Here is a 286,133-nt window from a genome sequence, read left to right as displayed (position 1 = left end):
AGTGTACTTCACCAGACTGCCAAGAACCCTGCCCTCATCCAGGCCAAGGTGGCGAGACACGGTAGTGATGACACCATAGGCCTTGTTGATCTCTGCACCAGACAGGATTTCTTGCCAGCATACTTGGGCTCCAACATGTACGCTGTGGCGTGTATGGGCTTCTGGCAGAAGTCTTCACGCTTTTTGATGTACAGTTTTTAAGTACTGCAGTTCCCTCTGCTTGGAGCAACAGTGAAGCGGACAGGGCAGTACGGATTTCTTCTCTTACATCTGCAAGCAGAGTCTGAACATCAGACAGGGTGGCATTGTCTCCCTCAATCCGTGCAATGGCTACTGCTATAGGTTTCAGGAGTTTCAGGCTCCTTACCACTCTTTCCCAAAATACATCATCCAGGAGGATCCTCTTGATGGGGCTGTCCATATTGGCAGACTGTGATATGGCCATTTCTTGGAGAGACTCCTTCCCCTCCAGGAGACTGTCAAACATGATGACGACACCACCCCTACGGGTGTTGCTGGGCAGCTTCAATGTGGTGCTCTTACTCTTCTCACTTTGCTTGATGAGGTAGATTGCCGCTATAACTTGATGACCCTTCACATACCTAACCATTTCATTGGCTCTCTTGTAGAGTGTTTGCATTGTTTTCAGTGCCATGATGTCCTTGAGGAGCAGATTCAATGAATGAGCAGCACAGCCAATGGGTGTGATGTGAGGGTAAGACTCCTCCACTTTAGACCAAGCAGCCTTCATGTTCGCAGCATTGTCTGTCACCAGTGCAAATACCTTCTCTGGTCCCAGATCATTGATGACTGTGTTCAGCTCAACTGCAATGTAGAGACCGGTGTGTTTGTTGTCCCTGGTGTCTGTGCTCTTGTAGAACTGTTTGAGGGGTGGAGAGTGTAGTTAATTATTCCTTGCCCACGAACATTCAACCCCCCCATCAGAGATGATTGCAGTACAGTATGCTTTCTCTATGATTTGCATGACCTTCACTTGAACTCTGAACTTTGCATCCAGCAAATGAGTAGATAAATAATGTCTGATTGGAGGGGTGTATGCTGGGCGAAGAACATTCAGAAATCTCTTCCAATACACATTGCCTGTGAGCATCAGAGATCAACCAGTTGCATACGCAGCTCGAGCAAGACATCCATCAGCATTTCTGACTACGTTCCCCCATCGAGTGAAAAAAACTTCTGATTACAGGAGGACCATGAGCTGTTACTATCGATAAGGTACCTGATTCATCATTTTCACCTTGAATAAAAGTAGAGGGACTTTTGTCAGAGGTTGCTTGTTGTGATCACTGAGGGAACTTTATGCACTTGGCCAGATGATTCTGCATCTTTGTTGCATTCTTCACATATGATTTGGCTCAGTATTTGCAAATGTACACAGCTTTTCCTTCTGCATTAGCTGCAGTGAATTGTCTCCACATATCAGATAGTGCCTGTGGCATTTTCCTGTAAAGATCAGAAGAAAAGGAGTAAATAAAAACAAATACAATTCCATGTACAGATATAGAGTTAAGCAGTTAGATTAAACAACTCATTTGTAAGATAAATGGTTTAAAATTAAACATGTATGGAAACAGGTGAATTAACACTCCTCAGTTAGCAGGCTCAAGCAAGCTAAACCCCACATGGTAGCAAAAACTAACTAGCAGAAATTGTTAATAAGTTAGAAATGATTTAAACACCCTTTACTGTAGGCTACTATTTACTAGTTAACAAAAAAATGTATGTCATAAAATATATTCACCCCACCCAGTATTGTAATCAAAACTTACCAGAAAGCATGTAGTCATTGGCTCAGACAGTGTAGTAGTGTGGGCTCAATAGCATGTCATTAGTGTGCAAGATCTTGAGAATCAGCTGTACATGTGATGGAAGAATTCACTGTGCATGCAGAGGTTTGCAATTCCATTAAATTGGGGATGGTTTAACCAAAATATGCCATATGACCTCGAATTGCCTTACGTGTATCTCACAAAAAAGGTTCACTGTTAAAAGCTAACTTTTTTGATGAATTTAAGGAAAATTCCCCAAATTCCTGGGCTTAACTTCCCATGGAAAATTTCCAGCCCTTTGCAACCCTAGTTATTGCTCTAATGTTATTATTCTATGAGAGATACTATGACAGCAATTACCTGTAATAGGTACACACGTATCTGGCACAAGTGACGATTAAACTGATTTGGATTTCAAAGACTGCTATTATTGTAATGTTTAATATCACAACATTGATGTGTGATACCTTTTTTATCAACACATACATTTTTTGCAAATGTATGCCTTTATTACTATGATTTATATTGCCAGAATACTCAACGATGATTAACACTGCAGTTGTGTGTGCTTCTGTCAGGGTTGTGGTCAAATGCATGTAATTTAAAGTCAATTTGGCAATTGAACAAAAATCCAATTCAATTTGAAAATGTTCCTCATTGTAAAAGCATGTAACAGAATTTGGGTATTCCAGAACTGTAATTTACATGTAAATAAACATAACCCTGTTTTATGTTTTTAATACTTCAGATAGAATGCTCTGTGTGTCAGATGGTACCATTCAGCTTGTCTGGGGATGACAAAGGACTTCAACAAAGCGATAATAGAAAATGATTGGAAGGAGCTTCTTCGCTGTTAAATTAGAGATGTGTAAATAAATGACTGTTGTGCCTTGTAACTACTTTAACATGTGGAACTGTTGCACTAATATATGCAAACATTGATTTGGCATACAATTTAAGATATACATTGTTTACATAAAGTTGGACTAATTTCATATAGAACAAATTGCACTTGAAATTAACATTTCTTTTAAGTTATTGCAAATAAATGCATGTTTTCACTTTTTTCTGGGACAATCACTGATATATATTTGTTTTTATTTTACTGGGCAAGTCAGTTAAGAACAAATTCTTATTTTCAATGACGGCTTAGGAACAGTGGGTTAACTGCCTGTTCAGGGGCAGAACGACAGATTTTGTACCTTGTCAGCTCGGGGATTTGAACTTGCAACCTTTCGGTTACTAGTCCAATGCTCTAACCACTAGGCTACACCCCATATTGGTTTCTTCATCTGTAAATGCAATATGAGATTTTATGTATTTCTATCAAATCAAAACTGGAAATTCTACTCAAAACAAAGTTTCTCGAAGTATGCTAGACATTTATAGAATATAGCATACCTAGTTCGATGATTCTGTCATAATCAGTGAAAACGTTGATTTCCACTTTAAATGGCATTTTATAGATTATATGTATTTCTACTAAAGCAAAACTGGAATTTTTCCTCAAAACAGAGGTTGTAAAAGTATGCTCGACATTTATAGACTAAATCATATCTAGCTTGATGATTCTGTGACAAACGGTGGATTTGTTATTGATTTTTACATTCTTAAATTGCTTTTGGTGAATGTCTGTTGAAGGTGAGAATATTTTTTTAAAAAGCTTTACCTCGGTCTCACAAGGTCATCTTCTGCCGGTGACTATTAGTGACCAATAGTGGGTCAGCTCCTCACAGTCCATGCTCGCTCCATGGATTATCCTCTTCAAAATTGTCTCCCGCAATAAATGGCTCCATTTTGGGGACGAGAGGTTCTGGAAGGGTCTACCCTCCATCCAGTCCGATAACAAACCACATCGACCACTACTGTAGTCTCAGCAGTATAACCAATGTAGCATTATGACTGTCATTCATACCAGAGAATCATAGCAAATAGAAAATGGGACTGCAAATTAGTGCTGTGTGGTAATTTGTGTTAAAGTGGCAATATGTAACTTTTTGGGAGGCCTGACCAAATTCAAAGAAATGTGAGTTATGTTTTATTCTACTTGAAAGCAAGTCTTGTCTGAGTTATAGATGTTTTAGTCTACTTGAAAGCAACTCGTTTTTTCACTAACTGAAATTAGGCGAACTATTAGTTTTATCAACCAGGAAATGGAGGCACAATTTCTGCATAGTGCAACTTTAAGTTATGAACCACTTCATCTTACAAAACCGTTTAGTCAATTTGGTCTTTCAGCCAATGATCTGTAACTTCCAACACGGAAAAAATACAATTTCTAAATAATATTAGGAAAATACCTTCATTTCATCTATTTAACTAGGCAAGTCAGTTAAGAACAAAATCTTATTTAAAATGATGGCCTACATGGTATTTCTAAAATTGTATTTCCATGTCTAGTCATCAATTCCAAATCAAGGCAGCTACACAGAACATTGTTTATTTATAATTTACAACATTGCAAATTCAACTTAAAAAAAACATTGTTTTCCAGCAAGCCTAAAACAATGAGATGTGGGGGTGGATGTCCTCAGTATTTGCAATGTACTCAAAGTGGAGTCTATCATACAAAGAAAGAGAAAGCAAAAGAAAGCATGAAACTTGCAGAAGCCCAAGTAATGGTCCAGAGTCTTCCACCTAGTGTCCATATCTGTAAGAGAGGGAAAGGGAGTGTTAGTTATTCACTGTTTGACATACACAACTCATCTACAATGAGGCGGTGGAATAAAGCATTAGCACCAGTAAAACGGACGCATGGCCGTTGTTTTTTTCAGCCATCTACTTCCCCAAAAGGCAAGCATACTGCAGCTCTGATTGACTGCAGTTTAGCTAGGACCATGGAGTAGTGTTTTGAATAAGTGTTATGAATAAAATTACGACACTCACTTCTGAAACTCCCACTCCCTGTTGTCTAGGGGGCACACCTGCCTGGTCTTCAACCAACGGGAGATACAGTGGAAATGGAATGCATGCTGGGAGAGAAGATATTATTGATATAACAGCAAACCAAGACAATAGCCGTGTTTGAATACACATACTACATACTTAGAGTATATACACTTTTAGCTCATTTTAGTACACTGTAAACAAACGGTATTCTTTCAGTTGATCATACTAGCCCTTCGCCTGTCTACCTGGAAGTTAATGCTGTTGCTATGCAACCTCTCGCTAGTTTGTTAGCATAACAATTGACTAGCTTGACATTTTACAATTTTGTGTGTGTTTGTAAATTCAATCTGGAGTGCACTCTGGGTGTTCGTAAATTCAGAGTGTTGTCAGATTGTCCGTTCATAAATTCAGAGTGTTTCGCCATCGGAGTGCGTCACTGGACACTTGCTGAGGAATAGGGTTGATCCGAGCATTCTGACCTCACAACGGCAGTCAAGCACCCAAGCTGACTGGCAAATGTTGGCTAGCTTGCAAGCCATATCCAGACACAAATGAGAGAACACCTTACTGACCATTTTACTCGCCATAGCAGAGCAGGTTCGGCTGTTATAGTTTATAGTGAATATACTGCCTGGCAAGCTCAATGTATTAGTAGCCAACTAACTTTCGGTAACTAGCTAACATACTAGTACATACTGCTGTAATGCTATGCTGTTCCTAAGGAAAGTTAAGCTAACAAATTGTCAGCCAACATAGCATGTAACTTATTTGAAAAGTCATGACTTTATTACATTGCTCAACATTTGTCATAATTAGTTAAAGAAAGGAATTTGTATACTCTCGGACATCGGCTGAATATTTTCCCAACATTTTCTTCAAATCTGAAAACGCTGTGAAGCCACGCCCATTTTCTGAAGAATTGCCTTATGGGCCAAAAAAGCAAAGAAAGAGTGTTTACTGCTTGTATACTTTGTATTTTGGCAAATGTAGTACAACATCCAGGAACTATATCCATACTATGACCAATAAGCATACTACATATTCAATTTATATCACAAATAGTATGGTTAGTGGCTTAGAATGAGTATTCGAACACAGCTCAAAACTTACATTCGAAATTCTATACTTTTAGGGTAGTTCAATATAATGCAGATTAGTTTAGATCATGCTGCTGTTATTTCAATACTCTCACACTGAACTTTACAATCTAACTGATCAGGATGCATGCAAAATATACAAATGCAAAGAAGTCTGACTCACATTGCAGACTCCCCAGGCTACGGTGCACTCCTCTGATGTGGCAGAGGCCTGGTTAGCCTGGCACTCAATGCCTATGGAGAACAAGAGAAATGTGTAACACACACCTTTATTAGCCCAGTAGTCAAATAATGTTAATGCATACTCACAGAGATCCATAATGTGATTCCTACAGATGGCACAGTTGTCCACCACAATGTCCCAGGCCCAAAGTGCCACTGCATTCCACTGTAAAGAAGAAGAGTCACATGAAATTATGATCATATCACTGGCAGTTAGTGTTTGCTTGATATTGCTGTTGCTTCAAATAGGTATTAAAAAATGAGCATATTGTTATTCACAATTTATTCATGTTAATCTGGTGTCAGGAGACATTTAGTCATTCAAATCACTATTGCATTTGGCATTTCATCAGACAAGTTAGGCCTATTTCACTATCCACATTGATCACAAACAAGGCCAGGGTGAAAATGTTAGTGTTTGATACATCATTTTTCACTCATTCAGCGTCAATAAATAGACAACATCATGTGCAACTGGGCCTGTCATTTTAGCAAGATAACTAGGAAGCGGACGTTAGCCAGTTGAGCAAATTAGCTAGTCATTGATTTCGTACGTCAATGAATCTCAAGCCGAACCAAGTAATGGTTGGCTAGCTTCTATCACCACAAACAGTGAGATTAGTTAACTAATTAGGTAGCGATCAGCCCTAAAAGTGAAACGCAAACTCACTCCACAAAATTAGATTCAGCCAAACAGGGACTCCGTCTAGTTTCAGCTCGCGAGCTAGCAAGTTATGCTAACTAATCGCGCGTAGATTGTACCCAAACCCGTATTACGCCTATAATAATATCGAACCTTACAGTATGTCTAAAATGTAGCTATGATTTATTTAACAAAAAATAAGTACCTTCTTCACTTCAAAACGTTTCTTGCTTGCTCCACTATTCGTGGCGCTTGGGGTATCAACATCCATCGCTGCCGCCATGTTGACTATCGAACTTTCGTGTGAACAGAGATATTAGAAAAAGGAGGAGATAGACAAGCCATTAGAATATGAATAGCAAGACGTAACGCCCCATACAGCAGAATGTCGACCAATCGTGCTGACGTTGTCATGCTGCATCACACAGTTGCTAAATGTATCGTCACGCAATCCTTTCTCAAACCAGGATACAATGTCATGTTCAAAACTACCTCGGAACTCAGAAAAACGAGCTCGACTTGAAAAATCGATTTGAACGGACATCCAACTTGGGAACCTTTCTAGAGCTACGACTTTCCGACCTGAAGATCCCTGGCGTCATGATTTGGCTTCGTATTTTTCCAAGTTCCAGTTGTTCTGAACACGACACGGGAACACGGAAAAATACGAGGTCAAATCATGATGTCAGTGATCTTCAGGTCGGAAAGTTGGAGCTCCAGAAAGAGGCCCGAGTGGAATTCTGAGTTGGATTACCATTGAAATCGATTTTCCCAGTCGGAGTTCATTTTAACCGAGTTCCTAATTCTTTAAATGCTCTGAATTCTGAGATTACCGAGTTCCAATTGTTTTGAACGCTGCAAGAGGCCCGAGTTCCCAAGTTGGAATCCCTCGTTCAAAACAACTGTGAACCGGAAACATCCGACTTGCGACTTCAGTGCGTTCAAGACAACTGGGAAATCTGAAAAAACGAACTCCGACTATGGAAAATCGTCCTGAACGGTCATCCAACTCGCGATTCCAAGTCCCTTTGCAAGATGGCGCAGACAGAGATGGTCGCCTCGCTTCAGGTCCTTAAAACTATGCAGTTATTTGTTTTGTTTTTTATGTACTATTTCTTACATTGTGAGGCCAGAAAATATCAGGTGTTATTAAATACAGCTGGGAAGAACTATTGGATATAAAAGCGATTTCAACTTCCTTACGACCAGGAATACGTCTTTCCCGAAGCGGATCCTTGGTTCGGACCTCCACCCTGGACATGCGATCTTATCCCAGAGGCCGACCCAAAACAACATAGTCGCTGCAGGAGAGGCAGACGGAGTGGCCTACAGGTCAGACTCAGAAGGTCTACTGGTCAGACTCGCCAATGTCCAATCTCTAGATAATAAGGTGGATGAAATTAGGGCATGAGTTGCCTTCCAGAGAGACATCAGAGATTGTAACATTCTCTGTTTCACAGAAACATGCCTCACTCGGGATACCAAATCAAAGTTTATTTGTCACGTGCGCCGAATACAACAGGTACAGTGAAATGCTTACTTACAGGCTCTAACCAATAGTGCGGAGAAAAAAATTAAGTGTGTAGGTAAGTAAAGAAATAAAACAATAGTAAAAAGACATTACTTTTTGAAAATAAGAGTAGCAAGGCTATATACAGACACCGGTTAGTCAGGCTTACTGAGGTAGTATGTACATGTAGGTATGGTTAAAGTGACTATGCATATGATGAACAGAGAGTAGCAGTAGCGTAAAAAGAGGGGTTGGCGGGTGGTGGGACACAATGCAGATAGCCCGGTTAGCCAATGTGTGGGAGCACTGGTTGGTCGGGCCAATTGAGGTAGTATGTACATGAATGAATAGTTAAAGTGACTATGCATATAAGATAAACAGAGAGTAGCAGCAGCGTAAAAGAGGGGTTGGGGGGCACACTATGCAAATAGTCCGGGTAACCATTTGGTTACCTGTTCAAGAGTCTTATGGCTTGGGGGTAAAAACTCTTGAGAAGCCTTTTTGTCCTAGACTTGGCACTCCGGTACCGCTTACCATGCTGTAGTAGAGAGAACAGTCTATGACTGGGGTCTTTGACAATTGTCAGGGCCTTCCTCTGACACCGCCTGGTGTAGAGGTCCTGGATGGCAGGCAGCTTTGCCCCAGTGATGTACTGGGCCGTACGCACTACCCTCTGAAGTGCCTTGCGGTCGGAGGCCGGGCAATTGCTGTACCAGGCAGTGATGCAACCGGTCAGGATGCTCTCGATGTTGCAGCTGTAGAACTTCCTGAGGATCTCGGGACCCATGCCAAATCTTTTTAGTTTCCTGAGGGGGAAAAGGCTTTGTCGTGCCCTTTTATTGACTGCCTTGGTGTGTTTGGACCATTCTAGTTTGTTGTTGATGTGGACACCAAGGAATTTGAAGCTCTCAACCTGTTGTCAGAGTTGGTACAGCCACCCGATTTCTTCACGCATCGCGCCGACAGAAACAAACATCTCTCTGGTAAGAAGAAGGGCAGGGTGTATGCCTTTTGATTAATGACTCATGGTGTAATCACAGCAACATACAGGAACTCAATTCCTTTTGTTCACCTGACCTAGAATTCCTTACAATCAAACGCCGACCGCATTATCTTCCAAGAAAATTCTCTTTGATTATAGTCACAGCCGTGTATATCTAACCCAAGCAAATACCTCGTCGGCCCGGAAAGAACTTCACTGGACTCTTTTAAACTGGAAACCATACATCCTGAGGCTGCATTTATTGTAGCTGGGGATTTTAACAAAGCAAACCTAAGATTAATACTCCCTAAATTCTATCAGCATAATGAATGCGCGACACGTCCTGGCAGAATTCTGGATCTGCTCGAACTTCCGCGATGCATATAAAACCCTCACGCGCCCTGCCTTCTGCAAATCTGACCATGAATCCATTTGGTTGCTCCCAGCCTATAGACAGAAACTAAAACAGGAAAACACCACTTTCAATCATGGCAAAGCAACCAGAAACATGACCGAATACAAACAGTGCAGCTATTCCCTCCGCGAGGCAATCAAACAAGCAAAGCGTCATATAGACAAAGTAGAGTCATAATTCACCGGCTCAAACAGGAGACATATGTGGCAGGGTCTACAGTCAATAATGGATTACAAAAAGAAAACCAGCCCCGTTGTGGAAATTGACGTCTTACTCCCAGACAAATTAAACAACTTCTTTGCCCGCTTTGAATTAAGGTCTATTCCCTTCTTGAAGGAGAGCTCTCCTTGTCCAAGAATCACCCAGAATGCACCATGCAACCCAGTGACGACATTTACACTAGATAGTACAGCCACAATGTTAGAATTGACTTTTTCGTAAAAAGTCATGAAAACAAATTGTTTTTTGGTCTCAATTCAAGATTAGGCATAATGTTAGCAGTGTGGATGATGGTCACATTTTGGGGGATGACCAAATTAAGAGTAAAAAGCAGATCTGTAATTCTCATGTGAAAGCAAGTCTAAGAAGCGGCAGATCATCCGATAGAACAACGAGTCAGATATTTCACCAGATATACAAATGTGAAGTAACCGGTTGGCATTTACACTCACTAGCAAATATGATGATGAGAGGAAGTGGTCTAGTCTAGTGGCCGGCAGTGGGAGAAGATGAAGCGAGATGGATTTTAGCCAATATTCTTATAATTTTCTCATATATTAACATTTGACAGTTTTGTTTCCAAAACTAGAATATGTTACTAACAGAGTGGACTAAGTTTTGTAGACTTTACCCTTTGCCAAAGTTTAAACAAATTTGTGTTCTTCAGAAGGAGCGTAGGGGTGAATTGAGTTATTGTACACACGCACTTCACAGAGTAGGTGTTCCCTAACGGAAATAACCAAATATATGCTAAAATATGCTAATAGGATCTCACTAGCTCGTTCTTGGCTTTACCCATCATGTTGCTTGTTCTGCCCTCTGATTAATTTTCTCCCATTAGAAACGTCAAGCTGTGGTCTATCTTGAGTAGATCAGTTCTATGTGTGTTATTTCTATGCTTCCCGTTCTTAAGTTTAGTTTTTGCATCTTTTACTTTTGTACACCAGCTTCAAACAGCTGAAAATACAATATTTGAATTTTAGGAACCAAGAAATTGTGGGGCGATTTATTTTCTTATTGCACCTTTAAGAAGATACATTTTAGAAATAGGTGGGGTTTAAAATCAAATCAAATGTTATTTGTCACATGCGCTGAATACAACAGTGAAATGCTTACTTACAAGCCCTTAATCAACAATGTTTTAAGAAGTTAAGAAAAAAAAGTGTTAAGTAAAAAACAGAAGGTAAAAAATGCAAAATAAAAGCAACAAATAATTAAACAGCAGCAGTAAAATAACAAAAGCGAGGCTATATACAGGGGGTACCGGTACAGAGTCAATGTGCAGGGGCGCCGGTTTTTGAGGTAATTGAGGTAATATGTACATGTAGGTAGAGTTAAAGTGACTATGCATAGATAATAAACAGAGTAGCAGCAGCGTAAAAGAGGGGTCTGGGTAGCCCTTTGATTAGCTGTTCAGGAGTATTATGGCTTGGGGGTTGAAGCTGTTAAGAAGTCTTTTGGACCTAGACTTGCCATGCGTTAGCAGAGAGAATAGTCCATGACTAGGGTGGCTGGAGTCTTTGACAATTTTTAGGGCTTCCTCTGACACTGCTTGGTATAGAGATCCTGGATGGCACGAAGCTTGGCCACGGTGATGTACTGGGCCCGTACGCACTACCCTCTGTAGTGCCTTGCGGTCGGAGGCCGAGCAGTTGCCATACCAGGCAGTGATGCAACCAGTTAGGATGCTCTCGATGGTGCGGCTGTAGAACCTTTTGAGATCTGAGGACCCATACCAAATATTTTCAGGCTCCTGAGGGGGAATAGACTTTGTCGTGCCCTTTTCACGACTGTCTTAGTGTGTTTGTACAATGATAGTTTGTTGGTGACGTGGACACCAAGGAACTTATAGCTCTCAACCTGCAACACTGCAGCCTTGTCGATTGAGAACTGGGGCATGCTCGGTCCTCCTTTTCCTGTAGTCCACCATCATCAAATCAAATGTATTTATATAGCCTTTCGTACATCAGCTGATATCTCAAAGTGCTGTACAGAAACCCAGCCTAAAACCCCAAACAGCAAGCAATGCAGGTGTTGAAACACGTTGGCTAGGAAAAACTCCCTAGAAAGGCCAAAACCTAGGAAGAAACCTAGAGAGGAACCAGGCTATGAGGGGTGGCCAGTCCTCTTCTGGCTGTGCCGGGTGGAGATTATAACAGAACATGGCCAAGATGTTCAAATGTTCATAAATGACCAGCATGGTCAAATAATTGGTCTTGGATAGGTAACATGTCTGGTGAACAGGTCAGGATTCCATAGCTGCAGGCAGAACAGTTGAAACTGGAGCAGCAGCACGGCCAGGTGGACTGGGGACAGCAATGAGTCATCATGCCAGGTAGTCCTGAAGCTTGGTCCTAGGGCTCAGGTCCTCCGGACACCGGATAAGGACACCGGATAAGACAGGAGAAGTACTCCAGATATAACAAACTGACCCTAGCCCCCCGACACAAAACTACTGCAGCATAAATACTGGAGGCTGAGACAGGAGGTGTCAGGAGAAACTGTGGCCCCATACAATGATACCCCCAGACAGGGAAGGATATAAACAGGAAGGATATAACCCCACCCACTTTGCCAAAGCACAGCCCCCACACCACTAGAGGGATATCTTCAACCACCAACTTACCATCCTGAGACAAGGCCAAGTATAACCCACAAAGATCTCCGCCACGGCACAACCCAAGGGGGGGGCGCCAACTTAGACAGGAAGATCACATCAGTGACTCAACCCACTCAAGTGATGGCATGAAAGAGCACCAGTAAGCCAGTGACCATCATCTCCTTTGTCTTGATCACTGGAGGGAGAGGTTGTTGTCCTGGCACCACATGGCCAGGTCTCTGACCTCCTCCCTATAGGAGGACTTTGTGGCTGTGGTAACTTCTGATGACACATGGGCAAAGTACACAATGGGCATTAATAGTGGTGCTTTCAAGACAACTAGGAACTCAGAAAAAAACGAGGTAAAATCATGACAGTGATTTTCAGGTAAGAAAGTCAGTTATTTTTGATAAATGTTTATTTATTTAACCTTTATTTAACTAGGCCAGTCAGTTAAGTACAAATTCTTATTTACAATGACATCCTACTCCGGCCAAACCCGGACGATGCTGGGCCAATTGTGCGCCGTCCTATGGGATGTGATACAGCCTGGTTCTAGAAAGATAACGACTTGGAATTCCAAATTGGATGACTGTTCAAAACGATTTTCCCAGTTGGATCTCGTTTTTCTCCCAAGTTCCCAGTTGTCTTAAATGCACTTAAGTTGGAAGTAGGAGATTTCCGAGTTCCCAGTTGTTTTGAATGCAGAATACAATTCCAATGGAGTTTCCCATCTTGTCATAAGTATCTGTTAACAGTGGCCAAGGTTGTGTCCATGCAGGCCCACTCTCTGAGAAGATAAGTATCACCAAAAGAGCAGAGAAGGTAAAAAGTCAGGTTCTACCGAGATTTGAATCAGATCACTGGATTCAGAGGGCTGGAGTCCAGAGTGCTAACCCTTATACCATAGGCCTGTTCTGGCACCTGGTGGCAGTCGATGGGCTCTGCAAATAGAGATAGTGCCAGTGCAAATAGAGACAGTGCCAGATTATATTTTCAGTCTAAATGTAAAATGCAACAAACTGCAACAGCCATAGACTGTAAAAATGGACAGAGGCAACTGCACACAAGATACCAAGAACTAATGAGATTGCACCTGGAATGTGATGATACCTTTACCACAAGACAGTACCACTGACTGGCACATACATGTATTGCATGGAGCCACATTACATAAAATAATTTGATGGCGTACTTACCCAGAATTGTTATGTAGAGGATCAGATAAAGCATGCAATGGACCAATCCTTGCACACCTCTGTCAGGAACATGAAAATCAAACAAAACTGTTAGACACTGACTTAGTGTTGTAGGAGATTTAATGAGCAAGAAGCCAATGTGCATTGATGTACATGCATCTAAGCGCTATGTAACAGCTGAAAATGCAGCAACCTTATATATATATATTCAGCCTTTTTCTTCATTTGCACAAAGGATATATATGAAACATAACATTGTGTGTGTAATAGAAAAGTTGGTTGAACTAGAGCAGAAAAATCTAATAGCATCATGTGACACTTGGTGGAAATGTATGGTACTGCAAATAGGGCTTTGGGTCTCTTGCATCCAAGTTGCATCCAAGTTCTAAAATAGACTGAAAATCAATCAGAAAATGAACTTACAGACTCATAAATACAATTTTAAAAACACATTTCTGCATGCTCAAATGACATTCAGTGAGGTGAGATGAAATAGCACTTGTCCGTTTGGGACATATAGAGCTCTGTCCAAGCAGTAGACTTACAGCCATTTACATCACTGATTTCCTACTTTTTATTAAAGTCTTCTTGTGTTTTGGGGATTGGTTGGCATGGGTTTAGCCTTTCCTGGCTTGGCCTTTGTCATTGTCACCTTGAGGAGAGTGAGTTTGGGTTCAATTGATTTTGTATCCTTGAATCATTTGAGGGTCTTGCTAGGAGAAGCACTCTCCACTGGACAGCTCTTAAAGACATGGACATCCCTCACACTTTGGCCCCGGAACTCAGGAGGGTGACCACAGGTGGCTGTCATCTTCAGGCTCACATTCTCCATCCACCTGAGCAGAGAGAGGGAACGCAAAGTAGTTAGAGCCTTAGGGTTAGCAGAGTTAAATAATTTGTGTGTACCTCTCCCTGACCCAGTCTGTAATACCTACATGTTTCAAGCAGACAACTATAGTCCCTATGCCCAAGAACGCCAAGGTAACCTGTCTGAATTACTATCGCCCCGTAGAACTCTTGCTTTGAAAAGCTGGTCATAGTTCACATCAACACCATCATCCCAGACACACTGGACCAACTCTAATTTGCATACTGCCCCAACAGATCCACAGATGACACAATCTATTGCATACCACACTTCTATCTCCCACTTGGACAAGAGGAACACCTACAGTGGGGCAAAAAAGTATTTAGTCAGCCACCAATTATGCAAGTTCTCCCACTTAAAAAGAAGAGAGAGGCCTGTATTTTTCCTCATAGGTACACTTCAACAATGACAGACAAAATTAGAGAAAAAATCCAGAAAATCACATTGTAGGATTTTTAATGAATTTATTTGCAAATTATGGTGGAAAATAAGTATTTGGTCAATAACAAAAGTTTATCTCAATACTTTGTTATATACCCTTTGTTGGCAATGACAGAGATCAAACGTTTTCTGTAAGTCTTCGCAAGGTTTTCACACACTGTTGCTGGTATTTTGGCCCATTCCTCCATGCAGATCTCCTCTAGAGCAATGATGTTTTGGGGCTGTTGCTGGGCAACACAGACTTTCAACTCCCTCCAAAGATTTTCTATGGGGTTGAGATCCTCCCCTCAGGAGGATGAAAAGATTTGGCATGGGCCCTCAGATCCTCAAAAAGTTCTAAAGCTGCACCATTGAGAGCATTTTGACTGGCTGCATCATCGTTTACTAATGCAACTGCTTGGAATCCGACTACAAGGGACCCCATTTTTATTTATTTATCAGACATTTTAAAATGTAGATGTTCCAAAGGCATGTATTCAGCCGCTTATATGCAGCTTGTATGCATGGAGGCCTGGAGATGCTAAACGTGTTTATGTTAATTAACGGTAAATTACAGTGAGAGCGACAGTCTTTTGCTTGACAATACCCGGCTGACAACCCCCAAGCCATAAGACTGCTAATCAAGACTGCTAAACAAGACTGCTAAATAGCTAATCAAATCGCTACCAGGACTACCTGCATTTTCCCTTTTTTTGCACCAGCTCTCTTGCACTGACTCTATGGACACACATTGAACTCTACCTACACACTCACACATAGCGCACACATGCGTACTGACGCCACACACTCTCACTCTCACATTTGGACCCCAGGAAGATTAACTAACACTACAGCGATAGCTAATGGGGGTCCTAATAAAAATTACAAAATGACCAGACATGCTGCTGCTGCTACCCCTACCCCTACCTATATGTACATTGCTACCTCAATTACCTTGTACCCCTGCACATCGACTCGGTAGTGGTTCTCCCTGTATATAGCCATGTTACTTTTACTTGTTATTGTTATTTGTTAGTCACTGTGTATTTTTCATTGTGTCACTACTTCTATTTAAAAATATATATATATATTTTTAACTTAATTCTGCAATGTTGGAGAAGGACCCGTAAGTAAGGATTTCACTGTTAATCTACACCTGTTGTTTACAAAGCATGTGACAAATAAAATGTTGATTTAATTTATGTGCATGCATGTGCATGACTCCCTTGCACAGCAGCATCCACAAACTGGTCATTCACGTAGCAGTGGACTACTGACCTGCGGAGTGGCAGCAGGGTGCAATCACATAGCAGGGAGATGTGGGCCAGGTTGATGACCTTCAGCCCAGTGAGTGAGCTCAGGTCAGGCAACTCCTCCAGCTGGTTCCCCCCCAGAGACAGAGTGGTCAGCCCAGAGCTCAGCCCCACCAGGGAGTCTCTGGACATCTATGAACGGAATAGAAGCAACCACTCAGAAAGTGGATTCTTCATAGAAATTAATGGGCAGTTTTTCATTGATAACTCAAATCAAATCAAATTTATTTATGTAGCCCTTCATACATCAGCTGATATCTCAAAGTGCTGTACAGAAACCCAGCCTAAAACCCCAAACAGCAAGCAATGCAGGTGTAGAAGCACGGTGGCTAGGAAAAACTCCCTAGAAAGGCCAAAACCTAGGAAGAAACCTAGAGAGGAACCAGTTCAAATGTTCATAAATGACCAGCATGGTCCAATAATAATAAGGCAGAGCAGTTGAAACTGGAGCAGCAGCACAGCCAGGTGGACTGGGGACAGCAAGGAGTCATCATGTTAGGTAGTCCTGAGGCATGGTCCTAGGGCTCAGGTCCTCCGAGAGAGAGAAAGAAAGAGAGAATTAGAGAGAGCACACTTAAATTCACACAGGACACCAAATAGGACAGGAGAAGTACTCCAGATATAACAAACTGACCCTAGCCCCCCGACACATAAACTACTGCAGCATAAATACTGGAGGCTGAGACAGGATGACCTGGGCTTGAAATGCTATTGACCCCAATTCTGCAGATAGAGATAATTTATCAATGCAAACCTGGCAAAATACATCACTTTATCTCTCTTACCTTCTCCAGACCCATGTCATCCATATACAGCTGCCTTAGGCTCTTGGACACAGGAAGGAACGCCTTTGGTTCGACCCAGCGAATGGAATTTCTGGAGAGGTAGAGCTCGGTCAAACTGGAGGCCTTGGACAGCCCGTCGGTAAGCACCTCAGCAAGCTGATTGGACCCAGATGAAGAGTATCTAGGTGGGCGAACTTGAGAGCGCCGGGGGCTATAGTGGCTATGGTGCTATTGGTCAGGTAGAGACCTCTCAGCTTGGGGACTGAGGAAAGCTGGCCTGCCCGCTCCAGCTTACCGACAGTGTTCCCAGGTGGAGAATAAGCAGGCAGGGCAGGGGGCCAGGGCAGCTCCAGGGAACATGGCCAGCTGGTTCCCTTCCAGGTGGAGGTAGGTGATCTCAGGGGCCCCGGTGAAAGTCTTTGAGCCCAGGGAGGTGAGTTCATTGTCAGACAGGTAGAGGTAGACCAGGCCCTTCATGCCCTGGAAGGCACTGCCTTCGATCTCACGGACCTTGCAGTGCTCCAGATGCAGAGAGACCACCTGGTCTGTACCAGGGAAACTGTTGCTAGGGACGTAATGGAAGTGGTTGCTGCAAAGGTCCAGGAGCTGGGTATTAGAGGGGAAGCCGTAGGGGACTTTGGTGTGACCACGGTTCTCACATGTGGCGTGCTGAGCCTTCACCTAAGCAGGGGACAGAGAGAGGGAGATGGGTTCAGAGGGACATTTTCAAACAAGAATCGGAGAGCAGTTTCTATATGGATGACTGAATTATCAGTCCAATTCTTCTCTGAGTATGATGGCAAGTGTGCTGTCATGGCAGCAAGTTTGAACATAATTTTTTTGCACAACATTGCATCATCCCTCAGCACCCCATACACCATCTCAGTATTAACAACAACAGCAACTCACATCGCAGTCACAGTTATCCGGACACTTGCTCTTCTTCTTGGCTGTGGGCAGTGCACGCTCCCTGGTCTCCTCCTGGTCTTTTAACTCCTCCTTTATCATGTCCTCCCTGCTTCGGCAGCGCAGCTCCATAGGCCCCACTGCCTCCAGGGGCTTGTCAGAGAGGTGAGGGGGACCTGCGCAGACCCCAATCAACTTCACGTTCCCTTTCTTGGCCCACTCCTTCAGGGGCCTCAGGTAGAAGTTACAGTGGATGGGGTTTCCTGTTAGGTTGAGGCGGGCTAGCTCCATGGGGCCAGAGAGGGGCTCCAGGTAGCGCAGCTGGTTGTGGCTGAGGTCTAGGTGGGAGAGGAGGGTGGCCTGGGACATGGCTGTGTCTGCGAGGTCCTGGAGGGACATGTGGTCCAGGTAGAGGTGGGTGGGCTTCGGCATGGAGACAGTATCCTCACCCAGGTAGGTCATGGGGTTGTAGCTCAGGTCCAGGCGGGTGACTTGAGCCAGTCTTAAATAAAGGAAAGAAAATGGACAGAGCATAAACAGGTCAAGTGTCATCAAGTTTAAATACTATTGGACCAGGGCAGCATTGCACAATAGTGTCAGACATCTGCACAGTTTCCCACCGGGTCATAGTCTGTGTGGGGAAGAAATGCAGCTCATTGTGGTTGAGGCTGAGGCGTGTGAGGGTGAAGAGGCCAGCGAAGACCTCCATGGCCAGGTTGTTGAGGGGTTTGCGACTGAGACGCAGCCACTTGATGTTGTGCAGGCCCTGGAAGGCCATGTTGGGGATGTAGACCAGCTGGTTATGTGTGAGGGACAGCATGTTGAGGAAGCCCAGCTGAGTGAAGGTCCCTGGCTGAATCTCTTCAACACAGTTATGGTCCAACGTCAGCAGCTTTAGGGATGACAGGCCGTCAAAAGACTCCTGTTGGATGGGGAGAGAGGGAGAAGGCATGATGCATGTGACATTAAACGGCTAAGAAAAGTTGGTGGATGGGAGTATGGCCTTTGTGCAAGAATTGACAGCTATGTGTATGTAACAATTTAACTTAGGCCATCCCCTCGCCGGGCTCGAACCAGGGACCCTCTGCACACAGACAACTGACACCCTCGAAGCATCGTTACCCATCGCGCCACAAAAGCCACGGCCCTTGCAGAGCAAGGGGAACAATTACTTCAAGGTCACAGAGCGAGTGACGTCACCGATTGAAACGCTATTAGCGCGCACCACCGCTAACTAGCTAGCCATTTTACATCGATTACATGTACAACATAACTTGCACCTGAAAGGTACCATGTAGGTATCAATGTTAGTAGAGTATTCTACGTCAATCTGATCTGGTGCTTCACTCAACAAAACTGACATTTATTTGTTTACCCCATGTCCCCAGTGACTGTGCCAGCCGCTACCTCACCTGGTAAAGGATCTCAATGTTGTTGTTGGCCAGGTTGAGGGAGACCAGGCGGCCCAGGGTGTGGAAGCCCTTTCACGCACCGCCCTGATGTTACACCGCTGAAGGGTGAGGTGCAGGATTTGCAGGATCGCATGGGTCGGAAGCACCTGGATGCCATTTTTACTCAGGTCCAGTTTCACTGTAATTTGAGGGAAAGGAATTAGGAATGAGAAATAGAATAAGTAGGGGAGGTTTAAATATGGAAAAGGAAAAAAGAAAATGCGTGGGTGGATGAATAGCAAAATTACAGCACTGGTGCATGCCATAAATTAAGGTTTAAACCATATCAAATAACTTGCAAAACATCCATCATTGATAATTTTGATTCATTGGCATCTCACCTCATCTATGATGGGGGGAACCTGAGTCAGATTCTTGCCGATACAGGCCATGGTGAGTTTGGAGTTCTCGCAGATGCAGAACCTTGGGCACTTTCCCGCTTGAGCTGGTAAAAGTATGACCAAGAGCATCAAAACCGCAACTAGATAATCCGCAAAGGAACACATCTGTGGGGGTTTTGGGAAAAAGACATCAAACACAAACGGGATTTGACTGTAGGCCTAATGTAATGACAGTTATGCAATTTTTTACAGTCTCACAAATTTGAATACATATTGTAAATACAGTGAAAATAGTAGAATAGACTACTTCTTATAGCGACAATGGAACAAAAACATTCAAAGACATGGAGAATCCCGTCTCCAACTTGGAAACCTTTACGCACCGAAAGGCTTTCCCTCGGGACTCATAAAAACAATTTTCCAATGCCAGGAGTATTGTAAGTATTTATTTAACGCATATTTAAAGACTTAAAAGTTTAGTTATTGAATCTAAAAATACGTATCTGGTTGTTATTCAGCAGCATTCCATAACATTTGCTATTTGATAAATATTGTAACTTTTTAGAATATTCCTATTGTACATTTAAGATGATAAACGTACCTTTATGGTTGAATTTGTCAAATTTGACATCCAATGCTTTTAGTATGTAGCCTTCCCAAATAGCTTTATTAAGTTTCCTACTCAAGGAAGTGTAGGTCTGTATATAATTGTTCCACTGTGTAGGAGCTGCGCGCAACGGAGAATATGAGCGCCAAGGGGTTCACGTACATACTAGACTTCTACATTGCTAGAATGACTGAGCACTTGCAACAGTGAGGGGTCTTACAAACACTGCTTTGATAAATTATTTCGTCGTGTCTCTCGGCCCCTGCGAAACCTAACCTCACATGAACACTTTGGCAATACATTTTTTGATTGATCAGAGGTCAAAGGTAGCCAACTGTCATAGATGTCAATTCAATGTATATTCCAAGTTGATTAAACAACATTGATTCAACCAGTGTGCGTGACCTACATAAAAGAAAATTAGAACAAACCTGCCAGGGTTATTTCTAAATACGTAAATTACTCTGTAATTTGACAGCTTTTTTGTGTAGCTTTTAAAACCAGAGTTCAATTAACAGTAGTCTGCTTCCACAACCAGGTCTCTGAGCATTTCTTATTATTCTGTATGTAAATCCGAGACACTCCATTTGGTATGATATGTTACACTTTGTGTGGTATGTATTAATTTGTGGATGTCATCAACAATTTCGTATGATATGTTATACAAATTACAATTTGTATTAAATGTTATGAATTTGCAAAACGTACAAGATGTAACAAATTTGCTAAATGTATGATATGTTATGAATTCTAGCTAGGTGGCTAACATTAGCTAGCTGGCTGACATTAGCTAGGCTAGGGTTTAAGTTCAGGAGTTAGGTTAAAGAGTTAAGATCAAGGGGAAGGGTTAGCTAAAATGGCTTCCAGTTGAAGCTCGCATCCGCTACAAGACCATGGTGCTTGCCTACGGAGCTGTGAGGGGAACGGCACCGCAGTACCTCCAGGCTCTGATCAGGCCCTACACCCAAACAAGGGCACTGCGTTCATCCACCTCTGGCCTGCTCGCCTCCCTACCACTGAGGAAGTACAGTTCCCGCTCAGCCCAGTCAAAACTGTTCCCTGCTCTGGCCCCCCAATGGTGGAACAAACTCCCTCACGACGCCAGGACAGCGGAGTCAATCACCACCTTCCGGAGACACCTGAAACCCCACCTCTTCAAGGAATACCTAGGATAGGATAAAGTAATCCTTCTCCCCCCCTTAAATGATTTAGATGCACTATTGTAAAGTGGCTGTTCCACTGAATGTCAGAAGGTGAATTCACCAATTTGTAAGTCGCTCTGGATAAGAGCGTCTGCTAAATGACTTAAATGTAATGTAAAAATGTTAGTTTAAAGGGTAAGCTTTCATTCTAAGTAGTTGTTAAGTAGTTACAAAGTAGCTAAAGAGTGGTTGAAGTTGCTAATTAGCTAAAATTGTCCGCGATGAGATTCAAAACCTTTGGGTTGCTAGATGTTCGAGATATACGCCCACCCATCCACACACACCCAGACTAACCACCCGACTTTCGTTTTTGTAACCATGCCAAACGTTAACATATAATACTACGTTTAGTGTCCTGGATTTACATTTACTATGTTACGTCTAGTCTATGAGACCAGGCTGGCTTCCAATCTCACTTCCAGTAAACTACCCACTACCCTAAGGTCACTGGAGTGCAAACTCACTGAATAAAATATATTTTTTAAACACAGCAAGCTAATGGAAAACAAATCAATAAAATTAAAGTGAAGGGCTGTTTTTCTATGCTTGAGAAGAGGCAGCAAACTGTGCCCAAGAATGGGTCTGGTGAAAGCATTGCTCTAACCTTCACTAGCTTAAAAGTGTTGAGCAGCTTGCCATTAAATTGGTTAATGCAATTAACAAAGATCAAAGACTGATGTGGTGTACTTATTTAATATTAAAAATACTGTATGAATCCGTTATGGATATGTAGTTTATCTATGACCTTTTCAGCCCATTCAACTGAGTTAATGTCCAACAAACAGTTTATTCATTCAAAAGCACATCCCAGGCCTAATCTCTTTCCCAGATGAAGTGGCAGGTCCCCATACAAGTGTATCAAGTACAGTGGTCTGCTGCTTCCTTGAATAGTTGGCTTGCTTTATGCATTTTAGCCCCAACACATTCTCCCTTATCTGAGAATATTTCCAGTAAAAATTAAGGTTGAACAGAAGGTGTTGTGTGCACCTTGCTCAGTATTAGCCACAGGAGCATTATACACTGAACAAAAGTATAAACACAACATATAAAGTGTTGGTCCCATGTGTCATGAGCTGTAATACAATATCCCAGAAATGTTCCATACTCACAAAAATGTTGTGCACAAATGTGTTTACATCCCTGTTAGTGGTTATTTTATCCTTTGTCAAGATAATCAATCCACCTGACAAGTGTGGTAGATCAAGAAGCTGATTAAACAGCATAATCATTACACAATGACAATAACATATCACTCTAAAATGTTCAGTTTTGTCACATAACACAATGCCACAGATGGCTCAAGTTTTGAGGGAGCATGCAATTGGCATGCTGACTGTAGGAATGTCCACCAGATCGGTTGCCAGACAATTTAATGTTAATTTCTCTAACATAAGCCACCTCCAACGTAATTTTAGAGAATTTGGCAGTATGTCCAACCGGCCTCCCAACTGCAGACAACCACGCCAGCCAAGGACCTCCACATCCGGCTTCTTCACCTGCGGGATCGTCAGAAATGGTGGGGGGTGCTGAGGAGTATTTCTGTCTGTAATAAAGCCCTATTGTGCAGAAAACTAATTCTGATTGGCAGGGCCTTGCTCCCAAGTGGGTGTGCCTATGCCCTCCCATGGCTGCACCCCTGCCCAGTCATGTGAAATCCATAGATTAAGGCCTAATGAATTTTTCAATTTACTGATTTCCTTAGAACAACTGTGACTAAGAAAAATCTTTCAAATTGTTGCATTTATATTTTTATTCAGTGTAGGTTTCAAAATTTGGGATGAGAAAGAACCTACACCCGGAACAATAGTTTCTTCCCACTGTAAAAAGTAAATATGGTTGAACTAGATCCTTATTCAGGGGAGTACTTGCTAAATCGTAATGTTCCCAGGCCATTCAGTATACGGAGACACCGAAATAGTCTGTTTAATAGCTGCAACAAAGAAATCAACACATTTATTCAGTTATTCCCTTTTGACTCAAAATCAAAATTACATTTCCACAGCAGCCCATATCACACATTTATATTTCATATCCATTTAACCTTTTTTTAATATAAAACCATTACTTATTGGGTAAATATGGAGAGAGGACCTGTGTTTAAGATCACATTTCAGTCCTTTCACTGCAGGTGAGGCAGGATACACCATTCATCTCTCAAATGTTTATGTCTGTAATATTTCAAATCAGTCCATCCATAAAATAATGTACACCATTCATCTCCCAAATGTTTATGTTTGTAATATTTCAAATCGGTCCATCCATAAAATAATGTACACCATTCATCTCCCAAATGTTTATGTTTGTAATATTTCAAATCGGTCCATCCATAAAATAATGTACGTCCATAAGATGATGGGCAAGGCTCCAGCTGTGAGTCTTCTGAGTTGGCGAAATAGAATGCAGTGCAACAGTTAAGTCCTTGTTGTGTGCGCTAAGGGCCCCCTTATGTCTGGGGGTGGGAATTGTTCTGTTCATAAGTCCGTGAGAGAGTCTGTGCGGTCCGGTGTGACTCAGTTTTCAGGCCTGAAATGCTCCAGCGTGGACTTGAGGATGTTCCTGGCGCTGCTGCACGACTCCAGGGCCTGGATGTGTCTGAAAGTCACAAATATACAGTCACACCGTTGCAATAATGGACAGTTGTACCTTTCATCTTTACTGTTGTTAGACACAGCAGCCTGACAGCATAGGAACATGGGTACAATGTGCAATTTGGAGCATGTTGGCAATATCCTTGGTGAACTTTGTGCCAATGTGGTGTGTTAATCTGCAGTCGGAGAGGGTACCTGAGAGCTACGCTGCCGCCCATCACTCATGCCCTTACCGGGACATGAAGGCTTCCAGCACAGCGATGTGGTCCTGGGGGAAGTAGTCCTGACGCACAACGTACTCCAGGGCCTGCAAATGACCAGGCACCACATGTACCGGCTTCACCTTGTCCTCACTCTGAATGAGAGAGAGGGAGACATGAGGACTACAATAATACAAGGCAGAAGAAAACCAGGCGTTTTTCTACAAATTCATAGAACGTGTACCTTGAGGAGTCCCAGCATTACTAACAGCGATGATACAAAGTTGTAACCTTGGAAGGAGGGGCTTGTGAAGGCTTTCCTGAGAATTGCGTCTGCATAACAAAGAGGACATATACTTAACATTCGGTCATACAGATGGTCATGGACTCAGTCATCTGGCCCCATGTCTTCAGTAAGTACTCAGAACTAAGATAAGTGGCCCTTACCAATACTGTCTAGGACAGCACTCTTAACCTGTTCATCTTCCTCATTGTACACAGAGGAGATTTTCAGGAAAGCCTCCGCTGTCTTACCAGCATCAGCCACATCTACCTGGAAAGAGAAGAACAAGGACAAAAGGTTAAACGTGTCACCATCAACCTGTTTCGGCCTACTGACACACACTGTATGTCACCTCAGGTTTCCACTAAGTAATTTGCTGTGTAAAGAATTCATGACAGGGTGTGTTAACCTGCTGTTCAAAGAGCAGGGCCCTCTTGGTGCCCAGTTTGAGCAGCTTGTCGGGGGAGGGGAAGCAGAGGAAGGAGGCGGCATCTGGGGATCGGGGCACTGACGGAGGAGAGGAAACCTGATTCACACTGCTGTCCTCTTCCTCCTCCTCATCTTCATCACCCTCCTCCTCGTCTTCATCACCCTCCTCCTCCTCGTCTTCATCACCCTCCTCCTCCTCGTCTTCATCACCCTCCTCCTCCTCCTCGTCTTCATCTTCATCACCCTCCTCCTCCTCCTCCGGCTCCCCTTCATCGTCGCTGCAGGTAGAGACAAAGATTTTCTCATGACGGCTTGTGATAAAAGATAGGATGGTTGAGGTTTAGTGTGGGTACGTCAAAAAGTATAAACTCATTTAATATTTCAATCCAATACCTGAGTGACCCCAGCAGGTCTCCCATGTTCAGGCCATCCATTACCTCTCTGAGATCATCACAGCCCTCCTCCCCCAGGCAGTTACCTGACAGTACAAACACACACAACACAACAAAGTCACACATGAACTCTACAGATCCTACAAAAACATTACTAGCCAATGCAACATTTTCATGTGTTGTAAGTCAAGTGTGTATCCATCATGTACCATTTAAGTCCAGTTTCTCCAGTGTGGCTTTGCCCTCAACTGATTGTGCCACCAGCAGTGCAGCTTCTCCTGTGATCTCCCCAAATGACAGATTCAGCTCCTGACAAAGACATTAAAAAAAATATGGGTATGAGTCAGGTGTATGAACACACATGAATTAACAATCAAGTGCAGTAGATGATCCTGCAGCAAGGGTGGGACCAGTGCTACCCTGTACCTTGAGGATGGGAAGCCCCTCAGTGACTGCCTCTGCGATAGCTATAGCCCCCTCGGAACGCACCAGACAGTCTCCAAAGTTTATCACCTGGATACTGCGCAAATGTTTCAGAGCCTGAAGGTGGAACAAAACACTCATTGTCAGTCAATAGTATGGCAAGTGCATTTGAACATACATCAACTTCATGAGGGTTTCATTGTCATGCAGCCTTCGTACACAAGGCAAACCACTACTCTACCTGTGCCATGGCGATAGCTCCTTTCTTGGTGAAGGTGTTGTCGTTGAGGTTGAGGACCCGGAGCTGGGGGTTGTGTTGCATGGCAGTGGCCAGAGCAGTTACCCCAGGGTGGTTGATCCCATTCTGGGGCACGTGCACCTCCTCCAGACTACCCATCAGCTGAGGTCATACAGTAGCATCAGACAGAGATAGCTATATAGACATGACATGGTATATGGCTTGTCACGGTCAGTACAGTTTAATCATAAACTCAGTAGCATTACGTTGGGAGTGTTCGAGGAGCTTTTATCCATGCTGCTGCCAGTACTAATGCTAAAGAGCTCCATGTGAACCACTGTGGTGATAAACTGCATATACTCTACAAGTCCAGACTGTCAGAAATTCTGATATGTTCAGCTCAGGAGCCAGTGTCTGTACCTGGAAGGCCTGGGCAAGGGCAGTGGCCCCATCGTTCTCCAGACGGTTTCTGCCTGCGATGAACACCTTCAGCCCAAGGGGGGTGCCCTGTGCACTGGACTGCTTATAGCACTCCGTCAACGCTGCAGCTAAGATCTGAGGAGACCACACATACAGAGCACAGTGAAAAAACTATGTTGGAAAGGTTATGATTGTCATGATAGATATTAAATCATGATATCATTATTCAACCTTAACACAAGCTATATATTTCATGAGAAATTAAATTAGCTTTAGATCTTCTCTGAAATTATACTGAGGGGGGCAACTTTATGTTGTGGAGCCTGCTCAATAACGCAATGCAGCTCCTATCAAACTGGAGACATTCCGCCCACCTTGCCTCCACCAATGCCCATGCCGCAGTTGTTGAGCCTCAGTTCCTGCAGTGTGTGACAGGCAGTGCTCTTGAGCAACTTCTCGATGCCCTTCACCCCGTCTGGTCCAAAGGCGTTGTCACTGAGGTCCAGCACGCTCAGTCTGGCGCCTGCTGTCATTAGCGCCGCACCCAGGGAGTTCTGAATAGGGGTGATGAAGGCTGAGTTTACAATCCCAGACCACATTTCATCTATCAAAAGGGAGTAAGTATTTTTTTAAATTAAGTCTCACCAGGGCTGGAGGGATCTCAGAACGCAGTCGCCCAGTAAACATGTCACTCCAGTAACAGTACTGAGGGAGAGAGGGTTATATAAAGGGTCAGCTAAGTATTGTCTCGAGAGAGAGATAGAGATATATATATATATGACAGATATGAAAGCAAGATGGAACAGAGCCAAAAGCGGGTATCTCATCAAAATCAACATATGAGAACATCAATCTTTCTCCGTGTGGCAGTCAGTGGAATGAATACCTGTCCTCTGTACCATGAACAATGCAATCAAAACACACTTCATCTCATAATCACTCTGTGACTGGTACCTTAAATTCACTCTTTGTCTCCAGGGCTTTAGCGATGGCCTGTGCTGCCTCCACCCCATAAGTGTTCCCCTCCAGCCTGAGTGCTTGCAACCCCTTGAACTCCTGGATCTCTTTCACCATCTCTTCCACTGGAAAGAAAGAGAGAGGGAAAGATTGAAGACACAGACCATGATTGTTTGAAGAACAATACATTGGGCTCCCGAGTGGCACAGTGGTCTAAGGCACTGCATCTCAGTGCAAGAGGAGTCACTACTGTCCCTGGTTAGAATCCAGGCTGTATCACATCCGAACGTGATTGGGAGTCCCATAGGGCGGCGCACAATCGGCCCAGCGTCATCCGGGTTTGGCCGTCATTGTAAACAAGATTTTTCCTAAACCGGCTTGCCTAGTTAAATAAACGTTACATTTTCTTTTTTTAAATCTAACAACAAAAAACATTTGGCATTGATTGGACACCACATTGTACTTGAACAACCTATTGGATGACAATTGAAGGAGCATAAGCATAATGAGTCAATGGTTGGAATACTTACCAGATAGTGCATTGTCGAATTTGCGTCCTTGGCCTTTATAACTCAACTCTCCCTCAGTCACCTGAGTTTTTGCCAGAGAGTCGGCCAACTGTGCAACAGCATCCGTCGCCATCAGGACACCTGGGGAACATACTAACTTATGAACAAGAATATGCACTACTTACTTAAGCAACACATAATATATTATCAATTACCACCTAGTAGAGTACCTGCCAAAGACTTAGCGTTACCAAACACACATGCAGTTTGAAGTGACGTTATAAACATTCAGTTAGCTAGCTAGTTAACTTTAGCTAATATACACAGGGGGTGGAAAGTTGCTCTGTCTGTAAACGTTGCTATCTTGCTATCATTGTGCTACCCTCTGGAAGAAGTGGAAACCCTTGCTAACTAATGTTAGCCAAGTAGCATTATATGTTTATAGTGTCGTAACTATCTGCCAACGAGTTGTAAACACTTGGCACACACCATCTCATGCTAGGATAGTTGAGGCTAACTAGCTAGGTAGAAAAAGCTGAACATGGTTGATCATTTCCAATGGTGTGATAAAGCTGGAAATGTTCTACAAGAATACAGCCATCAAAGCAAGTTACTTAACGTTGTTCTGACTTGATAAAGTCATAACATACTAGCTATATTTAGTTAGCTAGCTTAGCAAGAGCAGGGCATGCCCTGGTACGGCATCGACCAATTTGATAAATATGGCACCTCCCCTCATGTGTGACCTTACTAACGTTTCCCTGAATACATTTGCAAGCGAAAATGTCTCTGAAGTAGTATGAAACGTGTATCAATGCTTACAAAATCGAAATTTCTGCGTATAACTAGTTATTTCCAGAACAGCGCTATCTGTCACACAAGCTGTCTCCCGCTCGGTTCTGACGTTTAAACACTTCGAGGACCATGGCTGACGCGGGACACACGGGACTTGTAGTTCCAGGCAGTTTCGTTGCCTCATCTTCTTCTATTACATCATGGTGGTCCGCAAACAAACGTTAAAGTGTATGCCGCCACCTACTGTGCTGGAATGTACGATTAATCATGATCTGCTCAATTCTGCACTACCATTAAAAAGTAATACGAATACAATACAATAAAAAATAAATCCCTACTAACTTCTACCCCCCCAAAAAAAAAAAAACTCCCCAACCCCCTGCCCGTTAAACTTCTACCACCCCCCCCAAAAAAACTCCCCTACCCCGTTAAACCATATCATGCTGAAACACTCCACCCCTAGGATTGTTCAGTATGCCAACAATCATTTCAACAGTAACATCTGTTACACCCAATATCTCTTTTGCCGTCTCCACAATGACCTTCATCCTTGTATATCTGCTTTCCACAACCTGAGTAGCATTGCTAACCTTACCAATAAAAGCTATGAAGTCTACTTTATTCATTATCAAAATGTCCTTTGACACCGCACATTCATGCCAGGACCAGCAGAACCCCCCCCCCCCTGACATTAGGTCCAGCCATGGAAGCTCCATCATTCCACACTGTAGCTCCACCAATCTGTCTTACAAATTCTGCAAACGAAACATCATGACTACTTCTATATATCTGAGCCTCTCTAGCCTCTCTCTGCACCTGACATCCACCCAATTTTGCGCTATGTTCCCCCCACAATTATAACACTTAACTTTCACATTGCTCCCACATTCACTGTAATCATGTTCCCCTCCACACTTGGCACATGTTTTCCTTCCTTTACATTGTACAGCTACATGTCCCATTCTTTGGCATTTAAAACACTGCAATGGGTATGGGACAAATAACTCTGACATTTAAACTAAGGAATCCTATCTGTACTCTTCCAGACAAACCTTATCATCAAACCTCAGCAGCACTGAAAAGCTTTCACTTCTGATCAACCTTTTGTCCTCAATCACTCCTTTCACATTTTCTTTAATATAATATATGGGCATAGGTATTGGGACCCCAGTGATGACTCCTCATAACCTAGCATAAGCACCTGGGACATGGCTTTGAATTTTATTCTCCTTAAGCGTTTCTACAGTATTTTCAGAATCTTCTCTTGCTGAGCCTGGCTACCACAAAATATGAACAATCTACCATTTCCAATGAACCAAGGTAATTTGACTTCTTTCTCTAATTTGACTTCTTTTAGTCAGATAGGGTCGAAATGAGGCCCTGTGGTCTCCTCAAACACCATCACCACTTCCCACTCCAACACAAAGTTACTCTTGCTTCCTACCTTTATGCTTTCTTTACCAGATGCTCCACTGCTTTCTGTATCATGAGCCCTCTTCTTCCTATATCTTTCCACTACCGACCATTCTGGCCCTCTGCCTCCCGCTCCATACCATCAGAACGATCATCCATATTGTTCGCATTCCAGCACAGCTGTTGCTTCACCAACCTTCTCTCCATTTCGTCCGCACTACTCGCTGCCATCGCTCTCAACAATCAAAATAGCCTCTTTGGCTAATCTCATCTGAAGTTTATTTTATGTCAAAAAGCAAACACACTTTAAAAAATCCTGTGATACTGAACAGTGTAGCTATATTTACAGCTTTATTTGATCAGTTCTCTGAGTTATCAGTGCTTGGGAGGAGTCCAGCAGCCCAAAGGCTGACAGATGACGATATTCAAGTCATAAACCACGTTTCCATCCACAGTTTTTAATGTGAGTAAAGTCATACATATAAAATAAAATCCCGAAAGCTACGATGATAATAGGAAGATTCGGTACAATTTTATAAATGCCAACAAATAATTTGTTCATTCGACATGGTGGGATCCTTTTGTGTCGGTAAAATTAAGAATGCGAGAAATGGTGGTGGAAACCAGTGGAGGCTGGTAGGAGGAGCTATAGGAGGACAGGCTGATTGTAATGGGTGGAATGAAAAAATGGAACAGAGTCAAACGTGTGGTTTCCATATGTTTGATGTGTTTGATACCGTTCAATGAAATCCATTCCAGCCATTACAATGAGCCTGTCCTCCTATAGCTCATACCACCAGCCTCCTCTGGTGGAAACTCATTTATGGGCAAATATTGATATATACCTCTTATGTCCCACCTACCATGTGGGGTGACTGGCAATAGTGTTGGCCAATCACCAGTCAGCACCACATTCATGTTCTGTGTAACTTTCATTTTCGGGCAGTTGACTTGACGTATGGCTACAGCATAACACCCAGATTGTTCTGTGCTAAAGTTAGTCAGTCTTTAAATGCATTTGTTGTTTGTGTATAATAAACATCAGGGAAAGAAGGTTTGTTAGGGTCTTTCCACCTATGTCCTCCACATTACCTGTATAGTAAATGATTAGCTAGTTAGATTCACAGTGCTAGCCAGGTTAGCTAGTGTACTGAGGTGATTGAGCATTAGCTAACATTAGCTCACAATCAGTAAAGATCTCAAACCACAACACCGGTGTCAGAAGTTCTTTTTGTTGAAATGTGTGTTCTTTTTGTGAGCCATCCAATCTTTTCTGGAATTTCTGACATTTTGGGTTGTTCTCACTGATCGTGACATTGCTAGCGAGCTTGTTAGCTAGCTAGATTCAGTTGCTGATTTCAGGTCTCCTCTCCCTCTCCATGTGCTGCAAGACAAATATTTTTATAATCGTTATATCTGTGTGCAAGCCCTGAACTTGTTGCTATGGCAACCCAAAGGCAGCTGTGAAAACAAGACCCTGCGCTGCAGAGGGACAGCCAGGCCTATTTTTGTTCAAGTTATTATTTTTTCCTCTTCTGGATTTTTAGTTTTTCATTTTATTTTCAAAAGTTTGGACCAGTAAGAGAGGAGAGAGGTGCAGCAGCTACCCAGTCCTAACGGCAACGCCGGAGGAGAGGGAGTGAAGAGAAGTGCCAGTGCTGCCCCCGGCAATGTTGTACCCAGGGATGGTGAGTCCTCCAGTGACAGTGACCACCCCAGCGACAGTGACACCAGCAATGGGGATCCCAGCAGCAGTGACTCAGTGATGGTGACCTCAGCGACATTGACCAGACCAATGATGGCGACCCCAGCGGCGGAGATCCCAGCAGCGGTGACCCCAGCGATAGTGACCTCAGCGGCGGTGACCAGACCAACTATGGTGACCCTAGTGGCGGTGATCCCAGCAGCAGTAACTCCAGCATCTGGCAGCCCACTCTGAGGTCACTTCCCTCGACACCGGGCAATGCCCGCATCATGCCTCAAATTTCCCAGCGGCATCGACGGCCATAGGCATTGCAGCCCCTGTGTGGCTGTAATGCCCCCTAAAAAAAATCCATTCCTTTTGGTCATTGTGCCGGAGTCACCACAAATTTGATGACTTGAGACTCGACTTGGAATAAAATAAAATAACTTGAGACCTGACTTTGACGTGGAGCCTCAAGACTCGGGACTTGACTTTGATTTAAGACTGGTAACTTGAAATTATCTGTAATGTTTTGTCACTCATTTTCAGTGGAAATTTTAGCATGTAAATCTTGGTGTGGGAAACTCAACATTTCTTTTTAGAGGCAGGCCAGCAAAGCCACTACACAGCACAGCAGAGCACAACACAACACTAAACAATACATTAATTACACTATAACAGTGACAAACAGTGCCCACAAACTTAGGGCCTGCAAAAGTTGTCCGAACAGCAGAGTCCCAACACCGATACGTTTTAGCTAGAATTTCTCTTTATATGACAAATATTGAAAAGGATTTGCCAGTAGATTGTCGACTTATTTCATGAGGATGAAATTCTACACAGGGACACTCAAAGTCACTCTTAAATGAATCATCGTTTATTAACAGAAGCTGGAGAGATCACAGTCAAACTTAGATGCATAAAGTACCAGTCTGAAGTGAGCTCCACCAAGGCAGTCCCGTTAGTTCTCTGCTTACACAGACAAGTTATATTTGCATGATTCAGCTTATTCCTTATTCATAATTCATTAATCATTAAGGTTTGGTTCATGCATGTGACCGACCAATACTGGTTCATGCATGTGACAGACCAATATCTCACAAGGCTTCTTCTCTCCAAGCTGAGACCTTGAAACTGAGATATCCTTTCGTTCTCAAAACAAGGTTCTGGGCTTACTGCCAAATTGCAAATGCTGATAGTGAGGATTCGTTCAATCAGTCACTTGCATGAAGACAGAAATTGGTTATTAGTGGAGCAAAAACATAAAATGTTCCATCACACATGACCAGTCCAATCAATGCTACAGTAGATATAACGTAATTTTATCTGTGGCCAATGACCTTGAGCCTTCTTGGATGGGCACTTCTGTAACTCTATGGTAGCACCCAAGGGGCTTGAATTTTTTGAGCTCTCCCCGTAGATTTTGCAGTGACATAGTGTCCCCATGAGTGACAGAACACTGAGCCAATCACGGCGCAACTAGAGAACATTACCAACCCCTACAATCCTGTATTTTCTGCTGGCTGCCCCAACCCCACAGAAAGCACTGAGCTATGCTGAAATACCTGCATTTTGGAGCTGCCTTACTCAAGAAATCAAAAGAGATAATGTTTGTATGCAGCTTAACTAAATAATGTTTTTTTTAATAAATGTTTGCAAACTGATATGTGACACGTATTAATGGCAAAATAACATGCAAAACAGGAACACCCCCCCCCAAAAAATTATTTTATTACATTTTTTTTCCAAACCTTTCCCTTGAGACATAAAAAAAGAGGGGAAGGAAGTTGTGTTTGGGACAGAGTGGAGTTATTGACTCGACTGGTGGTGGTCGGGCGTGCAGGTGGCTCGTGCTGGCTGGGCGGACTGGCTGAAATTTGATAGAGGATGTCTTAATAAAGTCAATCAAAAGTTTAATCTTTGTACTTTATTTGTAAAAGTTGTTCATTAGTTAGGCTATTGGTTAAAGCTGCAACACAATATTGATTATTGAATTAGCATTGATCTAGTTCAGTCTTAACTTAAACCAACTCTCAATAACTTAAACATATTTAAAAATGATCTCTTACCTAGCTTGATGACTTTGAGCATTTTTGCTTACCTATTGTTTTTCTAAATCAGGCGTCACCAACCCGTCGATCGTGGTCGACAAGTCAATCTTGGAAGCATTCCAAATCGATAGGAAGAGTTTTCAAAATCAGATAAAAAAGGGGGTATATCTGGCCAATCATATACAGTTTCTAGGACCAAGATGCAGCGTTGTAAGTGTTCATCATTATTTTAATAAACTGAACACTAAATACAACAAGGAACAAAAGAAACAACCGAAACAGCTCCGTCAGGTGCAAAACACACTAAACAGAAAATAACTACCCACAAAACCCATGTGGGCAAGAGCTACCTAAGTATGGTTCTCAGAGACAACGACAGACAGCTGTCCCTGATTGAGAACCATACCCGGCCAAAAACAAAGAAATACAAAAACATAGAAAAAAGAACATAGAACGCCCACCCTAGTCACACCCTGGCCTAACCAAAATAGAGAATAAAAGGCCTCTCTATGGCCAGGGCGTGACACCCTGACTCCCGCCTTAATGAGCTCAGGCACTTGTTGTTACACCAGACTTTTCACCAGGCTGTAGAGCTTGCAAAAAGGGGTAATGTGGAGCGGCACCACAACAACATCCACCCTAAGTTCAAAGAAACCTACCGGCAAAAGAGCCATCTTTGTTCAAAGAAAGTTGATGAGCTCAAGTCTGTACTGAAAACACAGCAGTCGCTTTTTACCAAACCGACAGCTAATAGTAAGGCTGCAACAGAGGCATCCTTCCATGTCAGCCATCCCTTGGCTAAACATAAGAAATCGTTCACCGATTGAGAGCTATACAAGGAGGCAATGGCCGTTGTCACCCAGACATTATTCAAAGGATTCAAAAACAAAGAGGACATTAAAAATGCTATCAGAAGTGTGCCACTTGGCCCAGCCACTGTAACAAGAAGGGTAGAGTCGTTATCGGAGGACGTGAATCAACAATTGCTCAAGGATTTTTCACTTTGTGTGTGCTTTTCGCTGCAATTTGATGAATCCCAGGATATGACAGACACTGCACAGCTGATGATGTTTGTTCTCATGGCTTTTAAGGATTCAACTACTATGGAGTCTTTTCTCACCCTTTTACAATGAAAAGGGAGAACAAGATGTGAGGACATTTACAACGAGTTTAAATGTTATGTGCATGATAACAGCATTCCCATTCATAAGCTGGTAGCGATCACTACAGACAGGGCACCGGCAATGCGTGGGGTGCATTTGGGCTTCGTTGCACTGTGCCGTCGTCCCGATTTTTGAACTATCACTGTGTAATCCATCAGCAAGGACGAGCTAGTAAAGTAGTGGACTTGTCTCATGTCATGACACTTGTCGTTATGATTGTTAATTCGATTTGCGCAAAAGGACTTCAGCACCGCTTGTTTAAATCAGATGAGCTTGATGCCGCATACAGTGACTTGATTCTCCACGCTTGCGTAAGGTGGTTGAGTCCTGGGAAAGTACTGCAGCGATTTGTTGACTTGATCAAATCATTTCTGGAGTCACAAAATGAGGAGCATGAGGAACTGTCTGATGATGCATGGCCGCTAGACTGTTTCCTCACGGACATAACAGCCAAACTGAACCAGCTCAACTACGAGCTTCAGGGAAAGACAAAGACGTGGCACACATGATCAGCGCTGTCAATGCCTTTAAGGCCAAGGTGGGTATGTGGGTCTCTCAGCTGAGGAATAGAAGGCTGGTTCACTTCCCAAAACTGGAGAAAATGTCACAAAAAAACATCAGAAACAAAGATGCTTTTTTCCCGCAAGAATTCTGTGCCCACCTGGAGAAACTGGCATCTGATTTCAACAGGTGTTTTCAGAAGTTAAATGACAATTGAATTTATCTCAACCCCCCCATTGAGATCGAGGAGGTGTCCACCAAATTCCAGCTAGTATTTGCTTTACCAATTGGAGTTGACATGGAGATAATTGAATTGCATAATGAAAGCAAGATCAAGAGACAGTAACTTTTGGGATCTTGTAACAGTGAAAAGTCTCCCCTCCTTTCATCCTGCTCACTTAAGGTGAAGGCCTACTTTGGATCAACATATCTCTGTGAGATGGCCTTTTCACAGATGAAAGGAATCAAGTCAAAGAACAGGTCTTGTCTAACTAATAGACATCTCACAGACAGTGTTAGACTTGCTGTGTCAAACTATGAGCCAGACTACAGAGCACTTGCTGATGGTGTGCAATCACAGCCATCACATTGAATGTGTATGTGGGGAGGGGATCTCATCCACAGCCATCAGAGTGAGTGAGCATTGCCAGTTTGAAGTCTGTTGTAGGCCATATTGTTTACAAAAGGATATGATCTTTGTTGTATGTTGTTAAAAAATGTAAAGTGAAACAGTACTGTACATGATTGGCTTAGGCCTGTAATTGACTGATTATTGAGGTAATAAATGGTAATAGGGCTGTGATTTGTGTGAAAATATTTTTGAAGAATTGAATGATGTGACTGTTGTCATACTATTTTGAATATTAGTTGCACTTACTTGACTATTGTCATTTTGATGTGTCTTGAAATTGTTGAGGTTATATACAGTATGAATGGTGAATGAGTAATAGGCCTGTGGAAATATTGAAAAATTGAATATGACTGTTATAAAATGTTGAATGATAGTTGCACTTACTTCTGATTATACTATTTGTATAATTGAATGAATTCTTTGCTTGTGACTGACAGGTAAAAAAAAATAAAGAATGTCAAAGTGGAACCACAATGTGGCCTTGTTTTTTGTAATTTTTTGCAAGTGGTAGATCTTGGTTTACATTTAGACTTGGGATTGTCACGCCCTGATCTGTTTCACATGTCTTTGTCTCCAACCACCTCCAGGTGTCACCTGTTTTCCCCATTAGTCCCTGGGTATTTATTTCGGTGTTCCCTGTTTGTCTGTTGCCAGTTCGTCTTGTCAAGTCAACCAGTGTGGTTTTCCATGCTCCGTCTTTTACTTATCAGCTCTTTTGCTAGTTCTCCCGGTTTTGACCCTTGCCTGCTTTGACTCTGAACCCGCCTGCCTGACCATACTGTCTGCCCTGACCTAGAAACTGCCTGCCAATCTGTTACTCCTGGACTCTGACCTTGTTTATGATCTTTTGCCTGTCCACGACCATTCTCTTGCCTGCCCCTAAATATCAGAGACTCTAACCATCTGCCTCCCGTTTCTGCATCTGGGTCTCGCCCTGTGCCCTTATAGTATGAACTGGCCATGACAGACCCAGCAGACTTGGACCAGCTCCGTCACGCTTTCACCCTGCAGGGAGGCATGAGGAGCTACTGCTGGACCTTTTTGAAGGGCTTCGTTCCCTGACGGAATGCCACTACCAAGGGTTCAAGGCTAATATGGAGAAAATCAGGGAGTTAGCTCATAGGCAGCCTGCCACCTCTGAGACCCCCCAACCACACAGTAACCTTTTTACTATTAGTGGTGGGTTTGTACAGCCTACCCCAGCTCCCTGAGAACCCTGCTTACCTCCTCCGGAGTGATATTCTGGGGATCCTGGAACCTGCCAGGGTTTTCTTTCTCAGTGCTCCCTCATTTTTGAGCTGCAGCCATCTTCGTTCCCTTTGGATTGGTAGCGTATATTTTTACGCTAATGTCGGGAAGGGCACTCTCCTGGGTTAAGGCAGTATGGGAGCAACAATCCGCTATTTGTCATAATCTGGAAGACTTCATGGCAGAGGTGAGGAAGGTTTTCAATTCTCCGGTATCCGGGAGAGAGGTGGCCCAAAAACTTGAATTACATCAAGACTCCCGTAGTGTGGCAGACTACGCTGTAGACTTTTGCACCTTGGCCGCCGAGAGTGCCTGGAATCCGGAGTCCTTATTTGATACCTTCCTTCACAGATGATCAGAGGTGCTAAAAGATGAGCTAGCTGCTCTGGAGTTACCGGTGGACCTCAATTCCCTCATTGCCCTCACCATCAGGATTGATGGACATCTACGGGAATGCAGGAGTGAGAGTACCATGACCTCCTGGAGGTTTTCAGCAAGGCTCGTGCTACCTCCCTTCCTCCACATCGTCCTTACGATTGTGCAATTAACCTCCTCCCGGGCACCACACCGCCTCGAGGCCGGCTATATTCCCTGTCTGGTCTTGAGACCAAGGCCACGGAGGAGTACATTGAGGACTCACTTGCTGTTGGGAGCATTGGTCCTTCTGCCTCTCCTGCTGGCGCAGGATTATTCTTTGTGTGGAAGAAGGACAAAACCCTGCATCCATGCGTTGATTACCGGGGCCTCAATGACATAATGATCAAAAATCGGTGCTCTCTACCACTTCTCTCCTTGGCTTTCAAACCTCTCCACGGGGATACCACCTTTTCCAAACTGGACCTTTGGAATGCCTACCACCTTGTGCGGATACGCGAAGGAAATGAGTGGAAGATGGCTTTCAACAGATGGCCCGCTGTTTTCCTGGTCAACGATGTGCTCCGGGACATGTTTAATCATTTTGTTTTTGTCTACCTCAACGACATTCTGGTTTTCTATTGTTCTGCCCAGGAACACATTCTCCGTGTTTGACAGGTCCTTCAGCGCCTCCTGGAAATTCAGTTGTTTGTAAAAGCTGAGAAGTGCGAGTTTCACTGCTTTACTATCTCCTTTCTGGGATACATGATCACTGAAGGGAATGTTCAGATGGATCCGGAAAAGGTGAGAGCGGTGGTGGCTTGGCCCCAGCCCATGTCTAGGGTGCAACTAAAACGGTTTTTGGAGTTTGCTCATTTCCACCTCAGTTTCATTCGGGCCTACAGCAACCTGGCGGCCCCCCTCTCTGCACTCACCTCTCCCAAGGTACCATTCACATGGTCTCCAGCAGCGGACAAGGCTTTTGGGGATCTAAAGCAGCTACTCACAACTGCCCCCATCCTCATCCATCAAATCAAAATAAAATCAAACTTTGTCACGTGCGCCGAATACAACAGGTGTAAAATGCTTACTTACAGGCTGTAACCAATAGTGCAAAAAAGGTATTAGGGGAACAATAGGTAAGTAAAGAAATAAAACAACAGTAAAAGGACTGGCTATATACAGTAGTGAGGCTAAAAAAGTAGTGAGGCTACATACAGACTACGGTTAGTCAGGCTGATTGAGGTAGTATGTACATGTTGATATGGTTAAAGTGACTATGCATATAAAGTGGGGCAAAAAAGTATTTAGTCAGCCACCAATTGTGCAAGTTCTCCCACTTAAAAAGATGAGAGAGGCCTGTAATTTTCATCATAGGTACACTTCAACTATGACAGACAAAATGAGAAAAAAATCCAGAAAATCACATTGTAGGATTTTTAATGAATTTATTTGCAAATTATGGTGGAAAATAAGTGTTTGGTCACCTACAAACAAGCAAGATTTCTGGCTCTCACAGACCTGTAACTTCTTCTTTAAGAGGCTCCTCTGTCCTCCACTCATTACCTGTATTAATGGCACCTGTTTGAACTTGTTATCAGTATAAAAGACACCTGTCCACAACCTCAAACAGTCACACTCCAAACTCCACTAAGGCCAAGACCAAAGAGCTGTCAAAGGACACAAGAAACAAAATTGTAGACCTGCACCAGGCTGGGAAGACTGAATATGCAATAGGTAAGCAGCTTGGTTTGAAGAAATCAACTGTGGGAGCAATTATTAGGAAATGGAAGACATACAAGACCACTGATAATCTCCCTCGGAGGGGAATCTAAGGGAGTAGTAAAGTGGGGAATCCAGGACAGAGTAGCGTTGCAGGAGCAGATGTGACAGTAAGGACATAGGAGCAGGGAAGGCAGCACGTGATTCATGAATCACAGTGCTACTCTAATATTCTCTCAGTTCATCACAATTACATAAGTGTCTCTAGTGGTGTCTCCTAACCAGCCTTGGACTCCCAGTCGGCCCGACGGTTATCTTAAGAGCGGGTGAGGTGGCGATGATGGGACTGGGGGTTGGCATCCTCTCACATCAAAACATACCTGAAAACAAGAGACACATGGAGAGCGAGAGATAGCATGTTTAAGCCTTGTGTTTTTTTATTTATTCTAACACTGTCAGTCATTAAACATCAGGAGTTGAAATGCAAAACTGACCCTTGATCATTATCTCTGTCAGGACCCGGTTTCGAACCTGGGTCTCCGGAGTGAGAAACAGTCACTTAACCAACTGAGCCACGAATAGTCAGCAGAACCCAGAAGATGAGGCAGACACAGCAGTACTTAAGACGGTGTATTTAATAAAGAAAAAATCCTTAAATACAAAAAATGGCAAATCCAAAAGGTGGTAGGAAAAGCACAAAAAAGGCCTCAAAAGAAACTCACAAAAAATAAAACAAAAACAAAAAACAGAATACCACAAGAGCGTCACCCGGAATCGACAAGAGTACACAGAACACTAGGGCAGGGTGCTAACATACAAACACAGAGCACAGAACTGAGGGAAACTAAGGGTTTAAATACAATTAGAGGAAATGAGGCACAGGTGCAAATAATTAATGGGGATCAAGGGAAAAACATAAGGACAAAAAGCACAATGGGGGCATCTACTGACCAAAACCCGGAACAACCCTGGCCAAATCCTGACAGAATCCCCCCCCTAGGAACGGCTCCTGACGTTCCTACCAGCTCTCTCAGGGTGGAGGACCCTGAACTGACGAATGAGGTCAGGGTCCAGGATGTCTTTGGCAGGAACCCAGGAGCGCTCCTCAGGACCGTAGCCTTCCCAGTCCACCAGATACTGCCAGGACCGCTGCACCCGGCGGGAATCCAGTATCCGGTGGACGGTATAAGCCGGCTGGCCTCCAATGACACGAGGCGGAGGGGGAGGTCTGTCTGCCGGGACAAGGGGAGAAAAAACAACAGGTTTTAACAATGAAACATGAAATGTGGGATTAATCTTAAGGGATCTGGGTAAGTGTAGGCGATAAGAAACTGGGTTAACTCTCCTGGCAACCTTGAAGGGACCGATGTATTTTTGGGACAGCTTGCGAGACTCCACCCGTAGAGGTAAGTCTCTTGTGGAGAGCCAGACTTTCTGGCCGGGGCGCAGGGTAGGCCCGGGACGGCGACGTCTGTTGGCTTGTTGTTGATACCTCTGTGAGGAACGCATAAGATTAAGACGTGTCTTCCTCCACATAAGCCGACAGCGTCTGACGAACTTCAAGGCTGAAGGCACTCTGACTTCTGCCTCCTGGTCCGGGAACAATGGAGGAGCATAGCCAAACTGACACGTGCGGGGACATACCAGTGGAGGAGGAGCGCAAGGTGTTGTGCGCGTATTCGGCCCAAACAATAAAGGATGACCATGTGGACGGGTTGTCACGAGTCATACATCGGAGGGTGGTTTCCAGCTCTTGATTCATCCTCTCTGTTTGGCCGTTGGACTCCGGATGGTACCCTGAAGATAGACTGGCAGAAGCCCCCATGAGTTGGCAGAAGGCCTTCCAAAACCTTGAGGCGAACTGGGGACCTCTGTCAGAAACCACATCTTGAGGAATGCCGAAGACTCGGAACACATGATTAATTACCAACTCAGCCGTTTCCTTGGCAGAAGGTAACTTAGTCAGAGGGACGAACCTGGCCGCCTTTGAAAACCTGTCGATTATGACTAGGATAGTAGTATTGCCATGGGATGGAGGAAGTCCAGTAATAAAGTCCAATGAGATATGGGACCAGGGTCTGTGGGGAACAGGTAAAGGATGAAGGAGTCCTTGAGGGCGGAGGTGAGAAGATTTGCCCTGGCAGCACACGGGGCAGGCATTGACGAAAGTGGCAACGTCTTCTCTTATGGTAGGCCACCAGAACTTACGCTGGATGAACTCCAAGGTGCGACCTACGCCCGGATGACAGGTGAGGCGAGAGGAGTGCCCCCACAGAAGGACCTGAGTCCTCACTGCCTTGGGGACAAACAACCGATTGGCAGGGCCTCCTTTCCGGTCCGGTTCGCTAGCTTGAGCACGTCTCACGGTATCCTCAACTTGCCACGAGATCGGAGCCACAATCTTAGCAGCAGGAAGGACAGGCATGTCCGTGTCATCTCGAATGGCAGGAGCGTAGACTCGGGACAGGGCATCCGGTTTGAGATTCTTCGACCCGGGCCGATAGGTGAGGATAAACTGGAATCGATTGAAGAAAAGAGACCATCTAGCTTGTCTAGAGTTCAATCGCTTCGCCTGCTGGATATACTCCAGATTTTTGTGGTCCGTAAGCACTTGAAACGGGTGAGAAGCCCCCTCGAGCCAGTGTCTCCATTCCTTCAATGCCATCTTCACCGCTAGGAGTTCACGATCCCCCACATCGTAGTTCCTCTCAGTCGGGGTAAGCCGGTGTGAGAAGAAAGCGCACGGATGAAGCTTCTTGTCTTCACCCCTCTGAGACAGGACAGCTCCAACACCAACCTCTGATGCGTCTACCTCCACCACAAATGGTTCATCCGTAGTCGGTAGTATCAGGATGGGAGCAGAGAGGACGCGCTGCTTGAGTCCTTGGAAGGCCGTCTCAGCTTCTCTTCCCCACAAAAACCTTGCATTGCCACCTTTGGTTAAAGCTGAGAGAGGAGCTGCCACCAAACTGAAGTTCTTGATGAACTTGCGGTAAAAGTTTGTGAAGCCCAGGAAACGCTGAACATCCTTAACGGATTTGGGGGTGGGCCAATCCGCTACCGCCCCTACCTTCCTAGGGTCCATTTGGACTCGACCGGGTTCCACTACAAATCCCAGGAATTGTACTCGGGATGAATGGAATTCACATTTTTCCGGCTTAACGTACAGATGGCTGTCTAGGAGGCGTTTGAGTACTTGTCTGACATGCTTAGTGTGTTCTTGAAGGGAGCTCGAAAAGATGAGGATGTCATCCAAGTAAACGAACACAAATATGTTAAGCATATCCCTAAGCACATCGTTTATGAGCGCTTGGAACACCGCTGGGGCGTTGGTCAGGCCGAAGGGCATCACCAAGTATTCATAGTGACCAGTAGGCGTGTTGAAAGCGGTCTTCCACTCGTCACCAGGTCTGATCCGCACAAGATGGTATGCGTTCCGCAGGTCAAGCTTAGTGAAAACAACTGCTTCCTGAAGCAGCTCGAAGGCTGTGGCCATAAGGGGTAGCGGGTAACGGTTACGGACGGTTATGGCATTGAGTCCCCGGTAGTCGATGCAAGGACGTAATCCACCGTCTTTCTTGGCCACAAAGAAAAACCCTGCTCCCGCCGGGGAGGTGGATGGACGCATGAGGCCTGCTTCCAGAGCGTCCTTGATGTAGGTATCCATAGCAGCTCGTTCGGGTGGAGATAGGGAAAAGATCCGACCCCTGGGGGGCAAGTGCCCGGAAACAGGTCGATGGGGCAATCGTAAGGTCTATGGGGTGGTAGCATGGTGGCCCTCTGTTTGCTAAACACCAGTTTGAGGTCATGGTAACACTCGGGAACTCGGGTCAGGTCGATGGATTCTAAAGACTCGGGAGTAGAACTCGGGAATTCTGGAAAATACAAGTAGCTTGGCACGTAGGACCCCACTGCTTGATAGTGCCCACAGACCAGTCGATGTGAGGGTTATGGCTGTGAAGCCAGGGGTATCCAAGGACGAGAGGGAACTCGGAACAGGAGATCAAATGAAAGTTCATCAATTCCTGGTGTTGTGAAACTGAAAGTCGCAAGGAGGTAGTGACATGAGTGACAAGTCCAGATCCCAAAGGGCTTCCATCCAATGTAGTAACCCTCATGGGGTCACTTAGAGGTTCAGAGGGAACGCCATTCTCCTTCGCCCAGACACCATCCATGAAGTTACCTGCGGCTCCAGAGTCTACCAAGGCTTGAAGGTGAAGCTTGTGGTTGTCCCAGGAGAGGGTGACTGGAATGAGCAGACGGGAGTTGGACGGATGGGAGGAGGTTATGTTTCCCGTTACAGTTCCCCCGGTCTGTACGGGACAGAGCGTTTCCCTGGAGCCCGGGACACGTGGAACGGAAATGGCCCGGTTTGCCGCAATATAGACAGCGTCGCTCCCTCATCCGACGGTCTCTCTCAGCCTGGGAGATGCGTCCAATCTGCATGGGTTCCGGTGGAGCCAGCGATGATAAAGGTGGGGACTCGGAGCTGGGACTGATAGGGGCTAGAGGTCTACGGTTGAGTTCTCTCTCTCTCAGACGCTGGTCAATGCGTGAGGCCAACTTGATCAGGGACTCGAGATTGTCCGGTGGTTCCCGAGTGGCCAGTTCATCTTGGATAGTGTCGGAAAGGCCTTTCAGAAAGCACACCGTGAGCGCCTCGTTGTTCCAGCCACTCGCTGCTGCCACCGTGCGGAACTGGATGGCATAGTCCGTCACGCTGCGCCAACCTTGATGGAGAGTCAGGAGCTGTTTGGCTGAGTCAGAACCACTGCTTGGGCCTTGAAACACTCGTTTGAATTCCTCAGCAAAGGCAGAGTAGCTGGCACAGCAGGAACTATGGGCATCCCACACAGCAGTAGCCCAGGCCAGGGCTTTTTCCGACAGCAGGGTGATGATATATGCGATCTTAGACCGGTCGGTGGGAAACGATGAGGGTTGCAGCTCAAAGGAGAGAGAACATTGAGTGAGAAACCCTTTACAAGCACTTGGATCACCTGAGAACCGTTGGGGAGGTGGAAGACGAGGTTCAGCCAGGGGGTTAACTGCCATGGGTACGTGAACTTGAGGTACTGGGACGGGAACTGTTGCCGGGGTAAGTCGATCAGATATTTGCTTAATGGAAGTCAGCATCTCCGACAGAAGATGAGAATGTCTAGCCATTAAGGCCTCTTGCTGAACCAGGGCGGCTTCGTGGCGTTGGACAGTCTCCTGGTGGTGGGACAGCGTGGCAAAAGGTCCTGGGAACTGGCTGCCTCTGGGTTCATTTTTGGCTCTGTGTTTCTGTCAGGACCCGGTTTCGAACCTGGGTCCCCGGAGTGAGAAACAGTCACTTAACCAACTGAGCCACGAATAGTCAGCAGAACCCAGAAGATGAGGCAGACACAGCAGTACTAAAGACGGTGTATTTAATAAAGAAAAAAATCCTTAAATACAAAAAATGGCAAATCCAAAAGGTGGTAGGAAAAGCACAAAAAAGGCCTCAAAAGAAACTCACAAAAAATAAAACAAAAACAAAAAACAGAATACCACAAGAGCGTCACCCGGAATCGACAAGAGTACACAGAACACTAGGGCAGGGTGCTAACATACAAACACAGAGCACAGAACTGAGGGAAACTAAGGGTTTAAATACAATTAGAGGAAACGAGGCACAGGTGCAAATAATTAATGGGGATCAAGGGAAAAACATAAGGACAAAAAGCACAATGGGGGCATCTACTGACCAAAACCCGGAACAACCCTGGCCAAATCCTGACAATCTCTCTATATGTATTTCAATGTAAAGCATCTCTTTAATAATACTTCCTGTTGACCTGACCAAGTGCCCTCTATGTAGCCAGTTCAGATATAGGAGGGGTTCACCGACACAGCTGATATGATTTAGGGAGAAGGGGAGAGAGGGATGAAGTGAAGGAGAGAGGATGTTATTGAGAAAATAAGGTAGTTAAAGAGTGTTCAACAGGAATCTGTGTGTGGGACCTCACCTGGTGTCTACACTCAGTGGCTGCAGAGTATATGCTGAAAAACATGAACGGATACACGAGGACAAACAATATAGTGTAATGATAGAAATAATTAAGTGTTTTACTATTCTCCATGGTTGGCCCACTTGCCTATTCTTTGAAGGTGGAAGAATCCACAGTTATACACCTGAGCCTGCTTACTGCACAACACAATCCATCAATCAGATTGATACATGAGTGTGTAGGTCAGGGTTGGACATTTTGGGGAATATTCAGAGGTGGAAACTTTCCGTGGAAATTAACGGGAAACTATGTGAATTAACGGGAATTTATGGGAATTAACGGAAATATATGCAAATTATTATTAATACCATTTAAACATAGATGTTTTTTGCATTGGATATAGTTACCATATCATATGGAGACAGAAACATAAACCTTTTACCTTATCATAAGTAGACATAATTGCAAATTGTTAAACCCTTCCCATAGAAAAAAAATAAAAAATGTAGTTACAAATTGAATATTAATTAAATGAGTTGACTCTTCACATAGGATGATTTCACTGAACAACAAAAGAAAGGGAATATTGAATGATCCCCAATGATCCACCGCATCTCCCAAAAACATTTTCAACATTGATAGTCTAGAAACTAAAGCTTTGGTTGTCTTCCTCTCAGGCTTCCATGTCTTCTCCATGGACATCCTCAATGTCCACCTATTGAACATCAGACTCTGAGGCCTCATCTTCACTGTCACTTTCCAACCTTGTTGAGGATAGCTCGTTGTCAGGCTCAAAAAGCCTCAAATTTGCCGTTCACCGAACACGGCCCGGAACCGGCGGGTGAACTCGGGGTAGTGATCCCTCGCCGAGTCTGGGCCATTCCCCACTGCGTTGGCCCACTCCAGGGTTTGACCCGTCAGACAGGAGACGAGGACGCTCACGCTCTCCTCCTCCGAGGGAGTCGGACGAACGGTAGCCAGGTACAACTCCAACTGTAGCAGGAACCCCTGGCACCCAGCCACCATTCCATGGTACTCCCTGGGGAGAGCCAGACGCAGGGCACCGGATCCGGATGCCGAAGGAGGGGTGGGTGGTGCTGGTGGAAGAGGAGCTGGAAGTGAGGTAGGGAGGCCACTCCTCTCCCATCGGTCCATCCTCTCCATCATCTGGTCCATTGCCGACCCAATCCGGTGGAGAATGGCCGTATGATGAAGGACTCGCTCCTCCATCGATGGGAGAGGAGGTGCGGCTGCTCCTGCTGACTCCATGCAAAAAGGTGCGGGATTCTGTCAGAGTTTTACTAGGAGTGGTGGGTTGGAGTCAGGCGCAGAGAGCAGGGTTGGTAAATCGTCATTTATTCTCCGGCACAAAACGGTCACGCCAACATACAGGGCGCATAAAACAGACCAGCCCAAACACAGGACCAGACAGACCGTAGAACACAAACATGAAAACACATCCACAACCAACAGAGTAACAATCCCGCACAAACCTAGGCGGACCTAACAGGCTTAAATAGACACAAATCAAGAAACAAAACATGGAACAGGAGTAACCAATAAGACAAAACGAAACGAAAAGGAAAAAGGGATCGGTGGTGGCTAGTAGTCCGGCGACGACGACCGCAGAGCGCTGCCCAAACGGGAGCCACCTTCAGTGGGAGTCGTGACAGTACCGGCCTCGAGGGCGACCCGGGGACAAGGCGCAGGGCGATCCGGGTGGAGGCGGTGGAAGTCCCTCAGTAATGAAGGGTCCAAAATGTCCCCCACCGGTACCCAGCACCTCTCCTCCGGTCCGTACCCCTCCCAGTCCACGAGGTAATGTAGGCCCCTCACCTGGCGTCTAGAGTCCAGAATCACATGTACAGTGTACGCCGGAGACCCCTTGATGTCCAGAGGGGGTGGAGGGACCTCCGGCACCTCACCTTCCTGCAGGGGACCACCCACCACCGGCCTGAGGAGAGACACAAGGGTTTAATACAATAGTAAGGAGGAAGCTGTAACCTTTAACACACCTTGTTTATCCTCCTCTGGACTTTAAATGGCCCCACACACTGCGGCCCCAGCTTCCAGCAGGGCAGGCGGAGGGGCAGGTTTTGGGTCGAGAGCCAGACCCGGTCCCCCGGTGCAAACACGGGGGCCTCACTGCAGTGCTGGTCAGCGCTCCTCTTCTGCCGTCCACTAGCTTGTTTTAATGATTCCTGGACGGCTCTCCAGGTGTCTTTCGAGCGCTGCACCCATTCCTCCACCGCAGGAGCCTCGGTCTGGCTCTGATGCCATGGAGCCAGGACCGGCTGGTAGCCCAACACGCACTGGAACGGTGACATGTTAGTAGAGGAGTGGCAGAGGGAGTTCTGAGCCACCTCCTCCTATGGGACGTACCTCGCCCATTCACCAGGCCGGTCTCCGCAATACGACCTCAGAAACCTACCCACATCCTGGTTCACTCTCTCTATCTGCCCATTACTCTCGGGGTGGAATCACGAGGTCAGGCTGGCCGAGACCCCCAGCCCACCTGGCCTGACGCGGATTCAATCTCCTCTCTGCGCGGATGTACTCGAGATTACGATCTGCCAATCTGAATATAGCACACCCAACTACCTCATCCCTATATTGTTATTTATCCTCTTTTGCCCCCCAGTATCTCTAGTTCCACATCATAATCTGCACATCTATCACTCCAGTGTTATTGCTAAATTGTAATTATTCCACCTCTATGGCCTATTTATTGCATTACCTCCCTACTCTTCTACATTTGCACACACTGTACATAGATTTTTTATTGTGTTATTGACTGTACGTTTGTTTATGTGCAACTCTGTTGTTTTTTGTTGCACTGCTTTGCTTTATCTTGGCCAGGTCGCAGTTGTAAATGAGAACTTGTTCTCAAAATAAAGGTGAAATAATATATATATATTTTTTAAATGATTACAATACTGGGTGGGTGGGGTGAATATATTTTATGACATACATTTTTTTTTGTTAACTAGTAAAAAGCAGCCTACAGCAGTGTGTTTAAATCATTTCTAACTTGTTAACAATTTCTGCTAGTTCGTTTTTGCTACCATGTGGGTTTTAGCTTGCTTGAGCTTGCTAACTGAGGAGTGTTAATTCACCTGTTTCCATATATGTTTCATTTTAAAGCATTTCTCTTACAAAGTAGTTGTTTAATCTAACTGCTTAACTATTTATCTGGACATGGAATTGTATTTGGGGATTTTTTTTACTCCTTTTTTTCAGATTTTTACAGGAAAATGCCAAGGGCACTATCTGATGTGGAGACATTTCACTGCAGCTAATGTAGAAGGAAAAGCTGTGTACATGTGCAAATACTGAGCCAAATCATATGTAAAGAATGCAACAAAGATGCAGAATCATCTGCCAAGTGCATAAAGTTCCCTAGCCGCGTCCTCAGAGCATGCGCAGACCAGCTGGCTGGTGTGTTTAAGGACATATTCAATCAATCCCTATCCCAGTCTGCTGTACCCACATGCTTCAAGATGGCCACCATTGTTCATGTTCCCAAGGAAGCTAAAGTAACTGAACTAAATTACTATCGCCCCGTTGCACTCACTTCTGTCATCATAAAGTGCTTTGAGAGACTAGTCAAGGATTATTTCATCTCCACCCTACCTGATACCCTAGACCCACTCCAATTTGCTTACCGCCCCAATAGGTCCACTGACGATGCAATCGCCATCACACTGCCCTATCCCATCTGGACAAGAGGAATACCTATGTAAGAATGCTGTTCATTGACTACAGCTCAGCATTTAATATCAGTACCCTGCAAAATGGTCATTAAGCTTGAGATCCTGGGTCTCGACCCCACCCTGTGCAACTGTGTCCTGGACTTTCTGACGGTCCGCCCCCAGGAGGTGAAGGTAGGAAACAACATCTCCACCCCACTGATCCTCAAAACTGAGGACCCCACAAGGGTGCGTTCTCAGCCCTCTCCTGTACTCCCTGTTCACCCATGACTGTGTGTCCATTCACGCTTCCAACTCAGTCATCAAGTTTGCAGACGACACAACAGTGGTATGCTTGATTACCAACAATGACGAGATGGCCTCCAAGGAGGAGGAGAGGGCCCTCGGAGTGTGGTGTCAGGAAAATAACCTCTCACTCAACGTCAGCAAAACAAAGGAGATGATCGTGGACTTCAGGAACCAGCAGAGGGAGCACCCCCCATCAATGGGACAGTAGTGGAGAAGGTGGAAAGTTAAGTCCCTCGGCGTACACATCACGGACAAACTGAAATGGTCCACCAACACAGACAGCGTGGTGAAGGCGCAACAGCTCCTCTTCAACCTCAGGAGGCTGAAGAAATTTGGCTTGTCACCTAAAACACTCATGAACTTTTACAGATGCACAATCAAGAGCATCCTGTCGGGCTGTATCACCACCTGGTACGGCAACTGCTCCACCCACAACCGCACGGCTCTCCAGAGTGTAGTGCGGTCTGCACAACGCCTCACCGGGGGCAAACTACCTGCCCTCCAGGACACCTACAGCACCCGATGTCACAGGAAGGCCGAAAAGATCATCAAGGACAACAACCACCCGAGCCACTGCCTGTTCACCCCGCTATCATCCAGAAGGTGAGGTCAGTGCAGGTGCATCAAAGCTGGGACCAAGAGACCGAAAAACAGCTTCTATCTCAAGGCCATCAGACTGTTAAACAGCCATCACTAACAGAGTGGCTGCTGCCAACATACAAACTCAAATCTCTGGCAACTTTAATAAATGGATTTAAGAAATTAAATAACGGCACTTTAATCATGTCTACATATCCTACATTACTCATCTCATATGTATATACTGTATTCTATACCATCTACTGCATCTCGCCTATCCCGCAAGGTCCATCGGTCATCAAGATATTTATATGTACATATTATTATTCATCCCTTTACATGTGTGTGTATAAGGTAGTCGTTGTGAATTTGTAAGATTACTTGTTAGATATTACTGCACTGTCAGAACTAGAAGCACAAGCATTTCCCTACACTTGCACTAACATCTGCTAACCATGTGTATGTGACCAATAAAATGTGATAAGAGCTTTGTTGGTGTTGACCTAGAAATAATAAAAATGTATTGCTTCAAGAGGTAAAATGAGATGAAACTACTCAATATCCCCATCTGCTGGCCTTTGCGCCAGAACTACAAAGATAATAAAATAAAAAAAGTGAAAGCTATCCTAGCTAGATTAATTTCTCAAATAAAATACAAATGCACATGTTTTAATTTCGCGTATAATTGATTACTTCCTTATGACAAGTCTAAACATGAAACATTTTATTCACAGCACACCTCACCCTACCCTTGAAATAATCTCACTAGGACCATGTGGCAGCCAAGCAACTCAAAAACAAGCTAGGGAGGGAGTTCACTGTTCAGCTGAGGAATTGGAAGTGAAACTCACATGTAAACTGTCCATGCAAAAATAACCTTGCACTGGATGGCTGGTAGCTGTACAGCTCTAAATTCTTTGTGCTGAGATTTTCCTCTGTCCATAGCAGTAAACGTCGATTTATGTGTTTTATCACCAGGTGGGTTGTAACTTTCTCGAATCGTGCCCAGCTAACGTTAGCTAGCTAGCATGAAAACTTGAGACATGGTTAACTATTTATCTAGCTAACGTTAGCTAAACAAAACAAATGTTTGGCTAAACTGGCCAAGTATTGTTTTCTCGTTGCTGTATACTTCGCACGAGCTCTTGAACCTAGTTTATTTATACTGGCTAGTTAACGTTAATTCGATTGTAGACGTCAAAATTATGTTGATATGGGCCTTTCTCTTTTTACAGTGTGCAGAGATGGACATGGACCGTCAAAAGCGCCAGGAGGGCATTCAGAACGCCCTGGGATTCATACAGTGAGAAATAAACATTTCCCCTGCAATTCCCACAAGTTTTCAACTAAATTGTAGCCAGTTGCTCTCTTCCATGTTATTCATCCTATACTCACCAACGACCATACGGCACTAGTTTACTTGTATTGATAGGTTATCTTTTCCTCTGTGTCTTAGGTCTTCTTTGCCTTATCCAAAGCCTGAAGGCTATAAGGTAGGGATTAATGAATGCGATGACTGTTCTCTCTTGACCTTAGTCTAGGCATGTCTACACCCCCTATACTGTTCCAAAGAACATGTTGTGTGCTCACAGTCATGCAGCTTGCCCTTTGCAGCGATTTTCTCCTTTTCACATTTGGTCCATGGGAAAAAAGTACCAAAAACAGCCATAATACTGATTAGACACATCCATGTCCTTTATGGCTTTTCCCTGTGTACTGTCTTTATCTCACTCCCATGCCATATTCCTCTCATCTTTCCTGAATGTCCCTCCAGGAGTTTCTGACCCAGTTGGTGTGTGACTTGCTGGATGAGGGAAATGCAATGTTCAGGGAGGGTGAGTGGCAGCAGGCCATAAAGGACTTCAGTGAGGGTGTTAACGTGGCCCACTATGCCCAGGCTGAGTCTCTAGAAATTCCCTCAGCCCTGCGGGAGAGTCTGTATTTCAACAGGGCAGCAGCCTACCACAGCATGGTGAGTCAGAGTGGTGTGTCACCAGGATTATGCATCTTTGATCCACAATATGGATGATTGAATGAGGTTCACGATTCTGTATACAAAAGGTATGAAGTCATCTCTTAAATCGAATATTTAATAGCAATTGTGTTGTAAGCAAATGTGCTGTAGTGGGCAAATATTGAATCAACGGTGAATAACCATGGCACTTTCTCTATTTCAGTATTTTGTGTTGTTGCATCACATTGTTTCATTGCATCATGTGCAACATGTTTCAGCCTCATTGAACTTTTGCCATCGTGCCACACTTCCTCAACATCCCCTTGAAGTTACAGAGCCTGTATCATCTATCATTACCCCATTCTCATTAGCCTGTATTAACCACTGTATGGCCTTAGTCTTTCACTCTGTGCTAGAACCCACACGTTACCTGTCATCTCTTTCTCTCCATCTCTCTCAGGAGGAGTATGAGCAGGGTGTGCAGGACTGTGACAGTGTGCTGGCGCTGTGCAAAGACAGTTGCAGGGCACTCTACAGGAAGGCTCTATGCCTGCGGGAGCTGGGCCGCTTCAGAGAGGCCTACAACTGCAGCACGGGCTGCCTGCTCACTACGCCTAACGTGAGTAACATTATGAATAACCCCTTTACATCAGAGGCTGTTTTCTTGGACTAAAAAAGCATGCACACCTTTAAAAGGTTAAGTAGCATATTGTTTTTATCTATAAAGTCTAGCACAACTAGCAATGTTTCTTTTTACCACTTGACATGTCATTTGGGATTCCTCATGATGATCTGCTAGTGGAGAAGGAGATTTTAATTTCATACAAGTGGATTTGTTTCCACATTTCCTTCTCTCCTTCGAATACCTTTTAATGTTTTTCAAAAGAATGTGAGAATATGTGACGAGGGGAGACCTCACACCGTACTTTTGAAGTATCATGTAGCTCAGAATAAGTGTTTGTAAAATGTATTTAATAAAAAGCGTATTTAAATGTCAATAATAATTTAAACTATTGTACTCTTTATAGGACAAACATGTGAATGAGTTGGCACAGGAGCTAGCTAACAAACTGGGCCTGAAGATACGCAAGGCCTACGTTAGCACACAGGTGAGAATCCGTTTCCAAAGCAGAAGGTCTAGATTTAAACAGCATGGCAACTTACCTTCCATGATAAGTGGCTTGGATTCAATTGTTCTCAATCTGCCATTCTCTGACCAAATCTGCCCAGGATTAAATCTCAATTTGGATTCATAACAATTGAAGTAATTCAATTTGACATTTTCTTTAGGTTGCCTCTTTATGGAGTTAGTATTTGTTTCCTTTGCAGGAGTCGGCCACATCTGAGCAAAGTAATGGGAACACAGTTCCTTTTGCAGGAGAGGCAAGTACAACAACTTTCACCATTACACTTTTAAGGTTGCACTATGCAGAAATCGCTCTGCCATTTCCTGGTTGCTAAAAATAACAGTTTGCGTAATTACAAGGTAATTATAAGCTAGTATTGTTTAGAGAATCATTGTATCATCTAAACAGCTCTGAAATATATTTTCCACAACCAAAAATATATTTTTCAGCTGTTTGAAGCTGGTGTACAAAACTGAAAGTAAAAGACGCAAAAACAAAACTTAAGAATAGGAAGCAGACAAATAGAGCACATAGAAAATATCTATCGCTTTTTAGACTTGCTTTCAAGTAGAATGATAGAAATGTGGTTATAGATCTATGTGAATTTAGTTGGGCTGCCCAAAAACTTGCCACTTAAACTGGTTGAGATTTGGAATGTACTTTGGTTTACCTGTTGATTTATTGTCACTTAAACAGCTGTTGTCTTTCTCTTTTCACCTCAAGATGTATGGCAGTGGTCTGGATTCCTTAAGTGACATTTCATCAGGTAGTAATTCTCCTGACCAGAAATTTTGAATTACCTATCACATTGTAATGTAAGGACTATCAAAGAAGATTTCTTCTAGAAAATTAAACTCACCTGTTCCCTCACCCTGTCTTTCAGTTGTTTTCTCCTGCAAGCCTCTATCTGCCGCTATCCCAGTTAGTGATGAATCCTCTCCCTCTGGTCCTCTGGTCTACTCCAACCTTCTTGGTAGTCCTGTCCAAGGCCATCGGGGGTTGCCCTTCTCTGTGCTTGAGTCAGAGCACCTGGGTGACAGTGAGCTGATGGGAGATGATCTCGACAGCCTGCTGGACTGTGTGAGTTTGTCTACTGGTTGATGTAATATTCAGATATAGCTTCCCTGAATCTGTCAATGCAACTTCTCATTCTCTCCCTCGTTCTCATTCAGATTCCCCCTCAACGTGCCTTTCCCATCATCCTCCCCAGCTCAGCTTGTGTCCCCATCCAGCTCCCATTTCCCTCAGGCCTGCCCACACCCACGCCCCAGCTCCCCCCAGCCTTCTTCAACTCAGCCATCAGCCAGCTCAACTCTCTGGACACCTTCCCAGGCATTGGTGGGGAGGATGCCCTAGGTGTGCTGAACTCTTTAGATGGCCTTGATGCACTAGACTCTCTAGATACTTTAAACAACCTGGACACCCTTTCAGATATTGGTGGTGGGGATGCCCCAGCTCCCACAACAGCACTCTATTCACTTGATGCCTTAGATGCCCTGGACAGTTTCTACCCACTTGGGGATGCAATAGCAGCCAAACCAGTGGTGGTGGGGGGAAGAGGGCTGGACTCCCTCTCTAAGTTCAACCTGCCTGGTGAGTCGATTGAGGGCGGTAATGTCTTGTTAGCTTATAGCAATGTATACATGGTTCATTTTTCTTTTAATGTTTAACACCAAGAAAGTTGTGAATATAATGTAGATGTTATAATTGATTGTTATTTGTTCTCACGCTATCTTAAGGTGCAAGAATCTCCCACAATGTTCTCTCTGCAACATGTTCGCCCAAGAAGTCCAAACACACAGTAAGCCATTTATTTCTGTCAGCAGAATTTGCTGAACTCCCTCCGGTACATTGTGTACATTTTAATTAAAACATTTATTATGCAACATTTAGGTCACATAAAACTTTGTAGATGGAGTTCACCTTTTACAGTGTCATGCTAGTTTTGCCTTGACATATTAACTTAAATGAATTTCTATTACCATGGCGATGTAGGTGGTAAAGAATGGCCAGGTCTCCTCCAAGCTCTCTCAGCTTATCATGAACCCCCTAGCAGCCACCCATGACTTCATGCAGGCCTGTGCCACGTGCTACAGCTGGATAGGTACAGTAGTGGTCATGAATAACTTGCTCTCAGACAGTGTCCTTCCCCCAGTTTACTACTTACTACTTTACTACTTTTTGTTTTTTTGTAGTCTACTTTTTCTCCCCGATTGGTAGTTAGTCCTGTCCCATTGCTGCAACTCCCGTATGGACTCGAGAGGTGAAGGTCGAGAGACATGCGTCCTCCCAAACACGACCCCACCCAGCCACGCTGCTTTTTGACACACTGTTCGCTTAACCCGGAATCCAGCCGCACCAATGTGTCGGAGGAAACGCTGTACAGCTGGCGACCGAAGTCAGCGTGCTTGCGCCCGGCCCGCCACGAGCTGCTCGAGCGCAATGGGACAAGGACATCCTGGCTGGCCAAACCCTCTCCTAACCCAGACAATGCTGGGCCAATTATGCGCCGCCTCATGGGTCTCCCGGTTGCGGCCGACTGCAACACAGCCTGGGATCAAACCCAGGTCTGTAGTGAAGCCTCTAGCACTGCGATGCAGTGCCTTAGACCGCTGCGTCACTCGGGAGGCGCCCTACTTCTAACTAATAAGACTGACAGTTTCAAGGCCATCATAGCACTGAGGTTCACTTCTCTATTGTTATCATTCTATGTCCCCCCTTAACTCCCCTTTCTCTCTCTGTCTCTCTCCCCCTATTTACCCCTTTACCTGTATATCACTCTCCTCCCTCCCTTTCTCTGTCTCTCAGGTCCAGGGGTCCTGGACTACCAGCACCAAGCAGAATTGGCCCACTGTTGTAAGCGGGACATTCTTCTGTGTAGGATCAGGGCTGCAGAGCACCCTGTCTGGAACAGGGTGCGACCCCGCCCCACGCACAATTTTACTGGGGCGTTTATGCTCTGCAAGGGTACAGAAAATAACAGTCACTAGTGTGGGAAAGAGGCTCTGTTTAGATGAAGAGAATGTGTGTGTGTCATAGGACGAATAACCCAGTTTTAATCTGTGGGAAATAGGTCCTAAAGGTTAGCGTTGGTCTGTTTGTATATGTAGTAATCTAAGTTCCTTCCCTCTGTGCAGAGGTGCTGGAGACTCAGAAGTGTAAGTACAGGGCGGGCTGTACGTTTGCCTACTGCCAGGAGGAAGTAGATGTGTGGACCCTGGAGAGGAAGGGAGCCCTGAACAGAGAGCTGCTGTTTGACTCACAGAGCCCCAACAATGACAGGCCCACACTCAGCATCAAATGCCTACTGCAGCTCCACAACGGCATGTTCATGTACCTCTGTGAGGTAGGACACACACACTCACTTGTGCCCTTACACAGACCCGCCTCCATATGTCCAAGCTTGACCAGTGAAACATGGTAGAGGGCTGCGATTCCCGACAGGGAGCGTGCAGTCAGACAGACGACTTTGGGATGAAAATATTTTTTCTTGTCCCGCCAATTATTTGGAAACGGTTGTCTTTCTGCTTTGTATGCTTAAAAGCACATGTTTTGCATTATTCACGCTCTGCTTCAACTTCAGTAGCCTACCTTACTTCTCCTAGTTGGGAGTGAGAGTTCAAGTGTGCCGAGTATGTGTGGTCTCATTGAAATAGAGTAGGCTGCCTACATGGGCGGAGCATCACTTGGCCGTTAACTTGAATGTTATTAGACTGTAGCTTACCACAGTGTGTATAAATACATATTGATAATGGAAAGAAGTGGAGGCGCTCAACCCAACGTGAGATGAGGTGCAATAAAAATGGGATGGAAAAAATCTGTCCTGCGCAGACCTCTAAAACAACCTTACTCATGCTCCCCCCTACTTCTTGTCTCTGTTTACCTCAACTTTCCCCCTCGTTCTCTTCCCCCCTTTCTCTCTCCTCAGGAGTGCTATGACAGTAAGCCCAGGATCATCAGTAAGCACAGTAAGGAGGTGCCGTCCACCTGCTCCAACCCCTGCGCCCGACACCCGTTCGACAAAAACAAGTGAGTCGTGTTTGGTCCACACACACACACACACACACACACACACACACACACACACACACACACACACACACACACACACACACACACAAACCCTCCTCCCCCCCGCCCTACAGGTGCCTGGTGTATGCAGTGAGGTCCAGCAGCGTGCACTACACTAAGATCCGCCCGCTGTATACCCAGTGCCAGTTGGACGTGTGCTATGGCTGCCAGCGAGAGGACAGCTACTCCTTTGCCCACTCTGTCATAGAGCTCAAGTGCTGGAGGCTGCAGCAAGACTCTGGTACAGTCAGATTGATGCACACACACACTCATGAACATTGTACTTGGTCTCAGACACAGAGAGACATACTTATTCCTGTGTAATAAATGTGAAAACATTTAAATGTTTTTAATGTAAAATATCTTTATTTGTAAATGTTAGTTTCTATACTAAAAGTCACAAATTTCAACAAAGTCCAGTAGGTGTCAGTAGACACTGCCATTCAATTTTGTCACAGTTGATAAACACTGTTCGTAAATAATGTCTGTAAAAAGTGATGTCTAGGCTCGACTAGGCATCACTATTCTGTGTATGTTCCTGTACTATAGGCATCACTCATGAAGAACTTGTTCAGGAATCCAAGCGACACTGGCATAAACAGGAGCGGAACATGCACAAACCCAAGGTATAATATCCCTGCTATGCTCCATCTCATAATATGGTGAGGCAACGGCTCTTGTGTAGTTTGTCTGATTCTCTCTACCTTTTGCCTCCGTTTTTGTCCTCTCTGTTTTTGACTCATTGACTATAGCCGGTGTACATGCCACCACCATCTTCATCCTCAAGTGGTGGAGGAGGCTATAGCTTGAACCTGAAGAGGAAGTTTGTTTGTGGTCAGTGCTGGAGGGACGGGCTGGTCAGCGAGCCGGACAAAGCGCTTAAGTACTGTGCAGCCAAGGCCAGGCACAGGTAGGCTGCACCCTACCTAGCATCCCTAGCCAGATGGAGGCCGGTGCTTCACTGTAGTATGCAACAATTCTATATGACTGACCACTGTTATTCACTATTGTCTATCAAATGGCCAATGTATGTTAGATGTGTAGTCTGAGATCTGTGTTTTCGTTTTTTGAATAACAATACAGACTGTTCATCTCGGGAACACAAACCAAGGTGTATGGAGCGTTTACAGCAAAGCCCTATGTAATTTAGGATAGTATCTTTCTGGAAAGTCCATCATAACTCTTACATCTCTCTCCCTGTAGTTGGACGAAGGAGCGTCGGGTGCTGTTGGTGAAGTTCTTCGAGGGAAAGAAGTGGGTGATGGTGCGGACGTTGCCTTTTGCCAAGAACTACCCCCAGCAGTATGACGTGTGTGCTTCCCCCTGCTACTTCTTATGCACGATCTGCTAGAATTGATTTTTGATAGACTCAACCAAGCATATTATCATTGTGTCTCTTTAACTTATAATGAACTATTATGTTTGTGTGATCATGGGTAACGGTATATATTGGTCAGTTGAATTTAATACTTAATCATTGACACTGTGCAAACTTGTTTCCACAAACATCCTCGCAGTCTGTGTGTAACGGCATAACGTGTCCCCCTCAGATATGTGCCCATGTGGTGGAGCAGAAGAAGTGCCACTACATTGGGAACTGTGTCTTTGCCCACAGTGAAGAGGAGAAGCAAGTATGGACTTATATGAAGAACAATGGCTGTAAGTTTACACAATATTTTTGTTCCACATTATCACCTTTGTTTACATTGATCTATGAGAGGGATTGGTTCAGATGCCTATTATCCCCGCCAGTACACATTAAATCAAATTGTATTGGTCACATACACATGGTTTGTAGATGTTAATGCGAGTGTAGTGAAATGCTTGTGCTTCTAGTTCCGACAATGCAGTAATATCTAACAAGTAATCTAACAAATTCACAACAACTACCTTACACACAAATGTAAAGGGATGAATAAGAATGTGTACATATAAATATATGGATGAGCGATGGCTGTGCGGCATAGGCAAGATGCAGTAGTCTGATGGCCTTGAGATAGAAGCTGTTTTTCAGTTTCTCGGTCCCAGCTTTGATGCACCTGTACTGATCTTGCCTTCTGGATGATAGCGGGTGGAACAGGCAGTGGCTCGGATGGTTGTTGTCCTTGATCTTTTTGGCCTTCCTGTGACATCGGGTGCTGTAGGTGTCCTGGAGGGCAGGTAGTTTGTCCCCGGTGATGCATTGTGCAGACCTCAATACACTCTGGAGAGCCTTGCGGTTGTGGGCGGAGCAGTTTCTGTACCAGGTGGTGATACAGCCTGACAGGATGCTCTTGATTGTGCATCTGTAAAAGTTTGAGTGTTTTAGGTGACAAGACAAATTTCTTCAGCCTCCTGAGGTTGAAGAGGCGCTGTTGCGCTTTCGTCCCTACGCTATATGTGGGTGGACCATTTCAGTTTGTCCGTGATTTGTACGCTGAGGAACTGGACTTTCAACCTTCTCCACTACTGTCCCGTCGATGTGAATGGGGGGTTGCTCCCTCTGCTGTTTCCTGTAGTCCACGATCATCTCGTTTTGTTGACGTTGAGTGAGAGGTTATTTTCCTGGCACCACACTCCGAAGGCCCTCACCTCCTCCATGTAGGCTGTCTCGTTGTTGTTGGTAATCAAGCCTACCACTGTAGTGTTGTCTGCAAAGTTGATGATTGAGTTGGAAGCGTGCATGGCCACGCCGTCATGGGTGAACAGGGGAGGCCTGAGAACGCACCCTTGTGGGGCACAGTTTTGAGGATCAGCAGGGTGGAGATGTTGTTTTCTACCTTCACGACCTGGGGGCGGCCAGTCAAAGTCCAGGACCCAGTTGAACAGGGTGGGGTCGAGACCCAGGATCTCATGCTTAATGGCGAGTTTGAAGGGTACTATGGTGTTAAATGCTGAGCTATAGTCAATGAACAGCATTATTACATTGGTATTCCTCTAGTCCAGATGTGGTAAGGCAGTGTGATGGCGATTGCATCGTCAGTGGACCTATTGGGGTGGTAAGCAAATTGGAGTGGGTCTAGGGTATCAGCTAGGGTGATGACAGAAGTGAGTGCAATGGGGCGATAGTCATTTAGTTCAGTTACCTTTGCTTTTTTGGGAACAATGGTGGCCATCTTGAAGCATGTGGGTACAGCAGACTGGGATAGGGATTGATTGAATATGTCCGTAAACACACCAGCATCCTGGTCTGCGCATGCTCTGTGGGATGCCGCCTGGGCCGGCAGCCTTGCGAGGGTTAACACGTTTAAAATGTCTTCCTCACGTTGGCCACGGAAAAGCAGAGCCCACAGACTTTGGTAGCGGGCCTTGTCAGTGGCACTTTATTGTCCTCAAAGCGAGCAAAGAAGTTGTTTAATTTGTCTGGGAGCAAGACTCCAATGTTCGTGACGGGGCTGGTTTTCTTTTTGTAATCCGTGATTGACTGTAGACCCTGCCACATATGTCTCGTGTCTGAGCCGTTAATTGCGACTCTACTTTGCCTCTATACTGACGCTTTGCTTGTTTGATTTGTCTTGCAGAGGGAATAGCTGCACTGTTTTTATTCGGTTATGTTTCCAGTTGCCTTGCCATGATTAAAAGCGGTGGTTCGCGCTTTCAGTTTTGTGCTAATGCTGCCGTCAGTCCACGGTTTCTATTAAGGAAAAGTTTTAATAGTCAGTGGGTACGACATCTCCGATGCACTCGCTCACCAAGTCAGCGTACATCAAAGTATATGGATTAGTATTGTTACTTACGTTCCTCTTTGAACCTGTTCCTGAAGTGAAGGATATGCAGCAGATGTACGACATGTGGCTTACAAATCAAAACCGTCCGGCGGATGACACCCTGACCACCCAACACATAGAGGAGAAGCAAATTGTCATGCCAACCGACTATGCCGAGCCAATGGTGAGTGAATGCACTTACTCACAAAACCTGTTTGTTTGATGTAGAACGCAAACAATACATTCACCTATCTACCATTATCAAGAAGGACTACATTTTGATAGTGTGTGTGCGTGCATCTTCATGCAATGTATGCGTATGTCTGTCAGTACGTTACGCATTCATACACATTATGAAGACAGTTCTACTGTGCGCGCGTGTATTCTAGAGCGGCTTCCACTGTCGTCTGTGTGGGAGGCATAGTAACAGCGAGCGCCAGTGGCAGCAGCACATCTCCTCAGAGAAACACAAGGACCGTGTATTCAGCTGCGAGGGAGAGGATGAGAGCCTCACCTGGACATACCGCTTCCCTGGACTCCGCCTCGCCCTTTGTCCCAGGTAACACTCGCCCAGAATCACAGTACTGGGTCTCAATACTGTAGTTCCTTTCTCATTACCCATCAAGAGATGCTCTGTATATGCACACAGAAAACAACTGGGATATGGCAGGGTTCACTTACCAAACCCTTGTCCTATTTGTTCCTATCAAATTTTATCGGTGCACAGTGATTGACATATGCATAATATAGATCAATGTGATTGACAGGCTGGAGAGTGGCTGTCTCGAGGGGGTGAGCTGTGACTACGCCCACAGTGCTGAGGAGCTGGTGGAATGGCAGGAGAGGCGGGAATTCCTGCGGCGGAAGCTGGCCAAGGCCCGTGAAGACATGCTCATCATGCCAGACGAGTTTGACTTTGGGAAGTACAACTTTCTCCTGCAGGACTGAAGCCCCTGTCCTCTATGTGAGACACTTGTACCTGTCAACAGACAGCAGTCGTCTGTTTTTGTTGAAAACCCCGGGGGGTATTTTCTTCATTAGTTTGGTATTAGTTAACAGTTTATACCTGTTTTGAGCTGGTTAGGACTGCAAGTGCCTTATTTGTCCAATATTTTCAAAAGGGCTTAACAAATGAGATCTTGGTGCCTAATTTGGGTTTGGGAAAAAGTAATTTAGCACTGCCATCAAATATCTCCATTATTAGTCTGTTTAGTCTATGTATGTCTTATTGAGGGATATTAAGAAATCATTTAAGCTTGCGTTCTGATTGGACTCTTTATTACAACCCTCAAACATTCACAAATGTTCTTCCATCAAATGAAAACCGATTTGCTGGAAGGCACAAGCTATTCACTTTCACTTTGTTAATGTGTCTTATGCCACTTAAAGCTGCAATGTGTAACTTTTTCGGGGACCTGAGCAAATTTACATAGCAATGTTAGTTATAGAGCTGTCATTCTCATAGAACAGATCATTCAATGTGCCCTATTTCTATGCTTAATGTTCTTAAGTTTTGTTTTTGTACACCAGCTTCAAACAGCTGAAAATACTATATTTTTGGTTATTGGAAAGATATTTCACAATTAAGATGGTACAATGATTCTCTACATTTGCTTGTTTTGTCACAAACTGAAATTAGGCAAAGTATTTTAATTTTAGCAACCAGGAAATTGTGAGTGATTTCTGTATATTGTATCTTTAAAGAATTTGCTGCTGCCATTGTAGACAGACAAACATTACAGAATGTGATCACAGTAATACAGGGGTACTGCAGGATGTTAATGGAAATATATAAAAACACATTTTATTTCAATGTTTTATTCAATATTGTGAGCAACAAGATTAAATTTTTTAAAATTAGACATACAATATGAGGATAATACCTTATTTCTAATGATGTGAACTTTATTTCTCAACTCCTAATATTGAGCTAATTGCACTCACAGGACAGTGTTTCTCCTATATTCATTTAGCAGCAGTGGCTCACCACTCCAAAAAATATGATTAAACATTTTCGGGCTGGTAAAATGTTTTCAGTGTAAACATAAACAACTAAACTAGAAAATACATAATGGGGCTATATATTTTAAATAAGATAATTTAAGAACAACCACCAAAATAACTAACATAGAAAGGGAAAATCTCAAATTCAAAACATTTCATGGAATTAGATTTGAAGTCACTCCAATGGCATAAGAACATGTCGTACGCCATGGCAAAATGGGTAGAATTTCAGAAAATTTGCTTAAACTATAAATTGTCTGTCAGCGACACACATATATGCCGGAGTTGGCATGGGTTTGAAACCTGCCCACTACCCTTTGACTCACCCTGCCTTTCACATTGTACTCTCTTCAATAAAGCAAAAAATATGAAAGGAATGGGACTGCCACACTCTTTCAAAAAAAAATTGCTTAAACTTAATTTTCTCTCAGCCTGATGATAAAATGTGTGGAATTGCAGGAAACTAGCTTTAAAACGATAACATTTTCTCTCCGCCTCATGACAAACAAAAAATACAAAATTTGTCTCTGCGGTCAAGAGGAGGGCCTCTACAATTAGCGGTCGGACTCTACCACGCCTACCACTACTACTGGCTAAATAGATTGAGGATGCTTACTAAGGCCTTACCTGTGGGTATATAGTTGATCTATAATTTAATATCCAATACAAGGGAGATTGGAAGTTCCTCAAATGTGCCTGTAGTAGTAGTTCCTATCTAGCTTATAGACTCATGGTATGCTGAAGACAAGATTATTATCTGCCCAGTAAATATGAAGATGGGAATAATGTATCTCCGCATATCTAGTCCTGCACATTAATACATATCGATGTTGGCAAACAATAGGTAATAACACGGTAATTAAACCTGGCAAAATTATGTTATTGATTTTTATACCTTCGCTCTTTGTTACCAAATCATACTTTGTATTGTTGGGTTCAGAGTATGCTTCTGGGTGTGTCATTCCTGTTTTGCAAGGGTGGTGGCCTAAACTGTCATTCTAAATAAGGAGAGGGAGAATACATAGTTCAGAGTTGTGCAGATGAGAGCATTTATCCTGTAACCCTAGAAGCGGAAAGAGGCAGTGAAGCATACGTAGTCTGAGCATTTTCTGTTATTCTGTATGTCAATCGAGACAATGATTTTTTAAAAATATCTTTTTAATATATATTTGTATTTAAATTTATTTTATTTAACTAGGCAAGTCAGTTAAGAACAAATTCTTATTTTCAATGACGGCCTAGGAACAGTGGGTTAACTGCCTTGATCAGGGGCAGAGCAACAGATTTTTACCTTGTCGGCAAAGGGATTCGATCTTTTGCAACCTTTTGGTTACTAGTCCAACGCTCTAACCACTAGGGGACCTGGCACCTCAGTATGATATGACATAGTTATATGTTACGTTTCGTATGGTATGTGTTCATTTGTGTATTTCCATCACCCGTACAATATGTTCGGAATTAGCAAAATGTATGGTATGTTACAAATTCTAGCTAGGCGTCTAATGTTAGCTAGGCTAGGGGTTAGAGTTTAGGAGGTAGGTTAAGATGCTAAGAAGCTAAAAAGTAGTAAATTGTTCAGAAGTTGCTGAAATTGTCCATGATGAGATTTAAACTAGCAACCTTTGGGTTGCTAGACATTCATGTTATATGCCCACCCATCCACCTTACTTTAGTTTTTGTCTTAAGCAACCATACCAAACGAAACATACTAATTTGAGTGTCCCGGATATACATTTACTATGTTAGTCTGAGACCAGGCTGGGTAAGGGTGGGGGTAACACTCTCACTTTTTGGAGGGGGGGGGTGTTCTCTTGAAATAATATTGAGATGTTCTGTATACATCACTGGTAATTATGTTAGTGTTAGTTCATAAGCTTTGCATACTGGAAGTGTGTTGAATACCAGCTTTAGCCAGTATAGAGAGGTAATGGATACTCTCGGAATGAACCAAATAGAAGGTTTAACTTGTTACTAAATACTATTTCGATGACAATTATTATGGCTATAACGATTTTAATTTACAACATTTTAAAATAATTTATAGAGTGGGAAGTGGTATGTTTCCTACTATACAAAGTCAGTGAGCTGGATCCTGTTGATTTGCCATAGGTCAGTGTTGTCCAAACTCTGAACGTTTTGGTTTTTGCCCTGACACTACACAGCTGACCCAAATTACCAAAGTTGGATGATTCGTTTATTTTTTGAATCAGCTGTGTAGTGCTAGGGCAAAAACCAAAAAGTGCACCCCTTGGGATCCCGAGGACCAAGTTTGGGAAACTGTTACATAGGTTTTGACCTTGATTAAATCATTCTAATCAAGAGTGAATCACATTGACCTTTATCACATCCATCTATGTCATTGAACTGATTGCACCACAATATATCTACCTATGTTACTTTTTTCAGGCAGTTTAATCCTTGCTGGCTGGAAACAGTTCTTGAAACTGAAGTACCCCCTCTCAAAGCCATCAAAATGACCCCTTTATAAAAGTGCACCCTTGTTAAACAGTATTCACACTGCTCTCGTGACCACGCACTATTTTATTGTAACTGCCATAGTGATTGAACAGATGGTTAGAGACCGCAGTGTTTGTGCATTTAATTTCCAAAGTCATGGGTTGGTAAGAATGAGTTGTATACTAGACCTAAGAAAACAATAATTACTTTTATTTTGTGTGAGCTATTGACCAAATCTGACATGCTAAATAAAACTATTTTTGAGAGGGAATAGATGCCAGATCCTTTTTTACAGTTATTTACAGTTTGTTATGGTTGTGTAAAATTAATAATTTTACAATAAGTAACACTACTACTGACCAAGGTCTGTTATCTTTTTAAATTACATTTTTCATGTATATTGTGTAAAAATCTGTTGCGTTCTCGTTAGTGTGGTTCAAATCAATGAGGTTCAAGCAAAGGTTTAATGATTTCCACCTTCAGATCTTGTTCATGATGTGCTGTTTCGTGTCCCGATTGCTTGTGAGATGGGGGGGTTTCGTACCTTTTGATCGAATACACAAACCTGCTCTCAACTTGTACTTGGCTGATGGGTATGATTGACAGCCTATACAGCAAACCGAAACGGGATAAATTTAACGATTAGTATCATTGGTCTTTCACAGAGTATGTTGTATATTCATAATACTAGTAGGCGTGGTTACTGAACTCAACAAATTGCCCGCACATTGTATCCTCGTGACATGATTGAAGTTCTTGCAAAGTGTATATCAGACAAAGCAATTCACGTTTTGTTTCTGAAGTCAAAGCCCTGATGAGTTTCCGTTCTCGTTTTCCACTGACAACGGTAATAGAAATCGGTGTAAATTTGTTATACCCTTGCTATTCTTTTCAACACATTTGTGACAGACACATTTATCCCGATAGAGGGTAACTTCATGCCAGTGACGTTAGCTACATTCATACAGTAATGTTTTAACAGTCAAATTCCATTAGTGTCCTGCAACTTCTTTGTGTTAACTAAATGGACTGATGTAATGTCATTGAAATATAAACTTTGCAGCATGTGCAACATCTTCAATTGCTTAGACGTTAGATACTGGCTGCCTGGGTTTATCAACCTTGTCTTATTTACAGCTAGCGCTGCGATGCAGTGCCCTAGACCACTGCGCCACCTGGGAGGCCCGCTCCTTGTTTTTTTTAAGTTTAGGAATATTTGACTATGTCCATTTGACTGAATTGCCTTGGGGTCCAAAAAAAAGACCACCCATGGTTAAATGCTGCACTGTCGGAAACTAGAAGTACAGGCATTTCGCTACACCCGCAATAACATTTGCAGAACACGTGTATGTGACCAATTAAATTTGATTTGATAACAGGAACTGGGATGAGAAACGTTGGCCAACTGAGACGTCACAAGCATGGTAAGCATCCCTTTCACTTCAAGCATTATGCTGTTATTTTTGGCACCACTGCTTAAGGGTGGCACAAATGTGTAGCCTAACAAAGCAGTTTATTTATTTCACCTTTATTCAACCAGGTAGGCTAGTTGAGAACAAGTTCTCATTTACAATTGTGACCTGGCCAAGATAAAGCAAAACAGTGTGATACAAAAACAGTTACACATGGAATAAACAAGCATACAGTCGATAACACAATAGGAACAAAATCAAGTCTATATTAGAGGTCGACCAATTAAATTGGGGCCGATTTCATGTTTTCATAACAATCTGAAATCGGTATTTTTGGACACCGATTTGGCTGATTTTTAAAAACAATTTTTACACCTTTTATTTAACTTGGCAAGTCAGTTAAGAACAAATTCTTATTTACAATGATGGCCTAGGAGCGGTGGGTTAACTGCCTTGTTCAGGGGCAGAACAACAGATTTTTACCTTGTCAGCTCGGGGATTCAATCTTGCAACCTTAGAGTTAACTAGTCCAACGCTCTAACCACCTGTTTACATTGCACTCACGAGGAGCCTGCCTGTTACGCGAATGCAGTAAGTTGCTAGCTAGCATTAAACTTATAAAACTTAACTTATAAACTTATCAATCATAATCACTAGTTAACTACACATGGTTGATGTTACTAGTTTATCTACCGTGTCCTGCGTTGTATATAAACGATGCGGTGGCATTCGCGAAAAAGGACTCGTTGCTCCAACGTGTACCTAACCATAAACATCCATGCCTTTCTTAAAATCAATACACAAGTATATATTTTTAAAACTGCATATTTAGTTAATATTGCCTGCTAACATGAATTTATTTTAACTAGGAAAAATGGTGTCACTTCTCTTGCAACAGAGTCCGGGCATATGCAGCAGTTTGGGCCACCTGGCTAATTGCAAACTGAAGACTATTTCTTCCTAACAGACAGCCAACTTCGCTAAATGTGGGATAATTTAAAAGCGCATTTAAAAGCACAATCGTTGCACGACTGTACCTAACCATAAACATCAATGCCTTTCTTAAAATCAATACACAGAAGTATATATTTTTAAACCTGCATATTTAGCTAAAAGAAATCCAGATTAGCAGGCAATATTAACCAGGTGAAATTGTCATCTCTTGCATTCATTTCACGCAGAGTCAGGGTATATGCAACAGTTTGGGCCGCCTGGCTTGTTGGAAACTAATTTGCCAGAATCTTACGTAATTATGACATAACATTGACGGTACTGCAATGTAACAGGAATATTTAGACTTATTGATGCCACCCGTTAGATAAAATACTGAACGATTCCGTATTTCACTGAAAGAGTAAATGTTTTGTTTCCAAGATTATAGTTTCCGGATTCGACCATATTAATGACCTAAGGCTCATATTTCTGTGTGTTATGTTATAATTAAGTCTATGATTTGATAGAGCAGTCTGACTGAGCGGTGGTAGGCACCAGCAGGCTCGTAAGCATTCATTCAAACAGCAATTTCGTGCGTTTTGCCAGCAGCTCTTCACAATGCTTCAAGAATTGCTCTGTTTATGACTTCAAGCCTATCAACTCCCGAGATTAGGCTGGTGTAACCGATGAGAAATGGCTAGCTAGTTAGAGGGTGCGCGCTAATAGCGTTTCAAACGTCACTCGCTCTGAGATTTGGAGTAGTTGTTCCCCTTGCTCTGCAAGGGTAACGCTGCTTCGAGGGTGGCTGTTTTCGATGTGTTCCTGGTTCAAGCCCAGGTAGGAGCGAGGAGCGGGACGGAAGCTATACTGTTACACTGGTAATACTAAACTGCCTATAAGAACATCTAATAGTCAAAGGTATATGAAATACAAATCGTATAGAGAAATAGTCCTATAATTCCTATAATAACTACAACCTAAAACTTTTTACCTGGGAATATTGAAGACTCATGTTAAAAGGAACCACCAGCTTTCATATATTCTCATGTTCTGAGCAAGGAACATAAACGTTAGCTTTCTTACATGTCACATATTGCACTTTTACTTTCTACTCCAACACTTTTTTTTGCATTATTTAAACCAAGTTGAAAAATTATAATCAGTCGACCTCTAGTCTATATACAGTGTGTGCAAATGGCGTGAGGAGGTAAGGCAATAAATAGGCCATAGTAGCGAAGTAATTACAATTTAGCAAATTAACACTGGAGTGATAGATGTGCAGATGATGTGCAAGTAGAGATACTGGCGTGAAAAAGAGCAGAAAAGTAAATAAAAACAATATGGGGATGAGGTAGGTAGATTGGATGGGCTATTTACAGATGGGCTATGTACAGCCGCAGCGATCGGTTAGCTGCTCAGATAGCTGATGTTTAAAGTTATTGATGGAAATATGTCTCCAGCTTCAGCGATTATTTTTATTTATTTTTTTGCAATTCGTTCCAGTCATTGGCAGCAGCGAACTGGAAGGAAAGGCGGCCAAAGAGATGTTGGCTTTGGGGATGACCAGTGAGATATACCTGCTGGAGCGTGTGCTACGGGTGTGTGTTGTTATCGTCACCAGTGAGCTGAGATAAGGCGGAGCTTTATCTGTCAAAGTCTTACAGATGACCTGGAGCCAGTGGGTCTGGTGATGAATAAGTAGCAAGGACCAGCCGACGAGAGCAGACAGGTCGCAGTGGTGGCTGGTATATGGGGCTTTGGTGACAAAACTGATGGCACTGTGATAGACTGCATCCAGTTTGCTGAGTAGAGTGTTGGAGGCTATTTTGGAAATGACATCGTCGAGGATCGGTAGGATAGTCAATTTTACAAGGGTATGTTTGGCGGCGTGAGTGAAGGAGACTTTGTTGCAAAATAGGAAGCCAATTCTAGATTTAATTTTGGATTAGAGATGCTTAATATGTTTCTGGAAGGAGAGTTTACAGTATAGCCAGACGCCAAGGTATTTGTAGTTGTCCACATATTCTAAGTCAGAACCGACCAGAGTAGTGATGCTCGTCGGGCGGGCAGGTGCGGTAGCGAACGGTTGAAAAGCATGCATTTAGTGTTACTAGCATTTAAGTGCAGTCGGAGGCCACGGAAGGAGTGTTGTATGGCATTGAAGCTCGTTTGGAGGTTTGTTAACACAGTGTCCAAAGAATGGCCAGATGTATACAGAATGGTGTCGTCTGCGTAGAGGTGGATCAGGGAATCCCCCGCAGCAAGAGCGACATCGTTGATATATATACAGAGAAAAGTTGGCCCCAGAATTTAACCCTGTGGTAGCTCCATAGGTCGATTAGAAAGGCCTGCTCGCAGAAGTGTTTTAGGGAGCGTTTGACAGTGATGAGGGGTGGTCGTTTGACCGTGGACCCATAGCGGATGCAGGCAATAAGGCAGTGATCGCTGAGATCCTAATTGAAAACAGCAGAGGTGTATTTGGAGGGTAAGTTGGTCAGGGTAATGTCTATGAGCGTGCCCATGTTTACGGATTTAGAGTTGTAACTGGTGGGTTCCTTGATAATTTGTGTGAGATTGAGGGCATCTAGTTTAGATTGTGGGACTGCCCAGGTGTTAAGCATAGGTCACCCAGTTTAGGTCACCAAACAGAACGAACTCTGAAGATAGATGGGGGGTAATCAATTCACATATGGTGTCCAGAGCACAGCTGGGAGCTGAGGGGGGTCTATAACAGGCAGCAACAGTGAGAGACTTGTTTCTGGAGAGATTCATTTTTCAATTTAGAAGCTTGAACTGTTTGGGCATAGACCTGGAAATTATGACAGCCTGCAAAGTTCTATCTCTGCAGTAGATTGCAAAATGTTGTAGATGGGGATGGAAATTTCAGAATATTTGGTGGCCTCCCTAAGCCAGGATTTAGACATGGCAAGGACATCAGGGTCGGCGGAGTGTGCTAAAGCAGTAAATAAAACAAACTTAGGGAGGAGGCTTCTGATGTTAACATGCATGAAACAAAGGCCTTTTCGGTTACAGAAGTCAACAAATGAGAGCGCCTGGGGACACGCAGAGCCTGGGTTAACCTCCACATCAGCCTGGGTTAACCTCCACTTCACCCGAGGAACAGAGGAGGAGTAGGTTGGGGGTACAGCTAAAGGCAATCAAAACTGGTCGTCTAGTGCGTTATTGGACATAGAATAAAAGGAGCAGATTGTGTGCGGGTACAGTGGAGGTAAACCCAGGCATTGAGTGACGATTAGAGAGGTTGCATCTCTGGACGCACTAGTTATGCTGGGTGAGGTCGCCGCATGTGTGGGAGGTGGGACAAAGGAGGTATCTGAGGCATGTTGAGTGGGACGAGGGGCTCCACAGTAAACTAAAACGATAACTATCCTAAACAACAGTATTCAAGGCATATTGACATTTGAGAGAGACATAAAGTGAGGCATAAAGCAGTCACAGGTGTTGATTGGGAAAGCTAGCTAAGACAACAACTGGTAAGACGACAACAACGACTAATCAGCTAAGACAACAACAGGTAAAATGGAGATGAATGGGCAGAGAGGGTCAGTTAACTACACACAGGGCCTGAGTCCATCACGTGGACTGGGACATGTTTTGTATTGCGTCAAATAACAACATTGACGAATACGCTGATTCGGTGTGCGAGTTCATTAGAACGTGCGTTGAAGATGTCGTTCCCATAGCAACGGTTAAAACATTCCCTAACCAGAAACCTTGGATTGATGGCAGCATTCGCGTGAAACTGAAAGCGCGAACCACTGCTTTCAATCAGGGCAAGGTGTCTGGTAACATGACTGAATACAAACAATGCAGCTATTCCCTCCGTAAGGCAATCAAACAAGCTAAGCGTCAGTACAGAGACAAAGTAGAATCCCAATTCAACGGCTCAGACACAAGAGGCATGTGGCAGGGTCTACAGTCAATCACGGACTACAGGAAGAAATCCAGCCCAGTCACGGACCAGGATGTCTTGCTCCCAGGCAGACTAAATAACTTTTTTGCCCGCTTTGAGGTCAATACAGTGCCACTGACACTGCCTGCAACGGAAAAATGCGGTCTCTCCTTCACTGCAGCCGAGGTGAGTAAAACATTTAAACGTGTTAACCCTTGCAAGGCTGCAGGCCCAGACGGCATCCCCAGCCGCGCCCTCAGAGCATGCGCAGACCAGCTGGCTGGTGTGTTTACGGACATATTCAATCAATCCCTATATCAGTCTGCTGTTCCCACATGCTTCAAGAGGGCCACCATTGTTCCTGTTCCCAAGAAAGCTAAGGTAACTGAGCTAAACGACTACCGCCCGTAGCACTCACTTCCGTCATCATGAAGTGCTTTGAGAGACTAGTCAAGGACCATATCACCTCCACCCTACCTGTCACCCTAGACCCACTCCAATTTGCTTACCGCTCAAATAGGTTCACAGACGATGCAATCTCAACCACACTGCACACTGCCCTAACCCATCTGGACAAGAGGAATACCTATGTGAGAATGCTGTTCATCGACTACAGCTCGGCATTCAACACCATAGTACCCTCCAAGCTCGTCATCAAGCTCGAGACCCTGGGTCTCGACCCCGCCCTGTGCAACTGGGTACTGGACTTCCTGACGGGCCGCCCCAGGTGGTGAGGGTAGGTAACAACATCTCCTCCCCGCTGATCCTCAACACTGGGGCCCCACAAGGGTGCGTTCTGAGCCCTCTCCTGTACTCTCTGTTCACCCACGACTGCGTGGCCACGCACGCCTCCAACTCAATCATCAAGTTTGCGGACGACACAACAGTGGTAGGCTTGATTACCAACAACGACGAGACGGCCTACAGGGAGGAGGTGAGGGCCCTCGGAGTGTGGTGTCAGGAAAATAACCTCACACTCAACGTCAACAAAACTAAGGAGATGATTGTGGACTTCAGGAAACAGCAGAGGGAACACCCCCTATCCACATCGATGGAACAGTAGTGGAGAGAGTAGCAAGTTTTAAGTTCCTCGGCATACACATCACAGACAAACTGAATTGGTCCACTCACACAGACGGCATCATGAAGAAGGCGCAGCAGCGCCTCTTCAACCTCAGGAGGTTGAAGAAATTCGGCTTGTCACCAAAAGCACTCACAAACTTCTACAGATGCACAATCGAGAGCATCCTGGCGGGCTGTATCACCGCCTGGTACGGCAACTGCTCCGCCCTCAACCGTAAGGCTCTCCAGAGGGTAGTGAGGTCTGCACAACGCATCACCGGGGCAAACTACCTGCCCTCCAGGACACCTACACCACCCGATGTTACAGGAAGGCCATAAAGATCATCAAGGACATCAACCACCCGAGCCACTGCCTGTTCACCCCGCTATCATCCAGAAGGCGAGGTCAGTACAGGTGCATCAAAGTTGGGACCGAGAGACTGAAAAACAGCTTCTATCTCAAGGCCATCAGACTGTTAAACAGCCACCACTAACATTGAGTGGCTGCTGCCAACACACTGACACTGACTCAACTCCAGCCACTTTAATAATGGGAATTGATGGGAAATGATGTAAATATATCACTAGCCACTTTAAACAATAATACCTTATATAATGTTACTTACCCTACATTATTCATCTCATATGCATACGTATATACTGTACTCTATCATCGACTGCATCCTTATGTAATACATGTATCACTAGCCACTTTAACTATGCCACTTTGTTTACATACTCATCTCATATGTATATACTGTACTCGATACCATCTACTGTATCTTGCCTATGCTGCTCTGTACCATCACTCATTCATATATCCTTATGTACATATTCTTTATCCCCTTACACTATGTATAAGACAGTAGTTTAGGAATTGTTAGTTAGATTACTTGTTGGTTATTACTGCATTGTCGGAACTAGAAGCACAAGCATTTCGCTACACTCGCATTAACATCTGCTAACCATGTGTATGTGACAAATAAATTTGATTTGAGGCTGGGGCCGACAGATAAACAAAAAAATAAACAAAATGGAGGACCGTGATTAATGAACAGTCCAGCAGGCATCAGCTATGTAGCCAAGTGATCATAGGGTCCAGTGAACAGCAATAGATGAAACAGGGGAGCCGCTGGGTAGTCGTTACTACGCTAGCAAGCGGGAGACTCTGTGTTCAAAGTTAGCAGGCCGGGGCTCGTAGAAGCGTCTGCTCCGACGTCCGGAAAAGACCGGTTGAGTGCACAACGGATGGAGTTACGTCGGCAGACCAGTCGTGGTGGAACGGCGGGGCACCGTGTTGACAAAGGGTCTCGGCCAGTTAGCAAAAGAGGTATTGTAGCTACAGTAATTGCTTTTGCTAGCCGGGAGATGCGCCTGGCTCGCGGCTAACTGGTGTTAGCTTTGGGGCAGGGGCGTTAGCCACTCGGTAGCAGCTAGCTAGCAGTGATGATCCGATGACAAGTTAGTCCGTGTAAATCACATGAGATTCCCTTTACATAGTCCTACTCTTAATAGTACATAACTAACCCCTCTGCTAACAGGCCTTGTATATACAGAATATTGCATAGGCCGTAGGGCACTTATGCACACAGTGTTCCCTCATTATGCGGAGAGGTATCCTCACAACTTGATGTAGTCCTAGTGTATGTTCACACACTCTACATCATACCCCTGTTTTTAATTTAGATCCCAAATCCAGTGCCTTTGCTTTTCTGTCTGGCATGTTTTACTGAATTGTGATGGACACAGGCCATAGCCATTCAAATCAAATAAGTTTGACACATGCACATGTTCACTTGCAAGCTCTTCCTCAACAATGCAGTATTCAATATCAAAGAAAAGGGAAAATCCAGAATAGAATGTTTCATTCTTTGTCAGTGTATGGTGTTCACAATGAAATTAATTTGCATGCTCCCATGATAGAGTTCATATCAGACTTGCTTACATACCCATAGACAGTCTACACATCAGAGCTCTCACCCCAGACATCAGTGTTTTATGCCACATGAATTTGGCATGACATTGGTGATTCACAGTGACCCTCTCGTAATCATTTTGTTATGTGTTTACAAATAGCTTTTTCTTTCCATATATCTAGTGGGGGAAAATCTAACAGCAAGTACCAGTGACACGCTCAATTCAGAAGTGGTCTGATAAAGCAAATTCTAAGCTACAGGACAGTTTTGCTAACAGACTGGAAAACAGTGCCTTCAGAAAGTATTCATACCCCTTGACTTATTCCACATTTAGCGTTATAGCCTGAATTCAAAATGGAAATACATGTCTCACCCATCTTCCTTTACACTCGTGTGTATATGGTAGTTGTTAAATTGATAGGTTAGATTACTCGTTGGTTATTACTGCATTGTCGGAACTAGAAGCACAAGCATTTCACTACACTCGCATTAACATCTGCTCACCATGTGTATGTGCCAAATAAAATTTGATTTTGATTTGATCTACACACAATACCACATGAGGACAAAGTGAAAACATGTTTTTAGAAATGTTTTCAAATGTATTGATAATGAAATACAGAAGTCTCTCTCACATAAGTAATTACATGTTAGAATCACCTCTGGCAGCATAGCCATCTGTGAATGTCTAAGAGCTTTGTTTTGCAAGTCTAAGAGCTTCGCACATCTGGGGCCTCATTTATCAATATTGCGTAGAAACTATTCTAAAATACTACTTACGAGCGGAATTTTGAATGTTTGTACACATAGAAAAAGTGTGATTCAACAAACAATCGTACCACTGTCACACTAACACCAGTAAGAAAACCAGTGCTTGTGCACGACCTTGGCTATTTGCATTTTTAAACACCCCTAATTAACCATATGGCCAAAAATATAAACGCATCATGCGACAATTTCAAAGATTATACTGAGTTACAGTTCATATAAGGAAATCAGCAAATTGGGCCCTAATCTATGGATTTCACATGACTGGGAATACAGATACGCATCTATGGGTCACCTTAAAAAAAGGTAGGGGCGTGGATCAGAAAACCATGAGGTGATGGCGGCGGATGAATGCCACGACAATGGGCCTAAGGATCTCGTCACAGTATCTCTGCATTCAAGTTACCATCAATAAAATTAAATTGTGTTCGTTGTCTGATAGCTTATGTCTGCCCATACCATAACCCCACCGCCACCATTGGGCACTCTGTTCACAACGTTGACATCAGAAAACTTGTCACCCACACGACGCCATACAACCTGTCTGCCATCTGACCAGTACAGTTGAAACTGGGATTCATCCGTGAAGAGCACACATCTCCAGCATGCCAGTGGCCATGGAAAGTGAGCATTTGACCACTTTTACGATACCAAACTGCAGTCAGGTCAACACCCTGGTGAGGACGACGAGCATGCAGATGAGCTTCGCAGAGACGGTTTCTGACAGTTTGTGCAGAAATTCTTCGGTTGTGCAAACTCAGTTTCATCAGTTGTCCGGATGGCTGGTCTCAGACGATCCCTCAGTTGAAGAAGCTGGATGTGAAGGTCCTGGGTTACACGTGGTGTGAGGCCGGTTTGACGTACTGCCAAATTCTCTAAAATGACATTGGAGTCAGTTTATGGTAGAGAAATATACATTATATTCTCTGGGAACTGCTCTGGTGGATATTCCTGCAGACAAAATGCCAATTCTTGCTCCCTCAACTTGAGGCATCCCTGACATTGTGTGACAAAATTGCACATTTTAGAGTGGCCTTTTTTATTGTCCCCGGCACAAGGTGCACCTGTGTAAGGATCATGCCATTTAATGAGCTTCTTGATATGCCACACCTGTCAGGTCAATTGATTTTCTTGACAAAGGAGAAATGCTCACTAAAATGGATGTGAACAAGTTTCTGAACGACATTTTTTTTGAAATAAGCTTTATGTGTTTATGGAACATTTCTGGGATCTCTTATTTCAGCTCATGAAACATGGGTCCAACACTTTACATGTTGCATGTATATTTTAGTTCAGTATAAATTGATCTTAAATGTTGTGACCTGACTAAATAATAGCCATCTTCAAGTACTGCCTGTAGAGTCTATTAGATTGGCATTTGTAGAAGCTTGTCAGAGTCTATATAACTTTGCTATACATTTAGGTGCTAGTCTAGATACAAGGTAGCCTACTGACTTATTTTCTGGGCTCATATCACCTGTATTTTAACCTAGATAACTATTTGTGGCTAGTTCCTCCCTCATGTACACACTTGGACTTTTGTTTACTCTGTAAAAGTTCAGATGTACTGTTACTGTATACCACTCTGTCATGTATAGTGTACAGTGAGTGAACAGTTGAGCTGTTGCACATGCTAGAATAACATTGCATTCTATCATATGTTGTGTTGCCATAAAGGTTCATATTGTCTGAAGGTCAGACTGAAATCCACTGTACAAACTGTCTTCATACAAAATATGACACTGACCTAAATAGATAATACATAGGTGAACTAGAACTCAAACAATCAGATTTAATTCACCCAATAAATTAAGCCCTTAATTGGTTCCAGGTATGTCCAACATGGGCTATTAAGTATTGTTGTTACTTGGAATGACTGGTTTGTACTTTTTTTTAAAGAGCAGTGGTGGAATGGGTTTAGTACATCATGTTCCTGTCTGAACATCCTGCAACAAAAAACAGACTGATGTTGAAGCCCCATTTGGATGTGCGTGTGCGCGCAGAAATGTGAGAATTATAGTCTATTAGCATATCGGAAACCATTATCAATATAACAATTTTATTGATGTGGTGTAAAGTGAGGGGATATGACTCATATGTTATTAACACATTTCCAATCCAATGGTAGAACGGTTGCGCTGCGTGTAAATACATGATAGGGACACGCCAGCTGTTCAGTATAGTGCTGCTTTTGCACGTGCCATAACCACGCCCCTCAACAGCTTGTCGCTGCACGTGAAGGAGAGAAAAGAACACACGTGTTTTGTTTGGTCACGAGTGTGGATACAAATGTATCAATGTATAATGCACCCAGTCATCATGTCGTGCAGAGGAGAAACTGGATGCAATGCATCGTCATATAAAACGTAAGTAAGTATCCAACGTTGACAGGGATCCTCAACTAGATTCAGCCGCGGGCCATTTTTTTCTTGAGTGGTCGGGGGCGGACCATAATAAACAGTTTTTTTTTTTAAAGTAGACTGCAAATTAACCACAAGAGGCCTTAACAATGGCGCTCATTGTAAGAGTAGGGACGTTCACCCCGGTTTCATGGCTAAATTCCCAACCTGGCCACCTTATCACCCTCCTCATTCCCAATTGGCATATATCACCCCCCACCTGTCCAACTGTGTGGTGAGAGTTATGGCACAATCCTAGTGCATCACTGAGGTGGGTGCTACTCATTGATGTTGGGTGAGGTGGGTTTCACGATGTAAAGTGATTTGAGTACCTCAGTTGGTAGAAAAGTGCAATATAAAATCTAGGAAATTATTATACGACCACATATGTCTATATGAGTGGGAATACTTGGAGCTGATTTCCTGGTGTTTTTATAAATAAAACCACCGCCGGTTGGGGAAGCCTGGCCTACTACGATTTGATAGCCTAGTAGTTGACATTAAATGTCGCGAAGCATCATTGTCTTCGTCTCCTCCAGTTCCCAGGGTTAGTGAATGGCCATAGTCATACAGTTCCAGATCTATCTGGTTTAGCTGCTAAGTGTAGCAATAATAGGAGTCAGGAGACACAATATTGACATTCTGCACGCAATGTACAGTTATTTCCGTACGAAGGATTGAAACGGAGTGTTCCTTCAGCCAATGAGCTCCCGGTGTGTTCTACTGCTTCTGTTTTGACTGGCTAACCAGCGAGTTTTCTGTCAGCTACTCAATATTAAAAGTTACATATGTGGCCAATCCAGGCCGAGTATTTTCTGAAGAGGCGTAAAGCTCATGAATAAGAAAACAGTGCTCGCGGTAGGCTATGACTGTCGGGATCTGTGGTGTTTGTTTTGACAAGGTTTTAATTTGTGAAACGGGTTTCAAAGCAACAGACTGAAATACTGCTTTGACTTCATTTATCCACGGATATTGCTAACAGTGCCTGGGAAACTACATTCAAGGCGCCTCTGCAGCCTGGGTCGGATCCACAGAAATCGTTTCCTATTGTTTTGAAGAAGATTATGGACATTCCCCCACCTGATATTCTCGAAGGCGACGATGGTAAGACTAGCCTACTGGTGTCGTTGTGGATGAATTGAGAGATCCTTTCCAATGTATACATGTTTTATGTGAACTGCATAGATCTGATGTGATCGTTGACTTCGCGGACATGTTGACTGGTGTATGGAGACGTAGTAGTGCTTTTAATGAGCGTTTGTGTACCCTCAAACAACTGGACACATTTTTTAAAATCTGCTATGTTTGATCATTATATATGACTAGTTCAATAGTTGTTCAAATGTGCCAAGTATAGAACAGTACTGGGGAAGAAAACCCTTTGTACATTCTGATTGCTGTTCCAGTTTCCCCTGAGGCACTGAACTGAGGGAGGAAAAAAGAACATAAAGTTCTCACACCCCCTACTTGTCCTAGAGCACTGCAATCAAACAATTTTTTCACATACAATATGAGTACATAATTGTCTTGCATTTGAAGGGCAATTAATATTTTTTTCACGTTCGTTTTTGCGTTTAGGGACTGTGTTGACACGTCCAGATTTCCCTTACCCGTTGTTTATGGGTTGATGCAGCCCTCTTTTCTTTTCCCTCATTCTGTCATTTCACCACTTCTTTTTTTCTACTTCTTTCCATGACATCAGACTTCTATCTTCCTTTATTTACCACCCTGTATGTGTTCACATGGCCGTGCAACCTTCACCCATTATGCTCATCACGGTTATCTCCACAGAAATAGAGAAGAAGAAGTTGTGCTCTGCCGATAATGGCGAGGCCGGTGTTGGAGGGGCCAGTGGTGGGACTGGAGGTACAGGCATTGGAGGGGTGTCCGCCTCCCTTACCCCTGCCATCTGGGAGAAGACCATCCCCTATGACGGGGAGACCTTCCACTTGGAGTACATGGACCTGGATGAGTTCCTGCAGGAGAATGGCATCCCAGTCACCCTAGAGGAGGAGCTGCAGAAGAGCCTGGCCCAGGAGGAAACCAAGGGGACAAGACCCCCTTTCACCACCCCTGACACAGAGACCGTCACACTCACCTTAGAGCCAGCTGAACAAGAGAAAGAAGATGGGGACGATGAAGATGCTGTGTCTGGGTTTGAAGCAACGGAGGTTGAAGTGTCTAAAAATAAAAAAGGTACATTGTTGGGGCCCATTTGTTAAAAGCCCAGACACAGTACCACTGTAACAAATTCTACCTTTGAACTCAACATGCACATACACTGACACTGTAATAGACACTTGCAACATGCTGACACTAGATACTCCCATATTGTATACAAATGTCAAATAGACTTACCCGATGCATTCGACACCTTGCCCAAAGCACACACATGGACATGTACATGTGAAACCTGAGCTCTACAGCATTAACAAATAGCAGTATTCATATAGTGCTGACCTTAGTATGTCTTAAGGAAAAAATCTAGCAAACAGTTTGAATTTTCTATTAACTATAGCCTTCAAGATTATAAGAACATACTTAACAGCTACCAAAATAAATATACTCATACTCATCATTGAACTGACTTTGTCTCCCTCTAGAGGGGAAGTCTGCAGACCGACTCACATCCACTCCCATCGACCCGGAGGACATTGAGGTGGACATCAACTTCCAACCGGACCCCACAGACCTGGTGCTGTCCAGCGTGCCTGGGGGTGAGCTGTTCAACCCACGCAAACACAAGTTCTCTGACGAGGACCTCAAACCACAGCCCATGATCAAGAAGGCCAAAAAGGTCTTTGTGCCCACTGAGCAGAAGGTAAGATGACCAGTGAATATTTGTTTCAGGGAGGTGATGAATGATGGAACTGGTTGTTCTGTAGTAGGATAATGAGAATGTAGCCACTGCAATTAGGCACCAAATAATCATTGGTTGATGAAGATTGTAGTATCACTATGTTACACCAGAAAAATTAATGAGTGAGTAGTAAGCCATGAAATAAAGGGGCTTGTCTGGGATTAGGGATGTTTCCACAACACTGATTTTATTATTTTGTATTAAAATCCTCTGTCTCCCACAGGACGATAAATACTGGTCGAGGAGGAAGAAGAACAACGTGGCAGCCAAACGTTCACGTGACGCCCGGCGGCTGAAGGAGAACCAGATCACAGTGCGCGCTTCGTTTCTGGAGAGGGAAAATGCGGCGTTGCGGCTACAAGTGGCTGAGTTGCGAAAGGACTGTGGTCGCTGCAAGAACATCATGTCCCGATATGAAGCCAAATACGGACCATTGTAAGGGACAAACGTTATCTTTCAAGAAAAGAACCGAAAAATAAAAACACCCCCAAAACGCAGACACAAAGAGAAACTGAATTGCACTCCTTTCATGGTGAACACCGGTCACTGCGTCAAGTTCTAGATCATTTCCAACACGACAGTGGAGGCATGGATACACACTGTCAGTGAGCCCGGCAGCAACATGACGAGAGGTGGACATGAAAGGTTGTGGAGAGCGACTGGCTACACCACATACAGGGACTCAATTACAGACATAACATGTATATTGTCTACTGCTAGTCAGGTCTTATCACTGGCCAGAGAAGTCAGAGAAAGCTGGTGGTGAAAAGAAGCGCTTAAAAGTTACACACACATTTATACAGCGTATTAATGGGTTGTTTTGTGGACCAAAGCATGAACATCATCAGTGATGAGTAGTGAATATTGAAAGTTGTCCCCCTGCCCTCTTCCCACTGTTTTCAGTAACTGACTGTCTCTCTCCTCTGTTTCAAGTACTTGTGCAGAGGCTCTGAAGAAGGACATGTGAACTCTTGATTTATTCATAATTGGGTAGGGGAGAAAACAATGAATAACAAAACAGACAGATTGAGGGTTGCACCTTCGTGATCATACACAGAGGAAATAATTGATATTGGTCAGACAAAGGGCGAGATAGTGGTGTTTTCTTGTCACAGCTTTTCTATGTCTGTCTTTGTTTGTACCACACACTGAGGTGTGTGTGGAGAGAATTCTTTGTAGATAGTTTTCTCCCTGCACCACATAGATTGTGTTACCCCTGTTTTGCACTTAACCCTTCCAAAGCAACACCTTGTGGGTGAAGATTAGATGTAGGGCTGGGCGGGTACTTTTTTCCTATTAAGACATGACCCACACATTTTAAGCAATTGTTTATACAAAAACTAACTCTGCTTCTAATATCTTTCCACCAAAAATACTGTTTTCTGGGGGAAAGAGGTGTTTTAAAAAGTAGTATGGCAAGGACTGTCTTTCCTCAGTATGTTTATTGCTCATAAGTCAGGCATTTATAAGGGCCCTCACTGGTGGAGGGGTATTTAAAATGTATGTTGGTTTATGTCATTGCTCACTGCAAGTAGAGGGCACTGTATATTTGTGCCTCCTGTAGTTTGTCTGGGATTAAGAGTCAGTTATTTTATCAATACCTGTGTCTTTTTATCTTAATTTACTGCTATTCCTTATGTTTGTTGAATAGCTATTATGATCAATGCTGTATTTATTCTAACAATGCATCTTGATTGACGTGCAACAATCTGTCAGATTTATATTTCTTTAGAGGAAAGAAAACAATGAACCAATGATTAAGCAGGGATCTCAATGGACAAACTGTGGTTTTTGGTTTATTTATTTTTAACCGGTTTTCAACCAGAATTTTACAGAAATATTTTTTTTTTCTAAAGACAATTTCCTATTTACCTCATCCAACACTTCCATTGTTTAATGCTCCTATCTTATTGGATACCAATAATTTTGAAGGGTTGGGGTGCCTATGACAATGTTGACAGGAATTGTGAGCACAAGAAAGGTGGTTTTGGTTAAGTTTAATAAAAAATGATAGGTCAAGGTACAGAGTCGACGCAGAGTTCTGTTTGTCAAAGTGGCTGTGCCTCAATTGTTGCAAATACTACATAGCAGACTGTTAAGTAAAGGGACTCGATCTCTTAAGTGTCTGATGAATGTGTTCCTGTGCCGATCTTCATTATGATGCATATTAGAATCATACATGTGGCAATAATATTAATTTTACTCTGCTTTGTTTCTGTAAAATAACTATGATAGACAATGTTGAAATGGTGCAAAGTCATGTGTGCTTCCAATTAAGTTTCCCAGTAATCCTGCTGCACGAAAATGTGTTAATGGTGTAACGTTTGCATCTGTTTTACACTAAGTGTATGTACTTATGTCTGTAAATTAAAGGATCAAAACAAATATTTACTGAATTTGCTTCAATGGAAAGCATTGCATTGCGCTGACATTCATATTTTGTATGCTTAGTAGAACGACATTTTTACCTTGTTAGCTCGGGGATTTGATCCAGCCACCTTTCTATTACTGGCCCAACGCTCTAACCACTAGGCTACCTGCTGCTCCATATACAGAGGGTACCGGGTCAATGTGCGGGGGTACAGGGTAGTCAAGGTAATTTGTACATGTAGGTAGGGGTGATGTGACTATAATAAACAGCGTAGCAGCAGTGTAAAAAACAAATGGAGGGGTGGGGGGTGTCAATGTAAACCGTCCGGGGGCCATTTGGTTAATAGTTTAGCAGTCTTATGGCTTGGGGGTAGAAGCTGTTAAGGAGCCTGTTGGTCCTAGACTTGGAGCTTCGGTACTGCTTACCGTGTGGTAGCAGAGAAAACAGTCTATGACTTGGGTGACTGGGGTCTTTGAACATTTTGGCTGTGTGCTTAGGGTCGTTGTCCTGTTGGAAGGTTAACCTTCACCCCAGTCTGAGGTCCTGAGCGCTCTGGAGCAGGTTTTCATCAAGGTTCTCTGTGTACTTTGCTCTGTTCATTTTTTCCCTCGATCCTGACCAGTCTCTCAGTCCCTGATGCTGAAAAACATCCCCACAGCATGATGCTGCCACCACCATGCTTCAACGTAGGGATGGTGCCAGGTTTCCTCCAGATGTGACGCTTGGCATTCAGGCCAAAGAGTTCAATCTTGGTTTCATCAGACCAGAGAATCAGGTTTCTCATCGTCAGAGTCATTTAGTGCCTTTTGGTGAACTCCAAGCGGGCTGTCATGTGCCACTCTATCATAAAGGCCTGATTGGTGGAGTGCTGCAGAGATGGTTCTCCCATCTCCACAGAGGATCTCTGCAGCTCTGTCAGAGTGCCCATCGGGTTATTGGTCACCTCCCTGATCAAGGCCCTTCTTCCCCAATTGCTCAGTTTGGCTGGGCGGCCAGAGTCTTGGTGGTTCCAAACTTCTTCCATTTAAGAATGATGGATGCCACTGTGTTCTTGGGGACCTTCAATGCTGCAGACATTTGTTGGTACCCTTCCAAAGATCTGTGCCTCGACACAATCCTGTCTCGGAGCTCTACGGACAAATCCTTCGACCTCTTGGCTTGGTTTTTGCTCTGACATGCACTGTCAACTGTGGGACCTTATATAGACAGGTGTGTGCCTTTCCACATCATGTCCAATTGAATTGAATTGATACTGATAATCTATTATTGTGAAGAGAATTGTATTGGATTCACCGTTTGTGTACCATGTCTCATAGAGGTCTGAACCATGAGTTTAATATCAGACTCTTTCTTACATGAATATGTCACTTTGATTTGTCTTGCCTTCCAGGTCACCTACTTGGTCATTTTGCAAAATATATTATTTTCTGGAACTAGTACATGTAGCCATCTCCTTGTTATTAAATTATTAGAGATAGACAAATTGTTTTTGCACCCACCATGCATCACGTCTGCAATGGTCATGTGAGGTGAAATGTGTATATTTTGGGATATGGGCACTCAGTTTGTTTGTTCGACCTGACGAAGACCCGTTTTGGATGTAAACGTTGTCAGTAAAGCGGCTGAATTGGGAGCTTTAACAGTGTACGGGCCTTCTTGTTCGATACTAGTATTCTTTATTAGCCCAGCACCTATGTTTGTCAGGATGTGTGTATGACCACACATTTTTCAATCAGTTTTCAATCAATCTCAAGGATGATCAATGGAAACAGGATGCACCTGAGCTCAATTTCTAGACTCATAGGAAAGGGTCTGAACACTTATGTAAATGTGATATTTCAGTTTTTAATTTTAAATACCTTTTCGCTTTGTAATTATGGGGTATCGTGTGTAGACTGATGAGGATTTAAAATAAAATCTATTTTAGAATAAGGCTGTAACGTAACAAAATGTGAAAAAAGGGAAGAGATTTGAACACTTCCCGAATGCACTGTATATACATAAGTGTGTGGACACCCCTTCAAATTAGAGGATTTGGCTATTTCAGCCACACCCGTTGCTGACATGTGTATAAAATCAAACATGCAGCCATGCAATCTCCATAGACAAACAGTGGCAGTAGAATGGCCTTACTGAAGAGGTCAGTAACTTTCAACAGTGACTTTCGACTCATATCAAACATCTCCAATCTAAAATCAAATCTAGAGTCGGCTTTCTATTCCGCAACAAAGCCTCCTTCACTCACGCCGCCAAACTTACCCTAGTAAAACTGACTATCCTACCGATCCTTGACTTCGGCGATGTCATCTACAAAATAGCTTCCAATACTCTACTCAGTAAACTGGATGCAGTTTATCACAGTGCCATCCGTTTTGTTACTAAAGCACCTTATACCACCCACCACTACGACCTGTATGTTCTAGTCGGCTGGTCCTTGCTACATATTCATCACCAGACCCACTGGCTCCAGGTCATCTACAAGTCCATGCTAGGCAAAGCTCCGCCTTATCTCAGTTCACTGGTCACGATGGCAACACCCACCCGTAGCACTCGCTCCAGCAGGTGTATCTCACTGACCATCCCTAAAGCCAACACCTCATTTGTCTGCCTTTCCTTCCAGTTCTCTGCTGCCTGTGACTGGAACGAATTGCAAAAAATTGCTACAGTTGGAGACTTTTATCTCCCTCGCCAACTTTAAACATCTGCTATCTGAGCAGCTAACCGATCGCTGCAGCTGTACATAGTCCATCGGTAAATATCCCACCCAATTTACCTACCTCCCCATACTGTTTTTATTTATTTACTTTTCTGCTCTTTTGCACACCAGTATCTCTACCTGCACATGACCATTTGATCATTTATCACTCCAGTGTTAATCTGCTAAATTGTAATTATTCACCTACCTCCTCATGCCTTTTGCACACAATGTATATAGACTCTTTTTTTTCTACTGTGTTATTGACTTGTTTATTGTTTACTCCATGTGTAACTCTGTGTTGTTGTCTGTTCACACTGCTATGCTTTATCTTGGCCAGGTTGCAGTTGTAAATGAGAACTTGTTCTCAACTAGCCTACCTGGTTAAATAAAGGTGAAATTAAAAAATTAAAAACGTGGCACCGTAATAGGATGCCAACTTTCCAACAAGTCAGTATGTCAAATTTCTTCTCTGCTAGAGCTGCCCTTGTCAACTGTAACTGCTGTTATTGTGAAGTGGAAACGTCGAGAAGCAACAACGGCTCAGCCGTGAAGTGGTAGGCCACCCAAGCTCACAGAAAGGGACCGCAGAGTGCTGTAGCGCATACAAATTGTCTGTCCTTGGTTGCAACACTCACTACAGAGTTCCAAACTGCCTCTGGAAGCAACGTCAGCACAATAACTGTTCATCGTGAGCTTCATTAAGTAAGTTTCCATGGCCGAGCAGCCACACACAAGCCTAAAATCACCATGCTTTGGCTGGAGTGGTGTAAAGCGCCCAGCCATTGGACTCTGGAGCAGGGGAAACGTGTCCTCTGGAGTGATGAATCATGCTTCACCATCTGGCAGTCCGACGGACAAATCTGGATTTGGCGGATGCTAGGAGAACGCTACCTGCCCCAATGCATAGTGCCAACTGTAAAGTTTGGTGGATGAGGAATAATGGTCTGGGGCTGTTTTTCATGGTTCGGGCTAGGCCCCTTAGTTCCAGTGAAGGGAAATCTTAACACGACAGCATACAATGACATTCTAGACGATTCTGTGCTTCCAACTTTTTGGCAACAGTTTGGGGAAGGCCCTTTCCTGTTTCAGCATGACAATGTCCCTGCGCACAAAGCGAAGTCCACACAGAAATGTTTTGTCGAGATTGGTGTGGAAGAACTTGACTGGCCTGCACAAAACCCTGACCTCAACCCCATCGAACACCTTTGGGATGAATTGTAATGCAGACTGCAAGCCAGGCCTAATCACCCAACATCAGTGCCAACCTAACTAATGCTCTTGTGGCTGAATGGAAACCACTCCCCGCAGCAATGTTCCAACATTTAGTGGAAAGCCTTCCCAGAAGAGTGGAGGCTGTTATAGCAGTAAAGGGGGGGGACCAACTCCATATTAATGCCCATGATTTTGGAATGAGATGATTGACGAGCCGGTGTCCACATACTTTTGGTCATGTAGTGTACTTCCTATTTTGAGTGCTATCTTTGCTGTTGTAGTGTTTGCCCTTGGGCAGTCACAAGGTTATAAATGATTCCTTTTATTTTAGTTTGAAACATCTTGTAAAATACTAAATATCTATTTAGAAATTAACTGGACGTTAGCTTTTTGTGATGTCAGATGTTTGTTTTTGGTTCCTTATGTTACACGTGTTTCAGGATAATGAAGTCTTCTCAATGAGGTGGTGGGGACTGAATTATTTCTTTTTACATGGTTCATGAATACAATTACAGTTACTTCCTACCAGATCTGCATAGAAAACTGTTATAAAAGATACCAACTCCAGGCTGAAACAGCCCTTCACAATACAAACAGTCAAGGTCATCCTAAAAGAATAGCCTCTTTGGATGTAGAAAACAGTCCAAAGAAAATTATAACGGTCTCTTTTAACAGCTATAATACTCCTGATAGGATAAACATTACTTCGAGGGAATTTCAAACTTTACCTGTCAAGTGCATTTTTTTCAACTCTTAAATAAAGATGAATTTCCTGTTGTGATTTTTAATCTGTATGTACCCATGTATGGGATATGTATCATGTATATATTTTTTTAAATTGTACCTTTATTTAACTAGGCAAGTCAGTTAAGAACAAATTCTTATTTTCAATGACGGCCTAGGAACAGTGGGTTCACTGCCTGTTCAGGGGCAGAATGACAGATTTGAACCTTGTCAGTTCGGGGATTTGAACTTACAACCATTCCGGTTACTAGTCCAACGCTCTAACCACTAGGCTACCCTGCCGCCAATTATTAATGAAGTGGAATTCAATGAAAGGTGAGCCCTTGCCTTGACCTTGCCTGAACAATCGACCAACAGCAGTGATTGTTTTACCAACGCTGACAGGATGCACACAAACACATGCGCTGTTTATCACACACACACACAAAACAAGAGATTTGAGGTCCTCTGTTTCTGCTCTGCCTATCCCCCTACCTCATCTACATTAGTATTCCAATGGAGTATGAGAAGTTGCGTAATGATCACAACCATACACAGGGGAGCAGTGTTGCATAAACACAGCCTAAAAGAAAAGGGGGGATAGAGGAGAGGAGTGGTGAGGGAAGAGTGGGGAAATGCGATGGGATAGAGAGCAGAAAGGCAAAGGGGAAAAATAGGGATTTGGTGAGAGAACAGAGGCGATAAAGGGAAGATGAGAGGGTGATGGAGGGGAATGAGATGTGGTGAGAGGGAGGTGAGGAGATAAAGGGAAGATGAGAGGGTGATGGAGGAGGGGAATGAGATGTGGCGAGTGGGCGGTGAGGAGATAAAGGGAAGATGAGAGGGTGATGGAGGAGGGGAATGAGATGTGGCGAGTGGGCGGTGAGGAGATAAAGGGAAGATGAGAGGGTGATGGAGGAGGGGAATGAGATGTGGCGAGTGGGCGGTGAGGAGATAAAGGGAAGATGAGAGGGTGATGGAGGAGGGGAATGAGATGTGGCGAGTGGGCGGTGAGGAGATAAAGGGAAGATGAGAGGGTGATGGAGGAGGGGAATGAGATGTGGCGAGTGGGCGGTGAGGAGATAAAGGGAAGATGAGAGGGTGATGGAGGAGGGGAATGAGATGTGGCGAGTGGGCGGTGAGGAGATAAAGGGGGAAGATGAGAGGGTGATGGAGGAGGGGGAAATGAGATGTGGAATGAGATGGGCGAGTGGGCGGTGAGGAGATAAAGGGAAGATGAGAGGGTGATGGAGGAGGGAATGAGATGTGGCGAGTGGGCGGTGAGGAGATAAAGGGAAGATGAGAGGGTGATGGAGGGGAATGAGATGTGGCGAGTGGGCGGTGAGGAGATAAAGGGAAGATGAGAGGGTGATGGAGGAGGGGAATGAGATGTGGTGAGTGGGCGGTGAGGAGATAAAGGGAAGATGAGAGGGTGATGGAGGAGGGGAATGAGATGTGGTGAGTGGGCGGTGAGGAGATAAAGGGAAGATGAGAGGGTGATGGAGGACGGGAATGAGATGTGGTGAGTGGGCGGTGAGGAGATAAAGGGAAGATGAGAGGGTGATGGAGGAGGGGAATGAGATGTGGTGAGTGGGGGTGAGGAGATAAAGGGAAGATGAGAGGGTGATGGAGGAGGGGAATGAGATGTGGTGAGTGGGCGGTGAGGAGATAAAGGGAGCCAAGGAGTAGCTGACCAAGCATGTTAATGCCAAACATCGACACGCCATAGGAGAGCAGAGCCCAGTGGAGTCACAACAGGGAGTCATGCAAACATCTGACAGATATACTAACACAGTCAAAATAATGCACCGGACATATTTCGAGGTGATGAAATTAGGCAATATTTGTCTGGGGTCGAAGAGTTTGTGAGATGAGCTATTTGAGGTTTTCATATCTGGGTTGAATTATTAATCAGACTTTTATATGTTTACATCAATATTAGAACGTATTGCAATGCTATGAAATACATGTTTATTTTCTACAACCTCGCAGGGCTTTTTATATCGCAGGGGAACATAAATACTAGAAGAATTCATGATCACAAGAAGGCCAACAGACACTATTCCAAATAATTTTGTAATAATTATTTTGCCAGGATTTGTCACATTTGACAAACTGAAAGACAAAAATGACAAGAGAACTGTATTATTTTCCATGCTTACTTTTGCAATTGTTTTATTACAAACTTTAAAAATAATCTGATACAATAAGAAAGTGCAGTAGTAAGTCCCCATTCCCATGGGGGAGCACAGAAAACAGGTCATTGCATTTCAGTAGTGAAAGGTTCATATACATCTACAGGGTGTACAGATCAGATACGAAATAGGAAAATGATAACAAAATACACACAAAAGAGAAAGTACTATATTAATATATCTTACTTTTCAATTGTATCCATTTATTCTTAAATGTTAAATAGAAAATACTTCTTTATTACAACAAAATATTCCAAAGTGTTAAATAAAACACACGTAGATAGAATACAAAACTCTGTTTCTCACTTTGATTCAATCCTGGTGGTAGAACAGCCTGCTTTTAGTGTGGATTTAACAACCAAGTATTTTTAATTACAACACTTGGAGAGGATAGTGTAATCTGTTACTCTTTTTTAAATGCAAGACGTATACCAACAGCCAACCACTATACTGCAAAAAAACACTGTCCATCCTGTGACCAAAAAGCTAATGTGAAACAATATTTATAGTTTTCCTGTAATCCATCAGAACTTCCAAGTAGAGCAGCCCCCATCCCTCAAACGTCACAGTCCTCTGGCCTTCCCATTGGCAGGCAGTCAGTGACTGCAACATGGCCTCCAAGCCACCAGTCAAACCTCTAGACCTGCTTTGCAGGCACAGAGAATTATATACAGCACACATCCGATTACCAAGAGTAATCTGACCATTATTTAAGCAATGGGGGGCAGCAGCACTTTGGGATGCTCGTAGGGATTTTGGAAACCAAACATCTCACGGAATCAACAAGCACAAATAAAAATAGCTCTATCCATCACCAGCCTGTCCACCAGGATTGACCAGTCACTGATCATAATAAACAGCACATTCAATGACGATCCTCCTCCTAAACCTACTTGAAACTCTTGACTTGAAGAAATGTATTAGAATATTTGTGGTCTAAAATATGACGTTAGTTACACATTGCACTGGACCAGGGTCAGTGTCTGTGTGAGTAAAGACAGTCTTAGTTATGGCTATAGTAGCGGGAGCAGGGGAATGTTACCACAAAATGGATGTGAGGTGAATACTCTTCAAGGATTATCATCAAGGGTTTTTTGCTTTCCCTCAGTCTTTGTGTGAGAATGAAATCGGCAGCCAATTCAGTCACAGTAGGACTGTTCAGGCACACAAATAAGGTTAGTGGTATAAAGCAAAGATGTATGGCACTGGACAATATGTAGATGGAATATGAATGAATAAGGGACAAAATTAGTAACATATGAGCACTACTAAGGGGATTTGGTTTAAATGTGGAGATTTTGGTTTAAGTGTAAGAACTATGAAGGAACAGAAATCTTACACAAGTTATCAGACTGCCCTTAGAAACAGACTGAAAATGATGCTGTCAGACTCTCCACCCATTGTAAACATTCATCTCTGAAGCTCTTCAAAACCCCAATTTAACAAATTACATTTACCCGTCTTTTATTGGACAAATTCTGTACAAGGTACAATCCACATTCAATACTTTATTTTATACATCTTTATTTTTATTCCCAACTTGCATATATATTTAGTTATTTTTGTAAAAATAACTTCACCACATAATTAAACAAAGGAAACCTGAACATAATATATACATATTCCTACTGTTATAACATCTCGCTCTCTCAACTTTTCAAATGTACTTAATTACTTTTGAAAAAAACATAGGAAAAATATAGAAAATTTAAAATAAATTACAAATGTAAAAATGACCCCTTCTCTCACAACCATTACATTTATAATGAGATCCTCCCCTCCCAACCCCTGGACGGAAAGATAAATAAACAGTTTGAATGACACGCATATGACCGACAATCACAGCAAATACCAGTGTACTTATGTTAGCTTATACACAGATGTTAACATGGCACAATCTAGAAAACATTCAGATGGATAGGGACACTCCCCCTTCTATCCAAATACAAATCTCATTGGAACAGAACCAACATTTCTTAGCAGATGCAGCTGGAACATAATGGGCCAATAAGAAGAAAAAAAATCATGTTTAGCGCCTTACATGACTGGGGGGTGTCACATGGCATCTATAGCCCAATAATATAAAGTGCTGGATGGCTCAAAAGGAAAGGTGTGGGCTGCCTGAACCCTGATGACAATTACTGCCCCCTCGATTACCTATATGGAGTCAGGGTATCACCAACACCTACATGAGAATGATCTGACATGGCATCATAAAGTGACAAAAACACAGGTTTAGTTAACATTCATAGTCCTGGTAATTGAAAAGGAAAACAGCTTTCATTATATGATGCTGGTCTCCCACTGGAGCAGCAACTGGAACAGAGATAATTAAGGGATTAAAGAGCAGGGGACCTAGCGTGGGCCTTTGGTTGCAACGCCACTAAAGTTCTACAGAAACGTGCTCCGGGTTTTAAAGTATCAGTCTAAAGCCATTGCACCCAAGATGCCAAAAAAGTGTTAAAATGCCATCGATGCCCCTGCCTTGCCATCCCTTTTTCCTCTCCTTACTCCCTCTCCGTCCTCCTTTCCCTGCAGAGTAAGACCTCTCCTTCATATTCACGCTAAGCCATTCATCACAATCCCCATTGCTTAGCAGCATCCTATTCCCCTCCAACAACGCCCGTTCACCTTCACACACTGCTGACAGATCCGGTCTGTGTGTGTCTGTGTGAGATTAGTACATCATTATATCCGAAGACAAAGATCAACTTGCCTCACATTCACCAAGGTTCGCTGACCTCCCTGGCAGTAATTCTTCCTGTCATGACAGATACATTTCCTCATACCCTGCACATTAAACCCTCCCTTTTCCCAAGACACTACACACAGGCTCCCTTTCTAAGCAAGTCCATGACCAGATTTCAGAGCTGATGAATGGCAAATACTGATACCTCACGCCAAACCAATTCAGACATGTTTCAAGGCTCTAGTAACAGACACACTCTATTCACAATGACCATAAGCCACAGAAGAGCACATTTAACACTTGTTAGCATGAATAAGACATCACCAAACCTGCACAAACCCCTCTGTGCATCTTTGGTAACTAAGGCCGAGCAGATTGCAAAGCGCTAAGCTTTCCAAAGCCATCTTACAGGACATTGGTCCTTTTTCACAGCATAACTACCATACTGCTGTTAATAGACCAAAGCTGAAGGGCATTTTACTCTGCTGAACATTCAATGAAAATGATGCATGTGCAATAGGAGGCTGGTTACTCCTCTGGTTAGAGAAACTGAAATCAAATTCCACAAAAAAAATGAATGATATGGAAATAATCATATTGAAATATATAGTGGAGGTTGTAGTAGTAATAAAACGAATTCTACGCTGTAGTATCAGTAAGAACAATTTTCAAAAAAAATACTTTACTGCCCTACTGCTGCAACAGAAATACTCATAAGAAAGGCTTAGTTGGCCAGCACTACCGGCTGGAAGGCCTGGCTGGGATATTGCAGGTTATACCCCCCTATACCCTCCACAAATGAGGGCTTCTCAATGTAAGAAATCCCACCGCTACCACCAATGATGCCAACAGCTGGACCAGGTGGGGGGCTGGAGAATGGCTCAAATGAGGGGTGGGAGTGGGCAGGGTGAGGGAGCTGGAAGGGGCTTGAGTGCGGTAGTATGGGTGGAGCATCGTTGTCAAAGTATAGGGGCCCTGGGGATGCCGGGTAAACAAACTCTTTGGCATTAGGGGAGAGCTGGCTGGGGATCTGAGCCCCCAGGGAGTGCAGGGAGACTGAGAGGGGCTTGTGTTTCAGCAGCCCTGGGGGAGAGATGTTGGTAGGGGAACGGGCGAGCATCCTCTGTGGCGGGGGCACACCTACACTCGAGCCGCCAGCCGATCCGGAACTGCCACACTTCTTCATCTTAGTGGAGCCAAATTTTGTGGCGGCAAAACTGGCCGTGGTGAAGGTGATGGGCTGCAGCGGTAGACGGGTGCTGGGCAGTGCAGTCGTTGGCTGTTGAGAGGGGAGGTAAGGGAGTGCCCCACTTGGAGGGGAAGGTGTGGATGTGTTAGAGTGGGCCGTTGGGTTTGTGGGTGTGCTGGAGCTGGGATAGCTGAAAATCACTGGGCAGGATGAGGCCGAGAGAGGTGTGGGTGAGCTGGAGAGGGAAGGAAGCAGAACTGGAGATATCTGGGCTCCAATTGGAACAAACACCTGGGCCTCAGGGTTGAAACCTAAGCTCTTGGCCTCCTCTACCTCCATGTCCCCTTTACTCACTCCACTTACTACTTCCACCATTTCGCCTTCCCCACCTAAGCCAGATGAATCCTCCAAGTACAGGACCTTAACGGCTCCATTCTCCCCGATTTGGTAGGACACCTCATAGGGGTCGATCCACACACTCAGCTCAGGGGGTACATTGGCACGCACTTCCTCTGTGTCCAGTCCACTTCTCCTGGCAGCTAGCTCCACCACTGGGTCCCTGGGGGCCCCTAGGTGCAGGCAGCGAAAGGCAGAGCCCCGCAGAGGAGCTTCAGGGTACCAGTGGCCTTCATAGCGCGACAACAGTATCCGCTCCAACTCCTCCCCGAAGAGGTCAGCACGACGACGGGGCAGTTTGTTGTACAGGTAGGACACAATGAAATTCAGTGCTACCTTTACCTCTAGCTGCATGACTGTATCTGGCCAATGCAGTCTGGATAGCCAGGTATTCAAATCAAGCCCAAAATTAGACTATACTGGAACAGTTATCTCTGGCTTGTAGAAGTCTGATGTTTTCTTCTCCACTACATGTACTGCAGGTAAGTTGAAATCCAGCAGAATCTTTAAACCTCTTCCTGGGTGGTCAACATGGACAGACTTGGTGGCCAGGAGGCCAAAACCTAGTCCAACCAGTTGTTTTCAGTTGCCAGGTAACAAGACTTGACAGGTAACGAGATGAGGAGTCCAACTGGTGGAAAAATAAAAACATGGTGTTATTTCTAGGAAGATAAAAGGCAGACCAAATAGGCTCAACAGAAGGGATAATGAGAGAGTGAATGGGTTAGCCAGCCAACATGGAGGGGAGTAACAGCTGCAGTGATCAAGGCAGAAAACCATGATAATCTGCTTCTGCCAGATGCTTCACTACTCAGGATTTCACAATTAGAGAAAGTTCCAAATCAAACAGTGTAGGTGCGAGAGAAGGCTGTGGGTGTACAGTTCACATGTAGGCATGTTTTGCATACTGTAAATGGCAAGGTACTGGCTACAGTGCATAAAGGACACCATTTCCCACCATGCAGCACTATTAACGTCATCACAACACATGCAATACATAGTCCACCTACGCACCATAAACATTGCCCAGCAGGCAGGATTACCCAGCAAGCTAAATTTAACAACTGTATACTTGAGATCTACGAGAACATGGTTATAATGTATGCATCAAGGAGGATGAATTTTATATTGTGAATCAGATTAGCTTGAGAAAAAATATAATTATTGATATGAGATATAGCTACTCTGTTTGCAGGCAGAACATTGCATCGATGGCTAGAAGATGGGCAAGAACAAGATACAATACATAACCTGACTTCACTTCTTATTTAAGACAGTATTTTACTTGTGTTAAATATATGAAGAAGCTCCTTTGAAGAGTTGTGAAACCATTCAATTGGAGATGTTTGGCAGACGGCAAACAAACTTTCATGACTATATTTAAATCAAAGATAATGAAGTTTACAGTACAGCTTCAAAAAGCATTAACCACCATAGTCATTTCACATATCCAATGTCATTCAATGTCATCCCTACAAAGCTGTTTTCTCATCTTTTCATATGCAGCTGGGACTTTATGTACAGTACAAAGTAAAAGCTGTCATGTATCAAAATGGATCCTAGTTGTTAATTTTGACAATTGACCTATAATGCATACACTATATTAGTTGAAGCAACATTACTCAACCATGAACATGTTTGTTTGTCATGGTTGTGTCCTACTACTAAGTAGACTACACAAACCAACAGTAGTTACATGACCTAATCTGATAGTTGACATTGTTTACAGTGCATCATCACCACCATAAAGCACACATCTGTCCACTCACTGTAACAACGTGGCAAGCTTATTCAAGTGGAAACTATACCTGTATATAGTAACAGAACACATTTCCCTAATAAGGACACATACACTATTCTAACAAACTGGAAGACCTTCATTTATTTACAATGCCAATTTGTAAGGAGACTAATAAAGTGGTGAATGTTGCAGTCTCATGTCATTATATCGACACATGAGCAGGACTACAATAGCTCAATAATAAATTGGTCCTGCCCGAAAACAGGAAGAAATGGATTAGCTGTATAAGAGAAGAATAAACACGACTCGAATCTCAAATACGAGTTTGAGTGGGTCTGTCTAAAAATAAAAATAAACAGAATCTAAAATGGATGACAGAACCAATTACAGAGTCTGTTTCTCAAAAGGCAGGGCATATTTTGAGAGTCCTAAAGCCTCTTTGATTAAATCATGAGGATGCACCATCGAGCCAAATGTACGGTTATGGTAGATAAATAAAAATGTATGTCAATGCCATACATGTTTATATGCGGACGCTGTGTATACTTACTAATGCAGCTTGTGTTCAGTTCCTGTGGTTTTAATTCCCGTATTTTACATTGCATTTGAAGGTGATGTGGCTTTTCAAAGTAGTTGTTTAGAGGCATATATAATGTGGTGTGTTAAATGGGTACTGAAACGTATTCTCTTCATACGGTCTCCATTTCCACAACCGACAGGATGACAAAAAAAAAACTGCCCGAGAAAACTTTAGTGTTTGACAACCTTGCGCATTTATACAGGACTATTTCGCCCACACCCCCTGTTCTATGACGTTGGTCTAAATAGGGACTACTTTCTTGATACTTTTGTAATGTACACTATCAAATAAACTCATACACTCATAGGAGAAGAATAGTCGACCCTCAGTAATAAGCCTATAGTTTCAAGAATAAGTAAATCATATGAAATAGGTTACGGGTAATTTAGGATTGCAAATTATGGTAGTTATGATTGAACATATTGGTATGAACAACGATGCTAAATAACAAAATGCATTTTCTTTATTTCTCCCCACCCATGAGCCACACAATTACATCCATGGCTCTACAAAACCAGAAAGCGAAATCCTAGTTTAGTTGGCGAACGGATATTTGTAACTCCAAGTAAGTACTGTGCCATTGCTAAAAATATAAGCGGTGATAGCAACAGAGTCCCTATTGGCTGAGAAGGGGGAGGACCCGTATTTTATTGGGCTGCAAAAGGGTGTCCAGTCAGCAAGTAAGTGATATGACGTTTTGCAGGAGTTGTGGGTAATGTCGTTCCAAACATTTTGCGTTATTTACAATATTTGCTTGAATTTCCCGCTGAGACTTGTTTTGGGAAATCATTCTGCAGATAAAATTACATAAGGCTGTAAAGTTACCATGTAAGATTGGCAAGGTTTCTACTTTTTTTCTACTTTCTCCCCCAGAGTGAACCCTACTTTTCAAAAATTAAGAATTGTTTTCTAACTGTTTATCATTTTTAATGTATTTTTATTTTATATGCTATATTTTTGAATATGCAACAACAATCTATAGCCACATAAGGAGAGTGATTAAAAAGGAAAATATTTGGACACATCATTGGTCCAGGACCAGGACAGGTACTGGAAGAAATATACTGAGTAATGAGTATTCTTAAAAGTAATTATTATAATTCGTTTTATAGATTCCAAGTTCTCTGTCAAAATACCTTCTTCAGGAACTTCATTATATAACTGCTGTGCCACATCAGTCATTGTCATCAGTGGTACTATGTAAATATGTCCAATTAATTTGCATCAGTAAAACTCCTAGCCGACAGGTAGCCTAATGGCGCGGCTGGTGTTCTCGTGGGGCCACAGGTAGTCTAGTGGCTTGTGACCGAAAGGTTGGTAGCTCGAATCCCCGAGCTAACAAGGTAAAAATCTCTCGTTCTGCCCATGAACAAGGCAGTTAACCCACTGTTCCTAGGCCGTCGTTGTAAATAATACATTATTATTCTCTGACTTGCCTAGTTAGGTCAAATAGACCCTTTTAAACTGTAAAAGTGCATCAACTGTAGACTAACTAGGCATAGTTTATTATAGGGAGCTGATGACAACAACCTTACAGATAAGTACTAAACATCAACATCTTACATTATTGGAACCACTTTGATAATTATTGGAATCACTTTAATTATTGGAACCACTTTGATAATTGTATGGAAATATTATATTTTGACATTGCGTTATTAGAGTCAGTCGTAAGGATTCACAGAGATATACACTTGTTGGCAGTTTTAACACACCTGTCAGGACAAAAAAAAAATGGACGCGTTTAAATTAGGGTTCCTGACTTCACCTGACAGCAACACAGCTTTGTCAGTGAACAAAATGGCGTCCTACTGTATGACTGTCACTCGGCTTCGGGTATGTACAACTTTATTTTGTATTAATAAATATATTCAACACTATGCATCAAGTACAAATGCTCAGTTAAAAATTAATTACGAGATATTGTTGTCCACAACGATATTTTTTTAAATAATCAATATTGTAAACAATCCATTTTAGCGGATTTGTCGTTTGGTCGCGGTGTCCCAGTAGACTGTTAACGTCACGAATTAGCGCTCCATGCAACGGCTAAAAGTTAGTCTGGGAAGTGTATAATTACGCTTTATCTATAATGCTGGTTTACAATACAATGTGTTGTCGAAATGCAATAAGTTGGATACTTCAAATTGCACCAAATGTCCAGCTCTTAGCAAGGTGATTCAAGGTTACTGAAGTTAAGTGCGCACTTGTCTGATTTCCACGCCTAATAACAGATTTAGTAAACTCACGATGTCGGACAGTGCGGCACCAAATTTAGAAATGTAATTGAACATGATATGATCTTATAAAAACCTAATGAAATTATCTGAATGGACACTGTCCAATACTGTTCTGCTACGTCTGTAAAGATATTTGTCCAAGGGCCTGCTAATATGAGGTAGATTTATATTTGATTCGGCAAATGAACATAACTGATTTTTCTCAGTTGGTTGTGATATTCCATTTGCTTACGTGTTTTTACTCTAGATAACTCAAGTTAGACAGGCTGATTAACATCTTATTGAGGACGATTGGCTGTGTTGAAGATGCAATGTTGAAAATCTTGCTACTTGAGCTGTCACAATTGTTGTGCTAATGTGTAGGTATTAGGTGTCTCCTTTAGGGCTAAACACTAATTGAACCAACAGTTAGGCTACTCATTCTAAACTTTAGGTGCTGTGTATTTTGGGAAAATGAGTGACAAGTAGCTGGCTGACAGATTTACTTAGTGTAATGCAATGATCTAGTTTTTACTTTATTAGTCTTGCTGTCAGTCTCCATTGTGTCAGAGGTGATGGAACATAAGTCACATGGAGATCATGCAGATTGTAGATGAGTCATTTTATGGTGGCCTTGTTTTTTTTGTGTGTTTTTTTTTTAACTGTTTTATTTTATTTGGCTTTGGGATTCTTCAACCAGCATGAAAATCCATAATGTTGTCAGTCTGGGCCTCTCTGTTGATAATGCCAACATGTTTACTTGAAATGACCCCCATAATAACAGAGCCTAACACTTTGAACATGAGTCAATTGAAATTTTATCTTGTTCTCTGAGAGTATGAATCCTATATGTCTCTGTTTAAACTTTCTGGTCATTAGGCTATAGACTAGGTCGGGGAAATTCAACTCTTACCCTACAAGGTCTGGAACCTGCTGGTTTTCTGATCTACCTGATAATTGCACCCACATGGTACAGTTATGAGAACACAGTGGAACTGGCTTTGAGGTCCGGAGTTGAGTTTGAGGAGACTAGGTCCTATGTTTGCAATGATTAGGAACTTTAAAGCCCCTCTATCCTCATGATGATGAACATGTTTCCAAGTTTGATGTATCATGACTAAAAATGTACCCCCCCTTTCCTGTAGCTTGTCCTTGGAGAAGGGGCAAGGCGTCTCCATGTTTCGGCAGCCTTCAATGCCAAAGCCAAGGTGGCCATGAGCCGCTTTGAGCCTGGCACCAGCATCAGCTATGAGAAGCTGCATGAGAACATCGACATTGTGCGCAAGAGGTCAGTAGCTACCTTTCCAACCTCACACCTAGCGCTCCTCAGTGTTCCTCTGTTAATAACCACTACTACTACTATGACATGCCCATTACAACTGCTCACTAAATCCTTTGGCATGTTAGCGTGTAGACTTCTCATGTTCAGCAACACTGGCCACACTGAGCCAACTTTAGATTACAAAGCATTCCTCCTTGTGAGTTAATGTCTAAAATACATTTTAAAAAGGTTAAATTCTAGCCACAGTGGCCTCCAATCCCTGCCCTCCTCTCACCTCAGGCTCAATCGCCCCCTCACCTTGTCGGAGAAGATTGTGTACGGTCACCTGGATGACCCTGTGGGGCAGGACATCGCCAGGGGCCGCACTTACCTGCGCCTGCGTCCGGACCGTGTGGCCATGCAAGATGCCACGGCCCAGATGGCCATGCTACAGTTCATCAGTAGCGGCCTGCCCAAGGTGGCCGTGCCCTCAACCATCCACTGTGACCACCTGATTGAGGCGCAGATCGGAGGGGTCGAGGATCTAAAGAGGGCCAAGGTCAGTAGGGAGCAGAGGAAACTCAAGGGCCTGTCCAGATGTTTTTGGGTTCCAGCTGATTTCTGTTGGCTGAGATTTAGGGTGTTCTACAGAGGGATCATCTTTTCAATGGTATCACAAGTTCCTAGGGGTAACCAAAAGTTTATTTAACCTTTATTTAACTAGGCAAGTCAGTTAAGAACAAATTCTTATTTACAATGACGGCCTACCATAAGTTTTGCATTGGGGCCAAGATGACCCAAATGAGAGGGAATGTTGGTTAACTGCCACACACACACAGCATCACATATTTTTTTAGACAAAGCGAAGCCCTGAGGAATATTTAGCATGGGTGACACTTACTACATCCAATTCCAGAGGTCAACTTGAGGGACAGGGATTAAAGGGGAATTAAGGTCTGCAGCCAAATATGTGCTCTGAACGTTACATGAAGGGGACTACCAGCTGAAACTATATTCTCCTCAACTGACACCCCAAACTCTTCTCCCTGGTCCTTTTTTAATCCAGGAAGTAAATCAGGAGGTTTACAACTTCCTGGCGACAGCTGGAGCCAAATATGGAGTTGGCTTCTGGAAACCAGGCTCTGGAATCATTCACCAGGTACTGGAACTAAACTGGTTAGATTGAGCTGCCATGAGACTAATTTTGTATTTGAACAATATCCACTTCTGAACATAGATTAACAACTAGATTGGAGCTCAGGAATACTGCTGTGAAATGAGTAGCAGAATATATTGTTCACTCGTGATATCAAACCTGTTATACATTCAGATCTCGAGGTTATTGAGATCAATACTTCAAAGGATTGTTGCGCATTGGCTAACATATTTCACTTACCCTTGACAGATAATTCTAGAGAACTATGCCTACCCAGGAGTCCTACTCATTGGCACAGACTCCCATACACCTAATGGGGGCGGCCTGGGCTCCATCTGCATTGGAGTGGGTGGTGCTGATGCTGTCGACGTCATGGCTGGTATCCCATGGGAGCTCAAGTGTCCCAATGTGAGCTGCATGACAGTGAACCACCTCACTACATTCCCTTCACCCACTCATGTATCTATCTCCTTCCTACATGTATTAAAAAAAACAACAGACCTTTCACAAATGTAGTAATAACTCCATCCTCCCCATCAGGTGATTGGAGTAAAGCTGACTGGTAGTCTATCGGGCTGGACCTCTCCCAAGGATGTTATCTTGAAGGTGGCTGGTATCCTGACAGTGAAGGGGGGCACTGGAGCCATCGTGGAGTACCATGGCCCAGGCGTTGACTCCATTTCCTGCACCGGTGAGGCCAAAAGATAGTAAGGTTTACCTGAACTAGTGAGTAAACTACTCTATGCTGTTTTAATACTGCTTGTTTCAGTTGTTTGTACAGTGGTTTAGTCTTGATTTGGTGCTAGTTTACATAGAAACTTGAAGTGACGTTTCCCACCTCCTGGTTGCAGGTATGGCAACGATCTGCAACATGGGAGCTGAAATTGGGGCCACCACCTCTGTTTTCCCCTACAACCACCGCATGAAGACTTACCTGAATAAGACTGGACGTGCAGGTTAGTACTCACAATAAGACATTCTGGAATATTTTTAAAGCGTGTTATTGCACAATATGTTCCGTGTCAGTCTCGCAGCCACTGATACACATACAGCATAGTCCCTTAGCATTTTTGTTTTCTCTTTTGGACTTTTTCCATTTACTTCCAGACATCGCTGCCCTGGCTGACGAACATAAGGATGACTTGGTCCCTGACAAAGGCTGCAAGTACGACCATGTCATTGAGATCAACTTGAGTGAGGTGAGTCCACTCTGTTATTAGGCTGACATCCATTACTTGTATTTATATAATATATTTTCAAGAATTAACACAGCATTTTGACAATGTAACTGTTTGTCTTCTGTCCCTGGTAGCTGAAGCCCCATATCAACGGGCCCTTCACTCCTGACCTGGCCCACCCAGTGTCTGAGATTGGTGCTGTGGCTGAAAAGAACGGCTGGCCCTTGGAGGTCAAAGTGGGTCAGTATCAGCACCAGCAGTCACATGGTATCTTTAACACTCCCTTAAAAAGTATACATTTTGCTCTCTGTTAATATTAAAGGAAAGCCCTATAATAGGAAAGTACAATAACATTTCATTATCATATATTTGCAGGCATATTTACATGACTGTTAAAATCACCTGCGTTTCTCCTGTCTTTATTAACCTGATTTTTGGTGGTCCCTTGTGGTCCAACTAGGTCTGATTGGCAGCTGCACCAACTCCAGCTATGAGGACATGGGCCGCGCTGCTTCCCTGGCCAAGCAGGCCCTAGACAAAGGCCTGAAGTGCAAGGCTGCGTTCACAGTCACCCCCGGCTCTGAGCAGATCCGCGCCACCATAGAGAGGGATGGCTTTGTGAGTTCAAACCTTTTGGGGGAAAAATGTCCATTGCCAAACTAGTTGCTCTTTACTCGATTTGTAGGTACATTCTTATATTTGTTTTTTCTCCTTCAGTCTAAGATCCTGAGGGATGTGGGTGGAGTGGTCCTTGCTAATGCTTGTGGACCCTGCATTGGCCAGTGGGACAGGAAGGATGTGAAGATGGGGGAGAAGAACACTATTGTCACCTCCTACAACAGGAACTTCACTTCCAGGAATGATGCCAACCCTGCCACTCATGCTTTCGTCACATCTCCTGAGGTACCAATAATTACAACACACACACACTTCTTATATTATGACGTCCACACTATGTCCCCCTGTAACTGCCTTAATAACCCTCTCTCTTCCTATACAGATTGTCACAGCCTTGGCCATCGCTGGTACCCTGAAGTTCGATCCTGAGACGGACTACCTCACTGCGGCCAATGGTGAGAAATTCAAGTTGGAGCCACCTAATGGCGACGAGCTGCCTGCCCGTGACTTTGACCCCGGCCAGGACACCTACCAACACCCCCCTGCCGAGAGCGGCTCCGTTATGGTGGACGTCAGCCCCACCAGCACCCGCCTGCAGCTGCTGGAGCCCTTTGACAAGTGGAACGGCAAGGACCTTGAGGACCTGCAAGTGCTGATCAAGGTGAGGGAAGGGGAGAGGTGTAGAGGAGATGTCAAGACAGCTATATGATGAGGAAGGCCTCTTCTCACTGTTTGGCTGAGTTCTATCCTCCACCAAGGACCATGGTTGGAATTGAGAGGCCTTCAACAGTGGCATTACATTCTAATTATTAGAGACTTAGAAACCACTGAGTTGGCAGATGGTTGTTCAGGCATGTGGTGCCACATTTGGATGGCCATTTACCCTACGGTCTCTTTTTTTTCTTCCTTCCTGTTCCGCAGGTGAAAGGCAAGTGCACCACAGACCATATCAGCGCTGCTGGCCCCTGGCTCAAGTTTCGCGGTCACCTCGACAACATCTCCAACAACATGCTCATTGGAGCAATCAACATCGAGAACGACGCGGTCAATAAGATCAAGAACCGGCTGACAGGAGAGTACGGGGGCGTGCCTGACGTGGCTCGCCACTACAAGGTGTGACAGACCGTAACTGTCAGGAGAGGACCTATAGAGGCTGTTGGGCTGTCCCAGAATGACAGTATTTAAATTAGAATCTGATTTTAAGAAATATTCCCTTTCTGCTCCCGCCAGGCTAACGGTCTGTCGTGGGTGGTTGTGGGGGATGACAACTACGGGGAGGGCTCGAGCAGAGAGCACGCAGCCCTGGAGCCCAGACACCTGGGAGGCAGGGTCATCCTCGTCAAGAGCTTCGCCAGGATCCATGGTACGCTTAGATGTTACATGTGGAGTCACCAAAAGAGGAGCGGGTATAGGGGTGTGGCGGGGAATGTGGGTGGGTAGCATGAGAGGAAAAGCTTTTGGTGGGAACCTGCTCAATCTGAGACTATTTGTGTTGAGACAGAGCTCATGTAGCTATCATGAGACCCATTGCACAAGAGGAGATACGTGATTAGAAACAAGATCATTCACACACTTTGAATGTGCACATTGTTCTCTATGACCTTGACTTGGCATGTAATGGATCTGCCCCGCTGTGGTAGAAGTCCTCTCTGTTTACACAATGGAGCTCGATACGAGCCAATTCCCAAAGCTCCCTCTTGTTCCCCACTTTCTTTTTCTCTGTCTTGTTTTCTTTCTTTTCTCCTCATTGCCATTCTGTCCTCTTCTCAGAGACCAACCTGAAGAAGCAGGGCATGCTGCCCTTGACCTTTGCCGACCCCACCGACTATGACAAAATCCGCCCCGATGACAAGCTCTCCATCACAGGCCTCGCAACCTTTGCCCCTGGCAAGGTGAGCGTCATTGACTATTCAGCCACCCAAATTACTTCCCTCCATATAATGGGGATGGGACTTGGTATTATGTGTATTTTACACGGATGCCTTACAGACCAGCTGTCTTTCTCCTCTAGCCCCTGAAGGGAGTGGTGAAGCACGGTGACGGCAGCCAGGACATCATCACCCTGAACCACACCTTCAATGAGAACCAGGTCGAGTGGTTCCATGCCGGCAGCGCCCTCAACAGAATGAAGGAGCTTCAGTAACTGAAGGGACCCAGGGGGGTCCGGAGGGGCGGAGGAGCACAGAGGGAGGCAGGCCTGGAGACACTGGGGGGGGGGCTGCACAGAGGTGGGAAATGGGCGGTAGCAGCCTGCCTAGCGTAAACGCACCCCATGCCGCTGTACAGATGAAATGCTCGCGCACACATACAGGATTACTGTCAAAGCTCTCCCCACAGACAGGTAGAGCTGTATACGCACACACAAGCTCTGACATAACACACACAAGAACCCTTGTTTTTGTTTCAGCATAGCATTCAAGTGTTCCCGTTCTAGGCAGCGCTGCTCCTGTTGGCAGTACTCTGTGTAATCACATTTGTCATGCTTTTTGCCATTGACTGTAGTGCGGCAGTATTCAATTCATTCTTACCTCACAAACACACTGCTAGCTCCCCATATCTGGTCTGTAGCTTGAATCCTGCTCACATTCCTTTCCCTGTCATAGTTGTTGTGTTAAGCTGTGTACCTGGACCTCCACTTGTTTCCTCCAACACAGACAGAGCTGGTTAACCCAGTTGCACATTTTAATTCACTGAATGTATCATTCTCATTCCCAGGATTTGCAACTCTTGTTAGTTCAATATTACTGCTAGTGAAGATTAATATTTATTTTGTTAAGTCCACCATAGTTCTAGTGGGCTTCAGGAGCTGCACATTTTTCTTGTGACTGACCTGAATTGATCCGTTTCAGTCATTGATTAGAGAGCAAGTAGCCTAACCTGGTTACCCAGGCCTAATAACTGTTCACAGAGTAGATTAAAGGCATCAATGGAACCATTTGATTATGTGGCCCCAGGACCAGGTTGTAGTGACAAGATCAATCCTTCTACAGAGTGTAGTGTAATCATTTACTTTTTTTGTAGGGTTTTCCTTTTCTGCCATTTCTCTTAACCCATGGAATTTGGGGTACCGTTTGTCACTCCTTTGGATTCCACACTTTAAATCTCTACTGCTGTTTTCTCCACATGCTCCATTTGTTTCTACTTGAGGGCTATTGTATGAAGTTATATTAGATCCTAGCAGCCCTTTTCTGTGTGTCTTTGTAGGTGGGAGTAAAATGCTACAGGCTGCTGTGTTGTACTAGTCTTGCCATTACTTTCCATGTGCATGTCCATATATGTTAGCTAGCTAATCAGACCATTGCCTGTCCATATCCCTGTCTGGCTTTGTGCTGCTCCTCTGTCCTTGCTAATACCAGAGCTCCACGCACAGCTTGAGGGACCTCTTCTTACAAAATGAACGCACAATCTAGTTTCCAGACAGCTGTACACTAGCGCTATATGTAGTAGTATTGTAGACACTCATCCACGCTTTCACTTATACATCGCAAATGCTGCACTCCATAGCATCTTAAAGCAAGGATGTGATTTTTCATTTGAAATAACAGGATACAATGACAAATGTATACCATTATCTAATTCAAGTTATTACATTTGGCTAAAACTCTTGCCATTTTGTATCTACATTTTGCCACTTAAATGGTACATTGTGTGTTTGAGGATATTGCAGCTAAGTCTTTAAGTGACTGTTTTAAGTTGGCTTTGGGGGGCCATGACCACCTATTCATTGCATTTGTTGTCTTGTCACTAAGGACTAATTTACTTTATAACTTACTTTAATCAAAGTATTCATGGGATTACTTTGGATTGGCTACTTCCATTAAATCCTTTGGTCATGGAGCCAAGATGATTAATATTGCTATCAAATCAACGTTTATTTTCATGTCAGTTTATTTTGCTTGTCAGTGATGAACTGAAGAGCTAACTGTCTCAGTTTTTGTAGTTGCAGTAGGGTGTAATGAAAGTAGAAATGCAATGCCTATTTTTGTCCACTAGCATATTGACTTCAGTGACAATATATTCAGATGAATGGCAATAGCTCTGTCAAACCCAAATGTATTTAAAGGAACTTGTTTTGGGCCTGTGTGTAAATGTGATATATGCACTATATTATAAAATGGAGAGAGGGTGGGCAGTAGCTGCCTGGTTGAATGCAGAGCCTTTCGTTCTCTGATTAAACCCACTGTATAAAACTAATAATTGATGAGAGATTAACAAAAGATCATTTAATCTGAAGCCTAAAATAGTTTTTCCATTCCCCCCCTCTCCAATCTAAGGGTTTCACAACTTGTCAAACAAATTAACAGGTGGTTGGAGGTTTTAAATGAAAGGTAAATTGTTGTTGACGCACTAAAGCAGGGTTGTACTGTACGTCTCAATGTTTTGTCGGTCTTGGACCTGTGCTGTACAGTGGTCCGTCTTTGTATGTTGCTCCCAGGTGAATGTTGGAGTTGTCAATGTAAAGGGAGAGACTGGTCAGGTGAGACATGCCTAGGTTTTGTTTTAAAGTTATTTGATGCAGATGAAGAAACCCCTGATTTGAAACAGGATTGGCTCCAGATCGTTGCAACTTTAACCCATGTTGTATGCGGTTTAGAGTACATTAACCAAGTTGTTAGAATAATTCGTCATTTGCTTAACCTTAACAAAGTTAACATATTTCTGATGAATTCTCTGGTCTGTCTACTGAAGTTAATCGCCAAAGATGCCTCATGAAAATGCTCCATTACATACTAAAACAAACATAAGTGTTGTTAAAGGTTTGCCATTCTGTTTAATTTCTTCATGTCTATGAACCCCATGTTTGAGTATGAAGATGACCAGTGTAATTCCAGCAGCATTTAAGTTTGTTAGTTGTGTCTTTTTAAAAATAAATTCATACCGTCTTAAATTCCCAAGTATTTAATGCAGTCTCTAAATGGAACCGTTCCTTTGCATTGTAATTCATAAGAATAACAGCCACCCGTGAAGCAATATACAATATGTTGATCCCTGGTTTAAATCTGAGTTTCTGAAATGCTACTGTGACGTGACAAAGCAAATGCTTAGTTGTACTCTTTAAGTTGTCTTCAGGTAATCCAAATCCTGAACTGCTTTGTTTTATTGGCCTAGCTATTTATTTTCCATTTAGAAACACTGTCAATGATAGACTTCATAAGAATGCAAATTTTGTTCAGACACTGCAAACAATTAAATGTAGAAACCCATTGACAGGCTTTATTTAATGTAATCTCAAGTGGTGAATTCCGCTTCATGGATTTTCTGTATTTGTTTTTTGATTTTAAAGTTGGTTTTGTATTAGGTGATTTGAATGCTTGCAGTTTCATAGCGTGCAAGATTTAAAAAGAGATTTTAGGATATTTCATGTGGTAAATTAATATTCAATAAAGATTAATAAAATCTTTGTTCTAATTTTTATTTTTTGAAAGTTTAATTAGATTTAATTCAGCACTTTTATAGTTACTGTACAAGTAATACAGTTAAAATACTACACAATTCAGCACTGTGAATATAGTATCCCTTAGCCATAATGGAGGTGGTTTCCCGGACACAGATTGAGCCAAGTCCTGGACGAAGTATTTTCAATGGCTGTTTTCAGTCCATGACTACGCTAAACCTGTGTCTGGGTTTTTCCATTACAGCACCATTGTGTTGCCAGTCAATATGTTAATGTAGACTCTAGTGTTATTTTTTTTTCGAGCAGGGCTGTGGAATTGGAAACAAGGCTGAGCCTTTTTGGTAAAAACTGAGGTAAGTCTCGAGTGGAAATATGCAATTATGGTGCTTTTCGAATTAGATTTAACCCCACACTAGAGATCTTCAGGGGTCCTAAAAGTTGGACCCAGACCCAAGACCAATTTCCCCCTTTTCTCCCCAATTTTTTCGAAATCCAATCTTGTTCCATCACTGCAACTACACTATGGACTTGGAGCCGTGCATCCTCCAAAACACGACCTTGCCAAACCCCTCTCCCTCTTGACACACTGCTCGCTGAACTCGGAAGCCAGCAGCAACAATGTGTCAGATGAAACACAGTTCAGTTGGCAATTGTAGTCAACTTGCAGGCTCCTGACCTGCCACAAGGAGTCGCTAGAGTGCGAAGGGACAAGGAAATCCCAGCCGGCCAAACCCTCTCCGAACCCGGACGACGCTGGGCCAATTGTGCCCGTGCAGTGCCTTAGACCGCTGCACTACTCGGAATGCCCAAACATTTTTTCAATGGAGATTATAACAGAACATGGCCAAGATGTTCAAATGTTCATAAATTACCAGCATGGTCGAATAATAATAAGGCAGAACAGTTGAATCTGGAGCAGCAGCACGGCCAGGTGGACTGGGAACAGCAAGGAGTCATCATGTCAGGTAGTCCTGGGGCATGGTCTGAGGGCTCAGGTCCTCCGAGAAAGAGAGAGAAGGAGAGAATTAGAGAACGCACACTTAGATTCACACAGGACACAGAATTGGACAGGAGAAGTACTCCAGATATAACAAACTGACCCCAGCCCCCCAACACAAACTACTGCAGCATAAATACTGGAGGCTGAGACAGGAGGGGTCAGGAGACACTGTGGCACCATCCGAGGACACCCCCGGACAGGGCCAAACAGGAAGGATATAACCCCACCCACTTTGCCAAAGCACAGCCCCCACACCACTAGAGGGATATCTTCAACCACCAACTTACCATATTGAGACAAAGCTGAGTATAGCCCACAAAGATCTCCGCCATGGCACAACCCAAAGGGGGGCGCCAACCCAGACAGTATGACCACAGCAGTGAATCAACCCACTCAGGTGACGCACCACTTCCAGGGCGGCATGAGAGTGCCCCAGTAAGCCAGTGACTCAGCCCCTGTAATAGGGTTAGAGGCAGAGAATCCCAGTGGAAAGAGGGGAACCGGCCAGGCAGAGACAGCAAGGGCGGTTCGTTGCTCCAGAGCCTTTCCATTCACCTTCCCACTCCTGGGCCAGACTACACTCAATCATATGACCCACTGAAGAGATGAGTCTTCAGTAAAGACTTAAAGGTTGAGACCGAGTTTGCGTCTCTGACATGGGTCGGCAGACCGTTCCATAAAAATGGAGCTCTATAGGAGAAAGCCCTGCCTCCAGCTGTTTGCTTAGAAATTCTAGGGACAATTAGGAGGCCTGCGTCTTGTGACCGTAGCGTACGTGTAGGTACAGTGCCTTGCGAAAGTATTCGGCCCCCTTGAACTTTGCGACCTTTTGCCACATTTTAGGCTTCAAACATAAAGATATAAAACTGTATTTTTTTGTGAAGAATCAACAAGTGGGACACAATCATGAAGTGGAACGACATTTATTGGATATTTCAAACTTTTTTAACAAATCAAAAACTGAAAAATTGGCTGTGCAAAATTATTCGGCCCCCTTAAGTTAATACTTTGTAGCGCCACCTTTTGCTGCGATTACAGCTGTAAGTCGCTTGGGGTATGTCTCTATCAGTTTTGCACATCGAGAGACTGAATTTTTTTTCCCATTCCACCTTGCAAAACAGCTTGAGCTCAGTGAGGTTGGATGGAGAGCATTTGTGAACAGCAGTTTTCAGTTCTTTCCACCGATTCTCGATTGGATTCAGGTCTGGACTTTGACTTGGCCATTCTAACACCTGGATATGTTTATTTTTGAACCATTCCATTGTAGATTTTGCTTTATGTTTTGGATCATTGTCTTGTTGGAAGACAAATCTCCGTCCCAGTCTCAGGTCTTTTGCAGAATCCATCAGGTTTTCTTCCAGAATGGTCCTGTATTTGGCTCCATCCATCTTCCCATCAATTTTAACCATCTTCCCTGTCCCTGCTGAAGAAAAGCAGGCCCAAACCATGATGCTGCCACCACCATGTTTGACAGTGGGTATGGTGTGTTCAGGGTGATGAGCTGTGTTGCTTTTACGCCAAACATAACGTTTTGCATTGTTACCAAAAAGTTCAATTTTGGTTTCATCTGACCAGAGCACCTTCTTCCACATGTTTGGTGTGTCTCCCAGGTGGCTTGTGGCAAACTTTAAACAACACTTTTTATGGATATCTTTAAGAAATGGCTTTCTTCTTGCCACTCTTCCATAAAGGCCAGATTTGTGCAATATACGACTGATTGTTGTCCTATGGACAGAGTCTCCCACCTCAGCTGTAGATCTCTGCAGTTCATCCAGAGTGATCATGGGCCTCTTGGCTGCATCTCTGATCAGTCTTCTCCTTGTATGAGCTGAAAGTTTAGAGGGACGGCCAGGTCTTGGTAGATTTGCAGTGGTCTGATACTCCTTCCATTTCAATATTATCGCTTGCACAGTGCTCCTTGGGATGTTTAAAGCTTGGGAAATCGTTTTGTATCCAAATCCGGCTTTAAACTTCTTCACAACAGTATCTCGGACCTGCCTGGTGTGTTCCTTGTTCATGATGCTCTCTGCGCTTTTAACGGACCTGTGAGACTATCACAGTGCAGGTGCATTTATACGGAGACTTGATTACACACAGGTGGATTGTATTTATCATCATTAGTCATTTAGGTCAACATTGGATCATTCAGAGATCCTCACTGAACCTCTGGAGAGAGTTTGCTGCACTGAAAGTAAAGGGGCTGAATAATTTTGCACACCCAATTTTTCAGTTTTTGATTTGTTAAAAAAGTTTGAAATATCCAATAAATGTTGTTCCACTTCATGATTGTGTCCCACTTGTTGTTGATCCTTCACAAAAAAATACAGTTTTATATCTTTATGTTTGAAGCCTGAAATGTAAAATGAAATGGCAAAAGGTCGCAAAGTTCAATGGGGCCGAATACTTTCGCAAGGCACTGTATGTACGGCAGGACCAAATCAGAGAGATAGGTAGGAGCAAGCCCATGTAATGCTTTGTAGGTTAGCAGTGAAACCTTGAAATCAGCCCTTGCTTTGACAGGAAGCCAGTGTCGGGAGGCTAGCACTGGAGTAATATGATCAAATCTTTTGGTTCTAGTCAGGATTCTAGCAGCCTTATTTAGCACTAACTGAAGTTTATTTAGTGCTTTATCCGGGTAGCCGGAAAGTAGAGCATTGCAGTAGTCTAACCTAGAAGTGACAAAAGCATGGATTAATTTTTCTGCATCATTTTTGGACAGAAAGTTTCTGATTTTTGCAATGTTACGTAGATGGAAAAAAGCTGTCCTTGAAATGGTCTTGATATGTTCTTCAAAAGAGAGATCAGGGTCCAGTGTAACGCCGAGGTCCTTCACAGTTTCATTTGAGACGACTGTACAACCATTAAGATTAATTGTCAGATTCAACAGAAGATCTCTTTGTTTCTTGGGACCTAGAACAAGCATCTCTGTTTAAAGGGTGACCTGCACCTGAATGGACCCGAGAACAATTTAACCTGAATGGGCCCGATGACAACCAGACCTAGAGCCAAATTTCGGGTTCAATCGAACCCATGAAGACCTCTACCCCCACACCAGTTGGTTGCCAGTGTTTTATGTTTAATGTAAGCTCCAGTGTAATTGTGATTCCTTCAGGAGTGTGACACTAAAGACGGGGTGAGCAGTATCATCAACCTCTGTGTCATTCAAGATGGTTGATTTGTGAGAAGGTGCTGAAGGTCACAGTTAGCCAGTGTTATGTAAAACAGACAAGTCTGAGTCTTTTGGGTAAAGACCAGGGTAAATACTCAAGGGAAACTCACTATTCATGTGTTACATACATACATACATACATACATACATACATACATACATACATACATACAGAGGAAACTGCATGACTGAGCATAAGGACAAATAAAGTGTATCTCAATAATATTAATAAGTGGCCTCCTTTCTGTGTGTCCTTTTCTACACTATGTTGAAGAACTGGGCAGGCGAGAACAAATGTATGAGTTCTCAGATCAGTAGACCAGATAAGGAAAGGAGACCAGAGGAGGAAGCCAAGAACTTTGACGAACAAAATAATAAAATAAAATGTCAGCAAAAAAAATAAGCGTTCTGTGCCTTTAAGATTGCGACCTGCCGTAAACGGTAATGTAGTAAATCAATAACACGTGTAAAAAAAAAAAGATTTTATGAAGCTAGCGGGATTTTGGTATCAATGTATCTATGATACCAGTATTTATTCAAACTAATACGATGTTGGTCCTTGCAGTTGAAGATACATTGTCAGAATTTTTATAATTTGAGTAGTTTAAAGGATTCAAAGGAAAAGTAGGTCACGTTAACAGTTTCAGGACAGTGATGCTGTGTTAGCTAACTAGGGAGATAACATGTTTCTTGGTGAAATTGTTATACGTTACGAGCTACATTGTTTCATTACACTGTAACAATGGAATTGAATATGATAAAGTAGCTGGTAAATGTACCTGTGCGATAGTACTTTAACATATTGCAGACTTACTGTCATACCACCCTGTCTGAAAGGTAATTGTTCTGTGATTTCACAGCTACTGTATATTGTTTCTTGTTTTTCCTCGGACCAGAATCATGTTCGTGGCAGTGGAGATGGTTGACACTGTCAGAATCCCCCCATGGAATTTCCAGCGGCAGTTCAATGAAGCCATAGCCGAAGAACTCAACAAGAAATTGGCCAATAAGGTGAGAGGATGCAGTACCAAAGATACTGTAACCTACTCCCCTATTCATCAGTGGACAGGGGTTCTGTATATTGTCAGCTGAGTTAATTTTTTATTGTTTGCTTTGTTTAGCCTAACACAATTGGGACATTGTAGTCTTGTTAACTTATCTGCTTTATTTATGTTTGGCTGTTCTTTAACTGCATCTCGACAGGTGGTTTACCAGGTTGGCCTCTGTATCTGTTTGTATGACATCACAAAACTGGAGGATTCCTACATATTCCCAGGTGATGGAGCTTCCCACACCAAAGGTAAGGAAATTACAATTTGCGACAGATTTTTATGTGAATATTTAAAAATCAGCATAAAAATATTATGCACATTTTCCCAGCAGAGGTGGGTTTCCATCACACGGACTTGTTGCAGATAAAAAGCTGTGCGATGACGGTGCACATAAAAAGCCCTTTTGTGCTTACATTTCTTTGTACCGAATAAAAAAAAAATGGAAGTTCGATGTTTCCATTTTCAACTCGACCGATGGTTTTGTTACAAACTGTTACAATTAATAGCAAACGTGCTCAATCTGGTTTTGGCGCATGCTCTCTAGACAACAGTTCACTTATAAAGTTGACAGAGTAGGTTATATGATGAGATGTGGATAAAGCCAAACACGGATCATGTCACTAGCAATCAAATAATACCCTCAATATTTATTGGACATTTGCAAGCTGTGTACTTAAAGGGCCAGTACAGCCATTTGTATCGTAATATCAAATAATTTCACCAGGCAGGCCAAAAATCAATCCTACCAAAACAGGCTGAAATTTCAGGTTGTCTTTTCAAACAGCGCTTACAATAACAGGACATTGTCATTATTTTCAATTTCAGTATTATTCCAACCTTACAGCATGTAAATATATATAAAACATGGGGAAATTGCAGTTTTGACTGCACTGGTCCTTTAACCACCATTTATTTAATCTGCCTATTAACTACATGCTTTTCCATGGCATGGTAGGCTACAACGTAACATATCATTGCGTGACTCCAAGTTAACCTTGACAAGATGGTTAATATATCAATAGTTGCAGCGTTTCGACCATGATTGCATAATCTTTCACAGGCAAAAAAATTATCCACCCTTGTCTAGTGTATTTTGTGTTAACATTTTGCCCTCAAATGTGCTGTTGTTATCAGGCCTGCTGTGAGTTTATTTTTTTTATGTGTAATTCATCTGCATGAAATGGTTGGATGGAAACCTGCTTAATGTTGCTGATAGGCCTGCATGTTTCATATGAATATTGATTTGCAGGTAACAAGTGAATACATTGTTTTAGGATTGAGCCCACAAATGTATTCACTTGTTACCTGCAAATCAATAGTCATGCAATAATCGTGATCAAAACGCAGCAAAATAATTCAAATTAAATCAAAACGGCACTGGTCCAATAAACGTGTTTATTTTCAAACGCTCCGCATGGAATTATTACGTTGTCTTATCTAAGGTAGAAAAAATACAGGTTAGGACAGACTATGTAATAATTCCATGTGGAGCCTTTCGAAAATAATCACATTCATTGGACCAGTGCCGTTTTTATTTTATTTGTATTACTTTTTTATTTTACCTTTTTTATTTAATTAGGCAAGTCAGTTAAGAAGAAAGAAAATTCTTATTCTTATTTACAATGACTGCCTAGGAACAGTGTGTTAACTGCCTTGTTCAGGGGCAGAATGACAGATTTTTACCTTGTCAGCTCGGGGATTTGATCTAGCAACATAATCGGTTACTAGCTAGGTGTCAGAAGCAGCAGGTTCACCATCCTTTCTCCCCTGCCTCTGGAATGGTTGCAGTCTGGGAGAATGTTGGACAACCTAGCTAACATTCTTGATCCTGCTCGTTTGATCCTGATCTTATTCCAAATGCTCACACGGACGTTTTCCAATTCAGTCTAACAAATAATGGCTTATTACCAAAGCGCTCGAGCTTGCGCGACCACTATAGAATATAATTTTGTTATTTGACACGTCAAATTAAAAGCTTAATTGACGCGTATCGTTTTTGACACGTAAAGACCCAAAAGGCATTCCATATGTTATAGAAGTAGCTCCACCTTGCCCTCTGATAGGTTAGGTGGAACTTTCACCACATTGCACCATATTACTATCAGATCTACACAAGTGCCTGGAGGTCACGGCCTAGGAGATGTTTCTGGGCAGGGACTTTCTGTTAGGACTGACTGTCCATTTTGATGTGACCTTATCTTTTCCCTACTTTGTTAGTCCACTTCAGGTATGTTGTGTTCCACCCTTTCTTGGATGAGATTCTTGTTGGAAAGATCAAATACTGCAGTCAAGAAGGAGTACATGGTGAGAGAAATACCTCATCTTTCCCCCCACCTTCCAGTTTTCTCCCCACCCATCTGAATGTTAAGTCCTAGTAGCCTATATGTCCATAACGCATATACAGTTGAAGTCGGAAGTTTACATACACCTTATCGAAATACATTTAAACTGTTTTTCACAATTCCTGACATTTAATCCTAGTGAAAATTCCCTGTCTACGGTCAATTAGGATCACCACTTTATTATAAGAATGTGAAATGTCAGAATAATAGTAGAGTGATTTATTTCAGCTTTTATTTCTTTCATCACATTCCCAGTGGGTCAGAAGTTTACATACACTCAATTAGTATTTTGTAGCATTGCCTTTAAATTGTTTAACTTGGGTCAAACGTTTCGGGTAGCCTTCCACAAGCTTCTCACAATAAGAATGTTGTCCCATTCCTCCTGACAGAGCTGGTGTAACTGAGTCAGGTTTGTAGGCCTCCTTGCTCGCACACGCTTTTTCAGTTCTGCCCACTAATGTTCTATAGGATTGAGGTAAGGGCTTTGTGATGGCCACTCCAATACCTTGACATTGTTGTCCTTAAGCCATTTTGCCACAACTTTGGAAGAATGCTTGGGGTTATTGTCTGTTTGGAAGACCCATTTGCGACCAAGCTTTAACTTCCTGGCTGATGTCTTGAGATGTTGCTTCAATATATCCACATATTTTTCCGTCCTCATGATGCCATCTATTTTGTGAAGTGCACCAATCCCTCCTGCAGCAAGCACCCCCACAACATGATGCTGCTACCCCCGTGCTTCACGGTTGGGATGGTGTTCTTCGGTTTGCAAGCCTCCCCCTTTTCCCTCCAAACATAACGATGGTCATTATGGCCAAACAGTTCTATTTTTGTTCCATCAGACCAAAGGACATTTCTCCAAAAAGTACAGTCTTTGTCCCCATGTGCAGTTGCAAACCATAGCCTGGCATTTATATGGTGGTTTTGGAGCAGTGGCTTCTTCCTTGCTGAGTGGCCTTTTAAGTTATGTCGATATAGGACTCGTTTTACTGTGGCTATAGAATCTTTTGTACCTGTTTCCTCCAGCATTTTCTCAAGGTCCTTTGCTGTTGTTCTGGGATTGATTTGCACTTTTCGCACCAAAGTACGTTCATCTCTAGGAGACAGAACGCGTCTCCTTCCTGAGAGGTATGACAGCTGCATGGTCCCAAGGGGTTTATACTTGTATACTATTGTTTGAACAGATGAATGTGGTACTTTCAGGTGTTTGAAATTTGCTCCCAAGGCTGAACCAGACTTGTGGAGGTATACAATTCTTTTTCTGAGGTCTTGGCTGATTTCTTTTGATTTTCCCATGATGTCAAGTGAAGTGGCACTGAGTTTGAAGGTAGGCCTTGAAATACATCCACAGGTACACCTCCAATAAGGCTAATTGACATAATTTGAGTCAATCAGAAGCTTCTAAGGCCATGACATAATATTCTGAAATTTTCCAAGCTGTTTAATGGCACAGTCAACTTAGTGTATGTAAATTTCTGTCCCACTGGAATTGTGATACAGTGAAATAATCTGTCTGTAAACAATTGTTGGAAAAATTATTGTCATGCACAAAGTAGATTTCCTAAAACACTTTCCAAAACTATAGTTTGTTCTAAATACATTTGTGGAGTGGTTGAAAAACAAGTTTTAATGACTCCAACCTAAGTGTTTGTTAACTTCCGACTTCAACTGTACCTATGTCTATTCTTGACTAATAGGCCTCATCGTGTCAAAATAAGAACACTTGAACATGCTGTGATTTGCTGATACACTAATTTGGGTCAGATGCTTTTTATACACAGCCGTCACAGCCCCAGAGGAGTCTGTATACACTGCAGTGTGATTTCTACCGACCCTGTCTCTCTCAATGCATAAAGTGGATCAACAGGGAGAATGTCTCAGTATGAAGTATAACATTGATGTGGCAGTCTGTCTGTATAGATTTGTTCACAATGCCATATTTTGTTTCACAGTCAGCCTAGGATTCTTTGATGACATCGTCATTCCCCCAGAGTCCCTACAGCAGCCTGCAAAATTGTATCCTGTCCAGTGATGTGTTTTTGTGTATTTCTTACCAATGTGCACATTTGACAATTTGTTCCTTAAAGCTGAGTTGATGGCTCTGGAATACAATCATGTAAATGTTAATTCAACTCCTCATGTTGATAGCTATCTGATAGACATTTTAGTTTACCTGTAAAAGCTGCTGAAAATAAAGCAATCCAGCAAGCACTCCTTGACTGCTGCCTCAGCGACGAAGCGGAGCAGGTGTGGGTGTGGGAGTATGAGACGGACGAAGGGGCCCATGACCTCTACATGGACCAAGGTGAGGACATCCGCTTCCGGATCACAGATGAAGTCTTCTTGGACACGTCACCCACAGGCCCTTCTGCCGCAGCAACCAACACCCCTGCAGCTCCAGGAGCAGAGGAGGGTGGCCAGAAGAAAGAGGCCCCTTACACACTGCTAGTAAGAAGGCGTTCACTTATTTTTACTATTGTTGTGAATTTAATAATTTCAGTATCCATATACAGTATATGTGACTGAGTTAAATGGTACCGGTAAGCTCACTCAAAACGTCCAGTGAGCAAGTATTGGATGTTTGATCAGGAGTATAATTCACTGGACGAATTCTCCTGATGACCTGGATGGAATTATGTGATCATTCCTTAACCCATATAGGAAGTCCCACCCAGTTGACTACTTCAACATTTTGACAGTCCTCAATAACACTGCCCATGCTAAAACAAGCTTTGGGGCACTGGAGCTGTCTATCTAAGTCTATGGTGATGGTGCTGCTGAATTGGTACCTTTTGGGTAGTGCAACTGGTTAGTACTTTGTCAAGCAGGGCGGTCACTTGTGCGTGTGAAGCAAAGGACCACTTGTTCGAGAAGGCAAAACTGTTGGCAGCACAGTGATGTCCGTCACATAGGTGTACTTTTGGTTTACATCATACATTCTTATTACAAATGACTATTTTAAGGTATTTTTCAATACTATAAGTCCGTTTTTGTCTTCTAATAATGGCCTTAATTAATTCCACCCCTTCCCTCCCTTTCTTGTGTATCAGGGTACCATTAGCGAGCCAGGCTTGGGCCTCCTGTCCTGGTGGAACAGCTAGTGAAAGGAGAGACCATTACAGTAGAGAAAACGGGAGACTGCTGTCAAGTATTCATCCCAGCTGCTGGACATACCTTCTTTTTGGACTCTTCTCAGTCACTCCTCCCAGGTTGTGACTTTAACACTGGAGAAACATGCCTCTGTTAAGTGTCCTCAAGGCTAATAGACACAGAACTGTGGGCTCAAGTAGAGGAGCCAGGATTCCCATAATAGGAACGGCCCTATCTGCCTTCATAATGGCAGACCCAAGGACAAGGGACCAGTAGCAAGGATTTCTAATAGAGCACACAGGCTGGGGACGTGGAGAACTGTCTCACTTGCAAAGCTGTAGATCCACTTCCCCCTGTATATGGTAAATACTACCACCATAACTGTTAACATACCAGCAGTTACACCCGGTGCACATGACTGTAAGAAAGACTGATTAAAGGTCCCCAATTGGCCTATTTAGTGTCACCATGTAAGTCTGAGTGTTCAGTTGAACAAATAATGGAGTGAGTGTGCCCAAATATACAGTTGTGTGTTGTCTTTGGGACCAGTATAATGTTTCCTCCGTGATCATTTTTGTTTGCATGATTTTGAGTTGGGTTATTTAAGCAATAAGGCCCAAGGACGTGATGGTATATGGCTAGTATACCACGGCTAAGGGCTGTTCTTAGGCACAACGCATCGCAGAGTGCCTGGACACAGCCCTTAGCCGTGGTATATTGGCCATATACCACACACCCCTGAGGTTTCTTATTGCTGTTATAAACTGGTTACCAACAGTAATTAGAGCAATACAAATACATGTTTTGTCATACCTGTGGTATATGTTCTGATATACCACTGCTTTCAGCCAATCAGCATTCGGGGCTCGAACCACCCAGTTTATAATTGTGTATAGTACATGTATCCCAAAAATATAATTAAAAAAGTACAGTCCTTCGGGAATGCTGTCATGAACCCACAAGCACTACACCTCACTGTAATTTGTTTATTTTAGTGGGTGTGGAGTTGGTCCTCTGAAGCGCCTAACAACATTTTTGATAAACCATAGAAGCCAGTGTCTTCCAGGCCAAATGAATGTGTCATATTCTGATCTTGATTTTGGTTATTTTTTACTTAAACCATTACATGAAGGAATAAATCAGTATGGTTTACAATACGAATACTGAAATGTTTAACGTAATAACTGATTTGACACGTATGAGCATAGCAGTCTTGTTATGCCTACAAATTTTTCAGCAAACAAGCATCACGCCCATTCTCTTCACTACCATGGTGTGATCTCAGCCAGCGGCAGCTGCGCAGCCTCAACAACACACTGCAGATCAGGGTATTCCGCGACTACGCGTATTTACTGGAGTTATTTATTTAATTGATGTTATATAATAGTAAATGACAAGGCACACACCCGTCCTCTACCGACAAAACGGACTCTAGCAATGCAGTAAGTAGGCCCATGTTTTTTTTAAATAATTGTACAAATATTCAAGTATGGGTATGCCTGCTATTGTTTGGATTGCAGAAAATCTGTGTCGCCTATTCATTAACGTGTGACAGCCTATACTTTGGTCAAAAAGGCGAAAGGAAATGTATGATAATGACAACTGTTGGATATAGAATACCTTTGACGAGGCTACTCATCCTCTCATCCCTATACCGTCTCTGTTTGCGCGCACGGACTTTTCGAATGTTCTGGAAATGAGGAAAAAGTCGGATGATATGCGTGTTTATTACAGAATAATTTGGCAATGCAAACTGGTCATTCACTTAACCCGAAATGTACGCCTCCGCAACATGACGAATCATACAATGTTATCAATGTCTCACGTAGAGGGATTGTTCTTGCGATATTTAGACACGTTGAGCCGAGTCAACTGACTATTTCAGATATTTAATTATGATGTAGCCCAGAGAAAGTATCCAGAGAGATAGACTTCACTGTTTCTCTTTTTTCATTTTTACTTTATAAAAACGGATTCCTATCGTTCTTTAAACAGTAATTTTTCATTCGCGTGAAAGGATCATCTACTTTTCTAATTTGACCATTTTGGTGTTACAATGTAGCAGCCCCAATGTTTTGGTTTGTCGTCATTATCCAACGCTTTCCAGTATTGCATGCTGACGTCAGAAACACACGGCTAGCGTTTCGCCAGCAGCTCTGTCGAAAGCGTGCGAGCTGTCAAGAGAACTCTGATTTACTGTAACCTTGATGATGCAGGCAGAGCGAAAGAATGTAACAATCTTAAACCATGCAAAGCCATCTTGGTCTTAGAGTGTGTGCTGTGTCCTATCTTATTGTGTGCACATGCCAGCAATATGCTCCACCATGTCTTGGCACACAATGGCTGCTTTATTTATTTAACCATTTATTTAACTGGTTTTGTTGCAGCTATTCCTCAATCTGTGCTTTTCATGAGCTTGAAGATCTTGATACATAATGTAAAGAACAGTCATATATTTAAGTTGAGCCTATTATTGTTTGTGGGCAGACTTGGGAATGGTTTGTAGTTTAAATGTATGGGATTTGAAAGTAAAACATGTCTGTAATGAATTGAAAGGCGCCCAGTGTCATTTTTGGTAAAACATTGCCACTAGGTTGATACTCTTAACCAGGGTGTTCGACTAAATGGCTTCAAGTGTCCAGTAATGTAAATCCAAACATCCATCTTAATATGAAGCTGTTATGAATGATACATAATGTTCTCTGCGGTAGGGATGAACTTAAATCTGTCTTTGTTTCAGTTGTTCCTTCTGGTTCCACTTTTGCCTTTTACTTTTGTTTGTTTTCTCCTCTTTCTTTCTTCACAGCAGGCCCCTTAAGAAACTTGCTGAAACAAACTGACCTGTGTACTCAATAGCAAGATATATTAAAGCAGCGACAGTGAGCAGACAAACACATAACTGGAGTGTCAGCATCAGGTCAGGTGGTGAAGAACTAGTAAAGTGGTAAGAAGAGCGACCTGGCCCGTGCCTCAGCCATGACAGACCCCAGCCTGACATCCCCCTCAGAGGCCCCTCTGCGCTCCCCCCGGGCTGCACCCCTTTCCCTCTCCTTCCCCTTCTTGAGGGAGGGCAGCCGTGTGTGGGAAAGGGGCGCGCCACCCCAGCCCCGGTCACTGCCCAGCCCACTGCCCACCAAACGCAACCGCACCTATTCAGCGTAAGCATCTAGATATGCTGCTCATGAATGCGTTTCTGTATTATAATTGGTTTGATAGTGCATGTTTATTATCCTTAACTTTTATGACATTTATATATACATTCCTTAACTTCTTAGAGAATAACTTATTTCCACAAGCAGTAGCAGAAGGGATATGGTGTGTTGATGTAATGTTTTGTTGAGAGTGGACATGATGCTCTCTCCCCTGTCTCTCTCCAGCACGGTGCGGGCCACCTCAGGGCCAGCGTTTAAGGGCGTGTGCAAGAGCTTCTGCAGGTCACAAGGTCATGGCTTCATCCATCCTTCCAATGGCGGAGATGACATCTTTGTTCACATCTCAGAGTGAGTGGCCTTCATCACTACAACAGCCTTCTTTAGCTTGGCAAATTGCTAAAATGAACAGAATGCCCTGTTTTTTATATTCTGTTCACAGCTTTCTATCTCAGAGCAGCAATGTAACATCAGTGTTCAGTGTCAGATAAAATATGGCAAGGTTCAGAGCAAGAACTGACTGCATATTCATATTGTGCAGTAAATGAACATCTAAATCATTAATTCAATCCATTTCAGTATCGAGGGCGAGTATGTCCCAGTAGAAGGAGATGAGGTAACATACAAAGTCTCCCGGATCCCACCCAAAAACCTGAAGATCCAGGCCGTGGAGGTGAAGATTGTTCATCTGAACCCAGGGACGAAGCATGAGACCTGGTCTGGCCAGATCATCAGCCAGCTAGATGAGAGCTAGGCTTCAGCGCTGGCCTGTTTATCTACAGGGAGGGCTAGAGTGGGAGGTGGAGGGGTCTGGCTAGGGCAGGCAGGGACGGCCAACTGGTGCTGGAGAGTCTGTCTAAATCAGGTGTGCTAGAGCTGGGCTGAAACAAAACTCTAGATACACTGACTGGCTCCTCAGGACACAAGTTGGCCATCCGTGAACTAGGATGTGGTTGGTACAGACTGGATTGATAAGTCATAAAAGCAAGTAAGGGAGGAGAATATGTTCAACCAGAAGGTACTGAAAATGGGTGAGGGGACAGAGCAGAGTGGTGGAGGAAATAGAATGAGAAATCCGACACCATTTTGAGGAGAAGCATTACTATTGGTATGAAATCAAAATGAGGTTGGAGAGAAAATAACTGACGAAGGTTTAGAGGTACAGAATCGGAAACGTCTGATTGAGAGAGCAATTGAGAAGGGAGGGAGAGATGTCATGGGAGACAAAAAAAAGCTTGGAAGAATGATTTATATTTTACTGTGAATGGAAAAGCCACTATTAATATTCTCGAGGTACACAACCATCTTTGTATTTATATATATTTATTTGATCATTTTGTTTAGATTTTTTTGTATCCGTTAGTTTTGAGGTTACTGGATTTAAGTTTTGGGTATTGTAGTCAAACAAATGCACTTAAAAACTTGAACTTCCATTTTGAAATACTGCCAAGCCGACTACAACTCCTATTAGGCTTTATCATGTGGCAATATGTAGTCCTGTTTGCAAATTGTAACTCACCATGATGGTATGAGAAAATTACTGCAAGGTTTTTGAAACTATTTGAATCTTTTCTATTGTCTGAGAGACACTGTAACACACTGTCAATGGACTTGAAATACATTTTAATGTTTTTGTTTAAGTTCTGATATGATCATTTGATTGTTACTGAACCATTATTCATATTTGTTTCATGTCTGCCTATTATGTTTAGCATTTCTCCATATTTAGGACATTTCTATGCATATTTATATCCTTCATTCTTAATGTTTTGGGTTGTTTTATTTCATATTTTAGTTTTAGTTAAAATGCTAGGTTTTCCATTGGTCACAGTTCAGAGCATTTTCTGTTACACAAGCCACTGTGGCTATAGTTTACCCTCATTTCTATGTGAGCCTTGAAAGAGCACTAATAACATTTTATGATTCACAATTATGATGGCTTATTTTAGTATTTATTTTTGGAGATAAGGGTCTGACATTAGAATGACATGCCTATGCCTTAGTTATAATTTCCATCTGTTGTACAAAAAAATAACAAGTCACACTTGGCACAATGATATAAAATAATTTATTACAATGAACATAGTTCAAATTAATACAGTACTCAACAATCACATGATGATTTCACAATTAGTGCATGTCGATCAAACTGTACAAGTGAATCCACTGGACCTTTGTCATTCAGGAAGGTCTAATGTCCTTTGGCAGAAGGGTGAAGACATCCAGATTATTATATTTGTAGCAGACGGCATTAACCTTTGAATAAAATTTGATTTGATACAACTAAAGGATGTGTACCTGTGAATACTGGGTAGGTAATGTAAAGGCTGTATAAGCCATCGGTGAGATCCATTTCTTATAGTGGTGCAGACTGAAGTAGCAGGAAGAATTTATATGTAATTGCATAGATGAGGTAAGACTTCTCCCTACAGTACATAAACACTTAGTACCTTTTTTTCTATCTAGATCCTAAAAGGGTTTTTCGGCTGTCCCCATTGAATAACCCTTTTTGGTTCCAGGTTGAACCCTTTCCAAAGAGGGTTCTACATCGAACCCAAAAGAGTTCTAGCTGGAATAAAAAGGGTTCAACCTGGAACCGAAACGGGTTCTCCTATGAGGATAGCTGAAGAACCATTTTGTGTAGAACATCTACACCCCCCTTGGATTTCTTCACATGTTGTGTAACAAAGTGGAATTAAAATTGATTTCATTATAATATTATATAATATTATATATTTTTTTGTCAACCATCTACACAAAATACTCTGTTAAAGTGGAAGAAAAATGTTGAACATTTGTTTTTATATACCTTGATTAGATAAGTATTCAACCCCTGAGTTAATACATGTTAGAAACACATTTGACAGCGATTACAGCTTTGAGTCATCTTGGGTAAGTTTCATAAGAGCTTTGCACACCTGCATTATGCAATATTTTCCCATTATTCAAGCTCTGTCAAGGTGTTGGAGATCATGGCTCGATAGCAATTTTCAAGTCTTGCCATAGATTTCCAAGCAGATTTAAGTCAAAACTGTAACTTACTTGGCCACTCTAGAACATTCATTGTCTCCTTGGTAAGCTACTCCAGTGTATTTTCAGCTTTGTGTTGTAGGTTATTGTCCTGCTGAAAGATTAATTCCTCTCCCAGAGTCTGATGTAAAGCGGACTGAAGCAGGTTTTCCTATAGGATTTTGCCTGTGCTTAGCTCCATCCCATTGGTTTTCATCCTGAAAAACTCCCGTCTTTGCCGATGTCAAGCATACCCATACCATAAAGGCAATTACTCAGTGATGCGTTGGATTTGCCCCAAACATAAGGCTTTGCATTTCGGCCAAAAAAATACATTCCTTTGTTGTGTTTTTTTTGCAGTATTACTTTCGTGCCTTGTTGCATGTTTTGGAATATTTTTATTCTGTGTGGTTTTATTATTTTTTATCACTCTGTCATTTAGGTCATTATTGTGGAGTCACTACAATGTTGTTGATCCATCCTCAGTTTTCTCCCATCTAAGCCACTGAACTCTGTAGTTTTAAAATCCCCAATGGCCTCATCCCTAAGCAGTTTCCTTCCTGTCCTGCAGCTCAGTTCAGAAGAAAGACTGCATCTTTGATGTGTCTGGGTGGTTTAATGCATCATCCACAACTTAATTATTATCTTTACCGTGCTTAAAGATATATTCAATGTCTGATATGTTATTGTTATCTATCTACCAATCACTGCCCTTTATTTCTGAAGCTTTCGGAAAAGCCCTGGGAGGACAGAGCAAGAGGTGGTCATAAAAAATATACCTAAATATATAATATCAACCCCCATTATTTCACACAGAGTGAGTCCATAAAATTATAATGTGATTTGTTAAGCCACATTTGACTTCTGAACTCATTTAGGCTTGCTAAACAAAGGGGGTGAATACTTAAGGAACAATTATATTTGAGTTATAATTTGTTTTTACATTTGTAAAAATCTTGACAAACAATTAAATCTATTTCAATTCCACTTTGTAATGCAACAAAATGTGAAACAAATTCAAGGGGGTGCAGATTTTCTATAGGCGATTAATCTGAAAGTGGACTGGCACAGAGCAAAACAACTCCCTCTCTCTCCTGTTTTGCTCCATTTTGTTCAAAGACAACACTAGTCACTTCCTACATTTACAAAGACAACAAATGATCCACAAACCAGTTACTCAGATAACTGTATCAATATTAGTGCAAAACATAAGTGGGTATTTACATTATATACTCAAAATGTATAGAATTCTTCACATGATATTCACAAAAGAGGATTGTCTTACAGGAGGGCCTATAAGACATTATGGTTAATTTGATGTTACATACAAATACAGGGACACGCTACAAAAACCATTGGGTTGATAGATGTTAAATAGTCAGATATTACATTAAAACCTTAGAGAAACACTTAGTCATGATAAAAAAACTGAAAACATTAGTAAACTTCCTCACATTGTTTGAGCTACCATCCCTTTAAAAAAGCAGATCTGTCCACATCTCATAGTACTTTCCATGGGAGTCCAGCCAATGTGAATTACTGATGATCCCTTTATATGTCCAGTGCTAGTTAGAATAATATTATACAACGACAATGCATTGAATACTTAACAAATCTGTAGTGGTTTACCTCCCATCTCCACCTCTTCTCCTTCAGGTGCTCTTAGTACCTGCCCTGAACAGCAGGGGGAGCCCAGGGGAAGCTGACTGTGAGAGTGCCTGCTGCATGATTTATCACGACTCATTGGCGGGAGCTTTGAAGAAAATCTCTCGACAGTGCCTGGCTGTGTCCTCTGGTGAGTATACTGTGAAACCAATGGTCCGCGGGTCGTTGAAGATCTCATAGTCGTTTCCCCCCTGAACAGAGAGGAATGTAGATACGGCTTTAGAATCTACTTGTTCACAAATAGGTTTGCACTGACTGCCCTTTTCACTCGTCAACCTCTTTCCGTGTTTCCTCACTCACTCTTTATCTCTCTCTATGTCTCAGTAAAATAAGTTAAATAAACACATAACCATCACAAAGCTCATACAACATTGTTTCAGGCAGGGGTCAACTCCACTTAGATTGACAACAACAATGATCTCTGAACTTTAACCTTTAAGCCACAGCACAATCCTACTCTCATTGCTATCTTTAGCCTCAGAGCATTCCCCACCACTGACACGTCCACAAGGTCCTCCCCTTCACTTCACTTACAGACGACGTCTCGTTGCCAAAGAAGTAGATAGCGTCCAGGCCCTCCCCCTCCAGCACGTCCAGACAGAGCCTCTTGTCCCAGCCTTCAGGGAACACGTCAAAACTGATGAGACCGCCTGAATAGGGAGGCACAAAAGGGGTAATAATTCAGTCAAATTCAATTGATACATTACAATTTAACATCATGTTACTGAACAGAATATTAGTCCCCCCCATAAAATAAACCCTGTCATGTTTTAGTGATGATTATTAACGCACTACAACCAGCTCTCTCATGCCATGTCAGGGATATTGGTTTTGGTTGGTCAATGCACTGATTTGTGAGGATGCCCAATGCATGTAAAATAGGTGTGATATTACCCCCATTACAGGAACAGCAGCTTTAAGATATTTTTTAATCTGCAACTTCAACTTGTTAGTGCTGCACATTTCTCTGCAACAGACTTGGAGCCCAACACATTCTCCCCTAGAAAATCATGAAGGTTATTAAAAGCCCCAATCACTGTGCTCAGTTCAGCAGAACAGACTTATTTATGCTCTGTGCATCGACTGTGTGATGATGGCTTTGACGTACAGTCTGTGTCCAGGGAGGACAGTCTTATTATTGGTGATTATTCACTCCTTGGCTGATCTCCATGAGGTCCCTAACAGTATGTGAGCCATCAGGCTGCCCCATGAGGTGGACTCAGTTCCACAAACACAGCCTGTGGCCAACTCCTTTCTTTTAAATAGCTCTTTCCTTTTCATTCTACAACCAGAGCAGTTAGTCTTTAAATTCTGCTACATATTCAGGTCAACGAGCCGTGAATATGCACGAAAAGCCCTCAGCAAAGTTTAAATTCTGCTTCTTGCCCATCCCCCTGCCTTCAGATTCTACTTCATTACCCCCCAGTGTTTAAAGTGGCAATCAGCAGTTGAAGCGATAACAAAGCGCCCTCCTCACCACTGTTTCAGTAAAAGCTGTAGCGATGAGACTGGAGAAATGTAAGCACTCTCAAATTCAAAGGCAGAGCTATGAATGCAAGGACTGACCATCCATGTTATCAAAAGTATAACTTTAACCATGTTCAGGCTATACAGTGTTTGTTTACATTTACTTTGTTTACATACTTAAAAAACTAGCTTATATAAAACTAGCTTATATTTTGTTTTCTGATTGGGTACGAGAGTTGAACTAAGATCATATGGCATTTATAAGTTATATCCTTCAAGAATCAATGGTTACATATCATTAATTTATTAGTCCAGAAATGGATGTAGCAACTGCTGCTTGACCCTAAGGGAAAGCTCACAAATGCAACAGCTAGGGAGGTTTCAGCCAATCAGAGGGTGTATTGGCCACAAACGCCCACATCCTCAGCCCATCCCCCACACAGTTCCTTCCCCGCCCCTGGCCATGCACCATATGCACCATAAAATAAAGGTGAAAGAAAACAGAGCCAGGACAAAGGTGCCTGTATTTGAAGTGACGTTGCAATGTCGCCTTTTGAGCTGAGTGACACGGGCAAAAATCTATGGCGTAAGAACAGACAGTGCTGCATAGGCATAAACAGCATTGCATATGTGAAATGTGAACAAACCAAGGCAGGGTGGACGTGCAGATACAGACTGCAATGAGCAAACACATAAATCTTATCCACTAGCCTTCTCATTGGCTCGTTTTATCAGGCTCTGCGGCTGCAGTACAAACAGCCCTCCAACTGGCTCTGCTGCCAGTGCTATTAGCATCAGCTTCCACATCAGCAACCAGAAGGATTCCCAGTTAATATCAGCAATCAGAGGGATTCCCAGGGCAGTCACTCAGTTAGGCTGAAGTAAGGATGAATGTGTGTGTTTGTAACTACTGCTGCTACTGGCCCAAGGCTTTAACAGAGTGCCTTATGAAGACAGCAGCCTTATCTCCAGCTGTTTGTGCAGCTGCCTGAATTGTGTACAGTTTCACAGGCCATTAAGTAAGCCCCACACCTCGTTACAGTCAGCAAACACCTAGTCTGACTAACCAGAGAAAAACATCTCTGAACCTCAGAGAGTGGAGCAGGGGAGAGTAATGTTTAATGAAGTTGGGCATAATGTGTCCAGGAGATTGACTACGCATGGCAGATCGTCTTTGTGAACTGGCAGATAGGAAACAACAGCAAGGAAAATACAGCAAAGGAGCAAGTATATTCAAGTCATAACCAGGGTTCTATCTGAAAGATAAATTAGTCTTCAAATGTAGATATCACACCATGCACAGATGACATACAAAAGAATACTGAAATACAAGACTAGAGGTGCTAATAGTTACACTGATATTAATTCCCAGCTCACATCCGGTGCCAGTTGGTCTTACCTCTAGTAAATCGTAGACCCTTCCCAGCAAACTCCTCCTGCAGGGCCGCAACAAACTTCTCCCGGATTTTCTCTCTCTGTGAAGAGGTTAAGGAAAGGGGTCAGGCTTCAGGCCACTAAGGGTTAAGCCTCTCCACATCATCCATCAGACCACTAGACCCTCCATAATGTGTGGCTGTGAAACATCAATGTCTGATCAGCCATCTTGAAAGCTCAGCATTGTTTTGACTTGTTTACTCTCTTCCTCTTTTAATAGGAGCCAACATAACAGTATAAGAGAAAATCATGCCTGCTTACACTGTGCAGTGATTTGAGGTTATAAGAGGTTGAAAGTATGACTCAATCAATAACACATGCTTTGTTTGTTTACTATTCATTTTAAAAAGTTGAAATGTTTTCCTTAGAAGATAATGACTGCTGTTTGGATCATTATTTAGGCACTCTTATACTGTGTAATACCTTGTCAATTTCAGAGAATTCGAGTCGCTCCTCAAGTGTGCAGCTCCGGCCAATGGGGGAGATGTTCAGCATTCCGTTGCGGAATTCGATAAAGGTGCCCCTGAGGGCAGAATAAGGCATTCATCTGTAAGAAGATACTTTAGTCTGGCTTTGTTGCCAACCATCATACAAAAATTCTAGAGATTCTAGCGTTAAAGTCAGAATTGGACTTAAGGAAATAAGTATTTCCACCCAGATACAAATCAATCCTTCTGTCATAGTCTCTCCCTTAGGAATGCTGACAGAGCCACCATTAGAAGTTAATGAGAAACCCCACGCTTGCTCCGGAAATGTACATGAGAACTATGCACATTTCTCCCGAACAATATGGGAGAAATGGGACTCTTGCGCTTACATGTCAGGACTGTTCTCTTGGTACTTAACCATGTCTCTGGACTTCACACATCTCCTATGTGGCGTTAAAGACTCTGGTGACTATGGATTCTCATGTCTGTAACTCCAAATGTTGTAACCCTCGATCTAGACTTGCCATTATCTTGCTGCTTCTTTTGTCTGGAAATGTCCTGTCTAATCCAGGTCCTGACATTCTTACCCCTGCCGAATTAAGTAGTCAGAGTGGCATGAAGTTTTTGCATATAAAAATGTAAGAAGTCTTCTGCCAAAGCTTGATTTTGTTAATATATGGATAAAAACTGCCGACCCGGATGTATTTATGCTTTCTGAAACCTGGCTTAAAAAATCTATTACAGACAAAATTATTGGCATAAATGGTTACATTGATTTTCGTACAGATGGTAAATCTAAGGGTGGTGGTGTTGCTGTAAATGTAAGACAGGTTCTCGGTGGTCGTTCTGACTTCGGTTACTAAACCTAAGCAATTTGAATATTTGTCTTTGAACCTAAACCTTGGCTCATCTTTAAATAGTGTTGTATCTTGCTGTTCTAGACCTCCATCTGCTACTGTGGGCTCTCTGGATTGTATTTTAAAATTGTTATCACAGAGTTTGTCCTGATGGGTGATCTGAATCAGGACTGGCTAACATCTAGCTCTGATCAACTTAAAATTCTGTGCAATACCTACAATCTCACTCAGATTGTCAACAGTGTAACTAGGTTGAATATAAAATATCCTCTGAAATACTCTTTAATTGATTTAATCTTAACCAATACTCCTCATCGTTTTAATGCTTCTGGTATTTTTGCAAATTACATAAGTGATCACTGTGCTATTGTCTGTGTGAGAGATGGTAAAATTCCTAAGAAATCTCCACGTGTTATTACGAAAAGAAACTGGAAGCGGTTTGACATTCAAGTTTTTTTTACATGATGTATCTAGCATTGAATGGAATAGAATGGAATTAATCCCTGATGTTGAACTAGCCTTTTCTTACTTCCACAACGCAATCCAGGAATAGGCATGCCCCTTTACACAAATTCAGGATTAAGGGCAGAGAGAACCCTTGGTTTACTAAGGAACTTACAAAAATCATAAGGGAACGAAATGCTTTGTGGGCTAAAGCAAGAGGGACTGGTTTGGCAGATGATTGGATGGCTTTTAAACATCTTCGAAATATGGGTGTGGCTATGATTTGTAAGTTGAAAGCAGACCACTACCTGAAATCTACTTCACAAAATGTAAATAATCCATCCAAATGTTGGAGTGCAGAAAAGATACACAGCTTCCTAAACAATTGTTGGTCGACACACAGATTGTAACTCAGAGAACCTCCATTCTGAAAGCCTTGAACCAGCATTCTTTAGATGCAGGCAGTTTATTTCTAAAGGTCAAATGTATAATTGAGCCCCCTATAAATTTACCTGACACCCCTGTGCACTCCTTCACCAGGTTCTCCTTTTCATCCTTCTCTGTTTCAAAAGTGTGTAAAGCCCTGAAAGAAATTGATTTTAAAAATCCCCTGGCCCTGATGAACTAGACCCCCGCCTCCTACACCTAGCCGCAGACATCATTGCTCCCCCTTAACATGTATTTTAACCTTGCGCTTGATGTTAAGGAAATCCCCAAGTTATGGAAATCTGCTTTTGTACTGCCTCTCCTGAAAGGTGGAGATCCCTCGCTACTTGACAACTATCAACCCATGTCAAAATTGTCTGTACTGTCAAAGGTACTGGAGTCCTTAGTTAGTTGGCAGCAAAAGACCTACTTCCAAGAAAACAACATCTTAAATGGAATGCAATCAGGTTTTAGGTCTGGTCACTGCACTGTTTCAGCAACATTGAAGGTTTTAAATGGCATCCACTGTGCTCATGATAAGAAGTTACATTGTGTGTCTGTTTTTATTGGTTTGTCGAAGGCTTTTGACACCGTGGACCATGCTGTGTTAGTGCAACGTTTAAAATGTTGTGGAATTACTGGTCATGCTCTATATTGGTTTATAAATTACCTATCAAATCGTGCACAATGTGTAATGGCGGATGGTTGTAAATCTGAGTCCATAGAGGTGTGCTCAGGTGTTCCATAAGGTTCTATTTGTGGCTCACTGTTGTTCATTTTGTATATAAACAACATTGGGGATTTTATTGAAACAGCAGATGTTAATTTTTATGCAGATGATACTGTTCTTTATTCAAGTGGTAGTAGCTTTTGAAAATAGCATGTAACATCATACAACAGAATTTGTATGATTTAAAGCTAATTCTAAATTTGGGTAAAACAAAATGCATGGTATTTTCAAATGCCAGGCATGTTACAAATCATGTCATTGCTACATTGGCTGGACATACTATAGAACAAGTTAAAGTGTACAAATATTTGGGTGTGTGGGTTGATGATAAGCTGAGCTTCATTGTCCATGTAGAGAACTTGATAAGGAAGCTCAAGCTGAAAATAGGATTTTATTACCGGCATAAGGCTTGTTTTTCTTTTGAGGCCAGTAAGGAGCTGGTACAATGTACATTACTGTCAGTTTTAGATTTGAGTGATGTTATATATATCAGGGTAGTGGCTGAGGCCTGCATATATATATATATATATATATATATATTATATATTATATATATATATATTATATATATATATATAATATATATATATATATATATATTATATATATATATATTATACATATAATATATAAATTATATATATATATTATATATTTATATATTATCTATATATAATATATATATATAATATAAATATATATATATATAATATAATATATATATATATAATATATATATATATATAATATAAATATATATAAATATATATATATATAATATAAATATATATATATTTATATTATATATATTTATATTATATATATATATATATATTTATATATTTATATATATATAATATAAATATATATTTATATTATATATATAGGCCTCAGCCACTACCCTGAGAGCACTTGATTCAGTGTATCATGCAGCCCTCAGGTTCATTACCAATCAGAAACGTCTAACACATCATTGGGATCTCTACAGCGCTGTTGGCTGGTCATCATTGACCTTACCTTGCGTAGGCTTAAACACTGGTATACACTGATTTATAAGGCCATATTGGGTAAAATGCCATTTTATCTCTGTTCTTTTTTAGTCAGGTCAGTAAATAAATATAAATTACAGTCCCATTCTGATTTGCTTCTAACAGTACCAAAAATTAGAACAGGTCATGGTAGAAATAGTTTGAGTTACTTAGCACCGTGGTCCTGGAATTCTCTCCTGAACATTTTAAAATGTGATGATCTAGTTCCGTTGGTGGAGTTTATTAAACACTTGATCGATGTATATATCATAGAAGAGTGTAATTGTTTGTAGGCCAGCTGTTTTTAGTCAATATGTTTGTGTTTTTAATGTAATTGTTGTACTGTATGTGTGTTTGTAGTTTTGTTTAATGTTGTGTTAGTGTATGTAAGTTGTTTTGTCTGAAACGTTGTTCCCCCTGATGCTATTGGACCAGGTCTTTCTTGGAAAAGAGATATTATCTCAATGAGAAAAAACCTGTATAAATAAAGGTAAAATAAAAAATTCCTTTCTCCAATGCCTACAGCTGTGATAGACAGGTTTTAGTGGCCATGGGGCCTCTGAATGACTAGGATGGAACAGGAGCTGGAAGGAAAAGGAGCTGGAAGGAAAAGGAGCTGGAAGTAGGTCAGAGGGAGGGAGTCTCACCTTTTCTTGGGCAGCTTGATCAGCCCCATGTAGCTGAGACAGAAGTTAATGAGGTCCTGCAGTAGTTCCTCTCCTATCTGGTTCTGGATGGCCTGTAGGACAGAGGACATAGTTCAAATATTTAGACTGTCTTTTCTTATTAACACAGTGCAGTTCTCTTAAAGGCCAGATCATAACTTTCCCTTCCAATCTTAGCTGAGTACAGTTTACAAGAAAAAAGGTTGTCCCTGCATGTTGTTTTCATGGAATCAGGTTTAAATAGCTTGTTAGTGAGCCAAAATATATTTTACTCCTTCCCTCACCTCAGTCACACCCACCTGTTTGGAAAGGAGCTTCCCATCTTTGTACTGCACCGTGCCATTCTCAGCAAACACATAGTCAAACTTCTGTATCACTATAAGAGAAAAAGAGGGCAAATTAGGTAAAAGTGTGTTACTGTGAGAACATTCATAGTAAATAGATAACACAAGCTACCAGCACATAGCCTAAAAGAATCCTCCCTCAACTGGAACACAGGCATGTTGTACCTGGTGCAGTGGGATTATTGGTCATTGCAGATTACCACCTATGTAACACTACCTGGAACAGTCCAGTTTAATCTCTGTCCTGTCCATTCACTGTACACATATCTCACATGGCTAGAGTATCAAAGTACTGAGCATCTCAATCAGTCTTGCATAATGCAGTCTGGGGATGATCAGGATAGAGAACTGTTGATGCAAAAAATGCATTGAAAACAAAACCTTGAATGCACTAGTAGCACTCCCACTTATATTTACTCTATCGTTCATTGCTTTACTTTTGTTGCTGCTCTGAGTGATAACTGTCAGCTGTCAGTGTATTGGTGGCCAGTCTCCACTGCTGTGTGTAAACTCCACCACAGGGTCAGTGTGTCAAGGTAACACAGGTACATGAGCAAACATGTAACTCCACCTGGGTCCATGTGTGACCCGGAGCAGAGACATCAGTTATGATGTAGCTGCTTTCGTCTATGTCTGTTATTTATGGACTGATGTCAAATGAGAGTGGGCTGCCAACATGAAAGCCCCTAAACTGTCTCTCTGGTGAATTTCCCTGAGATAATTTCATTACCATGAAAGTGACATCCTTTTGGGGTTTGCAAAGCCCTGTGAGAGAAAGGCAATAATGTGGGTTTGAGGGTGAATATGTGACACTGAAATGAGACCAAAGTGAGCATGAGGAGCGCCACCTTCATCTCCCTCACCCAGCTGCTCTGCGATCTTTGAGTAGTCTGATCCACCCACTATGCCGATCTTCACTTTCCTGCGCAGAGACTGGAAAAACTCATCCAGTGTAGGGTCAATTTTCTGCAGGATGTAAGCACACATTTTTATTTTACTAGGCAAGTCAGTTAAGAACAAATTCTTATTTTCAATTACGGCCTAGGAACAGTGGGTTAACTGCCTGTTCAGGGGCAGAACGACAGATTTGTACCTTGTCAGCTCGGGGATTCGAACTTGCAACCTTTCGGTTACTAGTCCAACCACTAGGCTACCCTGCCACCCCGGATGGTGCGTGCACACACACACACACGCGCGCGCACGCGCACGCACACACACGCACACACTCTTGAGGGACTCATATAAACTGTGACAAGACAGGCATTTATAGGTCCTGAAAACTGCTTTTGTTGTCTGACCACAAAGCAGGAGAATGCTTTTGTTTGTGAGGTTAGGTAGCATAGACAGAGTGAGATCAGTCTCTGAAGGAGGAGCAACTTTGATAGCGGTTTATTCATCCTCTTCAGAGAGACTTGGGCAGATGGATCAGGCAGTGACCTCTTCATGTTCACATGAGGAAACTGCATCACATAATATAAGGGCAGTGGGTTTATTCTGCACACTTCTGTCTCTGTGACCGACCAACGGCTGCTGAACTGGACACTGCCTACACGACGGTCATTGAACATTTCTGTACATCACCGGTCCAGACACTGAGACAAGAATACAGATAGACAAAAAACAATCATATTGTAGGCTATGTTACAACAAAGACATCATCTTGTGATGATGGGCAGAGATAAGAGGGATAATCAACATTTTTATCCTCCTGTTTAATTTAATTATTTGAAGACATGGAGAACTGCCTATTTTCACACATGACAATTGCAAAGACATTTATTGGATGCAGCGTTGTGCAACCGAGTTAACCATTTATCAACATATGAATGAGTACTTTTTGTTAAACTACTGAAATCATTATGAAAAGCACTAGAGAGCCGTTTCACTGATTATTAATTGATTATCTTGCATTTCAAGTCTGAGGGTCAAAAGAGGCTAAGGACATAACTAATAGGCTACCCCCATTATGAATGTCAACATCCTTGATCAAAGTAGTCCGAGTTTTTAGGGTAGGACCTTCATGAGACTCTTTACCCCATGTTCCCAATTCAAGTTGTTTACTACAGTTATCTCTCTTAAAATTCCAATGCAGCTGTTGTTATCTCAAAATCTGGGTAAAATGTGGTTCTCAAAATCTGGGTAAAAATTAAGTACCTTAATTGTCAAAAGGAAACAAAAAAATAGCTTCAGAGCAAAGAACAATTTCTCAAGCAAGAATTTAGCTAGGACTGTCTGAGTGGGGAGGGGGAAACGACAAATTGTGCTGTTATTGGCAGAAAGGTTTGGAAGTCTCTTTCTCATTGGTCTATTAACTAATTTCCTGCCTTGTGATATCACCAGGCATGCCAAAACTCCATCCCACCAAAACAGGTTGAAATTCAAACAGCTGTCTTTTCAAACAGCTCTTACACTAAAAGGGCACTATTATAATTTTCACAATTTCACAGTATTATTCCAACCTAATAGTGTGGCAATATATATATATAAAACACTGTGCTTTTAAGAATTGGCGAGAACAGCTGCAAGGTAATTGATACTTCATATGGACGGACTTGAAACTTTCAGGAAACATCAGTTATAGGGTCATTTGAATAAGCATGAGCAGTGTAACAGTGGTCTGGGGTTGACCATCACCAGGATGCTATATGAAACTTGACATCATACGTGTTGTGCAATTAGGCAACAGTAGCCTACAGTCGTGTTCTCGTACGGACATAACGTTCTTCCAAATTAATTATACCTCTGCTCCATGGGACGTGCCCTACTTTTAGTGAAATACAAACTTCAGATGCAAACGAAGACATTTCAGTTTCATTCAAAAGAGTTGGCGGACGACTGCATTTGTAGGCTACAACCACGGGATGAAATAATATATGAAAGCAAGAACTTGGAAGGACAGAAAATGATGCTGTTTGCCTACATTATCAGGAAGTATATCGACAGAAAATAGTAAATCATTACATAGCGTGCAGGAACATTCCAGACCTTGCAGCAGATAAGACATTGACATTATTGCAACAGTTTTGCGCTATCAAGATGGCACGTCAATTGGCAAAGCGCCGTATAATTCTTTAAAAATAGAAAGCCTTGACAAGTTCGACAGCAACATTAGAAGAAAGAAAATGACAAACAAAACACAATGGGATAATGAAAAATGTTATTTAGCCCACCTCTCTCGGTGGGGTAAGAGTGCCGTCCACGTCAAATAAACACAGAATTGTCCTTTTTGAAGAACCGTTTGATTCATCCATTTCTTATTTTTCAATTATAGTGTTACGAATGTGTAAGTAATGATAATGTTACTAATATGTAAGAAATATTCTGGGTAAGGTGACGATTTTCTGATCTAGCCTCTTATGCAAAACAAAGACTACTGTATAGGCTACAATACAGTACACTGTAAAATGTATTGCCTACCACTAGTTGGATTAATAATTTATGCCACGCGGTCTAGTAGATAACGACAAACCATATCCAATAGTTGTTGAACTGTAGCTTATCCTCAGACTGAAGAATAGTTCTGCCACCGTTTTCGATCGAATTCAGAGAATCATCACATGCAGCTCGACACGTCTCAGGTTTATTTTGCAACAGTGTCTCGACTCTCGTAAACTACATGCAAACAGCCAATCGCAGCTTCTATGTTTGATGACGCGAGGTGGGCGTTGACAAAGATATATAAACATAGAAGTCCATTGCCCCCCATGTCAAATCAAGACTGATTAAGACCCATCTCAACAGTCATTCGACCATTCACCTAGAGGGGAGGACAGTGCTCAGACTGTGCCTAGATATGTACAATGTAGGCTATCGTCTAATAAATTCACAGCCCAAGCAATGGAATGATTCCTTACTGCATGTCAGGCCAGCCAGCGCATTAATCAGGCCAGCCAAGGCAATGAGAAATGTATGATGAATAACGTTTAGGTGATAAATCCATCAAGTGTTGCTTTAATTACCTCTGTAAAATGTCAAATAGATCCAACTTCCAAGATACACACTCACACTTGGCTCCGTCTGGATAGAATTGTTGTGCAGGATTACCAGGACGTTTGTGTGTGGTCGCTTTTATTATCAGTAAGTTAGTTGCCCACAAGAGGGCAGGCTAAAACAATATACACGCCGGTGCACTATGGAAGCCAAATGGCATAGTGCAGAACAGCTATATCCCGAAGGAGGTTCTGAGGGCTGTTCGATGGATTTGTCTGTTAAGGGTATCTGATATCTGGTATCTGTTTACATGAAGACATGACTATAGTCCTGGTCCCTATTAGCACAGATGGCCATTTGTTCTGCGTCACTCCTTAATAAACAGTCCATATTTTGATATTCTAACATCATGAATGGACATGAAAACCATGCATTTCAAATAGATTTCGAAAATATTTCTTATTGTTGCATTGTCGAGAACCTGCATTTCGTTGGACCACGTGATCATGTACATAGGACTAATAAAACATGCAACTAAATTAATTAAAACTCATGTTGTGTGTCTTTTATCCTTCTACCAGTTATCTACCAGTTATCTTGGTATACCCTTGCTCTATATTTAGCTGGTACGCACAAGGCACCTTCATCTAGGAATCAATATCAAAGGCATATTTTATAGAATTCGATGGTTTTGTATAACCTCATTCACCACTTTCAAGAGAATGGCTACATAATCATGAACACAATAAGACTAACAGCATCGGTTGGGATAGTTTTTTTTATTAATAGGCCCATCACTAGACTATTCTAAGGAGATACTAGGTATAAGAGCCATCTGATCAATTCACAAAGGGTTGTCCATTAACCAACATTTAAGACTAGGTTAGGTAGACTTTGTTTTTTTGTGTGTCTTTTTTAGTCAAATTTTTTTGTTGTAATGTGATTAATGGACAATGAACAGAGGTCAGAAATGGAGATCATACAATGCTGAATTGCAGCAGGTGATGAATGGTTTTGCATAGCCACCATTAATGACCAATATACCTCTCACATTTCACAACAGCAATAAATCACATCATTGATTTGGCCTAGAATCTATTTGTGCCTTTAATTTGTAACAATAAATTATTTATGTGCGTATGTATATGTATAGTGAATATAAGAATGATGTTAATGAAAAAGCCATCTATGTTTGACTTTAAAGACACGCTTCAGTTGGTCTTAGTAACATAATATCAATTAACGTGATGAATATTGAGGCCAGTCACTAAGTCTGTATTTGAAAAGGCCCCATTAATACCAAAGCCATGAATAGATAAGGGGCTGCCCTATGAAGAAGGAGATAACAGAGCAGATACTGTGAAGCAGAGACAGGATTACTTACAGCCACAAGTCACAACACAGAACTTACAGCATGCCTCAGTGAGTTTACCATTACTCAACTCTCACTTTCCCCTTCATTAAAAATGTGTCAGGGTCCTAGTCGGGGTGACAGTCTGCTTCTGCAGTATCCAGAGCTTTGTATTATCTGTGTTTTTGCTAAATATTTTATTTACAGGACGGACAGAGATAAATAGGGCTGGCTAAAGGAGACAGATGATCACTCAGGCCATAGGTATCCCATCATGAGCCTCAGTCACTGAGAAAAAAAACACTGAGAGACCCTTCGGATGTGTGGGCGTTTATTGCTCATAAACACTTTGTGATGCACAACAAATCACTCTATGCAGTAGTCAAGATTGAACTTTTTACACAATTTATGATTTATATTTGATGTCTTCGTGTTTTAAGTAGTAGTACTTATGTTAAAAATGACTTCTTTCTTATTTATAGTATGCCTACAGGTTTTGTCTGTGTTTGTGTGTGTGAGGAAGCATTTACATAGACAGCCTTTCTACATGTATCTTTTTATAGATGCACTGAAGTGTTCTGCAAAGTCCATATTTCTGAGGAAAACAAAAACATCCATAACAGGCATGTGTCATGCCACTCTATCCAGTGGCAATCAGAGAGCTTTACAGTCACTATAAAAACAATCTCTTGTTCCTTTAACACATTATTACTCCATTTGCTAATCAACTGGGGTGTTTGAAGACGGAAGCATTATCAGCTCTCTCTGTGTTAACGTGACAGAATAACTGTGTTCCCAAACCAACCCAGTCATTACACTTAGACACATTCCATGTAATATGTGTATACGCTTTTACAGCCCAGTTTACAGTCCAGTTCTCCTTCCTGAAAACACCAGTCTACATGTAAGAGTGTGTGCAGAGTATATGACTTGAGTAAACAGAACTAACAGCTCATTGCCTCAGAACATGATGGAGTTACTGTCAGAGTTCAAGGTATTGGGGCGAAGATGTTTTTATGCCAGAAAGAGATGCACACTCAGAGTAAATACGCCAAGGTGTTGACATGGCAACCCTAACAATACACACACACTGCAAGTCATGATATTATATTCATTGAGGAGCAAAACAACAGCAATGTGAGAACATGAACAATAACGAGCACGATAATGAATGATACACATGGAGACTGGGCACAATCTTGGAAGGAGGGCAGTAAGGAGGGGTGGAATATAACAACTCGAACACATATGCCAGTCTGGAAAATGTATTATAGTCTAGACTACAGTACACACAGGTTCTGCCACAGAGAAGGCATATTTGTTTCTGCAACCAGTTCTCTTGATTTTACATGAACTATACATGTTTTGGATGATTGAAAATAAAACTGTGTAATAGCCTATAAATGTATGAACATTTTTAGTTGATATGTCTCTCCAAAATGTGTATATTTCACAAAATGTTGTTGTGTGTGTGCTTTAAAGGGGCAATCCGCAGTTGTTACATCCATTTTTTGGACCTATAAATTAGTAGTATGTACTCATTGGTTCTTGAAGAACATAACTCATAAATAACTCATGAGCTTAGTTTAACTGTAATACCCCATCAGAACCATAAAATATCTGATTGTTTTTCTCCAACGTTTGTAAACAGTGTAAATGTAAACATAAATTGCATCGTTTTGATATCATGGATATTTAATTTATTTTTTATTTAACCTTCATTTAACTAGACAAGTCAGTTAAGAACAAATTCTTATTTACAATGATGGCCTACCCCGCCCAAACCCAGACGAAGCTGGGCCAATTGTGCGCCGCCTTATAGGACTCCCAATCATGGCCGGATGTGATGCAGCCTGGATAGTCAGACCTTGCATTCATAGCTCTATCTATGAATTTGAGAGTGGTTACATTTCTCCAGCCACGTTACTCAGCTTTTTACCAAAACAGTGGCAGGGAAGCACTTTGTTATTGTTACAACTGCAGATTGCCCCTTTAAAGAGCTAGCAAACAGTTTTATAGGCTTGCAATCTACCTGCTTTTATAACCGACACATTTATCTGTAGCACACAAGGCATCTTTTTTATGGCCTTTTGTGACCTTCGCCCCTCTCCCTGCAAAATTATCCCTTCTACTGAACATGGAGTTTCTGGGGCATTCTAGACTGTGTTGCTGTATAATAATTCTGTAATTTCCATTGATTTCACATCTGTTTGTCCTCAATACGATTTCACATCTACCTGTTTGATTTTCACATACCTCCTTGTGAACTGGTCAACATTCCTTTGTCTTTGTTTTCCTTTCTTGTATATTCGTTTCTCCTAATTCTCATTAGGAGAAACACATTGTTTCCTCCAATTCCTTCTTCTAGTCAGTTGAACATTGGATTTAGGCCTACTCACCTGTATCTTATATAAGGAAACAATAGAGACTCAATAAAGACCATGCTTAAAGAGATAAATTCTCAGAGGCAAGTAGATTATTGTAGGGCCTACAATAAGTTAATAAGAGCAATTACAATGTTTCTATAGGGTGTTCTGCATACTACAGGATTATTCCCATAAATGAACAGGGTCGACAAATAGCATGTTTATAAACATGATTAAATCATTCAGTTTCATATTGAGATATATAAATAAATTAACTGTAGGTGTCAGGCATAGCTGCCCTCCCTCTTCTGTGTGCACAACTGGTGGTTGTTCATTAACGCGTGGGACAGAGTGGCTGGCAGGTACTCTCACTGAAGCGCTCACTGGTGGATCTATTGCCTTTGCTACTCCTTCAAACCTTTCTACTTTTAATATCAGAGGGCTGTCTACTTTTTTGTTAATTTACCATTACTTTATCCAGAGAGTTGGTTGAGCTGACATAAACAACTTCTTTCTATCCCATTTGTTCTTGTTCTACCTTAGCTCTGGTAGGTGTGTCTCCTGTGATTGCAACTAACTTAGTGTTCATTTGTTTTTTGTATTTGATGGTCTGTCCATTGTTTTTCATTTTATATTTAGCCTGTCTAAGAATTGAAGTAGTTTACTCAAATAGATTTTTTTATTTTTACAGTCCCGCTTTTTAAAACAATCTTTTTTCTTATTTCTATTTCTAACTTTTCTAACTTTTTGGTTTGGAGTGGCCTGTAACCCTTAAGGGTGTGTCTTTAAAGATGTTAAGAATTTCTACATCGGGATTTAGATAGTGGAGTCTTTTTTACAGTATTTTTTAAAATCCTGTTCTATACAGCATCAAAATGCAGAATTCACATTGTTTTCTTTGCGTGGGAGTCTTGTTTGTGGCACTTGTTGAGAGCCGAATGCTGGACAAGTGCATGAAATCCAAACCCAAATACACCATTAACGTTGTACTTTTGGAGGATCAAACCTCAGACTGGAGCCTCAGGTTTGTAAAGGGTGCAGTGTTGCAAGCAATTGAAGCGGACAGGCAACTGAACATGGCAGCAGGTACAGAAACATGCATTTATTTTTTCATTTCAACATAAAACAAACATGTCAGTGATTAATCAAAATTCAGTTGTAACCTACCACACAAACCTATTGGACATTTCATTATGCTCGATAACAGTTATTATCTCATCCTCCTATAACACTCTCTCCCTTGCCAAGGTTTACACACCAATTTAACGGCCAATTTCAATGGGTTTAACACCACGCTGTACAAACGAAGGGGCTGTGGGAGCAGCACCTGTGAGGGAGTGGAGATACTCAAGTCCCTGCATGTGAGCCAGTCTTTTTAGCCAGTAATGTCCATTCCCATCTTGATACCATCTCTTCCAGGAGACCATTGCTACTTGAATTACAGTTGAAGTCGGAAGTTTACATACACTTAGGTTGAAGTCATTAAAACTCGTTTTTCACCCACTCCACAAATTTCTATTTCCTGTTCGCTATAGTTTTGGCAAGTCAGTTAGGACATCAACTTTGTTCATGACACAAGTAATTTTTCCAACAATTGTTTACAGACAGATTATTTCACTTATAACTCACTGTATCACAATTCCATTGGGTCAGAAGTTTACATGCACTAAGTTGACTGTGCCTTTAAACAGCTTGGAAAATTCAATAAAATGATTACATGGCTTTAGAAGCTTCTGATATGCTAATTGACATCATTTGAGTCAATTGGAGGTGTACCTGTGGATGTATTGCAAGGCCTACCTTCAAGTGCCTCTTTGCTTGTCATCATGGGAAAATCTAAAGAAATCAGCGAAGGCCTAAATTGTAGACTTCCACAAGTCTGGTTCATCCTTGGGAGAAATTTCCAAACGCCTGAAGGTACCACGTTCATCTGTACAAACAATAGTACGCAAGTATAAACACCATGGAACCACGCAGCCGTCATACCGCTCAGGAAGTAGACACGTTCTGTCTCATAGAGATGAATGTACTTTGGTGCGAAAAGTACAAATCAATCCCAGACCAGCAGCAAAGGACCTTGTCAAGATGCTGGAGGAAACAGGTACAAAAGTATCTATATCTGTCACAACTTCCACCAAAGGTGGCTCCTCTCCCTGTTCGGGCGGGGCTCTTTCTTATTGATTCACCTGCGTTACCCGTGGTGCTGGGGATACCCTGGTTGGCCCGTCACAACCCCAAGATCTCGTGGCAACAGAGGGCTCTGAAGGGGTGGTCAGAAGAGTGCTCAGGCCTCCCGGGTGGTGCAGTGGTTAAGGGCGCTGTACTGCAGCGCCAGCTGTGCCACCAGAGAGTTTGGCTTCGCGTCCAGGCTCTGTCGTAACCGGCCGCGACTGGGAGGTCCATGGGGCGATGCACAATTGGCCTAGCGTCGTCCGGGTTAGGGAGGGTTTGGCCGGTAGGGATGTCCTTGTCTCATCGCACACGAGCGACTCCTGTGGCGGGCCGGGCACAGTGCACGCTAACCAAGGTTGCCAGGTGCACGGTGTTTCCTCCGACACATTGGTGCGGCTGGCTTCCGGGTTGGATGCGTGCTGTGTTAAGAAGCAGTGCGGCTTGGTTGGGTTGTGTGTCGGAGGACGCATGACTTTCAACCTTCGTCTCTCCCGAGCCCGTACGGGAGTTGTAGCGATGAGATAAGATAGTAGCTACTAAACAATTGGATACCACAAAATTGGATGGAGAAGACGGGGTAAAATAAACTGGGGAAAATAAAATGAAAAATGAAAAAAGAAGAGTGCTCATGTGTAGGTGCTACTATGGTGGAGAGTCCAGACCAAGTCTCCACTGTGTGCATATGCCGATAAAAAGAAGGTGACTCAATTACCACTTCATCGACGAGGGGATTGTGTGATAAATCTCCTGGTAGACGCGGCACTTCCCAGGAATCACGTGTATCCCCTGTCACAGGAAGAGACCGTGATTATGGAGACATGTGTCTCTGAATCTCTGGGGCAAGGGTACATTCGGCACTCCACGTCACCTGCCTCCTCAAGTTTATTTTTTGTGAAGAAGGAGGAGGGAGGTCTGCGCACGTGCATTGACTTTAGAGGTCTATATTCCATTACAGTGTGGTACAGTTACCCACTACCTCTCATCGGCATGGCGATTGAGTCATTTCACCGCAAGCTTCTACACTAAACTGGATCTCAGGAGCGTGTATAACTTGGTGCGTATCCGGGACGGAGATGAGTGGAAGACAGCATTTAGTACCACATCAGGTCATTATGAGTACCTCGTAAGGCGGACGCACTGTCACGATTGTATGATGCAGAGGAGCGGTCCATCTATCCCACTCCCATACTTCCGGCCTCTTGTCTGGTGGCACTGGTGGTATGGGAGGTTGACGCGGACATCGAGCGGGCGTCACGTTCACGTTCCTACTCCACCTCAGTGTCCAGCTGGACGGGTATACGTTCCGTTTGATGTTCGTGACAGATTGATCTGGTGGGCTCACACGTCCCCTTCCTCTGGTCATCCGGGAATCGGTAGGACGGTGTGAAGCCTTAGTGGGAAGTACTGGTGGTCCACTTTGGCCAAGGACGTGAGGGTTTATGTTTCCTCCTGCTCGGTGTGCACTGAGTGCAAGGCTCCTAGGCATCTGCCCGGGGGAAATTACACCCTCTTCCCGTTCCACAGCGGCCTTGGTCACATCTGTCGGTGGACTTCCTGACCGATCTTCCTCCGTCACAGGGCAACACCACGATCCTGGTTGTTGTGTATCGGTTTTCTAAGTCCTGTCGTCTCCTCCCTTTGCCCGGTCTCCCTCGTTTCATGTGTCTCTCCTCAGGCCAGTGATGGCTGGTCCACTTCAAGAAGCTGAGGTGCGGGAGGTCCCTCCGCCCCATTGGACATCGATGGGGCCCCGGAGTATGCAGTTCGGTCCATACTCGACTCAAGACGTCAGGTGGGGGGCCTTCAGTACCTTGTGGATTGAGAAGGGTACGGCCCGGAGGAGAGATGCTGGGTACCGGTGGAGGACGTATTAGACCCATCTCTGCTGAGGGAGTTTCACCACCTCCATCCGGATCGCCCTGTGCCTCGTCCTCCAGGTCGTCCTCGAGGCCGGCGTTGACACACTGCGGGGGCCGCTCGTCGGGGGGGTACTGTCACGACTTCCACCGAAGGTGGCTCCTCTCCCCGTTCGGGCGGGGTTCGGGTTCGGCGGTCAGCGTCGCCGTCGCCGGCCTACTAGCCACCACCGATCCATGTTTCCTTTTCCGTTTGTTTTGTCTTTGGTTCTGTCACACCTGGTTCTCATTTGCTTTGATTTCTGTGTGTATATTTACCCTGTTTCCCCACTTAGGTTTGTGCGGGATTATTTATCCTTGTTGCTTATGGAGGCTTGCCTCAGTGTATTTTCGCATGTAATGATTTTATTAAGGTGCGTTGTGGTTCTACGCTTTACGGGTGAACTGTTTGTTCCCATTGGATTTTGGGCATTTGTACTGGACTGTGTTTGTTTTGGACTTGCCCTGATTAAAAGTTACACGCTACACTGATATTTTGCTCTCCTGTGTTTGACTCCTCACTTATCTTCAGTAGGCACGCAACAATATCCACAGTATAACGAGTCCTATATCGACATAACCTGAAAGGCCACTCAGCAAGGAAGAAGCCACTGCTCCAAAACCTCCATAAAAAAAGCCAGACTACGGTGTGCAACTGCACATGGGGGCAAAGATCGTACTTTTTGGAGAAATGTCCTCTGGTCTGATTCAACAAAAATAGAACTGTTTGGCCATAATGACTATCATTATGTTTGGAGGAAAAATGGGGAGGCTTGCAAGCCGAAGAACACCATCCCAACCGTGAAGCACGGGGTGGCAGCATCATGTTGTGGGGGTGCTTTGCCATCACAATTTAGATGGCATCATGAGGAAAGAAAATTATGTGGATATATTGAAGCAACATCTGAAGACATTCGTCAGGAAGTTAAAGCTTGGTCACAAATGGGTCTTCCAAATGGACAATGACCCCAAGCATACTTCCAAAGTTGTGGCAAAATGGCTTAAGGACAACAAAGTCAAGGTATTGGAGTGGCCATCACAAAGCCCTGACCTCAATCCTATAGAACATTAGTGGGCAGAACTGAAAAAGTGTGTGCGAGCAAGGAGGCCTACAAACTTGACTCAGTTACACCAGCTCTGTCAGGAGGAATGGGACAAAAATCACCCAACTTATTGTGGGAAGCTTATGGAAGGCTACCCTAAACATTTTACCCAAGTTAAACAAATTAAAGGCAATGCTACCAAATGCTATTTGAGTGTATGTAACTTCTGACCCACTGGGAATGTGATGAAAGAAAGAAATGCTGAAATAAATCATTCTCTCTACTATTATTCTGACATATCACATTCTTAAAATAAAGTGGTAATCCTAACTGACCTAAAACAGGGAATTTTTACTAGGATTAAATGTCAGGAATTGTGAAAAACTGAATGTAAATGTACTTGGCTAAGGTGTATGTAAACTTCCGACCTCAACTCTATATGTTGACTGACAGACGGATTTTGATGTGCAGATGAGAAGATGAATTGCCATTGAAGTGTAATTTCAACCATTCACTGTTGGCGGATCCGCTTGGCTAGTAAAACTGTTCTAATACATCAGGTGGAGAAGTTTCCATTCCTACTGATGCATACTGCAATTACTATACTGAAACTAAGCAGTAATTTCAGTCAGATTAAAATTGTGCTGATGAAGAGGGCCTATAAGATTAATAAAGATGACATTATTTCAGTAAGAGAAATGAGACAGGGACAAGCCCTTCCCCATTACTCAACAACATGAGTGCCTATTTTTATGTACACATTTGTTTGTGCTCCAGACTAAAGGTGAGGTGGGATGTGCCATGCTGGGACCCTCCTGTACATTTGCCACTTTCTTTATGGTGGAGTAAGTACTCTCTCTGTCTTGCACGCACACACGCATGTTAATGATCCCTGTCTCTGTCATCCCCATTGAACAAGTATTTGTTTTGCCTGATTATTAGTAGTTGATGATGTGTATGTGTGGTAAATGACCCACTAGGTGATTATGATAACATTGTTTATTGTTATGCTGGTTTATAATATGCTGTCCTGTAAGATAAGGACAGATTGTGACCCCCGGTCTGTGTGTCTCAGCATGGAGATAGGCCTGACCCTGACTATCCCCATCATCTCCGCTGGGAGCTTCGGTCTGTCCTGTGACTACAAGGCCAACCTGTCCCGCCTGCTGCCTCCGGCACGCAAGATCTCCAACTTCTTTGTCCACTTCTGGAACTTCACCAGACATGGTCTGAAGATGCACTGGGGGAGGGCTTATGTCTACAAGAAGGCAGACCAAACTGAAGACTGTTTTTGGTGAGATGGAACATCTGTGCATTTGAAAGGGGATTTCTGCCACGTCCACACATACAGACAGTACAGAGATGCTCATTGCATGTGTATGGTAGATTGTAACACTGTAACATACATATCTAGAGTAAGTTTGATGTCTGGGAGAGAAGAGTTTATTGTTGGGTGCTCCATGGTGCACCGTTACATCACTTCCCTTTTGCCATCGTCATAGGTACATCAATGCGCTGGAGGCACCCTCGGTCCAATTTGCTATGTCAATCTCAAGAGAGATGCTACGCAGCAAGAAAGAGCTAAAGAAAGCTATTCAGTCTGAAAACAGACACAGCAACGGTGTGTATCTCCCTCTGTCTTCTTCAATACCTTCTCAAGTCTTATCCATGCCTTACACTCCAGCCACTTGTTCCACCCCGAATAGGAAATAAATCAATGGATACTTAAAACAAAACTTTTGGAACCTAGCTACAATCTTTTAGATGTTATTTCATCACACAGATTTATAGCCCCTGTACAATATTTTCCAGTATTTATTCTCTGTGGAACCCCAGATGACATCACCACTATAAAGAACGAAACAACGATTCCCCCAGAAATTGTCTTCATCCTCATCGATATCTATAAGTGAGACTGGTTTTGGTAGTTTGTTACACCACATTACATTGTTTTTTTTTTGAGGACACTGATTGAAAGTTGAAACCATGTAACTTTTCTATCTCCTAGCCATGGGTATCACACTAACATGACTGCCAACCCAAGCATGGACAATGTTCTGGTGCTCACCTTGCCTGAGAGACAATACAACAACACATTAGTTTACAACAGCACGGTTAGTCCCTGCTCCACTCATCTGTCTTCATTCCTCAGTCCGTCTGACTTCCCAAAGTCTAAACAGAGATAACACCTCTCTCTCTCTCTGTCTTCCTGACTGCTTCTTCTCTCCTGTTGCAGAAGTTAAATGACTATGTGGCGGGGTACCATGACGGTGTGTTGCTCTTTGGCCATGTGCTGAGGCAGAGGTTGACCAGTGAGCTGAGAGGCAGAGCAACACAGTCCACCACCACAGAGCTCCCCGATGTAAACCCCTTCAGGAATGTCTCTTTTCAAGGTATAGGAGGGCCTAATGGCCAGGGCCATGGTCCATCCTGTCCTCAGTCCACCACCACAGAGCTCCCGATGTAAACCCCTTCAGGAATGTCTCTTTCCAAGGTATAGGAGGGCCTAATGGCCAGGGCCATGGTCCATCCTGTCCTCAGTCCACCACCACAGAGCTCCCGATGTAAACCCCTTCAGGAATGTCTCTTTCCAAGGTATAGGAGGGCCTAATGGCCAGGGCCATGGTCCATCCTGTCCTCAGTCCACCACCACAGAGCTCCCCGATGTAAACCCCTTCAGGAATGTCTCTTTCCAAGGTATAGGAGGGCCTAATGGCCAGGGCCATGGTCCATCCTGTCCTCAGTCCACCACCACAGAGCTCCCCGATGTAAACCCCTTCAGGAATGTCTCTTTTCAAGGTATAGGAGGGCCTAATGGCCAGGGCCATGGTCCATCCTGTCCTCAGTCCACCACCACAGAGCTCCCCGATGTAAACCCCTTCAGGAATGTCTCTTTTCAAGGTATAGGAGGGCCTAATGGCCAGGGCCATGGTCCATCCTGTCCTCAGTCCACCACCACAGAGCTCCCCGATGTAAACCCCTTCAGGAATGTCTCTTTCCAAGGTATAGGAGGGCCTAATGGCCAGGGCCATGGTCCATCCTGTCCAGGGCCATGGTCCATCCTGTCCTCAGTCCACCACCACAGAGCTCCCCGATGTAAACCCCTTCAGGAATGTCTCTTTTCCAAGGTATAGGAGGGCCTAATGGCCAGGGCCATGGTCCATCCTGTCCTCAGTCCACCACCACAGAGCTCCCCGATGTAAACCCCTTCAGGAATGTCTCTTTCCAAGGTATAGGAGGGCCTAATGGCCAGGGCCATGGTCCATCCTGTCCTCAGTCCACCACCACAGAGCTCCCCGATGTAAACCCCTTCAGGAATGTCTCTTTCCAAGGTATAGGAGGGCCTAATGGCCAGGGCCATGGTCCATCCTGTCCTCAGTCCACCACCACAGAGCTCCCCGATGTAAACCCCTTCAGGAATGTCTCTTTTCAAGGTATAGGAGGGCCTAATGGCCAGGGCCATGGTCCATCCTGTCCTCAGTCCTCCATTTAAACACCATAACATTTACGTCAGGCAATGGTGAGAACCTATACTTGGCAAAGCTGCTCGGAGGCAACCTTTAGCATCTGATCTTTGACTCTCGTCCAATGGGAACTTGCGCAAACCAGAACAGTAAATGTTTCATTTTTGTCACACCACCGTCATTCTCCACACAGGAACGAAAAGCCACACATTATGCAGAAACCCATTCACTTAGATTTATTTTACAGTGCAGTACATCTCTTTGCTGACTTTTATGGGCAATATTTCACATTTTGTCCATTTAAAGCTGAGGACCATAGTAATTCAGCTGGTTATATGTCTTCTGCAACCTCTTGTATTAGATAACATTTCCCAACCTGAACCTTGAGTATAGCACCAGGTCATAGCCTCAAATTCTTTGGAATTGTTGCTCACAGTGGTGTGATTATTGGTGCTATAATAAGGGAGCAACTGGTTGTTAAGGGCAGGTGTTTCAGTCAACAGTTTTCTGCTCAGGAGGATAAATGGTGATGCTCTTAAAGGGTTAGACATAATAGTGTCTGTGTGCAGGTATGGGGGGACACTACGTGCTGGATGAGAATGGGGACAGGGACGTGAACTTCTCTGTGATTTACACATCCACCATCGATAAACAGGTAGGCTTCATCCAATGTAACTGTTGGAATGGTCACCATGTCTGTCCCCTGTTAAACAGCAGCAGGACATCATTTAATAATCACTAAACAACGCTGTCATTGCACCTCCCCTCCAGTACAAAACCCTGTTTGTGTTTGATACTTCCATAAATGAGACCAGAGTGGAGGACAACACCCCCTCACTGCCCTGGCCCGGGTCCCAACTGCCAGATGACAAGCCAATCAACCCTAACGGTAATGGCATACAGTGTATTTGGAAAGTATTCAGACCACTTGACTTTTTCCACATTTTGTTACGTTACAGCCTTATTCTAAAATGGATGAAATTTGTTTTTTCCCTAATCAATCTACACACAATACCCCATAGTGACAAAGCGAAAGCAAGTTTACCTAATTTACTTAAGTATTCAGACCCTTTGCTCTGAGACTCGAAATTGAGCTCAGGTGTATCCTATTTCCCATGATCATCCTTGAGATGTTTCTACAACTTCAATTTCCATCTGTGGTAAATTCAATTGATTGGACATGACTTGGAAAGGCACACACCTGTCTATAAAAGGTCCCACAGTTGGCAGTGCATGTCAGAGCAAAAACGAATCCATGAGGTCAAAGGAATTGTCCATAGAGCTCCGAGACAGGACTGTGTCGTGGCACAGATCTGGGGATGTTTTTCAGTGGAAGTGTTATGCACTTGAGTGAAGACCCAAAAGCGGTTTAACAAAAACAGAGTTCTTTAATGAGAACACAGGAAAGACATAGATCCTCTTCAGATGTTGATAATGGCAAAAATAGACAACCCGCAGAGAGGGCGACAAATGAAACATAAAGTCCCTCTGATAAATAACAAGAGAGTCCCCTTCTTAGCAGCAGAGGAGAATAGCTGGGTTAGCGGCGACAGGCTGCAGGTCGCTCTGGGTAGGCGCGGGTCATAGAGGAACAGTGGTACCTGATCACACGTAGCATCAGATGAACTGGACACGGTGCAAACGAAAGACTGTTAGTAGTGTACAGGATGCACCTGCCAGGCAGATTCCGACAGGATAGGACAAGGAGCAAGCAAACGAGACGATAGCTTGCTTCTGGCATGAGAAACACAAACGAGAATCTGACACCGAAAGTAGCAGGAACAGAGAGAGAAATAGAGACCTAATCAGAGGGAAAAAAGGGAACAGGTGGGGAAAGGGTGAACGAGGTAGTTAGAGGAGATGGGGAACAGCTGGAGAAGGAGAGAAAGAGAAGGTAACCTAATAAGACCAGCAGAGAGAGACAGAGTGAAGAGAAAGAACAGGAACAGACATAATAAGACATGGCAGGAAGGGCCTGGGAGATGAGTCAGGATCGAGGGAAAGATGAACGGTGCAAAGTATAGAGAGATCCTTGATGAAACCTGCTCCAGAGCGCTCAGGACCTCAGACTGGGGCGAAGGTTCACCTTATACCAGGACAACGACTCTAAAAAACACAGCCAAGGCAATGCAGGAGTGTCTTCGGGACAAGTCTCTGAATGTCCTTGAATGGCCCAGCCAGAGCCCGGACTTGAACCTTATTGAACATCTCTGGAGAGACTTGAAAATAGCTGTGCAGCGACGCTCCCCATCCAAACCGGACAGGGCTTGAGAGGATCTGCAGAGAAGAATGGGAAAAACTCCCCAAATACAGGTGTGCCAAGCTTGTAGCGTCATACCCAAGAAGACTTGAGGTTGTAATCTTTGCCAAAGGTGCTTCAACCAAGTACTGAGTAAAGGGTCTGAATACTTACGGAAATATACATTTTCAAAAATGTCTAAAAATCTGTTTTTGCTTTGTCATTATGGGGTATTATGGGGTATTGTGTGTAGATTGATGAGGAAAACAAAAACTATTTTATCCATTTTAGAATAAGGCTGTAACGTAACAAAATGTGGAAAAAGTCAAGGGATCTGAATACTTTCCCGAATGCACTGTATAAGCTCTTGTAACAGGCCAGTAGACGTTTCTACCCTCAAGCGATAAGACGGCTGAACAGTGGCTACCCGGACTATTTGCATTGACCCCCTTATTTTATTTCCATTTCTGTCATTCAGCAGACATTCTTATCCAAAGTGACTTACACAGTAGTGAGTGCATACATTTCAATGTACACTCACTGGACACTCACACACATACACACATGCACATTTATTCACACTCTTCCAATACACTGCTGCTACTCTCTGTTTATTATCTATGCATAGTCACTTTAGCCCTACCTACATATTATCTCAATTACCTCGACTAAGCCACACCCCTTCACATTTATTCGCTACAGTTACCCCTTGTACATTACCTCGTTATAGTTTTTTTATTGTGTTACTATTTTCCCCTTAGTTTATTTAGCACATATTTCTTACTTTTTAAAGACTCTTCATTGTTGGTTAAGGGCTTGTAAGTAAGCATTTCATGGCAAGGTTTACATCGGCTGTATTCGACACATGTGACAAACACTTATTTTATTTTATTTATAAACACTAGTGCTACTAGTAACAGTACAAAGTTTATTCTAGTATACAAGCTCTTTTGAAGTTTCTGTTACAAAGATACAGTATTGGTGGGGGAAATACTTATTCTATGTTTGTGATTCCAGATCTGAAGACAAAGGATATCATTGTGATCGTCCTGAGTGTCAGTGTTGTGGTGGTGACTGCCATCGCTCTGATCTTCTACAGGTCAAATATGCACCACACCAACCTCTGTGTTCTCACTTCTGTCCAATCACATTGTTACTTGATGACATGTCTCACTCACCTCTGTGTTTGTCTAATTATTATTATTATTAAACATATTATTATTATTATTATTATTATTATATTTACCCTTCTGCTCAGTCACTTTAAACCTGATTACACAACTGTCACCAGAATCCATTTCATTGATTGGAACTGATATTGACCTTGTATATAGTATTTATTCTCGTGTCTATTTTTCTTTTATGTTACTTAGCATTACTGCATTGTTGAGGAAGAGCTGGCAAGCAAGCATTTCCCTGTACTGTTTACACTTGCTGTATCCTGTGCACGTGACAAAGAAACTCTGATTTGATTTGATTTATGGCCGATAGGCAGAACATGAAGGAACGTCAAAACCAAAAGAGGTGGTCCCACATCAGCCAAGACCTGATTAGTCCACTGGATGGGAAAGAGTTAAGCCTGGTCTCACTGAAGGTGAGCTCCCTCACCTCCTCCTTGTCATTATGTTTTTGCCTGTCTGTTTCTATTTATAGCATGTAACCTCACAAACTCCCATAATGCATGGCCAACACAAGCCGGTGTTACACTGATGTTGGTTTAAATTCTTTCATTTACATTCTGATACTCCCTGTGTTCTCTAATACCCAGGGATCGAATTGGATGCCTATAGTCTTGAGATATTTTATTAATGTTGACGGTTTATTCCACATTATTTATCCCTTTTTCTTTCTATATATCAGATCGATGAAGACAACAGGAAGGACAGCTGTTACCAGATTCACAGGGCTCGCTATGACAAAAAGGTGCCATTACACTCTTTGGTCCATAAACTGACATAAAGACGTGGTGTGAGTTGTCATACCAGGGTCGTTCCGCAAAAAGATTGCCTTTTGCATCCCTTTGATTTGTGCGCCAATATAACATTTTAAAAGCCTGTTATATTAAATGAATTGCCCTTTAATGTAGACCACATGGAGAATTCAATACATCAATAAAGACATGCTGAAGTGCAAACATTCAGCATTGTGACATGTCCCTCTGTGCCCCCTCTCTGACCTCTAGGAAGATTATAACCCACTTAACCCCTGAATTTCACCATCATTGTAAAGCCCAAGTTATTTTGTTGCTTTGACAAAGTCGTTTCTGAAGGTTATTATTTATTTCATGTGATTAGTGATTCATTTACGTTTCTTCCTCATTTTAAGGTCAACCCTCTTACTTGAACTGAACTCTCGTTAATATGGTATAACTATTCCTTTTAAATATGTTTTTCAAAATAAACATCTTTATTCAGAGAGAAAATGCTTTTCAAAATAAACATCTTTATTCAGAGAGGTTGGGTTAAATGCGGAAGAAAAATTTCAGTTGAATGCATTCAGATGTGCAACTGACTAGATATCCCCTTTCCCTTTCCCTTAATTTTCAAATCATAGTGTAAAAAGCATGTGAGCTGGTTCTAGTCTTTGTGGCAATTTTCTGGTGTTTGTGGTGGAAAACTGAGCGGTTCGAGCGTAACACGTCAACCAGGTTACCCTTAGATAGACAGGCTAGAAATGATAGAACAATTTAAAAAATATTGTGAAGGTTGCATTCAATTGCAACCCCCTGTTGCACACAACAAGCTTCCATTTCCCCTGTCACACGGGGATTATGGCTGATTTAAGATGAAATCGTCAACCCTGTTACTTTATTTGACACTTAATAGGCACTTACTATAGTAATATTTTTATTTAACCCCTTGAGATGGGGAAAAAGTGTTTTTCATGAAGTTGAACATGTGCTCTTTGTGACAGTTACACTTCTTGAAAGGCACTGAATTGGAGGAACGACCCACCAGTAACTACTCTCAAAGGCTGAAATGGGCATAACTTCTACTCTATTATTATGGATCTATTATTTTCAGCCCGTGATCCTGAAGGAGCTGCAACACACAGATGGTAACTTCAGTGAGATCCAGAGGATTGAGCTCAACACTGTAAGTTTCTTGCTAGTGATGTCACTTCCTCTCCCCCGCTATCGTAGTTCCTCCTAACCTGCCGATTCAAACACTAGTCCAGTCAGCTATCCACTGATCTAGTGTCCATTTTGAGTGGCTATATGGCCCAGGTGCAAGGTCAACCATATTATTTCTTATCTTGATGTGATGTGAACAACAGAGGTTTGCGGATTTGTGTATGTATGTTTTGTGGCTTTGTGGCCCTATGGAGGAATCTTTCATCTCCTTGTCAATCAGAGGAGATAGACGATGTAACCTTATGTGAGCAATTAGGTGATAAAGGTAGATAAGTGTGAGGAAGTCATGATCACCCATGAGAGGATGTCTTTCACACTGACTCTCTCTCTCTCCTGCTTCCTGTCTCTCTTTCTGCCTCTCTCAGCTCCTGCGTATTGACTACTACAACCTGACCAAGTTCTATGGCACGGTGAAGTTTGAGTATGGCCTGTTTGGAGTGTTTGAATTCTGTGAGAGGGGATCCCTGAGGGTAAGAGGATTGGCAGAGAACATGACTTTATGGTGGGAATCAGTGGCCTACTTTCCACCCATATATCTTCATTGTGCAATGATAAGCAAATGACATGTACACACATGTTAATTACAGGACTCCTTTACCGACAGCGCCTGGGTCACAATCACAGTTACATTCACACAGTTTTCAAATACCCTGCCAGGCAGAAACAAAAACACTCAAGCATAAACTGAACTGCAGTAAACTCTGTAATTCACTGTCTTTACAGTATGTCCTTAATGACACAATCTCCTATCCTGAAAAGACCTTCATGGACTTGGAATTCAAGATATCAGTCATGTATGACATAGCTAAGGTATGCTTATGTAGTTTGGTTGTACTATGTGTTTACTGTAGGTAAATGCACTGACATTGTAATATGGTGTAATCTAGTGCCTCCCAACCTCTTTTGCTTACTGTACCACCAACTGAATTTCGCTCTGGCCGCGGTACCCCTTAAGTACCCCCTCATGTGCATTGAACCAGTAACCCTATGGTCTCATGAGTTCTCAAGTACCCCCTATGGACAGGCCAAGTTCCCCCAGTTGTCCTAGTACCCCTGGTTGGGAACCACTGGTGTTGCATGCTGTAGCTGTGTGGGGCTCACCCTGGTGGCGGTTTCAGGGCATGTCCTACCTCCACTCCAGCAACATTGTGGTCCATGGCCGACTGAAGTCCTCAAACTGTGTGGTGGACAACCGAATGGTGGTCAAAATCACAGACTTTGGCTGCAACACCATCCTCAACCCCTGCAAAGGTGAAGCCCTCTGCCCACTATGTCCCTCACAAGTAAATGATTCAACCTGAAAGTATTATGCAATGAAGTTAGTAAAAAACTCAAGCAGGAGAGTGATTTGATATCCCATTCTGGTCCCTCTCCTTTCTGTCAGACTTGTGGACGGCTCCAGAACACCTCCGGAAGCAGGGGATCTCCCAGAAGGGCGACGTCTACAGCTTTGCCATCATCACTCAGGAGATCATACTGAGGAAGAACCCCTTCTTCACCCAGGCCTGCTCCGACATCGCAGGTAACAACGGTCTGGCGGCTAGAGTCAGAGAGTCATCCAGAACAGTTTTCAGCCATAGTAAAAGTTATCAAGTTTTTTATGTCTATGCATCTCACACTGGTAATTTAACAGCGGCTCCTGCTGGCCATTACATGTAAATACAACTTCTGCTCACTAGGGATCACTGTTATCAATTACTATTCTAGGGATTTTGCAAAAGGAGAGTGAAATTCATATTATTTTACTGAGGCGGCAGGGTAGCCTAGTGGTTAGAGCATTGGACTAGTAACCGAAAGGTTGAAAGTTCAAATCCACGAGCTGACAAGGTACAAACAGTTAACCCACTGTTCCTAGGCCGTCACTGAAAATAAGAATTTGTTCTTAACTGACTTGCCTAGTTAAATAAAGGTAAAAAAATATATATTTAAAAAATGAGGGCATGTCTGTCAACTGAATTCCCCTTTTATTCCTCCCCAGAGAAGCTGTACATGGTGCAGTACCCAAGTCAAACTGGCTTCTTCAGGCCAGATCTGAACTTTGAGACAGCAGCAGAAAATGAGGCGGAGGTACAAGGCTCCTCATAGCATTCCTCATGTACGCATGCATATCTGTGTTAGTTTGTATGTATGGTTGTCATGTACTTGTCTCCTGCAGCTTTACATGTTGATAAAGAACTGCTGGGAAGAGGACCCAGAGAGAAGGCCAGACTTCAAGAAGATAGAGGGATCTCTGGGTAAGATTTTCAGGTAAGCCCAGTGCTTTATGAGAGTGTGAGTGTGAGTGTGTTTGTGTGTTTAAAAAATGCCTGATATTCCAAAACTACACTGAATGTACAAAACACCTTCCTAATATTGAGTTGCACCCCACATGGACTCTACAAGGTGTGGAAAGCATTCCACAGGGATGCTGGCCCATGTTGACTCCAATGCTTCCCACAGTTGTGCCAAGTTGGCTGGATGTCCTTTGGGTGGTGGACCATTCTTGATACACACAGGAAACTGTTGACAGAAAAAAAACAGCAGCGTTGCAGTTCTTGACACAAACCAGTGCGCCATGCACCTATTACTATTACCATACCCCATTCAAAGCACTTTACTGAATGGAACACATACACAATTCATGTCTCAGTTGTCTCAAGGCTTAAAAATATATATTTTTTAAATTCTCTTCTCTTTAAAAAAATGTCTCTTCCCCTTCATCTACACTGACTGAAGTTGATTTAACAAGTGACATCAATAAGGGATCATTGCTCTCACCTGGATTCACCTGGTCAGTCTATATCATGGAAAAGGCGGGTGTTATTAATGTTTTGTACACTCAGTACATTCAGTCAATCAAAACCCTTTTTACAAACCAAAAGCCATGGCATGTCAACAGCTGATTTGTGTTTAACATGCAGACGTCTTAGAAATGTAGAGTTCTATCAATGATTTTCTGAGCTATTGGGCTTTTACCATTACAGAGATTTGTTCATTTTTTTCCATGTTCCACAATCATTCAGCAACCTGCACAACCAGGCTAATGAGAGCTACATGGACAACCTGATCCGTCGGCTGCAGATGTACTCCAGGAACCTGGAGCACCTGGTGGAGGAGAGAACCTCTCTGTACAAGGCTGAGAGGGACAGGGCTGACAGGCTCAACTTCCTGCTCCTGCCAGCGTATGTCATGCATCCCAGCTCAACCTTAACCCTTAACCCTAACTCTAGCACTAGCTTCATGTCCACATCCTGGCTCAACCCTAACTACAACCCTAACCTTAACCCTAAACTGAGCTTTATGTCCACATCCTGGTTCAACCCTGACCCTTGCTACAACCCTAACCTTAAACCTAAACTGAGCTTTATGTCCACATCCTGGTTCAACCCTAATCCTCTTAACGCTTAACCTTAACACACCTGCCAGCCTATTTAACCTTAAGCCAACAGAACTGCCAGCCTTATTTAGCTTTCCTGGACGCTCAGCCTAACAGAACAATAAGGAGTCGCTCAGCCTAACCTCCCGTCCCCCTGCTTCCTTCCTCAGCCCAGTGGTGCGTTCCCTGAAGGAGACGCTCAGCCTAACCTCCCGTCCCCTGCTTCCTTCCTCAGCCCAGTGGTGAAGGAGACGCTCAGCCTAACCTCCCGTCCCCCTGCTTCCTTCCTCAGCCCAGCCTGGTTTTCCCTGAAGGAGACGCTCAGCCTAACCTCCCGTCCCCTGCTTCCTTCCTCAGCCCAGTGGTGCGTTCCCTGAAGGAGACGCTCAGCCTAACCTCCCGTCCCCCTGCTTCCTTCCTCAGCCCAGTGGTGCGTTCCCTGAAGGAGACGCTCAGCCTAACCTCCCGTCCCCCTGCTTCCTTCCTCAGCCCAGTGGTGCGTTCCCTGAAGGAGACGCTCAGCCTAACCTCCCGTCCCCTGCTTCCTTCCTTCTAACCTCCCGTCCCCCTGCTTCCTTCCTAGCCCAGTCAGCCCAGTGGTGCGTTCCCTGAAGGAGACGCTCAGCCTAACCTCCCGTCCCCCTGCTTCCTTCCTCAGCCCAGTGGTCCGTTTGAAGGAGACGCTCAGCCTAACCTCCCGTCCCCTGCTTCCTTCCCCCCAGTGGTGCCTTCCCTGAAGGAGACAGCCCAGTGGTGCGCTTCCTTCCTCAGAAGGAGACGTTCCCTCAGCCTAACCTCCCGTCCCCTGCTTCCTTCCTCAGCCCAGTGGTGCTCAGCCTAACCTCCCGTCCCCCTGCTTCCTTCCTCAGCCCAGTGGTGCGTTCCCTGAAGGAGACGCTCAGCCTAACCTCCCCGTCCCCTGCTTCCTTCCTCAGCCCAGTGGTGCGTTCCCTGAAGGAGACGCTCAGCCTAACCTCCCGTCCCCTGCTTCCTTCCTCAGCCCAGTGGTGCGTTCCCTGAAGGAGACGCTCAGCCTAACCTCCCGTCCCCCTGCTTCCTTCCTCAGCCCAGTGGTGCGTTCCCTGAAGGAGACGCTCAGGAGTTCCCTGAAGGAGACGCTCAGCCTAACCTCCCGTCCCCCTGCTTCCTTCCTCAGCCCAGTGGTGCGTTCCCTGAAGGAGTCGCTCAGCCTAACCTCCCGTCCCCCTGCTTCCTTCCTCAGCCCAGTGGTGCGTTCCCTGAAGGAGACGCTCAGCCTAACCTACCGTCCCCTGCTTCCTTCCTCAGCCCAGTGGTGCGTCCCCGAAGGAGACGCTCTCCCGTCCCCCTGCTTCCTTCCTCAGCCCAGGAGACGCTCAGCCTAACCTCCCGTCCCCCTGCTTCCTTCCTCAGCCCAGTGGTTCCCTGCGTTCCCTGAAGGAGACGCTCAGCCTAACCTCCCGTCCCCCTGCTTCCTTCCTCAGCCCAGTGGTGCGTTCCCTGAAGGAGACGCTCAGCCTAACCTCCCGTCCCCCTGCTTCCTTCCTCAGCCCAGTGGTGCGTTCCCTGAAGGAGACGCTCAGCCTAACCTCCCGTCCCCCTGCTTCCTTCCTCAGCCCAGTGGTGCGTTCCCACGCTCAGCCTAACCTCCCGTCCCCCTGCTTCCTTCCTCAGCCCAGTGGTGCGTTCCCTGAAGGAGACGCTCAGCCTAACCTCCCGTCCCCCTGCTTCCTTCCTCAGCCCAGTGGTGCGTTCCCTGAAGGAGGCTCAGCCTAACCTCCCCGTCCCCCTGCTTCCTTCCTCAGCCCAGTGGTGCGTTCCCTGAAGGAGACGCTCAGCCTAACCTCCCGTCCCCCTGCTTCCTTCCTCAGCCCAGTGGTGCGTTCCCTGAAGGAGACGCTCAGCCTAACCTCCCGTCCCCCCCTGCTTCCTTCCTCAGCCCAGTGGTGCGTTCCCTGAAGGAGACGCTCAGCCTAACCTCCCGTCCCCCTGCTTCCTTCCTCAGCCCAGTGGTGCGTTCCCTGAAGGAGACGCTCAGCCTAAGCTCCCGTCCCCTGCTTCCTTCCTCAGCCCAGTGGTGCGTTCCCTGAAGGAGACCTCAGCCTAACCTCCCATCCCCTGCTTCCTTCCTCAGCCCAGTGGTGCGTTCCCTGAAGGAGACGGGCAGTGTGGAGCCAGAGCTGTTTGATGAGGTGACGGTCTACTTCAGCGACATCGTGGGCTTCACCACCCTGTGCCAGTACAGCACGCCCATGGAGGTGGTGGACATGCTCAACGACATCTACAAGAACTTTGACAGGATCCTGGACCACCATGATGTATACAAGGTAGTTGGGACTGAGGCTTGACATGTTCACATACAGTGCCTTGTAAAAGTATTCACCCCCTTGGCGTTTTTCCTGTTTTGTTGCATTACAACCTGTAATTTAAATGGATTTTTAATTGGATTTTGGGTAATGGACATACACGGAATAGTCCAAATTGGTGAAGTGAAATGAAAAAAATAACTTGTTTCAAAAAATGTAAATACAGATAAGTGGTGAGTGCAGAGGTATTCACACCCTTTGCGAAGAAGCCACTAAATAAGATCTGGTGATACCAATTACCTTCAGAAGTCGCATAATTAGTTGAATAAAGTCCACCTGTGTGCAACCTAAGTGTCACATGATCTCAGTATATATACACCAGTTCCAAAAGGCCCCAGAGTCTGCAACACCATTAAGCAAGGGGCACCATGAAGACCAAGGAGCTCTCCAAACAGGTCAGGGAAAAAGTTGTAAAGAATTCCAGACCAGCTTGTGTTATAAAAAAATATCTGAAACTTTGAACATTCCACGGAGCACCATTAAATCCAAATCCATAAATGCTATGTCTGGCTCAAACCCAACACCGCTCATCACCCGAGAGCACCATCCTCACAGTGAAGCATGGGGGATGGTGCTCTGGGGATGTTTTTCATCAGTAGGGACTGGCAAACTGGTCAGAATTGAAGGAATGATGGATGGCGCTAAATACAGGGAAATTCTTGAGGGAAACCTGTTCAGTCTTCCAGAGATTTGAGACTGGGACGGAGGTTCACCTTCCAGCAGGACAATGACCCTAAGCATACTGCTGAATCAACACTCAAGTTGTTTAAGGGGAAACATTTAAATGTCTTGAATGGCCTAGTCAAAGTATGACTTAAAGATCACTGTACACCAGCGGAACCCATCCAACTTGAAGGAGCTGGAGCAGTTTTGCCTTGAAGAATGGGCAAAAATCCCAGTGGCTAGATGTGCCAAGCTTATAGAGACATGCCCCAAGAGACTTTCAGCTGTAATTGCTGCAAAAGGTGGCTCTACAATGTATTGCCTTTGGAGGGGGGAATAGTTATGTATGCTCAAATGTTCTGTTTTTTTTGTCTTATTTCTTGTTTGTTTCACAGTAAAAAATATTTTGCATCTTCAAAGTGGTAGGCATGTTGTGTAAATCAAGTGATACAACCCCCCCCAAAAATGTTTTTTAATTCCAGGTTGTAAGGCAACAAAATAGGATAAATGGCAAGGGGGGTGTATACTTTTGCAAGCCACTGTACTAAAGAAGAATCCACAGTACTGTTGTTACTGTAGTATTATGGAATTGAAAGCATTCATATCATTTGAGATGGAATAGTTGAGTGGGGAAAACAGTTTTCATATAAATGTTATTATTGTATTCAGATGACATTTCAGAGGGTTATTGTCTCTTCTTCTCTCTGCCAGGTGGAGACGATCGGTGATGCGTACATGGTGGCGTCGGGGTTGCCGCGGCGCAATGGCAACCGTCACGCAGTGGACATCGCCCACATGGCCCTGGACATCCTAGCTTTCGTAGGGACCTTCCAGCTCCAACACCTACCGGGCATACCCCTGTGGATCCGCATCGGGGTGCACTCAGGTACCCCATCTCAGCACAACATAACTGGCCCATACAGTAGTTTGTATGGAGCTTTAATTTTCCCACAATTTAGTTTTATTTTAAGTTCATAATGTTGGGCCAATACAGTCCTGTTAGCAACACTTTCACTGCCTGCTGTGTGTTTAGCTTTCACTGTGTCTGGTGTATTTACAGGGCCGTGTGCGGCGGGTGTGGTGGGGAACAAGATGCCACGTTACTGTCTGTTTGGAGACACAGTCAACACTGCCTCACGCATGGAGTCCACAGGCCTGCGTAAGAGACAGCACACAGACACCGACACATCAAACATGAACACTTACATACATTCTCCTCAGCTATCACAAGCACAGCTCCATTCTAGCAGCATATATTCACCATAGGATGACACCTCTCATACTTCCTCTCCAGCACTAAGAATCCATGTCAGCCAGTCTACCATAAACATCCTCCAACGGACAGACTGCAAGTTTGAGTATGAGCAGAGAGGAGAGACCTTTCTGAAGGTAAGCTGGGTTCAGAAAGCTATGCGATGGTTTTGTGAGTATAGAGTTCAGATTATGCCAACAATTTGTATGTTTGTGTATGTATTATAGGGTAAAGGCAATGAGATGACATACTGGTTAACAGGGGTGACAGGGACAGAATACAACCTGCCAATGCCCCCGACAGCGTGAGTAGAAACCCCCCATCCTGATCGTATACTGTATCTATCACCCATATCTAAATGGAGCATTATGGTATGTCAAATAATTCAAACATCTTGTCCCTGGTTGTCTCCTCAGGGAGAACTTCCAGAGGCTACAGCAGGATCTGTCTGAGATGATCGTGTCCAGCCTGGAGAACAGAGGGCCAGGGACCAACGGCATGGAGAAGAGGAAGACCCTCTCCACCAGAGTCAGGAGGAGGGAGACCAATGGGAGCCAGGAGGACGGCCTGCCAGAGTACCTGCACCTGTCCATCACAGACATTCCCAGCACCTACCTGTAGCCACCCAGGACCAGACTGCCTCCTGTGGGGATACAGGGCTACTACATGCTGTCAAATGGTGCCATTGAAGTCAAGTAGCCTTATATTCACCTGATACAATAGTTACAGTAATGCCTTATACATAGGAAACCTGACTATTTTCCAATTCATTTCTGGGTAAAAGACATGGCTTTCTGGTTTGAGCTAAAGGTTATTTGGGGTCACATGAGCAAAATGTGTGGGGACGTTCCATAAATAGTCTGTAACGGAGATGCTTTAGGAAAACCTGAACCAGTAAACCAAGAAGCCCCTGAAGAAAAGACAAATGAGTATTGTTGCATTTTCCCAGAAATCAACAATGAACAATTGTTCAAAATAACATCACTAATTATCACCGAAGCATAATAATAATATGAAAGCTTAATATTGCCATCAATAACGTGATGATTACATCTTATAAATGATGTATACACACAGTGTTGGTTCATAGTTTCTCATTGTAATCTCAGTGCATTTTATTGGTTCATAGTTTCTCAGTGCATTTTATTGTGTCATAGTTTATCATCTTAATCTCAACGCATTTTATTGGTTCATAGTACGAAATGTTTTTATCCTCAAATTTGATAGTAGTCTGAAACACTGATACGTCATCATTTTAAAGGCCCACAATTTTCTTTATAGGTTTTCCAACCTTTATTAGTAAAGTGTGTCCACTGAATTGGAACAAAATAACATTCTGTAAAAGATGAGTATACTTTTGTTTAACCAAAAACCTTTCCTCTTTCTTATCAAAATGTACTATATATGAGTCGGGGTAAAATTTCTACATGATGCGTTTTTTTGTTTTGTTGACTGTTGTGTCAAATATATCCCCAAGTTAATAGCAGTTGCCACCTTTACTTCTACATTCACTAAAAGTGAATTATAAAGTTCATGCAAATGTTATTCCTCATTTTCGCTAATTTTAAAGTAATATTTACAACCGGTTTTACATTGACATATCGCCAAATTGCATCAAATCATTTCGCAGCATTTGATGCACAATATATAGCCATATAATTGTCCAGATAATACCTTCATTCTAAAACTACCAGGAAAATCTACACAGAATAAGAGTTCAAATAGAAATATCCTATAACAGCCCTGTTATTATTGGAGTTAACCCAATTTACTCAGATTTAGAAACACAAGTACATAGTTGTCTCCCACAGTATAGGCTTACAGGTTTGTCTTTATGCCTACACCATCACAAATGTGTATTTTTACATTAAATGATTATACTGTACCAACAATACTGTAAAGAACAAGTCATTTTGCTTAACAATGGCCATGTGGTTTTATGTGAAAATGATGTCCTCTCAGTCGGAGCATTGCACAGTCTTGGTGGTCACCAAAGCAGCATCCCCCAGCTCAGTGGCAGGAAGTGGGATCCAATGCTCCCTCAGACCATTGCACATGAACATGCCACCGACCTCCCCAAGAGAGCCACACCCCGAAGCACCGCTGTAGGTGGACACCTCCTGCCTGAATCATGTTTGGGGCCCCTGTTCAGCTGAGGACAGGATGGAGGGGCCTCCTCCTCTCTCTGTACCACGGCTGATGTACAGTCTCCCTCCACAGGTGGCAGGGCTTTAGCTGGAGGGTTAAGTCCTGCCTCTGGTTCACCTGGAGCAGAAACAAGCATTACCCAGCATTATTCTTCCTGAAGAGAAATCTACATCAACATGATAAAGAAGGCTTCTACTTCTAATCTGAATAACAGAATAATTGGCAGCAATTGGATAGAGTTAAGAAGAATGTTCTTTTGGAAAAGCTAAATTAATAAATACACTACCTTTCAAAAGTTTGGGGTCACTTTGAAATGTCCTTGTTTTTGAAAGAAAAGCAAAGCTTTTGTCCATAAAAATAACATCAAATTGATCAGAAATACAGTGTAGACATAGTTAATGTTGTAAATGACTATTGTAGCTGAAAACAGCATATTTTGGGGAGAATACAGAGGCCCATTATCAGCAACCATCACTCCTGTGTTCCAATGGCACATTGTGTTAGCTAATCCAAGTTTATCATTTTAAAAGGCTAATTGATCATTAGAAAACCCTTTTGCAATTATGTTAGCACAGCTATTCTGCCTCGAAGGCCAGCATCCCGGTGTTGCCTCTTTACTGTTGGCGTTGAGACTGGTGTTTATGCGGGTACTATTTAAAGAAGCTGCCAGTTGAGGACTTGTGAGGCGTCTGTTTCTCAAACTAGACACTCTAATGTACTTGTCCTCTTGCTCAATTGTGCCCCGGGGCCTCCCACTCCTCTTTATATTCTGGTTAGAGCCAGTTTGCGCTGTTCTGTGAAGGGAGTAGTACACAGCGTTGTACGTTTCTTGGCAATTTCTCACATGGAATAGCCTTCATTTTTCAGAACAAGAATAGACTGACGAGTTTCAGAAGAAAGTTCTTTGTTTCTGGCCATTTTGAACCTGTAATAAAACCCACAAATGCTGATGCTCCAGATACTCAACTAGTCTAAAGAAGGCCAGTTTTATTGCTTCTTTAATCAGCACAACAGTTTCCAGCTGTGCTAAAATAATTGCAAAAGGGTTTTATAATGATCAGTTAGCCTTTTAAAATTATAAACTTGGATTAGCTAACACAACGTGCCATTTGAACACAGGAGTGATGGTTGCTGATAATGCTCTGCTGTACTCCTATGTAGATATTCCATTAAAATAAAAATCTGCCATTTCCACCTACAATAGTAATTTACAAAATTAACAATTTCTACACTATATTTCTGATCAATTTGATGTTATTTTAAAAATGGACAAAAAAGTGCTTTTCTTTAAAAAACAAGGACATTTCTAAGTGGCCCCAAACAATAGGGCAGCAGGTAGCCTAGTGGTTAGAGCGTTGGACTAGTAACCGAAAGGTTGCAAAATCAAATCCCCAAGCTGACAATGTAAAAATATGTTGTTATGCCCATGAACAAGGCAGTTAACGCACTGTTCCTAGGGCGTCATTGTAAATAAGAATGTGTTCTTAACAGACTTGCCTAATTAAATAAAAGGTTACATTTAAATAAATAAGAATTTAAGTGCAGGCCCTCTACCCGACACCCAATTCCAAACATTGTTAAGTTAAATGGTTGTTCTATGTCTTCTATCCAGCTCAACACGGAGCGAACTGTGAGCAGGAGGGATGTAAATGAGGACTGGTATTCAGGGCATGTATCCCTGAATGTAATGGAGCTAACCTAGTAATCTCATTACCATTCAGTGGTGTACGTGCATGTAGTTGAAACTGCTTCCATTTGGGGGTTTATTTGTGTGTGTATGAGTGTGTGAGGTCATTGGGTGTGAAAACTTTTTGGTCCTCAAAAATCAACGGATGAGTGTTAAGAGTTAAATAGACAGTAGGGCAGTCCCCAGAGAGCCTATCAGAGGGGAGCAGAAACTAGAGGAGCTTCATGCTTAATTTGTCTTCAACCCCACTTCACTCAAATGAAAGCACTGAACAAAACACTTGCTGTGAAACAGACATAAAAATCCACATATTCTCCATTAGCCCAAATGCCATTCCTTACCTGCAGTGTGATTGTGCCTTGCCTGCATTTTGTATATGATGAACCTTAGAAACATTGCCAGGATGGAGCCGTTCACTACGACTACCACTGATATCCAGACAGCTGGACTCACTGCCGGGTCGTACTGGGGAGGAACATCGCTACTCCATTTTACAGGTTGGGATTCTGGTGGAAAAGGATGACAAAGTCCCCATACTACTGTATCAATGCTACTTATCAGTGACTATGCTGCTATAACCTCCCCATCGCTACGACAATGGAGAGATACAGTGCCTTGCGAAAGTATTCTGGCCCCTTGAACCCGCGACCTTTTGCCACAGTTCAGGCTTCAAACATGAAGATATAAAACTGTATTTTTTGTGAAGAATCAACAACAAGTGGGACACAATCATGAAGTGGAACGACATTTATTGGATATTTCAAACTTATTTAACAAATCAAAAACTAAAAAATTGGGCGTGCAAAATTATTCAGCCCCCTTAAGTTAATACTTTGTAGCGCCACCTTTTGCTGCGATTACAGCTGTAAGTCGCTTGGGGTATGTCTCGATCAGTTTTGCACATCGAGAGACTGAAATTCTTTCCCATTCCTCCTTGCAAAACAGCTTGAGCTCAGTGAGGTTGGATGGAGAGCATTTGTAAACAGCAGTTTTCAGTTCTTTCCACAGATTCTCGATTGGATTCAGGTCTGGACTTTGACTTGGCCATTCTAACACCTGGATATGTTTATTTTTGAACCATTCCATTGTAGATTTTGCTTTATGTTTTGGATCATTGTATTGTTCGAAGACAAATCTCCGTCCCAGTCTCAGGTCTTTTGCAGACTCCATCAGGTTTTCTTCCAGAATGGTCCTGTATTTGGCTCCATCCATCTTCCCATCAATTTTAACCATCTTCCCTGTCCCTGCTGAAGAAAAGCAGGCCCAAACCATGATGCTGCCACCACCATGTTTGACAGTGGGGATGGTGTGGTCAGGGTGATGAGCTGTGTTGCTTTTACGCCAAACATAACGTTTTGCATTGTTGCCAAAAAGTTCAATTTTGGTTTCATCTGACCAGAGCACCTTCTTCCACATGTTTGGTGTGTCTCCCAGGTGGCTTGTGGCAAACTTTAAACAACACTTTTTATGGATATCTTTAAGAAATGGCTTTCTTCTTGCCACTCTTCCATAAAGGCCAGATTTGTGCAATATACGACTGATTGTTGTCCTATGGACAGAGTCTCCCACCTCAGCTGTAGATCTCTGCAGTTCATCCAGAGTGATCATGGGCCTCTTGGCTGCATCTCTGATCAGTCTTCTCCTTGTATGAGCTGAAAGTTTAGAGGGACGGCCAGGTCTTGGTAGATTTGCAGTGGTCTGATACTCCTTCCATTTCAATATTATCGCTTGCACAGTGCTCCTTGGGATGTTTAAAGCTTGGGAAATCTTTTTGTATCCAAATCCGGCTTTAAACTTCTTCACAACAGTATCTCGGACCTGCCTGGTGTGTTCCTTGTTCTTCATGATGCTCTCTGCGCTTTTAACGGACCTCTGAGACTATCACAGTGCAGGTGCATTTATACGGAGACTTGATTACACACAGGTGGATTGTATTTACCATCATTAGTCATTTAGGTCAACATTGGATCATTCAGAGATCCTCACTGAACTTCTGGAGAGAGTTTGCTGCACTGAAAGTAAAGGGGCTGAATAATTTTGCACGCCCAATTTTTCAGTTTTTGATTTGTTAAAAAAGTTTGAAATATCCAATAAATGTCGTTCCACTTCATGATTGTGTCCCACTTGTTGATTCTTCACAAAAAAATACAGTTTTATATCTTTATGTTTGAAGCCTGAAATGTGGCAAAAGGTTGCAAAGTTCAAGGGGGCCGAATACTTTCGCAAGGCACTGTATATAGCGCCATATCAATGCCATACTATAGAGAAGCCAGTGAAATAAATATTTCCTAAAAGAAGCACTTGTAGACAATAAGTGAGGACAACCAAGATCAGGGCTCTATTCAATCTGCATCGCTGTAGAAATGTAAAGGTCATTTCCTATTGCGCCGACATCTGCAGCATTTACCGTGAATGTAGTCTCTGCTAAAGTGGGTACATTGTCTTTAAATTCCATGCTGTAATGTTGAAGTTCTGCGATACTGATTGAATAGAGCCCTTAGACAAACCAGAGCAGTGAAACTCACCTGTGTGTGGCTTTGGCTGAGGACTTGTCCAGCTGACGAGCAGGTTGTGCAAAGATTACAGGTCTTCTTTGCCATGTCGATGCCTGGTCATGTAATTAATGCCCACACTAGAGAAACCTGCTGCCTCACTCTGTCCTGATGGATATGGAGATGTGTGTATGTGTGTGTATGTGTATGTGTGTATGTGTGTGTGTGTGTGTGTGTGTGTGTGTGTGTGTGTGTGTGTGTGTGTGTGTGTGTGTGTGTGTGTGTGTGTGTGTGTGTGTGTGTGTGTGTGTGTGTGTGTGTGCGAGTAAGAGCGAGCCAGAGAATAACATACAGTGAAACCATTTGGACCAGACCGAGAGAAAGGCTTGAGGGGAAAGAAAGGGCAATGGGGTTTCAGTTCTTCCCTTTTGTAGGAAAGGATGAATTAGCAATGTGTCCTGAGAAAGATCAAATTTAAACCAGAAAAGTCATTTTTGACTGGATAAGATGTGTTCAGCTGAGGGTGCACATACAAATGAATAAAGATATGAAAGTTATGGGCACTGTTCAAATCTATTAACAACGATCATAGAAAATACATTTCTGAAGAGCAGCTTTCCAAGATATCAAACAAGTACAAAGTTGAAAGATATTCTTCCATGTATAAAAACAGAAACACCCACCGTAGCAGCAGGCCATGCAACAAACATGAGATTAAGAGCCCTGAGAATTGCATTGATATTATCATATAGTGAATTCAACATATGACAACATGAACTGTAATTAGTTTCAAGGTCAGGATTTGATTATAATACAAAGGGTACTGAATTTGAATCTAGGTTTAGGCCATTGACCTGAATTTAAAAAGATAGTATTTGGCACCGAACAAACCAGGCTTCAGTCATTTTCTACATTGATTCAGCGTGTTTCAAAATATGTCTAAATGACGGCAGTACAGCAGCAACTATTAGTCAATGTCCAAGACATAGGTCAACCGAGTGCATGAAGAAAAAAGTAGGTAGGCTATTGACAAAACACACGTAAAATAAGAATTCCTTGAAGCTTGATCATTATTGCAGCATTTTCCCCCCTGAGGCTGATTTACTATGTTGGACTGTAAATAAAGATGAAAGTATTAAAATCTATCTGCATTAACCTCCCTCCTCCATTACCCTAACCCCATAGGCAACTCTTCAAACCCCCCCTCCCTCTATGGCACCTCTCTCAGGGCATGAAGAGTGCAGGCTGCATGCTGATGAAGGGGAAGTCGTAGTGGTCTGGCAGACCCTGGTGAGCCGTGCTATTGAAGTCCTCCCAGGAGAAGGGAGGGAGTTCACCCTGCGTCATGGGACCGTTCACCGCCTCCGCTCTGAACTCCTGTGTCATGTGGAAGTCAGTCACCTACAGAGAGAGACAGAGACAGATGTTTATTACATTACATTATCGTAAAATATGTAGAGATCGAACTGAATGAACGCGAGTTAAAGTTCTTCCTTGGTGTCATAGCATCCTCCTGGGCTGGGGTCTTTCTCCCTCAGGTCATTACGGCAACAGATGGACTTGCATGGGTCACCCTTGGAGTAGGGGTCATTTTTGTAGTCTGAAAGAGAAAGGAACACGGTTAAGAGCTACTCAAAGTGAGAGCTGAGAGAATGTCGGGAGGAAATGAACTAAAGGAAATAACTAAAAGCTAACCAGAGTAATAAGAAATGGCCACAGGTAAAGGCAAGGAACGTAGGCACACCGTTGTATCTCATGATGTGTTTGAGGAAATATCTTGGCCCGGGGGCAGAGGTCATAGGAGAAGTCCTCCCCGTACTCCTCACACATCTTCCCATAGCCACTCAGGGTGTAGATCTTTGGGTGGAAAGGCACGATATGGGAGGACCAGTAACCTGGGAGAGGAAGATCTTGCTCAATTACCATCTACCCCATGGATTTTATCTAAGTTTATGCTTAAGATGTACATCTATTGGCAGTACTATATCCATATCCGTGTTCCTCACCCCTGCGCAGGGCCTGAGTTTGGTCAGAGAACTCCACAAGGCCAGGAATCTGCTCCACCACTGTCAGAGCCCCATCCTCTATACTGTGGCCCAGGGTCACTTTTCTCATGTCCACTATCATGTACGGGTTGTTATAGGTGCATAGAGAGAGGGAGAGTGAAGAAATGTGTGAAAAAATGCATTGGAAACTACTGTACTGTAGACCATTATCAGAGGGATAAACCAGAACAAGATTTCAAATCAAATCAAATGTATTTGTCACCTACACATGGTTAGCAGATGTTAATGCAAGTGTAGCGAAATGCTTGTGCTTCTAGTTCCGACAATGCAGTAATAGCCAACGAGTAATCTAACCTAACAATTCCAAAACTACTACCTTATACACACAAGTGTAAAGGGATAAAGAATATGTACATAAAGATATGAATGAGTGATGGTACAGAACGGCATAGGCAAGATGCAGTAGATGGTATCGAGTACAGTATATACATATGAGATGAGTAATGTAGGGTATGTAAACAAAGTGGCATAGTTTAAAGTGGCTAGTGATACATGTATTACATAAAGATGCAGTATATGATATAGAATACAGTATATACATATGAGATGAATAATGTAGGGTATGTAAACATTATATTAAGTAGCATTGTTTAAAGTGGCTAGTGATATATTTTACATCAATTTCCATAAATTCCCATTATTAAAGTGGCTGGAGTTGAGTCAGTGTGTTGGCAGCAGCCACTCAATGTTAGTGGTGGCTGTTTAACAGTCTGATGGCCTTGAGATAGAAGCTGTTTTTCAGTCTCTCGGTCCCTGCTTTGATGCACCTGTACTGACCTCGCCTTCTGGATGGTAGCGGAGTGAACAGGCAGTGGCTTGGGGGGTTGTTGTCCTTGATGATCTTTATGGCCTTCCTGTGACATTGGGTGGTGTAGGTGTCCTGGAGGGCAGGTAGGTTGAGGTGGCGCTGCTGCGCCTTCTTCACGATGCTGTCTGTGTGGGTGGACCAATTCAGTTTGTCAGTGATGTGTACGCCGAGGAACTTAAAACTTACTACCCTCTCCACTACTGTCCCATCCATGTGGATAGGGGGGTGCTCCCTCTGCTGTTTCCTGAAGTCCACAATCATCTCCTTAATTTTGTTGACGTTGAGTGTGAGGTTATTTTCCTGACACCACACTCCGAGGGCCCTCACCTCCTCCCTGTAGGCCGTCTCGTCGTTGTTGGTAATCAAGCCTACCACTGTAGTGTCGTCCGCAAACTTGATGATTGAGTTGGAGGCGTGCATGGCCACGCAGTCGTGGGTGAACAGGGAGTACAGGAGAGGGCTCAGAACGCACCCTTGTGGCGCCCCAGTGTTGAGGATCAGCGGGGTGGAGATGTTGTTACCTACCCTCACCACCTGGGGGGGCCCGTCAGGAAGTCCAGGACCCAGTTGCACAGGGCGGGGTCGAGACCCAGGGTCTCGAGCTTGATGACGAGTTTGGAGGGTACTATGGTGTTAAATGCTGAGCTGTAGTCGATGAACAGCATTCTCACATAGGTATTCCTCTTGTCCAGATGGGTTAGGGCAGTGTGCAGTGTGGTTGAGATTGCATCGTCTGTGGACCTATTTGGGTGGTAAGCAAATTGGAGTGGGTCTAGGGTATCAGGTAGGGTGGAGGTGATATGGTCCTTGACTTGTCTCTCAAAGCACTTCATGATGACAGAAGTGAGTGCTACGGGAACAGGAACAATGGTGGCCCTCTTGAAGCATGTGGGAACAGCAGACTGGGATAAGGATTGATTGAATATGTCCGTAAACACACCAGCCAGCTGGTCTGCGCATGCTCTGAGGGCGCGGCTGGGGATGCCATCTGGGCCTGCAGCCTTGCGAGGGTTAACACGTTTAAATGTTTTACTCACTTCGGATGCAGTGAAGGAGAGCCTGCAGGTTTTGGTAGCGGGCCGTGTCAGTGGCACTGTATTGTCCTCAAAGCGGGCAAAAAAGTTATTTAGTCTGCCTGGGAGCAAGACATCCTGGTCCGTGACGCGGCTGGTTTTCTTTTTGTAATCCGTGATTGACTGTAGACCCTGCCACATACCTCTTGTGTCTGAGCCGTTGAATTACGACTCTACTTTGTCTCTATACTGACGCTTAGCTTGTTTGATTGCCTTACGGAGGGAATAGCTACACTGTTTGTATTCGGTCATGTTTCCGGTCACCTTGCCCTGGTTAAAAGCAGTGGTTCGCGCTTTCAGTTTCACGCGAATGCTGCCATCAATCCACGGTTTCTGGTTTGGAATGTTTTAATCGTTGCTATGGGAACGACATATTCAATGCACTTCCTAATGAACTCGCTCACCGAATCAGCGTATTCGTCAATGTTGTTGTTGGACGCAGTGCGGAACATATCCCATTTGTGTCATCCACCTCCCTTACCAGAGTTGTATCTGGAGAAGGTTTTGGCCCACTGCTCCCCAGTGTGTGACAGGGTGTGGGCCAGACGCACCCTCTGCCAGGCCAGCAGGCTGTGGGGCGTGACCTGGGAGAAGAGGGACGTGTTGAAGATGTTGTTGGTGGTCTGGGCCATCATCAGGCCACTGCCCAGGAGGTAGAAGTCATCCAGAGACACCAGGAAGCCTGTGTAGAGGGTGTTCTCACAGTATCTGTTTCTGTACTGATGAATTCTGAAGCATGTTAACAGAGGCTGTGAGAGGTATCATTGAGGTATCCATATGCATCCCCCTCTTTTTCTATCACTCCTTCTTTCAGTTGGACAGTCTTATGTGTAGCATCCCAGTACAGTGTAGCTGCTTTCAACTCTGTAAAGCAGGCAATATACACATGTCAACTTTCAACAGAAACATTAGAGTATTTATTTCTATTGACATGATCAAGTAAAAATGTATTGGTCGTGTACACAGATTTACAGATGTTATCGCAGGTGCAGCGAAATGCTTATGTTTCTAGCTCCATTTGTGCAGGATAGCCAAAAAGTTAGGTGTTTTTTTTATGAAAAAAATAATGAAATTAATAATTACAGAAACACGAGCTTTGGAAATTCCAGGGTTTATCATTGATTTAAATGGAATCATTTCTGCACTTAACGGAACAAATTGTCTCGACCACAGTACAACCCTTTACGTTTCACTGTAAGTTTCACTATCTGAGATGTTCAGCCTATTTCGTCTAGCCTACACGTATACACGTATTCGCTGTGTGTAATCAAATACAGCTCACAAAATAACTTCGGCTACAATGTTTCACTTTTACTGTCAGCACTGGCGAAAGTCGCAGCAACATAGAAAGAAAACAAAAGACACCGCCTCTTCATTTCTGTTCGAAGAAAATACAGATTTTAAATGCGTGATTTACAGATGAATGTTACCTGAATAAATCACACTATTCACAAAATAAAAACAGTGGGGAACTGAAAGTCTGGTTCTAGTTTATAGTTTCCTTATTGTTGGAGCCGGTGGGGAATTTATCACAAACGTGTTTTGAACAATATTAGCATAAGCAACGATAGTGGCAACGATAGTTATTTGCCTTCAAAATAAAAGTTCCTCATTGAAACTGACCCAAACTGATAAAACAAATTGTGGAATTATACCACAATTGGATTAGATAGTGCTCAACAAGTTTGGAATGTTGTTATATAAATTCAACAAAAAACAATTATTCGTTAATTTGACTAAAAAGTTAGTTGAAATTGCACTGCAGATGTCTTTCAATTCAGAACTGCATTGGGGGCATACTTATATGCACTGTACAGCAGTGGTGTAAAGTACTTTAAAGTACGTCTTAAATCGTTTTGTGGGTATCTGTACTTTACTTCACTATTAATATTTTTTTAACGTTTACTTTTACTTCACTACATTCCTAAAGAAAATAATGTACTTTTTACTCCATACATTTTTCCTGACACCCAAAAGTACTAGTTACATTTTGAATTGTTAGCAGGACAGGAAATAGTCCAATTCACACACTTATCAAGACAACACATGGTCATCTCTACTTTCTCTGTTTTGGCAGACTCACTAACCACAAATGCATAATTTATAAATGATGTCTGAGTGTTGGAGTGTGCCCCTGGCTATCCGTACATTTTTTAAACAAGAAAATGGTGCTGTCTGCTTTGCTTAATATAAGGAATTTCTCATTATTTCTACTTTTACTTTTGATACTTAAGTATATTTTAGCAATTACATCTACTTTTGATACTTAATCATATTTAGAACCAAATACTTTTAGACTTTTACTCAAGTAGTATTTTACTGGGTAACTTTCACTTTTACTTGAGTAACTTTCTATTAAGGTATCTATACTTTTACTCAAGTACGACAATTGGGTACTTTTCCCACCACTGCTGTACAGCCTAATCTATGGATTGTGCACCCATGAAATGGGGTATCAGCCTACTCAGTGTCACGCACAGAACACAACTATAGTTAAATCAAGTTTAAATAAAAACAACAAATTAAAAAATCTAAAATTAGTTTACACAATTAGCATCTTAACTCTTATTGCAGGACTTTGACTGTGGGAATTCACCACGCTATTTATCCTACTGTGTATATTTTTGATGTGTAAACTCTTCACAGTTGTGTTCTGTGAGTGTCACTGAGTAGGCTGATACCCCATGTCTTGGGTGTACAATCCATAGGTTAGGCTGTACAGTGCAAAAACTGTAATTATGCGCCCAATGCAATTCTAAATTCAAATATATCCACATTAAAAAAATATATATTCTTCAAATGAACAAATCATTTTTTTGTTGAATTTATATAACAACATTCTAACCTTGTGTAGCATTATCTAGTCCAATTATGGCATATTTTCACAATTTTTATCAGTTTACATCCGTTACAATGACGGATTTTTATTTCAAAGACGAACCTGCCGATTCCACTATTTTTGCTCTCGGGAATGTTGTTCATGACACACAATTTATCTCGATTGGTTACCCTCCATCTTGGATTTCTCACCAGTAGCAAGATCCCATTGTATCAGCCTACAAAGTGAAACAAGTATACTCCACTAAAGTCATTACATTATATAACATACGGTACCAAATACATCATCCAGAATACGATTAATGATCGAACCCTTAATTCCAATGAAGGAAAAGGAAATTTGACGCAAAAGAATAGTCCACCCCAGATGGGACTCGAACCCACAATCCCTGGCTTAGGAGGCCAGTGCCTTATCCATTAGGCCACTGGGGCGAGTGCGAGCAAACACGTCAACGTTAATTTTCCTAACACGCACCGCATAGCATCATATCAAATCAAAATGTATTGGTCACATACACGTGTTTAGCAGATGTTATTGCGGGTGTAGCGAAGTGCTTGCGCTTCTAGCTCCAACAGTGCAGTAATATCTAACAAGTTACACAACATATACCCAATACATACAAATCTAAGTAGGAATTAATTAAGACTATATACATATATGGTCAAGCAATGTCAGAGCAGAACGGACTAAAATACATTAGAATAGTATAGAACACAGTATATGCACATGTCAGATGAGTAATGCCAGATATGTAAACATTATTAAGTGACAAAGATACCGTAGAAGAATAGAAAACAGTATATACATATCAGATGAGTAATGCCAGATATGTAAACATTATTAAGTGACTAAGATAACATAGAACAGTATAGAACACAGTACATATGAGATAAGTAATGCAAGACATGTGAACATTATTAAAGTGACTAGTGTTCCATTCCTTAAAAAGTGGCCAGTGTTTTCCAGTCTATGCCTATAGGCAGCAGCATCTGATGTGCTAGTGATGGCTGTTTAACAGTCTAATGGCCTTGAGAAAGGAGCTGTTGGGGACAGCAAGGAGCCATCAGGCCATGTAGTCCTGAGGCATGGTCCTAGGGCTCAGGTCCTCTGAGAGAGCGAAAGAAAGAAAGAAATAAAGGAGAGAAAGAAAGAGAGAGAGAGAATTAGAAAGAGTGCATACTTAAATTCACACAGGACACCAGATAAGACAGGAGAAGTACTCCAGATATAACAGACTGACCCTAGCCCCCCGACACAAAGTACTGCAGCATAAATACTGGAGGCTGAGACAGGAGGGGTCTGGGGGCAGGGCCAAACAGGCGGGATATAACCCCACCCACTTTGCCAAAGCACAGCCCCACCCTCTGGAGAGCCTTGCGGTTGCAGGCGGTGCAGTTTCCATACCAGGCGGTGATACAGCCCGACAGGATGCTTTCAATTGTGCATCTGTAAACGTTTGTGAGGGTTTTAGGTGACAAGCCAAATTTCTTTAGCCTCCTGAGGTTGAAGAGGCTCTGTTGTGCCGCCTTCACCACTGCGGTCCCGTCGATTTAGATAGGGGGTGCACCCTCTGCTGTTTCCTGAAGTCCACGATCATCTCCTTTGTTTTGTTGACATTGAGTGAGAGGTTGTTTTCCAGGCATCACAATCCCAGAGCCCTCACCTCCTCCCTGTAGGCTGTCTCGTCATCATTGGTAACAAAGCCTACTAATGTTGTGTCGTCTGCAGACTTGATGATTGAGTTCGAGGGGTGCTTGGCAACACAGTCATGGGTGAACAGGGAGTACAGGAGGGGGCTGAGCACGCACCATTGTTGGGCCCCTGTGTTGAGGATCAGCAGAGTGGAGGTGATGTTTCCTACCTTCACCACCTGGGGCGGCCCCTCAGGAAGTCCAGACCCAGGGCCTCAAGCTTAATGATGAGCTTGGAGGGTACTATGGTGTTGAATGTTGAGCTATAGTCAATAAACAACATTCTTACATAGGTATTCCTCTTGTCCAGATGGGATAGGGCAGTGTGCAGAGTGATGGCGATTGCATCGACTGTGGATCTATTGGGGCGATAAGCAAATTGAAGTGGGTCTATGGTGGCAGGTAAGGTAGAGGTGATATATGACTAGTGACTATGACTAGTCTCTCAAAGCACTTCATGATGACAGAGTTGAGTGCTACGGGCGATAGTCATTAAGTTCAGTTACCTTTGCTTTCTTGGGTACAGGAACAATGGTGGCCATCTTGAAGCCTGTGGGGACAGCAGACTGGGATAGGAAGATTGAATATGCCCGTGAGCACACCAGCCAGCTGGTCTGCACATGCTCTGAGGGCACGGTTAGGGATGACATCTGGGCCTGCAGCCTTGCGAGGTTTAACACTTTTACAGTGCCTTGTAAAAGTATTCATCCCCCTTGCAGTTTTCCCTATTTTGTTGCATTACAATCTGTAATTTAAATAGATTTTTATTTGGATTTCATGTAATGGACATACACAAAACAGTCCAAATTGGTGAAGTGAAATTAAAAAAAGAACTTGTTTAAAAAAAAAAAAGTTAAAAAAAAAAAAAACAGAAAAGTGGTGCGTGCAGATGTTTTCACCCCCTTTGCTATGAAGCCCCTAAATAAGTTCTGGTGAAACCAATTATCTTCAGAAGTTACATAATTAGTTAAATAAAGTCCACCTGTTTGCAATCTAAATGTCACATGATCTGTCACATTATCTCAGTATCTATACACCTGTTCTGAAAGACCCCAGAGTCTGCAACACCACTAAGCAAGGGGCACAATGAAGACCAAAGAGCTCTCCAAACAGGTCAGGGAAAAAGTTGGAGAAGTACAGATCAGGGTTGGATTATAAAAAAATATCTGAAACTTTGAACATCCCACGGAGCATCATTAAATCCATTATTAGAAAATGGAAAGAATATGGCATCACAACAAACCTGCCAAGAGAGGGCCGTCCACCAAAACTCATGAACCAGGCAAGGAGGGCATTAATCAGAGAGGCAACAATGAGACCAAAGATAACCCTGAAGGAGCTGCAAAGCTCCACAGCGGAGATTGGAGTATCTGTCCATAGGACCACTTTAAGCAGCACACTCCACAGAGCTGGGCTTTATGGAAGAGTGGCCAGAAAAAAAGCCATTGCTTAAAGTAAAAAATAAGCAACCACGTTTGGTGTTCGCCAAAAGGCATGTGGGAGACTCTCCAAACATATGGAAGAAGGTACTCTGGTCAGATGAGACTAAAATTGAGCTTTTTGGCCATGAAGCAAAACGCTGTCTGATGCAAACCCAACACCTCTCATCACCCTGATAATACCATCCCCACAGTGAAGCATGGTGGTGGCAGCATCATGTTGTGGGGATGTTTTTCATCAGCAGGGATTGGCAAACTGGTCAGAATTGAAAGAATAATGGATGGCGCTAAATACAGGGAAATTCTTGGGGGAAACATGTTTCAGTCTTTCAGAGATTTGAGACTGGGACATAGGTTCACCTTCCAGCAGGACAATGACCCGAAGCATACTGTTAAAGCAACACTCGAGTGGTTTAAGGGGAAACATTTAAATGTCTTGGAATGGCCTAGTCAAAGCCCAGACCCCAATCCAATTGAGAATCTGTGGTATGACATAGATTGCTGTACACCAGCGGAACCCATCCACCTTGAAGGAACTGGAACAGTTTTGCCTTGAAGAATGGGCAAAAATCCTAGTGGCTAGATGTGCCAAGCTTATAGAGACATACCTCAAGAGACTTACAGCTGTAATTGCTGCAAAAGGTGGCTCTACAAAGTACTGACTTTGGGGAGGGTGAAAAGTTTTCAGTTTAAAAATCTTCAAAGTGGTAGGCATGTTGTGTAAATCATGATAAACTCCCAAAAAACTATTTTAATTACAGGTTGTAAGGCAACAAAATAGGATAAATGCCAAGGGGGTGAATACTTTCGCAAGCCACTGTAAATGTTTTACTCACGTCGGCCACGGAGAAGGAGAGCACACAGTCCTTGGTAGCGGGCTACGTCGGGGGCTCTATGTTATCCTCAAAGCGTGCGAAGAAGGTCACATGTAAACATGTGATCCAAACAATCCAGTTGTATTTTTCTTTACATACAGAATGGTTACCAAATCTTTTTTTGCAGAAACTTTAATTCAATCAGAATAATGAATGTATCCTTCTGCCACACAACATGTAACATAAACAAAGACAGAAGAGCTCAACACAAGATTAAAACACCCATAAGAAATATGAAGATATTGAATATTTTTTTAAATAAGACATTCTGGAAGCTCCAGCAATGTAAATTCTGATATATTCTTAATATTGTAAATCCTTTATGAGCCCATGGTTTTCACAATGAATATATACTGTATTTGAATAATATATGAAGCATAGAGCAAAATAAAAACAATTTACACAAAAATATCAAATTGGTATAATGTTTAAGGTTCACTTTGTTTGTGGAACTGAGCGAGAGTAGCAATGTAACCAGATTAAATCTTCAGCACAAAATCAATACAGTTCAGTAGTTGACAAATCAAAACATAAAGACAAAGGTCCCTTTGATTAAATACATTCCAATTTGAAAGAACACAGCCCTCTACTGCACTTGTTTTATGATTATTAAACTGTAGTGGGGCTGAGAATCTAGCATCGGGTGCAGCAGCGAGGCAGAGACATCCTTAACAATAACAAAAAACACACTGGAATTATAACATTTAATTTGACCGAGGTTCCTTCATCTAGTTTAAAATGTGGTTTGGGCTGAACCTTGCCCTTGCACACTCATCCTTTACAAGTGATTTGTACCTCACTATGTTCAGCTACCCCATTAAACTTTCATGTGGTTTAGTGCAGATACAATGCAAAATATTGAGTGGGACTGTTAAACTTGTAACATCAGGGCTTGTGTCAATGGAAAAGGAGTCCGATTTTGGTCTGTGGCCAGCCCTGGTTAATGATGACTTTTAGTCATGTGCTCGCCCCAAATGACTACATAATTTTATTGGGAACAGCATTTAACCACTGTCATCTCATCAAGACAGGACTGGCCACTTGTTGAGAATAGACACGTCTGTTCACATATGATTCAAATGAGACTGAAGGCACCCCAAACATATACACACTCCTAAACTGAAAGCATCAGCACCTCCTAAAACCTGTAGATAAAAATACACTTTGCCCAATCATTCTGTAACATACTATGCTGCACTCATTTAGCAACGATATAACATTTTTTTAAGGAAATATCATCCACCAATCTGATATGCGTGTTTGGTAGGAACTAGAAATAAACTTGCAGAATAAACTGACCCAGAAGAAAACTGTTGAATCAATTCAAGCCCCAACAAGTTAGTTACAGTGATGGCTGTCAGTTGTGGAAATGATATTGGTTACAGTAGGTTGCAATAGTTAGTTCCAGTACAGTTGAATAGCAGCAATTTACAGTAGTATTTTCCATTGTGATGACTTTGCTGACCATTTCCACATATTTAACTAATCATTGCTAAATAAATGCAGAGTGGCAGTTGGTAGACGTAGGTGGAATTTTGCTCCAGAAAACAATCATATTAACTCTCAATAATCATCAATCAGTTTTTCAGCACCGTTCTCAGCCTGCTTGCCAGCACCCCCATCCTGTTCTACACTTCCTCCTCCCTCCTCCTCTTCCTCTTCTTCTGTGAAGGAGCGTGACTGGCTGCCGTAGTTGATCATTGTGCGGGAGAGGTCCACCTCGATGGGGAAAACGTCAGCATCCTTCAGCACGGCGTAGCACTCGTCGTAGTAGCGCGACATGCCTGACACAAAACGCTGCAGCTGGAACACGATGTCCTGGACTGAAGCAGGAAGGGAGAAAGATGTGAACAAGCACCCTACCTTTATACCATACTTTGGACAGATCTGTTATTTCCTAGCAGTGCAGAGATCAAAGAAAGAGTTGTTTACAATTAGTAGGCCATCTTTGCTGAGAAACGCTCAGCCTGATACATTAGTATATCGTGAAGCAGGGAGAGAGGGACTGATCATACATTAAATAAAATTTACCCACACTGGGCACAGATGTCAGTTTAACGTCTAGTTTTGATTTACATTTGATTGAGGTTTCAACTAACTTGAATCCAACAATCTAAAATAATTATTATAAAGTTGGGTGAATTTTTATTTTATTTTAATTCCCTTGCGTTGATGATTTTGCAAATCCAATCAGTTTTCCACGTGGAAACAATGTTGCTATACCCAGTTTTTGCCCTGTGGAAAGGCTTTTATATCCATTAGTAATGGGCAAACAGAGAGAGACTGTTTGGAGAGATATTCTGTCCACTTATTACAGGTAGCTGGACAGAGTTAATGGAGAGGATGATTCTCCTAGGTAGACAGACACAGAGAGAACAAACCATGTTTCTGGTCCAGTAGCTCAATCTTCTCCAGCACATCCTTTCTCATCTTGGCGAACCGAGCACGGGCCTCCTGTCGACACCGCAGCACAAGCCGGTACTCGTAGTTCCCGGTGCCGACGCGATACATGGGCTCTCCCATCGCCTAAGTAAACACACAGGTATATAAGAAAAACTAAATTACAAACACGCTACAGAGATCCACTTTGTTACTCATTGATAGATCAATGTTTCTGTGTGGACTACAGGCATAGGAAGTAAGGTACTCACAATGCAGCTGTACTCTTCATCGTCCATCTCCTTCACTTTCAGACAGTAAGACTGGAACACAAAATGGATTAACCTTTAAGCCAATGACTACCACATTAGAAATAAACGCTTCGACGCAGTTTAGGCCCAGTTTTTAGTTAATCAATGTTGACATTTTGAATACGGGGTCTGCTCTCACCAAGTACTCAAATTTGACATCCAGGTATTTGCGGATGGTGAGCTTGGTGTCTGGTATAGCCTTATGAAGGTAGGTGTTCAGGTCATGGAGCATCTACAAAACAGGAGACAGAGAGAGGAACATGATTAATTGATTCCCAATATATATATGGATGTGTGGGGATGGAAGTTATCTAATCTAGGTATATGCAGGAGTGAATGCAAGCTTGTTGGGGTGTTGGCATATGAATCCTGTCAATGGTTTGTGTATTGATTTGACTGTTTGTTAATATCTTCTACTACTCACAGGCTTGATGGTCTTTAGCAGCTGGATACCGTACTTCTCCATGTTGCGATGGGCCTCAGCAAACTTCACAAAGGCCTCACTAGCTGCAGCCTGAGGCTCCCGTACCCCGATCACAGAGAACACATCCCCAAATGCTGAGGGTCGTCCAGGCAGAGGGAGAGAGTGGAACAATCAAACATCATCCAGTCTCATGGCATGCAACACATTACTGTAAATACAAACCTGTTCGCTTTCAGTGCGAGGGAGCTTGAGTATGATCATAGTACATGGTTATATTGTGTCTCGATCTGTAGTTTAACATAATGTTTGTGTAGTTTCAAGGCGTGGCAACTCACCTCTGTGTGTCTGAGAGAGTTCAAAGAAGGCTCTGAGCAGTCTTTTCGTGTGCTCCATCAGGCCTGTGAAGAGACAAACAAGGACAGTGGTGCATGAAGAGGGGAGAACGTATGGAGAATGTCACACATAATAACATTAATCATTTAAAAAGTACCTTTGTACAGCTCTGCTGTTTTCTCCAACTCCTCCAGCCTCTTCACCAGACCATCTGAAAACGAAAAGGGCCTAGTATGAGGACACTTACAGTAGTAGCATAGTGCCCCTCTCCGGTCCAGATGATATCAGTCATCATGAGATTGTACAGAGCTTATGCAGTGGCTGTGTCCGAATACCCATACTAGCATACTAGATAGTATCTGAAAAAAGTTGATATATTTTAAATAGTACTCCGAATGAGTCATCTAATACGTGATTGCGTTGACTCCCGCCATTCGTTCATCTTTGTACTGCGCATCAATTTATCTGATTATCAGCTTTTGTCAAGCACGCGAGTCAGAAAAGGCAAGTGAATTCTACGAGATCAAATGCCGAAATTAGTATATAGTTTAAGTATGTAGTAAGTTAGTACAGTTATTCGGACAGGGCCAGTATCTTAGGGGTGATGTCAACTAAATTGGCTTCAAGTGTATGCAATGAGGAAAGTAAAGTCAGAAATAGAAATCTATAACATGGCCAGACGGATGGACAGCGTGTTTTGTCCCAGTCTCACCATTGCAGAGTATGGCTCTGCTGAGCCCCAGTGCGTCGGCTGTACCAGAGCTCATGTTCTCCACCAGGCGGTGCTTCACCTTCTTCAGCACTAAAACACACCAGATGTAGAAACATACTATGATGGTAGCATCTGTCGGTCTGGTGGGTAAGAATGGTACTCTTCCCATATATAGGAAACTGCCAACATAAAGGAAACACTTGAGTAAATGAGGGATACAATGTACTGTATATTGAAAGCAGGTGCTTCCACACAGTGGAAGCAGGTGCTTCCACACAGAATTAATATCACATCATATGCAGGGTCATGTATAAAAATGCTGGGCAGGCCCAGTTGCCCAATATTTTGGCTACCATGGCTAGAAAAGATCTTCGTGACTTTGCAAGAGGGATGATTGTTGGGGCAAGTTTGACAAGCGCTTCAGTGAAAAAGACTGCTCAATTTGCTGATGTTTCATGATATGCCTCGGCCCTGCCAGTCACCTGATCTCAACCCCAGAACAGATTCTGAAGTGGCGTCTGAGACAGCCTTTTCCACCACCATCAACAAAACAAACAAATTATGGAATTTCTTGTGGAAGAATGGTGTCGCATCCCTCCAGTAGAGTTCCAGACACTTGTAGAATCTATGCCAAGGAGAATTCAATCTGCTCTAGCGGCTTATGACGGCCAAACGTCCTACTAAGACACTATGTTGGTGTTTCCTTTATTTTGTCAATTACCTGTATATATTAGAGATGTATTCTGCAACTGTTACCTATGTCCAGCGACTTCCCCTGTTTGGGGTCAGCCTGCAGCTTGTTGTAGTGGATTGTTGCTTCTCCCTGCAAAGACAAGATGAATGAATGGAAGAGATAAGACAGTCACTCAAACACCACCTCAGTATAATAAAAACCAAGATGCAAATCCACAGACACTTCCCCCAGGGATCATATTACTCAAACTAAAATATATAGCCTATGGAGTTCCCCAGGCAATACAGTATTGCTAGATCTACCCAACATTGGCTTTCTCCCCTGGTTAGTCTGGGGATTCGTGTTACAGGCAGGTTATAGTCAACAAGGTATTGCCAAACAATCCATGTGTATAAAGTGTGTCTGCAACTAATCTCAACTGAAAATCATGAAGGACAAGACTGCACAATATAGCAGTTTTTGAGCCAAACAAAGGTGCTTCTGCAAGTGTAGAAATATAAGAATGACAGATTCTCTGATAAAACTGCACAACGTTTGCAAGTAATATCAATAAATACCACTGACAATTTCAACTCAGTGGGCATAGCGTGCAAAAACAAATGAAAGAGTCAGCGAAGCCTAAGGGCTACAATGGCACATACTAATCCTTTATACAGACAGTGGAGCGTCTCTCCCTATCTCTCTAATCCTGAGCACAGACCATGGTGGGGTAGTCATTGAACTCACATAGCTTCCTGTGTTGTCACAATGGATTTAAAAACAACATTGCCACTCCACACTGGTGACGTGAGGGTCCAAACTCCTGGCAATTGTCCTGTTCTCACGAGCTCCGCTGAGCGATCGGAGGTGTCCCTATTATTTAACATTGAATTAGTGACCGCAGTCCTTTTCAGACTGACTGGTAATTTACTGCTAAAAAACACAGAATCCAGAATTAAATACTGCGCCTTTGGACTTTCTATTTTTATCTACTGGTAAGTGTTAGTCTTGTTAGTTTTGTCAGTGTTGGTACAAGGTTTGGGTTGTGTGGTTTGTAGTCTTTTGCAGTATCAAACAAAAATTGATTGAAAAGCTGATTCCAAGCCCTCTTAATGTACCTGGACAGCCTGAATCATCTTTGCCACCTCCACCTTTGTCTTGCCCTTCACAGGTTTGCCGTTCACTCCTGTGATCTCATCGCCAGCCGCCAGAGTCCCCTCCAGAGCAGCAGGGGTGTTGTCAAAGACCTGACAGAGATCCCAGTTACAGGTAAAGAATATATCCAATAATGACAAAAACCAAGCTATAAGAGCACAGAGCCTTAAAAACAAACTGCTTTAAGAAAGTTGAAGATAATGGTTTATGCAATGCATCTATAATCTAATGTTCCTGATTTAGTTAACACTCTTGATACATAGCTACTGAATCAAACAACCGCTCTAATGGACTGAGGTACAGTATAGAGGTACATAATACCTGTACAATGTAGAGACAGGGACAGTACTGCGCCCCACCCCCGATGCTGATCCCTATCAGGTTCTGAGCATCCTTTTTCAGGGATATAGTCCCAGGGACTGTAGGGATCCCCCTGTTGAAGAATAATTGGAGATCTTGTTAATACATTGTCTGTCTGGTGTCTACAATATGATTTGGGAAAGCAAGCACTGTCAAAGACATCTAATTAGATTAGATGTACAGTGCATTTGTAAAGTATTCAGACCCCTTCACTTTTTCCACATTTTGGTATGTTACAGCTTTATTCTAAAATGTATTAAATGTTTTATTTCCTTCATCAACCTACACACAATACCCCCATAATGGCAAATCAAAAACAGGTTATTAGACATTTTGGCAAATGTAAAATATTACATTAACATAAGTTCTCAGACCCTTTACTCAGTACTTTGATGAAGCACCTTTGGCAGCGATTACAGCCTCAAGTCTTCTTGGGCATGACACTACAAGTTTGGCACACCTGTATTTGGGGAGTTTCTCCCAAAATTTGCAGGTCTCTCAAGAGATGTTTGATCAGGTTCAAGTCCGGGCTGTGGCTGGGCCACTCAAGGACATTCAGAGACTTGTCCCGAAGCCACTCCTGCATTGTCTTGGCTGTGTGGTTTGGGTCAATGTTGTCAAGGTGAACCTTCGCCCGAGTCTGAGGTCCTGAGCGCTCTGGAGCAGGTTTTCATCAAAGATCTTTCTGTACTTTGCTCCATTCATCTTTCTCTTGATCCCGACTAGTCTGAGTCCCTGCTATTGAAAAACATCCCCAAACCATGATGCTGCCACCACCATACTTCACCGTAGGGATGGTATTGGCCAGGTGATGAGTGGTGCCTGGTTCCCCCAGATGTGATGCTAGGCATTCAGGCAAAACAGTTCAATCTTGGTTTCATCAGACTAGAGAATCTTGTTTCTCATGATCAGATTCCTTTAGGTGCATTTTGGCAACTCCAAGTGGACTGTCTTGTGCCTTTTACTGGAGGAATGGCTTCAGTCAAGCCACTCTAGCATAAATGCCTGATTGGTGGAGTGCTGCAGAGATGGTTGTCCTTCTGGAAGGTTTTCCCATCTCTACAGAGGAACTCTGGCGCTCTGTCAGCGTGACCGTCGGGTTCTTGGTCAGTTTGGCCTGGCGGCCAGCTCTCGGAAGAGTCTTGGTGGTTCCAAACTTCTTCCATATAAGAATGATGGGGACAACTGTTGTTGTGGACCTTCAATGCTGCAGACATTTTTTGGTACCCTTCCCCAGATCTCTGTCTTGACACAATCCTGTCTCAAAGCACTACAGACAATCCCTTCAAACTCATGGCTTGGTTTTTGCTCAGCCATGCACTGTCAACTGTGGGACATTATATAGACAAGTGTATGCCTTTCCAAATGACGTCCAAACAATTGAATTTACAACGGGTAGACTCCAATCAAGTTGTAGAAACATCTCAAGGATGATCACTGGAAACAGGATGCACCTGAGCTCAATTTCGAGTCTCATGGCAAAGGGTCTGAATACTTATGTAAATAAGGTATAAAATAAAGGGAACACTAAAATGACACATCCTAGATCTGAATGAATGAAATTCTTAGTAAATACTTTTCTTTACATAGTTGAATGTGCTGACAACAAAATCACACAAAAATGATCAATGGAAATCAAATTTATCAACCCACGGAGGTCTGGATTTGGAGTCACACTCAAAATTAAAGTGGAAAACCACACTACAGGCTGATCCAACTTTGATGTAATGTCCTTAAAACAAGTCAAAATGAGGCTCAGTAGTGTGTGTGGCCTCCACGTGCCTGTATGACCTCCCTACAACGCCTGGGCATGCTCCTGGTGAGGTGGCGGATGGTCTCCTGAGGGATCTCCTCCCAGACCTGGACAAAAGCACTCCTGGACAGTACATGGTGCAACGTGGCGTTGGTGGATGGAGCGAGACATGACGTCCCAGATGTGCTCAATTGGATTCAGGTCTGGGGACCGGGCTGGCCAGTCCATAGCATCAATGCCTTCCTCTTGCAGGAACTGCTGCCACACTCCAGCCACATGAGGTCTAGCATCGTCTTGCATTAGAAGGAACCCAGGGCCAACCGCACCAGCATATGGTCTCACAAGGGGTCTGAGGATCTCATCTCGGTACCTAATGGCAGTCAGGCTACCACTGGCGAGCACATGGAGGGCTGTGCGGCCCCCCAAAGAAGGCCCCCCCCAGGGCCAACCCACACCATGACTGACCCACTGCCAAACCAGTCATGCTGGAGGATGTGGCAGGCAGCAGAACGTTCTCCACGGCGTCTCCAGACTCTGTCACGTGCTCGGTGTGAACCCGCTTTCATCTGTGAAGAGCAAGGGCGCCAGTGGCGAATTTGCCAATCTTGGTGTTCTCTGGCAAATGCCAAACGTCCTGCACGTTGTTGGGCTGTCAGCACAACCCCCACCTGTGGACGTCGGGCCCTCATACCACCCTCATGGAGTCTATTTCTGACCGTTTGAGCAGACACATGCACATTTGTGGCCTTTGAGGTCATTTTGCAGGGCTCTGGCAGTGCTCCTCCTGCTCCTCCTTGCACAAAGGTGGAGGTAGCGGTCCAGCTGCTGGGTTGTTGCCCTCCTACAGCCTCCTCCACGTCTCCTGATGTACTGGCCTGTCTCCTGGTAGCGCCTCCATGCTCTGGACACTACGCTGACAGACAGAGCAAACCTTCTTGCCACAGCTCGCATTGATGTGCCATCCTGGATGAGCTGCACTACCTGAGCCACTTGTGTGGGTTGTAGACTCCATCTCATGCTACCACTAGAGTGAAAGCACCGCCAGCATTCAAAAGTGACCTAAACATCAGCCAGGAAGCATAGGAACTGAGAAGTGGCCTGGTCACCACCTGCAGAACCACTCCTTTATTGGGGGTGTCTTGCTAAATGCCTATAATTTCCACCTGTTGTCTATTTGATTTGCACAACAGCATGTGAAATTTATTGTCAATCAGTGTTGCTTCCTGAGTGGACAGTTTGATTTCACAGAAGTGTGATTGACTTGGAGTTACATTGTGTTGTTTAAGTGTTCCCTTTATTTTTTTGAGCAGTATATATATTACACAAACAAACATTTCTAAAAACCTGTTTTCACTTTTTGAAAAGGATGCAAATCATATTTACTTACAGTTTGTCCTCCTCCAACTCATAGTCCATGTCTGTGAACATTCCAGGACTGTTAATCCTGTATAAGAGGAAAACAAGAATGGCATTGATTAATCTTAGTCTATAAAGACATTAAAAAAATAAGTTAACTTAGTTACATCACACAAAATTCCATCACAGGTTAAGGTTGCCAATGCTGACACAGTAAGTGGAACAGAATATGTGGGCAACAAATATAACTAGAAAGCCTTCCTTTATTTGCTGGCAAGAAATAGGAATTAGCTTGTCAGTTCATGATGAAGCCAACGGTAAATAGCTGAGCCTAGCTTGAACCAGTACCTGGGCTTTAGTAGACGACGAATATGACGAGATCGTCGTCTCCACAAGCACAGTTAGTCGGTCCTGGTTCAAGCCTAGCTAGGCTTTTATTTAACCAGGTAAGTCAGTTAAGAACAAGTTCTTATTTACACTGACGGCCTACCCCGGGCCCATTGCGCGCCACCCTGTTGGACTACCAAACACGGCCGGTTGTGATACAGCCTGGAATCGAACGTGGGTCTGTAGTGACGCTTCTAGCACAGCGATGCAGTGCCTTGGACCGCTGCACCATAGCTAGCCACTTCCCTAAATACTGGTTAGCCTACAGGCTACCCAATGTTGGCAGCTGTCAGCAGTATGTGTATTGCAAATGAGCATGATAAAAAAAAGAAAGGTGGCCACTGGCCAGCTATTTACCTCCGACAGTTGACGACGCGCGTTGTTATCTTAACACAAACGTTTATCTCATGACCCTGGGGAATGTTTATTTAAATGTACATTTTATTTGAGATTATTTTGTATTTCTTCGGACCACTTCACGGGTTGTTCATCTGTTAAAAAGAAGATTCGGTTTACTTGTTCTCGCACTTCCGGGAATTTAGCGGAAACTGTCACTGATTCCCTTTTCCTATATCCCCAAATATATTTTTATTTATTCAACAGTAACATGCAAAACAGCGCTATCCTGAACCCTTGGGACGTCCCACCCTTACCTTAACCCCTACCCTAACCATAATCCTTACCTAACCTTAACCCTTACCTTAACCATTTAACGTTTCTACTTCAATGGGGTAGGGAGGTCCCAAGAATTCCAGATAGCAAGGACCATAGTGTTTTGGACTGGATTTCAATATTATATCATAACATTCATGAACACGCTGTAATTTAACATACGTATAAAATTGTATTTGTGGATTCATCTACTTATTCTACCTGATGCCTTTTCTAAAAGTTTTTCAATCGCGTTTTTGTGTTTTTTTGCACTTGGAAGACCATTCAAAGACTAAAAGGTTGATAGGATAGGGACGCAGTCACACTTTCACAGAACATATATCTGAATATACTGTTGATTCATAAATTCTATTCACTGTTGTATTTGTTAAGGGCAGATCATGCACTTTAACTGTCCAGTGGTTCCAGATTTCTATTAAATATGACCTATAATTAATTACAATATTAGTTGTATATTTATTTCCTTCATTTTTGTTTAAAAGCAGCTTTTCACGTTATATGAGGAAATAGCAAGCATTTTTTAACGGTCTGTTTGAGATACAACTTTAAGGTGGGGCTTGAAGTGTGTTTTCTTCTGAAATGTATGCTTTGGCCACAAAATATGAGTGAAAGATGAGTTGATAACATTATTTGGGTATGAGTTAACACAGCATGAGCTTTTAAACGTGAGATTTTTCACTGGACAGTCATTTACTTTAAAACTGTCATTACAGCGCCACTAGAGGCTGTCAACCAATCAGCACTCAGGGCTCAAACCACCCAGATAATAATATACAGTGCAGCACTACACAGTTGATTACTGATCAGATTGACTTTGATCAAAGATCAGGCTTTTCCATGTGAGTAAAAACATCAGTTTAGTAGGTAACTATCTTCACTGCCAGTCTGCCACCAAGCTTCTTCTAATAACCTAGTATCAGGGTGTGAGTGAGAGAATCATTTTTATTTATTTACTGAATCATCAATAATCATGCCTCATTATCATGCTAATCAGTGAATGACCTGTGTGAGGAGGGTTGCGCACACAAAAGGATAGTTCAAACTTCCAACTAACATTTTACTCTGTATCTCAGGAAATAAGGTTATCTTGTCTGATCCCAGTCTGTCCGTCTTGCAACTCAAACCACATTCAGGGCCCCTTTCACCACCAGTGACAACATGGCAATGCCAATGGTAAGTCTCATTAACTTTCATGCATGGCTGATACTTTTATTCCACACAGTTACTTACTGAAGAGGCTGTGTTTATACAGGCAGCCCAAATCTTATCTTTTGTGGGAAAAGATCAGAATTGGGCTGCCTGTGTAAACGCAGCCAAAGTGGCCTTCATGCTTACTGCACTCAGATATGTGTTGCTAAGTGAATTAATTTAAAAGGTCAGGCCCTTGAGTCTTGGTTATGTTTTGACAACATGGTAATTGTTGAAAAATAAATATATGCATGCACTGTACATTGTGAAGTCAGTCATTAAATATTTTATAACCCAACATGACATGTTAAAATACAAAATCACTTTTACCTTATGTTCAAATGCACTCAATTTAATTATATTGTTCTTCATAGGAACTTGAGCTGAAGCATGTGGAGCTGAGAGCTGGAGACCAGTTCAAAGTACAGGGGAGGATTATGGATGAGGCTGAGAGGTACATTTAAACATTTTCATTTTATTTAACTAGGCAAGTCAGTTAAGAACAAATTCTTGTTTACAATGACGGCCTACCCCGGCCAAACCCGGAAGATGCTGGGCCAATTGTGAGCCGCTCTATGGAACTCCCAATCACAGCCGGATGTGATGCAGCCTGGATTCGAACCAGGTACTGCAGTGACACCTCTTGCACTGAGATGCAGTGTCTGCACCACTTGGGAGCTGCATTTAACTGTTGTTTTGTGTTTATATCACACAGAGGGACCCATAAATTAATCTTATGCATAAAAATAAAAATAAAACTACCAGTTTCACAAATTATTGCTCGAAAGAGGAGAGGATGGACCAGAGAAGGGTTTTGTTTTGGTATACTGTATGTGTGAAATCAATTAATGTTAGACATACATGTATTAGGGTTTCTGGATTTCCTATTTCCCATATCCAGGTTCCAGATCGACCTGGGCTGTGATGAAGATGACCTGGCACTGCACTTTAACCCACGCTTCAATGATGACACTGATGGTACTGTGCTCGTGTGCAACTCAAAGATTGCTGGCTGCTGGGGTGATGAGAAGAGAGAGATCCACAATCCACTCCAAAGGGGTTCTACATTCAAGGTGTGAAAATGGAGGTTGAAAATATGGAGGGGGGGGGGGGTTTGGTCCTGACTATAAAAATTGAGAATCGTGGGCATAATGTTTCAGGTGTTCAATATAACAGAAAGAATTAGGGCCTATGTCCATGTAATCTCCTGCTAGTATCGTTTTAAGGAAACTAGCACTAATGCTTAGTCCAGCTTGTTCGTTGCAATTGGCCATGCGGGTGTAAGGGTGAATGTGCTACAACACTATTGATGTAAACAAATGGGGTTTCTCCTCTCAAGATTGTGCTGAAGCTGACGGGCGACATGTTTGAAGTGGAGATGCCTGATGGACAGGAGATCCAGTTCCCCAATCGTGAAGGCCTACACGTCATTACCTACATTCGTATCAAAGGAGACCTCAAACTTACTTCTTTCAAAATCTACTAGACCCCAATATATGAGGGGTGATTTAGTTAGATCAATGGGTTAGGACAGGAGCAATGACACTCATCAAATCATTGTTCTAATATATGTATTTGTGAACTGTTGGGCATATTAAATATGTATCTGGGGTGACCACAGTCTATCACTGTTTATCTTTTTTTCCCATAGTATGGTATATTTGTTGCAATAATATTCACAATCTCACGTACACTAAACTCAAGGGTAATATGAAGATGAGGTTATGGAACTATTTGCCCTGGAATTTTAGGTCATAATACCTTTCCAGATCTTCTTGAAATCAACAAATAAACCACTTCCAGTATGGAAGTTCAGAGAGGTCTGGTGTGATGCTCCAATCAGCAAATGTTGGGCCATTTTTTCAGTATTCTTTCAAAATATATTTATCTTCTGATTCATGGGATGGGTAAAACCGGCCATTACTTGTTACAAAAATCTATCCAAAATTCTACTGTGTCCTTGAAGTGGCATCCATTGATTAGTTTAGGGCGATGAAAAGGGACATTGTGATCCTTCGGTTTGGATGCCACTTGGTGTTTGTGCAGATGGCTTTACAGAAGGGACACCGTACCCAGCAGCAATCACAAAAATGTTTGATCAGAATCTCACCTGGCCTCTCCCTGAACTGCTTCATGGCCAGGAGTGACACATTGCTGAGGCTTCTGTTGATCTCCATGATTCGGTTGGCAAGACCTTCCCTTACCTCTTCTTCGAGGAAGTCAAAGTCGGTTATGTCACAGAAATCCCTGAAATGATTTTCTGCTAATTTCAGATCATCTTTTAGAGCCCTGGAAAGCTCTCTAAGCCACATGTTTTTGTCTCCATTCCTGTTTTTGGCCGTCTTGTTGCTGTATGCACTGCATGGCTCACACGCTGCTCTTTAGCTGTTATGTTCCCTTCAATCAAGGCAAGGACTTTGAACCTTTCTGTGAGCATATATTTCTCTACATTCTCTCTCATAAATTTCTCGAAGTGTTTCCTTGGGTTGTGAATGTAGGTCATGAACTTGTCAAAGTTCTCCTCCGCCAGTGATGTCAGGATGTGTTTCTCCGTGTTAGGCCTGTTTCCACTGAATGGTGGGTGGCTTAATTGCGTTTCTCCAGCCAAGTCAATGGCCGTCTGGTCATAAACCGCCTGTACAATAGATTCTTTCAGTGTGTTGCAAATTCACTCACCAATCACAGCTGCAGATGAGGAACCTTTGCAGTGTCTCTTGGAATTTTTGTTGTATTGTGTTCTCTTCTGCTCCAGGTAAGTAAGGGCATCATTGTTGCTTCAGAATTTGTTATGGGAATCTGCTAACTTACTTCCTGCAAGGTCACACACATGAAGTGAAAGATCAATCGTAAATTCCTTTTTGAATGCATATTTTCTTATCTTAGATTCAAATTCCTTTATGCTTGCTTTGACATGAGTTGCTATTTCTTGCACGTAACTGTCATTGTCATTGAAACTTGTCTAAATTAAGGGTGAAAATAGCCAGTAGGCAATACGGTGCAGTATGAGTATCAGCAAAATAAATAAGATGTTTACATGCCACAGTATTCCGTCTAAGATGATCATATCCCAGGCATTTTATCCAGGTTTCTCATAAACGGGATACAAGCTTTTTGAGTTATTGGAAACGGGATATGATGTTCATATGCCTCAACTCAAAAACAGAATACTTAAGTATCCAGAATAATAACGGGATATTGGTGTGCACTAAAAACTGCTATGGTGAAAGCCCTTCTGAAGAAAGATCATCTAGATACTTCAGCTTTTAGCAATTTTTGGCCCATCTCCAACCTTCCATTATTAAGCAGAATTCTGGAGAAACTGGTGTGCAAACAGCTAAATGATTTAAGTTCCAACTGTATTTAAAAAAAAAATCCAATGTGGTTATTGCGCCCAGCACAGAGACTGCCTTAGTAAAGGTAATAAATTATTATAGAGACAACACAGATGCCAAACAGCTTTCTGTCCTTGTACTCTTAGATTTAAGTGCTGCATTTGACGCTGTTGAACATGATGTCCTTCTGGACAGACTGGAGAGGTGGGTTGGCCTCTCCGGTTCTAAATTGGTTTTATACCTATTTAACCTGTCAAGAGTTTTTTGTGACCCTTGGTGAACATAACTCAGAGAAAATACATATCACGTGGCGTTCCACAAGTTTCGAGAATGGGTCTGGTACTGTTCAGTTTATATATGTTACCCCTTGGCAGTGTTATCAGAAAGCACAGCATTGATTTTCACTACTACGCAGACGATACACAACCTTGCATTTCTGTGTCAACAGAGGATTTTAGCTCCATGGATAAATTATTAGACTGTATTAGTGATTTAAATACTTGGTTGGCTCATAACTTCCTTCAGTTAAAGACCAAGGTACTTATTGTTGGAGCCAAAGCACAGAGAGAGAATCTAGCCGCACATTTGAATTCACGGTCAATAAAGACAAAACACCAGGTAAAAACTCTTGGTGTTATTTTCGATTCTGGACTACATTTTGAATCACACATTAGGAATGTGACCAAAAGAGCTTTTTACCACCTGAGGAACATTGCCAAGGTGCGTCTGTTTCTCTCTCAGGCGGATACAGAGAGACTCATCCATGCTTTTATTGCAAGTAGGCTTGACTACTGTAATGCTCTCCTGTCTGGTCTACCCAAGAATTGGTCAACTGCAAAACATACAGAATGCTGCAGCACAGGTACTGACCAAGACCAGACAGAGAGCAGACATTACACCGGTTTAAAGGTCTCTCCACTGGCTGCCTGTGAGTTTTACAATTCATTTTAAGATTCTTCTCTTGGTTTTTAAATCAATCCATGATTGTTCACCCCAATACATGTCAGACATGTTTTTAAGTTATGTACCCAGTAGGTCCCTCAGGTCCTCTGGCACTGTCCTTTTAACTATCCCCAAATCTAGGACCAAGAGGCATGGAGAGCCTCCCATAGAACCTGAGGGGAGCCAAAACTGTGGACATATTTCAAATAGATCTTAAAACATATGTTTTTAGCTTTGCTTTTCTTTAGGGTGCTTTTTAGTTCAGTTTGTGTCATTCTTTTGTTTTTTACCTTATGTTTGTTGTGTAGTAAATATTGCAGATTTTATTTTCATAGTTTTTTCCTGTCAAGCACATTGCGTTTCATTCCATTTCTGAAATGTGCTGTATAAAGCTTGATTTGATTTGATTTGCATGTAAACGTGGTCAATGACAATCGCCAAATGTCATTACACTTTTTGGTGTTTTGTAACAAATGTCTCTTTCCATTCATCAACTGGTGTGAGTGCACAGTGCGCACAGTGCACAGCACACTGTGCTCTCTGAAAAAATAGACCACCCCCCCTTTCTTAATATGTGGCTGCTGCTGCAACATATGCATTTGAGGACATACCTGATGCAGTTTTCTCCTCGCTTTGTGATCAGTCACCCCAATCTGTTTTGTTGCCGTTTTCTGATCTCTTCATCATACATTTATCCTGTGTAGCAGCATGGATCCTTTTCAGACACCATGAGGTCGGTCTGTTCAAGTAATGTTGAAATCTCGATTGAATCATTCATACTCTTTTTGCAGGTGAGATACCTATTTCCACACATCTCTATGAGGTTCATCAGATCATTGTTGTCCTTTAGATCACCCAACCCAAAGTCTTGCTCATTCTTGTGGGTAAAGACGATTATTGTAAAGGCAAGGGCTCCCTCTCCAAGCATTCTTTCCAGCCACCCCACTCCCATTTTGAATTCATCAATATGCTGGCCCAATGGTAGAAGTAAGAGGACAGCATTGATACCCTGCTTATGCACAAGTGGAGCTTTGTGATTCTCCTGGGTAAGTTCAGAACTCTGCAAGCCCAGCATGTTGATGACAGAAACACTATGACGGGACAAAGCATACATCCTGGGTGCAATCTGTGAGAGTTCTGCTGCTGGTACATCATCTTGACCAAGAAGGAGATTTCTAGATTCAATCTCCATAGAATCAGTGCCACCAATCAATGCAATTGTCAGAACAGGTCTCACTGAAAAAGGATTAAGAACAATTAAATATACATACTGTAAGTTAGTAGCTGTAAATCACTTACAATGCTATGACATGATGGTTGACCAAAACAATCTCACCTGTCTTACTACTTATTGTAAGTTGCTCTGGATAAGAGCATCTACTAAATTGCTAAATGTCTTACTACTTTCTGGGAAATTAGAAGATGTTATGATTTCTTTCTTTTCTTTATCAGTCTTGGTTGTCTCTGCTGTGTTGACTCTCAATGTCTGTGATGTCAAGGGCCTCAGGCTCCAACTGTAGAAATAGTTGCAGTGCTTTAAAACAAAAGCTCTAACTACTGAGAGATGTTGGTCCAAATTGCCAAGTCATCTTGAAAGAGGTTTAACCTTACTTGTACAGGAAACACAATATCACTTATCTTCAACATTTCAATGACCCCCCCCCCCCAATGGTTTAACAATAGTATAAACACTGCTGTTGCAATATTTCTTACAGCTTTTTTGCTCACTGTGTCAACATTATCCACATTTCTTGAAATATGGGTGTCAGTAATGTGATCCAGGTGAACCATGGTATCTTGATCTTGATGAGCCGAAGGAATTGTGCAAGTGGGGATTAAACTTTCATCACAACGATCCACCAAATCATTACTTTCGTTTTTAATGTCTGTTAGGTATAGACGGAGACAGGAGAGTTGTTTTTTGTTAGGACATTTCAAGATTTCATATTCACATGGTTCTATTTGAACAAACTGCAATCACGCAGTGCTGTCAAGTTGTGGGTGTGGCATAAATATTTCAATAGCTGGTGACGCAAAAGGGTAGGGTTTGGATGAATAAATAAATTGTAGGTGTGACAAGGGCTTGACCACTCACAGGCCAATCAACGTTCTTCATGGCTTTATACTGCATGCGTTGTCTCAAATTGTGTAGATTATTAACCGTCTTTGCATTATAATCAACTCCTATTCGTCTGGAATGCACGCAATATTCTGGATTGATACAATTATTAAATAGCATACAGTAACGAATAATAGCAACAATAAAATGCATCCAGTTTAGCTAAAAATGTTATTTGCAATCCACATTGTTCTAGTTGGCTTCAACATGTAAGTATACATGTCTTTACACATCACAGTCGCACTTCTCCAGAAAGATTTCATGTGCGAGGCACGTTCTCAATAGTCAAGATCATTTTGCCGTTGATATGGCGTTATAGGACTGAAACATTTAAATACATTTGAAGGAGCGTGGCGTTGGTAATCGGACCAGACGCGTTCTTTGAAAATGGGGATGGATATTTGAACACGCGAAATTAAGTATGCAGGTGGGCCATTCTACAAAAAGTGCCATAACCCTTTGATATTTTAGGTAGAAATTGTACACTAATATTGCATTTTATAAGCCGTTTATATTAAATTTAAGTGCCCTTTCATATAGACCACATGGAGAATGCAATAAATCAGATTTTTTGGAATATTAATAAAGATTTGCTAAAGTGCCAAAATTCTGCATTTTGACATGTCCCTCCATGCACGCTCTGTGACTTCTAGGAAGATTTGAATCCACTTAACCCCAACATGTCTCAAAGTGTTCACCATCATTGTAAAGCCCTAGTTATTTTGCAGCTTTGACAAAGTCATTTCGGGAATATAATTATTTATTTCATGTGATTAGTGATTCATTTACGTCCCTGTTACAGGAACTGAACTCTCATATTAAAATGATGAAATTATTCCCTTTTCAATATAATTTATTTCAAAAGAGACATTGAAAATCATAGTGTAAAAGCAGTTGAACTGGTTCTACTCTTTTTAGTAATTTTATGGTGTTTTGTGGTCAAACTGAGCAGGTCGAGCATAACACGTCAACCCTTTACCCATTGATAGACAGGTTAGAACTGTTAACTAAAAAAATATATATATATTAAGCTAGCATTCCATTGAACTTGTGCTTCTTATGACAATGTTAAAATTAGGTGAAATCAAAAGTTCCACCAATTCAGTGGCTTTTGAGTGTAACGGCGCAGGTACAGTGTGTGAATTATACAAATGCATGCGGGCAAAAACCTCTGGCACTCTGATGAGTAGACAATTTTAAAACTAATTTTAAAACCTTTTATTGATAGGTTGCTTGACTAATGCATGGCCATTAAAATATGCACAGACGCAGATGAACCAGTCTTTGTTGTAGTAGGATAGCCCATTGATGGCCTGATTTTGAATGAAATGAAACGTAAAACAAGAAATTGTACAGGAAAATAACTTAAACGTTTCTAAATACTAGGGTCACCGGCATCATCGCATCTCTCGATCCATGGTGGGCATATGGACACATGTCCATGGAGGGGGTTTTACGCACATCCAAAATAATAACAGGGAACTGGATAAAATAATGTCCAGTACATAGATAAAAAGGGAATGTCCGCTCACTGTTTTGCTGCTCACAAACATGGTTTTGATAAATATTTGGTGATTAAGATGTACAAAATATATATATATTTACATGGGCATTGCACCATGGCCACCGCTGACAAAATCTATGCTGTAATCATCCGCGTTTGGGAAAAGAGGTGATTTGAGTGGTTCTCAAATGTCCCCACCTGCCACCCCTCCCACCCCTGCGCAAACGAGCTGATGTTAGACAGGTAAATTGCCAACCCTGGTGCAAAAGGTGGAAAATGCCAGAGCGCCAGTTTTTACAAGCCAAAATTACTAACTAACTAACTAACTAACTAACTAACTGTTTGACAATAACCGCCTTGGCACCAGCTGAGAATAGAGCCAACAGAATCAATGTCACCAATCAATGCAATTATCAGGTGTGTCACAAAAATATAGTGCATAATAATAAGAGCAATTTAGAGAAGTATCTCTAAATCAAAGATATACTGTGAGTATTAAATGATGGTTGACTACAACGCTCCCACCTATCTTACTGCTTTGTGGGAAATTAGAAGAAATTGTTGTGATGTCTGTCTTTTCTTCATCTTTGTCTGTGATGTCAAGGCCCTCAGGTTCCAACTATAGAAATAGTTGTAGTGGATGAATCATTATCATGGGAGTATCAAAATACATATTTGGATTACATCATTTGAGTACAAACATTTCTACAAGTATTTTGTTATAGTTACTGTGTAAATTAAAAGGTAGTGATCAGATTACATTTACTTCAAACCCAAGGTTTCACCCCAAAAAAATAACACGACTTTTGGGCTATTCATCACCCTAAAATTGCCACTTTCTATACTTTGTCGAAATTACACAAGAATGTTACAAAACCTCCAGAGCATGCTATTGTAGCGGGCATTGACGCAGTCACTGCCCCTTTATCAACTTTTGTTGACTTTTTTTTATTAGACCACTCGCAGAACAGCTCCCCTCCTTAGGACACCAGCAGTATGATCTCCACTATTGAATCTCTTGATTCTCTCCCTGTGAATACTTAGTTACTTTTGATGTTGAATCGTTATACACAAATATTCCACACGAGGGCGGTGTTGAAACCATGTAACATATTCTTCTCCAACCTTACCCTAACGAACTACTTTCCAGTGCATGCATTATAACATTTACTGAAATAGTACTCACACATGTTTATAAACTATTCAATGTTTATAAATTATTTCTTCATTCAGACCAAGAGTACTGATATGGGATCATCCATTGGCTCCATTATTATAAGGAAACGGTTCATTGATATTTTTGTTCTATGGAGGGGTGATGAAAAACAGTAAATGAAGGTTAAAATCAAGAGCTCTGAACAAATTAAGGGACATCGTTTGCAAATATTGGCACATTCTGAAATCGGTAATGTGTTTTCTGACATATTCTCACGGGACAGAAATCTCAGAGCACAATTGTTAAACTCTGATTTACCACCCCAAAATTGAAATTGACAAAGCATACTTCCAAAGTTGTGGCAAAATGGCTTATGGACAACAAAGTCAAGCTATTGGATTGGCCATCACAAAGCCCTGTCCTCAATCCTATAGAACATTTGTAGGCAGAACTGAAAAAGCGTGTATGAGCTAGGAGGCCTACAAACCTGACTCAGTTACACCAGCACTGTCAGAAGGAGTGGGCCAAAATTCACCAAACTTATTGTAGGAAGCATGTGGAAGGCTACCTGAAATGTTTGACCTAAGTTAAACAATTTCAAAGGCAATGCTACCAAATACTAATTGAGTGTATGTAAACTTCTGACCCACTGGGAATGTGATGAAAGAAATAAAAGCTGAAATAAATAATTCTCTCTACTATTATTCTGACATTTCACATTCTTAAAATTTTTACTGGGCAAGTCAGTTAAGAACAAATTCTTATTTTCAATGACGGCCTAGGAACAGTGGGTTAACTGCCTGTTCAGGGGCAGAACGACAGATTTGTATCTTGTCAGCTCAGGGATTTGAACTTGCAACTTTTCGGTTACTAGTCCAACGTTCTAACCACTAGGCTACCCTGCGCCCCAAAATATAGGGGTGATCCTAACTGACCTAAGACAGGGAATTTTTTTACTAGGATTAAATGTCAGGAATTGTGAAAAACGGCGTTTAAATGTATTTGGTTAGGGTGTATGTAAACCTCCGACTTCAACTGTAGACCTTTGAGAATGCATACCCCCACCCTGTCACATGATGAAGACAGAGTTTGTTCTGAATGACTCACCTTTATAAAGCAGGTTTACAAGGATAATGAGTTTCGTTTGCTCCGAGAAATTGCATAGCATTGTGTGTGTGGCTGTGGTGGGTAGATGTAAAAGTGCATTTGTGTTCATACATGTGCTTGTCTGTGAATGCTTTTGTGAAATGTCATCTTACTTGCACCAAGATAACTTCAAGTGTGTGTGTGCAGGAAGTAGTTGACAGAGAGAGAGGAAGAGATGCAGTGCCTCTGCTCTGAACTAAAATCAGCTCTGCCCAGTCCTATACAACAGGTGCCATGGAGTCCTCATTCTTAGTCATTGGGATCTCAGAAAGTGGAATTTGAGTGTTTAGCTTCTACATCTGAATGAAGGGACAATATAGTATTGCCTTCTTTGTATGTCTAATGTAGTTTTTAGTACAAATTATGATGTTAATCTAGTAAATCTGTTCCCAGGTATTCTCTTGAATAAGTAGAGATACATGTGATAGTGTCTAAATGTATGGTATGAAATTATAATGTTATTTCCAAATACAATATCTATCTGGTCTTACTTGTGGTCAATTTGCAGTGTACAAATGATTATCATTATGTTCCGGCCCCCTATTCACTCAGAAATGAATCGTCCCACGACTGAATCAAGTTACCTCTGGTCTATAGTGAATATCCATTCCTGGTTGAAAATCACTGCTTGATTCTGTATATTTTCTTTATCCACTCAATGTGTCAAAAAGGACAGAACCAATACTTATTCAAAAACGGTATTTATTAAGAATATGACTGCTATGACAGCTACTGGTAAATGGATCAAATTATACAGTCATATGTTTATTCCGTATACATACTGTATTCATATGTGACATCACATACAAGTCTGTACTGGTCATTTTAAGTAGAGTGCCTGTAGTCTTATGAACATAGCTAATATTCAACTTAATTTGATTACCTTCATGTATGACAATGCATTTGTTTCCTTGTTATTAAAACAAATGTATACTCACATGTATGAACATAACACTGAGAACAAACATACTTGGAAAAAGTACTTGACAATAACTATCACTGTAAGACAGCTATAGGTTTAAACGATTATAGGGCTGTGTAACCCAAATTAGTTTGATACATTTTACAGGGCACACCCTTCATTTCCACCTTAGCATGCAGTACAATCTCAGATATTATTCCAGATATTAGTGAGAAAAGCTTTATTAATTTCAAACTTTTCTCAGGAAATGATAAATGATGAAACTGGCTTTGTGTTAGGTCTAAATGAAAGTAAAAACTGTGACCACTGAACTCACTGAAGATATGTCAATTTAGGTCAGGTGGATAGAAACACAATCAAACAAAACAAAATGTATTGTCCCTTTAGTATCCACATACTGTGACAAATAGTTTTGCAGATAGTCATGTTTCATTTCCCCTTTCAATCCTTTTCACAGAAGGAGTGTGTCATTAGGCTGGAAATCCTACCTTTGTCTCCTAAAAATAAAACGTATTATGTTCCTTACTTCTGTGAATGACCACTATGAGCGCTTTTGACAGACACAGCCTTGGTTCATGATCCCTGTGCCCTTCCTTCGGGTTGTTGTACAGGATCTTGTGTGACTATTGTACTGCAGCTGCTATAGCACAGAGTTGTGCAATATCAAGAGATTGTTCCATCCCAGAATTGAATGACAGTTTAATGGAATCTGCTTAGTATAAGGTATATTTCTTATGAAGATATAATGAAACCTGTCCAATGTTGCTGTCAGACCATGTCTGAGAAAATCTACACGAGCTTCTCTAGAACTGAACAAGAGACAGTATTGATCCAGTTGTTAGATGGTAGACAAGAGAGCTCCTATCATTATGAGGAGGAGCTTTCCAATTCAAATCATTCATGTAAAAGGTTTATAGAAAAACATGGATCCCTCTGAAGGTCTTGAGTGCAAGGATTCAGAACCAAGGTCACCTAGTAAGTAGTCTCATGATCAAATGAGTTATTCTCCTCACAATGGTAGACATTTGGTAAATGTTTCAGACTTTGATCTCCTCTTCCTCAGGGAAGGCGTAAGGGGCTTTAGGCTGGCTGAGGGGTGAGGAGGAGGAGGAGGCAGAATCGCTGCGATGACTCCTGGAGAAGGAGCCTCCCCCGTAGTGACGTGCCAGCATGTCAGCTGCTCTCTGGAACCTCTCAGCTTCCATAACTGGTTCTACCTGTGTAGGAGACCCCATAGATGCATCTGGCGTCTTAAGAGCCCTCTCATCCTCCTCCTCTCCCTCTGCCCACTCTGAGCTGCAAGAGCGCCCACTGTTGTTCACATTCACTTTGAGCGGAGTGCTTGACATGGAAGGGTTTGATGAGCTTAGCATGGGGCTCTGCACAGCCAGCTCAAACACAGAGCTCTGCTCCTCCTCTTCCTCCTCTTCCCCCAACTCCCAGTTGTGATTGGGCATAGTGAGGCAACCGGGGCTGTCAATCATACCCAGAACCTCACTCATGAGGGAGGGACCAAGGTCCACTGTGAATGAAGTGAAGGAGTCGGAGCGTGTTAGCTCGAAGCTGTTGTTTTCTGGGAGCGAGCCACAGCTAAAGTTCTGAGCGAACAGTCCGGTGCCGTCCTGCAGCTGTTTATCAAGGCGGGAGTGGCGGGGTAGTGTGACGAAACCAGACTGCAGACCTTCAGACAGCAAGGAGACATACATATTCAAATGTAAAACATTTTTAGAACAGTTCATGCCTTGAAAAAGTCCACTGTCTATTCTATTAATGCATCTACAGTATAATATCCAATTACTTTCACAGAGAAACCAACTATCAAATAAGTGCATTGAAAATCATGTCAGGGAGCCTTGCAGTTTGCCACAATCACCAGAGGGTGACAGTATAAAACAAGGTGTTTAGTGTTTTCAGAGCACCAGCCCAACCCACACACATTCCACAGTGCCATGACTTCACTGGTTCCTGGTTCTGAATGCTCCCTGGGGGGGGGGGGCTTGGTTTTATGCATAGTGGACAGTTCTCAGCCGCTACTGAAAGAGAAGTGAGGGGAGGACCCAGAAAGATATATAAAGAGGATACCAGAGAGGGAAAGAGAAGGACTAGAAAAAGAATGAGAGGAAAATAGGACAGGAGAGGAAAGAAAGCAGAGCTAAAGAAATTACCAGAATATACAAATGAACATGTACATCACAGATCCCCCAGATCATCAAGCTCTCTGTGCCCTCTGTTGGTGCTCTTTATTTGGGTACATTCCATCTGAGTTGGGTAACTATTCCAGTGGCTGGGGTGAATTCCAGACATCCCACATACTATTCTAAAAACCCTACCCCTGAATACACACACACAGTTTTGCTGTACCAGCAGTGATTTAAAAGGGAAATGAGTGTTGTGTTTATGCGGAGCAGTCAAGCAGCACACAAACACTAAAGATGACAGGAAATGCCCTCTCGGTATCTTTCTCTCCCCAGCTGTGTTTGTTTGTGTTTATAGGTGTAATTGTGCACAGGTGTAACCAAGGTAATTGCAGTTGACTCAGAAAAAAATTATCTGTTTGTTGACTGTTTGGTGATTTGAGAAGAGGAAATGGCAACCTGTGTGTGTGTGTGTGTGTGTGTGTGTGTGTGTGTGTGTGTGTGTGTGTGTGTGTGTGTGTGTGTGTGTGTGTGTGTGTGTGTGTGTGTGTGTGCGTGTGTGCAATATGTGCTTTTTCCCTTTACAGATGTTCTTACCGTAGCTGTAGAGGGAGGTATCTGGGGAGCTCTCTGAGCTGGGGAACAGCACCCTCTGGTAGCCGTTGGGCATGTCAATGTTCAGCTGGGGCAGTGAGATGGCGTTCTTGATGATGGGTGAGACAGGAGGCGGTGGGGGTGAAATATCACGGGAACCGATCCTGGCACGGGGCACAGGGGACCGGCGTACATGCCTCAAGGTGCGGGAGAAGAAGCTGGTGGTCTTTGTGCTGCTGGTGGGTGAATCGGGGCTCACTGATTCCCCTTTGCCCCCATGGTTGCTAAGGAAGGAGGTGTCTCCGAACACATCGCCACCGCGGCCCACATGCATGGTGTGGCGAAAGTCTGGGAGCGGTGGGCTGATCATGTCCACGGAGAGTTCGCTCTTAAAGCGCCTCTTCCCCTGAGAGCCCGACACTAGGCCTTTAATTCCTGGCAGTTTTCCCAGACTCATGGTAGCAGAGATGAATACCCTTTAAATATAATTAATCACGGGGATAATAAATCCAGTAAGAAATCAGTCAACTTTTCCAATGTAAAAGGAGTGTTAAAAGACACTTAAACAACTTTCTGGATCCTTAAAAAAAATAAAAACACAAATTGTGTGCTGAGAATGTGTGTAGAATACATTCTCCACACGGCAGTAAGTGCCAGCTATTCATCGAGCGTAAGCCTGCAGTTTGGCTTTAGGAAGAGTCCCACTGAAGTTTTCAGCTGAATGATGGTTATCTATTGGAGTCAGTCAACATTCAAAGCTTTCTCTCTCAGGGCCAATTCTGTGCTTTAGAATGACTCCAGCCTCAAAAAGGCCTGTCCTCCTTCCCAGCAGCTTTCAGTCATGAGGAATAAAAAGAGGAGGAATGACACATCCCAGGGATTCTGGAATAACCACAGCCTATGTGGTCTGAGAGCTTGTGATCCACTAGGCTTTTTCCAGATGGTGGGTTTTTGAATATCAGTTCCGAAAATATATCTAGTTGCGTCTATCAAATATATACTGACAGTGAAACATAACTCATCCAGTATTTGTGCAGTGAAAGAGTGAGAGAATACCAAGAGATGCTCATATTCTGTCCATCAGACAAAATACATGTCACTATTTTGAACTTGTGTTTCTGCTTGTGAACACTAACAGTATAACTATGATGCTCTCACTGTTGGCAAGCTCAGACCTGTGAACGTTTCAAGAGCTAAATCAATATTAGACGTGCACAACAATTTCTATAATTAGGTCACTTAAATGTACCTTTCCCTTCAGCAACAAAAATATACAGGTCCTTAAACTTCCCTCTCAAAGTTAAGCAATGAGGCTTTACAAAAAAATAAATCTTGTTCTTCTCTTTTTAGGATCAGTCCAAACTGAAGTCTATACCTACCTCCTTTAAAATGAACACCAATGTCTTCTGTCAAGGCTGGACAGCCAGCAGTGTTACCTAGAGACCCCTTTCTGTGAAAACCATCCAAGGTCCTGTTTACAAACAGTTAACGAACATCCCACCCGTCTAGACACTAATCACCTTGCCAGAGGTTTACGAGATCCTCGTAAAATGAGAAGAAATATTTATGTTTTCTGTAAACCTAGTTAAAATTCCTTCTCGACTTGGCACAGTACAGTAGATAGGAGTCAGGCTGTGTTATACATCTGAAAGTGGTTATGTTGAAGCTGCTTGGCCCTGTGTGCTCTGTCCAATAAAGTTGTTGGAGATTATAAATAACTTGTTAAGGAACTGTAATGGGATTGTGTCAGCTTTAAAACAACCTCTATTACCACTTAACAATCACCCAGTGCTTTCTCTTCTTACCAATAGAGGTTTCAACACCAAGACAACAACTCTCACCAACCAGGTCACTTTAGATGTGGCTTATTGAGGAGGGACTCAATAGGCTGACACCTTTGATTGTCAGCTAATAATCTTCTCTAATGCACCTACACACATGAACACACTGCACTCAAATACCAAAACACACACTTGATACTTAGTCACTTAACTGACAACTCAGGTCCTGCCCGTTAGTGATGGAGGTTTCTAGGCTGCCACAGGTCCCCTCAATCAAGTCCTTCTTCCCTTCAGATACAGTAAGTGTTTCCAAAAACGAATTTGTAATCCTGCTTTGAAAGCAACCTCACCCTATACTCCCCTGTAATCAACAACTAAAATATTTCCAACCTGTCACTCACTAGCCGCTCAGTCGTTTTAGTTTTCCCTCATAGAAGTTTAATCTTGAATGTACCGTCCACAGGGGTGTCCGCTTTCAGTCCCTCTGAGACCCAGCAGAAAGAGCAGGGGGTCCGTTCACACATGTCGTCTCCACTAAAGCGCTTTATCTGCGTGTGGCACCACACAGTCCATGGGACATCCTGTCACTTCGCTCCCCTCTCACCGGGACTATTGTCCTCTTTTATCCTTTGTTGTACAGTTCAGCACATTTACCACAGGCCCGGGACACCAGGCATTTAGGGACAATGAAACACCATACAAAAAGGGATATTGTTTAAAAAAAAGGCAATACACTAAAGTGCAGTAATCCGTGCGACTGTTTTGTCTGTGTCTTGGAAGAAAAGGAGCTCCTCTGGGATTGGCTGTGTCCTGGATTAGCTTCTAATCCCTCTCTCCATTCCTCCCTCTCCTCTCTCGTTCTCTGCCTCTCCCAATCCAGATAGCGTTTTGAGATACAGGTAAGTGGCTCCTCTCTCTTTCTTCATTCAGACCACGTCAGGGCTGCCTGGAGAAGACTTCACAGAGAGTTACAGAGTTAGAGAAAAGGCAACCATTAATAGGACTCACATAAATGGGGTCACATAAATGTGTCCGGTTGCTGAACATCTAGATTGACTTATTTTGGGAATGCTTCTTTTCCCCCAGTTTTGGCTCATGAGTCACTTCTTACGGCCAACAGGTCATAAAATGTTTGTTTTTTGGTATGTGAGTTGTTTTCCAAAATAAGAGAGCACCACAACATATTTTAGAGAGCCTTGCATGTCATTGCCAGTCTCCAAATGCAATATATCCACTTCACACAGAGGTTTTTACAGCAGGGTTCAACTTGCGGTCCGCAGGTCAGGTGATTTGATTCGTCCTCCCGTTTTCTGAGCAAAAGAAAGCATGAAAGACTGTAAAAACACCAGAAAATCAGCTCTAAGTGATTTTGGAAATCTGTTCCAAACTATTCCCAAGTACAATAGAGAGATGTGTGATGTAATTCAAATGTAATGTGATTATGTTTTGGTCAAACATGATAGTGTTTCAGGCTTCTTGCGGTCAATTTGCAGTCTACAAATGATTGGTAATTAGGTTCCGGGACCCTGACCATCCGCTCGAGAAAAGACATCAGTCCGTGGCTGAATCTAGTTGGTGATCCCTGCTTTAAAGAATCTGAAGTGTTTAATTGTCAGGTTTGTCTCAAACCCTCTTAACTAAATTCACACCCTAGGAAGAATGCGGAATGACATAATTCTGTATTCTAGAGTTACAATATACTTCTAATTTTACACCACTAACTGTATTTAAGGCACTTCAGGACTGTGTCGGTACAAGGTAGCCATGTTTATGTAGGTCTACTCTATAGTCTGCGATGTTCTTCCTGCATGCTGAGGAAGTGAACACCTAACTTAACCCCGTGTGGCTTTGGCTGACTGCTCCACAGCGTCTCTGAGGATTAGTGTCACGGCCTGTCAGTGTGACGTGGTGTCTCATTTGGAGTACAGGGGTTAGAGTAGAGGCACCTGTGGCTGCTGCTACTCGGGCTTAGGATAGTGAGGGAAGGAAAGGGGGAAGGAGGACTGAGGATGTTTGTCGTTGGCGCCTGTACTGTTTCGTCTTCTCATTAACGATTTAGCTGCAATTCAGTTAAGAGGCTGATTAGTCGTCTGCGACGGTAGTGTGCGAGTGACAGGGAGGAGGGGCGGTCGATGCTGGCTGGTTGCCTGGTGCGTCAAAACCAATCTGTTGTAAGGGATGCCTGTCCTTGGCTAGTTGCCACTCCTATCGTTCACAGTGGGTGTCTCTGTCTCTTATAGCACCTCTGCAAGCTCTTCTAATCTCACACTAAATGGCTCCCTCCTTCTCCTACCCTGACATTTTACACGGTCCCATCTCTCCCTCTCTTTATCAGTACATCCACAACTTTCTGTGAGCTTTTAGATGCCTCTGTGCTCATAAACCCTGCAGATCAGGAATCCACTGCAGGCTCTTTATACAGTACATGGACTGGTTAGAGACGCACAGGGAGATGCATGGCTCTGCTAAACATTAGATTTATTATTTAATTGTATCGGCACACATCCGTAAACAAGATGAGTTATGCCGCAAGGCTGGCGAGGGCAGCCTGTCTGATTGTATCTAAACTATGGGAGACATGGCGATCTGAAACTGTAATGGGAGCAGTGTGTGAGGGGAAGACAGCCGGGCAAGCTTCATTATGGCCGTCAAATAAAGGACCTAAAGCTCTGAATGGAAACACTTTTAATCTCCCTTTCTTGTAAATGTTTTCATTCTCTGTCTCCCTTTACTTTTTTTCTCTCTCGTCACTCTTTCCTTGCCTCTCTCTCTTTCTTTCTTTCTTTCTTTCTTTCTTTCTTTCTTTCTTTCTTTCTTTCTTTCTTTCTTTCTTTCTTTCTTTCTTTCTTTCTTTCTTTCTTTCTTTCTTTCTTTCTTTCTTTCTTTCTCTCTTTCTTTCTTTCTTTCTTTCTTTCTCCCTCTCTTTCTTTCTCTCTCTCTTTCTTTCTTTCTCTCTTTCTTTCTCTCTCTTTCTTTCTTTCTTTCTTTCTTTCTTCCTTTCTCTCTTTCTCTCTTTCTTTCTTTCTTTTCCCTCTCGGTGTCCTCCTGCTTGCCCAGTAAATGGGTTTAGTTTTCAGAGGAACAGCTGGTACCACAAAGCCCGCAAATTGCAGAACTGAGCTCTGCACTGGGACGGTCCTGCCACAGTGGGTCAGCTCTGAGGCTGCTTCCACTGGATAGTCCTGGTGCCTTTCAAACGCACCCGCGGGTCCTCCCCCCCCAGATTTATAAAGAAAAATTAATAATTGATGGACATAAAAAAGGAGGAAATCTGTTTGCAGGTATTCCCACACATTATAGAGAGACATGTGACCATATACAAAATGTAAGCAACGTTTGAAATTATTTTGTTTTATTCTAAAAATATACATCTGCTCAAGAAAAATCCGTCCCACAGCAGAATCTAGTTGATTATCCCTGTTGTAGAGCATTGCACCACCAGGCTGTGGGTTAAGACGCATGACTCCAAATACTGTCACTTAGTTTACAAGGATCTACTTTTGCGACGTGGCTATAGAAGGTCTGCCAGGTCCCCTAGTGGTGTAGTGTGTGTGTGTGTGTGTGTGTGTGTGTGTGTGTGTGTGTGTGTGTGTGTGTGTGTGTGTGTGTGTGTGTGTGTGTGTGTGTGTGTGTGTGTGTGTGTGTGTGTGTGTGTGTGTGTGTGTGTGTGTGTGTGTGTGTGTGTGTGTGTGTGTGTGTGTGCATAGTCCTCCCTCCCCATAATTCCCTTGATGCAGTAGATTGCAACATTTCAACACTGCATTGCCTAATGCTCATCTCCAAAGATGTTCATTTGCCAACACTTTCTCTCGTCATAAACCAGTGTCTTCTTGACCATACTTACTGTATGTTAACACAACAGAGGGACAATAAGTCAGAACAACAGTGGAGTGTAAATACATCCCTATTCCATTTCAATAGCATGTTAGACCACCAGACCAGAGAGTGTTTGCTCTCTAAACTTCCACATAGCAAACATCAGTAGAGGCCAGAAATACCATCAGAAATGTTGCTCCCTTCTTACTGCTCTCAGATCAGTTATTAGCAGAGTGATTGTGTGAGGTAAGCCTCACTATTCACTGGCCTGTGATGCTGGCAGGATCTCAGTACAGTTGTGCCATGAAACACCAGCAGTAGCCAATTGATTTCACTGTTTCGAAGTATTGGGTTTCTTGGGGTCCAATTGAAAGCCACAGAGATTTTAAGACACCTGTTTGTGAAATAATTAACCCCTATATAATTTCTATGAGAGAGCATTGAGTTAGAATTACATATTCAAAGTGTTACAGGACAATGAATTAGGCTTTTGGTCACTCTTGTTGTATTTACACATCATGCTGAATACTGGCAGTTGGTAGTCATTTCCTGATGTAGGGGTGCACACATTCAGAGGAAATCAATCAATGTTAATCAACTTGGACCTCATTTTGTAAGTTAACCCTGATTTACAGTTTCTTAAACATGTACATGCAGTCAAGATGAGTGGTCTGGTTTTAGGTTCATTCTACAGTATGCACCTGGGGATGTTGAGAATGTAAGTATGTAATGGGACAGAAATTGGATTAGAGAAGGAAAATATCAAAACACAAACACAACTTTATCTCCCACAGAGATTGGATTTCAAATTTCCAGAGCTTCCCTTGTTGGTGACACACACGCGCACACAGACACTCACAATAAAACATTAATGCATAAGAGATGATGGTCCCAGACTCCAGAATAATTAGCCTACCTTCCTGTAGCCTTTATAACACAATTATAATCACTGAAACACAATAACACTGTGAATTTCTAATGATATTTTGGTAACTGGACTGAGAACATTCACTAAGTGGCGGTTGCTGTCACCTTGTGTACTGGTCCCTCTGTCCCCAGCTATGCGCCACTGTCAGCTCTCTCTCTTTCTCTACACACAATTATGCGGTCCAGGCACACAACGGATCCCAACTCCCGTCTAGAATATCCGGCAGTCTACCTTGTCTCGATGTAGAAAATTACTATACATTACAGATTTTATACAACATTTAAGGGACTGATCAACGTGATTTATACCAGTACATTACCCCCACCATTGTTTCAATTTGTCTTTACTTTCCAGTATATTTCTGCATTAGCCTATAATAATGTATCAGCAGTTAGGATAAATATATGTAAATAAAGTCATTTCCATACGAAGTACAGACAGCGTAATAATTTATTCCGATGTAATCTTACCATAAAATCCTCTGAAAGTTCGCTATCGCTCCATAAACTATAAAGGGAAAAGGTATATAGAAAACAGTATTTTCAATGTGTGCCACCCTTGTCTTCTTTGATATGCTTCGATGTATTGAAAGGTTTCCAGTAAAGTCCATAATGTGCTGTGCAGAGGTGTTGCGAGGCTGCTTAGAAATAGTTTCGCTGGAAGATGCGAAGGAGATACATGTTTGCAGCGCAGGAACGTGAGCGAAAAAAAGTTGTAAAATCAGGATTTGAATGACGCCTTCAACAAACGTTCACCGTAAAAAAATAAATTGGGAGGGGACTTGGAAGTCTTGTGACATTTATGCACAGTAATCGCTGTACTGTTGCAGCAGCAAGCGCCTTTATGATGCATAAATTAATTGTGTTTTCTTTTCTCATTAACAAATACAATGTGGTTAAAATCAACTCCGGCTTTTAAATTCAATTGATACGTTCTCTTTATTTTAGTTCCTGAAGGATGTTTTTTAGTCCAATACAAAAACGTGCCACTAATTATTTGTACACTATTGAAAAAGGTGCTATCTAAAACCTAAAATGGTTATTTGACTCTCCCCATAAGAGAAACCTTTGAAGAACCTTTTTTCGGTTCCAGGTAGAACACTTTTGGATTCCATGTAGAACTCTTCCATGGAGGTATCTACATGGAATCCAAAAGGGTTCTATATGGAATCATTAAGGGCTCTTCCTGGAACCAAAAAGGGTTCTCCTATGAGGACACCCAAAGAACCATTTTGGAACCCTTTTTTCCCTAGATTGTAGGTCTTGATGTCTACAAAGCATTGCCATCCATCCCAGCCAGCAAGAGCTTGGAACAGGGAATTAGATGGAGGGGGTTAGGGGGGTGAGCGGGGGTTGCACTGCTGGCCACTCCAAAAGGATACAGCCTCGTCAGGAATGCCCAAGAATCGACAAAGCCTTGATGTGCCAACAAATATTTTCCAAATTCCAAAGTGGTTAGTGATTGGGCTAATCTTGTAAAACTCCTTGAGCCCTGGTGACCTGGGCTGTTGGCTGTTTCTCAAAACATCAGACGATCAGCAGGAAGGCAGGCAGCTCTGGAGTGTCTGGGAGTCAATGTGCTACATTTCATGTCTGTCCCCACAAAACCACATACCACTGGGCTGAAGTTAGAAGGCAGAAAGAAGAGGGGGTGTAAGGATGTCAGACACCGCCGAAGACACTCTGAGACCAGAACGATGAGGCATAATTTGGAACCTTGATTTCCCTTACTCATACAACCCTCTCTCAGTCAGCTCCCTCCCTCCCTCTTTTCCTTATTTTTTCTCCCTCACAATTTCCCACTCCACTCTATCCCAAGGAAAACAGTCTTGGGCTGAGTATGCCGGTTCTTCAACAAAAAAAGAGCATGACAGTTTTGGACCCTGGACAGACATTGGTCCCTAAAAGATGGCAAGATTACATCCCCCTCTTTTACTCTTTCTCCCTCTCACACTTTCTCATACATAGAATTAATTCCTCACACTCTATTTTCCATTTTCCATCACTCTCCTCTCTTTTTGTACCCTCTCAACTTTCTAATCCTCACCTTAATCACCTTTTCTCATGCTCTCCCCTCCATGCTCTCCCCTCCATGCTCTCCCCTCCATGCTCTCCCCTCCATGCTCTCATTCAGAATTGGAGATACTGATGTTCTGCAGCTGTTGTCAACAGGACCTGGTAGTCCTCATACATTTACAGAAGTATGTCTGACCTCATCAGCCCCTCAAATCCATCCTTTACACCCACTCCTCCTTCCCTCCCTCCCTCTCTCCATCCCTCCCTATTGGCTTCTGAGGTTCCGGCACATTCCCCTTCATGGGAAATGGATTTCTCCACTGATCACTTATTTCCCCCGCAACTATGAAAGCCTATCCTGCCATTAGTCTCTATTTGTTCAATTCTCCAGCTGCCAGGCCTTCCTGAAGTGGGTGTCAGTGAAACCACAGGCACATCCACGAACCCCAGAAGCCTTGGTGCAAAGTTGAAGTAAAATATGAACTGATGATCTGAGGGTGAGAACAAACAATATCCACATCGTTGGGATGTTCAGAATCACCCAGGATATCTTTGTACAGTGGCAAAGTCTGGCAAACTTATAGGACTGTTTTTATGGGATACCCTTTATGCTGGTTGAGGCATTGGCACATACAGCACTGTTGTTCTAAAGTTTTGAGTGTAGACTTGAGTGTCACAGAGTGAATTCTGACTGATTCTGCGTAGTTTTTGGTGGCTGTGAAGTTTCTATTCCCATGTTCTTCATGATGATATCGGTGCTCCCACTTGACCCACTTCACTCATAAACCAGTCAGCAGGCCAGAATCCAATCAACCACTTACTGAAGCAACTGAAGTCAGTCAAGGGTCAGTCAAGTTAATAATGCATAACACATACAGTAGTAACACATGGTAAATGGATACATAGATCAGTCAAATTATACAGAATAAAGTGTCTTGGTCTGCATGTCTATGCATTCTTTTTGCATTTCTATCTATTCCTTCATTTTCCTGTTTTAGGAAGTGCTATTCTCTTGGACTTTTGTTTAATAATTTATCCATACGTCTATGCTTTTCTTCATACAGTCCTGTGTGATGTTGTGGCTCATTAGATCTGCCTCAGAGTAGCCTACAGTGGCTGGGTACTAATGGACTATGATCTCCACAGTTCACACTCGCACTCACACACACACACACACACACACACACACACACACACACACACACACACACACACACACACACACACACACACACACACACACACACACACACACACACACACACACACACTGTTTACACAGTGGGAATGAGAGAGGAGTTGAAAAGGACTGATGGCTCCTTTGTGACCACTTAGGGGATCATATATTTTTAAGATCCACTGGCGGCTTTTGAGTGTGTGAATGTGTGTGTGTGCTTGTTTGTGTGTGTAACGGATGTGAAACGGCTAGCTTAGTTTGCGGTGCGCGTTAAATAGCATTTCAATCGGTGACGTCACTTGCTCTGAAACCTTGAAGTAGTACTTCCCCTTGCTCTGCAAGAGCTGCGGCTTTTGTGGAGCGATGGGTAATGATGCTTCAAGGGTGACTGTTGTTGATGTGTTCAGAGGGTCCCTGGTTCGTGCCCAGGTATGGGCGAGGGGACGGTCTAAAGTTATACTGTTACATGTGCATGCATGGATGCATGTGTGTCCTTTCAATTGTACGTGAGTACTGTGCCAATATGTTTTACTGTGCAAAATATGTTTTGATGAGGTATCTATGCAATACCAGTTGTCCTGTCATGATTTACAGTAATGAGATGAGTGTGCATTCACATGCATCCCCAAAACAAACCACCTGAAGTGTGACAGACCCTAGAATCGAAGGGATTGAAGAGGATTGCTGGTGACAAATGAGCAATGTGATGTCATCTGACACCCTGATGTGGAGAGTACAGATGCAGCCTGGGAACAGCAGGCCCTCTTCACACCAGAAGCTCCGAGGTTAAGACGGGAATCATGCAGACCCTCGAATCGAAGGGATTGAAGGGGATTGCTGATGACAAATGAGCAATGTGATGTCATCTGACACCCTGATGCAGAGAGTACAAATGCAGCCTGGGAACAGCAGGCCCTCTTTACACCAGAAGCCCCGAGGTTAAGACGGGAATCTGCCGAGTTCAGAGACTGGAGGGCTTTTCACTTTCATATGCTGATAAAATATACACACATGCGCACAAATGCACAAATGCGCTAGCATATACATGCACGCACACACACTGGCCTGGGAACAGTCATAACTGCTTATTTTTATAGGATCCTCTTGTAGTCATATACACCCACAGTCGCCGCTGCATACACAGCACTCACACATGGGAATGTAAACAGTGTTGAGTATCTCTGTTTGTAAGAGTGATTTGCTTTGATGGCCTCAGGCTGACACTGTTGTTGTTTTCCTGTTGAGATTTAGACATTTTAGATTGAAACTAGAGGGGGTTTAGAGCTGGACCCATGCCAGTCACACAGACAGAAAGAGAGAGAGAGAGTTGGAGCTGAGCAGAAATTTCACATCCAAAAGAAAGCTCGGAATTCTGTCAACCAGTGTTCCATTTCTTTTAAGGGGAGCCACATGAGCTAAATAAAATGAGGGAAACAAGGGAGGGAGAGGGAGAAAAAGATGAGAGAGAAACAAGAAGAGCCAAGAGACATGCATAAAAAGAGGATGAACGGACATAGAGACATGGGGAGCAAAAGATGAAGGAAGATAGAGCAAGGAGGATGGGAGGCCTTGGGTATGCATGCGAGGAGGAAAGTGAGGGAGGTAGAGGGGAAGGAGGGCTAGTAAAACAGGATGAGAAGTCTCTCAGACAGAAAAGGGATTTCTCCTCAGGAAATTACTTTCACACAGTTTTTACAGTCTGCCAAGAAACACTAACTTACTGTATATGGTTTAACTACAGTAGAAATACGCTAAATTGTAAGATATGAACGTTTTGTTAGTTGATTGTAATAGGAACAACTACTTAATTTGGCTTGTCATACTAAAGTTATTGTTGCGATGCTGTATTGCTCATTTCTACCACACATGTTTCCAATTGAGTGCTCACTGTTGCAAGTACATCAAAATACTTGTGGGCATTAAACGTGCTTTCCCACTAGGCACAAACTGGTTGAATCCACATTGTTTCCACATCATTTCAACAAACTTCAATGCAGTGACGTTGAATCAACATGTAAAACGGATAAAACTGATTGAATTTGCAAAGAGTCATAAACACAAAGACATTTTGGGAATGTTTGTCTTTTTTACCAAAACTTTTCACTTAAATCCAATTACATATTTAACATTAATGGTGATATCATGTTGAATTCACATTAGATGACAATTCAATGAAATGTTCATCAAAACTAAACTTTGAACTGATGTCTATGTCTAGTGGGTTACCTTTAATAAAGTCATATTGTAGAGTAGTGGTGCTGATACTGCACTATGTTCATACAATCATTTATCCACTGCACCCAGAGCATAAATCGAAGTGGCAGACCAGTATGCATCAGTCACCACTCCGCAGACCACATCCCTCAGTTAAGATGAATTATTTGTGTGTGATCACCGGAATGAAAACAGTTTTGAATGATGTTGCATCGACCATCTCTTTAGCCGGCCAAACAAAACAATACCAAGAATATACTTTAGTACAGCATGGGCCAAGAGCAGCATGGCCAAGGGCAGGGGGCATAATGTAGGTCTATGAATGCTTTCCAGTCCCCTACTGGTCTGTTCAAAGCCTCTTCAGCCCTTACTAAAACTAGCCACTAACCTGTATCTAGAACAGTCAATCAAACATACAGTACAAAGCTGGTGGGATATGGAAAAATACATCAACATATTTTTCAAACACAAATGGTTCATTTCTGTATTTTCCTCTGCCTCTCTTCCAGCGCTACCTTGCCAGGCCTGCTATTAAAGTGCATTAGGAGAGTTGTGGAGAGCAGGGCTGGAGTTAGAATCCCTTATGAAACCCAGATGTTCTCCTGGAACGTAGGGGACAGCCAGGGAGGGGAGGGGAGGGATGTACGAGGGGGATTCAGGGAGACCATGGTGGTGCCATTGGGGCAACGTCTCTTCAGACCCAGAGTCAAGGTTTTCTCTGCAGGGTCTGAGAATTATGCAGCTACCGCTCTGTCATAACCACACTATGGATGGGATGGCATTGCACAGTCTGTGGTAAAATAGGAAGAGGGGGATCATAGCTCTGACAGACTCAATTGGTCTCTGGTATACTGAAGGTTCCTAGTACTAGCGTATATGAACCCATTCACTGTGTCACATACATTTCCCCTTCAGATTTATTTGTCCTCTTTGTGTAGGAGGAAGAGGATCTCCTCAGTTTGACTCCCATCCAGACAGAGACAGTGTGTGTCATGTGTGTGTGTGCATGTGTTTGGTTTTACTATCTTTGTGGGGACCAGAAGTCCACACAAGGATAGTAAAACAAGGAAAATTATGGGGGCATTTCACCAGTCCCCAAAAGGACAAGGCTATTTTAGGCTCAGGGGTTAGGGTTAGAGTTAAGGTTAGAATTAAAGTTAGAATTAGGTTTAGGGTATAGGCTTAGGTTTAGAGTTAGGGTTAAGTTTAGTTTTAGGGGTTAAGGTTAGGGTTAAGGTTAAGGTTTAGGGTTAGGGATAGGTTTAGTTTTAGGGGTTAGGGTTAGGGTTAAGGCTACGGTTTAGGATTAGGTTTAGGGGTTAGGGAAAATATAATTTTGAAAGGGAATTAATTGTGTGGTCCCCACAAGGATAGTAAAACAAATGTGTGTGTGTGCATGTGTGCGTGTGTGCGTGCGTGCGTGCGTGTGTGCGTGTGTGCGTGTGTGCGTGCGTGCGTGCGTGTGTGTGTGTGTGTGTGTGTGTGGTTGAAAGGGTCATGTATGTAAAGGTTGGGTTAGGGGGTACATACTAAGGGACTGTGGGTCAAAGTCTCCACCCTTTGTTTTTGTTTGGACTGCACCCCTATTTCCGTGAATTCTGACTGGTCAGGAAGCCATGCTTGGCTCAGAGACAATGGATCATTGTGCTGTCCAGCCACCGCTCCTGTCAGGCTAAAACAGGAAGACTGACTTGAGTGTGCACAAATACACATATACTCAGACATGCACACTCATGCAGAGACACACATTGAAAAATTCAATCACACACACTGAGAGGCTGTGAGACTCTGAAATTCACCTCTCGGTTTTTACGAGCCAGGCTATATATAGACCTGTGTGTCTCCGGGGACAGATGATACACTGAACATGACTTGACAGATGATCCGGCACAGTATCGAGCCCTTAAGGTATCCTGCAATCCTTCCCCTTCCACTACTTTTCCTTCTTCCAGTACGTCTTTTTCCGTACAATTTTTCCAAGGAAATTCAACCATAATTTAGACATACAGTCAGGGCTCCTCAAAGAACCAAACAGGGGGATTCTAAAAGTTTCAACTCTTTCAAAGACATATTCTCTATCAAAGGTAAATAGTCTCATATGCACTTATAGTATGAGATGCTCACTTTAACACACCAATCAACAGATACAGTACCGTTCAAAAGTTTGGGGTCACTTAGAAATGTCCTTGTTTTTGAAAGAAAAGCTTTTTTTTTGTCAATTAAAATAACATCAAATTAATCAGAAATGTAGTGTAGACATTGTTAATGTTGTAAATGACTATTGTACCTGGAAGCGGCTGATTTTTAATGGGATATCTACATAGGCATACAGAGGCCCATTATCAGCAACCATCACTCCTGTGTTCCAATGGCACGTTGTGTTAGCTAATCCAAGTTTATCATTTTAAAAGGCTAATTGATTATTATAAAACCCTTTTGCAATTATTTTAGCACAGCTGAAAACTGTTGTTCTAATTAAAGAAGCAATAAAACTGGCCTTCTTTAGACTAGTTGAGTATCTGGAGCATCAGCATTTGTGGGTTCGATTACAGGCTCAATGTGGCAAGGACATTTCTAGAGGACCCCAAACTTTTGAACCGTACTGTATGTTTTACTGACACACCAAAGAAACTAGAGAACCAGGTTTCACCAGTCAAAGGTGGAAGAAGAGGGGTGGATTGAACGGACAGGGTCAGAGGAACCCAGTTGAAAAGAGGTGACAATAGTGGAGTGGAGTCTTCCAGTTTGAGTCATGGGTGAGTCATAGAGACACAGGGGTTCATACCCTCTCCCTTTCTCTGTATTTGGATGTCTGGTCGAGACAGTCCATTGTATGAAACAGCCCATTGTGCGCCTAAACATGCACACATTCATGGTCCAGACACGCACACATCAAAACAGTCCTTCAACGGTTGTGCTGGATGCATTAGTGCACTGTGGTTCATTGTGTGAGACATTCCCCTACACAGTATACTGAAGTATGAAAATATGTCTGTCTAAAACATTAACGTACAAACACAATTCCTAAATAGTGTCACTCATCTAATTATAACAGATAAAATGCACACACACTAATACAACAGCATATCCTGCTGTTACCCTGCAATCTCCCATTCTGTCACCACCACACTCTTCCCATTGTCATGATCCTCATGAGAGATGACACTTCTGTGCCTGCTTGCTGACTTTATTACAGATTTAGGGGGATTCTCTTGGGCCAAGGGAATGTGAGGAGTGGGATGTTTGCCGTCAAGAGTCATGAAAAATGTCCCTGTGTGACCTTTAACTGTTGACCTGTGACTGAGGGTCTAGACCACTCGGAGACATTTCTATGTCTTGCTTCTCTAATACGCACATGCAAATGCGTTTGCATGCCCGTGCTCACACACAGTAACAAACACACACTCATTGGCATATTATCTCTGATAAAGAGATTGCCTCCGTAGATAAAGAAGAGCAGAACAAGACTATATAAAATAAATAATACAAAATACAGAGCAATATTGTATGCTCCAAAGAAATATATACAGTTGAAGTCGGAAGTTTACATACACCTTAGACAAATACATTGAAACTCAGTTTTTCACAATTCCTGACATTTAATCCCAGTACAAATTCCCTGTCGTAGCTCAGTTAAGATCACCACTTTATTTTAAGAATGTGAAATGTCAGAATAATAGTAAAGAGAATGATTTTTTCAGAGTTTATTTCATTCATCACATTCGGGTCTTGGGTCACTTGGGTCAAACGTTTCGGGTAGCCTTCCACAAGCTTCCCACAATAAGTTGTGTGAATTTTGGCTCATTCCTTCTGACAGAGCTGGTGTAACTGAGTCAGGTTTGTAAGGCCTCCTTGCTCGCACACGCTTTTTCAGTTCTGCCCACAAATGTTCTATAGGATTGAGGTCAGGGCTTTGTGATGGCCACTCCAATACCTTGACTTTGTTGTCCATGAGCCATTTTTCCACAACGTTGGAAGTATGCTTGGGGTCATTGTCCATTTGGAAGACCCATTTGTGACCAAGCTTTAACTGATGTCTTGAAATGTTGCTTCAATATATCCACATAATTTTCTGTCCTCATGATGCCATCTATTTTGTGAAGTGCACCTTACAACATGATGCTGCCACCCCCATGCTTCACAGTTGGGATGGTGTTCTTCGGCTTGCAAGCCTCCCCATTTTTCCTCCAAACATAATGATGGTCATTATGGCCAAACAGTTCTATTTTTGTTTCATCAGACCAGAGGAAATTTCTCCAAAAAGTACGATCTTTGTCCCCATGTGCAGTTGCAAACCTTAGTCTGGCTTTTTTTATGGCGGTTTTAGCAATGACCAACAACCAACTTGACTGAGCTTGAAGAATTTATAAAGAATAATGTGCAAAAATTGTGCAATCCAGGTGTGCAAAGGACCTAGAGACTTACCCAGAAAGACCCACAGCTGTAATGGCTACCAAAGATGATTCTAACATGTATTGACACAGGGGTGTGAATACTTATGCAAATAAGATATGTCTGTATTTTTTATTTATTTTATATTTGCTAAAATGTCAAAAAAGATGTTAACTTTGTCAAAATCTATTTAATCAATTTTGAATTCAGGTTGTAACACAACAAAATGTGGAATAAGTCAAGGGGTATGAATACTTTCTGAAGCCACTGTACACCACTTACCACAATTAGGGCAACATTAAGTTTAAAACTACTGGAACAGTGGTGAACTTGCCTGGTATTGGACCCAAGTGTATCTTGTCCCCATGCACAGTGAGGAAGATGGTTCAGGAAGAAAAGAAATGTCCGAGAGCCACAGTTAGAGTATTACAGAACTTGGTCGCATTTTGGGGTCGCCAATTCTCCAAATCTACAATTAGACTCCACCTTCATGCCAATAGGCTATTTGGAAGGGTTGCCATAAAAATACTTTATTGACACACACACACACACACACACACACACACACACACACACACACACACACACACACACACACACACACACACACACACACACACACACACACACACACACACACACACACACACACACACACACAAATGTGAAGAACTGGAGTTTGGTACTTGGATTGGAACTGGGTGCTATGGCCAGATGAGATGAAAACAGAGCTCTTTGGCCATGCCGAAGAAGGACGCATATGCAGGAAAGAACCTCATACCTACTGTAAAATATGGTTGTAGATGTTTGATGTTATGGGGCTGTTTTGTTTCAACTGGTCCTGTGGAGTTTTTTAAGGTCAATGGCATCATAAACTATACCAAGTACCCGGACATTTTAGCCAAAGAACCCGGTTGCCTCTGCCACGAGGCAAAACCTGGCCACAAGTGGATCTTCCAGCAAGACAATGACCATAAGCACATATCAAAATCCACAATGAAATTATTAATTGACCACAAAATCTACATTTTGCAATGGCCATCTCAGTCTCTGGACTTGAACACCAACACTGTGGTTTGAATTAAAGAGGTCAGTCCATAAGTGCAAACTGTTGGATATCAAAGATCTGGAAAGATTCTGTATGGAGGAATGGTCTAAGATTCCTCCCAATGTGTTCTTCAATCTCATGCAATTTTTTTGAAAAAGGCTAAGTGCAGTTGTCCTCGCAAGGGGAGGGGGCACAAAGTACTGAAAACAAGGGTGCTAATAATTTTGACACTTCTCTTTTTGGGGGAAACTGAAAACTAGCTGTCATTGGTAGAGGTTTGGAACTCTCTTTCTTAATGGTCTATTAATGATGATGTCACCAAAACTCCATCCCACCAAAACAGGGGAAATTTTCAAGCGGTCTTTTCAAACAGCTCTTACACTAAAAGGGCATTATCCTAATTTTCACAATGACACTGTATTATGCCTACCTCAGTGTGGAGATATATACAAAACCTGGGAATTCGTGGTTTTGACTGTACTGGGCCTTTAAACAAAAAAAAATTCTCAATTGTATAAGTACCAAATAAAAATAAAAAACATTTTTTTGGAGCATACAATATAGGTCAGCATATGTATTATTTATAATATAGTCTTTTTTTGCTCATCTTTATCAAATGTGCCAATAATTTCAGATGCGACTGTAACTGGTCAGCCAAGTATTGCTGTTCCATTTTCAACGTTACTGGGAGTCCCTCTAATAGGAAAGAGAAAAATGTCAGTATTTATTGTGTGGCCTTGCCACAACTTTCCATTTCTGTTTGAGTGCTTTTTCGAAAATGTGTCTAAACCCATTTAACACAACACTAAACATGAAAACATGAAAAGGCACATTATAAAATAAAAATGTTTTATGAAGTCTGAGTGGTCAACAAAGCTGTCTATAAATGCAGTTCATATGTGTGGCAGTGCTTACATTTAGATAGCCATGCATGCTACATACAGTGGGGCAAAAAAGTATTTAGTCAGCCACCAATTGTGCAAGTTCTCACACTTAAAAGATGAGGAGGCCTGTAATTTTCATCATAGGTACACTTCAACTATGACAGACAAAATGAGATGAGATTGTAGGATTTTTAATGAATTTATTTGCAAATTATGGTGGAAAATAAAGTATTTGGTCAATAACAAAAGTTTAACTCAATGATTTCTTATATACCCTTTGTTGGCAATGACAGAGGTCAAAAGTTTTCTGTAAGTCTTCACAAGTTTTTCACACACTGTTGCTGGTATTTTGGCCCATTCCTCCATGCAGATCTCCTCTAGAGCAGTGATGTTTTGGGGCTGTTGCTGGGCAACACAGACTTTCAACTCCCTCCAAAGATTTTCTATGGGGTTGAGATCTGGAGACTGGCTAGGCCACTCCAGGACCTTAAAATGCTTCTTACGAAGCCACTCCTTCGTTCCCCCCGGGCGGTGTGTTTGGGATCATTATCATGCTGAAAGACCCAGCCACATTTCATCTTCAATGTCCTTGCTGATGGAAGGAGGTTTCCACTCAAAATCTCACGATACATGGCCCCATTCATTCTTTCCTTTACACGGATCAGTTGTCCTGGTCCCTTTGCAGAAAAACAGCCCCAAAGCATGATGTTTCCACCCCATGCTTCACAGTAGGTATAATGTTCTTTGGATGCAACTCAGCATTCTTTGTCCTCCAAACACGACGAGTTGAGTTTTTACCAAAAAGTTATATTTTGGTTTCATCTGACCATATGACATTCTCCCAATCTTCTTCTGGATCATCCAAATGCTCTCTAGCAAACTTCAGACGGGCCTGGACATGTACTGGCTTAAGCAGGGGGACATGTCTGGCACTGCAGGATTTGAGTCCCTGGCGGCGTAGTGTGTTACTGATGGTAGGCTTTGTTACTTTGGTCCCAGCTCTCTGCAGGTCATTCACTAGGTCCCCCCGTGTGGTTCTGGGATTTTTGCTCACCGTTCTTGTGATAATTTTGACCCCATGGGATGAGAACTTGAAAATTACAGGCCTCTCTCATCTTTTTAAGTGGGAGAACTTGCACAATTGGTGGCTGACTAAATACTTTTTTTGCCCCACTGTACATCCTATAATTTAAAGGTTAATGACAACCACATGTTCTTGGAAAGAAAGTGATAAAGATATAGCTGGCATGAGGCTAATATTGAATAAGGTGATGTTGGGTGGTGCATTTGTGAGCATGTGCAAGGTGTGTACATTTTGGGTAGAGGGATGTTTTCTTTTAGGTGTGTCTCTAAGTGTGAGTGAGGGAGTTATTAAGACAAATAAGGCCTCGAATTTCAACCCATGACCCCTCCGCAAATTCTCTAACTATACAAACTGAAGCACTAATGCCAATATGCTCCATTTTTAACTGGGCTTTATGTTACAGTCTGCGTCCTGCGCTACACAGGGCCTGATGGAAAACACAGACAGGTCTGTGGATGTGGCTGCTCTGCTACCCATGGCTCTGTGCCCAGATCCCAGTATAGTGTTCTGTGGTTAGGAGAGAGGGAATGTCCTGGAATGGTTACTAGATCTACAAAACACAATGGGCTGAGTTTAATGGTGTTGGATGGTTTTTCTGACTGAAAAATACATTTATAGTGAGGAGAACCATGGAAGGAGAGTGAGAGAAGTTGTTCTTATGTAAAGAACCTTTCTCAAACCTTTCTTCTCTCACTCAGTTGCCAGTAATGGGACATATACAGATACCTTTGGTCTTCACTGAAATGTTTTACATTAATTGCATCCTTTCATCCATTTTAGATTTTTTAACAATTTGACATTGGCTGGCTCAGAGTCTCTGATCTGTGGCCAGTTCCTTTATATTTCAGTTGGCAGCTATCAGCTTCTTAATGGTGCTTTGGTGATTGACAGAGTTCATTCAAACACGGTTCCAAAGAAGCCACTGTTCTAATGGAAGTTCTATGACCTACACACACAAAATAATATATATATATAGTGCAAAATAAGGGTTCTTTGGCTTTTAACCAAAGCGGATCCCTTTTTGGTGGTATATGGAACCTTTTTTTAAGGTTCTATAAAGAATCATAGCGAAACCTTTATGGAGAACAGTTAAATAAAGAACCTTTCTCAATCTCAGAGGCTCTACAAAGAACCTTTTGGATAACCATGCAAGTTTTTAAAATTCTGATTAGGCATGTTATATTGCTAAAATTCCATAGGCGTTATTATTGTGTTATTTGACCAGTTGGATCAGGCATGCCAGCTCTGGAACGCCTAAGGGTCCCTGAGGGGAGAATTGGGAACAACTGATTTAGTCAACAGTTCTCAATTGACACAAGGCCATACGTGAGTGAGTGAGTCTTTCACAAGACACCGTTATTGGCCATAGTCATAATTAACATTTAAAAGCATAACACAACAGGTTAGATCAACTGGAATGACACTCTCACTCACGGTAAAACCACACCCCAAAATATTCAAATGAACTGCCCCCACTACATTTTAATTATCACAAGAAGATAAACTAACCCTTTCCTGAACTGCAAAGAACCATTAAAGGGAACAAACCCTTACCAAATAATCCTTGAGGAAACCTATTTTCTAAGTGTGTAACCCTGTATTTTTATTTTTTATTATTCACCACAGGGTTTGAACTTGTTGGCAAGAAAGTGGACTGAACTCATTTGTGTGAAGTATATCTGTGTTTTGTAATTGCTGGCTGAACAGCCGTTGACAAAGCAAAACAAAGAAGCTGCCAGTGACAGTCACTCACCCCTCAGCAAACATCCTGTTTCCTCTGAGCTTGTGAGACCTGCCCAATCATAAAAAAAACTATACAGACTATAATTGTTACTAATTATAGGACTTAGGAAATAATGTGGGTTAAGTGAGAGTGCTAACCTATTTCACAGTGCTGTGTTCTCTCACTCCAACTTTGTATAGACATCAAGAAATGCAGGGGGGTCAGCACGGGATCTTGAGAAACGCCTGCTCCTTTCCTGTTTACTCTCAGCGCTTCCACAGTTAGGCACGCATGCCTTAGTGAAGTGCATTGCCGTTTTTTGAGGAGCAGTCACTGTGTCTCCAGGAAATCATTATTTTTCTGACTGACTGAGCTTGGCGACAGCCAGAATGCTAGAAGCTGCTGTGTTATCTGGACTGGAGTGAGCAGCTGCTGAGACACCTGACCGTCACAGTGGGCCCTGCCCTCATCATCAGCCTCTATCTGAGAGTCAATGGCTTTTGAAAGATGTCACTACCCAGCTGACTTATTTGAATCACTAATCACTCGGGGTGAATCCATTGAAAGAGAGCCCCTCCAACTTTTGAAAACAGTGCATAATGCCCAAAGAGAGCCTCCTCTGATGGGCTGAGGAAGTTTCTCTCTGTATAGATGCATCCTATTTTTCTCTCTTCTTTGTTTTTCCACAGGCTTCTGTTTGTTTAAATAAACAATTCCTTACACTCTGACACTCTGGATCCTCCTTGGTGTTGTTGCATCTTTTGTGTTGATCTGAATCTAAAACAGGAAAATGCATAATTTCTTCCACATCATATAGGGACAATTAGAGGAGAATAAATTACAGAGCAAGATTTGAATTTACTCATGCCACCCATCCCTCTTTTGTTCTTTGTTATCCCCCCAAAAAGTGAGGAAAGACACATTCTTTGAGGGGACAAAGGGTTGATTCTACTGCAGCAGAGCTGACAGTGAGGCCCGAGTCAGAGATGGGGCTGTGGTTCTACTGGGTGAAGGCCAGTGTGGTTGTGCTGGACTGGGACAACGTATTCCACCACTGCAGCACTGGGCTCTGGGGCTCTCTCAATGCCCTCTCTGTTTCTGTCACCTCAGAAATTAGAAGAATGATGTCCCCTCTGGGCCTGGCCTGTGGCCGTACTGCTTCTGAATGTGAGAAGCAGGGGAGGGCTTTGAGAAAATATGAAAATGAAAGAGAGATGGGGAGAGGACGTGCTAAAGTTGTTTCAAACATCTATTTCTGAACATTAAGGCGCCTATGAATATCTAAAAACAAAGTAACGTATGTTTTTTGTTTTGTTGTAGGCCCCAGTGCTTTGGCTTCTGGGCTGTAGGCCCTGCTTCAGTCCAGCAGCTCTGAGACACTGGTCTGCTTGTTTATTCAGGGGAGGCCCAGGGACCGAGGGTAGGTTGACATTTCCTTTCAGTGTGTCAAGAGAAAGACACATTCGTTTGTCAGGCACCCCACATTTCCTGTCTCACATTGCACTGTAACTGAGAGACACATTCCCAGTTTATTTATTATTATTAAATGTTATTTTTTTAGCCTTTTTTTGTAATTATCTTTTTTTATTAGAATTGTAATAAACCATTTTGATCAGGGTTTACACAGACAACAAAACAAAGTGCACCACACAGATAGAGTACAGGGAGTTAACACCTTCCCAGTTTAAACCCCCTACTGTGCTCAGGCCAGACGCACCAGCCTGAATGCCTCTGCAATGTCACTGCTGACTTCTGTTGTAGTAACACAGTATCTGTCGAATTGTAAGCGCTAACACACTATCAGTCTTAACTGTACGCGTTAAGTGGGCTTATCTAAATATAATTTCTAAGGTAGCAGCAGCCTTTCAAAAGCAATTACATAATATTGAAATGATTTGTCATTGTGTATGTAAGGCGTGGTCCCGCTATTGTAGACTGCTACAGCAGTTATAGGTAATAGGTTTTCATCATGATTCAAGATCTTGTAGTAAAAGCGAGACCATGAATAAGTCAGTGCTCAGTGGACCAGGCCAGGGTGAGTCACATGCTGGGCAAGAGCCCCAGGGTATAGCTATTTAACAAAACATAACATAGGACTAAACTGTCTTATATATTCAATAGAATTCATCAAAGATGTATGAAAAACAACTGGTGTTATTGGTGTGAGCAATGGAACTTCCAAAGATATTGACGGAAGAAAGAAAGGTGAATTAAACTGAGTAACTTTGTAAAGCACTGGGTGGATTGCTCCACCTTGTGGGAAAGCCCTTCTCTAGCCCCTCTTCAAAGCAGCTTTAATACCTAATTGAGTTGAAGGGAGTAAACTCTAAAAGTTCAACAGCAAAAATGACTGATCTTCATGATCTTAGATCTGTATGGCCTGTTGAAATGGAAGTTGTGCTCTAGCCTACTGATGGTTGGTTACATTTGAACTATGGTAGGCTTTCATTTTTAACAACATTTGTTTAAAGTTAACCATACACTGTGTGCACAGGAATGTCAATTTCCAAAGACCAAGGCCACTTTATTGCAGGAAATTCGCTTTAACGGTCAACTTTGGGCATGAAAATGGTCCAACTCCTCCACTTTCTCTTTCTTCAAACAGAAAATGTTTCCCTTGGGTTAACCAGAGATACAGTATTTGGGTTAACCTGGCCTTAACCTAAAGTAGCAGGCTTAAAAGAAAATGCAGAGAGGAGTACCACATCCGGTTTTCAGCAGAAAAGGAAGCCTATGTTAAATTAGCTGTATCCCTGAAAACCGGATACATCCGGTTGTTGGAAATTTATCCTGGTTTGGTCATCTGGAATGATCAGGACAGTTGTGAACAATTGCTGATTGGTGGAATATGGGATGTGCAGACAATTGTGAGGAGGCGGGACTGCAAAGTTGGGGAGGGGTGTGATACTGTGTCCCAGGTACAACACAACCAGCTTCTCAATGCAATAGCATAGCCATAGTGGAATAGTAGTTCACGTTTCTATTGACTCATTCATCCTTTTATGATTGATCAAAACGAAAAGTGGAATATCTGTCTGAGGAGTTTGCTTACAACACGATCAATCCTTGACAATGAGTGGTAAGTGGGAAATTAAGATTTCTTCTTGTCATGTTTATTTTAATTTCATTTTTAAAAGATTTCTTACCTGACTTTATCAGATAAAGTCAGATGACTCAATCGGGGGTGAAAGGTTGCGGCACTGAATGACACTTCGCCCTCCTTATTGTCTTGTCAGTCACAGTTATTTTTGGTATTGTAAGCTCCAGTCAATTAATGTAGTAAATATTCATATTGCCAAGTAGTCTGAGGGGTGTTTATTCTGAGATGTTGACACTGCTCTGGGAAAAAGTTGTTCTTGATAAAAAGTATCTCATGTTTTCTATGGACTACATGAGTAGCCGACATGGGAAAAAGAGAGATGACAGGAAAAGATTCCACAGGACACAGATGTGTCTTGACCTGTCTGTCTGTTAGCCTATATGTGAGCAAGGGGGTGTGGTTATGGAGCACTTATTTACCCCTCATTGTTGGTAAATAGCTAACTTTAAAACATATACTATGTTGCTTTAGACGTCCGCGGGAAAAAATGGGGTGTCAGCTATGACACGGTGCCTTGAGTTGGAAAAAATCTATTTTGGTTATTGAACTACAGTAAGTGAAGTGGATTTACACCCGGTTACGGAATTAGATTATGGGTCCCTGATCTGTGCTATTAAACGCGTCGAGAGTCTCAGTTGAATGTGTTTTTCTTAGTCCAGGGAGATGGCACAACTGCTCCTCAGTAGTTGAGGTCTTTGTCTGCTATCACAGTAGGTCTCTCGTCGGCGCCCGAGTTGATGAGGGCAGCAGAGAAAAAGCCTGGCTCTGCCACACAAGGGTGCCGTTTAGCAAGGGTTTGGGAGGAGATGGGCCGGTGATTTGGCTCAACAGTATATCCCCCACAACTGCCGAGCCACCTCCCTTTGCTGGCTGCAGGGTACAAGTGTTTGCATTCTTGAGCTCTGAGACAGATTTAATGTCGTCCCTATCATTGTTTACAGCCCATCAACCAACCTTGTGTAACACCAGGAGAAACTTGAGTAAATCATTGGTGCAGATAAATGCACCATCAAATGTGTTTATAGTACTGGAAGTTAATCCTACAGCCTGTTATACAGTGCATTCGTAAAGTATTTAGACCCCTTGACCTTTTCCACATTTTGTAACATTATAGCCTTATTCTAAAATCAATTAAATATTTTTTCCCCCTCATCATTATACACACACTACCCCATAATGACAATGCAAAAACAGGTTTTTAGAATTTTTTGCAAATGTATTAAAAAGATAAACTGAACTATCACATTTCCATAAGTATTCAGACCCTTTACTCTGTACTTTGTTGAAGCACCTTTGGCAGTGATTACAGCCTGGAGTCTTCTTGGGTATGATGCTACAAGCTTGGCACTCCTGCATTTGGGGAGTTTCTCCCAGTCTTCTCTGGAGATCCTCTCAAGCTCTAACAGGTTGGATGGGAGCATCACTGCACAGCTATTTTCAGGTCTCTCCAGAGATGTTAGATCAGGTTCAAGTCTGGGCTCTGGTTGGGCCACTCAAGGACATTCAGAGACTTCTCCCGAAGCCACTCCGGTGTTATCTTGGCTGTGTGCTTAGGGTCGTTGTCCTGTTGGAAGATGAACCTTCAACCCAGTATGAGGTCCTAAGCGCTCTGGAGCAGGTTTTCATCAAGGATCTCTCTGTACTTTGCTTCGTTCATCTTTCCCTCAATCCTGAGCAGTCTTCCAGTCCCTGCTGCAGAAAAACCCACAGCATGGTGGTGCCACCACTGTGCTTCACTGTAGGGATAGTGCCAGTTTTCCTCCGGACGTGAAACTTGGCATTCAGGCCAAACAATTCAATCTTGGTTTCATTAAACCAGAGAACCTAGTTTCCCATGGTCAGAGTCCTTTAGGTGCCTTTTGGCAAATTCTAAGCAGGCTGTCATATGCCTTTTACTGAGGAGTGGCTTCCATCTGGCTATTCTACCATAAATGCCGGATAGGTGGAGTGCTGCGGAGATGGTTGTCCTTCCTGAAGGTTCTCCCATCTCCACAGAGGATCTCTGGAGCTCTGTCAGGGTGACCATCGGGTTCTTGGTCATCCCCCTGACCAAGGCCCTTCTCCCCCGATTGCTCAATTTGGCCGTGCGGCCAGCTCTAGGAAGGGTCTCGGTGGCTCCAAACTTCTTCCATATAAGAATGCGTTCTTGGGGACCTTCAATGCTACAGATTTTTTTGGGTACCCTTCCCCAGATCTGTGCCTCGACACAATCCTGTCTCGGAGCTCTACGAACAATTCCTTTGATGTTATGGCTTGGTTTTTCCTCTGACATGCACTTTCAAATGTGGGACATTATATAGACAGGTGTTTCTTTCCAAATCATGTCCAATCAATTGAATTTACCACAGGTGGACTCCAATCAAGTTGTAAAAACCTCTCAAGGATGATCAATGGAAACAGGATGCACCTGAGCTCAATTTCGAGTCTCATGGCAAAGGGTCTGAATACTTATGTAAATAAGGTATATCTGTTCACACACACACACACACACACACACACACACACACACACACACACACACACACACACACACACTGCACAAAAAAAATAAAGGGAACACTAAAATGACACATCCTAGATCTGAATGAATTAAATTCTTAGTAAATACTTTTTTCTTTACATAGTTGAATGTGCTGACAACAAAATCACACAAAAATGATCAATGGAAATCAAATTTATCAACCCACGGAGGTCTGGATTTGGAGTCACACTCAAAATTAAAGTGGAAAACCACACTACAGGCTGATCCAACTTTGATGTAATGTCCTTAAAACAAGTCAAAATGAGGCTCAGTAGTGTGTGTGGCCTCCACGTGCCTGTATGACCTCCCTACAACGCCTGGGTATGCTCCTGGTGAGTTGGCGGATGGTCTCCTGAGGGATCTCCTCCCAGACCTGGACAAAAGCACTCCTGGACAGTATGTGGTGCAACGTGGCGTTGGTGGATGGAGCGAGACATGACGTCCCAGATGTGCTCAATTGGATTCAGGTCTGGGGAACGGGCGGGCCAGTCCATAGCATCAATGCCTTCCTCTTGCAGGAACGGCTGCCACACTCCAGCCACATGAGGTCTAGCATCGTCTTGCATTAGGAGGAACCCAGGGCCAACCGCACCAGCATGTTTTCTCACAAGGGGTCTGAGGATCTCATCTCGGTTCTTATTTTTGAGAGTAAATAACTCAAGGACACTAGATAAGCTTTAACCAAGTTTAATTCTTCCCAAAGGTTCTGTACAGCTGTAATTCAGACAACCCAACATTTCTCCCATCACATATATATATATCCCACTTAAGACACTCCTCCTTCTCTCCAATCTTTACATCTTATGGTTCTACAGGAAAAGAGTAACAGGATACTAAACCCTTATTACTCCCTTCAGGGGATCTGACCTCACCTCCTGACCTCAACCCCTCCTTCACCTAATCCACAGATGTCGATCTGTCTCCCCTATATCAACATGTTGCTCTCCTCCAATCCACCCAACAAATTCCAAAACCATGTCTTTCTACAGAGAACCATTCACTTCTGACATAAAACTCAGTCTCTTTCACTATTCTATGCTTCTTCTCTATCATTTATTTAATATCTCAATGTTCAAATGTTTCAAATACAACATAAGGTATTTCTGTTTTTTAGCAAATATTTCTAAAAATCTGTTTTCGCATTGTCATTATGGGGTATTGTGTGTAGATTGATGAGGAAAATCAATTATTGAATACATTTTAGAATAAGGCTGTAACGTAACAAAATGTGGGAAAAGTCAGGCGGTCTGAATACTTTCCGAATGCACTGTATGTTAAATGTAAAATAATCCCCTCCAGCTTTCCTTGGAGCACAGCCAGAAAAGCACCTCCTTTTGCTCCTTCTCACAATGCAGCAGACAATGGCCATAAACTGTATCATCAACATAGTTTGAGCCTGTTCTCTTTATAACACAGAATGTTGGCTCCTCTTTCAAACCAGTCCTGTATTAACTTGCTTTCTCTGTACCAGGCATCACAGTATGGGTGAAGGATTATGACACGGGACAGGAAGAGGGGCGGCCGGTGCCCCCGTTCTCTGAGGAGTGCTGTGAGGAGCTGTGGGACAGGGTGGAAGGGGTGAGGCACAAGCTGATCCGCATCCTGAACCCAGCCAAGCTCACCCCCTACCTGAGGCAGTGCAAGGTCATCGACGAGCAGGATGAGGATGAGGTCCTCAACTCCATCCAGTACCCACTACGTATCAACAAGGCTGGTGAGATAGAGGGAGGGACAGGGAATGTGTGGGAGCAAAAAGAGAAAAATTATGGAAGTGAATGAGAAGATTGCAAAAGCTACAGTTGAAGTTGGAAGTTTCCATACACCTTAGCCAAATACATTTAGTACAGTTTTTCACAATTCGTGACATTTAATCCTAGTAAAAATTCCATGTCTTCGATAAATTGGAATCCTCACTTTATTTTAAGAGTGTGAAATGTCAGAATAATAGTAGAGAGAATTATTTATTTCAGCTTTTATTTCTTTCATCACATTCCCAGTTGGTCAAAAGTTTACATACACTCAATTAGTATTTGGTAGCATTGCCTTTAAATTGTTTAATTTGGGTCAAACGTTTCGGGTAGCCTTCCACCAGTTTCCAACAATAAGTTAGGTGAATTTGGTCCCATTCCTCCTGAGCTGGTGTAACTGAGTCAAGTTTGTAGGCCTCCTTGCTCGCACACACTTGTTCAGTTCTGCCCACAAATGTTCTATAGGATTGAGATCAGGGCTTTGGATGGCCACTCCAATACTTTGACTTTGTTGTCCTTAAGCCATTTTGCTACAAATTTGGAAGTATGCTTGGGGTCATTGTTCATTTGGAAGACCCATTTTTGACCAAGCTTTAACTTCCTGACTGATGTCTTGAGATGTTGCTTCAATATATCCACATAATTTTCCTTCCATGTGATGCCATCTATTTTGTGAAGTGCACCAGTCCCTCCTGCAGCAAAGCACCCCCAAAACATGATGCTGCCACCCCAGTGCTTGAAGGTTGGGATGGTGTTCTTCGGCTTGCAAGCCTTCCCCTTTTTCCTCCAAACATAATGATGGTCAATATGGCCAAACAATTCTATTTTTGTTTCATCAGACCAGAGAACATTTCTCCAAAAAGTACGATCTTTGTCCCCATGTGCAGTTGCGAACCGTAGTCTGGCTTTTTTTATGGCGGTTTTGGAGCAGTGGCTTCTTCCTTGCTGAGTGGCCTTTCAGGTTATGTCAATATAGGACTCGTTTTACTGTGGATATAGATAGTTTTGTACCTGTTTCCTCCAGCATCTTCACAAGGTCCTTTGCTGTTGTTCTGGGATTGATTTGTACTTTTCGCTCCATTCATCCCTATGAGACAGAACGTGTCTACTTCCTGAACGGTATGACGGCTGCGTGGTCCCATGGTGTTTATACTACTATTATTTGTAGAGATGAACGTGGTACCTTCAGGCGTTTGGAAATTGCTCCCAAGGATGAACCAGACTTGTGGAGGTCTACAATTTATTTTCTGAGGTCTTGGCTGATTTCTTTGGATTTTCCCATGATGTCTAGCAAAGAGGCACTGAGTTTGAAGGTAGGCCTTGAAATACATCCACAGGTACACCTCCAATTGACTCAAATGATGTCAATTAGCCTATCAGAAGCTTCTAAAGCCATGACATTTTCTGGAATTTTAACCGACTTGCCAAACCTATAGTTTGTTAACAAGAAATTTGTGGAGTGGTTGAAAAACGAGTTTTAATGACTCCAACCTAAGTGTATGTAAACTTCCGACTTCAACTGTAAGTGAGAGGAGGCAGGGAGAGAGGAGGTAGGTCGGAGAGAGTGAGGTAAGTAGGGGTTTGTGCCGTGTGAGAAAACGGTGGTTAGGAAGGATAGCAAGAGGGGAGTGAGAGACAGAGGAGGGGAGACAGGTATGAGTAACGAGGCAGCAGATCAAGATGAAAGGAATGAAGGAGTGGCCACTAGCTAGGTAAAGGAGAGGGAGAGATAAAGGAGGAGGTAGACAGATGGGGAGTGAAAAAGACGGGGAGAGAGGAAGAAACAGAGAGATGAGGTTAGAGAGGAAAAGGTGACAAAGGGATTACCTGGAACATGAGCATCTTTCATACTTGTGTCAGTACAGTACTTACAGTGTCTCCATCTTCAGGATGTATTGTCGTCTTCGTCTTATAAACTTTAATGATGTCCTAACTGTTTATCAGGACGTTTGATTGACATCCTGCATGGGCAGGGCCAGCGTGGCCTGCAGGCCTTCATGGAGTCTTTGGAGTTCTACCACCCCGAGCAATACACTCAGCTCACTGGACAACAGCCCACCCAGCGCTGCTCCATCATCTTGGGTGAGGATTTGTCCCCAAATATCCCCCTTCCACTTCTGTATGACCAGTGTTCCCCCATCCCCCATTTACCTCCATTGCTGTGTCCCCCCAGATGAGGAGGGTCCAGAGGGCCTGACTCAGTTCCTGCTGCTCGAGGTGCGTAAGCTGAGGGAGCAGCTGTTGGGGAGCCGCGTGTGTGAGCGCCGCCTGTCCCAGCGTTGCCGTGTGGCCGAGGAGGAGCGCAGCCGGGCTGAACGCAAGACACTGGACCTACGACATGACCGGCTGCAGATAGAGAGGTACACCACACGGAACCACACATACAGGGCTTAAAGCACTGTGAGACAAATGACACTAGCATTGAAGTTTGATTAATTGAACTTCACAGGTAAAACCACACAGACATCTGGTTGTTATCCACAAGGCCCAACAATGTGCATTGCACCCAAAGTGAAAGACAGTATTCAGACTGGAACTTGAAACATTGGGAATGATAAACATAAACTACATTCGTGATAAGCCATGGTCCATGGCTGTCATACATTTTTTTAATAGGGATGTACAGTTTCTATGTCCAGTGTACTGAGAGCTGGCTGAATGTGTCTCCCACAGGCTGCGTCAGGACTGGGAGGCAGGCAGCAGGGAGCTGGGCCGGCTGAAGGACAGGCACCTGGAACAGGCTGTGAAATACTCGCGTGCCCTGGAGGATCAGGCCAAGGCCTCCGCACGTGAGAGAGAGCTACTGGAACAGGTATAGAGAGGAGAGGGGGCCAAAAGGTCTGATGGGTTGTTGAAGGAGAGGGAGGGTGACTGGGACAGAAGAAAGCAGCTGGAGAAAGATAAAAGGATGGATGGAGGGTATACATTTTTTTTGAAAGAGCTGTTGGGACATGCCTTTATAGGAAGCCCTTTCCCTGGTAGGATTCCCTTGTAATACTCTTACTCAACCTTTTCTACAGATAGAGCAGCTGAAGACCAGACTGATGGAGGCAGAGAAAGAGACTGACAGTAGTCCTATCTCTATTGCGCCAGTCAGAAGGAACAGGAGTGTCACCCATCACACGAACGGCACCCCCGCTGTTCCCGAGAAGAGGGAGAAGCCACTACAGCACATTGACATTCAGAAGTCAGGTCACATTGAAAAACAGGTAGAGCCACCACTCTGAGTGAATCTGATTCACCCTCTGAGTTTGTGATGTTTTCCCGCTCCGACGGTGCTGCTCTAACTCTTTTATTGTTCCGTTTTGACCTCTGTTGGACATCCTGAAGCAGGACCGCAGGGAGGCAGCAGAGCAGAGACACGAGCTGTGTGGCAACATCGCCAGACTACAGGGAGAGCTGGAGAGCTCTGAGGATTTCAGGGACAAGGTGAGAGCAGAGAAAGGGCCTATTCACGCCATTCTGTCCCATTATTCACTCTCAGAAGTCACTGAGCTGGTGACAGTTTTTCAAGTTGTCTTTGTTCAGGCTTCATAAAGTGTTAAAACGCGCCTCTTGTATATCAACACAATTGTATTATTCTGTCTTTGATTGTATGGTGTGTTGTGAAGCAGGAGTCTCAGTGTGAGCAGCTGCAGCTGAAGGTGAGGACTCTGCAGCTGGACTGGGAGATGGAACATAAAAGGAGCATTTCCTACTTCAACCAGATTATGGAGCTGGAGAAGGCGAGGGACCAGGTCAGTAGGTCTGAGTAGGGATACGGGTTAGAATCAAGTAATCAATGCATGGTAAGGTTTTTGTTTCTGTTGGTTTAAATTGTTCATGGCTGTTTGGACACTGAATGAACATGCACAGAGTGTAACGGTTGTTTGTGGTGGAAGAAGAGGAGGAGGAGGACCAATGCTCAGCGTGGTAAGTGTCAATAGTGAAAATGTATTATCATGAACACAAATTAACGAGAACGAACGAAACAGTCCTGTATGGTAAATACACAAATCAGAAAACAATCACCCACAACTCAAGGGTGAAAACAGGCTACCTAAGTATGGTTCTCAATCAGGGACAACGATTGACAGCTGCCTCTGATTGAGAACCACACCAGGCCAAACACAGAAATCCCAAATCATAGAAAAAAGAACATAGACTGTCCACGCCAACTCACGCCCTGACCATACTAAAACAAAGACAAAACAAAGGAACTCAGGTCAGAACGTGACACAGAGAAATATTGAGGTTGGAGTGTTGAGTTTGAAGCCTTTTTGCAGGATAATATAAGGCCTTTCTCTGCATAGTTGCCCCATTACTCACCGTAATACATCATTTTTGTCTAGTCATGCAGGTGTTTCCACTACTCAATATCTCCCCCACTCTGTGTCTGCCTGTCTCCTCATAACTCGTCTCTCTAGCACGTTCTCTCCTCCTTCCTCTGATACTGTATATCCTTCAGGCTCTGCTCGAGACAGCCTGCAGTTGGAGTATACTGACTGCCCATTGGACAAGAACCGCCTGCGCAAACGCATTGCAGAGCTTCAGGCCAATCTAGAGCAGCAGCAGAGAGAGCTGGAGAAAGAGAAGGACAGGAGCAGGGAGCAGAATTCCCCCTGTATGCACTGTGTGAGTCTCAGCTACTGTATGTACACACATTCTGGGTACACACTTTTGATTATACTTGCACAACACAAGTGTGTTTTCCCTATTCTGTCAGACATACAGTTTCACACACTCACACTCACAAAAATATGATAATCAAATTACAGTGTGGACCTGTTAGCCTCCTCCTGTACTCTTCTACTGTGATTGTCTCTCTGTCCCTCTCTTAGTCTCACCTGTCTCTGTGCAGCGAAGACCAGTGCTACGGGCCCTGCTGCTCCCTAGACCTCAGCCCTCTGCCCAACGGCACTCACCAGCTGCTCTGCAAGGTCAGAGTTCATTGCCATCTTATCATCTTCGTTGGCAGCAGCTAGAATATTAGCAACATTATAGTGTTATGATCAACAGCAGCCACAACATTTATCTCTTCATAATCATGTAATAAATAGTCCTTGAGGAGTGTGGCAGTGTTGCTGTCCAACCCGTCTTTTCATTTGACTCATTCAGAGTTGTACTTAAGTAGGTACCATTGAGCTGATCCCCGTAACAATAATGATACTTTTACTTGGCATGGTTATTCATGGTCTACTTACAGAGAATATTATTTTTAGATCAGGGTGAAGCAACTCCTGTGTGCTAATTAGGTTGCATTGTTGTTTTGCATAGAGTTAGAGATATTATGTTTTATGTATTGTTTATTTAACTTTTGTTTATTACCTACTTCACTTCTTTGGCAATGTTAACATATGTTTTCCATGCCAATAAAGCCCCTTGAACTGAACTGAATTGATGTTGCCAGAGAGGAATTTGTGTAACTGTCAGCATGTTGGTACCTGTAGGATACCTTTCAGTGAACAGATGTTGATGATGTCTCTGTTTTCATTTCTGTGTTACAGTCTCCCTCTACAGACCAAACCCATGACCACTCCGAAGTTAAGCCTATATTTCAAATCAAATCAAATGTTATTTGTCACATGAACCGAATACAACAGACCTTGCAGTAAAATGCTTACTTACACGCCCTTAACTAACAATGTAGTTAAGAAAAATACCAACAAAAATAAGAAATAAAAGTAACAAATAAATAAAGAGCAGCAGTAAAATAACAATAGCGAGGCTATATACAGGGGGTAGAGTTGAGATGAATGCAGTGTTTCCCAACCAAGGGTACTTGGCCTATCCACAGGGGGTACTTTAAGGGTACTCTGGGTAGAGCAAAATATACTTGGTAGTCGAGTAACCGAAAAAGGTTGGGAACAACTGAATTAGGGGATTGGGGTTTTGCAAGGATAGCATTGAAGAAAAGAGCATTCCTGAGTTGATCCCTTTTTTAAAAATTTTGCTTTATTTATTCTACATTTTTACATCACTGTAGCTGATGAAGGATAACCCGTGTATTTGAACTACTGTTTGAATAAGACATGGTAGAAATAGGAATGGCCAAAACAAATTGTTTTTTTTGGACCACTTTGATGAGAGAGGATAGGCTTAGACTTCTAAATACTGTCTTTTGTCTGCAGGTTCCCGTTCAAACTCAGAGGAGAATCTCTTGACAGCAGTGAGTTGTTGAATTACTCCACAACACTTTGTGACATGCCGACATATCAAAGCATCATGTCTCATCTTGCGTTAATCTATATTATATTAACAAATGTATTTTTCTCACTGAACAGTATAGCTGTGAATACACACAGTATATGTGGATTATTGAATAATTGATGAACTTTTTCAAGTTGTCTTGGAGACAATGAATAGGTTTAAATTGTTGGCCTGCATCTATACTTTAGTCATTCTCTATTTCCCTTTTTGTTTGTGTCCTGTGTGTTTTACAGACAGTGGACAGTGAGAGGGATGTTAACAGGCTTTCCATCTTCCCCTTCCCTCCCTGTATGGACTCCATCAACCGCAGGGTCAACATAGAGTATGTCATACCCATAGAATTAGGAATTAGAATTATTATTAATTTAATAGGATATCTATGGTCATACCATAGCAGATCAACTTTTACATTATTCTCTGATATGGAGATATCACTCTCTTAAATTCCATGTTATGCTGGAAATGCATTTAAAACTAAATAAATGATGATGAAAAGTCCTCTATTGTGATCTTATCCCTTTACAGGTTTGACCTGGACTCCTGGGGCAGTGATGAGAATGAGAACCTCACAGGTTTGGTTTAGTTCAGTACAACCCTCCTGTCCGTCTAAGTCTGTAGCTACCTGTTATACATGTAACCCTGGCTAAGTATAGATGTGTGTCGTGATGTCTCATTATGTTGTGTTTCAGGAGTCCAGAGTGAGGTCTCCCTGTCGAACTCCTGTAGCTCCCTGCATTCTCACCTCTTCCCCCCTGACCTCATCAACCTGCCCCCTGTCCCACCTCACAAACCCAACTACAGCAGTCTCTGGTATGTCTCCATCTCTGTGCTGCCTACATCAGGGTAGCTAATCCAACGTAGTGTAGGTACACTTGCTAACCCTTTATGGTGTGAGATATAATCTTAACTGTATACTGACAAGTGTAATTACCATCTCTCTTTCCACTTCCTCTTTCAGTTTAGAGCCCCTGTCCCCCGTACCAAGTCCCCCCACTACGCACAAAAGAGGAAGAGGCAGCCTGGCAAATGACATCACCATCATTGGGGGCAACCGCACAGGCATCTTTGTTAGCAGCGTCAGAGCTGGTTCTCCTGCTGAGCAGTGGGGTCTGAAGGAGGGCAGTGAATTACTGGAGGTGAGAAACAAAGGCATACAGACAGATGGACAGGCAAACAGATAGTAGAAAAACAGCCACACAGGCCTGAGTATAACTGTCTCTCTCCTCCCTGTCCAGCTGGAGAAGGTTCTGTTTGGTGGGGGCAGTGTGCTGATGGGCCAGTGCACTGGAGAGGTGGCCCACTTCTCTCTGCAGTGGCGGACAGAGCCCTCTTCTCTCAAACACCAGACCAACACAGGGGGTGAAGTTCTGAGACAGCTTTTACAGTTCTTTTCCTTGACTGATGTGCTTTTTCAGTACAGTACACCTTTATAGTAAATGGTCTTTCTTGGCCTTTATCCAGATGTCAGACTGTTTATAGAACCAAAAAAGATAAAATAATAGAGTGTGTGTAACTAACTGCCCACCCCTTTTCCTCTTCTCAGCCTACTCCAAGTTATGTGCCCAGCTCCCTTCTCCTAACTTCTACGGTGCTGACTCCTTCTACGTGCGCGTCAACCTGGACCTGGACCCTCATAGCGACCTGCCCTGTCTGGGGGTGCGCTGTGATGACATAATACATGTCACTGACACCCGTTACAATGGGAAGTACCAGTGGCGCTGCACCCTGGTGAACCCCCGCACAGCCAAGCCCTTGCAGGCGGGGGTCATGCCCAATTACAACAGGTAAGGGAGAGGTGCCACGTACTGTCACCTTTGTGACAGAGTTTAAATTAATGGGTTATATAATGTAAGACATTTTAATAAGCATGAGAAGAAGATTAAACGTTCCATTATTCTATAAACATTTAGCTTTGTTAGACTGCACTCACAGACTGCATAAGACACGTAATGATAAATGTGTTTCCCCCTACATATTTCTCTATCTCAGAGCCCAGCAACTGTTATTGGTGAGGTTACGTACCTTAGCCCTGGAGCAGAAAGATTTCCAAAAAAAAGTATGTCTCCTCATCGCTACTGTGTGTGAATCTCTGGTAACCAAGGGTAACCAGACTACTAATCCCTCCCTTCCTCCCTGTAGGTATCCAAGAAGGGCTCTGAGCGTGTACGATTGGTCAAGGCTGTCTCCCCCAGCTGTCATGGGATTGGTTCCACCCCACAGGTCCTTTACACACTCAGCAACCGTAAGCTCCTCCCATATGACTGTATTGATCTTTTTTGTTTGTCCTTTGAAGACTATAGTAAGATAAAAATGCATGAACCTAAATGTGTGTGTGTGTGTGTGTGTGTCTTTGCTCAGGTCATGAGGAGCACCTGATTCCTTACAGTATGGTCCAGCCAATACAGGTCATGACCAAACGGCCTGTCATCTTCTCCCCCTCCTTGCTCTCTCGCGGCCTCATAGAGAGACTGCTTCAGCCAGCAGAGTCTGGACTGGACTTCAACACCTGCCAACCAGGTACATACACACATGCAGACACCCATGGTTATTTACATAGTGTCACTGTCAGGATTTGGCCAGGGTTGTTCCGGTTTTTGGTCACTAGATGCCCCCATTGTGCTTTTTGACCTTTTGCTTTCCCTTGATCCCCATTATTATTTGCACCTGTGCCTCGTTTCCCCTGATTGTATTTAAACCCTTAGTTTCCCTCAGTTCTTTGCTCTGTGTTTGTATGTTAGCACCCAGCCCTAGTATTCTGTGAACTCTTGTTGATCCCGGTGGACGCTCTTGTGGAATTCTGTTTTTTGTTCTTGTTTATTTATTTTTGAGTATCTTTTGAGGCTTTTTATGCCATACCTACCACCTTGTGGATTTACCTTTTTGTCTTGGAGGATTACCTTGTGGATTACCTTGTTCTTGTGGAATTCCTTTTGAGGTTGTGGAGTTACATGTTTTCCTGAAGGACTTCACTTTTTACTTTATTAAATACACCATCTCAAGTACTGCTGTGTCTGCCACATCTTCTGGGTTCTGCCGACTATTCGTGGCTCAGTTGGTTAAGTGACTGTTTCTCACTCCGGAGACCCGGGTTCGTAACCGGGTCCTGACAGTCACTACACACTCAAATTTCAGAAGCACTAGTTGCATGCTTGTTGTCTTTCTTGCATGATCGGCTGTGTTTTAAAGTAATTACTTGTAGATATGTTGCCTCTCTACCGCTTCTCATGGAGTGATGTCTTTCAGAGCTAATCCAGGCCACAGAGAGAAATGATAAGAGTGTTTTCCTGCTAGATGCTTCCACCCCAGTGCAGGCTCTTAGAATCAGTCTGCAGTCTATTCAGGATGTAATAAGCCAGGTATACACTTCTTTCATTCATTCTCTCTCTCTCTCACACTCACACACACAAACACTTCCAATGGGGCAAAAACTGTGTCAATTGGTATTTTTTTATTTAACGTTTCCTTAACTAGGCAAGTCAGTCAAGAATAAATTCTTATTTACAATGACGGCCTACCCCGGCCAAACTCTCCTCTAACCCTGACGACGGGCCAATTGTCCACCACCCTATGGGACTCCCGATCACAGCCAGATGTTATACAGCCTGTAATCTAACCAGGGTTTGTAGTGACGCCTCTAGCACTGAGATGCAGTGCCTTTGACCGCTGCGCCACTTGGGAGCCCCAAAATTTTGCTTCCGCGCTTTTTCAACGAGAAAATGTTATGCAATGATGCTTAATCGACGTGGAAAACTGAATGGATTTGAAAAAGTCATCAACATAAGGGAATTTAGTCTTTTTTCATCAAACATTTAACTGAAATCCAATGACATGGTGACATTTTTTTTGTTGATTTTACATTGAATTCATGATAGTTGACAACTACACCTAATGTAAATCAAAACTAGAGGTTGAACTGTCTGTGCCCAGTGGGTTACCTTTCCCATATAGGTTTCTGTGTCTTGTCTCTCAGGACAAGCACTGTCTGTTGGAGCTAGGCCTGAGTAGTGTGGAGGGCCTTCTGAGGCAGGGGGTCTACCCTATCGTCATTAATATCCAACCCAAGAACAAAAAACACAAGAAGCTAAAGTAGGTGCCTGACTGACTATCTGTATTTGTGTGTTTACGATACACTTTTAGATCATAAGTTATTCTATTTTTGTAGTTGTATGTTCTCTAATTTATAAACAGTAGTTACAAAGTCAATCTATTTTGCCCCATTGACAGGAAGTTGCTGACCGGGCGAGGGAAGGATGGCGTGATGGAGGAGGTGTGTCAGGCGGACGAGCAGCAGCTGGAGACCCTGCCCCTACTATACCACACTTTGGAACCCAGCACCTGGAGCTGCACCGAGGATCTGCTTCTCGCCATACGCAATGTCATCCACAGCCAGCAGAAGGCACTGCTGTGGGTTGAGTTGGAAAGGCTCCAATAGATCCCAATGTTTTCACCCAGTTTTATTGTTTTACTAAGATAAATTTGATACAATTATCGTATACATTTCACACACACCCATTTAGATACCTAGTTCTACCACAGTAAATATGAAGTTTCATGTTCATTTGATGAATTAAACCTTACAAGCTCAGTAGTAACATGTCTTTATGTTTTAATGTTGTATTTCTTGTCTACCTATGCTAAACATCAGCATTAAACAACATTCATTAGTTCACAGAGCATCTTTTTTAATTATTGAATAATTCATAATAATACATGGAATTTGTATAGCACTTTTCTAACAACCAAATACATTAATATTAGTAGTTGAGGTTTGCCTACATTTACCTTTGGCCACTAGTCACAATACAATAGCTTTTGAAAGTTCTTCTAAAAAATAAAGCTAAAAGTTATGACTGATTTATGGTTAGGAAAAACTTTGGCCTTTAGAATGTTCCTTTCAAGACAACTGGAAACTCGGACAAAAAATGAGAGTTTACTAAAGGCGCTGCATTGTCAATAAGTCATCTGTATTGACAATATAGTATTTACTGCGATGCGGCCTCCGCAGAAGTCAGAGCAAACACATTTTTTTGCATTTGAAGGAAGTTGTAAAGAAAGTGTGTTTGTGTATATCTAGGACTGCCCCCCATCTACTGTCAACCAATCAACCATCCACTCAATTTGGCCTCTGCATGCCTCTGGAGACTCCACAATTGCGTCACACCATCCTTACCGCGCCTCAAACCACATTTTCGGATTAAGCGTGGTGATACGGCAGAGGTATAATAATGCCGAGGTCAAAATAACTAGGAACTCGGAAAAATACTAGATCAAATCATGACGTCAGTGAATTTAAGGCTGGAAAAGTCGGAGCTCGAGAAAGAGGCCGGAGTTCACGAGATGGAATTCCGAGTTGGATGACCGTTCAAATCGATTTTCCCGTAGCAGCTCGTTTTTCCGAGTTCCCAGTTGTTTCCAACGGACCGAAGTCGGAAGTAGGAGATTTCCGAGTTACCAGTTGTTTCGAACACCGCATAACTCAATAGATTTTTCATTAATGTTGACGTTTTTGCAAAAGAGATTTTAGTCGCGGGATTTTGCATTTAACTATGATATTTGGTGCAGTATTTCTCAAGTGACTTTCCTAGTTTCTCTTTGAGACAGCACTTCATTGAAGTATCCCTACTGTTGACCAATCGCCGACGAGGGGGCGTAGACTTCATCGACCGACTTCCGCTTGCCTCAAGAGAAAAATGGTGTGCCCGAACTGCTGAAAAAAAAAACAAGTCCAAAACAAACAAAAACGTCACAAAATGTCATCGTAATATATTCACGAACTGTTCCGTCTGGGATGCATGCGGACGCCACTAGGCAACAAAAGAGAAAAACAACAACATGCTGGAAATGTTACATAACAACAGGGTATAAATAAGCAGTCAAATCAGGCTGGGATTTTGAGGTCAGTCTTATGATATAGATAATACATTGTGTTCTGGAAAAGGTATGATGAAGAGAAGAGGGGGAATGCATTGATAATACTTATTATTATCTCATTCAGGTGCTGACAGTAAACCAAAAATGAGAAAGGACTAGGTTGTTGATGAGTTTTTGTTTTGCAATGTGTAAATTCAGTGAGTTTATGGTAGAGGTTGTTCAGTTTCCACTGTAGTTATGGTCCTCTGTACTGTTGCTTTGGCTTACAACTTTTTCTACCAAACTCGAGAAGTGTCATCTCTGATAACACTCTGGCTAATTGGATGTAAATGACGTCACGCTTGGGCGAGAATACGCCCCCTTGCTGCAGAGTGCAGATATCCATTCAGCCCCCCTCCCTCTGGTCAACAACACAAGCTGCACAGAGAAGCAAAATGGCCGATAGTAAACTAACCGACCTCACAGCGCTTTGCAACCACCAAGAGGTTATACATGTGTAGTTTACAGCGAAAACTACATTCGTACGAAGGGATATACGTTAACTGAATTTCTCGATTGTTAACATTTAGCCTTTTGGTGATGTTATTTCTTATTTGGTTTAGGCTTGAACTACCGTTAGATTGCTAAACTAGCTTTAGCTAAATAGGTCTGCAAGAATTTCACAAAGTACTTTATGTTTGATTCCTGAGGTGAGTAACTAAAACGATGTAACGTTAAGTTGTTCATTACAATGTTGTAAATTGTGTGTACAATTTTTTTTCTTCTATCCATGTTAAGTTATAAGCGACAGCTAACGTCAGTCAGCTAAGTTAGCTACAGAGAACGTCACTGAAGTTTTATCGTAGCTTCTTTGGCCTTGTCACTTCAGTCCAAAAGCGACAGTTGATTGTACAGACAAGTAATGTTATGAAGCAGTATTGTGTGTGTGTGTGTGTGTGTGTGCATGCATGAATAATTTGAGAAACGCAATCAATTCAATTTAACATTGCTATTAACTATTTTCGATTACCGCGGAGTACTCAACTAATCAACAGTATATATATATATATATGTGTGACCGATATGTATGGATTGTTTTTTTTAAAACTATGTATGGAGCTTAGCTTTGGGAGCTGGTTAGCAAGCCGGCAGCTGTACGTCGTGTTCCCTACTAGGCTTTACCTTTTGAGCGGCAGTTAACGACGTCAAATTCGCTCGCACGAAAGCGCTATCTTGCAGCTAGTTAATGTCAATACTATTTTGACAATTTAGCTAGATATGTTAACACACGTTTTGTGTCGTTACGTGACTTTATTCTCGCGGAGTCTGTTTCGTCCGGTTTTTTTTCAAGTCCAACGCCACCGGGTGTCCAGTTTGGGGCTACTCTGTGCTCGAGCTCGAGGCTGGAATAGGCCTTGGCAAACGTCAGCGCGATACCACCAGGCAAGCTTCTGCTAGCTGATTTGTATTAAGTGACACTAGCTAGCATAATGTAACGTTAGCTGTTATGGGAATTGTTTTTCATGAAATGCCGCGTATAGATCCACATATAAGTTTAACTAGTCAATAAATAGTTATAGTAAAAACGAACATTATATTGCTTGCTAGCTAGTTCTTAATCTGACCATTTTGAGCGGCTTAATTTGACTGCTGTCCTTAAATTGTATTTACAGACTAGACTACTACTTCGCAATTTGGACAAGCTCTTGTCCAAATTGCTAAAATGCCTCCCATAGCACAAACTTGCTTTGTTTACATTTCCCTTACATACACTCAAAAGACCCCACATTTTCAGCTTACTAGCGTTTTCAGTGGAGCGCTTTTGTAAAGCTGAGTCAAACAGGGGGACTAAAACGAAATGCCACCCCGTGATACCTGACCCCATCTAGCCAACTAGCTCGCTCTATCTTGCACACACTCACTTTCTCGCCATCTCTATTAGCTCGCTAGGCCTTGACCTACGTGACAATTAAATATTTCTACCAGCCAACGGGTTCTTTTATCTACCAGTCAGGTATTGCCCAGTCTTACATTTCCTCTCTGTTGATGTGCATGTGTTACATGTTTGGAGTTGTAATCTTTTGCTTGAAAATGAATAATTCAGGGTGGCTACCACAGATTGTTGCCAAGGTTGTCTGCTTAATACTATAGTTCTGACAATATTAACTAATTGTGTAAGAGTTCATTTTAATAAACTGTTGATAAAACGTTTTAGGCAAGTCGCAGGAAATGTATGTAACTTGATGTTGATGCCTATCGCCAAATGTCAATGCCCACATCCATTTAAATGTGTCCAGATAGGAGAATCAGGAAAGGGAACAGCAGTTCATGGAAGACAAGAAAAAGAAGAAAGAGGATAAAAAGAAAAGGGAAGCTTCCCAGAAGGTATATAATATCCACTTTTCATCTGGAAATGAGGCCTACATAATTCAGAGTGCTCTGGTATGTTCCTCAAAACAGAATTGTCTGGTGTTTGATCCAGTTTTATGGCCCATTGAAAATCAGAGCCACACTGTTCTGGCTGTGTTTTAGTCGTGACAGCAATAATGATTTACTTGGCTTGCGCACCATAGTTGCTTGCGGTATTAGCACTTGACATTCATTACAATAATGTATTGTCTGTTTCATGGCACTGACGGTCTTCTCTACTTTCAGGTGACTGAACAAAAAGTCAAAGGTAATTTTTTTGTTTTCTTTTGTTCTGTATATACAGTACCAGTCAAAAGTTTGGACACCTACTCATTCAAGGATTTTTATTTTTCTAAGTTGTAGAATAATAGTGAAGACGTCAACTCTGAAATAACTCATGGAATCATTTAGTAATCAAAGTGTTAAACAAATCAGAATATCATTTATATTTTAGGTTCTTCAAAGTAGCCACCCTTTGCATCTAACAGCTTTGCACACTTGACATTCTCTCAACCAGCTTCACCTGAAATGCTTTTCCAACAGTCTTGAAGGATTTCCCACATGCTAAGCACTTGTTGGCTGCTTTTCCTTCACTCTGAGGTCCAACTCATCCCAAACCATCCCAATTGGGTTGAGGTCAGGTGATTGTGGAGGCCAGATCATCTGATGCAGCACTTCATCACTCTCCGTCTTGGTCAAATAGCCCTTACACAGCCTGTAGGTGTGTTTTGGGTCATTGTCCTGTTAAAAAAAACAAGAGTCCCACAAACCAGATGTGATTGCGTATTGCTGTGGTAGCCATGCTGGTTAAGTGTGCCTTGAATTTGAAATAAATCAACGTCACCAGAAAAGCACCATCACATCACCACCATGATGCACGGTGGGAACCACGCATGTGGAGATCATCCGTTCACCTACTCTGCGTCTCACAAAGCCACGGCAGTTGGAACCAAAAATCTCAAATTTGGACTCCAGACCAAAGGACAGATTTCCACCGGTCTAATGTCTATTGCTCGTGTTTCTTGGCCCAAGCAAGTCTCTTCTTCTTATTGGTGTCCTTTAGTACTTTTTTTTTTTTAAAAAAAAAAAAAAATTATATATTCATTATTATTTAACTAGGCAAGTCAGTTAAAAACAAGTTCTTATTTACAATGACTGCCTAACCCGGACGACACTGGGCCAATTGTGCGCCGGTTTCTTTGCAGCAAGTCGACCATGAAGGCTGGATTCACACAGTCTCCTCCTCTTTGGGCTGCAATCTGAGGTACAGTTAACTCTAATGAAATTATTCTCTGCAGCAGAGGTAATGCTGGCAGTCCTCAATAGAACCAGTTTCATCATAGCGCTTGATCGTTTTTGACTACACTTAAATATTCTTAATGTTCCTTATTGACTGACCATGTCTTAAAGTAACAGTGGACTGGCATTTCTCTTTGCTTATTTGAACTGTTCCTGCCATAATATGGACTTAGCCTTATTTGGTGAAAGACCATCTTTTGTATACCACCCCTACCTTGTCACAACTGATTGGCTCAAATGTATTAAGAAGGAAAGAAATTCCACAAAATAACTAACACACCTATTAATTTCAGGTCACTACCTCATGAAGCTGGTTGAGAGAATTCCATGATGATAGCTTTGCGCAAAGGGTGGCTACTTTGGCGTCAGGTAGCCTAGTGGTTAGCCTAGTGGTTAGAGCGTTGGACTAGTAACCGGAAGGTTGCAAGATTGAATCCCCGGGCTGACAAGGTAAAAATCTGTTCTTCCCCTGAACAAGGCAGTTAACCCACTGTTCTTAGGCTGTCATTGAAAATAAGAATTTGTTCTTAACTGACTTGCCTAGTTAAATAAAGGTAAAGGGGGGGAAAAAACGTAGAATCTCCAATATAAAAATATCTAATTTATTTTTTTGTTTCTACATGATTCCATGTGTTTATTTCTTCGTTTTGATGCCTTCACTGTTATTCTACAATGTAGTTAATAGTAAAAATAAAGCAAAACCCTGGAATGAGTAGGAGTGTCCATACTTTTGACTGCTACTGTACATCTGTAACACTCCTTCCTTTCATCAAACAAGATAACGATGAGAGAGGAAAAGGCAAAGTTTATATTATGTTACATAACATTATGATTAGGATGCATTCCAGCTTTGACTTTATTGACTTGGTTCATTTGTTTCATTTTCCTTAAGTGCCAGAATCAACCAAGGCCAGCTCCACGCAGTCACTAGCCACTCCTGGCTCTGTGTCTCCCAGCCCTGGCCCCACTCCACCATCGTCCCCCTGCCCTGCAGCTGGGTTCGCTGTTCCTCCGGGTGGGAACAATGCAAACCGGGCGGCTGTGGCCAACGGACAGCCCCCCACCGGAACTCAGCGCTATATGCCCAGAGAGGTGCCCCCACGATTCCGCTGCCAGCAGGACCACAAAGTGCTTCTGAAGAGGGGCCAGCCACCACTGTCCTGCATGCTGCTCGGGGGAGTGAGCGGTAGGGGAGACGCACCCCCTCTTTCACAGGGAGATGCCCCCAATGCAACCACATCTGGATCCACAGGTGGGTCAACATTGAAATGAAAGGATGTGGTTTGGATCTGAAGTCAGCAGCTAAATTAATATTTGTCCAAGTGTAATTAACGTGCTGTTTTAATCTTCTTAACATGGTCCTCAAGTTACCAAAGTATGTTTGCTCATTATCTACAGATCCCAATCTGGGTTCACCTTCTCCTTCACCCCCTCACTCTTCACCCTCATCTTCAGTTGCTGCTTCTTCAACTTATGCAAATTCCACATGGGGGGTGGGCTCTGGCAGCCAGCCCCCTTCTCAGGGCTGGGAGAAGGTGATAGTGGATAAGAGTGACCTTGAAGAGTGGCCCAGCATTGTGGGTGGGGATAGAGTGGGTACCGAGGGAGCAGAGCTGGATGGCCCCAACAACAGTAGTGCCTCACGGACTGACAAATGCACCCAACAGCATCTGAGGACAGGAGGAGCAAGAGCTGGGAGTTCAGACAGTCCCTCCACACCCCACTCTTCCCCCTCGTCACTCACTGAATGTGTCCTGTCTGGTGTCGTGTGGGGCTCTTCCAGTCAGCCTGGAATTGGAGTGGCCGCAACAGCAACAACAGAGGGGCCAGTGCTCAACAATTCCAAAGTCTCCTTTCTTCCTGGGACTCAGGAGAGCCCTCTCAGTGGAATTCCTGGTGCCAACTTCAACCCTAATGCCAACCCTTCAGCCTGGCCTGCCCTTGTGCAGGATGGAACGACAGGGGTTGGTGCAGCTACCACCGAAGTTGTGCCCTCATCCATCACAACATCCTTCTCTGCCAGTACCACCCATACTCATCCACTCTCCTCTGTGAATCAAGCTAGCTATCAGCACCAACTCCATGAAATGCCTGCCAGGGATGGAGAACATCTCCATGGGGACTGGGGGGGATTGGGGCCGGAGCTTGGAGAAGGACCAAATCAAGGAGGCAGAGACCTTGTGGACAGTGGGGTTGTTGGAGGGCGCGAGCATCTCTCTGCCTCGTCATCCTCCTCCACAACCTCTTCCTCTTCATGGAGAGCTTTGCCTCCCCCCTCTAACCTCAACACAGGTGCCTCTAAGACTGATGGGTGGGACAGAGTAGGGGGAGATGCAGCTCAGGGGGAGGAGAAAGCTGGGTTGGCAGGAGATGAGGAGTGGGTCAGGGGAAATGATGTTAGCTCAAATACCCCAGTGGTATCTCAGGGAGCATGGGATGGGGCTACAGAGGAGGGTTGGGGCGGTACACAGGGGTCGACAGATGTCAGGGGTTCCAGCAACCCAGCAATAGGAAGTAGCGGTGGAGGCGAGAGCAGCAGTGGAGGTAGCGGTGGTGGTGGCGGCATATCCCAGGATTCTGCCTCACCAACATTTGCTACTATGACAACAGCTTGGGACAATCAGAAAGGGGGTGATGCTGTGGGGGAATGGGCAGGTCAAGGTGGCAGAGGAAGTGGAGACCCCTCATCCTCCAGTGGAGGAGGGTCCAGAGCTGGGAGTCACAATCGGAACCATGAGCATTACCGCCACCGCTCCAGCAACCCACCCCCAACCCTGAAGTGGCCTTACAGAGCATGCTCAGCCGGTCGGACCTGGATCCCAGGGTGCTGTCTAACACTGGATGGGGGCAGATCCAGGTACAGCAGAATGTGGCCTGGGACCTGGATACAGGAGCAGAAAGTCCAAATGAGGGAAGCAGTTCCCCTGCATTTCCATCTCAAGCTGTTAGTTCTACTGGTCGGGCATCTACTTACCCCGCAAGCAACCGCACAATGACTACTGATCCATCTGCTGGGGCCCATATGCCTACTATGATCACTGGTCCTGGCCCTGTACCTTCAAAGGGCGGCTGGGATGACGAGTCAAATTGTGCTCCACCATCCAACATGCAGAATTCAGCTCCCTCCAGGATGCCAGTGAAAGATATTGATGGCAGCCAGGGAAAGACTAGTGGAGCCTGGGGTGACGTCAGTACTTCAGAGAGCCATGGCAAAGGCTGGGGCAGTGAAGAGCAGGAGGGGAGAGACCGCAGAGGAGGCGGAGGAAGTAACTGGAGAGATTTCGGAGAACAGGGTGGCGGAAGAGGGAGTAGCTGGGGAGGTGGTCAGGAGGAGAAGGGGACTGCAGGGGGTTGGAAAGAGATGGGTAGGGAGGAAGGCGGATGGGGACAAAGAGGGGGAGGCAACTGGGCGCAGCGTGAACCCAAGACAGTCAGTGGAGGCTGGGGGGAAGGGAGGGGCAGAGGTGAAGGCAACACGGACAAAGGATCTTGGGGTAACATAGATGAGGGAGGCCCACAGAGGAGTTGGGGAAGTGGAGGGGACATGGGCGGCAAACCGCACCAGGACTGGTGCATGAAGCCGCATTCACCACAGATACCAAACAGCCAAGCGGCAACATTGAAAGCCCCAAATCAACAGCAACACCAATCACAAACCCAACAGCCACCAGGAGTCTTGTGCAGGTCAGGAGGTCCTCCCACCCAGAATCAGAACCAAAACTCGGGCTGGAATGCTGGCCCCATCCCTCAGATCCCTGTTGGGCCTGCTGAGGCCCCTGAGCCCAGCGGGTGGGAGGAGCCCTCCCCTCAGTCCATCATCCGCAAGATGGAGATTGATGATGGCACTTCAGCCTGGGGCGATCCCACCTGCTACAACAGCAAGAATGTGAACCTGTGGGATAAAAACAGTGCCCCCTCTGGTCAGCCACCACCACTTCAAGGCCAAACTCAACAGGGTACACCTACATCCGTACAACAGCCACCACCAAGGAGACAGCATGCGATCCCAGCTAACCGGGACTCAAACCCTGGCAATGCACCTGGAATGGGTAAGCTATGACCGATTTATTCCTTCGAAGGCCAACAACTGGCATTTCTGGCAGATTCTTTAATCTGATATTCTTTGTATTACCAGGCCCAGGTATGTGGGGAGGCGGTGGCAACCTCGTTGGACAATCTGTGGATAATGGCACTGCTTCCTGGGGGCAGACTTCTGATGCACCATCTGGCTGGGGAGACCCAGATAACTCAAGCAAAACTGCTGGTTGGGGAAACCCCTCATCTAAATCTGGTAAGACACTTCAAGGAGCTTTCATTGTAAAGCAAATGTGTTACTCCTCAGGACATTGCATGACCAATTTTTGCATATCCCATAGGTTCAAAGTCTGTGCAAGAGAGCTGGGGCAAAGGAGAGGGCCCAGTTCCAGCCTCTCGACACTCCAGTTGGGATGAGGAGGAGGACGTTGGTGGAGTTTGGAACAGCACAAGCTCACAGACCAGCAGCAACTACAACTCTGGTGGCTGGGGGCAAGGCCCCGGGGGAAAGAGAGGCAACATCAAGGTATTTTTGTGGTTAGGGTCTGCTTGCTCAATTTTGTTTCTATATCCTACGCTGTGGAACTATGAAAGGACATCTTTCTGATTGAGGGATTATGTTTAGCTACATTGCATGTTTCTGTTTATTCCCTAAAGGGTGGAGGTGGAGAGAACTGGATGAACCCAATGACACGACAATTCCAAAATATGGGACTCATGGTAAGCCCTATTAATTATGTCTCGGAAGAAAGGATGGTGACGAATATATTTTCATGCATGTTAACATTAGAAGCCTCCTCCCTAAGTTTTTTTTAAATCACTGCTTTAGCACACTCTGCAACCCGGATGTCCTAGTTGAATCCTGGCTTAGGAAGGCCACCAAAAACCCTGAAATTTCCATCCCCAACTATAACATTTTCTGACAAGATAGAACTGCCAAAGGGGGCTGAGTTAGCATGCAGAGTTATGTCTTACTATCCAGGTCTGTACCCAAACAATTTGAGCTTCTACTTTTTTTAAATTCACCTTTCCAGAAACAAGTCTCACTGTTGCACCTTGCTATAGACCACCTACTGACTCCAGCTGTGCCCTGGACAACATATGTGAGTTGATTGCCCACCAGCTTTCTTCAGAGCTGGTGTCGTTAGGTGACCTAAACTGGGACATGCTTAACCTCTCTGGGCAACCCGACGCGCTAGCGTCCCACCTTGCCAACAATAAATGCAAATGCGCTACGCCAAATGCTAATAGTACTCGTTAAAACTCAAACGTTCATTAAAACACACATGCAGGGTACTCAATTCAAGCTACACTCGTTGTGAATCTAGCCAACAAGTCAGATTTTTAAAATGCTTTTCGGCGAAAGCATGAGAAGCTATTATCTGATATCATGCAACACCCCGAAATACCTGAAGGGGACGTAAACAAAAGAATTAGCGTAGCCGGCGCTACACAAAACGCAGAAATAAAATATAAAACATTCATTACCTTTGAGCTTCTTTGTTGGCACTCCTATATGTCCCATAAACATCACAATTGGGTCTTTTTTTTTCTCGATTAAATCGGTCCTTGTATACCCAAAATGTCCATTTATGAAGACTGTGTGATCCAGGAAAAAACACTTTTCTAAACGCAACGTTATTTTTTTATGCCCCATTCAAATAATTTAGAACCAGGAACAGATATAGCCTGTGGTTCACTCCAGTTCTGACTAACATTAACCAGCACAAAAACATCCTGTGGCGTACGGCATTAGCATCAAATAGCCCCCGCAAAATGCAACTTTTCAGGGAAGTTAGGAACCAATATACACATTTAGTCAGTCACCAATTGTGCAAGTTCTCCCACTTAAAAAGATGAGAGGCCTGTAATTTTCATCATATGTACAATTCAACTATGACAGACAAAATTAGAAAAAAAATCCAGAAAATCACATTGTAGGATTTTGAATGAGTGTATTTGCAAATTATGGTGGCTTTGGACTTTGTCAATCACCACATTCTTATCGGCAGACTCGACAGCCTTGGCTTCTCAAATGACTGCCTCACCTGGTTCACCAACTACTTCTCAGAGTTCAGTGTGTCAAATCGGAGGCCCTATTGTCTGGGTCTCTGGCAGTCTCTATGGGGGTGCCACAGGGTTAAATTCTCGGGCCTACTCTTTTCTCTGTATACATGAATGATGTCGCTCTTGCTGCTGGTGATGCTCTGATCCACCTCTATGCAGACGACACCATTCTGTATACTTCTGGCCCTTCTTTGGACACTGTGTTAACTAACCTCCAAATGAGCTTCAATGCCGTACTACTCTCCTTCCGTGGCCTCTAACTGCTCTTAAATGCAAGTTAAACTAAATGCATGCTCTTTAACCGATCGCTGCCATCTGTCCAGCGTCACTACTCTGGGCGGTTCTGACTTAGACGATGTGGACAACTACAAATACCTAGGTGTCTGGTGAGACTAAACTCACATTAATCTTGAAGCTAGGGGGGACTATTTTTACGTTTGGAAAAATAACGTTCCCAAAGTAAACGGCCTATTTCTCAGGACCAGATGCTAGAATATGCATAGAATTTACAGATTAGGATAGAAAACACTCTAAAGTTTCCAAAACTGTCAATTTTGTCTGAGTTAAACAGAACTGATATTTCAGGCTAAAACCTGAGGAAAATCCAATCAGGAAGTGCCCCTGTTTTTGAAATCTCTCTGTTCTTATGCATCCCTATTGCGCATTTAAAGGGATATCAACCAGATTCTTTTTTCTGTCCCTAAGGTGTCAACAGTCTTTAGACACAGTTTCAGGCTTTTATTTTGAAAACTGAGCGTGAAGGACCACATTGCGTAAGTGGACAGGTGGGGGCTCTCAGAATGAGTTGGTGAGCAATTGAGTAAGACGGCCATTGTTCCTCCCGCTGTTATGGAAAAAGCTACACACTCGGTTGATATATTATCATATATATATATATATATATTTATTTATTTATTTTAAACTACCTGAGGAATGATTATTAAAAAAACGTTTGACATGTTTATGTGGACATGAAGACTTTGGAATTTCCGTCTGCGTTGTCGTGACCGCTCTTTCCTGTGGATTTCTGAACATAACGCGACAAACAAACGTCGGTATTTTGGGTATACAAATAATCTTTATGGAACAAAAGGAATATTTGCTGTGGAACTGGGAGTCTCGTGAGTGAAAACATCCGAAGATCATCGAAGGTAAACGGTTAATTTGATTCCTTTTCTGATTTTCGTGACCAAGCTTCCTGATGCTAAGTGTACATAATGCTATGCTAGGCTATTGATAAACTTAAACAAACGCTTGGATTGCTTTTGCTGTAAAGCATCATTTCAAAATCTGAGACGACAGGGTGATTAATAAATGGCTAAGCTGTGTTTTCCTATTTTATTTTACCTTTATTTAACCAGGCAAGTCGGTTAAGAAAAAATTCTTATTTTCAATGACGGCCTAGGAACAGTGGGTTAACTGCCTGTTCAGGGGCAGAACGACAGATTTGTACCTTGTCAGCTCGGGTGTTTGAACTTGCAACCTTCCGGTTACTAGTCCAACGCTCTAACCACTAGGCTTCCCTGCCGCCCCTATATCGCACTTGTTTTTTCGTGAATATGAATGTTTTCTAGTAATATTATTTGACTGTTGCGCTATGCTATTCAGCGTTGCTGATGACAATTATCCCAGATCTGGGAGGGGTGGTTCAAAGAGGTCACATTAAGCATCCCCAATCCAAATTGCATCTAAAATCGGCTTCCTATTTCGCAACAAAGCCTACTTCACTAATGCTGTCAAACATACCCTCATAAAACTGACTATCCTACCGATCCTCGACTTCGGCGATGTCATTTACAAAATAGCCACAAACACTCTGCTCAGCAAACTGGATGCAGTCTATCACAGTGCCATCCGTTTTGTCACCAGAGCCCCATTTACTACCCACCACTGCGACCTGTATGCTCTTGGTGATATGCCCTCGCTTCATATTCATCGCCAAACCCACTGGCTCCAGGTCATCTATAAGTCTATGCTAGGTAAAGCCCCGCCTTATCTCAGCTCACTGGTCACCATAGCAGCACCCAACCGTAGCAAGCGCTCCAGCAGGTATATTTCACTGGTCACCCCCAAAGCCAATTCCTAATTTGGCCGCCTTTCCTTCCAGTTCTCTGCTGCCAATGACTTTGAATGAATTGCAAAAATCACTGAAGCTGGAGATCCATATTTCCCTCACTAACTTTAAGCACCAGCTGTCAGAGCAGCTCACAGATAATTGCACCTGTACATATCCCATCCAACTACCTCATCCTCATACTGTTATTATTTATTTATTTGCTCCTTTGCACCCCAGTATTTCTACTTGCACATCTTTCACTCATGTTTAATTGCTAAATTGTAATTATTTTGCCACTATGGCCAGTTTATTGCCTACCTCCCTTACCTCATTTGCACACACTTTTATATAGACTTAAACTTGATTGTATTATTGACTGGATGCTTGTTTATTCCATGTGTAACTCTGTTGTCGCTTTGCTTTCTTGGCCAGGTCGCAGTTGTAAATGAGAACTTGTTCTCAACTAGCCTACCTTGTAAAATAAAGGTGTTATAAAAAACATGCAGCTCTCGCTTTGATCTCAAACCAACCCTATCAAACACAGTCCAGTTCAAAGTAAATGGCACAGATCCATATATGGCAATGGACTATTTGCATATAGAGCTACTGCAGCCCTGATATGTTTATGCCGCACCGGGCTGTGTAGCGTACGGGCTGAGTAGTGAGTGTCAATGCAATCGAATTCTACTCCAATGCGTTCTGCCTACATTAACATTTCTTGCATAGTTTTTGTTTTGGTATGTTACATTGAAAGTGGCTAATATTGCATTGATTTGATCATACTTGCCATAGTAAAGGAATACGTTGATGGTGTTAACAAGAAACTCTAGAACAGTGTACACCAACCTTTTCTGAGTCAAAATATAAGCTGATGTTTGTGCAGTAAGCTATAGGCCCAATACGTTATCACCACATTAGCTTTGCTTGAATTGCCCTGCCAATGCATTTTTGTTCGGGCCATTAGAAAATATATATATATATTTCAAAGTTTGATGTAGGCTATATGATCACACTGGTAATAGATCCATTGTTGTATTACTTGTGAGACATGGCTGCGTGAGCACACATTTAATAATTAGCTTTTTAGTTTACTGTTCTTATGGGGCCGGCATCTGATGTTAAGTCTCAGCGGAGGGAGGAGCAGCTTACAGAGACTGCCTCTTAACATCCCTTGGGTCTCCCTTTCCTCCACTGACCAAAAAGGGACACGGTCTTCCAGCTGATTGCAAAACTCGAATTCCACCGCATTATTGCACAAATACATATTACTCCTATGAACAGAGAAAGGGAAATATTAGTCTTTTAAAACTACCAAAGACGCTAATAATAACGCAGCTCTCTATAGCTACTTCCCTACTCATTCATTACTGCTGCAGTGCATGTTGTAGCACTGAGTGGAAATTGGATGAACTCTCATTTCGTGGCTTCTAAGTGTTGACAGCGCTGAGTTAAACTTGAACCCACTCATAAACTCTTTGCTATATTCGTTGGGTCTCTCTGGTCATGGTTTTGAAAACTCGTAGTATCAACTTTGCTGTAGCTTCCTTTTATGCCTGCTACGTTACTGCAAACATGGTCATCTGAGCCATCCGATTGGCCAGTGGCAGACGTATAGTGCACTTTTCTCTCTGGGCCCACCGGGAAGGCAGAGATTGTGCCTGAAGAAACATGAAATGGTTCAAAATGGCAACAGTTCACCTACCCGGTGCACAGGGCAGCTGATTTGGGTGTGCCTACCGCCAACAGTGGTAAAAATAGGAACACATTGCTTAATCGTTAGGTTTTTATTTGGTGATCGACTAGGAATCCCTTTACGATCAACTGGTCGATCATGATTGACCGGATGGTGACCACTGAACTTTCTAGAGCAGTGAAGCTCAATCTTGTGCATCTCTCTGTGGGTTGATATTCCCGTGTGGAAGTCCCAGGGAGCTGTGTGGCATGTGCACAGTTTAGAGGGACCATTGTTTAGCACTGCTCGAGTCAGCCAGTTGCTGTCAACACCTTACAGCTACATTAAAGTAAATCATAATTTTGGAAAAACATAATGCCATCTGACCATTTACCTTAGCAAGCCAGATAATTTTATGTTAGCCTGCTAGCTAGCCAATCACCACTGTCGACATGGCTAAGTAGTAAGCCAGAGAACAACTAGTCTAGCACAGGGAGGAACCCACACACAAAAAAAGCCAGGAGATATAAAGGGAGCGGAGACTTAACAATTTACGGCTGAGTTAGCTACCAAAGAGCCAAGGAGAGGGAGAGTCTGCATGCTAATCCAATAGTGATTTATAGTGCGGTAAATCCACATTGACACGGTTTATCTCATCACTGCTGACACTCGATGTACCAGTAGGAAATAGAGCAGCAGGACGGTCTGGGGGGCCGGAACATATTTTTTTATTTATTTTACCAGGTAAATTGACTGAACACATTCTCATTTACAGCAACGACCTGGGGAATAGTTACAGTGGGGAGGAATGAGCCAATTGTGAACTGGGGATTGTTAGTTGACCGTGATGGTTTGAGGGCCAGATTGGTAATTTAGCCAGGACACTGGGGTTAACACCCCTATGATAAGTGCCATGGGATCGTAAATGACCTCAGAGGCAGTGGTATGCAGGGTGGTATAATGCTGGCTGATAATTACAAATCATTTGTAGTCTGCAAATGATCCACGATAAGCCCAAACCGATATGTTTGACTAAAACACTCATTTCAAACCTTGCTTACATTTTTATACAATCAGTCTTTTTATTATGCCTAGGAATACTTGGAACAGATTTCCAAAATTTAAAAATCACTTAACTTATTTATTGGTGTTTTTATAGTCTTATGTCCAACAATAAACCATAGACATTTTTTTAATTATTTGCACACAGAACTTGCCCCAAATAAGGCCACCAGTTGGGGAACCCTGAAATAGAGCTTGCAGGCTTCACAAACAACGCTCGGCACAACACCTGGTTTCATTGTGAATCCTGCCTTCCACTGGTTATACTAAGCCATCGAAGTCCTCCGGGGTGAAATGAGCACCGCATACAGTAGATGTGCGCACGGTTCCCATACTCCACCAAACACACAGGAGTAGAGGCGTTTCAGTTTTTGGCATTAATTTATATGGTTTCTTATTAGTGGATGCACATAGTATCTCACCATGATTTGGAATGTAATTACATGCTAGCTTGTCTAGTAGCAAACGTTAGCCAACTGGAACTAGCTAGGTAGCATAGATTCTCAAGATGATATTCTGAAGAGGTTTTAAATAACGCTAAAACATAAGTGTTTGTAGTAATGGTTAACCAGATCGTGACTACTAAGTCTTTGATCACTCTTACTTTGAGTAAAAACTGACGCTTAACTACTCTTTTAATAGGGCGAGGACTTGAGTCTTGATAAAAAGTTGGAAGGAGATAAGAGAGGGATGAACGACTACAGCTGTGAAATGCGGAGAGGAGGAAGAGGTGGCGGAGGCTACCGTATGCCCAGTTCCAAAGACATGGGGCCTGGAGACATGGGACCTTACAGTGACAAGGTAAGTGAGTCATACTCCTGTCAAGCGGTTCAAGGTGTCCTTGAAGCTGTGCTAAGCAGTGTTTGCATGGTCTGTCGATTGGCCTAGGTGGAGGAGGCTAGATATGTTGACCCTATCATTAGCTAGCCAGCTAACATCAACTAGCTTTTTTTGTCAACTAACTTTATAGATATTTTCATTTTATCAGCTCTCACTGTTCCTTTTTATCATTTTTTCATTTTTAACTGTACTCTTCTGTATTTCGTTCCAGATGGGTGGTCATGGTTTATTTGGTGGCAGCGGTGGGATGCCTCCGTCTCGGGGAATACGCCAGTCTGGGATGCATCCCATGAACCCCTCCCAAGGGTTACGCGGACAAGTCCCTCATCAATTCTTGTCTGCGCAGGTACGTTGCCTGTGTTGTACCTCGTGAATATTAATGTTTATTTAGAAAGTTGTTCCACGTTGGGTATGAGCAGGTGCTCCAAAAGTCAATAAGAATATATTTTCTAGCTTGTCTTTAGACTACCATTTTGGAATATTGGCCATGTTGTCTAACAGAACTCTACATTCTATATCCAGAGAGCATTTTTCTTTCTCCAGTGTCCACAATGCTAATACACTTTTTTCACGTCACAGGTGCCGGGTCCCATGCTAAAGCAGATACCCTCTCCTGGCAGCAGTGTTGGAGGAGTAGGTGTCGGAGGAGGGGTGTTCCCACCTCAGCTCTCGCCACAGCAACTTGCCGTGCTTAGTAACATTTACCCTCATGTGCAGCAATTCCACCTGGTAAATATCGTCTCCGCCTCGATGTCGTTGTTCAGGCCGTCTGAACCGTTTATCACAATTTTCAAAATTGCTCAGTAATTCAAATGATCTTGTATTGATTGGATATCAAGTAATTGCAACTGTAAAACTGCTACTACACTAGCTCTCTCAGTGGAATAGAAAGTAAAACTACTTTGTGCCTGCCAACCCCCCCCCCCAGGCTTGTCAGCTCCTTCTGCAGCAACAGCAGCAGCAGCAGCTCCTGCAGAACCAGAGGAAGTTGCCCCAGCCTATACGCCAGCAGACTGATCCACAGCAGGTACTGAACGTCCCATAGTAGTGTAGCGCCTTATCACTATACCTATAGCAGTTCGGACTAATTTAAATATTAGATGCAGTAGTTGTGCTAGACTTTCAGTATGTAGTAGCTTTCTAGCCAGCTTGTCTTTAGTCTCTTGATGCAGTGTTTGTGTACATATTTTTCAGTCTTTTCTCTTACCCTATGTCACCATAGCTGGCTAGGATCATGGCTATTCTGCAACAACAGAGACAGCAACAACAACAGGGAGTGGTAGGCGGAGGCATTGGGAGCTCCAAACTGTCCCCATCTCTTGGAGGGGCACCAAAACAGCCGATGGCAGACTCGATGCCTCACCCTGGTATGGGTGGGCCCTTGTCAGATCTTCATGCCAAAACACAGGCTATGTACTCTGGTAAGTTGCTTAGGTTTGGTCTTCATTATTATCTCTCTAACACATTTCAGTCCAATCTGTCAGTTTAGAGCAGTCTACTCAGTATGACGTCAAAGGCAAACCATTACGAAATCATATCCAACTAATTTGTGTAAACAGTAGCTCGTATATCACTGTTGCCGTGACGAAAGTCTTTCATTTAAATCACCTAGCAGCTATTCCGTGATGTTCGATTTCAGGGGGATTACACTGGCCCAAGTTTTATCAACACAGCCATCTTTGCTCATGACTGCAGTGAATGAACCATCTGACCATGTTTTTTCTGTTATATCAGGTCTTGCTCCCGGAGGCAATCTGTCTGGGCTGGAGCTGGGCTCCATGGTGGGGGGAGTGAAGGATGGAGGAGGGCAGCAGTCCCGCTTCAAATGGATGATGGAGGGTCACTCTCCGGCCCCCTCTCCCCCAGATACAGCCCATCACAAGAATGGTGAGTCATTAAAATCCAATGTCTTGCTAATTACATGAATAATCATACCAATATAAAGCCATAAGAGGAAATGCCATGTCAAACTGACAAATGATTTGTATTTCTGTTTTTGTCTTGTGTGCTATTGCAGGTCCTTTACCCATGCCCATGAAAGTTCGAGAGGGCTCCCCATATTCACAGTATGAGTTGCTCGGAGTTGATGGGTTGGGAATGACCCCTCAGGGCCCTTCTGACAACTGGCACCGTACCCCTGGAAGCAAGATGGGCACAATGACTGGGACATCCAGCTGGCCCCCAGGTAAACTGCTTTCAGTACCCCAAGTTCCTAATGCACAATTTTGAAATGCACATATGAAACATTGTAGTTGCAAAAAATGTCAATATTGCCAGGCTCAGTAGTCTTCCCTGTGTTTTCTGTGGTGACAGAGTTCCAGCCTGGAGTGCCCTGGAAAGGCATCCAGAGTGCCGACCCGGAGTCGGACCCGTACATGACCCCTGGCAGTGTGCTGGGCTCCCATGGACCCTCCAGCCTCAGTGACTCTGACCACCAGTTACTGCGAGACAATACAGGTACTCACTGTTTAATCACTGCTTCTGTATAAGTATTGAATGAGATTAAACCTTTTGGCACACCTTGGGCTGTTGCAGTGACCGTATTACTGGCGGTCACGAGGGCAGTCAAACTGCCTGGTGGGAAAAGCATCCTCCATTTGCTATTGAAGTGCATAGATTACTTTTTAAAATTATTTTTTTATCCCGCTGCCCCTGTTTTGGTACAGGTGCAATGGTCCGTTCTAAATCAAAACAAATTTCACCAATATATGTTATTTAGAATATGTAAAGACCAGATTAAATCAAGAATAGTCTGATGGGGGGACAATTAGGGTTGCAAAGCTTCTGTAAATTTCTGGACATTTTCCGTGGGAAGTTGAGCCCTGGAATTTTGCTTACATTCGTCAAAAAAGTTAGCTTATAACAGTGAACCTTTTTTTTTGTAGGATACATATAAGGCAATTGTAGGTCTTGTGGCATATTTTGGTTAAACTATCCCCAATTCAATGGAATTGCAACCCTCTGCATGCACAGTGCATTCTTCCATCACATGTAGAGCTGATTCTCAAGATCTTGCACACTAATGAGATTCTGTTGAACCCACACTACTACACTGTCTGAGCCAAGGACTACATGCTTTCTGGTAAGTTTTCATTACTGTACTGGTTGGGGTGGATATATTTTATGACATACATGATTTTTTATTAACTAGTAAGTAGTAGCCTATAGCAAAGTGTTTAAATTATTTCTAACTTGTTAGCAATTCCTGCTAGTTAGTTTGTGTTTCCATGTGGATTTTAGTTTGCTTGAGCCTGTTAACTGGGGAGTGTTAATTCACCTGTTTCCATATGTTTCATTTTAAACCATTTATCTTACTAAGGAGTTGTTTAATCTAACTGCTTAACAATTCTGTGTACAGATAAATAGTATGTTTTTATTTACTCTTTTTTTCTTTTTTTTCTAATCTTTACAGGAAAATGCCACAGGCACTATCTGATGTGTGGAGACATTTCACTGCAGCTAATGTAGAAGGAAAAGCTGTGTACATTTGCAAGTACTGTGCCAAATTATATGTGAAGAATGCAACAGATGAAGAATAATTTGGCCAAGTGCATAAAGTTCCCTCACTGCTCACAACAAGCAACCTCTGACAAAAGTACCTCTACTTCTATTCGAGGTGAAAATGACAAATCAGACATCTTAACGATAGCAACAGCTCATGGTCCTCCTGGAATCAGGTTTTTTGACTCAATGGAGGAATGTAGTCAGAGATGCTGATGAATGTCTTGCTGGAGCTGTGTATGCAACTGGTTCACCTCTGATGCTCAAAGGCAATGTCTATTGGAAGAGATTTCTGAATGTCCTTCGCCCAGCATACACCTCTCCAGGGCAGTACCAAAAAAATAGGTACTGTTTCACTGTTTCTCCAAGCAGAGGAAACTGCAGTTCTGAAATGCTTCAAAAAGCGTGAAGACTTCTGCCAGAAGCCCATACACGCCGCAGCGTACATGTTGGAGCCCAAGTATGCTGGCAAGAGCATCCGGTCTGTTGCAGAGATCAACAAGGCCTACGGTGTCATCACTACCTTGGCCTGGATGAGAGAGAGGTTCTTGGCATTCTGACGAAGTACACTTCCAAGCAAGGGCTTTGGGATGGAGATTCAATATGGCAGTTGTGCCAACATTTCATCAGCCACCTGGTGGAAGGGACTTTGTGGATCTGAGGCTTTTTCCCCTGTTGCCTCCACCATCCTCCAAATCTGACTAATATTAGCCTCCTCAGAGCGCAACTGGTCCTTGTTTGGGAACATGCACACCAAAGTACTCAACAGGCTGACCAATACAATGGTTGAAAAATTGGTGGCCATCCGGGCAAATTTGAGGCTTTTTGAACCTGACAATGAGCCATCCACAAGGTTGGAAAGTGACAGTGAAGATGAGGCCTCAGTCTGTTCAAGAGGTGGACATTGAGGAGGTCTGGGAAGAAGACATGGAAGCCTGAGAGGAAGACAACCAAAGCTTTAGTTTCTAGACTATAATTTTACAGATGAATGTTGAAAATGTTTTTGGGAGATGCAATGGATCATTGGGGATCATTCAATATTCCCTTTTGTTCAGTGAAAACATCCCATGTGAAGAGTCAATTCATTGAATTCAACTTCAATTCGTAACTAAAACATTTGTAATTCTATTGAAAGGATTTAATAATTTACAATTGTCTACTAATGGTAAGGTTTGTTTCTGTCTCCATATTATATGGTAAATATATCCATTAGATTGAAGACTTATTTTATCAAATCAATTCTCTAATTATTATTACGTGATTAAACTAATCATGTAAATGTAATTAACTAGGAAGTTGGGGCACCAAGGATAATCTTCAGATTACAAAGTTAAAAAGGTATTTTATCTGAAGTCTTCTAGTTAATGAAATATTCCTTACCTCACGTTAGTCTCATGTTTATAATGTATAAACAGAGTTATGGTAATGTGGCTGTATTGTCTTTCATGGGGTCACAAACATGAAACAAAACAGACCGGGTCGTAGCTGGCTTCTCCACCGACTGTTTACGCATTCTCCAAAACATGGATATTTTTCTGTGATGTAGAAGAAATTCATTTGTTCTACTGTGAAGCTCTCTCTCTATATACTGCATGGACAGGAGTCTCCTCAAGGAATGTATGACCTGAGATAACAGAACATGTATGTAGGAGAGCGAAAGAGAGGGATGCCACGATCTATACCCAGAAAGGGCCACGTCATGACACACGTTTCAATGGTATTAATATTAATTTGTATATATTCCCCAAAATGTGCAACCCTATTGACAAAGTTAGCCTATCAGTTTTAAATTATCACTTGTGAAAATGTTTTAATAAGGTTTGTATCACAACTAAAGTGGTCAAATAACTTCTTCAAATGAAGCATATTAATCTGCTTTAAAAGGGGTGTATATGAGCAGCGAGGGAGTTCGCATCCCCACAACTGGGGATGCAACAGCACAGGTAGCGTCATTCTCTGATATGAACAACTTTAAGGTCTAGTCCAATAGTTGAGACTGAGCTGCTAACCAAAGCTCTGTAAATTGATTGAAATGAGCTATGTTTCCCTTGTGTTCTGGGGAACACTACAATCCTGGCAGAGTTTGTGAGTGAGGAGGAAGTGGCTCTTGACACATCCTATCTCTCTGTTGCAGGGCCAAACCCCTCCCTCAACACCTTGCTGCCTTCACCAGGTGCCTGGCCCTACAGTGCCTCAGACAACCCCCTTGGCAATGCACACAGCACAGGTAGTGACATTCTCTAATATATGAACAGCGTTAAGGTCTTGTCTAATATTTGAGAGAATGAGCTGCTAACCAAAGCTCTGTAAATTGATGATATATTGAAATTAGCTGTTTCCCTTGGTCATTTATTTTGGTCTGTTGAAAGTTGTGCTTGTTTCCTCAGCAAAGTACTCTGACTACAAACCCAGCTGGCCCCCAGAGCCCATTGGACACAATAAGCCGTGGAAGACCAGTCGCATCAGTTCCCAGCTGCCACGCCCCCCTCCTGGACTGACCAGTCAGAAACTGGCCTCGACATCCCTATGGGGCAGCGGAGCCCCGCGTTTGACCAGGGGCTGGGGAGAGGGCGGGGGCAGTCAAGATTCAAGATTTGGGACAGGTAATATTACATATCTGAATCAACCCTGTAGTGATTTTAACTGTTTCCTGGCTAACTTGATACAAAACCATTTATAGCTGTTGGGTTTTCAGAACTCATTGTAGTAAGATATTTATTAGATACTGGCTTTACAACAGAAAAAGATTGAAAGACTACCCTTTGTTTCTGACTGCCCTCTTTCTCTCCTCCGTAGGCTCAGCGTGGAATGATGGTGTGGCCTCCAGAGGCAGCTGCTGGCTACTGCTCAGCAATCTCACCCCTCAGGTACAGATGGAGAGAATTGATAAATACGTTAGCACTAGCACCTATGAGCAGGGAGGGAATGGGGGGGCTATGGATTATGTTGTGGGTGATTTGGAATTTTATGTTTTCTGACCCATCATCGAAGTGGAATTTATCACAGCTATTAAATAAAATGGCCATTGAGAGAGAGGTGGGTGTGAATTTCTTCTTCATCAGCATTCACCTTCAGTGTATCCTATGCAAGTGAGCCGGTGTCATGCGTGACCCAAGTGTAATTGGATTGTGAAGTTGGCTGATCCATTTAATCAATTAAGGATTGCATGAATGAAGTTGGCATGAAAGGGCTGCTAAGGGAAAAACAGAATGGGGAAATGTTTAATTCCACTGCCCACCCTTTTACAGTCTCACACTTCCCCACCACAGACACACTGGTATCCCACTAAGTTTTTTTTGTTCTCCTACAGATTGACGGTTCCACACTACGGACTATCTGTATGCAGCACGGCCCCCTGCTGACCTTTCATCTCGGCCTGACCCAGGGCAGCGCCCTGATTCGTTACAGCACACGTCAGGAAGCAGCCAAGGCCCAGGGTGCACTGCACATGTATGCTTCTACCCCTCTACATACTAACAAACGCTGTGCTGCTGCCTAGTGTAATGCTAAATGACTGTAATTAAATATTTACAAATTCGTCCTAATGTTAGCTCCATGCAGCATGTTTTTTATTTTTATTTTTTATGTTACCTTTAATGCTGAATTGGAGCCTGATGGCCATTCAGTTAGTACAATTTCTACTACTTCACCTGTTTTACTAAAGGACACTGACATATTTTGTTTTCTCCAGGTGTGTTCTGGGGAACACCACAATCCTGGCAGAGTTTGTGAGTGAGGAGGAAGTGGCTCGCTATTTTGCACATTCCCAGGTTGGAGGTGCGGAGGGGCCAGCCCAGGGGCAGGGGCGGCCCAGGGCTCGTCAGGAACGCACACAGTGGTGGGCAACAGCGGAGGGGGCTCCCCGGGGAGTGAACGAGCAGCAATTGGAGCAGGAAACAATTTGGGTGGAAACAGCGGTGGAGGAGGGGTTCTGGGTAGTGTGGGGCCTTCCAGCTCCGGCTGGCAAAGTTTGGATGGTACGGGCAGCTCTCCGGAGGCCACCTCAGCCCAAGGTCCTGGGCTTGGTATTTTTGCTCAGTGGAGCGCCAAGGGGGTAGGGGGTGGGGTGGGACGGGTAGAGGCAGGGAGGTCTGGGCTCTGGGGTGGGGTGACCCCAGGTTACTCCAGCAGCAGCTTGTGGGGTGCACCCCAAATGGAGGACAGGCACCAAATGGGCAGCCCAGCTGCCCTGTTGCCTGGTGACCTGCTGGGAGGAGGGGCTGACTCCATCTGACACACCTTCACATAAGTATATATTTAGACACACGACACACTGGGAAACACAAATACATATATATAAGTGACTAAATATAACCACGTAAACACACACATACATATATAAATGACTAAATATATCCACGTAAACACACAAGCAGAAATGTGAGACATGCTTACACACATTCTCATGGCCAGACTTAAGCTATTCTATAAACAAATGCAGGGACTGTTAGACGTGTAAGGCCTTTTTCCACAGATGAAGATTTCAACTGCTAGACTTGAACCTGAAAAATTAGTCTGTCGGTCTGAGAGACTGGCTGGATTGCATTGTGCTTAGTAGGTGATTTGATGACAGACTTACATGGACATGCACACACCAAATACAAACTAGCCTTTGGACAGATGGGCACTGTAACAGCATTACTCGCATCATATAGGAAAACTATGTGATGCAGGACAACCTGCAGTTTCCATTCATGCCCCTTATGGAGACTGAATCAAAACATGTGCAAACACACCGCTCTGATTGATGACAACTATCTTATTGTGTATGTTAGTTTCTGTTTTGTATGGTTGTTTTTATTTTGAACAGTGGAATACTGAAATGTAATTGTTCCTTTCAAATGCTGACCTCCTACTGTTGTTTTTCTCTCAATCACGTTTGTTACTGTTACTATGATAATTGTTGAAACTCTGGCAGTATGAGGGAACATTGCATTTCTCAGAGAGTGGGATACTGTGTGTGTGCGTGTGAGAAGGAGACCAAGTGATAAACCCCTGTGCGTGAATGTGAGGATAATGTAGTGTGTATGTTACTGCCTGTCATGATTAGTGTGCGAGGCTGCTTACAGAAGGTCTAAAAATCTGTTTTGAGTACATTCGGTATACTGCTGACTGTGTTCAAGAACATTGGCACTAAATGCTTAGTTTTTTTTTCTCATTTTAAGATTATTTTTTTTGCAGACTGTCTTTTTTATTGTCCGAACTGCAATAATAAATTTTAATGATACAAAGAGCTGAAGGCATATGTATTGAGAAAAAGGACATGCCAAATCTTATCAAACTGTGGAGTGGTGGGGGGTTGTTTACAAGACACAGAAAAGAGTTACCGTGTGTTTATATGTTTTGTTGTGTATCGTTTTAAATTAAGACAGGCTTTAACACTCCTGTTCAGTGTTTCGTTTTGAGATTTTACAAATAAATTTATTTAAACAGAGAACAAGATTACTAATAAAGATGAAAGTATTGGCTTCTACTTGTCTTGTGGTCATTGAGAATTGTCCATCTATACAGAATGGTCTCTTCAGGTGTCCCAACACCGTTCACACACGGGTTCCTGTGTCCACTCCACCTCGCGCACACACTCAAATAAGCCGGTGTCCATCTGCTATGCCATCTTAACCAATTTACTGTACAAGCCACACAGCCTGTAAGAAGCATGCACTGCTCCACTGAGCTATCATTTGCGGTGCAATTAGTATGACAGTATGGAGTATTTAAATCCTGTATGTGAAAAACCAGAGATGGGCAACTTTGATGGGGGTGGGGGCCACAAAAAAATCTGTACTCGTGGCTTGCGGGTCCACACGTGCAGTCAGAGACAGCCCTAATCAATTGGGGAATTTTGTTGGGCATCCCACCTTACGAACAAAACATATTGCTATGGGGCGGGGAGAAGATGTAACAATTTTATAACACAGTTCCTGCAATTTTACTAATTTTGCCATAGGGTGGAGAGAATGTTTGATTTTGTTAATCACTCATATTCAAAAATACAATGGGGAACCCCCTGTCGGTAATTTGACCATGATTACTACAAGTTTAGATAGCTGGCTAGACTAATTTACCAATCTGAAAAATGTTAGCTGATTAATTGGGCTAATTGAGTGACTGACTGAACAAGAAAAAAAACTTGATGCACTACCAAATTTGGAAATTGCACCGTGTGTGTTCTACTATTCTGACTTTCAACATCAAGTTTAGACCCCAACTGAGTTCCACAAAAGGGGGGGGGGGCTGCCAGTTGCCCATCACTGTGCAAAACCATCAGGATCTAGAGGTACCTTATGGTGACCTCCGCTGTTCTTTCACTTCTGCTGCTTGTGTCTAAACTCCAGGGTGCAGGACTATGGAGATTTGATTTTGATTTGATTGGATCTCTTTTAGTCCCCATTTGGACTAATCTTCCAAGAGTCCTTAAACATTAAAATACAATTTAAAATATGAACACATTTCCACATATAATACACTATTACAAACATACATAATATACTAACATAATGACCCAATAAATACTCAATCTAAAAAAATATTGATTCTTCATCTACTATAGTCCCACAACATTTCTATGTATTATATTTAAATTGTTTTAAAATGTTTAAATTTATACAATGAAAGGTTTCTGGTTTGCTCAGTTAATTTATTCCATTTCTTTATTGCTCTAAATGAAAATGTTATTTTTCCTATTTATGTTTTCTGTCTGGACAACGCATAGATGGTGGACAATCTATTCCTAGTATTTACGGAATGTCTGTCTCTTACCAACTGAATACCGTTGTGAATAGAACTTGGCTGTTTTAAATTATGTATATTATTAAATAATATATGCATGTTCCTTTCAGTTATCTTATCGATTGATGACCAACCAAGAACTTTGCGCATGACTGCAACAGAATAACCATATCGCCACCTTAAAACAATCCTTGCTGCTTTATTCTGTGCATTCTGCAGTTTCCTAACTTCACTTGATGATGCATTTCCCCAGACCACCGAACAGTAGTTCACCTGACTCTCAATTAATGCTTGTGTTATTTGCTGAAGAATTAGCTATCCTTCTGATTATGCATGCTGTTTTAATAAAATAATTGTACATAGATTAGTTATTTGAGAAGACCATGATAAGCAGTTGTCTAGCTGCACTCCCAATAGTTTGGTTTCTGCCACTTCTTCAATTTGTACTCCTCCCATACTTAATTGTATCCCATGCTGTTTTGGCCTTTTCCTAGTGGAACAGACCAACATAACTTTGGTTTTCTTGGTGTTTAAAACAAGTTTGCTTTGGCAAACCCACTCCCTAATATTCTCCAAATCTTGTAAAAAAAAATGTTTCAGCGAAGGCATAGGGAAGGTCTTTGGTATATATTAAATAGAGAAGTGGCCTAAGGCAGCTGCCCTGCGGTAATTCCACAGTTTAACACATGAGGGGAAGAAAATGAACCATTGATATAGGTGGACTGTTTCCTGTCAGTTAGATATGACTGTACCCAAATCAATGCTACCTCCTTAAAACCATAATGCATTAATTTTGTCAAAATTATTTCATGATCAGCTAAATCAAATGCTGCACTGAAATCTAAAAATAGTACACCCACAATCTTGCCATTATCCATAGCATTGAGCCACTGGTCAGTCATGTCAACCAATGCAGTGGTAGTGGAATGTTTTTTTTGCGATAAGCATGCTGATTGGCTGTAATCTGATCATTCCTTTCCATGTACTCCCATATTTGTCTACTCACAATACCCTCCAATATCTTACTGAGTGTAGGGAGTAGACTAATTGGTTGACTATTGGCAGGAGTAATGGGTTCTTTGCAGTCTTTCGGGAATAGGACACAGTTTTGCATGCTTCCATACATTTGCAAACATCCCCTTTTCCAGTGACCAATTAAATATGTATCTCAGTGGAACTGCAATCTGCGGAGCAGCACAGCGAAGCAAAAAAAAATGTCCATAAGACCATAACCTGTAGATTTACCATCACGTAATGACTTCAATAGGTTTAACACCTCCTCCACCGACACCGTTTGCAGACTAAAAGAGCAGATCTTGCTGATCATAATATGATCATCAATCCATTGGACAATAGCTTGTTTGGAAGAATGCATGTTTACCTTGTTGCTCAGTAAATAAATTTTCTTTGTAAAAATAAAAAAAATCTGCAAAATGATTGGCAATATCAACTGGTTTTGTTATTATTCTCTCGTCAACCTCCACACTAGATGGGCATGATGAGATAGATGTACCAAGTAAGCCCTTAACTGTGTTCCATAACTTTTTAGAATCGTTTTTACAATCAATAAAAGCATTGTTGTAAAACTGTTTTTTTCTTTTGATTCAATTTAACTGCATAATTACGTAATGTTCTATAATTCTGTTCATCAATTTCTAATATTGACTTGGCTGCTAAGACTTATGCCATATTTCTTTGAGAAAAAGCCTCACCCAGTTCATCATCAAGCCATGGAGATGGACGAGCACCAACTGTACTCTTTCTTATAGAGAACCCTTTGGTAATGTGGATCAGGACTAATGTCTCGATGGAATCTTCACTATCTCTAAACCAGAACCACTGCTATTTGTTTTGATGGCTCTTGTCTTCACTCTATTATCCTTCAGAACAATGTTCATAAGAATCTAATCATCATGCAAAGGCCTATTCTCTTTATAACTGAACAAAAGCCAACTCTCTATGGTTGCGTTTACACAAGCAGCCCAATTCTGATCTTCTTTACACTAATCTTTTCATATCAGCACTTTTTCAGCACTGATCTGATTGGTCAAAAGACCAATTAGTGAGAGAAATATCAGAATTGGGCTGCCTGTGTAAATGCATATTATTTTCACTAATTCAGTTGCATCTATTTTCTGAGGCTGCCTATTCCTCAAATGTGTAACATTTAAGAATGTCTACAGTTGTAGCTGTTCTATTTCTTTAAGGCAATCCGGGTGCTTCTGACATCATCGATGTTGGTCAATGGTGCGTTGGGAGTAACGAGAGGGGGAGACAGAACTCTGATAGAGACGGCCATTCGTATTGAAGTTTCACAGGGACTATCAACAGGGAGTATAGCCGATGCTAAAGAAAAATTGGGGTATGAGAGCCACCAGAATCCGTTCCCATCCTTCGCTGCCCGGGGCCCAGTCTGACTGACATCCTTCGGATCAGCACCGCCACTGAACCACCTCTCGAATAAACCTAATATCGTGTGAGTAGTGTACGGGGGAACCGACGAAACCAGGGGGGAAAGGGAACTTGATTCGACCGAACCCGAGTCTTGTATTCAGGAGCGTCGCAGAGGGGGAGGGGGCGAATAGAGATGGCTATCACTGGAGAACATAGGGTAGGTAAGGGTGTTGGCTAGAATAAAGTCAAAATGATACATGATCGTATACACTGTCAACTATTTGTGAAGCTTGAAGGTATTTAAAATTGTGTGAATGACTGGTACATGGTTGAAGCGGCAAGCGTATTCTCGGGCTACTTGCTAGCTAGGCACAACCACTGCTGAATACGGACAGTTTGTATTGTCACAGTAGCAACCTTTTGTTTGAAGTGTACGGTGGTCGATATTATTATTGTAACCAGTTCGACTTTTGAGTGATCGTAAATGTCACAACTATTCACCCTAGTTGAGATGCTTCCCTTTTGATTGTTACCAACGCAGCGACAGCTTTCTAAAAGGTTACGTAAGAAGATGTTTAGTTGGGTTGATGATACTCAAATCCGTAAAAGGATTTTGTCCATGCAAATGTTACATTTAACGTTGCCGTACCTAGTTAATACATTAACACTAGGTGAAATAGACGGGCATTATGTAGGCCTAGTTGTATTGTTTCTGAAAAAATTGTCTCTTTTCATGTGGTTGTGAAATCCTCCTAGCTTTTTGTTAAGACAGAATTCCTCTTAAATGTAGGTTACAGGCCCACACTGATGAAATGATTCAAGTCAGTCAATGCTCTGTAGTGTTTCATGGGAATAGTGGTAATGGTTGAATATTGCAATACATGGTGCCGGAGTGTATGGTTTACACTGTAGTTACCAGGTCCTGATCGTTTCCTACCAAAATATAAAGCCTGGCTCTGAACTATGATCTATTGATAAAACCTCTCACATGACCCAGTAGGATGAATCAACTGCTAAATAATGATCGTAAGTCCCGTGTTACAAACTGAATATCCAGCGGTAGACCATTGTGATTTTCTGCACTGTGACACATTATAGTTGGCAGTGTTCCATAGCTGAATGTCCTGCACGGAGCAACGTGTGATATAAATCAATGTCACTATTTCTGACTAAGCAATTCATCTATGGTGTTTCATTTATAGGCCCTGGTTAATGTTAGGCCTGAGCTGGGTCTCTACAATTAAAACCCTCATGTTGTAATGAAACCTAACACTTTATGAACTCTAATCCATCTACTACCATCACATCTGTATTTCTGTCTGTCACCCGATGCCTCTTCTGACAACACTACAGGCAATGGGAAGAACCTCATGCCAATTTTTTGGAATCATTTCCGGAAAGATATTTGGTCCCCCTTGGTAGTTGAAATATACACAACTAGTCCTGCACAATTGATTACTTTTTCCATTCCCGAATTGGTATGCCCATTACCACACAACTGAGTTTGACCGAAAATGCTTCTTCTCGTTTTTCCTCATTCTGCTCTGTCATGAGCTACTTGCATTTCCAAAGTATTATGTTGAGAGGAAGTAGACCTGTAATCGTGGTGAGGTATAATGTGGTCAGTGCTGTAGGATGGCCTAGGCCTAATCATAGGAAAAACATGACACGGTCACACACATACAATGAAAAGCTCTATAGTAGTTTAGTAATGAGAACTGACAGAATAATGCTTCCCATCTGTATGTACTACATTGTCAACTGAGAGATAGAAGAAGCTTTTCTTAGGCCACCTATATTGGTGTGGCGCTCTGTAAATTATGCCTCCTATCCTTCTCCAGGTCTTGCTCTAAAGTTCATAGCACAGATGCCTTTGTGGGCTTTGACACACATACAGCCCACGCAGCAGCGCCTTTGCAGTGGCTGCAGAATATGGCGTGGTTGAGGGTGCTAAATAAATGATGATCCTGCTCCAGTGTCACGTGCAGTTTGGCTCAGAAGACTCGCTTCCTTCCCTCCTTCGTGTCTGACAATGTCTTATCTAGGCCCCAGCTGACTCTGAGAGCTCTCCCGGGCCCTTCCAGGGAGATATGTTGTTGCTCTTTCTCTTGTCTCTCTTTCAGGCCTCATCTTTCATATTTCCCTCTGTATTTCCCATTTTCTCTGTACCACCTCAGCTGCCTTACAAATGTAATTGTGTAGCCTATTGCTGGAATCCAGACAGCTGTCTGCTAATCAACCCGCTCAAGCTACACACTCACTCAATTAATTTAGTTGTTTGCAGTTAATGGTCGTCCTGTTTGGAATGTGTAAAGTGACCATTGTAAGACGGCCTACCTCTGGTTCAGGAAGAAATGTTCCATTAGTCAAAGTTTGCCTTCGATTCGAGATCTAGTGAATTAAGTTGGATTTGTATCGTTTCTTTTCATTTGCAAATTAGCCTATGCCACGTGTAAAATACAAGACTGTATGGTCATGGTTGCCTCGTAACATCGTGGCCTCGTCTATTCTGTGTCCATAGTGAACTTTCAACACCATGGATCTGAGAGTGGGGAACAAGTACCGACTGGGACGGAAAATAGGGAGTGGGTCCTTTGGGGACATTTACCTTGGTAAGTGGAAGTGCTCCATCTCCCTCTGTTGGCATTTCTCTTCTTCCTTGTCCTTTTCTCCATTTGCCTCTGTCTACTGGCCTAGTCCCCATATTGGCTTTTTTCCTCCTCTTAGCAGTAGACTTTCTTTCCATTCCCTGGGTGTTCAACCGGAGTTTCTTTCCATGTTCATGGTTCACAAGTTGCTTCTGAGCCCGGCCCTGGTGTGTGTGTGTGTGTGTGTGTGCTTCCTCAGGTGCCAACATTGCCACGGGCGAGGAGGTGGCCATTAAGTTGGAATGTGTGAAGACCAAACACCCACAGCTGCACATCGAGAGCAAGTTCTACAAGATGATGCAGGGAGGAGGTGAGGAGAATGGGGGGGGGGGGGGCTGAGAAGGAACATCAGTGAATGCCATATTGACACGTCTGAGTGTATTGGGATCAGTAAGTAGTGACTATCATAAATGGTCAAATGTACCCAGTTATTGCATTTATTTCATTTCAGAAGTATCATGTTCACCAAAATAATGTGTTGAGCACTGAAACTCTTTTGCTGAAGTTGTTGTTGTTGTATGACATTAGTCATAAAGGATGTATGCGCACGTAACTATGGTTAGATGTACACTAAAAGCTACTTCTTTGTGCCTGCCTGACAGTGGGGATTCCCTCGATAAAGTGGTGCGGGGCAGAGGGAGACTACAACGTCATGGTGATGGAGCTCCTGGGCCCCAGTCTGGAAGACCTCTTCAACTTCTGTTCCCGCAAGTTCAGCCTCAAAACGGTGCTACTGTTGGCAGACCAGATGGTACAGAACTCTTATGGTGTCATCTTTTCCCCTCAACGTTCATTGTGCTGTTTGTCCTCTATACCCTTTACCAGTAACTCTGTCTGCTGTCCTAACTTTGCTTATGCTGCTGTGTCACCCTTTTCTCTTAACTTTGCCGTGTAGTCGTATTATTCTTCTATACTATTTGGCTGTCCTTTCTCCACTTCCTGTCCTCATTGTTCTTCCTTTTGCTCAGATTTGTTCTGTTACTTATTGTTTCTGTTTTTTACCAATGTTGTGCCCCCGAAAGGCATTGGCTGTTGGAGGGTTTAAATTACTGTTAGCTTACAGTAATGTTTCAAGGCTTTTACAGACCATGCCAGCAGAGCTTTGTCTCGCTTCTCCTTTTCTTCTGAATCCCCCTCTGTAATCTCCAGATCAGTCGCATCGAGTACATCCACTCCAAGAACTTCATCCATCGCGACGTCAAGCCTGACAACTTCCTCATGGGGCTTGGGAAGAAGGGCAACCTAGTGTACATCATCGACTTTGGCCTGGCCAAGAAGTACAGAGACGCCCGCACACACCAGCACATCCCCTACAGGGAGAACAAGAACCTGACAGGCACTGCACGCTACGCGTCCATCAACACCCACCTGGGCATCGGTACGGGACTTTTTTTTTTTTTTTTTAAAATCACCTCCTCCTGTTTGGCTGAAGTATCTAATTGTCTTCATGAATGTGATTTCATTTTACCCTCCAATGCTCATGCCTAATGTTGAGATGTAGTGACTATTGTCCCCTTGTCCTTAGCTTACATATTTTGATACCACTCGATCCTGTCTGTCCTAAATAGCAAATCATTCAAACCTGTCTCCTGTTCTTCAGAGCAGTCTCGGCGTGATGACCTGGAGTCTCTGGGATATGTCCTCATGTACTTCAACCTGGGCTCTCTGCCCTGGCAAGGCCTCAAAGCCGCCACAAAGAGGCAGAAGTACGAACGCATCAGCGAGAAAAAAATGTCCACCCCCATCGAAGTGCTCTGCAAAGGATACCCCTGTAAGTGACTGCTAGTATCTGTCTGGGCTGTGACATTTGTATCAATGTGCGTGGACAACTATTTTCCTTCTCTATTGTGTTGTAACAAACATTTGCATATACCACAGTCTTTCAATCCTGGGTTTTTGCTCACCCTTCACTATTATTGGCATTGCTTGTCTGCAGCCGAGTTCTCCACCTACCTGAATTTTTGCCGCTCGTTGCGCTTTGACGACAAGCCAGACTACTCATACCTTCGTCAGCTCTTCAGGAATCTGTTCCACCGACAAGGCTTCTCCTATGACTACGTATTCGACTGGAACATGCTCAAATTTGTGAGTTTGCCACACCAAAGCTCTTATTCTTTACAAGGAACTAAGTGCTACATTCTGTCTGTACACCAGGTCTCTCCAACCCTGTTCCTGGAGAGCTACTGTCCTGTAGGTTTTCACTCCAACCCTAATCTTGCACACCTGATTCTAATAATTAGCTGGTTGATAAGATGAATCAGGTTACAACGGGTTGGAGCAAAAACCTACAGGAGGATAGCTCTCCAAAAACAGGGTTGTAAAGCAGTGGTATACACTATCCATAGTGTCCACATAATCAGAATGATTCTGAAAGATTTGGATGAAGTGTTCTATGTAGAGTTATGGGTTTGCTGTAACCTGTGTGGTCTCCTCTCAGGGTGCCAGTAGGACAGCAGAAGACGGTGAGAGGAGGGGAGCTGACGAAAGAGACGAGCGTATCGTAGGAGGCCCTCGGGGATCCGCTGCACGGGGTCTCCCGCCAGGGCCAAACCCACCAGCTGTCAACAGAGTTAGGAATGGACCAGAGCAGGCCATCTCTAACCCCGCCTCACGGGTGCAGCAGTCTGGTGAGCACACACCAGTGCTCTTTTTAACTAGAGCTATAGTTGAATGGAATAGGAACATTTAGGAAATTATCCAAAAAGGGCCAATAGAGTGTGTGTGTGTGTGTGTGTGTGTGTGTGTGTGTGACTAACACACTTCAGTTAATTACTGTAGCTCCCTTCTGCCAATCAGTGTAATTTTGTAAATGCCGTATCTCTATGGCAAGACACATCATTCATCCAAGTTTCGTCAAAATCGTCCCAGTGCTGTCAGATTGCGTGTGACTAATTTACGAACGAACGGAGACCGAACAGCAGAACACTACCCGATTTCATTGTGGGGGACAAGGAAATAGCTTTTGATATAGATAAATCATTTTGTAACCGCATTGACAGAAATGACGGTTTGCAAAGTCAACAGTTCTATTTGTAAATGGCCTTCTCCCTTGTATTCTTCCTCTTTCAGGGAACACGTCGCCGCGGGCTATCTCTCGCGCTGAGCGTGAGCGGAAGGTGAGCATGCGGCTCCACCGAGGAGCCCCCGCAAATGTGTCATCCTCTGACCTTACAGCCCGTCTTGACCAATCCCGAATTTCCACATCGCAGGTACGCTAACGCTACCCCATCATGCATCATGACAAACCCTAAAACCCAGGTGCCATGCACCTGAGCCCAACTCCTACGACCAACTTTTTGAGGGGGAATATCAACTGGAAAAATGTCCACCCTTCCAGAACAAGATTACATTTCTTGTCAAAGAGTCAGGACTTCCTATTAGTGTTTAGCTTCTATATTATGTAGCATGCAGTGGGTTGATTATTATTTTTATATTGTGCCACAATTGCGGCACTCACTTGATCACCCTCTTATTTGCACTCCAATTTTCGGAGTCCTTTGTTCTTTCAAATCAAATGTATTTATATAGCGCTTCTTACATCAGCTGATATCTCAAAGTGCTGTACAGAAACCCAGCCTAAAACCCCAAACAGCAAGCAATGCAGGTGTAGAAGCACGGTGGCTAGGAAATACTCCCTAGGAAGAAACCGAGAGGAACCAGGCTATGAGTGGTGGCCAGTCCTCTTCTGGCTGTGCCGGGTGGAGATTATAACAGAACATGGCCAAGATGTTCATAAATGACCAGCATGGTCAAATAATAATAATCACAGTGGTTGTCGGGTGCAACAAGTCAGCAGCTCAGGAGTAAATGCCAGTTGGCTTTTCATAGCCGATCATTCGGAGTATCTCTACCACTTCTGCTGTCTCCAGAGATTTGAAAACAGCAGGTCTGGGACCGGTAGCACGTCCGGTGAACAGGTCAGGGTTCCATAGCCGCAGGCAGAACAGTTGAAACTGGAGCAGCAGCACGGCCAGGTGGACTGGGGACAGCAAGGAGTTATCAGGCCAGGTAGTCCTGAGGCATGGTCCTAGGGCTCAGGTCCTCCGAAAGAAAGAGAGAGAGGGAGAAAGAAAGAGAGAGCATACTTAAATTCACACTGGATAAGACAGGAGAAATACTCCAGATATAACAGATTGAACCTAGCCCCCTGACACACAAATTACTGCAGCATACATACTGGAGGCTGAGACAGGAGGGGTCAGGAGACACTGGCCCCATCCGATGATACCCCAAAGTCACCAAAAATGAGAATATTATCTGCTATGACTACAAGGTCCGATAGGAACGCTGTATATGGCCCAGGAGGCCTGTAAACAGTATCTATAAAAAGTGATTGGGTAGGCTGCATAGATTATGACTAGAGGCTCAAAAGACAATCTTTTTTTTCTTTTTTTGTAAATTGAAATTTGCTATCTTAAATGTTAGCAACACCTCCGCCTTTGTGGGATGCATGGGGGATATGGTGACTAGTGTAACCAGGAGGTGAGGCCTCATTTGACACAGTAAATTAATCAGGCTTAAGCCATGTTTGTCAGGCCAATCACATCAAGATTATGATCAGTGATTAGTTCATTGACTATAACTGTCTTTGAAGTGAGGGATCTAACATTAAGTAGCCCTATTTTGAGATGTGAGGTATCACAATCTCTTTCATCATGATACCTCTCCCCTCCCTTTTCTCTCTCTGCAGGTCAGCATGCCATTTGAGCACCTGGGGAAGTGAAACATTCAGTTCCACATGCACTGGATACTGACAGGTGAGGATGTCTCTTTCCCTAACACACGCAGGACTTAAGTAAATGTACCTAGTTTGTCAGACGGTGTTTTCTTATTTATCACCTATCTATACATCTGACAAAATACGCAATCTTCCCTTGCAGGGCTTCAAGAGATCCTTTGTCCCAGTTTTGTTTCTGTTGTGAATTTTTGCTAATTGGACAAATAAGTGGATCTTGGAGGAAAGGACAGAGAATCATAAACTGATGAAAAGATGGCAGTTGGTCAAGGACTGCAGGAATTTCTCCCCTCCACCCTAACTTTGATGGGATAAACCTGGCCTGTAATAGTATGAGGATAAGATAGTGAATAACACCCTCCTCTCCACTGACCTATTTACCCCATGGTAGCTTGGATCATGCACCCCTTTCCAGACACCTTTGTTCCTCCCCCACTATTCTCTGGGTGGCTGGCAGGTAGACTGATTTGGGGGTTGAAAAAGACAAGCTGGTGCTCCTTTGCCAAATATAGTTGCGGGCACAAACTCGTTCCAAACCAAGAAAGGGTCAACTCGAAATTTGGGCTTGTGTGGATTTAGCCATTTCTGTTTACACCGCAAAGACCACACACACAAATGTACCCATGTATGTTTTATCCAGTTAATTTATAGAATAGTAAGGGGCTTTACTGATTGGTATGATTTAATGTGCATATTTTGTGAATAGATCATATTCATTTGGTGGGGGTCCTATTGAGGCTTGGGCAATTTTACTTTCTTATTTGATGTTTTAACTCAGAAAGGAAAGGTACAGCTGAAGAGAAGGAATGGTGAGAAGGCTGGAGAGATGGGTGGGTGGTAGATGAAGCCATGAGAAGAAAGGAAGAGCAAGTGAACATTAGCTGAAATGATGTTGGGTTCTTTTCCCCTACTTTACCTCTTACTGAATTGCTAATTCTCCACTTTAGCCAGGCATTTAGGCTACTTCAACCCACTTTGGAACTGATGTTGTCCAAAAGCCAACACCTCACACAATGATTGAGGTGGACATGCGTTTTCTACCCTTCTCCTGCTTTTATTTATTCACCACCTCATCCACACTTGTTTTTTATCCTCCCCTTTTGCCCACTTTGGTCTCCTTTTGATTTGTGTTCTTTAGTCGTAATATTTGGTAGGTTGGTAAGGTCAAAGCAACCATGCTTATTTTAAGACTGTGCAACACTCTTAAGACAAGGGAGAATCACAAGCTTTCTTAATGTATTTGACCAGAGACTGCGATGAACAAGTTGGCAAATGATGGTGGCTATGATTTTCAATTTTTCTTAACGCCAACTTTTACATTTTATTTGAATGTTTTTCTTTTTGTAGGTCTGATGGGAATGGATGAGCTCTGTACTTGATTGAAGGGGGGGTGGCGCATCAAGTGCCATGGCTCTTTTTTTTCTTTTTTTTTTACTTCACTGTAAATATTTTGTATTTCTGTGTAAGCCAAAATGTGGTTGGTTGTTTTTAAGGTGTAATGTAGAAAAATAAATGCATAAATTGCAGCTGGGGATCAGTATTTTTTTTAAATATATATTAAGTACTAAATTGGGAGGGATATTAGAAACTTTTACATCGCCAACTGGGTTGTGTGTGTGTGTGTGTGTGTGTGTCTTCAGAAGTGTAGGTCTGGTGCATGGACTCTCAGAATTCCTTAGGTCCCCTATTAAGATCACAGGGCTGCTGGGGACAAACTGCAGGCTATACATTTCTCATGCCTCATTATTTGAGATTGTCCGTCTCACTGTTCTTTTTCCGATACTCCATTTTGTTTCTCTTGTGTACGAGGAAGCTCTTGGAAGTATTGCACTTTGTTTTTCCTATTTTATTCCCAGCAGTTTGTTCATAGTCTGTTGAGAATTTGTCACTACTCTCCCCATCACTCCACTCAAAGCCTTTCCTGGAGGACCTGATATAGGGCTGTCTACTTTGCTTTTTTTGGGGGGGAAAAAAAAAAAAAAAGTCTTGAGAAAGGAGATGTTGACGTCATCGGCGCCTTCTATTGCAAAATAAGAGGTCCCTGGATGTCATTGATAACTGGGACTCGGATGCAATCACAGTGATGTCACAGTTTCTGGTAATGACCTGTGTTGGCGACGTGTCCCTTTGGCAAGCCAGTGTGACCCAGTGGCAATGTAATTACGGGGAGGGATAGCGCTGGTCAGGCTATGGGGAGTATACACCTTATGTATTGTGTACTGATATCTTGTACAGTTCTTTAACACACTTTAGCTTTATTTACAACAGTATTTGTGTATATTTTATGACGTAATAAAAAATAAAATTTCCTCACTAGTAATTTGCTGAAATGGCTGTATTCTACTTCAGTTCTATGCACTTGTGTTGTGTACTGTTTATTTTTGTAGCTGTACAGTCGTGGCCAGAAGTTGAGAAAGACACAAATATAAATTTTCACAATTCTCCTGCCTCAGTTTGTATGATGGCAATTTGCATATACTCCAGAATGTTATGAAGAGTGATCAGAGGAATTGCAAAGTCCCTCTTTGCCATGAAATTAACTGAATCCCCCCCCAAAAAAATTCCACTGCATTTCAGCCCTGCCACAAAAGAACCAGCTGACATGTCAGTGATTCTCTCATTAACACGGGTGTGATTGTTGACGAGGACAAGGCTGGAGATCACGCTGTTTGAGTTCAAATAACAGACTGGAAGCTTTGAAAGGAGGGTGGTGCTTGGTATCATTGTTCTTCCTTGGTTATCTGCAAGGAAACACGTGCCGTCATTGCTTTGCACAAAAAGGGCTTCACAGGCAAGGATATTGCTGCCAGTAAGATTGCACCTAAATCAACCATTTATCGGATCATCAAGAACTTCAATGAGAGCGGTTCAGTTGTTGTGAAGAAGGCTTCAGGGTGCCCAAGAAAGTCCAGCAAGCGCCAGGACCATTTCCTAAAGTTGATTCAGCTGTGGGATCGGGGCACCACCAGTACAGCACTTGCTCAGGAAAGGCAGCAGGCAGGTGTGAGTGCATCTGCATGCACAGTGAGGCGAAGACTTTTGGAGGATGGCCTGGTGTCAAGAAGGGCAGCAAAGAAGCCACTTCTCTCCAGGAAGAAATATAATGGACAGGCTGATATTCTGCCAAAGGTACAGGGATTGGACTGCTGAGGACTGGGGTAAAGTCATTTTCTCTGATGAATCCCCTTTCCGATTGTTTGGGGCGTCCGGACAAAAGCTTGTCCGGAGAAGACAAGGTGAGCACTACCATCAGTCCTGTGTCATGCCAACAGTAAAGCATCCTGAGACCATTCATGTGTGGGGTTGCTTCTCAGCCAAGGGAGAGGGCTCACTCACAATTTTGCCTAAGAACACCGCCATGAATAAAGAATCCTCCGAGAGCAACACATCCTCCGAGAGCAACACATCCTCCGAGAGCAACTTCTCTCAACCATCCAGGAACGGTTTGGTGACGACCAATGCCTTTTCCAGCATGATGGAGCACCTTGTCATAAGACAAAAGTGATAACAAAGTGTCTTGGGAACAAAACATTGATGTTTTGAGTCCATGGCCAGGAAACTCCCCAGACCTTAATCCCATTGAGAACTGGTGGTCAATCCTCAAGAGGCAGGTGGACAAACAAAAACCCAACGCCTTTGACACTTATGAAATGCTTGTAATTATACTTCAGTATTCCATAGTAACATCTGACAAAAATATCTAAAGGCACCTAAGCAGCAAACTTTATGGAAATTAATATTTGTGTCATTCTCTCAACTTTTGGCCACGACTGCATTTGGGAAATGGCATGTTATTGTATCTAAAAGGGGACCATTTGAAGGGACTGTGGAGGAGTGACTGGGTCTGAAA

The 286,133-nt window shown here is 43.0% G+C and overlaps 16 protein-coding genes, 1 long non-coding RNA gene, 1 other non-coding gene and 2 pseudogenes across 23 annotated transcripts; 10 read left to right on the top strand and 10 right to left on the bottom strand.

The window, feature by feature from the left end:
* Positions 1–4,214: 4,214 nt before the first annotated feature.
* On the bottom strand, positions 4,215–7,543 carry LOC135555565 (RING-box protein 1). The gene is made up of 6 exons (XM_064988093.1): positions 7,475–7,543; positions 6,847–6,937; positions 6,086–6,164; positions 5,940–6,010; positions 4,677–4,762; positions 4,215–4,440 (listed from the first exon to the last, which is right to left on the bottom strand). The coding sequence occupies exons 2-6, from the start codon at positions 6,922–6,924 to the stop codon at positions 4,428–4,430; spliced, it is 327 nt and encodes a 108-aa protein (XP_064844165.1). The 5' UTR covers positions 6,925–6,937; positions 7,475–7,543; the 3' UTR covers positions 4,215–4,427.
* Positions 7,544–14,262: 6,719 nt separating this feature from the next.
* On the bottom strand, positions 14,263–19,778 carry LOC135555245 (chondroadherin-like protein; annotated as a pseudogene).
* A 3,587-nt stretch (positions 19,779–23,365) lies between these two features.
* On the bottom strand, positions 23,366–28,820 carry LOC135555564 (ran GTPase-activating protein 1-like). 2 transcript variants are annotated; one of them, XM_064988092.1, is made up of 15 exons: positions 28,720–28,820; positions 27,919–28,038; positions 27,386–27,513; positions 27,077–27,136; positions 26,806–26,985; positions 26,432–26,566; positions 26,015–26,173; positions 25,777–25,890; positions 25,560–25,659; positions 25,352–25,436; positions 24,939–25,236; positions 24,694–24,799; positions 24,491–24,579; positions 24,280–24,401; positions 23,366–24,050 (listed from the first exon to the last, which is right to left on the bottom strand). In XM_064988092.1, exons 2-15 carry the CDS (start codon positions 28,028–28,030, stop codon positions 23,969–23,971), a joined length of 1,770 nt encoding a protein of 589 aa, XP_064844164.1. In that variant the 5' UTR covers positions 28,031–28,038; positions 28,720–28,820; the 3' UTR covers positions 23,366–23,968. The 2 variants fall into 2 exon arrangements, with proteins under 2 accessions (XP_064844164.1, XP_064844163.1); XM_064988091.1 differs by having other exon boundaries at positions 24,242–24,401; positions 28,720–28,803.
* A 10,668-nt stretch (positions 28,821–39,488) lies between these two features.
* Positions 39,489–51,483, bottom strand: LOC135555563 (uncharacterized). The gene is made up of 3 exons (XR_010457883.1): positions 51,401–51,483; positions 47,265–47,382; positions 39,489–39,839 (listed from the first exon to the last, which is right to left on the bottom strand). It is a non-coding gene; the product is annotated as an uncharacterized LOC135555563 (long non-coding RNA).
* On the top strand, positions 50,796–61,999 carry LOC135555562 (zinc finger CCCH domain-containing protein 7B-like). Its single transcript, XM_064988090.1, has 23 exons — positions 50,796–50,983; positions 51,241–51,308; positions 51,462–51,498; positions 51,780–51,977; positions 52,420–52,578; positions 52,988–53,068; positions 53,289–53,342; positions 53,810–53,852; positions 53,970–54,166; positions 54,259–54,679; positions 54,826–54,887; positions 55,082–55,190; positions 55,895–56,053; positions 56,224–56,432; positions 57,015–57,115; positions 57,232–57,398; positions 57,707–57,783; positions 57,910–58,067; positions 58,361–58,466; positions 58,708–58,816; positions 60,900–61,027; positions 61,233–61,402; positions 61,611–61,999. Exons 2-23 carry the CDS (start codon positions 51,250–51,252, stop codon positions 61,789–61,791), a joined length of 2,985 nt encoding a protein of 994 aa, XP_064844162.1. The 5' UTR covers positions 50,796–50,983; positions 51,241–51,249; the 3' UTR covers positions 61,792–61,999.
* A 16,549-nt stretch (positions 62,000–78,548) lies between these two features.
* Positions 78,549–82,952, top strand: LOC135555561 (thyrotroph embryonic factor-like). Its single transcript, XM_064988089.1, has 4 exons — positions 78,549–78,811; positions 79,499–79,903; positions 80,311–80,528; positions 80,791–82,952. Exons 1-4 carry the CDS (start codon positions 78,772–78,774, stop codon positions 81,004–81,006), a joined length of 879 nt encoding a protein of 292 aa, XP_064844161.1. The 5' UTR covers positions 78,549–78,771; the 3' UTR covers positions 81,007–82,952.
* A 6,764-nt stretch (positions 82,953–89,716) lies between these two features.
* On the bottom strand, positions 89,717–96,541 carry LOC135555560 (protein Tob2-like). The gene is made up of 2 exons (XM_064988087.1): positions 96,332–96,541; positions 89,717–94,671 (listed from the first exon to the last, which is right to left on the bottom strand). The coding sequence occupies exon 2, from the start codon at positions 94,392–94,394 to the stop codon at positions 93,180–93,182; it is 1,215 nt and encodes a 404-aa protein (XP_064844159.1). The 5' UTR covers positions 94,395–94,671; positions 96,332–96,541; the 3' UTR covers positions 89,717–93,179.
* Positions 96,542–98,142: 1,601 nt separating this feature from the next.
* Positions 98,143–108,194, top strand: LOC135555559 (aconitate hydratase, mitochondrial-like). Its single transcript, XM_064988086.1, has 16 exons — positions 98,143–98,197; positions 99,726–99,868; positions 100,142–100,400; positions 100,908–101,000; positions 101,247–101,405; positions 101,538–101,688; positions 101,849–101,953; positions 102,105–102,196; positions 102,310–102,415; positions 102,636–102,793; positions 102,893–103,078; positions 103,176–103,454; positions 103,715–103,906; positions 104,024–104,156; positions 104,564–104,685; positions 104,805–108,194. Exons 1-16 carry the CDS (start codon positions 98,162–98,164, stop codon positions 104,934–104,936), a joined length of 2,346 nt encoding a protein of 781 aa, XP_064844158.1. The 5' UTR covers positions 98,143–98,161; the 3' UTR covers positions 104,937–108,194.
* Positions 108,195–112,802: 4,608 nt separating this feature from the next.
* Positions 112,803–119,776, top strand: LOC135555557 (DNA-directed RNA polymerase III subunit RPC8-like). Of its 2 annotated transcripts, XM_064988083.1 has the most exons (7): positions 112,803–112,981; positions 113,254–113,368; positions 113,561–113,657; positions 115,627–115,713; positions 117,704–117,767; positions 117,983–118,199; positions 118,802–119,776. In XM_064988083.1, exons 2-7 carry the CDS (start codon positions 113,258–113,260, stop codon positions 118,850–118,852), a joined length of 627 nt encoding a protein of 208 aa, XP_064844155.1. In that variant the 5' UTR covers positions 112,803–112,981; positions 113,254–113,257; the 3' UTR covers positions 118,853–119,776. The 2 variants fall into 2 exon arrangements, with proteins under 2 accessions (XP_064844155.1, XP_064844156.1); XM_064988084.1 differs by lacking the exon at positions 115,627–115,713.
* A 114-nt stretch (positions 119,777–119,890) lies between these two features.
* Positions 119,891–123,956, top strand: LOC135555558 (cold shock domain-containing protein C2-like). The gene is made up of 4 exons (XM_064988085.1): positions 119,891–120,283; positions 121,651–121,999; positions 122,219–122,341; positions 122,570–123,956. The coding sequence occupies exons 2-4, from the start codon at positions 121,818–121,820 to the stop codon at positions 122,742–122,744; spliced, it is 480 nt and encodes a 159-aa protein (XP_064844157.1). The 5' UTR covers positions 119,891–120,283; positions 121,651–121,817; the 3' UTR covers positions 122,745–123,956.
* Positions 123,957–124,039: 83 nt separating this feature from the next.
* LOC135555556 (phosphomannomutase 1-like) lies at positions 124,040–138,096 on the bottom strand. Of its 2 annotated transcripts, none has more exons than XM_064988081.1 (8): positions 137,658–138,096; positions 135,336–135,453; positions 134,428–134,519; positions 134,126–134,217; positions 129,989–130,088; positions 129,531–129,606; positions 127,199–127,314; positions 124,040–126,855 (listed from the first exon to the last, which is right to left on the bottom strand). In XM_064988081.1, exons 1-8 carry the CDS (start codon positions 137,736–137,738, stop codon positions 126,733–126,735), a joined length of 798 nt encoding a protein of 265 aa, XP_064844153.1. In that variant the 5' UTR covers positions 137,739–138,096; the 3' UTR covers positions 124,040–126,732. The 2 variants fall into 2 exon arrangements, with proteins under 2 accessions (XP_064844153.1, XP_064844154.1); XM_064988082.1 differs by having other exon boundaries at positions 134,443–134,519; positions 137,658–138,092.
* A 4,363-nt stretch (positions 138,097–142,459) lies between these two features.
* LOC135555555 (guanylyl cyclase C-like) lies at positions 142,460–165,619 on the top strand. The gene is made up of 27 exons (XM_064988079.1): positions 142,460–143,220; positions 143,383–143,495; positions 148,022–148,089; positions 148,320–148,538; positions 148,747–148,865; positions 149,057–149,153; positions 149,253–149,358; positions 149,481–149,637; positions 151,278–151,363; positions 151,480–151,597; positions 153,965–154,046; positions 154,439–154,541; positions 154,808–154,870; positions 155,971–156,042; positions 156,446–156,550; positions 156,804–156,890; positions 157,199–157,331; positions 157,465–157,602; positions 158,059–158,147; positions 158,236–158,327; positions 159,083–159,241; positions 161,549–161,741; positions 163,155–163,329; positions 163,504–163,602; positions 163,738–163,832; positions 163,923–163,999; positions 164,112–165,619. The coding sequence occupies exons 1-27, from the start codon at positions 143,010–143,012 to the stop codon at positions 164,314–164,316; spliced, it is 3,261 nt and encodes a 1,086-aa protein (XP_064844151.1). The 5' UTR covers positions 142,460–143,009; the 3' UTR covers positions 164,317–165,619.
* Positions 165,620–171,246: 5,627 nt separating this feature from the next.
* Positions 171,247–179,149, bottom strand: LOC135555244 (phospholipase B-like 1; annotated as a pseudogene).
* trnar-ccu (transfer RNA arginine (anticodon CCU)) lies at positions 177,167–177,239 on the bottom strand. Its single transcript has one exon. It is a non-coding gene; the product is annotated as a tRNA-Arg (tRNA).
* Positions 179,150–181,072: 1,923 nt separating the features above from the next.
* On the bottom strand, positions 181,073–191,193 carry LOC135555553 (PRKCA-binding protein-like). Its single transcript, XM_064988077.1, has 13 exons — positions 191,014–191,193; positions 190,301–190,357; positions 187,122–187,233; positions 186,764–186,892; positions 185,729–185,795; positions 184,973–185,062; positions 184,418–184,471; positions 184,263–184,325; positions 183,928–184,061; positions 183,643–183,735; positions 183,465–183,515; positions 183,195–183,339; positions 181,073–182,636 (listed from the first exon to the last, which is right to left on the bottom strand). The coding sequence occupies exons 2-13, from the start codon at positions 190,339–190,341 to the stop codon at positions 182,377–182,379; spliced, it is 1,239 nt and encodes a 412-aa protein (XP_064844149.1). The 5' UTR covers positions 190,342–190,357; positions 191,014–191,193; the 3' UTR covers positions 181,073–182,376.
* Positions 186,825–194,124, top strand: LOC135555554 (galectin-2-like). Its single transcript, XM_064988078.1, has 5 exons — positions 186,825–186,914; positions 192,402–192,501; positions 192,891–192,970; positions 193,418–193,589; positions 193,856–194,124. Exons 2-5 carry the CDS (start codon positions 192,487–192,489, stop codon positions 194,000–194,002), a joined length of 414 nt encoding a protein of 137 aa, XP_064844150.1. The 5' UTR covers positions 186,825–186,914; positions 192,402–192,486; the 3' UTR covers positions 194,003–194,124.
* A 9,276-nt stretch (positions 194,125–203,400) lies between these two features.
* On the bottom strand, positions 203,401–213,946 carry LOC135555551 (cdc42 effector protein 1-like). The gene is made up of 3 exons (XM_064988076.1): positions 213,362–213,946; positions 206,370–209,103; positions 203,401–205,318 (listed from the first exon to the last, which is right to left on the bottom strand). Exons 2-3 carry the CDS (start codon positions 206,821–206,823, stop codon positions 204,675–204,677), a joined length of 1,098 nt encoding a protein of 365 aa, XP_064844148.1. The 5' UTR covers positions 206,824–209,103; positions 213,362–213,946; the 3' UTR covers positions 203,401–204,674.
* A 16,410-nt stretch (positions 213,947–230,356) lies between these two features.
* LOC135555550 (caspase recruitment domain-containing protein 10-like) lies at positions 230,357–245,578 on the top strand. Its single transcript, XM_064988075.1, has 24 exons — positions 230,357–230,507; positions 234,521–234,763; positions 236,742–236,879; positions 236,971–237,157; positions 237,471–237,609; positions 237,818–238,006; positions 238,128–238,226; positions 238,409–238,538; positions 239,245–239,411; positions 239,618–239,716; positions 240,284–240,320; positions 240,914–240,952; positions 241,224–241,308; positions 241,512–241,558; positions 241,676–241,796; positions 241,945–242,122; positions 242,222–242,345; positions 242,530–242,770; positions 242,976–243,042; positions 243,126–243,228; positions 243,345–243,503; positions 244,230–244,342; positions 244,957–245,072; positions 245,211–245,578. Exons 1-24 carry the CDS (start codon positions 230,501–230,503, stop codon positions 245,416–245,418), a joined length of 3,036 nt encoding a protein of 1,011 aa, XP_064844147.1. The 5' UTR covers positions 230,357–230,500; the 3' UTR covers positions 245,419–245,578.
* A 1,652-nt stretch (positions 245,579–247,230) lies between these two features.
* On the top strand, positions 247,231–271,250 carry LOC135555549 (trinucleotide repeat-containing gene 6B protein-like). Its single transcript, XM_064988074.1, is given in 24 exon segments — positions 247,231–247,546; positions 249,134–249,221; positions 249,492–249,513; positions 251,437–251,796; positions 252,000–253,306; positions 253,309–254,593; positions 254,680–254,835; positions 254,921–255,105; positions 255,237–255,299; positions 255,614–255,682; positions 262,079–262,237; positions 262,488–262,622; positions 262,856–263,005; positions 263,205–263,303; positions 263,499–263,697; positions 264,011–264,163; positions 264,294–264,461; positions 264,590–264,733; positions 267,912–268,004; positions 268,165–268,380; positions 268,574–268,644; positions 269,088–269,227; positions 269,469–269,563; positions 269,566–271,250. Coding segments are annotated over 23 exon segments (5,772 nt in total). The 5' UTR covers positions 247,231–247,546; positions 249,134–249,164; the 3' UTR covers positions 270,012–271,250.
* Positions 271,251–274,775: 3,525 nt separating this feature from the next.
* LOC135555548 (casein kinase I-like) lies at positions 274,776–283,809 on the top strand. 3 transcript variants are annotated; one of them, XM_064988071.1, is made up of 11 exons: positions 274,776–274,980; positions 277,422–277,512; positions 277,748–277,858; positions 278,151–278,299; positions 278,698–278,926; positions 279,149–279,319; positions 279,485–279,633; positions 279,986–280,175; positions 280,618–280,757; positions 282,239–282,305; positions 282,429–283,809. In XM_064988071.1, the coding sequence occupies exons 2-10, from the start codon at positions 277,437–277,439 to the stop codon at positions 282,269–282,271; spliced, it is 1,248 nt and encodes a 415-aa protein (XP_064844143.1). In that variant the 5' UTR covers positions 274,776–274,980; positions 277,422–277,436; the 3' UTR covers positions 282,272–282,305; positions 282,429–283,809. The 3 variants fall into 3 exon arrangements, with proteins under 3 accessions (XP_064844143.1, XP_064844145.1, XP_064844144.1); XM_064988073.1 differs by having other exon boundaries at positions 274,776–274,982; positions 280,618–280,664; XM_064988072.1 differs by lacking the exon at positions 274,776–274,980 and adding an exon at positions 275,008–275,117.
* Positions 283,810–286,133: the final 2,324 nt, after the last annotated feature.

This window comes from Oncorhynchus masou, chromosome 15 (genome assembly GCF_036934945.1).
Source record: "Oncorhynchus masou masou isolate Uvic2021 chromosome 15, UVic_Omas_1.1, whole genome shotgun sequence".
Lineage (NCBI taxonomy): Eukaryota > Metazoa > Chordata > Actinopteri > Salmoniformes > Salmonidae > Oncorhynchus > Oncorhynchus masou.
This window is presented reverse-complemented; position numbering and strand designations above follow the sequence as displayed.

Coding starts and splice junctions, on each gene's coding strand:
- LOC135555565 (XM_064988093.1), bottom strand. CDS start 6,924: ATGGCGGCAGCGATGGATGTTGATACCCCAAGCGCCACGAATAGTGGA. Junction 6,165..6,846: donor AACGTTTTGAAGTGAAGAAG/GTACTTATTTTT, acceptor TCTTCTTTACAG/TGGAATGCAGTGGCACTTTG. Junction 4,763..5,939: donor TAGCCTGGGGAGTCTGCAAT/GTGAGTCAGACT, acceptor CTTCTCTCCCAG/CATGCATTCCATTTCCACTG.
- LOC135555564 (XM_064988092.1), bottom strand. CDS start 28,030: ATGGCGACGGATGCTGTTGCACAGTTGGCCGACTCTCTGGCAAAAACT. Junction 26,174..26,431: donor CCCTTGCCCAGGCCTTCCAG/GTACAGACACTG, acceptor GTATGACCTCAG/CTGATGGGTAGTCTGGAGGA. Junction 25,660..25,776: donor AGGGGCTTCCCATCCTCAAG/GTACAGGGTAGC, acceptor TGTCTTTGTCAG/GAGCTGAATCTGTCATTTGG.
- LOC135555562 (XM_064988090.1), top strand. CDS start 51,250: ATGGACATGGACCGTCAAAAGCGCCAGGAGGGCATTCAGAACGCCCTG. Junction 54,680..54,825: donor CTCTAAGTTCAACCTGCCTG/GTGAGTCGATTG, acceptor CGCTATCTTAAG/GTGCAAGAATCTCCCACAAT. Junction 55,191..55,894: donor CACGTGCTACAGCTGGATAG/GTACAGTAGTGG, acceptor TCTGTCTCTCAG/GTCCAGGGGTCCTGGACTAC.
- LOC135555561 (XM_064988089.1), top strand. CDS start 78,772: ATGGACATTCCCCCACCTGATATTCTCGAAGGCGACGATG. Junction 79,904..80,310: donor AGTGTCTAAAAATAAAAAAG/GTACATTGTTGG, acceptor GTCTCCCTCTAG/AGGGGAAGTCTGCAGACCGA. Junction 80,529..80,790: donor TTGTGCCCACTGAGCAGAAG/GTAAGATGACCA, acceptor TGTCTCCCACAG/GACGATAAATACTGGTCGAG.
- LOC135555560 (XM_064988087.1), bottom strand. CDS start 94,394: ATGCAGCTAGAGGTAAAGGTAGCACTGAATTTCATTGTGTCCTACCTG.
- LOC135555559 (XM_064988086.1), top strand. CDS start 98,162: ATGGCGTCCTACTGTATGACTGTCACTCGGCTTCGG. Junction 101,406..101,537: donor GGGAGCTCAAGTGTCCCAAT/GTGAGCTGCATG, acceptor CCTCCCCATCAG/GTGATTGGAGTAAAGCTGAC. Junction 102,416..102,635: donor GCCCTTGGAGGTCAAAGTGG/GTCAGTATCAGC, acceptor TGGTCCAACTAG/GTCTGATTGGCAGCTGCACC.
- LOC135555557 (XM_064988083.1), top strand. CDS start 113,258: ATGTTCGTGGCAGTGGAGATGGTTGACACTGTCAGAATCCCCCCATGG. Junction 113,369..113,560: donor ACAAGAAATTGGCCAATAAG/GTGAGAGGATGC, acceptor GCATCTCGACAG/GTGGTTTACCAGGTTGGCCT. Junction 117,768..117,982: donor CTACAGCAGCCTGCAAAATT/GTATCCTGTCCA, acceptor CTGCTGCCTCAG/CGACGAAGCGGAGCAGGTGT.
- LOC135555558 (XM_064988085.1), top strand. CDS start 121,818: ATGACAGACCCCAGCCTGACATCCCCCTCAGAGGCCCCTCTGCGCTCC. Junction 122,000..122,218: donor CGCAACCGCACCTATTCAGC/GTAAGCATCTAG, acceptor GTCTCTCTCCAG/CACGGTGCGGGCCACCTCAG. Junction 122,342..122,569: donor ATCTTTGTTCACATCTCAGA/GTGAGTGGCCTT, acceptor AATCCATTTCAG/TATCGAGGGCGAGTATGTCC.
- LOC135555556 (XM_064988081.1), bottom strand. CDS start 137,738: ATGGATGAATCAAACGGTTCTTCAAAAAGGACAATTCTGTGTTTATTT. Junction 134,520..135,335: donor GCTGGGTGAGGGAGATGAAG/GTGGCGCTCCTC, acceptor TTTCTCTTATAG/TGATACAGAAGTTTGACTAT. Junction 130,089..134,125: donor ATCAAGCTGCCCAAGAAAAG/GTGAGACTCCCT, acceptor TTCTGCCCTCAG/GGGCACCTTTATCGAATTCC.
- LOC135555555 (XM_064988079.1), top strand. CDS start 143,010: ATGCAGAATTCACATTGTTTTCTTTGCGTGGGAGTCTTGTTTGTGGCA. Junction 149,638..151,277: donor CAGGAATGTCTCTTTTCAAG/GTATAGGAGGGC, acceptor GTCTGTGTGCAG/GTATGGGGGGACACTACGTG. Junction 154,047..154,438: donor ATCGCTCTGATCTTCTACAG/GTCAAATATGCA, acceptor TATGGCCGATAG/GCAGAACATGAAGGAACGTC.
- LOC135555553 (XM_064988077.1), bottom strand. CDS start 190,341: ATGTTCACAGACATGGACTATGAGTTGGAGGAGGACAAACT. Junction 186,893..187,121: donor CCTGTCTCTACATTGTACAG/GTATTATGTACC, acceptor GATCTCTGTCAG/GTCTTTGACAACACCCCTGC. Junction 183,516..183,642: donor ATGTCAAATTTGAGTACTTG/GTGAGAGCAGAC, acceptor TTTGTGTTCCAG/TCTTACTGTCTGAAAGTGAA.
- LOC135555554 (XM_064988078.1), top strand. Junction 192,971..193,417: donor ATTATGGATGAGGCTGAGAG/GTACATTTAAAC, acceptor TCCCATATCCAG/GTTCCAGATCGACCTGGGCT. Junction 193,590..193,855: donor AAAGGGGTTCTACATTCAAG/GTGTGAAAATGG, acceptor TCTCCTCTCAAG/ATTGTGCTGAAGCTGACGGG.
- LOC135555551 (XM_064988076.1), bottom strand. CDS start 206,823: ATGAGTCTGGGAAAACTGCCAGGAATTAAAGGCCTAGTGTCGGGCTCT. Junction 205,319..206,369: donor TACCTCCCTCTACAGCTACG/GTAAGAACATCT, acceptor TGCTGTCTGAAG/GTCTGCAGTCTGGTTTCGTC.
- LOC135555550 (XM_064988075.1), top strand. Junction 237,158..237,470: donor GACCGGCTGCAGATAGAGAG/GTACACCACACG, acceptor TGTCTCCCACAG/GCTGCGTCAGGACTGGGAGG. Junction 242,771..242,975: donor GTCATGCCCAATTACAACAG/GTAAGGGAGAGG, acceptor TCTCTATCTCAG/AGCCCAGCAACTGTTATTGG.
- LOC135555548 (XM_064988071.1), top strand. CDS start 277,437: ATGGATCTGAGAGTGGGGAACAAGTACCGACTGGGACGGAAAATAGGG. Junction 279,320..279,484: donor GCTCTGCAAAGGATACCCCT/GTAAGTGACTGC, acceptor GCTTGTCTGCAG/CCGAGTTCTCCACCTACCTG. Junction 279,634..279,985: donor ACTGGAACATGCTCAAATTT/GTGAGTTTGCCA, acceptor GTCTCCTCTCAG/GGTGCCAGTAGGACAGCAGA.